Raw genomic sequence first — 288,358 nt, forward strand, 5'->3', positions numbered from 1 at the left:
AGTTTGATTATTAATGGTTACCTTTTTAATTTTTTTTGCGTGTAGTTTGTGAAACAATTGCGTAGTGAAAATGGGGAGATTTCAATTTGACTTAATTATAATTAAAATAATGTATATAAATAAAACATAACTCGCATCTTAAACTCTTTTCTATAATTAAGTAAAACATTAATTCATATTCTAAAATGTATCAACATTTATCTTAACAACAAAGATTATATATTTGTATTTTTTGATCAAATAAACTTTATAATAAGAATATTCAACTATTCGTTACATTTACTAATACTAGTAACCAAAGTTCTGCATATAAGTTTATAACATTACTAAATAACTTTTTCTTTTGGTATATACAAATTTTTATCAGTTTATCTTTTGATTAAGTATTATTTTAAGCTAAAATAATTACTCTTATAAATTTTTTCTTATACAATTTCTTACCATTTTACTTTTTGAGTAATATTTTTAAAAACAAATATGGATTAAAACACAAGTGTTTTAGCTGGTAAGAGATAATATTTGACTTCGGCTCTGGTTCAATTTTATCCAATTTATTTACACTTCAGTTTTTCATATTTTTGGGACCCAATACCAAATCTACCCCACTTCCTCCCCTCTTATTTTTTACTTTATTATCACAAATAGCACAAAAACTATTTTTGATACTGTAAAGTCCACATTACTATTTGTGTGATGCATTCTCTTATACAACGAAAATACTAAGTTGACTTATGAAATGTTATGTTATGGGCTTGTAGAAATGTTATGTTTTTGGGCTAAGCCCAAAAGAAAGAGAGGATATTGACCATGGGCGTTGACTGAGTGCATAGGGGCAAAATAGGAAGCAGAGAAAAGAGTAGAGGAACCCTGGTTTTATTTATCACTTCCCACAAACTCACTCTCTCTTACTTCGCCGCCTGGTTCACCTTCTTTATCTTTTCTCGACTCCGCGGCGTAGATCCGAGGAGTTCGGGAAACCCTAACTCTACTCACACCCTCCCTTTTCCCTCTCCGTCTTCTCCACACCAAGGTTTCTCTCCCTTCTTCTTATTTATTTCTCTCTCTCTCTCTCTCTTCTCTGTGCCTTTTTAATATCTATTATTTGCTTCCATGGTTTTCGAGTTAGGAGCCGCAATTTTACTCTCTCTAGGGATTCTACTGAACCCTCGGTTTTATCTGTTCTCGTTTTGTTAAGAAGTTGCCACGCCTTAACAGTCTTTTTTGTTATTTTTGCAGCCATGGCTGGACTTGCGCCCGAGGGGTCGAATTTCGACACGCGTCACTTTGATTCCAAAATGAGTGACCTGTAAGAGTTTTTTTCTCTTCTGCGTAGTTCTAAGCAATCTGGTTTTAATTTCTGTCTTTGTTCTTGTTCTGTGGTGGATATGATTGCTGTAGGATGTTAATGTCATCTGTTGGATTTTATTGTTTTTTTTTTTCTTTCAGGCTGTCTTCTGATGGGCAGGACTTCTTCACGTCCTATGATGAGGTTTTTGAAAGTTTTGATGCTATGGGATTGCAGGAGAATCTTCTGAGGGGCATTTACGCATATGGTACTTTGATATATTTTTCTGTTTTATCCTTTCTCTTTACTGTTTTCAACCCCAAAAAAAATGTTCTTCCTAGTGATTGCCATTGGTGTGTGTTTGTTTGTTAATGACGAAGCCACTAATTTTGTCCTTGAACTATATTACCTTCTCTCTCGGTAATCCTTGAAAGATTGGTGTCTATCTGTTTAGTCCCATAAGCACATGCATATCTATAAAGTTCAGGGACTGTTTTAAAAAATCTTTTTATATTTAATGGACTACTTATCAGTAATATCGATTTCTAATACTTCTGGGACTGCATGGGTATTTTGTTTTGCAATAAGAATTCTAAAAACCATTCAAGAGTAAAGATAATATTTCAGGGATCAAATTGATAGCTCAACTGTTCAAAATATATGGTATTACCACAACACTAGACACGGGTTTGCCCTACAATATTATTTTATTAAACCATGGTGTTTTTGTTGTCCTGCTAATTCTTTCTGCTTTGTAGTATGTCCAAATCCTTAATCTTGTATCCTTTGTGCTTTAGGTTTTGAAAAGCCATCAGCCATTCAGCAAAGGGGGATAGTTCCCTTCTGCAAGGGACTTGATGTTATTCAACAGGCTCAGTCTGGAACTGGGAAGACAGCTACTTTCTGTTCCGGTATTCTGCAGCAACTTGACTATAGCTTGACGCAATGCCAGGCCTTGGTTTTAGCACCAACTCGTGAGCTTGCTCAGCAGATTGAAAAGGTTATGCGGGCACTTGGAGATTATCTTGGTGTTAAGGTTCATGCTTGTGTGGGAGGTACCAGTGTCCGTGAAGACCAACGCATTTTGTCCAGCGGAGTTCATGTTGTGGTTGGTACCCCTGGTCGTGTTTTTGATATGCTTCGTAGGCAATCACTCCAACCTGATAATATCAAGATGTTTGTATTGGATGAGGCTGATGAAATGCTTTCCCGAGGTTTTAAGGATCAGGTGCTTTTAATTCTCTACTCACCCGTGCCTTTTCTCTATGCTGATATTTTATGTTCTATTTTTAGTATTACCCACCCTTGGCTATGTATTGTTGTAAATAGATGTATAAACCCTCCAATGTCAATTCTGTTTCACTTTATATCATATCAATATTTATATTTTTAACTCTATGTATGTCTCTTTCCTCTTAAGTTTCTCATGTAGTAGTAACTTCTGATGGAATTTAAACTCAAATGCCTTTCAATTGACTCTTTTCTTAGCCTGTTAGGTGTATTATCTTTAATACTAAAAGTAATAATTTGTGTAAATCTTCTAACCATTGGCTTTATTATTAGATCTATGATATATTCCAGCTGCTGCCATCTAAGATTCAAGTGGGAGTTTTCTCAGCCACAATGCCTCCTGAGGCCCTTGAGATCACAAGAAAGTTCATGAACAAACCTGTGAGGATCCTTGTGAAGCGTGATGAGCTCACCTTGGAGGGTATAAAGCAGTTTTATGTCAATGTTGACAAAGAGGAATGGAAGCTGGACACCCTCTGTGATCTTTATGAGACGTTAGCAATCACCCAGAGTGTCATTTTTGTGAACACAAGAAGGAAAGTTGATTGGTTGACTGACAAAATGAGAAGCCGTGACCACACTGTCTCAGCAACCCATGGAGACATGGACCAGAATACCAGGGACATTATTATGCGTGAATTCCGATCTGGTTCTTCCCGAGTCTTGATTACTACTGATCTTTTGGCCCGTGGTATTGATGTCCAACAAGTGTCTCTAGTTATAAATTATGATCTCCCCACACAGCCAGAGAATTATCTGCATCGTATTGGTCGCAGTGGAAGGTTTGGCAGGAAAGGTGTGGCTATCAACTTTGTCACAAAGGATGACGATAAAATGCTGTTCGACATCCAGAAGTTTTATAATGTGGTAGTTGAGGAGCTGCCTTCAAATGTTGCTGAGCTCCTTTAATCAGATTTTGTCCTCCATCGTATTAGATGAAAATTAGTTTGCGTTTGGAAAATGTTATGTAATGTTTCTCTCCCCCTCCCAACTTTCCTCCGTTGCACTTTTGCTCTGAAACTTGGTTTAATAGGCTCTTAGTATTTTAATTTATGACTTGCGTTGTGGAAACCCATTATTGGCCCAATTGGTGTATTGGTTGTCCTTGCACATTTTTACTAGGCAACTTTTCTAGCGAACCTTTTAATTTTACTAAATTTTAGAATTGCTTGATGTTATTTATATTTCAGATTATGTTTTGATATTCAATTATGAGCCAGATGGGGTGAAATGGAATCGAAAAGTTAATTACAGTGTTGTACTTTGAATACAAAGGATGTATTATCTTAACCTTTGATTCAGGGAGGTTGGGGAGAGATAAATGGGAGAAAAAAGTGGTTTCAGAAGAGATGTGTGGGAATCTGAGGTTGCTTGGAAGTGACAGAAATAAAATAAAATAACGAAGAGAAAGAATTTGAGTTTCTTTGTGACACGTTTCCCTTTTCAAGTTGCTGAACTGTTATTATTATCAAGTGATTAAATGTTATGTATTTTAACTATTTTTTTCTTTTTATTTTAAAATAATTTTGAACAAGTGCTTTATATCAGTAGTTTGCGACCTGGTATGATAGTGTTAAGTTGTACGTCTCCTTATTTTACGTATATTACACTAAGTTTCTTTTCCCACCCATTTTTCATATACCACGATTTATTTTAAGACAAAATTATAAAAGCTTTTAGGTGAGTGAATAAACTCTCCTATTTATCGTACAAGTCACGTTGTTGACACTTTACGGCAAGGATAACAATGAGACTTGGTTGGATTTTAAGTGTTTTAAACTTAGCTTGGTTCAAATTTGACCCAATGAAGCAATATTTGTTTCCTATGCAAACCAACCTACCAACTTGGGAAAACTGACATGGTAGCCGCATATCCAAAATGTTTTTTGAGTAAAATATGAGTTTAGGTGGCAGTGGTGTTCAGAACACTTCCACATTTATGTGGTGCCCAAGCCTTGATTAGGATTCCGAATTGCATGAAATTCTCCACATACTAGTTGTGTTGCCCTTTAAGAATTGGGACTTACTTTAAGGAGATTTTGACTTAGACGTGTCTTAGTGTGAAACCATAATTCCCTAATGGAAGTTTTGAAAACTTTGGATTTTAGTTTCCTAAGCTCACAATTTATTTGTATTATCACTTCCATTGGGGATATAAGGTTGAATTGCTTTACAAGTAGAAAAGAGAGAGTGAAAGATTGTTTTCTTTTATAGATTTTTTTAGATAAGTTAAAAGCTATTACTAATTTCGAAAACTTAAGCTGTTAGAAAAAAATCGAAAACTTAAGTATATCAAAGTATTTCATTCAAGTTAAGTATTTAGAGAATTTATTATATGCATTTAATTTAGTATAAGAAATGTTATAAATTCAGGCGAAAAATATATAATTTTATTCCAAAAAATGGTTATATGTAATGATTTTGCTTTCAAAAGTTTCTGAGTATCTAATTTTGTCTTTAGATTTATTAATTACATAAAAAAATTAGTCCTTTCTAACACATACTTTACTAAGTTAGAGAGTTAAGTTTATCATGAAGTTTTTTCTTACACGAAATTTATTATAAAGACTAGCTTGTCATGAAATTGATAGATCTATGTAATATTTTAAAAGTTAAATCAATACAAAATTATCATTATCATTTTCAATTTCCAATTTTTTTTTATAAAAATGTATAAATATATTAATTAGCTTCTTTATCCTTCTTACAATATTATAACTATACAAAATATGGAAGTTTAGTTATTGTTGCAAAAAAAATATTTTTATATCCTTTTTAGTCTTAAAATGGAGAGAGATCAAGAGTGTGTTTAAAAAAGTTTATGTAATTATGTATTTTTATAAGCTGTTGAATGAAGTTAAGAAAATCGTTTATTTATTGATTTATTTATTTATATAAAAATAAAGTTATATTTAAAAAGAAAAAGAAAAGAAAAGTAATACAAGTTAAGTGGGAGATAGACAAAATTCACTTTAAAACTAAACCTATAGAAAAGTAAATCAAAACTGTTTTTAAGAAAATCACATAATTACAAATAACCAAATTAAATAACAATGATCTCTAGTGAAGTTGGAAGCATGTTATTATAATTTGATTTATTTAGCGGTTAAATAAATCAAATTATCTATGTTGTAATTAATAAACTGGATGCAAAACAATCGATTATTTATTAGATTTGATTTCAGTTCGTGTATAACTTTTTTTTAACTCTTATTAAGTAAACAAATTATTTTAAGTATATAATTAATTTTGTTTTATAATTACCTAATGCAACTTAATGTCTTGTAGCAAAAATCAGACAAAAGCACCACAATGTAAAAAACTGAATTGAGCTAAAAAGAAAATTTCCTTGGTAATTTTAGATACAAGTAGAGTGAATTTGGGCTCTATAACTTCACCCTCTTTAGTTTTTATATTCTTCAACCAAATCAATCTTCTTTTTATTTGAATTAAGATAGTTGAAGTTGGAGAGTTGTGAATATGAACAAGGAAGTTCCATGGTGTCAAGATTTTTACCCAAATTAACAAATAGTAAAAACTATTTATTAGATAAATTCATCTTTATCTTAATTAAATTTGTTAAAATCATCATATCATCTGTTATTAAGTTTTTTTTATTCTCATGTTTAATGTTTTTTGATAAATTTTGTTTTAAAGAACCGATATATTATAATAAAATTTTATACAAAATATATGTAAATAAATTAAAAAAGACTCATAAAAAAATTTGAGAAATTGAATGTGACAAAAAAAATTGATTATACCAATTTAGAAATTTAGAAAATGCGAATGTCAATTTCGATGATATATCTTGTATCTCCCAAACTCTAAACTAATATTATTTCACCTACCTTTCACAATACTATTTACTTTAATATTTGACGAGCCTTCAAGAACAAAAAAATTAATAAATTACTTTTTGTTTTCAACTTGCAAGTAACATAATATTTATTAAGATATTTAAGCATGCGGCTTTTTATGTTTAAATTTAAATCTAGAATCTTATATATACTGATTTATATAGAAAGGAAATGAAAGGAGTGAAAGAAAAGTAGAAAAAAATATTTCTTTATTTGATTTCTTAAAAATATAAAAAAAAAAGTAAGAACATTTGATACTTTTGTATTTAGCTTTTTCACACCATAGAAACAAAATTGTTATAAATAAATATAAACTTCACAATTTTAATAAGATATAAATATCATAATCTTACAGATTAAATTAGACTTAAATTATTTTTTTAATAAAAAATAATATTATTTTATATATTCATTACAAAAATAACATTATATATTTCATTATTAGACAAAAATTTATAAAATCATTCATTTTTTAAATATTTTTTTTTCCTATTTTCAATGAAAAGTTTATTGAGGAAGGAAGTTTTCTTTTTCTCATAAATAAGCATATCTAACAGTGGCATTTCTCACCACCGCTTTCAGACATTTATGGGAATCATCAGATTCCTTTCTATCTTTGCCTGTCAACCCACAATAGAACAAACATCACCATCACACCACCTTACTCTTTTTCTCTTTCTTCCAACTCTAATAAATCAATTCTTATTCTTTTCTTTCATACTTTTATTATTTTGATTCCTTTCTCATCAAAGATTTCTTAATCTTTAGTATTTTGTTTTAACATATTTATATTCATTTTAAATTTCTATATATTATCAATATACACATTCCAATGCATTATACCAAAATAATATCACATATTTCTACTCAAATGTAATAAATAATAATAATAGTTCTTTTTATTTAATATCTTATTGGTATCAACAATATCTACTAAATTTAATTATATCAAATATTAATTATAAATTTAATATCTACTAAAAATATAAAGTAAATATCATAAATAAAAATATAATTTATAAGTTCAAAACATCTATATATTATAACTGATAATTATAATATAATTTATATATTTAAAAGTACTTGTACATATACTTTTATTTTAATCTATATAATGCATATATATAAAGACATGATACATATTCGTAATTATAGTTTAAGATAGTTTAATACATTATTAAAAATGAAAAACATTAATTTGGAAAAATCTGAGATAGATATTGGTCAATGAGTGGTAAACATTATTTATAGAGAGAAATTTTGATTCTCTTGAGATTTTAATTATTATTAAAAGAATTGTAGAAACCTGTTTCTTTTTGGAGAAGACTGCGGAAGTAATCCCACTCTCTTTTTCTTCTCCAATGGAGAATTCTGATCAGCGTCAAACCATAGCCACTGCTATCAACCATTCTACCGTGCGCCGCAGACCCACCGCCACCTCCGCTGGTCGTCTCTACAATTCGCCGGAGTCTACAGACAGTTCCGGCGAAGACTTGGTCAAGGATTCCGGTTCTGATGACTTCATGGACACCGTGGACAGCGCGGTCGCCTATTCACAACCACCACAAAAGCATGAGACTGCAACCTCCAACCTTGAATTCGCGTACCGGCCTTCGGTCCCCGCTCACCGTAGAGTCAAGGAAAGTCCTCTCAGTTCCGACAGCATTTTCCGTCAGGTTCTGGCCGTTAACTTTGACCTCAATGTTGCTTAAACTCCGAAACTGATAGAAAATGAACAGAACCTTGCCGTTTTGCTCCCTTTCGGCATAATTAACAACTCAAAAAAATAGAAATCACAGAGTCTTGAATGAGAGCGTCTTTGAGGTGTTTTAAATAGAGTATGTCACTGCTGGTGAGAGCTTGTTTCATTTATTTGTGTGTACTGGAAGCTAGTCGGTATCAATTTATGATTTGAATTCAATATAGTTGGTGGATCGGGGATTTTTTTTACCTACTTTGTTTTGGTTGATAAGTTGGTGTGATGATGACTCTGTAGTTTTATTTGTTTACTAATTATTCCATCAGCTGCAGAGTCACGCGGGCCTGTTCAACCTCTGTATCGTAGTACTTGTTGCAGTAAATAGCAGACTCATAATCGAGAATCTAATGAAGGTTTTGCCTTTTCCTGTTTAATTGTCCATTCCCCTGTAACAATTTTCTGTTTTCTATTTATGGCCTTGATTTTGACGGTTCTGTATTTATTGTCTCTCTTATTGTGTGTTTTATTGCAGTATGGCTTGTTGATCAAGTCTGGATTTTGGTTTAGTTCAAGTTCATTGAGTGACTGGCCCCTTTTCATGTGTTGGTAATGCCCTTCATGAATTCTCATGAGGATAAACTATATGCTGTGTAATTATTTTTAGGGTTGTTTCTTCAAATGTTTTGTAACAGTAAGTGATTGTGTGGATTTGCAGTCTTTCTCTTGTGGTATTTCCTTTTACTGCCTTTATAGTGGAGAAGTTGGCACAATGGAAGTGTATACCGGAATCAGTAAGTGATCATGCCATGTGAGCTTTTGTTAAATCTTAATATCTGTATACACGGGAATATTATGTTGACTTTAATGTTGCAGGTCGTTGTTCTACTTCATATAATCATTACCTCAGCTTCAGTTTTGTATCCAGTTTTAGTGATTCTCAGGTTAGTCTAGTTATTTGGCATATATTCTTCAAAATTTATTCTGGGTCTGCCGTCTTGGCTCCTTTTTTGTTTTGACATTTGTTGTTATACCATCCATTTTGAAAGAATTATCTTATAGAATGTGATTTAAGTTGATATTTGATAATGGTGTTACATAACAAACATTGTCACTCTCCTGCACTGAGAATTTAAGAACCTCATTATCTTTTAAATTATTTGAGATAAATTTAAAGCCCTTTTATGATGTTGGAATTGAATTACCTTTCAAACTATTATTGGATTGCTATATGAACATTGAGAAATGAAGATGATTGCTGAGGGTTAAAATATTCTTATGCGTGTGCATAGTCATTTCATAGATAAGGATAGGGAAGATGGATTATTATTACTGACTTGTAACCTTCCTTTTTTTTGCAGGTGTGACTCTGCTTTTGTATCGGGTGTCACTTTAATGCTATTTTCTTGCGTTGTATGGTTAAAATTGGTGTCTTATGCACATACAAACTATGATATGCGACAACTTACCAAATCAATTGAAAAGGTAATATATATACCGGCTGTTTGAATGGAGAGAGAATTTTAAAACTTTGTTTCTTGAAGTCAAGTTTTCTCTCTTTTGTTTTCTTTCATCATTTTTGTTTATTCTTTGTGATTTTTCTTTCCTCTATTTTTCCTTAACCAACACGGTCTTGTGTAAACTAGGAGAGTTGTGTAAACTCGATTCGCAAACTCATAAGAGTTTAATTTGTATAAAAAATATTAAAATACCTATAAATGACATAATAAAGCAAAATAGTAAACCTCAACGATAAAGTAATTAAGTCTAGTAGTACAATACTACTAAATGAGTTCAAAATACACCAAACAAAGCATAAGTTCATGCAAGACATAAGCTCTTAACATGATAACATTTATGTGAATATTTTTCTATGGATAATGCTGAAGCGTATATTTTATCAAGCTTATCAGTATTAAATACACTAAAACATCTTGCTCCTTAATTTTATAAGTTGTTGTTGATAATGGGAAAACAAAGTAAAAAGAAAAACCATCTTAAAAACAGAAACTGACTAAACCACTAACAACATAGATTCTTATCAATCCACTAATTGACTTACTCAAACAAAATGAAAACCTCTTTGGCAGCATCTAAAGCAAGTTCGAAACACTCCTCCTTGCCTTGGAGGTCGCAAACTTCTAACTTCTTTCTCAAAAATTCAATCTGCTGAATTACAGTGTCTTGGATATGACATCAATTGTTCTGTTTTAAATGAGAATTTTCCTATTGAAATATTATTGCTTCCTTCTCATGTGATTGGGCCATGACATTTTCAACTTTAAACACTTCCTACCATGTTCCATTTTTGTAGTTTCTCCTTTATTTTTGTCTTCTTTTTTAGCCAAAGTTCCAAACAGATTTTCTCTTAGAGCATTTTCACTCAAATATATCAGCTTATTTGTGTGTTTTTGCACAATAGCTTTAGTTTTTTCTTCAGAAACACCACTTCCTTCTTTGGGATTGTTATTCCGAAATTAGCTTGATCTTCTTCAGATTTTTGCCTCTTATGTCACAATTCAATAAGTTTTGATCAATTTTAAGAACATACACCACATCAAAAATTAATTTTGAATAGACCTTCTTGTTTGTCATGTGGTTTGTAGAACCACTATCAATGAGTCAATTCTAACTTAATTCAATTTTAGAGAAATGTGTTACAGCAAACAAGTACTTTTCCTCCTCTTGATCTATAGCCTGTGCCACTTTACAATGTGGTTCAGTCTTGTTTTTGCATAATTAACTCCTAGTCCCACTTGATTACACTCAATGCACTTAGCATTAGCTGTTCTCCAACATTTAAATGGTGGCTTAGCCATTTTCCCGCAGTTCTGACAAGGTGGATAACATTTAAATACACCTGCACGCTTGCCAAACCAAGTGAGCCTACCAAAATAGACTTTCATACCATGCCAGAGTTCATCCTAGAACCAATTGTATTTAACTGAAATTTCCCAACAAATAAGTCACACTCCAAGAATTGTTGACTTCACAATCTTTTTCTGCAGCGTCCCACAAATCCAAAGGTCACAGTTCTCCCCATCAAAGATAGGAGGAGTAACTTGTGCGAAATATTATTCAGCATCCATTTCATAGGTCCCTTGAAAAGAGAGCTCTAGTACCATTGTTGAATTTTAATTGAGATAAAAAATTGTTGGAAGAGAAAAGTAGTAGAGAAGTAATGTGAATATTTTTCTATTTGGGATATGCTGAAGCGTGTATTTTTGTGTGTATTTCAGTGTATATACACTGCAAAAAGATCTTGCTCCTTGATTTTAGGAGTTGTTACTGTTTATGGGAAAACAAAAACAGAAACTATCTCGAAATAGAAACTGACTAAACCACTAAATTAAAACTGCATTTGACAGTATCAAAGACACCTCCCCGACAATTTAAATAACGAAATAAGGACAAATGTTTTCTTAAGACTCATAAGTTCCACTTATAAGTTGGTAGACATTAATTACAAAAGGTCATTTTCACTTACTTGTATACTTTAAAGAGAACTATATGTTTTATGATGTATTTGATGATTAGTTTTCACACAAGAATATTGTGCTTGACTAAGCTGTAGTTTATAGATCATGTTCAAAACTTCATAATGTGCTAAAGTAAAGTTTATTTTGTCTTAATTCAAATTACTTCCATCCTGTTTTCCGTTTTATTACTTCCTTATATCTGGATGATTAGCTTTTCACTTGAGTGAATGTGTGATATATAAACACTTGTTTCCCCCCTTATTCGAACATGTTTCCTATGTTTCCTTTGTTACAGGGAGAAGCAGTACCCAATACTGTGAATATGGAATATCCTTACAGTGTGAGGTTCAAGAGCTTGGCATACTTCATGGTTGCTCCTACTTTATGTTACCAGGTAGCAGTACTTTCTAGTGATTTAGTATAGTTTGTTTTTTGGAAGCAAATTCCTTTTATTTGTAATGGTTGTAGAGTTGCCTCATTACCTATTTTACAACTGTATTCATTTTTCTCTTATTAGATTGCTTATAGGCACTAGTATGTGGACTTTACCCGTATGTCTTTGGTGTGAATATGTCTGAGGTTTTTAGTCAGTGTCTGACATGCTGTTGGGAACCAAAAGACAGAACATGAGAAAATTAATGCTTCTTGTACTGAATATTGAATGAGGACAATGAAAACAGATAATTATCTGGCAAGTGTTTCTCCTTTCACAACAGAGTAAATCCTCATATAAAAGTATCTCACTAACCCTCTTTAACATATAATCAAACTAATTGCTAACCATCCCCACTAATTTACACAGCTAGGAATTAAGTTCCCGCCTAACAAGATTAATTGATCCAGAGTTTTATGTGTGATCATTTGATAGGATTTTCCAATACTATTATAATTATCTTGCTAACCCTCTTTAACTATCGTCTTCAATACATGTGATACCTTTCACCAAATGTCTTCATTTCTTATCCTGTATTTCCTTTCCATTTTCATATGTTGGTCATTAACCTTGTTCATCTCAACACTCAAAATTATTTTCTATTTCTTTGCCGTGCCTATAGACAATACAACATTTTGTAGCACCAAATATTGCATAACAAAATCTATGGCAGAAATCCCAAAACCTTTCTCTAGCTCTCCCTATACTTCCAATTGTACGAAATTCCTCTTGTGCTTCCCAATTGCAATATGCTAGTTTAGACACAATGTGTCTGTCAGTGTCTTCCTCACTTGTGTGAGAGAAGGGGACGGGGTTGTATTTCTGTTTGTCAATCTGTATATTATAGTGCTTGGTTCTCACTTTAGTATGTTTAAAAGCTAAGACTCTTTGAAAGGAATGGGTATTTTACATGACTCCCTGGCAAAAAGTGTAGCATACATTTTTTATACTTTGTGAGAGTAGTAGATGAGCTTTGGCATTGTCATTTTTACCTAATTTGCCAAAATTTTGCTTGGGTGCTCTTTGAGTAGGTTTATACAGTTCATTTGTCTTTGCCTTTTTATGCACAAATGTATCTCCATGTGGATTTCACTTTTTAATTTTCTTTTGAGAGCAAAGTTTCTCACATTTATGTACTTGTATTTTGTTTTATGATCTGCTGTTTTAGCTAAGCTATCCTCGCACACCTTATATTCGAAAGGGTTGGGTGTTTCGTCAACTTGTCAAGCTGATAGTATTTACAGGAGTTATGGGTTTTATTATTGAACAAGTAAGCAGTACTGGTTAATAAATTTTGTTCATTTCTACATTTTCTCTCTTTTCTGTTTGCGCATTTTTTTTCTTCAAATTTGTTGTTTCTACTGGTATTCTGATGTTGTTTTGACTGTGCAATTTTGCAGTACATTAATCCTATTGTACAAAATTCACAGCATCCTTTCAAGGGAGACCTTCTTTATGCCATCGAAAGAGTTCTGAAGCTTTCTGTTCCAAATCTATATGTGTGGCTTTGCATGTTCTATTGCTTTTTTCACCTTTGGTATACCGTCCCTTATTTTGTTCAACATGCATGTATGTGTGCATTTTTCTTACAAGATATTAATAGGAAGTGATCTTCACTTCCCATAAATTGAATAATTATTGTTTTAATTTCTTGTGTTTAATGCCTTGACTTCTGTACCCGGGCAATTTTGATGATGATGATGTTGATATTATAAGTCTGTACTTAATTAATCTTTCAAAGCATCCTTATAGTGATATCACCTTACTAAAAACCCTCAATAATAATTGCATCATCAGTGGTAAGATATAGGTGATTTAAAGGTGTGCATGTAGAGACTATTGCTGTCAGGAGTATGTACTTATTAAGATCTAAAAATTATTGGTGAGCCACTAATGGTCAGTTTAAGTGAGATTCTGATGGATATAAGGGATTTATTAGCCTAGTTTTATTTATGGGTTTGTATATTTTTCCTGTAGCCAGTGAGGATGCTTTACTCTTCATTTATGCTCATTTTTTGTGCAAGCATAAATGCTGATCTGCTTGTCTTATCTATGGGTATTAGAAAAGGTTAAGCTATGATTTTTTAAAAGATTTAGTTCGTATATGAGGCAGCTAATCCTTCTACTGACCGTTTCAATGTAGGTTAAATATACTGGCAGAGCTTCTTCGATTTGGTGATCGCGAATTCTACAAGGACTGGTGGAATGCCAAAACTGTTGAAGATGTAAGTTATTTCCTAATTAGGTGTTAACTTACATTATTCTTAATCTTTAAGCAAAGAGATTTGTGACATAGTGTCTTCTTCGCCAACTGTATTTGTGGCATTGCTGCTGCTTCCATCAGTATTGGAGAATGTGGAATATGGTATGTCTCCTTTTCGGACTAAATTTTGATCAACGTTTTTTTTTGTCTGCAAAATGATTTTTGGTCTCTTATTAGGATGAAATTCATGTGAGCACGCACACACATGATATTTTATTTAACTTTCCCTTTCTGTACAATGAGGGCTGACAACTCAGACTGTTTTAACAAAAGGAAGGAAGGAAAGTTACAACTTTTTTGTCATCTGTTACTGAACAAATGGTTCTAAATCTCAGAACATATAGTTGATTCTTTATCAACTGTAATTCTAAACCATTTGTATACTACTGAATGGATTCTTTCACATTGCAGCCTGTTCACAAATGGATGATCCGCCACCTATATTTTCCGTGTTTAAGGCATGGCATACCAAAGGTAATAAAGCATCCTCCGGTTTTACCAATGGATCCCAAACTAATTTGCTCTAAACTTTACACAGTTATGTAAAAACTTGTGAATAAGGCTATTACATATCTATTACGTAAGTTCTTTTAAAACATATTTATATAGTTTTATCGACTTTGTTATGGTTTGATATGTCTGATGCACTTGGAGCTATAAGTAGAAAGTTGTCAATTGATAGACAATAATTGAACTTCATCCACTGTTCTGACGTTTCAGATAAATGACTTTGGAATGCATAAACATGACTCACGTGAACAAGAATTGCAAAGGAACTCCATTTTTTGTTCTATGGAATCATGTTTAATATATCTATTGTGAATTTTTTTTCTTGGTCTTTTTTATCAAAAATATCTTATTAACATAGTTGCTTCTCATTGGTCAGTATTTGGATTGGCTCTTCTTTTGTCAAACATTATTGGTATTTTATTTATTTGAGTTATAGATATATTTATGATTTTGATCTTCCATCATTGTACAGGCCGTTGCTCTTTTAATTGCCTTCCTGGTTTCTGCTTTATTCCATGAGGTGTGTTATTCATTTCTTAGAACATTCCTCTCTCATATTTTTGGTATTTTGTCAAAATTGTTGTTTTGTGCTTGTATGCATGCTACACAATAGAAATCTGAAAGAAACTTGCTTTAATTTATTCTTGGAGTATCTTTGTTCCTACCCTTTCTATTGTTTGGGACTGTGTGGATGAGGAATGAAAGTTATAAAGTAGGTTGTGACTGATTTGCTAAATATTGGTATAGGACATTACTTGTCTTTGCACTATCTACAACCTGATGATGGCCTCAGAAACCTAGCTACCTAAATCCTTTACGTTGGCATGCTTAGATACTAACATTGGCATATCTTATAATTGGATAGAGATGAATATTAGTGGACTGCTACATTTCTAGTTTCTACCCGTGTTATCTCTTAAGAAGTCGACTTCAAACCTAACTTAATCTTACAAAATGAGCAAGTGGCGATAGGCCCAACAAATTCTCGTCAGAATAAGCTCGAACTTAAATGACTTTGATACCATCTTAAGAATTACATTTTAAGTCTAATTCAACCTTACAAAATTGACTTTATGGTGAGATTTGCACCCACTTATATACTATAAATATACTATGAATTATCCTTATCTAGTCGATGTGGGATCTCCAACAAACACAATATTAATTTTGTCACCAAAATTTCCCTAGCTTTAGTCAGACATGTTATCTTTATCCATGAATACTTTTTTGCACTGTTGTAATTTGTTGTCAACGTTTTCTTAAGAGAGTTGTGGAGTTTTTCTTACGATTTCACGTTCTTCTGAGTGCAGCTGTGCATTGCTGTTCCTTGCCACATATTCAAATTGTGGGCTTTCGGTGGAATTATGTTTCAGGTGAAATCAAGTAACTGAATCATACTATTTACTAACCTTCTACTATTAAACTGAAGTATGACAGTAACACAAATTTTCCATTAATTCCCTGCTCTTTTATGGCCAACTGAAAGAAAGTATTCTCTGGAGTAATTAACTTGCGCAATGTTTTGTAATAGTTATGGATTATGATTTCATCCGTATTTTTGGTTCAATTGACATGATAATGAATGCCTTTTTACTAGGTTCCTCTGGTCTTAATCACTCATTATCTTCAAGAAAAATTCAGAAACTCAATGGTATGTAAATAAGCATATGGGTTTATAATATCTTAAAAACTCCATCATCTGGATTTTGATTCGTTGGTTTATTAATTTGTTATTTTCTTCATGCCAGGTTGGAAATATGATTTTTTGGTTCATATTCAGTATCCTTGGACAACCTATGTGTGTACTGCTCTACTACCATGACTTGATGAATAGGAAAAGCAAACTTGACCAGAGCTAGCATTATTAATGACCAAAGCAAACTTGTATTTACATCCACCTTGGCAGTGGCTGCTCTGCTCTGAATGAATATCCACGTGATATGCCAGTTCGTGAGGCTAATTCATCTTGATCTGTGTACTTGCCCCCTTCCCTCTGGCAATTGTATCAATATATGCATTTTTGAGAATCATGCCTTGGCATTGATATCTGCCAAGGAACAGTGTAACTGGTTTCTGTTAAATGTTAATTGGTATAGGGATAAATGTAAATGGTTTTTTGCTCAATATATGTATTTCTTCCTTGTCTCCCAAGTTCCACGGACGAATAACGTCCTTTAATATGGCATTTTTTGAGCTGCATTAGCATGCTAAACTTGACCAAGTATCCTTGTGTTCGATTTCTATTGACGAAAATCAGTTTAATGATTCTAGCATATAAAGTTCTCAATTGAAGAGTGCCACTATTATCATTTTTCATTTAAATTGTTTATTCATTAGTTAATTACTTGTTATTGATATATAAATGAATAAGTATCTTTTTGTTGAGACTATTCATTTAAAATTTTTTATTTAAATTAGCTTTAGGAAATATTCCAATTTTTTTACATAAAGAGAAAAATATATTTATTATTTAGATTTAGGAAATTAAATTTGATATTTGTGCAAAATCAATGTAAAATTTGATAGTTGTGCAAGATTTTTTACGACTATTCTAATATCATAAAAAGTTAATTTATTGTAACAGTTATATATGTCCAACATATGTTCACATATAACCTTTTATGACATGTATTTCTAGAATTTTCATAGAAAATTTAACTTATTAATAGTTAGCCTAACCATTGTCACGATAAATGGTTTTATATGATAAATATTTCTAGAAACATTATAGAAAATATGACTTTTTATGACAAGTAGCACCACAACCATCATGGTAAGTCAAATTTTTATTTTTATTATTGTAATAACAATTATAGTAAGTTGTCTTTTTAAAAAAATCAATTTTGTTTTATAAGGCTTCCTCCCTTCATTTCTAGTATCATTCACCTGCATATAACAATGTATAATTTTTAGACAAAGCAATTATATATTTAGACAAGGTAATTAAATGGTATTATCCAATAAAAGTTGTACGAAAAATGATAAATATAACATTCAATTATATATTTAAATAATTTCTTATATATCTTTATTTTTCGGTGGAGATGAATCATTAAATAACTATAAAAAAAAAATGTTACCTCTCTCCACGAGTTAGTAATGTTTGCAAATATGATGGTGTACATGTGCTTCAATACATAATATCCATACTCATAATTTTCTAATTGATATGAGCACGACAAATTAAATACAAATAACTAAAATATATTTTATACCCTAATTAAATAGTGGTGAGACAAAATGAGTTACATTAGGTGTAATTAATTGTATCTTGTTCTCAACTACAGGTAATTAACAACTGTAATTCTTATGCGTCTAGTATATGTTTGATGGTCAAAGTGTTAGTTTTCTTATACAATGAACACAAGAGAACTACGAGAAAATGATGAGAAATAATGACCAACAACCACCAATGACTCCTACAAGTTGTAATAATGTTAATAATAAATAAGTACTAAATTAATTAATTGTAATTTAAAATTATATACTTATTTATCCAAGTATGATGTTAAATAAACTTCTTTGTCTACATTTTAAAATATCTTTATTAAGTATGTTTGCACCTCACTTGTTTTATTTTTTACACTTTAAATGACAAGAGGGTCAAGAAATCCATACGTTAGAATAAAGTATGTATATATTAAACTATTTTTAAGGTTAATTAAAGTATACTTAGTTTTGCGTGTGGCATTATAAATATTTGTGCTACTGTTCTCAAAGATTTTTTATCTAATGGAAGGTTTTTTAACTTTGCCCTGCATGACAAATGCTAAGTTTGCTTCCATTTCCAACAATAATAAATTTCTTACCATTATAGTATTCCTCATGTGACAAAATTTTCATATTCTTGCCAACATGATGGCTAGCTGAGTATCTGCATATCACAAGGATCTTCAACCACCTCAGGAGTTATCATTAGTGCATTTGAGACTTGGTTGTTGGATGACTTTGCCATTAAATTACAATCAAATTTGTTCCTGCAAATTAAAGGCATGTCATTTCCTCTATCACAAAATTGACACACAATTTCAAAACATAAAATTATATTTATTATTTAGATTTAAGAAATTAAGATCAATATATTGTTAACATTTGATATCATGTTAGATTTTGCTCTATATTAGAGCATATAAATAAAATAATTTACAATTTTCTCTGCATAATACATGTCTTACATTTTCAAAATATATTTTCATAACTTTAAAATTTCAACAATCTTTAAGACTTATCATTGGTCAAAATAGGATAAGATAAACAATAAGCTAAAAATAAACATTAATTTTAACTAATATATGTTATGAATGGTGATAAAAAAAATACTAATAATAGGTGGTGGTAACCCATATTGAAAGGTTAATTTAAAATATAAAATATCAAAGTTATCTAAAATTTGAAAGATGGAATGTATTTAATATATATTTATAATGTGGTTAACTGATTAGTAAATGTTAGTTATACATAATAAGAAGTTAATGAGCAGTTAAATAGAAAAGAGGGTTTGTGTGAATGAGAAAAAAACAAAAAGAAAGTTTGCAGGAAGGGTAAGTGAGTAATGATAGGAGCTATAAATTGGTACCCAAAGAAGTAGCAAGAGCACATGATCCAATTGGGACACCCAACCCAACTGTTAAATTTCAACGCCGTGCCTGTCACGTGACATTTCCCGCGTGTCATGTTCCCATTGGCTCCACGATCCACGCTCAACAAAATAAAAGCGAAAAACGTTTTTATTTGATTTATTTTATTACAGATAAAAAAAAGTAGCACCGACGCCAAAAAGGCATAGTAGTCAGCGCCCCCAGCAGCAGTCGATTAAGAAAACGCAAAAATCATCGGTAAAACAACAAACAAAACATGTTGTGGTCTGCCTAAGGTCCTGTTCGCAAACAACACCCTTTCTCTGCAATCAATCGGCACCCACCATGGAAGACTTCAGATCCAAATCGTACGGCCACGGAAGGATGCAGATTGAGCCCTATAATGGAACTGGCATGCAAGATCTCCGCTGCTACAGCGCCTCCTACGCCTCTTCGGTGCACCCAACTCAAACCCAGACGGCAAACAACAACATCAACGATGTCAAGTTCAAGAAGGGGAAATCCACAAATGGGTCCACATCGAAAAGTTGGAGCTTCAGTGACCCCGAGTTGCAGCGTAAAAAGAGGGTCGCTAGCTACAAGGTGTATGCTGTTGAAGGAAAACTGAAAGGGTCTCTGAGGAAGAGCTTTAAGTGGCTCAAGGACAGGTGCAACAGAGTTGTCTATGGCTGGTAACAACAACTTCAACTTCTTTTCTCAGCTGGGTGGGTGGGGTGTTTCATATCATATATAACAATAATTTATGTTTTATATATATAATTTATTTGCTGCTTAGTCTTTATTTATGTGCCTGCTAAAGTACACATAAAGAATGTAATATGGAAGAGAATTTGGGATTCTTGTCTTCGTTTTGGTCCATGTCGTAAAGAGTGCATTTTTCTAGCTTTCTTACTTTTCCTCACTCTGTTTCTTGTGGAGTTTCATTTCAATTGTCTTTATAATTTTCACGAAATTAGTGCATCAATGTTCAATACTTCCAATGGGTGTTCCCTCCTTTTGATTTGAATCTCTAGAATAGAAGTGAATGTGGTTCACTGGTTTTCCTTTTCCCCTTCGGAAATGATGAACTTTTAATTCTAGTAAGAGGAGGAGTCTTCTTTTATGTAACTTTTGTTTTGAATTACTTGAGTGGCTGAGTTTCGGGTCCACTAGGACATCCTTTTTGTTTTGCTTTTTTGTGTGATGATCATGGTACGGTTCAGGAGAAACATTTGGATGCTGCATGCCGCTTTTAGTGGTATCATTTTATCAAGGCTTCTCAAAGAAGTCTTCAGTACAGGCCAAAGTTTCCAGGTGCATATTAAGGGAGTGATTGGATTTGGAATACTATTTTGCTAACAACCTTGTAAATCCCTGGAACCTGGAGGGAAATTTTGGCAGATGAATTTGATTTGGTACTGAAGTGTTTTTTTATACATGTTAGAGTTCAATAAAAATAAATTCCTTTTTAAATTTTCCAATGATTCTTCCATTCTTTGCATAATTTAAGCATAAATGTTTCTTATGTGTACTTGTCTGGAGTTCATCCTAATTAAACATCAGGATTTACTAAACAAATAGTGTATTGATGAAATTAATGAAGGTATTGGACTTACATAAGACTGCCTCACTTACATTCCAAATACTCTTATAACTTGCCTTGCCTTAGGATTTAACCAATGAAACAAACAGATGTAGTTTTTCTGGCCAACCAATGAAACTATATTTATTTCAAATTTCATTAGTTTAATGAAAGATAAAATATGGAATGATAAAAAAGCTACCTAAAATTTATTCAAAATTTAAATGAGGCAAGATCCCATAACTGTGACACTCTGAGATTTGTCTTGGAAATATCAAGCTTTATCCTCAAATTTTATTTCAATAGTGTTTTACTCATTTTGTCTGTAAGTTGCATACCAATTTATGGCCTATTCACCGTCACCGTAGCTATTTAGTTTAACTCCTATCTTTAAACACCAAACGCCAACATTTTTCTTCTCAAATTTATCTTTTATGAACTTTTTAATGACTTGAAGTTGATGGGACTAAATCTTCCACATCAAGTAACACTCTCAGCAATTTGGCAGTGAAATCATGGCCTTCAATTAAAACTCAAATAAAAATTGTTTATGATCATTTCAACCTTGTACCATATTTGTTCTGTATTCATCAATGATAAAGCAATTATTCATTGCATATCCATTTGTTAGCATTCATGCAACACTAAAAAAATCTACTTAGTTCTTGAATCTTGAGAGTAAAGAACATCTTTGACATCATGATACCTTTCTTGGGTGATATAGAATTTTTTTCCTCTTCCTTTTGCCTGCACTAACTTTGTTTTTGGTCAATTGATTTGTCAGTAGTGGAGGTAAAATTTGTTACCAACAATCTTTTAGCACAGTTGGTTCTCTTTCAAGAGAACAAGGATAAAATATTTTCTTTTCTTGAAGAACCTTCAGCTTCCTTTGTTGTTATTGCTATAATGTTGACTTTGAAAATGTCTTTAATGTGTTATACTTGAAAGACACCTTCAATAGCTTCCTCACTTCTTATTGAGACTTCTTGTGCATGAAGTTTCTTTGTTAGATCTATAATTGTTAGAGTTTGTAAATCACTAGACTTTTCAATACCGAAGATCTTGACTTCAAACCTTTTAGGTATCAAAATTAAGAATTTTTTTCTGCAACATTCTGATATGTAAATCAAAATATTTTTCTTCAGTGATGTGTAAATGATGTCTTATCAAGAATCCACATTTTATTCATAGCATCCATTAGTATGACAAAATAATCTTTTATAAATTTGTTATCATTTATCTTCATCAATTCAAATTATTTTATTAATGTGAGAAACCTAATATATTTGACTTTGTTAGTTATCTTTGTCAACATATATTTCGGTATATGCAATTTCTTAATCCTAGCAAGAATGACTTAATGGTGGTAACATTATATCAACTTTGATGTCTTAAAAGAAATTAATTAAAACAAGGTAAGAGTGTATTTGGTAAGTTCAATAAGTTAACTCCCACTTGCTTTGACTAATTTATGAGTTATGACCAACGCAAGAGTATATAGTTAGAACTTTAAATAAGTTTATTTAATTTTCTTTCAATATTACCTTATATTTTAACATATTTATTATTTTAATTTTAAGAAACTAATTAATTACTGCATGTTTTTAATATTTGTTGGGTTGTTTTATGATTGATTATGTTAAAAAAAAAGTGCTAAGTAATAAATGTTGATGCTATGTGGAAATTACACACAATAAAAATTCTAAAAGAAATTGATGTAACAGTAGTTAAATTAAATAGTAAAGAAAATTTAAATTTCTAAACAATAAATTTGATTAATACTATTTAAATTTAACTCATTTAAATAAAATGACTTACAAATGAATATATATACAACTTTTAAAAAAATAAAAGCATTAAAAATGTAATAAGAATTTAATTATTTAAAAAAAATATAATTAAATAATAATATATTTTTGTTTAAAAACAAAATTTTTATTTATATAATAAAACTTATATAAGATATCTTTTTATGTTATGTCATATTTACCAACTACTTTATCAGTTAATTATCAAAATACTTTTATTCTAATATTAGTTTGAAACTTATTTGTTAATGGTAAGCTTATTTGTTAATAGTTAATTTACTAACGTATTCGTTAGTAATTAATTTAGTAACTGAAAATTATTTTATCGGCTACCAACTAATTTATCACCTAGTATTATTAAATAAAAAATTAATCTAATAAATTAACTTATTAGCTTAAACTTGTCAACCTCGAGATTAAATATTAGAATTACAATTAAAACACTCTTATAAAATATTATGCACCACAATTATTTTGAAAATAAATCACTCAACTTCGATAGTATTTGCTGTCAACGTAATAGTGTTAAGTTTTCAACTAATTTTTACATCAATATGCAGAAATTAAGTTCTTATACTACCACTACAAATATTTTGTAAAATAAAATATCAATTCCTTTTAATCTTGTAAAGAAATTAAAATGAAAATTGAAGAATAAAATTTGTTATTAAAAATCATTACAGATAATTTTTATAAATAGATTAAAAACATTGAAATTTCTAATCAATATCATTTGGCATTACATTTGAAAATTTATTAATTAATTGGAGAAAAAAAAATCAGAAACGATAACAAATCAGATGAGGCAAATTTTAGTTAGAGACTAAGAAGGTATACATTTTTAGGCATCACAATGGGTTAGTGGCAAGTACAAGAAATTCATAACCCTTTTGTGTATGACTTCCAAATCAACAAACTTGTTTAGTCAATCATTTATTTCATGAGGAAATCTTCTAAAGAATTGTTAGATAACAAGGTGATACAGAAAATTGGATACAATTCCGATACAACTTTCCAAGATAGTGAATCTAAAATATAACTTTTGCCTCATTTGACAGTAAGTTTTATGCCTCATATACACTAAGAAACTGTAACATTTTACTCTTAAGTACACAAATTGATCTAACTCTCACCTTAGTTATTTTTTGCCAACCAATAAATCTCAATCATAGCATGAAGTTTTCAATTTGTCATCCTTCTTTTAATCACAACAATGGCAATGAATCTAACATTGAGGCAGGGCATTATTATTGGCACTCCAAATTGTTATTAAAACACGGCCTTTCAGGAATTTCTTTTCGGTAAAAATATCCTTAATATTTGACACTCCCACACCACAGTGTTCTGTTCTACCCTGATAATACAACAAAATATTCGGTAAAATATTGTCAACATATTCAATGAAATCATGGTTTTCTTGTATTATTCCCTCAGTAAAAATATTTCTGACAAGATTCTACAGTGAAATTCAACGATAATTTTTCACTGTGTATTTCATTTAAATATTGTCAAGATAATACAATTGAAAAGTATATGTAGTGCATAACAATCCATCAAGATATATAACGAAATGTGGTTTTATAATGTGTATCAGAAACAAGATTTCGTCCAAATATAACAAAAGTGTGTTTTTCATTCTAGTTTATTTACACGGAATAAACTTACTTTTGTTAAGAAAGTGTTAAATGTTAGATATTTTCATCAAAAATTGGAAGCGCCAAAGCAATGCACTAATGAAACCACCAACAAAAGGACCAGGGTTATGTTCAAAATAGAAGTCAGTGCATAAACAATAAGGATGAGTTATTGTGTAAAATTGTTAAAATGTTAATAGTTTGCAACATTTTATTAGTGATATACACCTTATATTTAGAGTGAAATCAATGCATATAGTTTATGATTTTTTAAGATGTGTGCTAGATTTTGAATTATATGATCAAAATTTTAAACTTAATGAAACTCTGTTTCCAAAATCATGCCTACGAAAGTTTGAGTATAGGGTTTCACAAATTTAGTTTGTAACAGTGCAAAAGAGGATGTAGAATTGGCTAAGCAAGTCTTGTTCATAAACCAAATAAAAGAAGTACTTGACTACTACCAGACATGACAAATAGAACAAACATTCCAATTCAATTTAATGAAAACTTTTTTCACAGATCAAAACAAAATACATACAAGAAAAACTAAATAGAGAGATTGTGACTTAGGCCTTTGTAGGAACCTCTCAAATAAGAACATACATGTTCCTAATACCAAAACAACTGCCAGACAATTACATCGTGGAAACCAGGGGAAACTTATCCCAAAATGCCAAAATGAGTAGAATGGCTAATTACATTTTCGCTGGTATTTGATAGTAGACATTTGTAATCCACGTGAAACTGTAAAGCATCTGGTAAACCAATATAATAACTCACAGAAAAAGATGTTATAAAACTTAGGAGTTCCAGCCAGAAGTGCCAATTAAAACTGAGCTATACAGCAAGCACAATCCCTGATTTAGCTCAAATTATTTCAGCTTCTCAGCATCATCCATTTGAGCAGATGAGTTAACAATACAAAGCCAGAATTTCAAGTTCAGATCCAAATTTCCTCACAGCTCAACTTAGCAACATAAGCAACTTTGGCAGTGCCTATCAACTCAAATTCACTAGGTGAGATATTAATAATGGGTCCTCTCTTCATTCTCTAATTGCAAACCTTCCATGCCCCTGAGTACAGAGTCATAATTTTTCCCGTGAGAAGCATTTCTCCCGGATGATACAACTCTCTTGGGATCAGAAGATCCAATTGGTGAACTTCTTTGCGCACTCAAACCTCTGTGTGCTACTCCTCCAGGGCTAGCTTCAGCAGTGCGAGTACGAATTTCGGACTCAGTACCAACAAAGGCATCACGGCTACCGGAAACAGCAACCCGCCTTGATGATCCACTTGACTGACCCAAGACATTGGCACTTGATAACTGCATGGTCATTCATTAGGCAATTATAGAGTCGACAAAAAGAAAAACTAAGAGTTGAAAAAAAGTAAAGCTTAGATTGCACATTCTACAGCATCACATCACATACAGATTCGATTTACTTTACAGATCAGTGACAATAACCTGAATTTTGAAAAGGAACCACAAGCAAACAGTGTCCCTAAAAAACTCAGGAACATCCATAATAACAGTTGTTGGTAATTGAACTTTTTTGCTGAGAAACTTACAGTATTTAAAATGGGCCCTGACATTCTGCGCCTTGAGGAATCCACTGAAACCAAAGCAGGAGGTCGCCCTTCTTCCCCTCCTGTGAGACAGAAAATATAGAAAATCACCATACAGATCAAAAGATAATTTAAAATCCATTTAAAAATAATTTCAAAGGGTATTATATTGCAAAACCTAAATCAATAGATTATAGAAAAAAAATTAGAAAGAGGTAAATTAAGAAATAGGAGATGGCTAAAAATCAATAATATCTGAAGAATTAATAAAAGAATGTTATTTAAATTGAGAAAATATCAGGTGGAAAAGATTGTTCATTCACTATAAGAGAAAAAAGTTACATGAATATAAAGGAAATCATACACTTATACAAATCAAAATACGAAATGCCTATTACTCTACAAGTAAACTTGGATAAACTACCTGTATGCCTATCAGCATTAGTAACAGCGGGGGGCATTCCAGAACTGGTTCCAGCACCAGGACCCTGAATAAAACAAGTGTCAGGAAGTTTCATCAATTGCACAATGACAAAAGAATCCCAAAGGGGGAATAAGAAAATTACTTACAATCGCCCGTGTTGGAGGAGTGGCTAACTGTGATTGTTGATACTTCAAAATGGTCCAATCAAAGACATAATCAAACTGGAATCCTGTTCAATCAAATACTAACTTGATAAGAAAAACAAATTCAAAACATGATATTCTTTTATTAAACACAAAAATATATGAGGAAGTGAACTTAAGAAGTTGAACAAGGATCCACTGTACACTATATAATAATTACAAACCTTCTCGTATAAAAAGGTCCCGGAATATTCTTTTGAGGTAAGCATAATCTGGCTTATCATCAAACCTTAATGATCGGCAGTAATGGAAGTAAGATGCAAATTCTGTTGGATAGCCACGACACAAGGCCTGGAATAAGCAAAATATTCTCAGTGATTCATGAAAAGGCACATATACGTGCACTAGAAAAGGACTTATAATTTAACTTACTTCAATCGAGGTAGAAACCTTCTTTTCACTAATTTTCTCATACTTCTGTTTCTTTGTTCCTGCTTTAAGTCCCTGCCAAGGAAGACTACAAAGAAAAAGGAAATCAGACAAAGTTTACAGTTCTTGTAGCCAACAGAGTAAGGTTGATAGCAACACTCACCTTCCTCTCAAGAAGTACATCAAAACATAACCAAGAGACTCAAGATCATCTCTTCTGCTTTGCTCTAAGCATCAATCACCACAGAAGTAGAAGCAACATGTATCTATTAGATAACAAAATTTAACCATTTATTATTCATATGTTGGTAAAGAATCAGGAAGTAACACATACCAATGCCAAGGTGAGTATTCATGCTAGCATATCTCGCAGTTCCAGTCAAATTCTTATTTTCCCTGCATTATTAATGATTGAACATATCAGAAAATAAATTGATATTCAAACAGAAGCCCTCTACGCTTTAACAGCATTTGCTAAAATATTGATAATATTACATCTATGACTTACACAACCAGAACCTTGAAACCAGAGACTAAAATACAAAAATAGTATGCATAATAGATGCATTTCTCACCCGAACATTCAGATCAATAAAGTTTCAGCAAAGAATGAAATGATATCAACAGAAAAATGAGAAGTCCTCAAACAAAAAAAGAGGGATGCAAGGAGATGACAGGTGTGGTGTGCAAACGCACTCTAGCTCATAAATAAACTTTTTTGGAAGATGAGGAGGATTTCCATGCAGGGGCAGGAGCATATTTACAGGATTGTATTAAGACAATCTAAGACTATAACTCAACAAGGTACTCCTTTGAGCAACAACTTTCCATTTAATTGCTTCCTTACTAGTGTGACTTACTAGTGTTAGCCAGCAGGCATTATTCTTGTACGTCAGAGCTGAAACCCTCCCAAGAATATAATCTTGATAAGCAAATTCAGAATTTAGACTTTTTTAGGTTATTAACAAGAATTATGATAGAAAACTTTAAAGTCAATATTATATATCATTTAGTCTCCTTCCACCCTTCAGCTGTTCCTTTTTATTTTTTTAATTACTGTTCACAGTCAAACAAACTTTGCTGCACTAAACAAAATAAATCAAAAAATATCTGGCATTAAACAAAATTAACCAAAAAATATCTGGCATTAAACTAGTTAATACCAAATTATAGATAAAACTATGAACCATTGAAATCAATACAAATTCAGATAGATTGTAACAAGTTGAATTCAAACAGCTATGAAATTGTTTTAATCATGCCTCTAAAATCCTGGAACATTCAAAATCCCTAAAAGAGTTATAGCAAGAAGTTGTTACAAAGAAATTATAAAAAGAATGGCATTTGGAGCCTTTGTCGTACAAGACTAATAATGCCCAGGAAAATACCAACAAGTAGCAAAATTTTATATCTAATATTATGGCCATCATAAGGTATGCTAAGTGATAACACTTTATTTGACATTAATTATTATATTCTCAATAAAACCCATAATAACATATACCCTCCCTAATCTTTTATTTTCTTAATATGGCAGCTGCTCAGTATATGACAACTTGCAACTACAGCACAGGGTAGGAATAATTGAAATTAAGATATGATATTTTATGATGCCATCAAGGCCTTACACTACATCCTTGATAAGTACTAAATTTAGTGCATGCCAATAAATCTTCATACCTGTAAGGAATATGTTGATGTGTTGAGCTATCTCTGTATTTCTTAGCCAAACCAAAATCAATAGCATAAACCTAAATGCACATCAATGCATTAAATACCTCAATAAATATGAGAACAAACAAGATATCCAAAGTCCACATTTTAACAAGACTACTCACCTGGTTTGCACGCCTTCCTAATCCCATTAGAAAATTATCTGGTTTGATATCTCGATGCAGAAACGATTTAGAATGAATGAACTCAACACGGTTGATCTGGATCATTAAAAAAAGTTTTTTAAAATTTATAAAAAAAGGGGACGCTAAAATCTACAAAATTAGTCATGGCCTACCATTTGATCAGCAAGCATGAGAACTGTCTTTAGTGAAAGCTTTCTACTACAGAAGTTAAATAGATCTTCAAGACTGGGTCCAAGCAGATCCATCACTAAAACATTATAATCCCCCTCGACTCCAAACCATCTGACATTTGGGATTCCAGCTACCAAAACCAAACTTGGGTTACAGCTAGATATAAATTATATAGTAGCCAACATTACAGAGGGAGGCAGTACTATGCTCCTTGCAGGAAATGCAAACAAAAAAATAGGATACAACAATTAATGTAAGAATGGTCCTTACTTCCTCCCTGCAGGATTCTGTACAGCTTGGACTCATACAGCAACTGAGGATGCTTTGTCTTGACATTTTCCTAATTTCAAAGCACGGCAGGGATAAGAAATAAAGTGCAAGTAAATAAGTTTAGTGCACTTGAAGATGTAAAGAATCCAGTGAATACTTAATAAAAACAAGTACTAAAAATTAGCACCAAAGTTCAAGCTGAACTGAAACACCAGCTTAACAGGTTACAAAAGTCATAATTTTAATTGTTAACCCATATTAGTATAAAGTGATAATGCCTCTGAATTCCAATCAAATCCCCTACCTAAAGCATTCAAAATAATACATCACCTATCTTGAATAGGAAGGGAAATGTCAATATTATGTGAGGAGCGAGGGAATTCGATTGAATAAACAATAAACTTTCCTCCAACCTTTTGAACTAACTCCTTTACCAGCATTTATCGAAGATAATGAGACCCATTGCTTTGCACTGCATCCAAGCTTATAGTAGCTCTAGCTCAATAAACACCGTACTTGATCAACAGAGAATTTTACTTATGAACCCAAGTACAACCTGCCCTTTAGCATAATTGTATCTCTAACTCACGATGAAATTTCCTGAAAGTTTTGTGCTGGCTAATGATTCCCTGTAACAACCCTACTCTTGTTTACAAGTTTACTTACATACTAGCATCTCTTGAAAGCTTTAAAATTGAAAGAGGCATTTCTAAACGTCAGAGGTTTTTCACAGGCATGCTCTAAGAGATGACTGTGTCGCCCTCCAAGAAATAAGAAGCAGGAATAAGCTCAGTCGTGATGAATCATCTAGAATACAATCGTACACCAAATGTAAGAAAGCCAGACAAAACTACAACTACAAACCGAAATCCACAATTCAAAGCAGGAGCCATTTCTAAATGAAACCATCCTTCTAAAAAATCCATTTCAAAATTCACATAAACAAAACTCACAATTTGTCCTAAATTTCAGACTTCAGAGTGACAAACGACTATAAAAAAACCAAAAAAAAAAAACAGGGTACAAAAAGGGAGGGATAGCTGAAACAGAAATAAAATCCGAAACCCAATTGAAGAACAAGACTCACAAGCTTAATTGCGACCTCTTCGTTTGTTTGAATATTAGTACCTGCAAGAGAAACAACCAAGCTCGTGAGAACATAGCGAAATTACAAAAAAAAGTAGAGAAAAAAAAAAGCGTAAGAAAATAAAAACCTAAATAGATCTCCCCAAAGGAGCCGCTTCCGATCTTCCGACCCAGACGAAACTTATTCCCAACACGAGGTTCCATTCAAAGCGACAAAGTTGGGAACCCTAAGCGAGACGCAGCCAAAGGAACCAACCAACCCACCCACCCCTAATCCTAAAAAGGGAAAATACTAAGTGCCATACATAGCAGGGAACCCAGAAGTGGAATTCCCGAATGCACGAAAATGGTAGAAGGAAGAAGAGATCGATCTACGCTAGGGTGAGGAAATTGGGGTAATTGCGATTTTCTGTGTTAATGGGATTTGGGGGCATAATTGTAGGGTTAGGTTAAAAAGAGAGAATTTGGAAGAAAAGGAAAGAAGGGGAGAAAGCGTAAGAGTGATGATGAATTGGAATTGGATATGATACGGTGCGGTGTTTGCATTTCTCTCTCTCTCTCTTGCATTATGCGATGGAAAACACCGTTTTTGCTCTTTTTTTGTTTGGTTCGGGGCTCCAATGGCACATCCACGCGTGTTGTGTACGCGTGGCGCTACTTCCTTCGCTGTAGGTGGTGGTGGGACACACGCTGCGGGACCCACCGTCACGTGACTTATCCATCATCCGCTATCATCATTCGCCGTAATCCACACGTGATCCAATTGCGCGTCCTAACTCCGCCACTTTCCCCTTCATTCACAATCATTTTTCGTCTTCGAGTTTTGCCCCAAAAATTACATCAATAATTCAGTCACAATATTTATTCCATTAACAATAATAACTCTAGCAAGATGTTCTTCTACTGAATATACAACACTTCTTGATATAATTATACAAACAAATAAAACGAATTAATTTAGTTACAATTTCTAAAAAGTAATATTAATATAATAAATTATTTTTTAATTTTCGTGTTTTTGTATTTTTGACGAAAATAAAATTAATTTCATATTATTTCTAGTTTTTAAAAATTAAAAATAAAATAGAAATACAATATGTAAAATAAATGAGAGAATCCTCTATATATTATTATAGATTAATAAAAATATGAATACTCATAATATTTAATAAAAAATAAAAACTATAGAAATTATAAAATGCATTATAAAAGTGAAGTCCTATATATTGGCCTCTTTTCTTCTTTTGTCTTCTAAAATGATATTCCTTATATACTTGAAATGTTTGGTAGAAGATAAAAAATATATTTTTAAAAAATTTGAAATTCATAAAATATATTTTTCATATTTCATTCTTTTTAAAAAAATGTTTTGTTGAATTAGACTTTCACGGTGCACATTCTCATGGGCAGAGAGAAACATCTTAACCTTCATAAATTAAAATACAAATTTTACTTGCAAATCATGATAATTTTTTCAAACCATTTAATGTGATAATGAGTTAAATATTTTGATAAAAAAAGCATAAATTTTTTATTTTCTTAAAAAACTATATAAATATTTTCTGCAATAATTTTTTCTAACAAAAAAAAAATAGTTAATCTTAATAATCATAATTCTCAAGATTTATAATTCTTTTATATGAAAAAAATTCCATTATTTGACAAAGGTATGGTTTCGTATGTTTATCCACAATTTAAGGCCCCGTTTGGATCCAGGGGTGGTACTGTTGTCGACGACGAAAGTCACAACACCACCCCGTTTGGATCCATGCATTGTTGCGGGTGAGGGTGGAAGGAAAGAGAAAGTTGAGTGAATTCTGCTTCTCCTCAAAGATGAAGAGAAAGTTGCACTGTAGAGTGGGAGTGCCAAGTCATCCACACGAACTTACAATGTTGCCCTTTCTTTTGTACTGGAATCAAGAAGAACAGTGGCCCTGCATGCATGCCACATGAAACCATGAGATTCCTAACTTGGTTCAGGAATCGTTTGACCGTGTGTGAAACTGTAAAAGGTGAGTGAATGCAGTGGGTGAGGTAGGTGGGTGTGGAATGAAGCTGACTATATAACACGAAGCATGAAGGTGGTTCCTCCATTCACAGAAAAGCAAAGAAAGCGAGCCATTAGAGAGTGTAGTGTAGTGTGGTTGGAGAGATTCGTAAGCCATCATAGTTTGTGTTAGGGGCTGAGTTATGTATAACTTGTTCATTTCACGTCCTGGGTTCATCTTTGTGATTCATCTGGTTCATCTATGGGTTCGTCTAAGGTGAGAGCGTGTCTTCGAATGGTGCATAATCGATTATGGCTGAATTAGAACTGGTCAGATAATCGATTATGGTGAAGATAATCGATTAAGCAAAGTTAGTAATCGATTATCTGTAAAAATTTCAAGCCATAATCGATTATCTGAAGTGTGGAAAAAGGGTCATAATCGATTATTTATTGTCATAATCCATTATGCTTGATTTTTGCCTACTAACGTAATTGATTATCCATGGATAATCGATTATCCTATGTATATAACTGAATGGATAATCGATTATCCTATGTATATAACTGAATGGATAATCGATTATGTTCTAAATTTTTTGAAATTTTGTGTTTCGTATTTTGTTTTATGTGGTTTTCAGGCACTGGTGTTCTTCATCCTATCAGTCATCCTATTGTGTTGTTCTTGCTTATCTTCAGGTTTTTAAATTTTTTATGTAAAGTTGTTTTTTTTTATTTATGTTTTATATTTATGTTTGGATGATTATGGTTTTGTAATATAATTTGTTTAGAATTTAGTTTAGTTAATTATGTTAAGGAGTTAGTAAATTAATGTTGGTTGTAATATAATTTGTTTAGACTTTAATTTAGTTAATTATGTTAAGGAGTTAGTAAATTAATTCCTTTATTTGATTTATTGTTTTAATTTTTGTAGATAGTTATAATTTTTATAAGATTTAAAAAAAAAATATTTGTATGAAAGGAATGATTTACAAAAAAAAATTTGTAAAGTTTAGGTTTTTGATTATAGTAAACATAAATTATTAATGTTATAATTAAATCAAATAAAAAAATGTTGTAGTTATTAAAGAAAACTGAAAAAGTTTAGTTAAATATTGTTTATAAGAGAATATATATATTTATTTAAAATTATTGGACAAAAATTATTAATATTATCATTAAAAATATTAAAAAAAATGTTTTAGTTATTTTTGTTATAAGATTTAATTGTTTATAAGAAAAAATTTAATGTTTTTAAAATGAATATTTTTACAATTGGAAATAGAAATTTGTAATTTGTAGGTTTTTTAAAAAGTAATTGACACCTACTTAATATTCATGTTATATTCTAAATTTCTATTTTCTTTTTAAAATATATTCATTTTGCTATTCATAATAATGAAAATTATTATTAAAATTAATTATATATATATTTGTATATATATATAACATAGCATAATTTATAAAATCATTTATAATATTAAAATTATGTAAATAAATTAACTTAAATAAAAAATAATTCTTAATTAATAAAATGTTAAATAATATAATTATACCTTAATTTTAAATTATAATTAACTAAAATATGAAATAGGATTAATCATTATTTATTCTTTTTTTATATACAAGGGTAAAATTGTAATCTCACAAACTTTACTATTCAAAATAATTTATAATATTCTTACAACTATCACATCACTCACAATTTTCAATAAACTTTTCTTACACATCCACTCTAACATACCTCAATCCAAACAACCTCAACTTTCTTCACACTTCCACTCTCACTCACCCTCAAATTTCCACTCCCCCACACCCTCTAATCCAAACACATCCTAAGAGAATGACATGTTTGGAAGAAGTCCATAAATACTTTTAGAGAATAAAAAATAGAATTAATTAATTAATTAACTATCTCTTCAAATTAGCTCATGTATAACTTGAATATCAGAGTTTTGAAAAATAAGTAGGAAACCGTTTTTAGAAAAATAATTTGTAAAAATTTTAATTCATTTTTTTCAATTTTTTTCTTTCCTGAAATGTTATTCATGTAAAAGTTTTTAAAAAAACTAAAAATTTATATTTAAATTAATTTATATATGAATTAAGAAAGTCATATTTTTAAACTAACTAATATAAAAGGGTTTCATAAATTAACGTGTATAAATTAATTTTAATTTATAACAATATTAATTTTGAAAGTATTTTTAATTAAAAAAAAGGTTACCTAAAGTGTCTTGATATTTTCCACGTTTTTGTAGTGAGTAAAGAACATATAAGTTTGAATAATAAAAAATATCACTCTACATCAATCATATGAAAAAAATAAAAAAAATAAACAAGGTAAAATGAGATTTCTTTGTCTGACACCCCTCTTTAGCTCCAAAGTCATATATCAATAAAAGTATCTTTCACAAATATTTAGTTTAATATAGCTTAACTTTGGGGGAAAATGTTTTTAATTACCATTAATCACACACTGCATGTCCTATAGTACTCTGTTAATTTTGATAGAATAAATAGCTTATAAATTACCAAGTTCAAAAGCTTTGGATCCATCATCCTCCATAGCTAGAAAGCATAGTGTAAGGATATATAGAACATACTTGTTTATGTTTTAGAACAAAGCTTTATGAGTAGTGACCATAATTGCAAGTTCCTTATTGTATTTCAATTCAATCTCCTCCTACTCACAATTGTTGCATTATACAAGTATCTAATATTTTTACCTCCAATATATAACCAATTACAACAACATTTTTAAACCATAACAATTCTCTCCAAACCAACATTTGTACATATTCCTTCCAAAAGTTCCTTTTGAACATTCTAAACATGGGATATGGTATGGGATCAATTTATGTAAGAATCCACTTTGTCTTTTTACTATATTTTTTTTCCAAAGATATATTATTATGTGTGTTTTTATTGTTTGAATAATCCTTTTATATGTTTCACTTGTTATTCCAATGATAATGATAATTTCATTTTATATTAATCAAGTTTATAAAAGACTCGTGAGTAAGTAATGTTAATTTAAATTAAAAAAAAACTCGTATCTTACTTTAGTATTTAAATTTAATTTAAGGATAGTAATTATATTTAATTGGATTTAGATGAACCAACCTAGTCTTTGGAAACTCAACTCTTTTAATTGATCAAAATAAATAGACATTCAACTTTTACTCCAAGTGTACACGACATCTTCAAGTTAATGTCAATAAATCACATACACATTTTATGAAATGCATTATCTATTAATATGTCAAATGGAACTCACCACTTCTTTCATATCTTTCATGCTCACAAACATTGAATTAAAATCCCCCAATAAAAATCTAAGGGCTCGCGCATTTAATTGCAACTCAACATAAATTTCTCCATTAAAATCCATTGTTAGAAACCAACATTTGCTTTTATATCTCATATAAATGTAGAGAAGTGTATGGATTTCTCAACCACCTACTATTTTTTCTTCTTTTTTAATCTGATGCACATGATACCTCTAACGTATCCTTATGCACAGATAATAAAATATTTATTATGAATAAAACAACGTTTAATATTTTGCATTTTATCTTTGCTAATGTATATATATAAAAGACACAAAATACTTGTATCATATTCCTTAATAACACAAAGCATCTCTCACCCCATTCATCTACAATTCCAAATTAAACATGCATTGATAAACATAACATGATTGGATCTCATGCAGTAGTTAACATATGTTTTTCTTATCTGTTTTCCAAATAAGAAATAACTCATTGTTTTTTGTTACTTTCTTCCTTAACATGACTCGTGACTCCAATCTTTTCTTTTTCCTAATTTGTGATACCACACAAAATGTTATTACTTTTTAAAACTCTTGTATTTTTCCTCATAGTTAAATAATCAACGCATATACCATTACTTTTATTAACTTATGATATATATTTTAACATTAGTTTTTTGCATGCATTCCACCTATGTTGTTTGTGTCTCACAATTTTCTTTACAAATATTCTTGTCTTAGTATAATTCCATAACTCGTAAAGTCTCTCTCACTATATTTATGTTTGAACATCAATATCTTCTATACATAATCATTTCGGTTGATGTCACAATTGATATTTGTTGTTATAGAATCTTGTGTGATGACTATTTTCTATCATCAAAAGGTTTAAAGTCTAATAATTTAGTTTATCTAATAAAACATGTTACTTATTAATGACATTTATTTTGTTAAACTCTCTAGTTGTGTTGTTTCTTATCAGGTGTATTAACAATCGTCTATAAATGGTTTTGCTCAGTTGGTAGGAGTTCATAAGTGTTTCTAACCAACTCTCAACAATCCCAAAATGTTTTTTATAAAAGCATTTGTCCTCTTTATAAAAAAAATGTTTACACAACTTAATAAACAATATAAAATTTTGTTTGTTACATTGTTTTATATGTTCCTTGTTAATTCGTCTTGAGAATGTGTTTTTCATGACTTGTGTTATACTAATTTTTTCACTGTTTGTGTGCCTATTTTAACATGTTATGCACAACAAATTGGTACAAGATATAGTTTTATTAATTTTTGTTTGTTGTTAATGATAAAGATTATTGTAACATAGAATAAATATCAATCTCAAGTTTGAAATGTTCAATAAGAAGAATTGTTTCAACCTTACTCATTTGATGATCCTTTTTTTGTTGTCAAATAAGATATTCCATGATATTGCAAAAGAAAACACATCTACAACACTCTTGTTCACACTCGAAAAGTTTTTCATAACAAAATCAATTTTAGTTTCTCTAAAAAATAAATTTATTTAAACTTCGTTAGTAGAAAGACGTCTCATCTTAATGAATCCAAATAATCATTTTTTACATTTTAAGTTTATTTTTGAAAATATTTTAGATATTATAATAGAATTATTCACATTTACCATTAGTAAAAAATTAAATAATATATATTAATAACCAAAGAGTGAAAAATAATACATAACAAACATAAATTAAAATATTGAAATTAACAAAACACGAGGACACTATATAACATTTTTTAATCATGAAATAATACAGATAATATTTCAAAATTCCTCTCAACATTATACTAAAAAAATGATATTGTTAAGATTTAAATTCTAAATTAAATTATTAAAAACACATGTGAAAATTATTAACTTATTAGGAGTTATTTTAGGACACTTTATAAATTCAAGATAACATAATTGTAATAGATTAAATAAACCATTATTAATAATGTGAATTAGTTGATTGAATGTTATAAAATAAAAGCATTAAAACAACTAAATGTATCACTATTTTTTAAAAATTTAAATACACAAATATAAAACAAGTTAAATTAGATAAAAACTAAAAAAAAATTATTAATAGACGTAATAAAAAATAATTAAATTTAATATTGTATTATTATTTATTAGCGGTAATTGATACAATACCTACATAAATCAAGACGTGGTATATTTAGATTGGTTAAACTTTGATTAATGTACTAAGAACAAAAATAAATAATGCAATTTGTATTAAAAACATAACTTGTTGTATGAAAAATGAAAAGCATGTTAAATAAATAATTACACATCAAATTAATTATCCATGTAAAATAATATATATATATATATATATATATATATATATATATTTAACAACCCCCTTAATAAAATTAACTAGAACTCAAACAAACGAAAATAAACAATTCTCACAAATGTCCCATGAAAAATATTTATCGTAAATAAATCCATTAAAGTTGAAAAAACTAATAATGTTTAAAAAAAATGCATAATTTAGGTTCAGATCAAGTAATATTTAAATCGCGTGGTGATCAAAGTACAAATATATATTTCTTTAAAAAAACGTAAAAATGGAGTGTTAACAACGTTTTACAAAATATATATATATATATATATATATATATATAAAATGTTTCTAGATTACCTAAATAACATAATTGATAACATAAGAAGACGTGATTTGACCACAAAACAGCTCAATAATTAATAGATGAGTAAAATGCATAAATGTAACTAAATAATTGTAAACTTGAATTAAAGTTTATAAATTATTTAATAAAACTGACTGAGTTATATGGTGATTTTGAATTAATTGAGTTAAATTGTATCATAACATTAGTGGAATCAAATTTATTATAAATTGTTTTTAAATTATTTAACATTTTATATTTTTTTCAATTTATAAAGTATAATTTAATCTAGTACAAGCGAGTCTATCTTAAAGTAATCTAAATTTTAATAATTAATTTAATATAATGAGCCCTTTTAATTTAATTTTTAAAAATACATCAAACTATCTTCGATTACTCGTAGGGCAGTGACCTAAAGTTGACTTGGTGATTCCAAGTAAAATAAAAAAACAAAAGATGAGATTAACTTAATGAAGAAGTCATGAGGTGTTCAATTTGACTGATTGGAATGATCTATGTCATGTAATTGAAAAAGAAAAGTTTTTTCCTGCATCATGAATTTATAATATGTTAATCACGTATGTTTATCACCCTAATTATTATATAAAGCAAACTTAATTATTAATTACATGGATTTAAAACTATAATAAAGGGTTCCATTTGTAGTTTATAATAAAGATGTTAAGATTATAGTTTCGTACATACTTCTTTATTATATAACCTAGAGTTTTATTTTAAAACTTTTTCTACAACTTTCTTAAATAACTTAAAAAAATTATATATGGAATATTTTTAACAGACATATTTAGTGTAACACCCTAAAAATACATATAACTATTACAATATAAGTTTTATATATTTTTATACAAATTTAGAGTTTTTCAAAAACATTCATAATAACTTATAGAAATACAAATATTTACAAAATATAAGTTTAAAAAACAAGCCTTCCAGACCCTTTGAACCTATATGATCATTTGCTCGTGTACATAATACAATCATCACAGTTCACAACACAACAAGAAAAGTAAGGGCAAGTTAGTAAAAATAAAATTTTATAATATACACAATTAAATCAAAAGATTACATTGATCAATTTTTCTATTATTCAATCTTCTTCAAATCCAAACATAAAGTGATCAAATAGATCCCACATGGATATACACATTCAAGATATTCAACAAACAGAATGACAACTGATGTCAACTTCTAAAATTTTATCTCCTCTGGATAAGCTTCAAGATTTAATGGCCCTAATGCAAGTTATCGAAACGGAACAAGAATTCAATATATAATAGAATAAGCTGAGAGAATTACTCTTTTCAACTGATCCCATCAAGATTGATGATTAAATCTTAAGAAAAAATTGAGAATAAAAGATCTTTAGAGCATAAATGAACTTACTTTGTTTGAAAATCTGATCGGGTAGAAATGTTCCTTAACTCCTCAGCTACAACATGGTCCGATCAAATTCTAAAATAGATGTGATGTATGGAGTAAAAATGAAGAGAGAAGAGAGAGATTCGATGAGAGTTAGAGAGAGAGAAATAAAAGAAAAATAATACTCTGCTGAGGTTTATGTGCGTTTTTAACTTTTCATTGTTACACTTAGATTCTAACTTTATTCGTTTCTTGGTCAAAAATAATATTGTAACCTTCTTAAAACAAATATAGTCATTTTGCTCTTTACAAACTCAAACCCTTTTTTTAACTTGCATATAGAAATAAATTGTGGTTGTGGATAATTAGAAATTTTAAAGACTAAATTTATGGGTAATTAAAAATAAAGGATAGAGATTACATGAAAAAATTTAAAAAGCCAAAATTATCTATTTTGTAAATAATGCAAATCAAAATTTAATTAAGAAATTGATTGTTCGTAATTATTGTGACCATTGTTAGAACTATGATCTCATAATGTACAAAGTGTTGTTGATATTGAAACAAAATGGTAAATGAGAGAAAAGTTGTTGTTAGTCTTATCATCTCATAATCTTTTTAAGACGGTTTCTTCCTGCACCTCCATATCTTCTTCTGGCACCTCCATACCCAACATGAAAATACAATTTTATCCTTCTTGTGCCACCCCCATAGAATAGCTTCCGGATTATGTAATCCGGAAACGCATTTGAAAAAAGACTTCCGGATTACATAATCCGGAAGTTAAAAAAGACTTCCAGATTATGTAATCCGGAAAGTAATCATGCATATGAAAAAAGACTTCCGGATTATATAATCCGGAAGCTAATTACAAATTTGAAAAATGACTTCCGGATTATGTAATCCGGAATATTACAAAGGGGCATTTTTGGAATTACGAAAATATATGGAGGTGAGAGAAGAAGGTATGGAGGTGCAGGAAGAAGCAGCCTCTTTTTAACTGCTTGGAATTGGGTTTCTTGATCCGGGCAAGCCCATCTATGCAAGCCTTGGGACATCTTCACTTTTGGCCCATCTAGAAGGATTTGGGTCATAGTTGCAGGTGTTTCTTCTTGCATCCCAAAAAAATTCTCCCTACACTCCATTATTTTTGAAAAAGACTGTTTTATCCCTTTTAAAAATGACTTAGATTTCTCCTTTTGGAATGTTTCCAGAACATATTTCTGAAAAATATTTTATGATTCCAGAAGTTTATAAATATAGAAAAGATATTTTGAGATGATTTTTTTTCTTCCAGATTTTCTATTCAGTAAATATTTTCTGCTTACATAACACTCCTATTTCAGAATCATCCAAAACTATCAAAGATAATTTAAGTATTTTGAACAAAATAGGAATGGCTGATTCTCCCTATACCCAATCAAATTGGACTTGCACCCAATTGCATTTGTGAAAGTACTGAATTACCCTTAATGAAAATGAAATTAGGGTTTAATAATTTTTGCACCCAATCACACACCCAACACCATCTCTCGCACGGGCGTTCGCATCCTCGCACCTTGGTTGATATTTCTCCAGCAACGTAGTGTTGAGTGGAAGGACCCCTTAAACAAAGACGAAGTCAGGAACACGAAGGTCGTCCATTGTTGCGCGAAGGTTTGAGGACATCATCTGCATCAGCGCACCCTACAAACTTTTTCAAAATAAACATGACAAGACAAGGGTACAAATTGAGTTTTAGAATGTTTGTCGGGTGCCAATCACAATTGATTGGGTGCAGGAAGAAATTGCCAATAGGAATATAGGAAGAAAAATGTAGAGATACGGCCCATAGTTGCTCAAGCGTGCAGAAATGGGCCTTAGAGACAAATTAACCTGGCAATAACTTCCTGCACTCTCCATTTCTGAACCTGCACCCCTACTGCCACCGCTTATGCACCATCATAGCTACAAAAGAAGAAAAAGAGGAGAATGCTGAAAAAATTCTTGTTCTAGAATTTTTTTCTCCGAAACACGTGTTCCAAAGAAAATGTTTTCTAAGATTTATTATGGAGAACACATTCCAAAAATATTATATACGTTTAAGAAAATTTATTTTAGAAAACTTATTTCAAAATGTATTTCATGTGTTACAAAATAATTTATTCCACAAATTTTGTTTCAGAAATCTTATCTTGTTTTGGAGAATGTGTTCCAAAAATATATTTTATAATTTCTAGAAAAATATAGTCAATCTGAAAATCACTTTAAAGAAAGATAAAATAATCACTTTAAAAATTGAGAGAGTGCGGGTACAAATTGGGGCATGCAGGAAGCAATTGTCAATTGACTTCCTCCAACGCTCTTTAGGCAAATTTTTCCTAACCTTATCAATTTTAACATGCATCTAATCTGCCATTTAAAATGATAAAAATGTTCCTAAAAATGAGGAAAATAACCTTAGATAAAAAGAGAGTATGGATAAAAATTATCCTATAACTCTTTTTCCATAAATATTCCAAATTTAAATTTCCAAAACACATTTTTTAATTCCAAAGATTCTTATCCATAATGCATTTTCAATTTTATGTTTTGAATTTTTTTTCAAAATTTATTTTTTTAGTTTTGAATTATATTTATTATTCTGAATTTTCAAAGAAGATATTTTTAAAATTTTAAAAGATAATAGGATGGAAGTTAAAAGTGATATGATGCAAGAAGAAATTTTCCCCTCTTATTGAAAATGATAAAAATACTACGTAAATAACCTTAAATAAAAGAAGGGTGTAAATAAAAATGACTTCTAGAACCTTTTATCTGAAAATATTTTAGATTTAAATTTTCGGAACATATTTTTGAATTCTAGAATTTTTATCTAGAATGCATTTTCAATTTTTTATTTCATATTTTTTTGTTCAGAATATTTTTTTTAGTTTTGAATTATATTTATTATTTTAGATTTTCAAATTCGAAATAAGGATAATTTTGAAAATTTTAAAAAAATGATAAGTTGCAGGTTACAATAGGTTAGAATTGATATTGTGCAAGAAGAAATTGGCACCTCTTGGAAAGGTTAAATGTTGCTGCATCATCTTTTTCGTCCACTTTGCCTTTATTCACATTGATTATACTCGATGGGCCTGTGTGAGAAATTAGAGTAGGGCCCATAGTTTGTTGTGATTCATCAGTGACAGTAAATGAGTTAGTCCCAGCAAGGGAAGGAGTATCTGTCATCATCTGTACCACATCTCTGCATGAAACAAGCAACAATTAGATATTCATAATTTGCTTCAGTAAGTTGGTAGCATGTGTAGTCTAGTTTGCAATTCTGGAGAGGACCAAACACTTATCTTTACATTGGTGAGGTCTACTTTGTGCTCCTCGAGAAAGCTTACAAATTCTTTGAAATGCTCTTCTGTTCTGTTGGGTGATAATGACCACTATATGGCCAAATAGCCTGCATTATTGAGCATGTAGCAAAATTTGATAACTATAATAATGATTTTGGTTTGGTTATGATTATGTTGTGTCATCCAGTTTTGTATATTGTACCTCAAGGACCACCAGAAAGAAAACTTGAGTGTTGGAATGTACCCTTCTGTTTTCGCCCCACATAAAAGGCCCTTGTGGTGCTTAGAAGTGATATAACTTACTGGTCCAAGATATCTAATGCATTGGCCTTGTAGAGTGCTCCTTGGCCACTTCTTAAGATTTATTTCTTTGCCATCCCCAACATCAACCTAAATCACCATCCAAAACCTTAGCAAGATTATTCCAATCCATGCTCTCCTCATCTTGAACAAGCGAAAAATATCTTTCAAGGGTCATACATTGGGGTCTATCATCCCTTAACCGGTTTGAACTTCTGGATCCGTTTGACAGAACATTACCAGTTTTTTTATTCTCCTTTCTTGAAGCTAGATGCCCTTAAAATCAAGGTCCCATCTTTGGAAGCAAAGCTAACGTTGAGATAAAAGAGAAACTTTCCAGCAATTTCTTCCCACGCAGATTGGAGCAAGGAAAGTGATAATCCCATGGAGCTGCGCACTTCAATTTATCTGCACAAAATAAAATCATACCCCCTCAAAGTTTAGAGTTATTTTAATTTGTAATTTGAAACCATTTTGAAAGAGGAGAAAAATCAAAGAAATGAAACAAACAATAATGTCTTAGTTCCTATGTGCAAATTGATGAACCTGTTATAAAAGAAAGTTCAAACTATTAGACATAAGAAGAATGATTTACCGTTCTTGCTCTTGATTTTTTTGGTATGTTATTAGTTGCTGAATATAAATAAAGAAGATGAGTGTATGACTGTGACTCTCTTGGCTTTTACAACGACAAATACTTCTCCTTCTCGATTAGCGCGTCTTCACAGTTTAAACGTGTCACAAACTTGGAAGTGAGAGAAATGAGAGCAGTCTTTGAATTCCACGACCAATCTTCCAACACACCTTCGAATTAGAAAATAAATGTATATGCAGATACAACATTAATTTTTTTAGTTTTCCCAATATGCATATCCACGACACGACCATGAACCATGAGTTGGTTGTGGAATTCAAAGCTGTGTGATTGGAGTTGTTCCTTTTTCAGTTTAGTGGAAAATCGGAAGTTCTAGCAATGGTTGTGTTTGCATATCAAAATAAGAACAACCCCCATGTAAAACTGGGGGTCAAAGAAAGTAAGCTTCCATGAAACACAACCCACCATTTTTATGATAATAAAGAAATATATTGAAAAGTTAATATTACCACCATTACAATTAAAAAATATGTTTTGTAATAATATTCTTCTTTTTAATCTATAAGCGAGCGAGTTTCTAGTAGAATGTCTTAAGACTAAGTTCTGTGTAAGTTACTATTATAATCATGTGTTGATTGTAACTGAATAACCTAACCGTTGTGATTTTCGAAATATCAAAACAACATTTCTCAGTTGAGAGAAGTGATTCACAAAAATCTGAGACAAGGAAAAAGACAGATTATAGCAGCTCTGAAAACAGAGATTTCTCCAAAATTATCTTGAAAACCTAAATCTTAAAGTGATTCACGAAGTTGATGATTACTATTTCTAGGAGATAAAGGAATGGACAGGTTAAATTAGATAAAGCCTGAAACGGAACAGGGACGTGATTATAAGCCGGAAGTATTGAACTATAAACCAAGTTATGTAATACAAATTTACAACCTACATAGTTAAGTACTACATCTTAAAAGTCTTAGCTATGAGCAAGCTGATATATGACTTAAGACCCTAAGTTAACGAAAGGAACACGAAGGGAAGAAAGGGCTATACAACATATGAACAATTTGGACCCCACCAAACAGAAACATGAAAAGTCTCGCTTCATCATATAAAAAGCTGGGGCGAGCAACTAGGTCCTGCACTTTCAAAGCTGGTAAATGAAGAGCCATATAATATTAAGCTCTTCATCATGTGTAGCAGCAGAGCATCTTCACACACACACTCCTGCAACCTGAAATTGCACCCTGCATACAATGCCAAATGCAACATTATGGACCACATTGTTCAGAACTAAACATTCACAGAGTTTTGGAGAGGAAGATTACCACTACAAAAGGGACAACGACACTAATGAGATCATTTCAACTAGTTTGCTCCACCAATCCAAATGTAGATCCAAGAGACCAATCCGTTGGCTTAGTGATCAAATCCTCTAATTCAAGATAGATATTCGAGTCATTGACATCTAGTTCTTCATCAACTAGAGAATTTTCCCGCATTAGTTTTTCTGACATAACATGATAGGCAGAAGAAGCATCTGGCGCATTTGCGCTGGAACAACCATGGGCCCTTAATCCTTGCACAGAGTTACATAATTCATCTTCCAAAGGAGAGGGAGTTGGGTGCTCCAACTTGCTGATGTTCACAGTTTCAGACAGAAATCCTTCAAGCTCGGATTGCATTGAGGGGAATTGTTTATGAGTTTGGTGTCTATAATCAACATTAGGGGTTGTCCCCATGGTCTTGGGGAAGGGTACAGAGCAGGGGTTTCCCATCAATCTAGGCCTCTTAACCATGTCGTTACCATCAACCTCTCTTTTTCTCCTAATCTTTTGGATTAACTGCTCAACAAACGCGGGCCTTCTAGCCATTCTAGTGAGGAAAAACATCATCTGATACTGCTTCATCTCTGCACACCGAACTCTCTCCTGAACATTTGTGAGCTGAACATGCGAATTCTCCTGCTGCTGCCTCAGTTTCAGAATTTCAACCTTCAAAATGTTCTGGTCCTTCTTCAGTTTCTCCATTTCAGCCTCCACGCCGGGCTTCACCATAGTGAAAGCTCCCTGATGCAGTCTGGTGTACTTACTCCTCCTCCTTATGTTCTTTAGCAAATGCTTCTTCCCTCCTTGGAATCCTTCATTCGCAAACTCCCAACGGTCTGAATCAACCTTCCTGAAGCCCTGTACCCGTTCAACCATAAATACTTCGTTTACATCACAATAATGATATTAAACACAGATTAATCGAATCACTTCACAGAGAACCCTTTACTATGTACGCAATCAGACTAAAAACTATAATATTATTAAATGTTGCAATAAATTGACCGAACTAATTAGTAAAATTCTGAAATCATAATTTATTAAACAAAGGTTTAATTTATACAGTTTACAAAACTTTCGTTTCAGAGATGCCCGGTAAAACTTCAAACTCAAAATTAATAATTTGGAAGAATGACTCGTGTCGCACCAGTTGATCTAAATCAAAAGGTTTCTTTATAGATTTGAATATTTGATCTTAATCAATAAAATTATAAAAAATATAGAAATTTGATGTCTTATGATGTGAGCAGTATTTTTGAGAAAGGGGAGGAGAGAGAGGTAGAATAGAAGGTTAAGGTCAGAGAAATTTAAGGAGACATAGAAGAAACTTAAGACTGTGGAAAATTGGACTGACATAGGTGTTGAGCTGGCGAACGAAGCTGGAGAAATTGCTGTGCTTGAAGTATTTGGGAAGAAGGGTTTTGGAGAATTCGTGGGAGTCCCAAACGACGAAACTATCGCGAGTTTGACTCCAGGACACAACGGGGTCAGTGTGGGAGTCCTCCACCATTTCGAAGGTCTTCTTGAGGAACGGTGGGGGACCCATCTCGTGCAGCCCTTCCATCGTTTTCGGCATCTTATCCATGAAACCGTTGACGGCGCCGTCATCCACCTCTTCTTTGACGTGAACCGTGGTTGGGTCTTCCGTCACTCCGGAGGCCTTGCTCTCGCTGAAAACGTCGTCGTGGAGATCGCTTTCGCTGTCGTCGAAGATCTCCGCTTTCACTCTTGCCATTTCATCTCCCATGGCACTGATTTGAAGTTGGAAGTGTGTGTTTGGTTTGGTAAGCGTTGAAGAGTTGCAAAGGAGTGTGAGGAGTTAAAGTGTTGTGTTTTCACACAAGTGTGTTCTGTGTTGAATTTATAGAAGCTGGAAAAAAATGAGAAAGAGTATTTTAATGAGAAAAAAAGAGAGGAAGGTGATGGAGTAGCTTATCTTTGTGAGTGTCCATTTTAGGAAACTCCTTTGGACAGCCACGTTTTCATGACTCTTCCTTTCTTGCCACTTGTATGGAAATACTCTTTGCCTAGGTCCAAATCAAATCTATTTTTGGAACACCAAAATCATCTCATCACGTCTCTCACACTGTTTCTTTATTAACAACATCAATAATACATCAACCAAAACAGTTCGCAACTGGGCAATTCCATGTTCTATTTTGTAGCCAACTTTTTTTATAATTACACTTGACAATCTTATAATTAATTAATTGAATTATATAAATATTTAATGGAGAAACTATTAAATTAAAATAATATCCAAAGGAACATTAATAATTTTATGTTTTAATTATCGTTTAATTTAAACCATATTAGATTTTTATTTTTTCTTTTTCTAATTTCTACGCCATAGGATATATTTTGTTTTATTCTTGTACGGCACGTGCTTATTTATTAAACAAGAGAACAAAAATAGCGAAGGTAGATAAATGTAACGGTTACGGTCCATGCGGTTCGGTTACTGCGTCACTGTTGTCGGTCATCACCTGCATGTATGACAAGTGTTTGTTATTGTAACAACTTTATGCAGTTTGATAAATATTCGCCCTCAGCACTGATACAAAAAAGAAAAACAGTATTTATCCACACGTTTTTTTATAGAGAAATTAAGAACTGTGGCTATGTAAACTGTTGCCAAAAAAAGCCTGACTTAAAACAAAATATTTAATGTGAGATATTTTAAACGGTGCATTCAGACTCCAAAAATACTCATCTCATGTTGACGAGTATAAAATAGTAGGGAAGATGGATTTGGATTCTAAGTTAGACGAAATCTTACAGAAAATAGTTTATATCTTGATATAATTTGTGTTTTTTTTTTCAAATATTATAATTACACAAGAGGTGTTTTTAAATTTTGGATAAAAGTAAAAAGAATTGTAATTATTTAAATGTTTGTTTCTGAATTAGTAAATATATTGGATAAATGGGAATAATTGGGAAAAGTGGAGGACAAAGGCATGAAATAGAATGAAATGAAAACGGTGGTGGTAACATGTCGTTTCATTGGATTGTTGTTGTTATCTACAAGTGCAATGGTAATATTGGTTGGAGTTTGTTGCAATTTACGTGGCACGTGAACGAGTTAAGAGTTTTTGGTGGATGAAAACGTGACTCAAACTTAGGCTTATTATATTTGTCTAAGAAACAGAAACAGAGGGAATGGAATGAAAGAGTGGACCCAAATTTTCTTGGTTCACCAGTTTTGATCAGATTCCATGAACTTGAACATTGGCAATCGGTGACAGAAGAAAAGTAATGAATGAGTGTGAATAAAGTGAGACAGGGATAGGGGTGCAGTGTTTTGTATTGAAAGAAGGGCGTGCAAATGTCAAAATCATCCTTAACATTATATAAAATATATTATTTGATAATTTCCTTTTATCCCATTTTTTTAATTAGACAAATTTATTTTTAATAAATAAAAATAATTTTTTTTCTAGTTAATAAAATAAGTGTTATGATATGCTTAATAGTGTTAAATAGTTTTAAAATCGATATCAATGACACTAATACCTCTATCAGTCTATTGAAACACTTTTAAGGAATAAAAACGAAAATTCCAAGTTCAAAAACAAATAATCCTTAGATATCAAAACAGTATTAATAATTGAATTACTTATATATTTAAAAGTAACTACAACATAAAATTTTAATATTATTTATACAAAATTTTATATATTTAAAGTTCTATTATTTTTATTTTTTTAATATCATTCTTACAAAATTATATTATTTTAATATAATAAAAATGTGTTCGCTAGTTTATATTAACGAATTTGGATCCCATTTTTTTTACTTTAAGAGACAACCAGTTTTTTTTCATTCAACATCAAATTTCGTATTTGCGAGTTATAAGTAACACTATTTTTTTTTTATTGAATAACAACTAAAGTTAGAGATTAATTAACTAATATAGAAAAAATTAGAGATTACAAAATTATTTATAAATAAAATGATTTTTATTATTAATAAAAAATTATAAAATAAATTTTAAATTAATATCTAAATTAGTTACTAAGATTTTAATTATTAATATTTTAAATTGATTTTAATTAATTTTTAAAGATGAATTTAAAATCTAAAATATTAGTAGATAAAATTTTGATAGATTAGAATTAATTTAAAAATTATTTTATAATTTTTTTTAATAATAAAAAATATTTTAGATATCAATAATTTTTTAATCTTTAAAATAATTTTTTATTTAGTCTAACCATAACTAGTTATTTTATTTTAAAATTAGTTGTAATTTGATAATTTTTTTAAGTATAAATACAATGTTAAATTACTGCAATCTGATTTATGTATTTATTTAATTTTTCAGTATATATTTTTAATTTGGTTTCTTAGTTTTTAGCATCAATTAGATGTTGTTCTTTTCGTGATAGAAGTGTCTTTTGTGTCTTTTCATTGTGGCACGTGTTTATGACCTGCTAACATCGTTCCTTACAAATCGCAGTTAATTGGAAAGAGTAATATTGTATTCATTTTATAAATTAAGAGCAATTTAAAATGTTAATTACAATTTGACCAAATTAAACTTGTAAAATATACAAAGGGATAGCCTAAGTGAAGAGCTATGGAAGAAATATAAAAAATAACATGGACAATCAAACAAAATTAAAATGTTAAGTTAGTAATGCAATAATAAGTAAAGTTGAATTAAAAATAATATTTGTTTCTGAAGTATGTTGAGATGATTTTTTTTATTAATAATAAAAAATAATAAATATGAATCACTTTAAGGATGATCCAATCTGTATATATAATAATAACCTTAAGCCTTTCCTACCAAAAAACGCTTCAAGAGACAGTTATAGAGAAAAAACATACATGGATCTAGAAAAACCACCTAAAAAACAAACACCTGGAAGAAAAAAATATTAAAAGACCATCCTCATAAAAATCAGAGAGCCAAGACACCAGTCAAAAAAGGAAAAATACTCAGAGTGTGAGTTGGTTGTAACCCAAGACCAACCCCTTAATTAAACCAAGACAAATACTTTTGAAACATCGACTACGCCCCCTTTAAAAAATATTATTTCTTTGTTTCCATAACTCGCTTACTACTACAGTGCAAATCACATCCCACACCTCATTTATTGAAACATAAACGTTACTTAACCTGAACTAGGAAAAGTTTAGCCGTGGAACATTGTGGGACACAAGCTGCACTTCAAGCCATGCAAGGCAACAACTCCATACTAGCCACGCAAATCTGCACTCAAAGAACAAATAACTATTAGACTCCTCCTCCACCCCACATAGACTACACAAAAGACTTTCGACCGCAATCCCACACTTCTCCTAGTTGAGGCTTTAAAATACGAACAAAATTGATTTTCCGAGGCCTGAGTGATCATTGTCCGTAAGGACTTATCCGCAGTGCATTGCACAAGTCCCCCAGGATACAACAGGAACTTCTCGGAAATTTCCGAGGATCAGAACTAGCAAGTTACTCTTAAAAGAGTAAGAACCCAATAAAACCCAGAAAAATAATTATAAAGTAAAAGAAAATAAAATGGGTGAAGAGAGAAGAAGATGAACAATGCACGGTGAGATGAAGATGAAGAAGAGAAGAAGTGTGAGTGAGAGATTCGTTTTCTGAAGCAAAGGGATGCAGTATTTATAGATGGAGAAACCCAAAACTGCCGCATCTTCAAACCCTAGTTGAGTGGTCATTGCCGCCGGAGATGGAGGAAGACCTGCGTGAATGGAGGAGTCAACCATCCACGACTCTTGCAACGTTCTGCAACATACTCACAATTCTGCAAGACCAGCAGTGCGGAGGCGTGAACATTCTCGCTCGTGCAACCACAATTCAGGGTGGAGTGGGCAACGTCGCACGACAATCTTGAAAAAGATCCAGTCTCCGCTGCACTTCCGAGATCTCCTTCTACGACACCGAAAAACATTAGAGTTTTTCTGCATACACTATGTTTTCCATTTCTGTATACACCCTGTTTTTCATTTCACAATATATACAGTTTTACAACAATCCCCCACATATTGCAAAAGATAAAACATAGAGATAAAGAAAGAAAAATAATTTTGGGTTCATCTAAGGTGTAATGCATTAGAGTTGGTATAACAAACTATATGAACCAGCCTTAGATTGATGAACTTAACACATAGTGTAGTTGGTATAGCAAGCTATATGAACCAAGACACTTAGTATGTGTTAGAGGTTTATCAATCACAATACACCTCCATATTACTTGTTGTTATCGATGTGTTGCGCTTACTAGGCCATGCGCGTGCCCGGTATTCATGAGTGCTAAAGAGATCTTGCCAAGATCTCATGCAAGCGGCACCACTTGATATGATTACAATAACATGATAGAGATATAATATGAACATGTTATGGATTCAACAAGAGTTGGAATATGATTAGGCACTTTTTAAGAATTGGATCAATGTTTTTAACAATCAAGAACTCACCAAAACTCAAGTAACCAAGCCAAACTCATATAGAAACCCATAATATGGCATATGAACTGATTAAAACAAGAGAGAACACAAATGAACCGATTAAAACACAAGGAAACACAACCAAAACCACAAGAGCAGAAAACTAGGAGAAACTACTGAATAAAAACACAAAACAAACTAGTTCTACCGATTGAAAAGACAAGAAACATCAAAGACATGTTTTAGAGTTTGTTTTGGAATGGAAATGGAAGAAGGAGATGAAAAGAACAAGGAAACTTATGTGGTTGGAGCTCTTGGAGATGTGCACGCCACTTGAAGGATGAAAGGCTTCAAGATGAGTGTAGTTGCCACCACTTGAGAGTCCAAGAATGCACTCAAGATAAGACTAGAAGAGAAGAAGACACAAGTCTTTCTCAATTCACTCACCAATTTGGGAGAGGTTCTTTACTCACAAAATCAATTCTATTATTTCAAAAACCCAACCTTCCTTTTATAGGGAGCAAGATCGGTCACCTATTACAAAAGAATCTTACAAGAGAAGCTTTACAAGGTAGCCTTCTAAACTCTTCCAATTCTAGCGCCTAAATGGAGAATGAAGAGGCACCTTCTAGATTTTTCCTAAAACTAACGCCTATAAATGCTATACAAAAGAGGTGTCTTAGGTTTCCCTCTTTAACACCTTTCTAAACACTACTCTATGTGTTTTAAATTTTATACAAAAGAAACTACAAAAAGAGAAAACATTTGAAGCCTACTTCGTAACTCTTTAGCTTTGCTCCTTGTAATCCTTTGAGGTAAAAAGGATGATGAGCTAATGTGCCTTTGAACATCTTCAACTTCAACTTCATTCTCTTCTTCTTCTTGATCTCCATCATACTCCCCGAGTTGGAGAGAATTCGACCACGAATTCTGAAGACCTACAGAAAAAGGAGTTAGATCACTGATATTAAAGGTATGACTACCAAGAAATGTATCAGGCATATCTAACTCATAAGCATTATCATTAATCCTCTTTAGGACTTGAAAAGGTCCATCACCACGAGGCATAAGTTTGGACTTCCTTTGATTAGGAAAACGATCCTTCCTCAAGTGAAGCCAAACCCAATCATCAACATCAAACAATAATGCTTTTCTCCTTTTGTTGGCATGTTCAGCATACTTGCCAACTTTCTTCTCAATTCGTAACTTGATGTCATTATGCAAATCTTTTATAAAAGAAGCCTTTTCACAACCATCCTTGCATAATACATCATCAAGTATAGGAATAGGAAGAAGATCAAGAGGTGTTAGGGGGTTGAACCCATACACAACCTCAAAACGAGAATGAGATGTGGTAGAATTTACTACTCTATTATAAGCAAACTTAACATGTGGTAGTAAATTCTCCCAAACCCTTGGATTCCCGGAAATAAAGCATCGCAACATTTGGCCCAAAGTTCGATTGACCACTTCAGTTTGACCATCAGTTTGGGGGTGACAAGTAGTAGAAAATAAAAGTTTAGTGCCAAGTTTCCCCCACAAGGTCTTCCAAAAGTGACTCAAGAACTTTGAATCTCTATCAGATACTATACTTATAGGAAGTCCATGTAAACGAACAACTTCCCTAAAGAAGAGATTTGTAATATGACAAGCATCATCCACTTTGTGGCAAGGAATAAAATGAGCCATTTTTGAAAAACGATCCACTACCACAAAGATGGAATCCTTACCCTTTGATGTCTTGGGTAGTCCTAAGATGAAATCCATAGAAATATCAACCCAAGGCATTGTAGGGATAGGAAGAGGGGTATATAAACCATGGGGTTGCACTCTAGATTTAGCCTTACGACATGCAATACATTTATCACACAAGTTATGAACACATTTTCGCATATGAGGCCAAAAGAAATGCTCATGTAAAACATCTAAAGTTTTGGCTACCCCAAAATGTCCCATTAATCCATCCTCATATGCTTCTCTAACAAGAGATTGTCTAATAGAGCTTTGGGGCACACAAAGTCTTTTACCTTTAAAAAGAAACCCATCTTGTATAAAAAAGTCTTTGTGTCCTCCCTTAGCACACTCTTGATAGATAAGAGAAAAATCAAGGTCATCATGATAAAGTTCCTTGATGTGATCAAACCCAAGATATTGGGTACCTAAAAGATTGAGCAAGGTATAGCGTCTAAAAAGTGCGTCGGCCACAATATTAATTTTTCCTTGCTTGTGTTTGATCACATAAGGAAATTGCTCAAGGAATTCCACCCACTTAGCATGCCTCTTATTGAGTTTGTTTTGGCTTTTCAAATATTTAAGAGATTCATAATCACTATGAATCACAAATTCTTTAGGAAAAAGATAATGTTGCCAAGTATACAAAGCTCTAACAAGTGCATATAATTCTTTATCATAAGTGGAATAATTGAGATGACTACCTTTCAATTTCTCACTAAAATAAGCTATAGGGTGGCCCTCTTGAAGGAGAACAACCCCAATGCCTATATTCGAAGCATCACATTCTATCTCAAATGTTTTAGTAAAATTAGGAAGGGCTAAGATGGGAGCATTAGTTAATTTTTCTTTCAAAATTTCAAAATCCTTTTGTTGCTCTTCTCCCCACTTAAAAACCACATCCTTTTTTACTATGTCATTGAGAGGTGCGGAAATTGTACCAAAGTCTTTCACAAACCTTCTATAAAAAGAAGCAAGGCCATGAAAGCTTCGTACATCATTCACATTGGTGGGTGTTGGCCAATGTTGAATTGCTACAACCTTTGATTGATCTACATGCACCCCTTTAACACTTACAACAAACCCTAGGAATTCTATATGATCAAGTGAAAACATACATTTAGCAAGGTTAGCATACAAATGTTCTTTCCTAAGGGTTTCTAACACTTGTCTAACATGCATCTTATGGTCACCCAAAGACAAGCTATAAATGAGGATATCATCAAAATAAACAACCACAAACTTGCCAATGAATGGTCTTAAAACATGATGCATGAGACGCATGAATGTACTTGGTGCATTAGTTAAACCAAAAGGCATAACTAACCACTCATACAAGCCAAAGTTGGTTTTAAAAGCGGTTTTCCATTCATCTCCCGATTTAATACGAATTTGATTATACCCACTTTTAAGATCAATTTTGGTAAAAATTTGTGAACCATGCAATTCATCCAACAAATCATCTAGCCTAGGGATGGGATGCCTATATTTGATTGTAATGTTATTTATGGCCCTACAATCCGAACACATCCTCCATGACCCGTCCTTTTTAGGGACAAGTATGATAGGCATGGCACAAGGGCTCATCCTATCTTGAACCCACCCTTTGGCAATTAACTCTTCTACTTGTTGGCGAATTTCTCTAGTTTCACTTGGGTTGGTCCTATATGCGGGACAATTTGGTAAAGAAGATCCCAAAATTAAATCAATTTTGTGTTCAATCCCTCTTAAAGGTGGAAGTCCTTTAGGAGGATCTTGAAACACATCATGAAATTCCTCTACCAAATTATCCAAACAATGTGGACTATCCTAAAGTTTTTCTAACTCAAGAGGTCTAGGAATAGCTAAAAAGATAGGATTGTGAGAAACTATTACCTTGTTGACCGCATGGCTAGAGATAAGAAGGGCCTTCTTAGAACTTTTTGTATTTTCACTCTCCCTCTTTTTCTTCATAAGAATTTGGTCCTCATGGACTTCTCTTAGAGAGAGAGATTTTAATATGACCTTGTGTCCATGGAAGTCAAAAGAAAGTTTATTGGTAAAGCCATCATGGAAAACTTTTCTATCAAATTGCCATGGCCTACCCAAAAGAACATGTGTAGCTTCCATTGACACAACATCACACAAGACCTCATCTTTGTATTTACCAATAGAGAAATTTATGAGGACTTGTTTGTTAACAATGATTTCGCTCACCTCACTTAACCATTGTAATTTGTAGGGCTTTGTATGAGAGATAGTAGACAATCCAAGCTTATCTACTACTCTTGTACTAGCCACATTGGCACAACTACCCACATCCACTATCAAAGAACAAATGTTGTTTTGAATGAGACATCTTGTATGAAAAATATTTTCTCTTTGACTTTCATCAAAGGGTTGTAAAACTTGACCAAGAAGACATCTCACAACCAACAAATCTCCTTCAAGTGGACTTTCGCTCTCATGCTCACTTGATGGCCTAGAAGGTGAAGAATGCCTAGATGAATCAGAATCATGCTCACTAACTACTATGCCATTATGCACATACATATTCCTTTTAGAAGGACAATTAGAAGCAATGTGACCATATCCCAAACATTTAAAGCATTTCTTACTAGATGATTTGATTGGTGATTTAGGAGTAGAAGTAGAAGGCTTAGACTCCTTAGGTTTGAAAGAAGAATCCTTAGAAGGAAGTTTTGAAAAAGCTTTTTTTATTTTTCCAAGAGTTGTTGTAGTAACCATCATTGGGAGAGTTTTTGAAAGCATTTTTCTTTGCAAGTTGGGATTCAACCTTTATTGCAAGGTGAACCAAAGATCCCAAAGATGAATACTCTTGAAGTTCAACAACATCTTAAATATCCCTTCTTAGACCACTCACAAAGCTAGCTATCTTAGCTTCCTCACTCTCATCCATGTCTACTTTAAGTAAAAGCGTTTCTAACTCCTTAAAGTAAGCATCCACACTTAGCGTGCCTTGTTGAAACCGTTGGAGCTTCAACATTAGGTCTTTCCTAAAGTGTGGTGGAACGAATCTAAGGCGCATACACTCTTTCAAATCGTTCCAAGAAACCACGGGAGGTCTCTTGTTGTATATAATGTCCATTACAAGTCTATGCCACCATTGCATGGCATAATCTATGAATTCTAAAGAGGCTATTTTCACCTTTTGGTCATCATTGACCTCATAGGCTAGGAAAATTTGTTCACATTTAACCTCCCAATCTAAATACACATTAGGATCACTATCACCACTAAAGCTAGGGACTTTTACAAAAGGACATTGAGGCTTTGCTTCTTGGTGATGTCTTTGTTCACGGTGATGGCTTTCTCCATGAGAATGATGGTGATGCCTCTTTCTTCTATGTTCTTCTCCATGGTTGTGAGCATTGGAAGAACCTTTGGAAGAATGTCTAGGAGAATGATGTCTTCCATGGATGGAATGTGAGGATCTTTCTTGCTTCAATTCAACTTTTGCATAGCTTCATCTTTGATTTCTAATCTTTCTTCCAACTTTTGCATAGCTTCATCTTTGAGAGCAAGGGCTCGTTTTGCCTCTTTTAACTCATTAAGAACATAAGCTTTATGAGTAGAATGTGGTTTGGAAGATTCAACACTTGAATATGTATCCATTGGACAAAGAAAAAAGCAAACACAATAGCAAACAATATTAAGAAAAACAATGTTAGCAAATGGAACAATTATAGGGATGTACTGAAAATTAAAAGTCACTCCAAGAAAGAGTACTTCCCTCAACCAATCTGTTCTTGAGGTCTTGTAACTCTCAAATGAAATATGTCAAAGCAAAAACACTCTTTCTCAAAGCCAATACACCACAAAATTTAAAGAACAATAAAAGGCAAACAAGAAAGGCTATATCAAAAGGAATACAAGATATATGACAAACTCAAAGAATAGTGAAGAAAAGACAAGCAAGAAAAATAAGGTACTCAATTAAAGGATGACACACAAAAGAAACCTAAATAAAAGCTCTAGAATAGATGAAGAAAACAAAAACAGAATTATTGGAATTTTTTTTTTGTTATAAATTGTGCGTGACTTTACAGATTTATCTGGAACTGTAAAATGCAAACTGGATTTTGAAATTTAAACCACATAAATTTCAAGATCTTATCTCAAAAATGGCACTGGAATTACATAAAAACAGTAAGCCAATTAATTGTGATAAATTTTGCAAAATTACTGCCAGATTACTGTATTTTTTGTGCTAGAATTACACATTGGACGTATTTCATTTATCATATTTTTTGTACTTGGAATTTTGATGTACTTCTTTTTTCTACTTTTTTATAACACTTTCAAGAACTCAAATCCAGAATTTCCAAAATTTCCAGTAAGCAAAGAAATTGCAATAAATCGAAACAGTCAACACGTTTTCAAGAAAACAGAGGAAACCTAACTGGAATGAAAAACAGAATTAAGAACTTCAAAAGACATAATTGAAGTGATGTTTAAGAACTTGTATAGATCTATTACACAAGTATGAACTCAAAACTAAAAAGAAAAAGCACCAAAGGATCAAGAAAACAAACACATAAAACTGTACTCAAAACAAAATCAAGAAACAAAAATTATCAACAAAAGGACTACATAAAATTGATAACATTTTTGGAGAAACATGACTTGAACAAAACTTATAAGGATTCAAAAATCAAAATGACACAAAAGCAATGTAATAAAAAAAGAAAACAGCAAGAAAACTAAAAAATAAATCTAAAACAGAAAAGTAACAACAAGAATGTAAAGTTCTTGAATTAAAAGTGCCAAAACAACTCAAACACACATAAGAACAAACCTAAGACTCATGATACCACATGATATGATTCCAATAACATGATAGAGATATAATATGAACATGTTATGGATTCAACAAGAGTTGGAATATGATTAGGCACTTTTTAAGAATTGGATCAATGTTCTTAACAATCAAGAACTCACCAAAACTCAAGTAACCAAGCCAAACTCATATAGAAACCCATAATATGGCATATGAACCGATTAAAACAAGAGAGAACACAAATGAACCGATTAAAACACAAGGAAACACAACCAAAACCACAAGAGCAGAAAACTAGGAGAAACTACCGAATAAAAACATAAAACAAACTAGTTCTACCGATTGAAAAGACAAGAAACATCAAAGACATGTTTTAGAGTTTGTTTTGGAATGGAAATGGAAGGAGATGAAAAGAACAAGGAAACTTATGTGGTTGGAGCTCTTGGAGATGTGCACGCCACTTGAAGGATGAAAGGCTTCAAGATGAGTGTAGTTGCCGCCACTTGAGAATCCAAGAATGCACTCAAGATAAGACTAGAAGAGAAGAAGACACAAGTCTCTCTCAATTCACTCACCAATTTGGGAGAGGTTCTTTACTCACAAAATCAATTCTATTATTTCAAAGACCCAAGCCTTCCTTTTATATGGAGGAAGACCGGCCACCTACAAAAGAAGCTTACAAGAGAAGCTTTACAAGGTAGCCTTCTAAACTCTTCCAATTCTAGCGCCTAAATGGAGAATGAAGAGGCACCTTCTAGATTCTTCCTAAAACTAACGCCTATAAATGTTATACAAAAGAGGTGTCTTAGGTTTCCCTCTTTAGCACCTTTCTAAACACTACTCTATGTGTTTTAAATTTTATACAAAAGAAACTACAAAAGGAGAAAACATTTGAAGCCTACTTCGTAACTCTTTAGCTTTGCTCCTTGTAATCCTTTGAGGTAAAAAGGATGATGAGCTAATGTGCCTTTGAACATCTTCAACTTCAACTTCATTCTCTTCTTCTTCTTGATCTCCATCACCACTTAACACTCATATAGGTGATTTCATCAAGTGTATGCTGCAAATCATACACCACCGATAAGGAATATGAAAATCATTAAAACTTTGTAAATCGTTAAAACTATTTTACCTCAGAACTTTAACCACAAAGTTTATCCTCTCGATAATGCAGTGTCTAGCACTTTCACACACACCATAGGAATGAACAAAGTTGATCTTAAATCAATATTAGTGCTAGCATAACTAACAAGTGACTTGTTTTTACCCATATGAACCTTATTCATGGGGTCTCCAATCACAAAGGTTGAGTTTGCATCACTTGTTTGTTTGCAAGTGGCTTAAGTCCCATCCTCCTTGATGTTTCTAAAATCAGTTTCCTCCCTACGGGTTTTGTGAGAGGATCTGCCAAATTCCGTTCTAACTTGACATAGTCATTAGCAAGGTAGTCAAAATCGCGAGTAAACTCGCAAAAACGTATGAGTCAACGATCTTGGAGCCAAAACCGAGTTGACTCGCACGGCGGATCGGTGCCGGAGCGGATCGCACTGCGTCGCCGCGGAGCTCGCTGCCTCGGAGGCCGTCTCCAAGTCGCCTCGCACTGTGGCGCGGTACAGCCTAACCCTTAAAAAACCCTAAAAAAACCCTAATTTATTTTAGTCTGGTGCGGCCCAATGCGGCCAGTGCGGCCCAATGAGGCTAGAGAGGTCCAATGTATGTTTTTTTTAAGTAAAACCCTAAAAAAAAATAAAAATCCTAAAAAAATTAGAAACCCTAAGCAATTCAGAACAGAACCTACCGCCTCCGCCTCTGCTCGCGACGCCGCAGCTCCTCCTCCGCTCGCCTCGCCGTCGCTCTGCTCGCCTCGCCTCCTCCGCGAATGTTCTCCTCATTTGTTCTCTCTCATTTTCCATCACAGTCCCGCCTCGTGTTATTTTTTTATTCTACAAAACAATGTCTTCTACTATGGATTCAGGAGGTGGGGACAGTACAAAAAAAGGAAGTGTCAAAAAAGACCCTGCATGGAATCACTGTATTTCTATTGATGGGAAATCAAGAAACGTGAAGTGTAAATATTGTGAGAAGGTTTTAGCTGGGGGTACCTATAGGCTAAAGCATCATCTTGCATGCACTTCAAAAGATGTTGGAGCATGTCTTGTTGTCCCAGAAGAAGTTAAAAATTTAATATTGGGTACTGTCTCTATGCTACAGCAAAATTTAATCAAAAAATCTATGTTCGGAGTAGACTTGGAAAGCAATGTTAGTGATTCTGGAAATTTTAGAAAAAGACCTTCTCAAGAAGAGAGTGTGGGGGGTGAGTCATCATCAAGTATTTTCAAGAGAAGAGGAAGTCAAACTACTATCAATTCCATCTTCAAGAAAAGTGAGAGGGAAGATACATGTCAACAAATTGCTTTATTTTTCTACAACAATGTTATTCCCTTTAATGTAGCAAGGAGTGAAGAGTTCACTAAAATGGTTGAAATGATTGCCAAACATGGTCCTGGAATTAAGCCACCATCATACCATGAAATCAGGGTGAAATACTTGAAGCAAAAGGTTGAAAAAACCAATCAAATATTGGAAGAACATAGATTATGTTGGAAAAACTATGGTTGCACAATAATGACAGATGGGTGGACTGACAGGAAGAGAAGAACCATACTTAATTTTCTTGTAAATAGTCCAAAGGGGACTGTTTTTTTGAAGTCAATTGATGCTTCTGACATATCTAAGACAACTGACAAAATTTTCAAGATGATGGATGATGTTGTTGAAGAGGTTGGGGAAGATAATGTGATGCAGATTGTAACTGATAATGCAGCAAATTACAAAGCAGCTGGAGATCTCTTAATGCAAAAGAGAAGAAAATTGTATTTGACACCATCCGCAGCACATTGCATTGATTTAATGTTGGAAGATTTTGGGAAAAAAATACCACTCCATCAGGAGACTATATCAAATGGTAAGAAAATCACAGCCTACATCTATTCTAGAACTAGTCTTATTTGCTTGTTGCACAAACATACTGAAGGGATAGATTTAATAAGACCGGTTAATACTCGTTTTGCCACTTCTTATTTAACTTTGGGATGTTTAAATGAGAATAAAAAATCACTTATTAGGATGTTTACATCTAAGGAGTGGCAATCTAGTCAGTGTGTAAAGACTAGAGATGGAAGGCTTGTTGAAAATTTGGTATTGAATAAGGGATTCTGGTCAAATATTTTGAATTGTTTGAGGGGTGCTCTTCCCCTAATTAAGGTGTTGTGCATGGTGGATTCTGATGAAAAACCAGCCATGGGTTTTATTTATGAAGAGATGGACCTTGCTAAAGAGAAGATACAAAGTCTCTTCAATGGAGTTAGTAAAAGGTAAATAACTAATTACCTTTCACTTTTATTTCATTCCTAATCTCTTTTAGAAATATAAACTTTGTTTCTATATTTATTTATTTACTTTTATCTTACATAGTTACACTCCACTTTGGGAAATCATTGATCAAAGATGGGACAACCAATTGCATAGGCCATTACATGCTGCAGGCCATTATCTAAATCCCATTTTGCATTATCATCCGGATTTTAAAGCTAATTATGAGGTGAAACGGGGGATGTATGAATGTTTAGAGAGGATGGGAGGAGACATTGATGAGATAACTAAGATTGATGCCCAAATTGAGGGTTTCAAGAGCAAATCTGGATTTTTGGGTAGTGAAATAGCTCAACGTGCACTCAAAACAAAAACTCCAGCACAATGGTGGGAACAATATGGTGATGCGCTTCCGGAACTACAAAGATTTGCAGTTAGAGTTTTGGGTTTGACTTGTAGTTCATCCGGGTGTGAGCGCAATTAGAGTGCATTTGAAAGGGTAAGCATTTAAATTTATGAGTTCATTTTATAATTAAAATTTATGAAAGGATAAATTTATGATGTTATAATTATTTAGGTCCACACGAAAAAAAGAAATCGTTTACACCAGAAGACCATGAATGATGTAGTCTTTGTGATGGCTAATTCAAGATTGATGAAGAGGAAGGATATTAGGAACACAAAAAACTACAACATTGATGACCTTGCCTCTGATGAAGAATGGACAGTGGAAGATAATGAAGCAAATGATGTTGAACTTATGGATGATTTGGATGAAGTTGGAGAAGTTGAACCTATGGATGATTTGGAGGTTCCTCCAATTGCTGCGGATGATGAAGGTCATGGCATAGATAACATTAATGAAAATGAAGATCTTATAAAAGAGAATGATGATTATCCTTCAATTAATATGAAGGATTTCCTTGGATAGTTTAATTGTATTAGATATTTGTGAACTTAGTTGTTTTCTGTATGAACAATTTATGATTTATGAAACTGTTTCCAGTTGTGTTATGTATTGAATATTATTTTTCATATGTTAGTAACTCTTACGAGTCGAGTTACGATCTTTTAGCTCCTTCCCGATCCTCGTACGAGTTACGAGTTTGACTACATTGGTCATTAGAAATCGTTCCACTCTTTAACAACTGTTTCGCCAAATTATGTCTCAATTGTATATGTTTGTTCTTTCCATTGTAAGTTTTAATTTTAGCTATAACTATTGTCATTGGCAATCACAATGTATTGATACAGATGGGGTTGGTTTCATTCCTAACAGAATGTTTGCTAAGAAGTTTTTCAACCACTCAACTTCACTACTAGCCATTTCGAGAGCAACAAACTCAAATTTCATTGTTGATCTTGCAATAATAGTTTGCATTGTTGATCTCCATGTAACTGCACTACTCCCAAGTGTAAATACATAACCGCTAGTGGGTTTTGTCTCATCTGAATCAGAGATCTAGTTAGCATCATTGTACCTTCTAGCACAACGGGAAATCCACTATATTCATTGGCATAATTCATTGTACCTCTCAAGTATTTCATGAGTCTCACAAGTGCATCCCAATGATCCTAGACATTGAGTGCATCTACTCAGTCTACCTACTGCATAAGCAATATTTGGTCTAGAAAAACTCATTAAATCCAATAGGCTCCCAATTATCTGGGCATACTGAGTTTGAGAAATAGATTCTCCTATGTTCTTCTTTAATTTAGAGTTAGCATCATAAGGGGTGCACACTGAATTGTCATAGTAACCAAACTTCTTAAGAAGTTTCTCAATATATTTTTCTTGGAATACTAATATACTATGTCCCTTCCTTATAATTTTAACTCCTAGAATCACACTTGCTTCACCCATATGTCTTTCATCCCAAACTTGGATCCAAGAAATAAATTTGTTTTAAAAACAATATCATTACATGTACCAAAAATTAGCATGTCATCTACATACAAACATATAATGACACATTAACCATTTTCAGATATAGAATATACTCATTTATCAGCATCATTGGTAGAAAAATCTTCACAAAGTAAAACATTATCAAGTTTTTTCATGCCACTGTTTTGGTGCTTGTTTCAAACCATACAAAGATTTTAAAAGTTTGCATACTTTTCCCTTTTGACCTGGAACTACACATCCTTCAGGTTTAGTAATATAAATTTTATCTTCTAGTTCACCATTCAAAAAGGTTGTTTTAACATTCATTTGGTGAATTACTAACTTATGGATAGATGCTAGGGCTAGCAACACACAGATTGAGGAAATCCTAGTAACAGGGGCAAAAGTATCAAAGAAATCTATGTTATGTTTTTGAGTAAAACCTTTATCAACTAATCTTGCCTTATATTTCTCTATGGATCCATCAGGATGGTACTTCTTTTTAAAGATCCACTTACAACCAATGGGTTTTTCTCCTTTAGGAAGATCTACTAAGGTCCACGTATTATTTTTCTTAATTGAATCAAGCTTAGTTTCAATTGCCTTATCCCAATGTTTAGCATCAAGCGCACTAGTAGTTTCTAAAAAACTTATTGGATCATTTTCAACTAGATAAGTGTAAAAGTCATCTTTAAATGAGGTTTCCTTTCTCTGTCTTTTACTTCTTCTAATATCCTCACTCATGGCATCACTAACACTATCTATAGGTTGTTCAGATGTACCAGTACTCTTTAGAGGAAAGATATGTTCAAAGAACTCAACATTTTTTGTCTCTACAATAGTGTTATGTTCAATTATATTAAGAACTAGAAACTATAGGCAACATTAAGTTTCGCATATCCTAAGAACATGCAACTAGATGTTTTAAAGCTTATTTTGCTTTTCTTAGGATCAGGTAACATCACTTTAGCTAAACACCCCCACACTCTTAGGTTCATATTAGGTTGATAACCTTTCCACAACTCATTGAGTGTTTTACCAGTTTTCTTATATGGTATCCTATTTTGCAAAAAACACACGGTAAACAGAGATTTACCCCACAGATTATCAAGAGCATTAGAACTAATAAGCATGTCATTCATCATTTCTTTAAGAGTCATATTTTTCCTTTCAACTACTCCATTAGATTCAGGTGAATACGGTGTGGTTACTTCATGAATAATACCTTCTTTAACACGATAATCATTAAATAAAACATATTCACCACCTCTATCTAATCTAATTCTTTTAATTTTCTTATTCAATTGATTTTCTACTTCCGCTTTATAAGTTAAGAACATGTCAAAAGCTTCATCCTTATGTTTAATTAAATACACTTTGGTGTATCTATAAAAATAATCTATAAATGTTACAAAATAATTTTTACCACCTCTAGACATGGTTTGTTTTAAATCTCCAAGATTGATATGAATTAAACCAAGAAGTTCAGCTTGACGTTTTACGGAATGACATGTTTTCTTCGTTATTTTAGATTCTACACTTATATCACATTTACTATTTTATTTGTCATGCATGTTGATTAATCCTAATTGTTGCAATTTCATAACATACGAATAATTCACATGTCCTAATCTAGCATGCCATATATCATATGAATCAACAATATAAGCAAAAGATTCAGATTCATTAATAACTTCAAAAATGTTCAATACAAAAAGACCTTGATCACAATATCCCTTCTTCACAAAAACATTGTTTTTTTGTCATAACAATCTTGTCAGATTCAAATGACACTTTAACCCCAACTTTGCTTAACAATGCCACAGAGATCAAATTAACTCTAATCGATGGCACATGTAGCACATCACTCAAAGCCAGAGTTTTACCATATGTGACATTCAGAAGAACCTTTTCTTTTCCTAGGACATGAGTTGTCCTGGAGTTACCGAGATAAACTTGTTCTTCTCCATCCCCCACACTTGTGTAAGAGGTAAACACATTTCTATTTGCACAGATATATCTGGTAGCCCCAGAGTCTACCACCCATTTTCTCACATTTGTCACAAGATTTACTTGTGAAATGACTGTCACAATTGTATCTTCCCCTTCGACTAGATTTGCCTTAGGAGGATAGTCGTTTTTGGCCCTATGTTTACACTGAGGTGCATGATGACCTAACATTCCACAAACAAATCAGTTTCTTGAAAGTGGAGTTAGTCCCATTGGGACGAGAGAATTTATTATTATATTTTTTTTGTGATCTGATTTTTCTCGTACCTTTTTAAACTAGTTTGTCTTCTACCACGTTTGCTTTGACAGACAAAGTTTTGGCCTTTGCAGCAGCACACTCCTTCTTGTTTGTGTCTTCAATTATGATGTGAGTGATCAGATCTGATAGTGACATCTGTTTGTGCATGTGCTTCAGTTGTTGTCTGTAATCAGTCTAAAATTACGAAAGCTTTTCGATCAAGAATTCAGACAAGCTTTTATTATTTTATTATGTTATTTAATCATTTTGTAACTACTTCAACAACAGTTATAACAGTTTTGAAATGACAAAATTGGAAAATGTTACTAATTGAAAATTAAGAAAAAAAAATTCTTAATATTAGATTTGAAAAATAATTGATTAAGGAAACGTGTAGAGGTTTGTGATTTTTATTTTTTTTTGAAAAAGAAGTTATTAAAAACATTATTGGTGAAGTTGGTTTCATTGGTGAAGTTGGTTTCTTTGGCATGTGTGAGATGTTACAGGTGTGAAAAAAGAAAGGTTAGTTGAATCTATATAAAGGGTGGGTTGGAAGAGAAAGAAGAAAAGATTGAAATATACAGGGAGTGAAGAAAGTCGTGAAAACCGTGAAGGAAAGCGCAACAAGCATTGGTTCTTTTATCTGGGTTGGAGAAGACCAAAGTCACTCTCCATGAGAAGTTTAGTCTCTTATACATTTCTGTTCATCTTCAATCAACCACAATTTTTCTTGATAGTGAGCATATGAGTGCACATGATGAAAAGGAAAGAACTTGACAACCAAAAGAAACAAGAGAAGATAAATGAGACTGAGATGAAGAAGCATCAAGCACATCAGCACAATGTTGCCGCCAAGCAATTTGTCGTGTTGGACAAACTCACACCCCATGTACCCGGTGAATATAACCAAACCAAATGATAACAATGACTGAGCCTGATAATGTGCATGATAATTTATCATGGGTCTGAGCCTGAACATGGGAACTTCCACCGATGGAAACTACCACTGTCGTGGATATAACTACCCAAACTAGCATTGTGGGAGGAAATGCTCTACGAGTGTTATATTATTTATCTATTAGAGTAGTTTATTAATTTTACATTGTATTTTTTTTTTATCCTGATTTATAAATTAAAATGAGACCAGTTTTTTCAATATATAAAAGTATAGTCGTTAAATGTTGATTTTTTTTAATTTTTTTTTAATTTTATAAAACGAAATTAATAAATTATTTATTTCATAACCTTTATTTATTATTGAATTATTTTATTATTATAAATATATAGTTAATTTTAATTAATACATTATAAAACATAAAAAGTACATATGTGTTTACATAATTTACATAAAAACTAATTTACATAATCGATTATGTGTTTAACATAATCGATTATGTATTTTATTTTTAAATATATTTTGTAATAGATTATTCAGTTTTTTTTATCATCAAATTTCATGTAAAAATTCAACGGTATTTTTTTATCACCAAATTTCATGTAAAAAATCAATGGTATTTTAACTCTTTCAACATGGTTGACGTGATTTTTCTGGTCTTTCTTTTCACAGTAGCGAAGAACAATGATACTTCTTTCGGAAATCGTCGTTCGCTTTTTTTTGCCTATCAGCTCCACAAATTAATCTTCGTGCACAGTAAACGAGTAGAATGGCGTTAAAGTTTATGACAAATATACATTTTAATTTCATTTATTTTCTTAATCTATTTTTTCTATTTGCTTTTAACTTAAGTTTTAGGTAAATTTCGAATTTTAAATGTCATGAACATGCTTCATCAAGCTTCGTCTCACTTTTTATGGAGTGCTTCTCTAAATGGAGTTCTTCTCTAAGATTTCTTCAGTTGATTAACTCCTTCTATCCTTCTAAGAATCACGTCACTTTTGCAAGAACCACGTCACTTTTGCATTGCCCCTATTCACTGTTACATTCTAAATGTTTTTAAGGATTGTACAATTATAAACATTTTGAAAGATCTGTGTAAGTTCCTGTTATAATCATGTATTGACAGTAACTGAATAACCTGAGCGTTATAATTTTCAAAATATTAAAACAACATTTCTCAGTTGAGAGAAGTGATTCACAAAAATCTGAGGCAAGGAAAAAGACAGATTATAGCAGCAACTCTGAAAACAAAGATGCCTCAAAAATTATCTTCAAAGCCTAAACATTAAAGTGATTCACGAAGCTGATGATCACAAATTCTAGGAGAAAAAGGAAAAAACAGGTACATTAGATAAAGCCTCAAACGGAACGGGGACGTAAATATAAACCAAAAGTATTGAACTATAAACCATGATCTGTAATACAAATTTACATCCTACATAGTTCATAAACCATGATCTGTAAACCAAAAGTCTTAAGATCCTATGTTAAGGAAAGGAACATGAAGGGAAGGACTATACAACATATGAACAATTTGGACCCCACCGAACAGAAACACGAAAGTCTCGCTCCATCATATAAAAAGCTGGGGCGAGCAACTAGGTCCTGCACTTTCAAAGCTGGTAATTGAAGAGCCCTGTAATAGTAAGCTCTTCATCTTATGTAGTAGCAGAGCATCTTCACACACAAACACTCCTGCAACCTGAAATTGCACCCTGCATACAATGCCAAATGCAACACAACACTATGGACCACATTGTTCAGAACTAAACATTCACAGAGTTAGAGAGGAAGATTACCACTACAAGGGACAACAACACTAGTGAGATCATTTTAACTAGTTTGCTCCACCAATCCAAATGCAGATCCAAGAGACCAATCCGTTGGCTTAGTGATCAAATCCTCTAATTCAAGATAGATATTCGAGTCATTCACATCTAGTTCTCCATCAACTAGAGAATTTTCCCGCATTAGTTTTTCTGACATAACATGATAGGCAGAAGAAGCATCTGGCGCATTTGCACTAGAACAACCATGGGAACTTAACCCTTGCACAGAGTTACATAATTCATCTTCCAAAGGAGAGGGAGTTGGGTGCTCCAACTTGCTGATGTTCACAGTTTCAGACAGAAATCCATCAAGCTCGGATTGCATTGAGGGGAATTGTTTATGAGATTGGTGTCTATAATCAACATTAGGGGTTGTGCCCATGGTCTTGGGGAAGGGTACAGAGCAGGGGTTTCCTATCAATCTAGGCCTCTTAACCATGTCGTTACCATCAACCTCTCTTTTTCTCCTAATCTTTTGGATTAACTGCTCAACAAACGCGGGCCTTCTAGCCATTCTAGTGAGGAAAAACATCATCTGATACTGCTTCATCTCTGCACACCGTACTCTCTCCTGAACATTTGTGAGCTGAACATGCGAATTCTCCTGCTGCTGCCTCAGTTTCAGAATTTCCACCTTCAAAATGTTCTGGTCCTTCTTCAGTTTCTCCATTTCAGCCTCCACGCCGGGCTTCACCATAGTGAAAGCTCCCTGATGCAGTCTGTTGTACTTACTCCTCCTCCTTATGTTCTTTAGCAAATACTTCTTCCCTCCTTGGAATCCTTCATTCGCAAACTCCCAACGGTCTGAATCAACCTTCCTGAAGCCCTGTACCCGTTCAACCATAAATCCTTCATTTACATCACAATAATTATATTATATAAATACAGATTAATCAAATCACTTCACAGACAACCCTTCAACATGACGCAATCAGACTAAAAACTGTAATATATTAAATGTTACAATAAATTCACAGAACTAATTACTAAAATTCTTTATTAAACAAAGGTTTAATTTATACAGTTTACAAAACTTTCGTTTCACAGATGCTTGGTAAAACTTACAACTCAAAAATTATAACTAGGAAGAATGAATCGCGTCGCGCCAGTTGATCTAAATCAAGAGGTTCCTTTATAGATTTGAATATTTGATCTTAATCTATAAAATTATAAGAAAAAATAAAATATTTTGATGTCTTGTGATGTGAGCAGTATTTTTGAGAAAGAGGGAGAATAGAGGGTTAAGGTCAGATAAATTTAAGGAGACAGAAGAAAGCTTAAGACTGTGGAAAATTGGACTGACATAGGTGTTGAGCTGGCGAACGAAGCTGGAGAAATTGTTGTGCTTGAAGTATTTGGGAAGAAGGGTTTTGGAGAATTCGTGGGAGTCCCAAACGACGAAACTATCGCGAGTTTGACTCCAGGACACAACGGGGTCAGTGTGGGAGTCCTCCACCATTTCGAAGGTTTTCTTCAGGAACGGTGGGGGACCCATCTCGTGCAGCCCTTCCATCGGCTTCGGCGTCTTATCCATGAAACCGTTAACGGAGCCGTCATCCGCCTCTTCCTTGACGTGAACCGCCGTTGGCTCTTCCGTCACCCCGGAGGCCTTGCTCTCGCTGAAAACGTCGTCGTGGCGATCCCTTTCGCCGTCGTCGAACATCTCTGCTTTCACTCTTGCCACTTCTTCTCCCATGGCAATGATTTGAAGTTTGAAGTGTGTGTTTGGTTTGGCAAGCGTTGAAGAGTTGCAAAGGAGTGTGAGGAATTAAAGTGTTGTGTTTCCACACGAGTGTCTGGGTCTGGTATTTATAGAGGGTGGAAAAAAATGAAGAGAATATTTTAATGAGAAAAAAGAGAAGAAGGTGATGGAGTGGCGTATCTTTGTGAGTGTCTATTTTAGGAAACTCCATTGGAGAGCCACGTTTTCATGACTCTTCCTTTGGTGCCACTTGTAAGAAAATAGTCTTGCTTTGGTCCAAAACAAATCTACTTTTGGAACACCAAAGTCATCTCATCGCCTTATCTTCTTACGTCTCTCTCACTGTTTTCTTAGTAACAACATAAACAATACATCCACCAAAACAATTCATAATTAAGCAGATACATGTTATATTTTATAGGGAATTTTTTTTATAATACCTAAAAAAAGTTTATGTAGTTAATTGTCAACTTAGTTTCTATTTTTCTCATTTTCATAGGTTATCAATAAAACTCAAATCTATAATTTTATTGCTAAAATTTAAATTCAAATCAATTTGTAGTAATGTGAATATAAAGGAAATCTACGCTTTTAAATGTAAGAATGTGCAAGTATACTAAAAGCTGGAAAAAAATCATAATTAAACAATTACATATTATTTTACAGAAAAATAAATTATTAGAAAATATGTATACCTAAAGAATGTTTATGTAGTTAATTGTAAACTAAATTCTTCTTTTTCTTACTTTCATAGTTTATCCATAAAATCTAAATTCAATTCTATTTTTTAGTAATACCAAAAAGAGAAATGTAAAGGTAATATACGTTACCAAATCTGAAAATGTGTCCAAATATACTAAATGTTGAGAAAGAATAAGGAACCATTAATAAGTAGATAAATGAAGAAGAAGAAAACAACTAAGGGGCAGAAGACAAACTATTAATGTTTTAAAAATAATATATTATTTAGTTTATTTTATTTGTCTTGTGCTTGTGATTAGGAGATGTGAAGAAAGGTTGCATCTTATGACAAATAGAAGACATGTTCTTAATGGAAAGGAGTATGTGAAGATGAGAAGTCAAAACCTTAATGGAACCTATTTCCGAATCCAGTTAGAGACTTCTAATTCTTAAGATGACCAAAAAACATTAACATGGCATGGAAAACACCTCTTTGAAATCCAATCATTCAAAGGTATTCTTAGATTTTATTTTGAATTTTGAAATGCAATTTTTCCACACCCTTAGTAAGATTTTCGACCAACCTATGAAGAAAGGGAATTTCTTTTTATTTTTAGTGCATTTGAGTTTCATTTGTGGTGTTAATTTCAAATGATTGGATTATAAGTAGTTGTAATCATTTTATTGTAAATTACTTTAGATTTATAATATTTAAGCAATTGTAAAACACTTAGTGGTATTGTATTTTGAGTCATAGCTTAAGCTTTTAAGAGTCAAGTTGGATTCTAAAGGAAATTTATCATGAATATGAAGATCATATTTTCAAGGAGCTCATATCTTTTTCTCATGTCCTAAGTATTCTTCACCTTTTTAATTTTCTTTTTCTTGTCAAATTCAATTGTTATTATCATATGAGTTGAACTCATTTTTTAAATATAATCAGTGATACAAACTTCTTGTCTTATATATATGCACACACAAAAATATTTGCTTCTTATTAACTTAAGCTTCCAATACATATATTATTCTTATTGTGAAAATAACAGGTACAATACACAAGAAGAAATGATTAAATTGTGTATTTAAACTTTTAAAAAATTTCACAATGTATCGTGTGATAAAATGCAATGAACACAAGATAAAGGAAATAAAGATTTACGATGAATGTTTTTATATTGGTTCATTTGTAAATAGCATACCACTATGTCTAGTTCTTAAATAATTGATTGAGTTCCACTAAACAGATTGATGTTGCAAAGATACAAATAAGTATTATTTAGAATATAATCACTTTTAGCTAAAAATCTCAAGTATTATTTGGACTATAGTCATTTCTAGCTAAAAGCTTTGACTATTATTTGGAACTAAGTCACTTCTATAAAACTAAATGAGTATTATTTGAAACACAACAACTCGTAGCTAGGACTGAGTATTCTTTGGAACAAAACCCTCTATGGCTAAACACGAGTATTATTTAGAAACAAAGTCAGTCTTGACTAAAAACAAAAGGTTACAAAGAAAGTGATATACAAGATCATTAGATTAATCACTAAGAAAGGTTGCATCTTATGACAAATAGAAGACATGTTCACTCTTTTAGGTTACTCTTGAACACGAACAATGTTCTTCCTTAAGGTTAAGGATAGTTTGAAGACTTGATCTCGTTCTAATTGTATGATTATCATCATTCTTCCCTCTTCAAAGAGATTTGTTATATATAAAGCTTGAGAAGAAAGAGTCGTTGTGCATAATTGTTTCGAGAGTCATCTTTTGTTATTGCTTCTTCTTGCATTTGAGCTTACTTTAAAGCTTCAATACATATTAAATGTTCTTTACATAGTATTTATTATGTGACTTCTTTGTAAACACACCAAAACAAAGTAGAGTTTCACAGGTCAAGACAAGTAACTTCTCTTCATCTTTGAACAAAGTACACAATTGACACAAGTGACTAACTTCACAAACTAATATTCACATTTTATGGAAAAGTTCTTTGAAAGAAGAAGCTTTCAACTTATTTTTTTCCAATGAATGAAAAAGCATGTAAATCTTGTAAGAATAATAAAATAAATATTTATTAAAGTTTGATATGTACTATGAAATGCTTCAGACTTGTGTATGTTAGAAATATACTAATTGTTTATTTAAGTAAAATTTTATTAGACGAAGTATGTGCACAAACTTTGTGTTTGTCAAACAAAACACAATATAAACAACACTTGTATATATGCATCCACACAACTTGTGTTTAGGGGTAGATTGGATACTTTGTCTCTAACATGATCTTATACACATAAAAAATTATGTTTACACTATTGTTTAAGCACATAATAAAAAACAAAAGAGTTTGTTGAACTTAAATCCAACTCTTATCATGCATTTTACAAGCTAAACATAAAACAGCATGAAAGAAGCCCCAGGTCATTCGCAATTTGTCCACATGAAAAAGAAAAAGATAAGAAGTTGGCTATGATGAAAAAAATAGAGATGTAATACAACACCTCTACTTACACTGCCTTGAATATAGGAGAACCTTTTCAAAATCCCATTATTGATAAAGGATACTATCTCGTCAAGTTGGAAAAGACTCATAATGTAAGTGTATCAACACAACTTGATTAAATACATTGTTAAACTTTTCAAATGTTAGTTCAACAAACTGTCGTGAAACACTTTCTTTTTAACCTTCAATTTTTGCAAACTCTAAACATGGTGAAACGCCATGTTGGAAAAAAAATTTGATCTAAGCCATGATATTTCTCCTTCAAAGCACAACTTAATGAAATACTTTTTAAAAACTTTTCTCATTCTAATCCAACAAATTGCTCTCAAATACTTTCGTTTTAACCTTCAACTTCATAAGTTGTCGACATTATGAAACAAATTCATGTTTCCCAAAATTAGCTTCAAATAATGATTGTCCTCCTTGCATATGTTTTCTAACTCCTTCTTTTATTGTCCAACAACAACTTAGCTCCAACACCTCCTTGCATATGTCATTTAACTTCTCGACCTCGGTTGATGTGCTACCATTGACAAACTTTGAATCATTTGTTGTCGTAGTAATAGAGCTCGTAAGATGTCGAGGTGGACACTTTTTTGTGAGAAGGAGGCCAATAAATGTTAACAAGGTGGACACGTTTTTGTGAGGAGCTAGAGCAAGATTTATTTTAGAAGCCACTTAAAGATTTTGAATAAGAAGACTCGCAACAAAGACAAACTAGTACTTACATCAAACGCTTGCTAATACAACCTCTTAGTTGAATGGTTGGAAGAGAACCTCTGATATGATGCTTCCAAGAAAACTTCTTTTACCTTCTTATATATTTCTACTTACTTAGGGTTCGTTTCTGGTGGACACAAGTATACATGCAAAATGTTATGTCATACTAAATTCTCACTAGTCAATTTTTCTTGTTTGGCTACAACAACAGACATCATCTTTAGTTGCTTGAAAATTTTCTTGATCTTATGATTCACAACTTCTGTAATTAAGAAAAAAACTCAGTCAGGTTAAAACCATAAAGAATTATCAATAATCAGTGATCAAAATATACCATCCCATCCAAATATGGTCATTGTCATAATGATAAGAAAAATATTGAAAAATTGGTAAATAATTAAGTGAAGTGTTAACTTGTCAAACATATCCATGATATCTTTTAGGATCATGTTAAAATTGGCCTAAATATTATACCTACTAGACTCCTTATATTTACTACAATGAGTCGTCATCATAAACAATAAACAATCATCTTGATATCTTTTAGGATTATGTTAAACTTGGAACATTATCCTACTAGACTCATGGAGTAAAAGAAAAACTTTAACGAGTCACGTTCATAAAAAACTAACAATCATAAACAATCATCTTGATATCTTTTAGGGTCATATTAAACTTGGAACATTACCCTACTAGATTCATATAGAGTAAAATGAAAACTTTAACGAGTCACGTTCATAAAAAAGAAACTAACAATTAAAACCTTAAAAGATGAGTTTGAAACTTTTGTAAGTAAAAGGAATGAACAATGGTGTCTTCCGAGATAAGAGTGATGCTAATAGTTATTTATTATTGGTTTTACTACCTTATTGGTTCCAACATTTTGGGCCAATATTCAATTAAGTACAGTGATTTTTAAAAATCAATTTGATCCCTATGTTTTTTAAAATGTATTCAAAATGGTCATTTCTGTTAAGTTGCACCAAATGGCCTTAAGGGGTGCTTATGTGGCAGAGACGTGTCAACTGACGTGGATGGTTACATTAGTTTAGTCCAAAATAAATTGGGGGTTTAGGGTTTAGTAATTTGATTTGGGGATTAGGCATTTTTAATTATAAGGTTAGGGTTTCTGAGAAACGAGGTGCGATTGTGAACAACGATCTTGAAGTGTGATCTTGTGGTTCGATTGTGTGGTGTGATTGTGAGGTGCGATCGTGAGCTACGATTGTGAGGTGTGATCCAGTGGTGCGATCCAGAGCTCGTGAAGGGGCAACGATTGAGGAACCCGAAGGCATTGTCAATCGTGGTGCCATTTCGTGGTTCGTCGTTTATAAGGTTAGGACATTTGGTTCTATTTGTGATTACTTTTAAAGAACATATGCATAGTAGTTTATGATGTAGGGTCCACCATGTGCAAGATTTTTCTATGTGTGGTCCAACATTTGGTCTCTGACATAATTAACTGAAGGATTGCTTTGTAAGTTGTTTGTTATTTGTTGCCATGTGTATATTTATATTTCACAGGAATACCTTTTATAAAGTTCATATCATGGAATAGGTTATTTTTAGCTTGTGGTCCATCATTGTGGGACATTTTGTGATGCGAGATATGTTGGTGGTGATACATCAACATGGTCATGTGACGGTGATAGATAAAGTTACTTTGAAATAGTTGGCATCCTAAAGAACATGGGGTTTTTAACAGGACAAAAGATGTGGTATTCACGTGGAGGTTGTGAAGAGTTGGAAAATAGATTTGAGGTATTGGTTGATGATGGTGGTGCAATAGAAATGCTGAAAATTGCAAATACACATGGTGAGGTTCATTTATTTTTAGTGCATGTTGTTGCGGAGGCAGAAGTGATGTTGGTTTTAGGTGGTGTGGAACCCACAGGTGTTGAAGCTGATGTTGAGGATGGTGGTGTGGTCGAACCCACAGGTTTTGAAACTGATGTTGAGAATGATGGTGGTATGGAACCTACAGGTGTTGAAGGTGATGTTGAGGATGGTGGTGGTGTGGAACCCAAGGGTGTTGAAGGTGATGTTGAGGATGATGGTGGTGTCGAACCCGAAGGTCTTGAAGGTAATGTTGAGTAAGAAGGTGTGGGTGAGGAGGAAGAAGGTCATGGTGGTCAGGGTATTGGTACACTTATTCATGAAGATATGGAATGTGATGATGATGGTGGACATGTGTCAGAAGATTCTTCTTAGTTAAGGGAAGTTCAATTTATTGAAGGTGAAATTGAAGTTCAGAGTGAGGGTTTTAGAGATAAGGGTCAGGGTGATGGTCAGGGTCAGGGTCAGGGTTTAGGGTTTAATCCTTAGGTTAGGCATAGGCGCAGAAGTAAAAGGCAGGTCAGTAATCCTATTGAAGGTTTAGAACCAAATTGTACAAATGATTTGCAGGATTTGGGTTGTGATGATGATGAAAGTGAAGGAACATTTGTGCATGATAGAGGGTTGTTAGATACAGAGTGGGAATCAGAAGAGTTAGACAGCATGGACGAATTTGAAGATGGTGAGCAGGATATTTGTACAGGTGGTAAATTTCCATCCTTTGAAATGCCAAAAAACATGACAGATTTTTCTTGGGATTTGGGTACCTATTTTACAGACAAGGAAGCATTTAAAGATATCATTAGAACTTATGTTGTCCATTCAGGGAGGAACTTGAAATTAGTAAAAAATGATAATTCGAGAGTTCGTGTGTGTTGTATTGGAGAACAAGGACAATGTAAATGGTTTGCATATTGTGGGTTCTTACCCTCAACAAGTTGTTGGCAATTAACAAAACTAAATGATGTACATACATGTGCTAGGCAGTTTAAGGTTGATTTGTTGAGCACTAAATGGTTGAGTGGGAGGTTAGAGACTTCTTTTAAGTCAAAATCCAAATTTGAGAAGTAATGATGTAAGGAATAAAGTTGTTAAAAATTGGAACACAAGTATAAGTAAGTCAAAAGCTCAACGGGCAATGGCCATGGTGTTGAAGACTGTCCATGGTTCATTTCAAGAGCAGTACAAACGAATTTATGACTATGCACATGAGGTCATGCGTGCAAATCTGGGGTCTACAGTGAAAGTGAAAGTTGAAGACATGAATGGGTTAAAAGTTTTTAGCAGATCTTATGTGTGCTTAAAAGGCCACAAGGATAGGTTTATGTCTTGTAGGCCCATAATTGCTTTGGATGGGTGCTTCTTGAAAGGCTTTTATGGTGGTGAACTGTCAACAATAGTTGGGAGGGACACAAATGATCAGATGCTACCACTAGCATATGCTGTAGTTGAGGTTGAATGCAAAGATTCTTGGACCTAGTTTTTGCAACTTTTAATTGAAGATGTTGGGGGTGTAGATGTACGTGAAGGCATCACTTTCATGTCTGACCAACAAAAGGTATATTCTTTGCTGTTAATTGTTGATTTTGTTTGTGTATAATTTTCATTTAACTATTGTATATGTCTTTTGACGGTGTTTGTTGCCTGCCATTCAAGAACTCATACCTGGGGCAGTGCAGCGGTTTTGTGTTCGACACTTGTACGCGAACTTCAAAAAGAAATTCCCGGGAAAAAAATTGAAAACCTTAATGTGAAGGGCAGCCGAAATGACATATCCCCAAGCATGAGAGAGGGAGATGAGGACTATAAAGAAAGTCAATGATGTCGCATTCAAACATTTGATTGCATTACCTCCCAGGCAAGCATTCATACTTGTTCTTTTACTCATGGCATATTTAAAAAGTCCATGGAATACCACTGTTACATTTGAAAATTAAGTTTGTAATGCAGTTTGATTGATAAGGTAAAAAAATGTAAGATTCAGATGTAATGCAGTTTCCTTATATCATGTAATTTCGGGTTTTGCTCCCTATTGTTCAATCCTAAATGTTTGTACTTGGTTGATCGCTTAATTCCTAACCTTATACAACTTCACAACATTGCCTATTGATGCTTACATTTTAGAGAGCATAGTCAACTTTTTAGGTGCAGTGTTGATATGATATACAAGTAAAATGTGCCCAAAAACATTGTTTAAGTTCTGAAATCATTTATTTTAAGTTGACTAAGTTCTAAAATCATTTATGCACACCATGTCTAGGTTCTAAAATAATTTATTTTAAGTTGACGAAGTTCTGAAATCATTTATGCACACCATTCCTAGGTTCTGAAAACATTTTTGCACACCATTCTTAGTTTTTGAAATCATTTATGCACATTATTCCTAGGTTCTGAAATCATTTATGCACACTATTCCTAGGTTTTGAAATCATTTATGCGCACTATTCCTAGGTTTTGAAATCATTTTTACACACCACTCTTAGGTTCTGAAATCATTTCTACACACCATTCTTAGGTTCTGAAATCATTTATGCACATCATTCCTAAGTTCTTCTGGTATCATTTATGCACACCATTCCTAGGTTCTGAAATCATTTATGCACACCATTCCTAGGTTCTGAAATAATTTCTGCACACCATTCCTAGGTTCTGAAATCATTTCTGCACACCATTCTTAGTGATGGATTTGTGTCTCCTTTCGTGCGGTTTTTGTTGATGAATGTGAAAGCTCCATGGATTGATGGTGGAACAAGGCTTTCCTAAGAGTGATGTTAGCCTTGGAGGTGCATGAAAAGTATGAAGAGTAGGAGTGGTTCGGCCAACTCCCTTTGTAGGTGACGGTTGAAGACTAAAAGTCTATTCCTAAGAGAGTTTAGGCAAGGAGTGAGAATGACACAATTTTGGCAGCATTTCACTATTCAATTAATCTTGAATTTACATGACCCAAGCTCCTCTATATATAGCAAGAGTGGGCTGAATATGAAAAGAGAATTGGAGGGAAATTCAAATGTTGGCACATGGGAAGGTGGCTCCTAAATTCAGCACGTGAGGTAGGTTCTAGAATTCTTCCATGTGCTAGGAGTTCTAGAACCTTACACTCCACTTAGGCTAAATGTGGGTTGGACCTAAGTTCAATGAGGAATAGGAAACTCTAATTAAACTTAGGTTAGCATTTTAGGTACCACTTTACATGTTTCAACAAAAATACAAAAGAATTAAACTATGCTACTTTTGACAAAAAATGTAAAAAACTATTCTACACTAAAGTTTATTATATGTAGAATGCGTCATCTTGATCCCTCTTTGACCATAACTCTAGTGGTTGCCTCAATTTGACATTTTGGTGGCCTTTCAATGGATTGGTGTTGGGGCCTCTTCCATCATCCCCTCCCTCTTGAAAAGGATTTGTCCTCAAATCCAAGGCTTCGTCCTCGTCATTGTTAGAATATATGGCTTTAAACTAGAGGGGGGTGAATTGTTTAAAGGGAGTTTTCACAAACTGTTAAGCCTTGAATGAAATTACTTCGAGAAAACCTTGATTAAGAAATTAGTTTTTCAAAACACAAAGCTAAAAGCACAGCACCAGTAAAACAATCGGTTGTTTATACCAGTAAACGAATATCAAAACTGAATTTAAAGAGTTAGGGATAGAGAAAATGTACACAGATGTTTATACTGGTTCACTCTAAACCCAGAGCTACATCCAGTCTTCTCAAAAACCACTGAGGAATTCCACTAAGCAATCACACCTAGATCACTTACACCACAACCAAGAAAGTGACCTTGATCCCTTCAAGACACACACTTCTCTTGGCCAACACACCAACATTAAGAATGTTGATCTTGATCCCCTCAAGAACACACAACAATTCTCAACAAACACACAGAAGAAACTTGTTCAACAGAATACAAGGATTACACTTGTTACAGAATTAAATCTGAAATCAATACAAGCAGAAATCCTATATCACACACTATGATTAATCTCAATCTCTAAGCAATCTCAATTCTTTGAAAACTCAAAAACTTGTGTTCAAAATCTTGTTACTCAAATCTGTTTTTCTGAATATATTCAAAGATATTGTTTGTTATCAAATCTTAACAAACTTATTCATTGCATTTAAAAGATTGGTCAAAGCATTAAAGACTGGAGCGTAAACAATTAAAACATTTAAAGCTCAGTCAAAGATAAAACAGTTTTTCTATTATGGTACCAAAACAAACAATCGGTTGTTTTCTCGAATCAATCGGTTGTTTTGGTTTTAACAACTCAACCATTTGAAAAATAGTTTTCAATCTTTTCTAAAAACATCTAAGTATAAAACAATCGGTTGTTTTTCACTTAGTTTGAAAAACACTTTTCTTTTAAAAAGATTGAGAATGCCTATGCTTTGGATTCAATCAAAGAGAGGATTACAAACACAATCTACCCCAGATCCTAACTAAGACAGCTCAGCAACAGCAAGCACAACCAAGCCTTCAACATCCTTCAAAGGGTTTGGATTCTTCAAATCTTGAACACTACTTGGTTCAACAGTCATTAGTAGGGGGATGTATGTGGCTGGATGGTGTCCATCATCTCCTCCTTCTCGAGAGGATCTATCCTCAGATCTACATGGTCGATCTCGAATAGCAACCTTATTCTTGAGTTGACAACTATACTCGTCCTCCTAGATCAAATGTCCATCTACAGTAAACATCAAACAAACATAAGATAAATTTCTTTTTTAAAAGAAAATTAAAATAAGAGAAAACTAAACAAAAATAAGGCCTTTTATCTTTGAAATTCTTTTTAAAGAATAACATAAGACCTCTTTCAAAAATATTTTTGTTCACTTTGTATTGTATATTGCCCAAGCTAGGCAACAACATCACAAAGTTTGGTTTTTGAGATTTTTGTAAAGAAGAGTGATCATTATATAATTGAAAAAAAGAGTTCAAAGTATTGCAATCCCCCTTTAAGGATTCTTTTTCAGCTATGCTTTCAAGGGGTGTCATAAAAGACTCTTCTTCTTTGTTGGTTTCCTCTTCTTCCTTTTTAGTTAAACATTCTTTGGTATTTTCTATGGAGGAAACATTTATATCTATATTTGGCTCAGCTCCAAACATATATTTCTCTACAAGCACATCCTCACAAGGGTTTTCTAGAGAAGATAAAATGTCATCGATATCTGATTCAACTTCAAAAAAAGAGGTTTTTGTAGTGTCCTTTTTTATCATCACTTTTTCTCTCTTTTCTTTCTCTTCTCTAACTTTCCTTCTTACAAGAGCTTGAGATTTTTCTTTAACCTCTTTTTCTCTTCTAATATATTCTTTTTCTCAATTTATAAAGTTTCTTCCTTTTTCTATAAGCTCTTTCATTTCTTCTCTAAGCTTATTCTTTTTCACATATAGAAGCGGAACAAACTTTCTTCTCATACACATCTTCAGTTCATCCCAATTGAGTATTTCTGATTTTCAGCCAATTCTAACATTAGTTTCCCTTTCTCTTTGTGTCCACCAAGACCTAGCATCTTCTTAAAAACTTAGAGTGGTTAAGGGTACTTTCCTCTCTTCACTTACTCTATGGCAAGCAAATAATTGTTCTACCTTCATTTCCCAATCTAAATAGACTTCTACGTTTTCTTTTCCATGAAAATGAGGTAGATCTACCCTAACCTCTCTTAGGCTCTCTTATTCTCTTATATCTCTTCTAGTTCTCCTAGGGGGTGGTTGATAATATTCATTTATCCTAAGGCTTTCTTCCCCAAAAGAATCATGATTTTAAGAACTAGATGCATGTGAACATATTTTTTTAGATTTTTGAGAGTTTTCACCCTTTTCTTTAGTCATTTTCAACTCTTTGATTTGTACCTCGTTTTCCAATTGTCTATATGAGAATGATTGAAAGTCATTGGCTAATTGTTTTAAAAGAGATTTGATGGACTTTATATCACTTTCATTAGATTTATAAGAGTGAGTTGACATGACTAAAGCTTTGTGTTTAAAAGTATTTTACTTCAAGAAAGAAAAGGAAAGTAAGGTAGCTTTCCAGGAAAGAGGGGTGAGTCACTAGGACTTCTTAAGTACCAAGTCTTTCCTTGCCAAAACCTATCCCTCAAAAACTTCACACAAATCTTTTTCTAAGTAATTTACTTAGACCACAATGAGGAATGAAAAGTCAAATTTTATGCAAAGGAAAACAATGCAAAGCAATTAACAAACGAAGCAATTAATCAAAGTTAAACAAGTAACTACCGTAAACAATTAAACAAAGCTATACAAGTAATTAACGTAAAGCAAACTAGCTAAGCACAATTAAAGATTGCTAATCTACAAAGCTTTAAACTAGACGTTTCCTAGGTGAGGCTTCTAGACACTTTGAGTCTTTGAAGACATACTCACCGTCTACACGTGATTAATCCACTAATTAAACAAAGGTTAAATGTAATTACAACTCAAATTAAATTTCAGCTTTCTATACTATGCACTCCTTTGGCTTGTAGTTGCTCTTCTTTGTTGTGTCCTTCAAAGTGTATGTGTTTGGTATTTGTATTTGTGTTTGTTGTTACTCCTTGCCTTAGCCTCTTATGAATAGGCAAAAACAATACCTACTAAGTAGAGGTAGTCTTACCACAAAAACAATTCTACTTAACAAGCACCAATTGAATTTATCCACCAACAATTTAGAGGTCAAGAAAAGAAAGCAAGAAACAAATTAAATTTTAAAACAGTACCACAACAAATGGATTTGAATTATGTGACACAACTTAGAAAGAGTTTAGAATGATATTGGACAAGCAAATAAAAATAAACACTCAATAAAGGGTGGCACACAAAAGGAACCTAAAGAAAGGCACTAGAATTGATTTGAAAAACCAAAACAGCACTATTGGAAAATTTTAGGTTCAGAAAGCGTGACTTAAAATATTTATGATGAGCTGGCTATTTTGAATTTGCTTCTGAAAATTTAACCACAAACGATTCAATGTCTTAGTAAGATTTTGGCGTTGGAATCACACCAAAAACATGCACCAAATAATTGTGATAAATTTTTCAAAACCATTGTTCAACTACCGTATATTTTGGTGCCAGAATACACTCTTTTCTTTTTTTATTTATCATTTTTTTCTATTTTGTCTTTTCTTTTTTTATTTATCATTTTTTTCTATTTTGTCTTTTCATCCAATTCTTTTTTTCTTGATTTTCTAACGCAACAAACTGTATTAATCCATATTTTCAGAATTTTTCTTCAACGTATTAAAATTTCATAACAAAAAACAAGCAGAATTTGAAAAACAGAGGAGTCCTAATTCTGGAATTTAAAAACAAAAATAAGAAACTTCAAAAACACAATGAAGTAGATGTATATGAATTTGTATAGAACTAGCATACAAATATGAACTCAAACTAAAAGAAAAATGCATCAAATGATCAATAAACACAGAAAAATAAATCTGGACTCAAATTAAATCAAGAAACCAAAATTATCAACAAATTCAGCACAACAAGGATTTGATGACAAATTTAGGAAATACATGACTAGATAAAACATCAAAGGATTCAGAAAATAAAATGACTCAAGACAAATCATATGAACCGAACAAAATTCAAACAAGACTCAAACAACCTAAAATCAAAACAGCAACACAATTTCATATAGATTCCTACACAAAATATGAAACTAAGAAGCTCAAGAACAATTTGAACATTTTGCACCGATTGAATTGCTTAAAACAACAACTAAATCAAATTAAAAAGCAAAAAACAGCAAGATAACATGAACAAGTGATGAACAACACAGAAATAAGAAGAACACAAACACAAAAATGAGAGAAGACATTTAGCTCTTGTAGAACCTATGCTCATGATATCAAATGATGAATTTGTGTCTCCTTTCTTGCGGTTTTTGTTGATGAATGTTGAAGCTTCATGGATTGATGGTGGAACAAGGCTATCCTAAGAGTGATGTTAGCCTTGGAGGTGCATGAAAAGTATGAAGAGTAAGAGTGGTTCGGCCAACTCCCTTTGTAGGTGACGGTTGAAGATTAAAAGTCTATTCCTAAGAGAGTTTAGGCAAGGAGTGAGAATGGCACGATTTTGACAGCATTTCACTATTCAATTAATCTTGAATTTACATGACCCAAGCTCCTCTATATATAGCAAGAGTGGATTGAATATGAAAAGAGAATTGGAGGGAAATTCAAATGTTGGCACATGGGAAGGTGGCTCCTAAATTCAACACATGTGAGGTAGGTTCTAAAATTCTTCATGTGTTAGGAGTTCTAGAACTTTACACTCCACTTAGGCTAAATGCGTCATCTTGACCCCTCTTTGACCATAACTTTAGTGGTTGCCTCAATTTGACATTTTGGTGACCTTTCAATGGATTGGTGTTGGGGCCTCTTCCATCACTTAGGTTCTAAAATCATTTATGCACATCATTCTTAGGTTCTGAAATCGTTTATTTTAAGTTGACTAAGTTTTGAAATCATTTCTGCACATCATTCATAAGTTCTGAAATCATTTATGCTCACCATTTTTAGGTTCTAAAATCATTTATTTGAGTTGACTAAGTTCTGAAATCATTTACGCACACCAATTCCTAGGTTCTGAAATCATTTATTTTCCTATACTAGGTTTTGGTCCAGATCGAGGTTCACATTCACTCCAAAATGTGACTCACTTGTGAAAAATATTTCTGAAGGCTTTAATAGTGTGCTTGTACAGATGATTTTTCAATGCAAGACTTTGAGACGACCATCTCACCCAAGTGCAGCACGACCATCTCACCCAAGGTCATCTCGCCCAAGGCCACCCCACATAAGCTCATCTAACCCACAGACATCTCACCCAAGCCCATCTGACCAAGGTCCAAGTCAGGCAACTCCAAGTGCACCAGGCCCATCTCAGGAAGCTCCAAGTCAGGCAGCTCCAACCGCACCCCCTCCACCATCTCTCCCTACTCAACCAAAAGTTTCACAACCATCTCAGGGAACTTGAAGGACAACAAGATTAAGTGTAAAATTTTCAAGACCCTACATCAGACTTAAGTTACCGTCCATGAGAGACCGCTATTATTGTAGGCTCCTGCTAATGTATTTTAGAATCATAATTTGTTAATTTATCATGTACTAAATGTATTTGATAATTTTTGAAGTACATTAAAATAATTAAGTTTGCTTCATTCTAAATGTATGATAATTAAGTGTGTTTGTGCTTGTTACACTTTATATTTCTATTGATATAGCTACACCTGTGAATAGTGGACTCCTGATTTACTCTAAGATGAGAAAAGTTGGATTGAAGATGTATTGTTCTCCTTTCTACTTAGCTAATGTCAAACTTAGTAATGAGTTTTGCAAAATTGGTGTTTGCTTGCAACTTTATGAAAAATATTACATTAACTCATTCAATTATAATCCCAATCAAAATATACATTGATACATCACTAATGAAAAATTTAAGAAAACAATACATATTACATTAACTCATTCAATTATAATCCCAACCAAAATATACATTGATACTTCACTCATGAAAATTTCAAGAAAACAATCAACAAGACAATGTTTATTACAACAACACACAACCCTACTAATAACATCTTAATTCACACTATTCTTTTCCTTTTTGTAGACTTTTTATGTCTTGAGATAATTTCCAAATAGAATTGAAGATCTCAATCCTACTTAATATTCTAGTACATTTCAACCCTATACAATTATGTACTTAGTTGGATGATAATATATTAGTAAAATGTTAAAACTATATTTCACACTTAAGGAACAGAAGAATATTTAATAAACACAATTCTTTCATCTCATCCCAATTCAAAAAATATATATAGTATCATACAATACATTATTAAAATTATGTTCTTTCCTTAAATTTAAATCTTACTATTTTTAACAAATTAAATTCGCATAACCGTGCCTATGCCGGAAGAAATAGATTTGTATTTTTCCTTTTCTATTTCTGTTAGAATTTTTTTTTTTACTTGTACTGCACGTGCTTATTTATTAAACAAGAGAACAGAAATACCTAAAGAATGCATATAGATAATTGTAACGGTTACGGTTAAGATCCGTGCGGTTCAGTTAATGCGTCACTGTTGTCGGTCATCACCTGCACGCATGACAAGTGTTGGCACGGATAATTGCTGTAACAATTTTATGCTATATAACCACATTCTCTGTACGTAGCGCAAAATAATATAAGGGACTAAGTAAAAATCCAGACAACCAAAATTTAGGGAGGAAATTAATTAAGAAACATTAAAACAGTATTAAACCCACTTTCACATCAGATATTCTCCAATACCAATAAAACTCAACTTCTTAAATAAATCTCCACAGAAATATACTTCTACTGCTGCTTGCACTCTGGAGGTCGCTCACCCTGCTGACCTTCACCAAGCTGTGCTCTTCCACTCTTCTGAAGATTTACACAGTAAAAAAAAGGAACCAAGTCATGTGAGTTGCAGGAGCACGAAAGGAAAAAACAATCTATATCTCAACTTATATCACAAGTTCCGTACCTTGGGTGCTGATGACTGCAGCGACATAACACAATGGGGGAGATCCCACAAAAAAGAGTGTGTAAGATTCAAAACTGAGACAGAAAACAAACCCAGTACTAACATTTTAAAGAAATTACAAATTATACCCTCTTTTTAATCTTGTTCTCTTCCTCATCCTCTTCGTCATCGTCATCATCTTCGTCATCCTCTTCATCATCGTCTTCTTCAACATCTTCATCGTCCTCATCTTCCTCTAGTTCTCCAAATTCATCCCCCTGGATGGCCTCTCCAGTAAACCAGGACACAGCATGGGGAATAATCTTGTCTCTTATTGTTGACCTAAACATGCATGACAATATAACAAGATTCAAGACAATGAAAATTTAAAAATCAAGATTTCGATAAACAAAAGGATTGCGTAGTCTTGTTCCATCAAGATTACAATAAATACAAAGATGCACGGTTTGCAACAAAAGTCAACAAATACTTTATATTGGAAGATGAGTAACATGTTGGAAACCTGATACATGCAACTACAAACACTGGTAAACGATAATCAAGCTCACCCAATGTCATAGTCTTGTTCCATCTGATTCTGGAGCTCCTCAGCCTATGAACAAAAAAAGTATTAATCAAAGCACAAAAAAAAAAATAAACAGTGTTGCACATAGCAACGTTAATAAAGTTCAAATTGATTGGTTGTTTAATTCAACACCAGTACCGCTTCTTCATCAATGTCTTCATCATCTTCAGGAACTTGTGGTGGATTGAAGAAATTGAAGAAACTTTCACAACTTTCAGTTTTGGTAATTGGTTTAGCATTCTTTGAACCCTTCTTGGGCTTTTTCTTAAGAATCTTCTGTGTCAGGCATTTTCCTGAGTGCCATTGAATTTCAGTCCTAGAAATTAAAAAACAAAATTCAGCAAGCAAATTTATTAAAGAATACACACCACCAACCAATTTAACATGATAGTATACTGGTTAGGTAACAGTGATGTGGCATCATAATTTATAGTAGTATAATAAAAACAATTAATGAATCTTACCCAATTGCTTTCTCCAAAATTGGTTCATCCTCATCAATCATATGATATGTTTTAGTCAAGACAGTATTAGTAAAATAAGGATTGGTATCAAAGAAAAACTCAAGCTTGAATCCTTTAGGATTTTCTATCCTGCTCCACTTGATATCTTTGAGAAACTTGAGAGCACCTTCATCACGCTCTGAAATCTAGTTTTCGCAAGGGAACAATGAGAAAACTAATAAAATGAAAATACGTTGCAAAATGTACATTATAAAAAAAGTCAACTGCTGAACCAAATGAACTAACCTCCTCGGCTAACACTTCATTGTTTTTCATTGCAGTAAGCCAAAACGCAGGCACTCCCTTCTCTGTTAAGCAAATACTTCTATCAAATATTAAGTAATTGAAACACTGTTAAAAGAAAAACTCATGTATTTGTATTATTACCTTCATCCTCCCCACTATCGGGTGTTTTTTCGTTCACTGCCGCTTCTTCGACTTCGGTAACACCATTTACTATGTCATACCGCTGCAGTCAACCATGACAAGGAAAAAAATAATATTTTTATTATTACATCAACATCCCTAGAGCTAAGAATCACGATTTCAATTATAAATTTGATTAAAAGACAATTGCACAGCTTAAGTAGCAGATAATGAAACTCATTTAAGCTACACGTCCAGGCAAAGAATAAAACGGCAAATGCTACTTAGTTAGTTTCACCTTCGTGTACAGTGGTTGATACATTTTTTGGTATTTGGCTTCGAGTGCTGCTCTCTCCTCAAAAAATTTAGCCTCTAATTCATCGTGTTGGCCCTGCAAAATTATGACAAAATAATAATATCAATTTAAAAGGAGGAAGCTCCAAAACACCAAAATGTTATCTCGAAGCATCTCATCAATCAATACAAAACCTTATATGCAAGGGAATAACAACACTTCACACCTACCCCAACCAAGGACATTCCAAACAACAACTACAATTAACACTTAAAAAATCACGAACAAGAAATTTAAACAACCCAGGTGACGGGCTAACTATTATACCTGGATCTCTCTAAGAACCTCAACACGCTTCCTGACAATAGGTGACAACGACTCAAGAATATCGGAGTGTTGCCCGGCCAAACTCTGTATCTTGCTCTGCGCAAAATTAAACATTGAAAAATCTCAGAAACAATAAAAATAGCCAGATTTAACATGTAAATCCCGATAAATTCAAATCTTAATCTCAGCTTCATATATAAATAACAACATTAGTAGAAGTAATAGTAGCAGCAGTGGTAAGAAAAAGATGATACTAACCTTAAGAGCATTGACTAGGTCCGCTCTATTTTCCTCGTTGAGTACTTCGGGGAGAAATTAAGAACAATAGAACATCAAACGTGTGAAGCACGAAAAAATAAAATAAAAAAAATAAAAAAAGAGAAGAGAGAAATGGAAGGAGTACCGGAGGAGAGATCGGCGACGTTGAAGGTGTCCTTGTCGTTACTCATTGCAGAGGTGAAAGAAAAGCTTAGTTGAATGAGATGAAGCTAAAACCCTAAAGAAGAAAAAGATGAAGAAGAACAGAGAGGGTTTGGTTGTTGCTAAACGTGGCCACTCTCCAATCCTCTTTTCCTCTTCCTTCTTTTCTGAACTTGAATACACTCTCTATTTATTGCCTAGGGCTTCCTTTTTTATTCTTTTTTCGCTTTCACCAAATATGGGGGCCCAACCACCTCACTCTGCTTCCAAAAGTCCTTTATTTTAGGCCCAGCTTACAAAATCAAATCAATATACGCATTTTTTTATTTTTTTTCTGGACCCAAAAAAGATGTATACAATATCTCTTTTTTAATTCTGTTATTTATACAATAAAATTATGGATGACCATTCTTGCTGTCTGAATAATTTTATATATACATGTTTGATAAACAGTTAGGCTGTTTAGGCAACTATTGTTATTCCTAATAAGAGAAAGGAGGAAATAAAAAAATAGAATTAATACTTAAATTTTTCACAATTTAAATGATTTTTTGTAAAAGTAAATGTATCTATATAATTTAACTGGTCTTAATTAATAAATAATAGACATTTGTGCCTCAGTATCATATTACTATTTTAAGATATAAAATGAAACTATAATCTATAGCAGGGTTAGTTCCCTTATCACAATAAACAGCAATTTCTAAGATTGCACAATAATGCACAAGAACGGCAGTGAAGAAAAAAAAAACAAGATTGCGCGTGAGAAGAAGCTAAACAACAAAAACAAAATAAAAGTGGAACCTTAAAGAAAAGCTTTGTGGTGAGAAACAGAGAATAGATGTTTTTCATTCCCAGTTTGGGATGCATAAGCTGAAAAGTGGATGGAGGTAATGATTTTATGAAAATATCAGCATTCTCCATGGAAGATGAGATTGAAAGCAACTTTAGGAGTCCAACAGTAATCTTTTTTCGAACAATATGACAATCGATCTCGATGTGTTTGGTACGTTCTTGGAAAACCTGATTGGATGCAATCTGGATGGCAGATTGATTATCACAATACATGGTTGGCGGTTGTGTGTAGGAGACACCAAGATCTTGTAGCAGATAGGTGAGCCATTGGAGTCCACACGTTGTGGCAGCCATGGCCATGTACTTAGCCTCAGAGGAACTCTTGGAAATGGTTTGTTGTTTCTTTGATTTTCAGGAGATAAGAGATTTCCCTATATATATGGGGAAACCAGTAACAATTTTTTTTTGTCTCACGGCAGGTGGCCTAATCAGAGTCATTGTACGCTTTTCACTAGATAGAGTTTTGGTGAGGAAAAAAAGATATCGTAAACAAGAGCATTCTTGAGATATCGTAGGATTATTAGGATTCGAAAGGCTGCTTATTGATGAGTAGAGGTAGGGACGGAAACAAACTGACTCAGCTTGTTGACACTTAAGGCAATATTGGGTCTTATATTGGTAAGATAGATGAGCCTCCCAATTAGGCACCGGTAGGAGGAGGAGTCTTCTTCATTCAACAACAATTCTTGTTCACTGGAGAGGCGTAAGGAGTGAACCATTGTGTAGAAACAGGAGCACAATCCAACATTCATGTTTCATGTAGGAGGTTAAGAGTGTATTTCCTTTGGGAGAGGTGGATGTCATTACTGTTGCGAGCAACTTCAAGACCAAGAAAAACACATGAGGTCACCCAGACTTTTGATCCAAGAAGTCAAGTCCTTCCAGCTGTGTGTAGCCCTTGGCAACCAGGCGTGTTTTGTAGCCATCAATGGTGCCATCGCTGTTGTGTTTGATTTTGTAGACCCAATGGCAACCAATGGGTTTCTTACCCCGTGGAAGGGGAACATGTTGCCATGTATTTTTTGTGGAGAGAGCTTCAAGTTCGGCTTCCATAGCTTCTTTCCAGCATGGATGTTGTGAAGCTTCTTCATAACTTTTAGGCCTAGTGTGTGATGTAAAGGAGGAAAAAACATGTTTAAAATTAGAAGACAGAGCATTATAAGACAAAAAAATAAAGATAAGATATCTTGTACTTACAGTCTGTGTAGATGGTAGATCAATGTGAAATTCATAAAGATAGGTAGGGTTCATCTTGGACGAGTTGAATTGGGGATGAGTTGATCCGTAGGTGCCATAGATACCGGTTCAACCGTGACAAATACCGGTTCAACAGTGACAGATATCGGTTCAGCAGTGTAATTATCATAGGGAAAGTGGATGCATAAGAAGAAGGGATGAGTAAAGATAAATTGTTAGGGTTCTTGTTAACTTCATCTTTCAATTTGTAAGGAAAGTGAGTTTCATAAAAGATAGTGTGTCTTGAGACCTCTATTTTATGATTTTTAAGATCGAGAAAAATGTAACCTTTAGTATTAGGTTGAAAACCAAGAAAAATACCAGAAATAGAACGTTCATCAAGTTTGTGTTACGTGAGAAGTGATACTGCTAGAGAAACAAAGACAGTCAAAAACACGTAAAATAGACCAATGATATAAAGTGTCATGCAGTTTTTCATACGGAGATCTGTTATTTAAAAAGGGAGTGAAAATACAATTAATTAGAAGAACAACATGTAAAGCAACAAAATACCTAAAATTAGGAGATAACATAATTATTAGTATTTTTAATGTACTTATTACTACTATTTATTTAAAACCATCCAACATAATTTTTTTATTACATGATCAATAAATTTTTAATTTTGTTAAAAAAGTATAGGTGTGAAATTCTTCTTTTTATTGGAAGCAAAACTAGTCAAGAATTTTCACGATTAACTATATAAATTTTTCATTTTATTTTGTCGGTTTCTTTTATCGCTTTCATGTCTTTTTCTTACAGGTACAGGAAAAGTTTAAATTGTCCATAGTTAATAACAGAAAATTTATTTTTTAATTTTGTAAATTAGAACTAAAAAATGTATTCCGTATACTTTTATGAATTATACGATTTAAAATAAATTTCAAAATCTAACAATATATTATAGATTATATAAAAGGTTTAAATTATAGAACTACTGGCATTTCAAATCACATAATTTTAAAATAAAAATATATTATAGAATACATAATTCAAATATATTTTACATAATGCAATTTTTTTCTAAATTAGATAATTAATAACATATTTCCAATTCTCTGAAGAGGTGCAGGAATAAGCATGAGATGCAAAAAGTAATTGGCTCATCTCAACTTTTTAAAGTCCATTCACATACATCTAGGAAAATTAGAAGGAGTGGTACTTCCTCCATCCCAACAAATATCTTTCCGCACCCCATTATTTATGGAAAAGAAAACATTAGTATTAGTCTTAGTGTTAGTATCAGTGTCGTGTTCATGATGTCCCATTACACTTTCATTGGAATTCTTCTCTTTCTTTGAACCTCCGAAAGTTGCTTCTATGGCGAGTCTGCTTCGTAACATTTCCTTTCTCACACGCTCGCTATTCGTCCCTAAGGTTCGTTTCTACGCGTTTTTTTTCCTCTTTTGTATGCTGTCACATGGTTTTGTTTATGCACTTTGATCAGTTGTTTTTCATAATTTTTGTCACCAAAGGCATATTACGGTGCTCTCTTCTGTTTTATGCATTATTATCATTTTATGATTCTGATGACCTTGTCTGTCACGTTTTAATTTCTTTAGTTAATTATGTACTTTTAAAGTAATACGTGCATTCATGGGGACCGAAGTCAGAGGAATATTTGCCCTCTAACAAAAGGTAAGGAAAAGGAAAAAGCATTGGCCGTTTTGTCAGTCATGGTCATGAATATGCATTTAACCAATCGTTTCCCTCACTTTTTGCATCTTCTTCGTACGTTTCTGATTGATGCTGATTTTCCTGCATAATCAGTTCTTGCTTTCATTTGCAGGGCTTTGAGCTGGGATTATTTAGCACTTCTCATATTTTGAGCTTTTCATCTAAAGGTTTGCCGAAGCTCTCTTGCTTTCTTCCCTTCCCTTTATCTGAATCCAGAAGTTAATCAGTTGCAGGAGTTTATTTATACTGAAAATAGATTATCACATTCTTTTTCAAATTTTAGTATTAACTGTCATTGGTGTAAAATTCATGGAATACCACATTCAAAGATCGATAAAGAAACAAAAGATATACAGAGAAAAGAATACAGTTTCAAAACATTAAGAATAAAGTTGTGATAATGTGAAGAAACTTTGTTATACGAAATCATAGAAGAAATAGGATATTTGGTATCTAGAGGATTAATCATGGTAGCTGAAGCGAAAGTAGTTTGATTATCATTGTATTTAAGAGGTCTAGTTCGGATTCTGTTAGATTTTCTGAGGGAATGTTTAGAAGAAATAAGGGGAGGAGAGTCCGTAAGTGAAGAGAAAGCCCGTGGGTTGTGAGTAGTGCTGAAAGGGTAAGCAAGGGTGGTTAGACCATTAACGTTGATAGTGGAAAAGGGAAAACAATTCTCATAAAAAATAACATTTCGAGAGACTTCAATGGTTTGTGTGTGAAGATTGTACACAATATAACTTTTCTTGTGAGACCTGAACCCTAGAAACACGCATGGTAAAGTTCTATGATCCAACTTCCTCCTGCGAGTACTAAGAGTGCTAGTTTAAAAAAGGTACCCAAACACTCAAAGTAAAGTAACATCGTATAATTAAGAATAGAGCTTTTGATATGGGGACACATTTTTTAGAAAAGGTGTGGGAATAAGGTTTATTAAGTTAGTTGCATGAAGTAAAGCACACAACCAAAAAAGGTTGGGAATGTTAGACTGAAATAAGAGAGCTCAAGTTACATTGAGTAAATGTTTATGTTTCCTTTCAACAATGCCATTCTGTTGAGGGGTTTCAACACAAGTGGTTTGACGTATAGTATCAGTAGATTGAAAAAAAATAACTCATGATAAATTCCACACCATTATCTGATCGAATTGTTTTGACTTTTTTTGTATCAAATTGTCTTTCAACAGAATTAACAAATCCTTGTAAAAGAGATTGTGTTTCAGCTTTAGAAGACATTGGGAAAACCCAAACAAATCTAGTATGATCATCAACAGTAGTAAGAAAATATTTATGATCATGTAATATATGGAATTAATTAATTTGGAAATAAAGATCAAATTGAATTTGAAATTTGGTAGATATAACACATCAGTCAGAACTAGAAACTCTGAAACGTATGCTAGAATATTTAGCAATCTATTGTTCTCCATTGGGGAGGGAGGCTAACAATAATGGGTGAAATTTGTCTATATTCACTATATAAGTCAAGAAAATATGCAATATGGTCAGTAGCCCCCAATTCAAGAAGCCAAGTATTGGGATTAGAATCATTGTTTATGGTGCAAACAACAGGTAAAATATTCCTAGAACATAATTTGTTTTAGGAAGAATACCAAGTTGATTAATATGAGCACTTTGCGTAGAGGAAGAAGATCCTGTAGATGTCTGTTGCAGTAAATTCATTAGAGTTTGATATTGTTGTGAAGTTAATTTCAATTATGAATTCTGTGCTTCCTGAGATGTGGCTGTAGTTCCATTGAATTGTCTTTCTTTTTAAGTAGCGTATGAAAAAACTTTGTTAATTGAGGGAAGAGGGTCCATCATTAGTATAGCAGACCTTACATTATTATACTGATAATTCAATCTTCTCAAGAATTGTGTAACTTGGTCTTGTACCTTCCTTTGTTTCACAGTTGCAAGAGCATTACATGAACATTTTTTAACACAACTACATATTGTATCTGGTCTATATGATTCTAATTCATCCCATATCACCCTTAATTTTGTATGATACTCTGTAACATCACCATATTTGACAGAAATAACTTGCTGTAATTTTGAGATTCTCAATAGACCTCTTTGTGAATATCTTGATTTCAGGCCTTTCCAAATATCAACAACTTTATCCAACCTCATTATACTTTCTCTGATTGAAGGTGATACTGAGTGTATCAACCACAAGACCACCATATTATTGGAACATTTCCATGCTGCATGAAGAGCATGATTAGGTATTGGTTGCAGCAAAGAATCATCAACAAATTCCAACTTATTCTTTGCATTGAATGCAGTGGTCATTGATCTAGACCACGATTTGTAATTTGTGGGATCAAGAAGAGGAGAAACAAGAGAGATCGATGGATTCTCATTTGGTTTGGATGTACATAATATGGACTGTGGGGATTGAGCGATTCATCTAGGGTTGAAGAATTGTCAAAGCCATGGAAGAATGGAAACAATGGTAGTATTAGGGGAAGACAATAAGAGTGCAATAGAAATCTTCAATTCAAGATCTTTGATATCATGTAAAATTCATGGCATGCCATATTCAAAGACCAAGAAAGAAACAAAAGATACATAGATGAAAAAAAATACTGTTTCAAATATTATTATTCATTCTCATGGCGTAGCATTGGTTATAGGTTATATATAAGAATCAGTTACAACAGACTAATTGATTTATAATAAAATTTATTTTAAGTAGCCATAGAGATAAGACTAATACTAACTGATTTATAGATAAGACTATATAGTAAGATTTATTTTAACTAACAATAGAGATAAGGCTAATAATTGCATGTAATTGTTGAAACTTAGTCTTTATTGTTGGGGTAATCTTCTTACAAGGCTTATAGGGTAAATAAATTATAATAATCATGATATGCGTTGGGCTTGGTAAGTCCAGTTAAGCTCATTGTGCTTTTGGTGAATCCTCAGAATGATGCTTGACAAGGAATTGTTTATGTTCTTTATAGTTTATACATCTAAGTTTTTGTATTCATGTGCGGAATCAAACCAAAACAAAAGTTTATACTTGTTCGTTGCGTTTTTTTTTTTATGGATTCGTGTAATAGTAAGCATGGATCATTTAGGAGTCTCTACTTTTTCTTGGAGCAGTATTTATTTCATTTAGCCTTTATGTTAGGCGTCCTACTACTGTGACTAAGGTACAACATGAAAATGCACTATATGATAGTTGAGTAACTTGGGTTTGAGGAAGGTTGCATGAAAAGTAACAGGACAGGATGAGAAGGTAAGCAAGAAGGGGATTGATTGGATGGTTAAACAGAAAATTGGAGTATTAAAAAGAGGGAAGAGGGGTGGAGGAAAGAAGCAAGTTTGAAAAGAAAGCGAACTAGGACTCCTGAATGGTGGCAGTATCTCTGTTTTCTTATTTGGAGAGTTCATATCGTACCAGAGTCCGTTCATGTCTATCTCATCCATTAATGTCATACTGATATAAGTTGCAATTTATAGAAAATAATGTAGTGTTTCAGATCATTCTCCTCTAGTTTCCTATTATCTCTAATGTTTGAAGTTTGAACAGATTTGAAGTTGACAACATTTTCCATTTCTATATACCTAAAGGTAGAAGGCGCTCTAAATCTGATGGAAGTGACTCTGGTGAAGAAAACATGTCCAAGAAAGAGCTGGCACTTCAACAAGCTCTTGATCAAATCACTTCTGCATTTGGAAAGGGATCCATCATGTGGCTTGGTCGTTCTGTCTCACCAAAAAATGTGCCTGTTGTGTCTACAGGTTCTTTTGGTCTTGATATAGCACTAGGAATTGGTGGTCTTCCGAAGGTATGCTTTGATCCTTGCATGAAGAGGTTTCTTGCTTATTTGTTTTATGTGAATAGACTGAACCGTTTTTAATACACTAACTGCTGGATACTGATGACAGTTTTCCGTTTTCCCCCAATTTGTGTCCATAGGGACGTGTTGTGGAAATATATGGTCCAGAGGCTTCTGGAAAAACAACTCTTGCTTTACATGTGATTGCAGAAGCACAGAAGCTCGGAGGTTATCTTCATATAATACTTCAGCACTTATAATTGAAATGTCTATGTCTTTTGGTTGTAATGGATTTAGACTTCTAACTTCTATAGATGTTACCATGACTTAATCATAATTATGGTTGCTACAGACTCAGATGATTTAATCTCCGGGCCCTGCTCTTTATGTTTGATAGTGATAATTGTGCTGTTTTTTTCCTTGTGATTTCTTAAAGAATGTCTAACTTTGGTTCTTAGAACACCCTTTGACTATTACTTTTTGGAAACGGCAAATTTGATGTCTGATTCTATACATGATTTCTTGTTGTCTAAAATCCCTGCTTCAATATCAATACCCTGCCTACAAATTTTAGGTGCTACACTGCTAGTGCTAGCAGTTTCCCAGCTGTAAATCTAATTTGGTTTCTCACAGTCTAAATTTGGTGCTAGTAGTTTTCCCGGTTTCAGATGTGTTCTTCCATTCCATTAGTTTAATTGTAACTATAATTTCAATAAATTAATAATGAAGTTGAGGAGGCCTACCCACACAATTTTATGATTTACTTGTTTAGAATTTTGTAGCTGGTTTATCTGGAAATTGATATGGTTGTTTCATACAGGTTATTGTGTCTTTGTTGATGCTGAGCATGCCCTTGATAAGACACTTGCAGAGTCTATTGGTGTGAACACAGCGAATTTGCTGTTCTCCCAACCCGATTGTGGTGAACAGGCACTTAGTCTTGTGGATACCTTAATCCGTAGTGGTTCAGTTGATGTAATTGTTGTCGACAGTGTAAGTTTGAAGCACATTTTCTTTTGTTTCTGTCAATACTTTCCCTGTTTCCGTTGTAACTTGCTTACGATTATATGGTAAGTGTTGATTCTACTATTATATTAATCTGTTATTAGATTCACTAAACCAGTGTATCAAGTGGCATACTTTCACCACCATCTAATAACTTATTGTAGGAAACTGATTGTATCCAATCACCCTTGAATTAGATCTAGTCATTGTAAACTACTCATCCTATAAAACTTATTTATTGGTGTAAGTATTCTATTTTCTGTGTAGGTAGATCCCTGTACATAAATCTTGCTTTTGGTGATGCTTGTCACCTAGAGATATCTCCGGCTTCTTGTATTATGTAGAAATCAGTGTGATTGGTTATAATATAAGTTCAGGGGAGGGTGAGATATTTGATGTGGAAACTGGAATTGTTCTGGAATGGAAGCATTTTTTAGCATTGTGATAGGAACTTGGGTATTGTGGGGTGCCTAAGTCCTACTTCGAGTAGTATGGGATGTTCGGTGGAGTATATAAGTGTTTGATTCTCCTCTCTTAGTAGTTAGCTTCTGAGGGTGGGTTCTCCAAGTTCTTGGGTACTTACAAATTGATATTAGAGCTGGTTGTCAATGTCTCAGAAAGGGCTACCTGTGAATGATTCTAACCAACTAAGAGAGTTGAGTGAAGTGGATTATTTAAGGGTTTTGTTTTCCCCCTTAATAGCTAGCTTTTGAGAGTAAGTTTCACACGTGCTTGGGTATTTATCACATTGACTCAGCCAAATTTTAGAAGCTCTTAAATAAAATTGTTATTTTTAATATTTTGGATTTTGTCCTCTTAAACCCTCATTTGTAGACTAGTTGAGTTTGATTTTCCAATGGAAAGAATGAGCAAAATTTAGTGTTCCTCTTTGAACTTTCTCTGTATTTCTCCCTCTTGTATAGTTTTTTCTTCCATATGGTTCATACTACGTCATTCAAATCTTGTTTTATTTGTTTAAATGCACATCCAGTGTCAACTAACTTTTTGCAGTTTTTATATGATAGGTGGCTGCACTTGTTCCTAAAGGTGAGCTTGATGGTGAAATGGGTGATGCTCACATGGCAATGCAGGCTAGGTTAATGAGTCAGGCACTTCGAAAATTGAGCCATGCCTTGACACTTTCTCAAAGTATATTAATTTTTATAAATCAGGTATCGGCTAAATTGTTATCAGCTATGTTGTCAATTTGTTTTTGATAGGCAACCCAGAGCTTTCATTACTAAGGTACCAATGATACCATAAAACATGTACAACAAAGCCTTTGACCAGGATTGTAAAACTCCTCATAACAAAACCTCTTACCAGTTGGTTATTAAGTATGTATGCTCCCCTGACTCTTAAAATACTTTATAACTTCAATAACTCCGTAAAATTAGTATTGCACCCCAAATTGCTACGTAAAACTTAGTTACTTGTGTATCTAATCTAACACCTATTTTTGCAGAACCAACAACCAAAACGGCAGCTATGTTGTCAATTTTACTTTGGTCAGATTATGAATATGTTTCAGTTTGAACCTGAGCAAGTTAGTGTGTACGTGAAACTTCTGTTTGGGTTAGCCTGTCCGGTCCTAATTTGATGTTTGGTCTATGATTTATTTTCTTGACTTATGCTGAGCAATGTTCCACTATCATAATTCATATATTCTATTGTTGTTGACTTTATTAAACTTTTCAACCTCTCTGACTTTGTCCTGCTTCTGTCTTCTGCTTAGTGTAATGTTCAGAGTCAATTCACTGTCTTTTTTTATGCATGTAAAAGCTGCATGCGTGTAAAAATTAGTGTATAAATTCACCTGAATCTTAAATACCAAAAGCTATTAATTGCTGGAACTTCATCAGTCTATTTTTTTCAGATTACAAAGAAAATAATAATAAATGTAGATGTGCTAGCAGCATGCCCCTATTATTAATTGAAATTTGTTAGAAATCACAAAACGTTTGGGTCTCCCTCCATCCTTATTTTGATTAATTCACTCATTATTTAGTTGTTTTCAATGAATTTTGACAATAGGAGAGTATGGTAGAGTGTATGTTACTAGCACTGTTATAAATTATATCAAGGAACAGCATAGTTAGGGTTCATTGCTGGGGTAAATATCAGAGCCATAGCTTCTGTGAGTAAATATGGAGTTTTATTTTCGAGTAGAGGAGCTCTCAAAAAGATTATCTAGCTATGTATGTTCTTTGGCTTTCCAAATTATTTGAATTTATTGAAATATTAATTATGTACTGGTCATACATCGGTCAGACATATACCAATGGACCTATTTTTAAACTTATGATGGAGTGTTGCTTGCTATATTCGATGTGTTTTTTTATATGGTTTTTTATCCAAAGGAATGTTAAATGACTTGGTTGGTGTTATCTTTTACTGTTTGTGTATTCTGTAGGAATATTATCTTCTGTGTGTGTAATGTATACATTTTCTTTTGGGTGGAAGTGGAAGTACTTTGTTCAACAAATTACCTTGGGGATGTGTCTGTCTTTTAGTAACAGGAATTCTGTTGTGTATGTTCCCCCAGGTGAGGTCAAAGATTTCAACTTTTGGGGGATTTAGTGGGCCTACGGAAGTTACTTGTGGTGGTAATGCATTGAAATTCTATGCTTCTGTGCGTCTAAATATCAAGAGAACAGGTTTTGTCAAGAAGGGTGAAGAGGTAATCATATACTGATTTTTTTTCTGCCGTACTTCCTGCTGTAGTATCCTGTTCAAGTGTTTGTTTCAAAAAAATAAAATCTGGTTCAGTTTGATGGAATCAACAATATTCTGTTCTGAAATAGGCTTTCTCTTTAAATTTATGTTCCAAGTTACTTTCATTTCTTGATATACTTTGGACGTGAGTGGTGTAGGTGTAAAGCTTTTGAATTCAGTGAACTTATTGCAATCTTGATAAATAGCAGTTCTGTCCATGCCCTATAAAACAGGAGATGTAAATTAATTGAAGTTGCTTGCTTATTTATGGTTAATAGTGAATGTTTCCACATCCTGCAGCAAAGTAGATGTTGGTGTTTAGTATGAAGTTAAATTTAAAAAGAAAAACAGAAATGCTCTAACACACTCTTATTAATTGAAATTGATTGAAAATTACATAATTTTATGAGACCCACTTCATAGCTAATGAATTCCACTCATGATTTCGTAATTTCCAATAAATTTTAACTAATAGTAAAGAGATTGTGTTAAAAGGAACGTGTTAGGGTGTATTATAAAGAATGTACTAGGGAGTGTGTTGCCAGCACTCCTCAAGAGAAAATATATTAGCATTATTAGGTCGAGACGGTTGTAAATTTTGTGGTGAAGTCATTTGTCATCATCAATCCAGTTCTTTTGGCAAAACTGGTTGTGACACATACTGTTTTTGTTTTGTTTTGAGTAAGCATGCTATTTGTTGACGACATTACCATTTTTGGTATTTTAATCATCTATGCAGTACCTACATTTATAGTGTGTTTGAACGGAGAATTTTAAGAGGGTAGTTTATTTGTATGAAGAATTTGAAATACTTTACAACAAATTATGTTGTTTCGATAACGGATTTAAAAGAAATTGAAACTTAAGGATTTTATGAGTAATTAGATCTCTTAAAAATGAAGAATTTCAAATTTCACTTAGAAAGGACGAATTAGATCTCTTCATATATTTTTTTTTTAATTTTGATTTTGGTTTGGGAGTCATCGACGTCCCTTTTTATTGGTATTAATATATAATTTTATTTAAATTATTAGAATTATTTTTGTTTTTGTAAACCACAACTGTTAATTTTATTTGTGCAGATTTTAGGAAGCCAGATTCTTGTCAAGGTTGTGAAGAACAAGCTTGCCCCTCCGTTTAAAACTGCTGAATTTGAGCTTGAATTTGGCAAGGGGATATGTAAAGAAACAGAGATTATAGATTTAAGTGTACAACACAAACTAATCTTAAAGGCTGGTGCAATGTATTACTATAACGAACAGAATTTCCGCGGTAAGGATGCCCTAAAGAGTTTCCTAGCTGAGAAATATAGTGCATTAGAAGAACTTGAAACGAAGCTCAGAGAAAAGGTTCTTAATGTTGAGACAGAACAGACACAAGAATCAGATGTTACCGAAGGAATTGCATCAGTTAGTTCTACTCTGGAAGAAACACCTGTTGTAGAAGCATGATTTTGTGAATGAATGTAACAAGAAACATCAGTTAGTTCAATCTGTACCCTGTCATTTATGCATGTAGCTTGGTGAATTGGTCCTAAAATGGTCACTCTCAGATGAAGAAGGTCCTGAGAAGCTATGCATGACCCAAATGCTTATACTTCTAGTTTGGAATATCATTCTTGTTAGTGGTCAAAGTTTGAAGTTCAATTTGAATTTCAGTGTACTTACCTGTAAATTGAATTTTAATGTCATTTTATATAGCTCATGTAAATTGAGAATGTAACGGAATAACTGCTTATGAAGCAAAGTCATTAATTACTAAAGAGTTTACCGGCCTCCAACAAATTATTAATACATATCTTTCTCATGATATCCATCGTTTTTCTTCCATTTTAAACCCCGTCTTTTACTTATATTTTAAAATTAAAATATAAAAATAAATTGTTTAAATATTGTTCCTGTTAGGAAAATGAGACCTAGAGAACTATTGAATGACTTTGTCTTCCTCTTTCCTACCGGTCAGTCGACTCACGCTTCAACTTACTCTTTTTGTCTTCTTAATGCTCCTTTAGGTCTCGGTTGCTCAGTCTTCTAGAGAATGTTGAAAGGGGATACTTGCAGCAAAGAGTGTTCGACATTCGGATGTTGGAGTACCGTATTTAATGACATACATTTTTCTTGAAATATGCGCTATTTATATTATTTTAATAGGTTTTGGATCAGATTAGTGAGATGGGTCATGCTTAGAAGTATATTACCTAATTCTGGTTTACTTTTACGGACCCTGATTGAGCGTTAATGGACCAAGGGTGTCGATCGTCCTGCATGGACATGTATCATTCGGTCGGTTCGTTGTGAAAATCGAGCCGCGACATTGACTGTTCGGTATACCAGTACAAATACTAAAATTGTGCTATATTTTAACCATATAACAAATTATTTATTACTTTTATGTAATTATAATTATTAATTTTATTTTCTTAAAAAATGTAGAAACACCCACGAGATCTGGCTCAATTCCCTATCTAGCACCATTTACATGTTTATTTCCCTATCTAGCACCCTTTTGTTTTTATTTCCCTATCCAGCACCCTTTTGTTTTTATTTTCCTATCTAGCACTCTTTTATTTTTTATTTCCCTATCTAGCACCATTTTAAAAATAAATAAATAAATAATAAATTATTATTATTTTTAATAATTTTAATTTTGAATGCATTAAAAAATAAATATTTTTAATGTTTAAAATAATTAGAAATATAATTAATGAGTTTTTACAAAATAAAAAAAAAAGTAATAAATTAAAAATGTTTAGTTTAATTTTTTTTTAAATGAAGAAAATAAAAAATTAAACTATACAACAACATAAAAGTTGAATCTATAAACATAAATTAGTATTTATTTTTATTATTATTAATGATATAATCATGTTAATTTCAAGTAAAAAATACAGGACATAATTATAAAAAAACCAAAGTCAATTAGTATTAATTAATAGTGAACACATAAATAATATTGAAGTGTCTACCCTAAATGCAAAAGTCTAAAAAAAAAACTAATGCAAATGCTACACTTAATGCTACACTGAATGCATTAAAAAATAAATATTTTTAATGTTTAAAATAATTAGAAATATAATTAATGAATAAATAAATGAGTTTTTACAAAATAAAAATAAAAAAAGTAATAAATTAAAAATGTTTAGTTTAAAATTATTTTTTTTAAATGAAGAAAATAAAAAATTAAACTTTACAACAACATAAAAGTTAAATCTATAAACATAAATTACTATTTATTTTGATTATTATTGATGATGTAATCATGTTAATTTCAAGTAAAAAATACAGGACATATTTATAAAAAAAATCAAAGTCAATTAGTATTAATTAATAGTGGACACATAAATAATATTGAAATGTTTACCTAAATGCAAAATTCTAAAAAAAACTAATACAAATATTACACTTAATGCTTAAAAATGAGAAGAAAAAAATGCAAAAATAAATAAGTCTAGAAAATAAAAACAACAACAAATAAAATAAGTGTAACATTTGTAAAAAAATAATTTTAAACTAAATATTTTTAATTTATTACTTTTTTATTTTTATTTTGTAAAAACTCATTTATTTATTCATTAATTATATTTCTAATTATTTTAAACATTAAAAATATTTATTTTTTAATGCATTCAAAATTAAAATTATTAAAAAAATAATAATTTATTATTTATTTATTTATTTTTAAAATGGTGCTAGATAGGAAAATAAAAAATAAAAGAGTGCTAGATAGGGAAATAAAAACAAAAGGGTGCTAGATAGGGAAATAAAAATAAAATGGTGCTAGATAGGGAAATAAAAACAAAAGGGTGTTAGATAGGAAAATAAAAATGTAAATGGTGCTAGATAGGGAATAGAGCCACGAGATCTTTCTTCCATTTATAACTGTGTTTTTGAAACAAAAAAATATACTATAACCCTGTATAACAGTTTTAAATATATAATTAAATTATGTGAAAAATTATTAAAATGTTGTATTATAATGATTATTGTTGAAATGTTTTTTTTTTTCTATTCTAGGAATTGTCAGTGACAGCATGAATTCAACAGCTTGAAATTTGTACAAGGATTCTCTAGTTCCTTTTTCTTAAAAAAAATGGGTATAAGAATTTTCTAATTATCTTTTGATGGACCCCCTTGTACAGCGGCTATCTACCTTTGAAAAGTATAATTTTCTCGAAAATAACATTAATTTTTTTATTGCTTGTTTGCTGTTTTGCATATTTTCATACTACTCAAAGTATTTTTCAATTTTTATTTACGTATTTCCCAATAAACTTTGGTATAAAAAATATTTCATTAACGCCTTTTGGTAGACTTAGTTTTTAATTTTATATTTTTTTTACCTTTTCCATCCTTAGTTAATAAAATATAAAATGCTCTCTTATTATTAAAATGTGTTACTATTAAATAATGGATGTATAAATATAAGAAACCCAGAAGAAAAAAAAAAGTCTTTATCGTTTCCCAGTCTCGGAATCATACTTTAAAAAGTTCCTCCTCTTAAATCTATTTTTAGAGAGTTGACTAATATAATGAAGTAAATGGGACCACAAGGAATAACAATTCTCTTTTAATTGTTTATTTATTTATAACAATACTACTCCGTTGACTATCTTTCATGATGCTAACACGTGCAATGAAAAACTTCGTTTCTTGTTTTAATGACATTGGCTACTTTTGTCAAGAAATGGAAGTCATAAACTTTATAATTAAGTTATACACCTTCTTGTGTAAAAAAGAAGTTATAAACTTTCTAATTATGTTTGCTCGAATACATGTTATAAATGCTTTTGAGATTTTTTTTCATAGAAATTATATTTTCAATATTTTTTTAAGAAAACCTTTTTAACTTGTATTTGAACTTATTTTTAAGGAGAGTGACATGCTATAAAATAAACTAAGTTGTGTTTTATATTTTTATTCATAAAAATTTTGGGTGGATCAAATTTTAGAAGAATCTGTAAAGAGAATATTCTTATTTTTTTTAAAAAAAGTCAAAGTGCAATGTGATTGATGACTTGAAGAAGCATTTGTGACAATTTGCGAAAAGTAAAAAGCCAAATATTTGGCATGTGATTAAATAACATACCCCTTTCCTTTTGAATGTTTTTCCATCCCAAATTTATGTTTAGAATACTCTGAAATATTCTTTTAATTCATTTTAATTTTTCTGATAAAAAAAAGTGTTTAAAACAATGATGATTGTTTTTTCACCATCTTTAAAAGTTTGATTTTTTTTATTTCGCTTTCTTTTTGTATGTTGCATTTCACTTTTTCTCTTTGCATTTTTTTTTCAATTTGTAATTTAGTTACTTGTCATTATTGACCCAACGTATCTAGCCTTTGACTCTGAACTCAACGTCCCCTCGTGTTTCTTAATAAACTATGGTCACTCCTTTGTTTTTTTTTTAAAAATACTCGTCATCCTCGTTGTAACAGTGATAGCAAAAAAATTTGGATGTAGGAAACAAAATAAGATATATTTAGCAACTCAACAAACCAAATTCAAAAGTCAATAATGGTAGCCAACCATAACTTTAAAGAAATATGAAAGATGGAATTTTTTCTGTGTGTTTTGATTGGGGAGGGAATGTGTGGAGATTTGAGGGAGTGAATGTGTGGAGATTTGAGGGAATGGATGTGTGAAGATGTTAGAGGAAAGTGTGAAGAAAGTGAGAGCGTTTGGATTGAATTATGTTAGAATGAATGTGTGAGGAAAGTTTATGAGAGTTTGTGAGTAATGTGATGGTTGTGAGGGAATTTTTTTTTTTTAAATTGTTAAATGTTACTTTACAAATTTATCCTTGCCTATTAAATTCTTTTAATAATGAAATGAGTTATTTTTGTTTAAAAATAAACAACTTTCACATATTTTATAGATTTAAATTAAAATTAGAAAATAAATATAATATTAAATATAAATATATATAATTTAAAAATTATAATTAGAAATAAAAATGTATTCAACAAATTAAATTAAAAAAAACTTCAAATTCGAAGCCAAGTTCTTGGAATGTTAAAAAAAAAACTTTAACCACTACACCAAATAAGTTCTTTTATCATATTATGATTTTTAATATACTTATTATTATTATTATTGATAATATAAAAATTATTGATAATATAAATATTATATTATTAACTATTGTTAATATTATTATAATAATTATTAATATTATCACTAATATCAATATTATTATTATTACAGTTATTAAAATTATTCTGTATGTAATACTTTACTTACTAAAAAATTTGTGTGTAATGTCTATTTACATATTGAATTACTTTTGGCTTAGATTCAGAAAAATTCGTATGTAATTTGAAAAAATTCATATGTAATCATTTTTATTTTTATATACCAAAAAAATCGTATATAGTCACTTTTATTTTTACATGCGAAAAAATTCGTATGTAATCACTTTTATTTTTACATGTGGAAAAATTCGTATGTAATGTCTATTTACATATTTACATACTGAATTAAATCTATATGTAAATATCCGTATGTAATACTCACTTTACATACAGATTCGGATCCATGTGTAATAATCGGTATGTAAATGGGCAATTTCTTGTAGTGAAATATCTTGAATGACTTGTCTCTTTAGGATATTATGTTTTTCCCTGCTAGTTTTAAGGTATTTTGCTAAAGTTAATATTTTTCGTGTTGATTGGGGAAGGTATTTTGTGTGTGATTTATCTATGTATCTTGGTTGAGAATGATTTTAATGGCTACTAATGTATGCATCAATGTTGGGAAAGTTATTTCTTATCATGTTTTGGAGGTGAGAAAATAAGTATACATGACTTGCTATGGAATGAGGGTTTAAGAAGGAAAATGGAACGAGGGGCTGCCTAGTTCCATAGAGATCTTGAGTGCTAATCAAATCGTTGAGCTTGGACAAGCAAAATGCTATGATCTATAAACACAAGATTGGAAGAATTGGGAAGACAATGAAGAAGGAGAATTCTCATGCAGTAAAGGGATGCTAAAAAAGTTACGCAGAGGATGTAGTTGTTTTGGAGACTCTTGGTGAGTGAGAAAATGTAATAACAGAAAATATGTAGAGAAATGAATACATCATGCATATGTAACAATATCTTTCTATAAAAGTTAAACATCCCTAAACACTCTAAATTTATTTATTAATTTTTTGTCAATAAAAAAATACCAAATAAATTTTCAATTTTTTTTTTATGCAAGAACGTCAAAATTAAAGAAAAGTCATAAATTTAAATTATAGAAAAAGGAAAAAGCATGCCATAAATATACAATTCAAAATGATTTTGTACAAATGTGTCAATATGTCTCCTTCTAGTTGTGGACCTGTTTTCTTTTATTGTATCAAGATTATCTTCTAGAAACTTGATGATGAGATACATTGTGACCTTAAATAGGTGGTGATGTATAATTAAAGTAATAAAATAAGTAATCAATAGTATATAACTTCACACCTGTTTATACTTTTCTTATATATTAACTATATATCCGAGATAACCTGAACCATTAATTAATACTTAATTGTCAAATTAATAAATATCTCGTAAAAAATTGAATTATCACGAAACCATTTCGAATATCTATCCCTAAAATTATACCTCCTTAAATATTCTCTCATATCACAACATTACTATTAATTAATATTCTCTTCAATTTAACATTATGACCACTTCTCTCATATCACAAAACATTGAATCAAAATAAATATTTGCTAAAAAAATGACATACAGCGTAGTATTATTACACATAGCGAATATAGAATTACGAAACTTGAATGTAATTTATTGTAAAAGTAATCTTTTTTTTTTTTAAATCGTTACAAATCCCATCAATGAATAGTTTCGAAACTTATTTTTAAAATGATTCCTTAAAATTATTGTGTCCATATTAAAATTTAGAAAAATAATGACATTTTGAAATAAACATTTTTGTAAAATTTATTAAAAAAAAGTTAATTTCCAAATTTCCAAAATAAAAACAAACATGGTCTTTAACTTACTTAGAAATTGATTTTAAAATAAACTGATTTGTTTTAAATATTTTTGTTCTAAAAGCAAATGAAATAATAATTCACATAAAATTTAATAATTCACATAGAAAATAAAAAATATTTAAATAATAATTAAAAGAAAAAACTCAAAAATCTTGATTTCGAGTCCTACCTTCCAATATTAATACTAATTATGAAGAAATGATAGTGGTTAAGTTGATACTATGTAGTTGGTCCTTAATCTTAACTTCAAGTAAAATAAAAATATTATAGGTGTCAGCATAATTGAGATAAGTTGTATAGTGATATCTAACATAAAAAAATTTATTTTAAAAAAAATTAATGAAAAAAATTTTCCCAAAATTATTTAACTTTTAAGCTTAAAATTAATCGTTAAATATGAAATTAATTTTTTATTTTTTTTTACTTATTTTAACGTGACTTTGAGTTAATCAACCTGATTTTCTTATACCATTTAATAGTTTGACCTTGTTAACTTGAGATCCATCAGCACCTACACATTTTCCACAAAGAAAAATCGTTAACTTGCAAACAATTAAATTCTCTTACTTAACTCAAAATAATCTACCACTAGACTATTACTACCAACTACCAACTACCAAAGTTATAAAAATATTTATTCGATACAAAATTACAAGTTTGAATACATAGATTAAAAACAAAGCATTTCATATTTTTAAATAAGGATATTATAACGAAGTGGACTTTATATAGAAGCTCGTGCGTGAGACTATATATTATGGGTGGTCCGATAGCGGCCCGATAGCGGGTGGCACGATAGGCCCAAACACTCGCTAGGATAGGCTCAAAATGGCTCTGATACCATATTACGAAGTGGACTTTAAGTCTAACTCAACCCCATAAAATCGGCTCATAGGGTTGAGGTTTGCACCCACTTATATACTATGAAAGGCTCTCATCTCTAGTCGACGTGGGATCTCCAACAGATATTCTTAAATTATCTCAACTCTAATAATTCAAACATTTAACTAATGATAAGCATAACACTTAAAATTTATTCGAATAAATCATTTTATAGATATTTTAAAAAATATATGAAATCAACTTCTTCATAATTAAAGTTAACTTGTGCATAAATCTAAAGCAATTAATTTCATATTTTTTTTATAGTTTTGTCTTCTATAATTTTTTTATTAAAACGTGATAGATTAAAGATGAAGTGATTATGTGGATTTATTTTGGTGGACTTGGCATTGTATTAGGTCAGGTACCAATCTTCTGATTGCTTCCTCGAAAGCACGTTCGTCCCATTCATTGTCCTACAAACAAGTAATAGAGACCATTATTCTTCGTCTTTTTTAATAATAGATATGTCTTTTTAAATATGAAAAAAATTATAAATTCATATGTTAACTTTATAATTTAATATTAAACTCATAATTAATTTATTATTAGTCCTTAAATATTACACTGATAAACTAGTTTTGTAATATTTACAAAATATATATAATATAATTATTATACATTTGACACATTTCAAGAGTAAACAAAAAAAAAACTAAATTAACATCTATTTACATTTTTTAAAACCAAAAGCATTATTCTTTTACTGAAGACAAATAATGATAATTGATTCATTCTAACCTTATTTATTTTTTTCATAAAAAAAGGTGAGTAAATTTAGAATACACAGCTTAATGCTCAAGATTAAAAGATTTTAAAGTAGGTGATTGTAAGAAAAAAAAATCTAAAATAGTGTTTTAATTTTAACTATTTCTACGAAGATTTGATGATTAAGAACTATTCTTCTTCTCTTTTCGCTAGATTGTATTTTATGTATAAATTTATATCATATACATGTGATTATCATGAAAAATCAATCAGTTATCATATGATTATTTAAAAATACACACATACATATATATATATATATATATATATTTAGTTTGATAATTTAATATTAAACAAATCTCACCATAACAATATTTTTTTAATAAAAAATGGATATCATGATTAAAAATCAATTAGTTATCATATGATTATTTAAAAACTTATGTATATATATATAGTTCGATAATTTAATATTAAAAAAAATCTCACCATAACGATATTTTTTTAATAAAAAATGGAAATATACTTGCTTTTTTTATGAAGTTATATATTGCATTTATTAGAATGATTTAAAATTCTGTTTAGCAATATGTTCTTCGAAGGGATTTTCTTTTAATATAGAAAACTCGTACTTGAGTTTTTTATTAAGGGTGGGTGTGAGAAATTTATACTCTCACTATCACCAAGTCATATTTAAAAATTTGGTAAATTGAAAACAAGCGAAGTGTATTAAATGATACAAATTTTCTATAAATTATTTACTTGTAAACTAATTTAATCAATACAAAACTGTTTAATAAGTATTTTAAAGTAATTAAAAAAAAATAGTTTATAAGTTATAAATTACTTCAACTTATTTATAAGTGACAACTTGTAGCTTAAAAAAAATATTTTTACTAGTTTATAAGTGATAACTTGTAGCCTAAAATAAAAAAATAAAAAAATAAAAAATAAAAAATCTAAAAAATTGATTAATATTTATTAGATAGATTCATTTAAATAAAACTATCTGTTCACATAAAAAGATATATACAACTTTTAAAAAATAAATAAAAATACTAAAAAATTAATAAGAATTTAATTATTTAAAAACAATCTAAAATTATAATTATTTCTGTTTAGAAACTCAAATTTCATTTATATAACAAAACTTGAATAATAATTATTTTTTATGTCATTTTAGATTAGTGAATAGTTTATCAATTAGTTAACTAAATACTTATAATTTAATAAGGTATCTAATGAGCTCACTAATTTGATAGGCTATTTTACGAGTTCAGAACTAAAATTAGAAGTTAGCTTATTACTTACCAATTTATCAACTAATCTTATTAAATAGACCTATATAATTTTTTTTCATCTATTTTTTTCCATTCCCAGAATTTAAACAGTCTGAAAGTTAATTATTTATAAAAAAAATTAACAAGGTTATTGTTAAAGGAGTTTTGCAGACGATAACTTTATATCACATAATGTGTATATACTCTTTTAATTTAATTCAAATGTTAAAATATAAATTAATTTAAATGATTACAAAAATTAAAAAGTAATTGATATAATTGGAAAGATATTTTTTTAAAAGCTAGTAACTTATATTTGAGAAAAAAAAAAGAAAATTTTAAAATAGTAATAGAAATGTTTGTATTGCTTGCATATTTGGAGTTGGGTAAGCAAATTTTTCTTTCTTCTCATTTGTTTAATAAGGATTATCTTATTTCTTTTTATTAAGAGTGATGATAGTCATTTGGTTAAATTGATTAAACTTGTTGTTATAACTTTTTCTATTTGGATGATATGACGTATGAGGAATTATGCTAGATTTCAGGATAATATTGAGGTTTCTAAGAATATTTCGGTAATTAAAGATTTAACTTGTCTAGTGGGAAAATTTTTCGTTCTCTTCCTGTTAGATGGAAGTTTTCTTCACGATTAAAATTAACACTAATGGCTGGGGCTGCTAAGATATCCTGATTTTGCTAGTTGTGGAGGTATTTTCCGTTAGAGTATGGAGGAGTTTATTGGTGCTTTCTCTGTGTTTCTTAAAGTTCAAACTGCTATGGTTGTTGAGTTTTATGGAGTTATACATGTTATTGAGAAAACTTAAAAGATGAGGCTTACTAATAATGTCTGGCTTGAATGTGATTTTGCCTTGGTTTATGTTACGTTTACTGCTAGAACTAATGTTCTGGATGCTTCGTAATTGATGAAATACTTGTCTTAATTACTGTGGGAAAATCATCAAATTTAAGTTTATGGTTACTCATATTTTTCGTGAAGGGAATGCTTGTGTTGATAAGTTGGCTAATTTAAGATTTATTCATAGATAATCATTTCATTGGTATAAAGGTTTCCATCTAGTTTGTTCTTATAATTCTTTATGAATAGGTATAGTCTACCTATGTATCATTTTTTTAATATATGAGTTTTGGTCTAGTTTTCCCATATTTTTGTATTTTTTTTAATAATAATATTTTTTTTCATATGTTGAGAGATGATTGTTGTTACTTAGTGTAACCGAGATGTAAAGTTGTATAATAATACCTAAGAAAACTTTTATTAAAAAAAAATAGAAATGTTTGTGTTCTTACAAATGAAGATTATACCTATTTTATTGTGTAACAATAAGTTTAGCATTTTGACAAGTATAGGAAATTTCTTAAAATGCATAAAATTTTTAAACTATCCTGTCATCATCAGAGAGAAATTTCATAAATTGCATATAAAATAGTGATGATATGAACGCTTGACACGGATTCTAATTAATTGTTGGTTGACCAAACCAAACCAATAATAATACAAAAATATACTTTATAAAATTTCATACAAATTAAAAGCTAGTTGCATGTTACTGCATCCCAGTTTTAATTTAACGCATAATATATTATTTAAAAAATTGGCTAGATAACGTATAAAAATATTAGAATTTTGAAAATTTCCATACATTTTATTCAAAAATAAAAATTCTTTCCCACATATATTATAATTAAAAAAGACAATATATTAATTTAAAAATACTAAACGTTGAGTTTTTTTATTTATTATCTACATATATATATAGTGTGTGTGTGTGTTTTTTTTTTCTGATAAATCAAATACTGCACACAGTAAATAACCCTATTCAATAACTCTTTATAATAATATTATAATATTTTAAATTAAAAACTAAATGAAATAGTTAAAATATTATTTTATTTGTATGTTAAGAGTGTATTTTCACTGTGTGCAGTGTAAGCTATAAGGGTCCAATACCTAATCCCCATGACACTGATATGTGTACATTAAGTTACACAAACATATTAAAAAAGACAGAATTTTTATAATTACTGGAATGTGTTTGGGATACATACCTCAATAATCCTCAGCCTGAAGGTTAATTCGTCAATGGTTGTCCCTCCTTCTGTAATATGGAGGTTTGTGTTCGTGGAAATCAAGGTTACGTTCTGAACCCTTTCTAAGAACTCCAATATGCTAATCAATACATCAATGTGACAGCTTTGTTCTCTCACAGTCACTCGCAACTCCACCATTTGCTCCTCCGATGAACTTGATTCTGATACATGCCAAACCCGAACATTCAATCTTCCATCAGAGAACCTACCCTTGACAAATCTGTCATCAGCTGCTGTTTTCTCTTGTTATTAAGCTTTTCAATATCAGCCATCAATGATATTATTGTCTCCTGTGCTGCTTTAAGGATCGTCGCCTTACTTTTCTGAACCACCCAAGTTCAAACCTCTCAGTTTCTTTTTGGAATTACAACAAAAAATCTCATATCATGGACAAGAAATGTTTGGTTTCAAACTTATTTTCATCCATATATATTCTTTATGTAATTAAAGGCATCGAGTTTATATATAGTAAAAAATGTTATCTGCTAATATAATGTATTATACTATTAACTATTATCAATAGTATATTCAAAATTAATAGTAAGAAATATCCCATACCAGAGAGAAACCTAATTCATAACTGTTATAAATATGACATATTTTAACATAAACCATAACCATGCCCCTTAAATATGAGCTTAAATGTTTGATCTCTTTGTATCCTTTGGAAAAAATCAGTTCCTTATTTATAAATATCACTATCTTGTGAGATTGGTGTTTAATCCATAGTTTGGAAAAAAAAAATTTGGCTTTGCATGCATGAAAAAGCTATATGCCTGGCATTGCTAAATCATAACATACCTTAGTTTCCGGATAAAGAAGTGCACTGAGTTCCTGAAAACACTCACTGAGTTTTTCACGACGTTTTCTTTCCGATATCGTGTGATAGTACTTCTTCTGGGAACTAATGGGATGAGTTGCTTCAATAGAATTGCATTCTCTCATCCTCATTGAATTGAAGTTTTTAAACAATGGAAATGATGTATTCTGCAGGTTTTGCCTGCTAGAATTGGACTCCATGTGGGGTTTTATATTTGAGTTTATCATATCTGGTCTATGTCTCGAGAAATCGGAAGCTGCAGGGTGTATTGCAGAATTATGAGGCAAAATTGGTTGGGGTTGATGGTGCTGGGAAGTTGAAGACATGACTTGGATTAGTGTTCTTATTATTTGTTCATGTTCACCCTCTGGTGTGCGTAAATAGTTTGGAAATGGAATGAGTTGAGATAATGGTTGAATAGTTTGTTGGTGAGGAGTAGGTTGTGTGGGAGCCACACCAAGGGCTTCAGGAAAGTTGGAGTGGGAAATTCCTGGAATATCGAGTGATAGAGATGAATGTTGATTAGAGGTATCTGTAGAAATTGATATGAAAGAAGATGATGATGATGAATATGGATTCTGATCAATTGATTGGGAACGTAAATAGAAATCTTCTGGGAATAAATTCTTAAGTGATGTCTCAATGTCAGCCTGAAAATTTACAGTGATGACAAATGATGAAACAACAATTAACCATTGACGATGGATATCATGACAGTATAGTTTTCTTACTTGAGAAATGTTGGAGAAGCCAAGCTCAATTTCTCCCATTTTGCACCCCATGAAAACAGCCATCTGCGATGAACAGCATCAGTAATAAATTTGAACTTTTTTCCCCAATTCATTGCAATTTAGGAAATCACTACTGATTAAAGTTTCGAGATTTTTCCTATGAACCTACCTCAATCCTTGCTTCCTGTAAAAACATATATAACATTTAGTTCCATTATTTGTTAACTTGTTCTCTTAATATACTAAATGACAGTGATATATATCCTCTAATTATTTTTCATATTTGTAATTTTTATAATTTCTTATTTAAATTTTAGTCAATACAACATTTGTACCATTTGAAAAATCATTATTACCAGAAAGAATTGTTTTTGTAGTTGGGTGGATGCGAGTGGTAGGAGATCCAACAGTTTGAGCTGTACGTAGGGAAGTTGATTCCTGAAAGCAACTCCAGGAACACATCTAAAACAGCAAAAACTGAAAAGTAAAACAATTTTCCACAAATAATGCGAAACTAAATGCAAACATGCGAATCATGTTGATAAAAAAATTGTAATTAGAGAACATGATAAAGTTCTTAGTCTTACTCCTGACTGACATCAAACGTTAAAGCTCGATACTGTTGAAAAAGCCTTTCAGCTTCAGACCCTAAAGAAGAGCTTGGTTGGTTGTTTGGTAGATTGTATAAACCATCAAAGAAGAACAAACGACTATAGAAAGACAAATAAATCCAAAGAAATGAGAGACAAAGTGTGTTAACTATAATGATGTTGTGTGTTAATTAGTTAGTAATGAGAGAATGATATGAATTGGAGTGATGTTGCCACATACAAACATAAGTGCAGCCAAAAGATTGGAGCAGAGTGCGAAGAAAATCAGTTCTGGGGGCTTGAGGGAGAGCATACACATCATCCATGGCATGGGGTGCAAGCAATCAAAATTGCTAACTAAGGGTTTTGCATGATGATGGATGAGAGGAGGATGTGTATGTTGGTATACATATATTATGCATCATCTTAATGAATATACTTGTTAACCTACTCGATGTGTGTATTTATATACATTTGGATTGATAATGAAATACTGATTTGTAAGTGTGAAGGGAAAAGGAGGGTACACACAAACGAGGGCAATGACTCGTAGAGAAAAAGGAAGAAAGGGTTTTGAAAAGTATATGGTGATGAAGCTATTGAGAAAAGTCTTTGGGTGGAAGAAATGTATGCATTTGTGAAATCCAATTAAGGAAAACGTGGGCAATGAATAATTAAATGTCCCTCTTGCTTAAAATAGAGAATTGTCTCCTTCAAAGTGTTAACCAACCAGATGCATCCACATGTTAAGTTATAAGATGTACAACTGAGATAGGTCTTTGATTAGAAGAAATATATGTTTGAAAATCAAATGAAAAATAATACTTTGATAGCGAAAACAAAAATCTTCTACCACCCATATAATAATATATATTAATAATTTATATTAAAATATAAAAAATATAAAAAATATAATTAAAATAATTAAAATAATAATATATTAAGTTGTCATAGTAATTTTTTAATACAGTTTATATCAAGAAAATTATTAAATAAAAACTAATTTTAGAAATAAAATATAATTAAGCATGGACTAAATTAGATATTATTCGAGAGGTAAAAAAATTATTGATATTTAAAGTAATTTTTATTATAAAAATTTATAAATTAGTCAGATTATCTTTAAAATCTAAGATAATTGATAGTTAAAATTTAATTTAATTTATAATTTTTTATTAATAGTAAAATATTTTATTTATTAATAATTTTTTAATTTATAAAATGGTATTTAATTTAGTTTATAATGATTAACTAGTTTGTATTTATTGATTTTTTTATAAAAATAAAAATTAAAGATTGTAATTAGTGGGGCTGGAATTGATTGGTGTAGAAGGAAGGGGAGTAAAGTTGATTTGAAAAGATTTGAAAATGGGAGGAAGGGAAGAAGGCGCTGTGTTTGTTTGTTTCCAGGAAGCTTGTTCTTCTCCAACCACTCATCCATTGAAAGCCATCTTAAAAATTTCTTCGCTCCAAATCTTCAAAACCTTCACATCACTTCTCTTCTCCAACTCATAGGGAGGAGAAATCTCTTTTGTATAAGGATTGGGATACCCTGAAGTATCCCCTTTAAATTTAATTTATTCATTGCTGATAAAAAAAAAAAAAAAAACTTCTCTTCTCCAACTACAATTTCTTTCTTTCTAACCCCATCTGTTTATTTTCGAAATTTTTAGCTTAAAATCATCTCTCGGACTAGACCAAAACTTATATATTAACAAAAACGATATATATGTAGACTATACCTATTCATAAAGAATTCTAAGAACAAAGTAGATAGAAGCCTATTATACTAATGAAATGGTTCTTTATGAATAAATTTTACATTAGTCAACTTATCAGAACATACATTCCCTTCACAAAAAATATGAGTAACTCTAAACCTGATTTTTCAATAGTAATTAAGACAATAAAATATTTTTAGATTATCATAAAATAAAATAATTTAATATTTTAGAAATACATTTTTCTATTTTATAAAAAAGTAATAATTAAACATTGAAGTAATAAATAAAATAATTTAATTTAATATTTTATTAATATATATATATATATGTTTTTATATTATAATAAAATAAATAAAAATATTAATGTAAAATTTATTTTAACTCTAATTTATATTTTAAATGTATAAAAAACTTTATTCTACTACATCAATTATATTTACTATTAATTTCTCACTCTCATCTGATTTTCTATTTTTTTTTTCTCTTCCATTTCCCTCTTATTTGAACAAAGCATGAATACTATTGAAATTTGGTCAACTCCAAAATGAGTTTTTCCTCGGAGCATTTAGAAAGTTCTAAGTCAACCTAGCCATGCTGCTATCACCCTTTGTTTATGAGTTTGTACATATGCTATTTCAAAAAGACTAGTCAAATGAACTTTTAGTAAAATTATGAAAGATAAAAGGATACGCCTTAAATGCTTATGAATTTTTCATGTCATGAGAATGTTGTTATAAAAAAAAAACATTAAAATATGGTATTTTACCCTGTTTACTCAATTTTTAATCAAATGTTCGGCCATTTAAACTTAAATGTGACAAATATAATAAATAAATAAGATTAAATTATATAATTTTTAAATTTATAACGTTTTATTTATTATATTTTATAAACTTGTCTTTTCCATTTAGATTTCATTTACAGAACATTTATTTTGGTAAAATATTTTTTGAATTATAAATTGTATTTTAAAACTAATTTTAAGCTAATCAATTTTGTTACTTAACTTGAAAATTGAGATGATGTGATTTTAAAAATATAATATAAGACTTGGTAAAAATATCTTGTATTTTATACATTTTTTTCAAACACTTGCGTTTTCGGTGTATTAAAACAAGAGTGTGAATTAATTAAAAATAATAATTAGATTTTGTAAATATTTAGATTGTGTGTAATATATATGTTTTATATAGGGTTTTTACTTTCTACACCCCGTTTTCTTTTCCCCTCCACAATTGGGTGGAATGACCGGATTATCCTGCGCACTGTTACCGTCACTTTTGCAGCATCAAAACATCAAAAGAAAATGTGAACAATGTAGTTAGAAAAAGAGTAACAGAAATCTCATTTCAGGAGTTCATTCCGGATGTGTTCCAAAAAGCTTCTTCTAGAAAATTTATTTTGGAAAATGCATTACAGATGTATTTTATGCTTTTTGAAAATTTTGTTTCAAAAATCTTGTTCCATAATGTATTTCATGTGTTTAGAACTTTTATTCCAAAAATCTTCAAAAAATATGTTCTGTAATATATTTCATTAATTCTGGAAAGTGTGTTTAAAACAATTAATTTAGAGTCATTTTCAAAATTACAGGGGTGCAGGTTAAAAAAATAAGGGTCGAAGAAAGTAAAAACTTTTATCACCATATGAAAGTTCTTTGAGTGACTAAAGAAACTTTAACATTACACAATAAGTTTTGTTATCATATTATGATTATTATTATACTTATTAGTATGATTATTAATATTAATATTATTAATAATATTCATATATTTAATATAATTTATATTATTATTTATTAATATTATTATTAATTATTATAATAATATTATTAATGTTATTAATATTATTGTTCTTGCCAATAATTCTGGGTCAGATCTTAGAGGTGGTATCCGAGTCAATCCTTCACGACTACAACTTTGAAATACTTGAAGATCACAATGATATGATTTGAAATGCTTGAAGATCATAGTGATATGAGGAGAGTTATGTCTTTTGACAAGACTCCGACGATCAAGTCAGTGAGAATATTAAAATATTAGTATAGTATGTATTGCATGGAATAATACTTGTCTTTGTTCAGGGTCTCATGGCCCTTTTATAGCACTGGTAGATCCTTCTTTAAGAATTTGTAACAGCATAATAAACTATTAGTATATTCCCCTTTATTTAGGAATAATGACGTATAGAATATAGTTTTTGGTTACATTTTTGCTAAATTTGTAAGGACCGAGAAAAATAGTCTTTGAGTATAAGTAATACAATTAAAAAATAGCACATGAATATTTATTATTAAAGTTAAAAGAGTATATAAATAGAAATTCATTTATTCAGGTTTCATTTTAAAAGAATCATCATTTCTTTAAAAGCTCATTTTTCATTTCCTCTGCCTTCTCTCTAAGATTCTGTTATCCTCACTCATTAGTTTGACAATTGGAGATCGCCATCAGACTCTTGACAGTGAATACTACAAGACTTCCCGATCAAAATCTTTAATAGAGTAAGTTCATTTTTGCTATTCTCTTTTGAGTTAAATTTTAAACTTGTCAGGTTTGTCTCAACATAGGCTTTGTGTGAGACTCTTTTAACTTTAGGATTAATCTTTGTTAGCTCAAGATCATGGTGATATAGTTAGATCTTTTTATCAGAACTTTGTGGTGCAGGTTAAGCTACCCTTGAGCTTTTGGTAGGTTTGGAGCTCTTAGCGAACATATGCTCAAGTTCAGGTAAGGGAAATTAGTTTAAATTTTCAATACAACCCTAGGCTAGAAGATTTGGATGTGGGGGTGACGTGGTCACCAAATCCAAATTTTGTTTGCATGATTGATTGTTTATGAGTAATGCAAAATATTGTTTGAAATAAAATGTGAATATGTTGATTTTGATATGGATGATTTATGGTAGATGCTTCTGTTTGAATCTGAAAAATTGGTTGATTTGTATAGTTGATATATTGTACGTTACTTTTGAAGAGAAACGAGTTATGTAAATTATTTTTATTTGACTATGAATGATGAAATTAGGCATAATTATGCAGTTTTCTCTGCAAATCTCGCTCAGGCGAGCTAATTCTCGCTCAAGTGAGAATAGAATTGAAAGATGGGGTGCTCTCGGGTCCATTCTCGCTCAAATGAGAAGGAATCTCGCTCAGGCGAGACTTGTGATGAAATTATGTGTTCTCTCGGGTTCAATCTCACTCAAGCAAGAGAATTTTCGCTTGAGCAAGACCCATTCTCGTCCAAGCGAGTAAGTTTTCGCTTAAGCTAGACTTTGTAAAAAAGAACTTAAAATTTTTATTTTTGCTTTTGAAACCTAGTTTCTTGTTGCTTATTATGTTTAAGTGAAAATTCTAAATTTTATTTAAAAATATGATTAAAGGAACTTAGTTATGTGTTTAAGTGAAATTTGAGATATATTTGGATTGTTTAAAAAGTTTAAAATATGTTGTGATTGAATGGTGTATTGATGTGTTAAATGAAGTGTGCAATGATGTGAAAGTGTGATAAAAACATAGTATTTTTAGGAAAAAAAATATCGTGTTGAGATTGTTATTAGGACATATTGATCTGTTAGGTCCTGTTAATGAGACAATCATGTAAGACCTGAAAACATGAAAATAGTCCCCCCCCCCTTCATTTTTCACCCCACACTTTCTCTCTTAATTTTCTCTCCATGTTTGGATAACTTGCTCTAGGTTCTTAAATTTTGATGTGGTTCCCCTGTTTAAGGTAGATTTTCCATCAGAATAAGGAATTTCAGGTAGGAAAACCAACTTTAATTTTCAATAGTACCATAAGCTAGAAGATCTGAATATGGAGGAGACGTGGTCCCAAGTTTCAATTTCTCTTGCAGGGATGTTATTTGATAAAATTGTTTGATTTTATGTTGTGTGAACAAATATAAATATTAAATTTTGATAATTTGGAAGTTAAATATTTTTTTTAATGTTGGAAAAGTTCTTGAATGTTATGAATTTTTCAATGTTACGTGATTGAATGATATGTATTATATATGAATGATGAAAATTGTATGAAATTGATGTCATACATTTGGGATAATGTATGAGTTGTTGTTTGATGGTACATTAAGTATGAAAAGCCTATGTTTAACGGAGATCATCTAACTTCACTGATGATCTAAGTCATATAGACTAAGATATCAAGTGGTGAGAAGCTTATGAGAGAGTTCATACACACAGTGTCCTGCTGTAGACACTCAGTATTGGATGTTTGAACTTACCCTGATCCTTGATGTATGGAATAAATGTTAGTCTTTGGTAGGGGCATACTTAATGAGTCTTCCGGAAGACGATGAATTCATGTGTAGTTAGTGTGATTGAAATGAAATCAAAGTAATATGGATTGAAATGAAATTCAATGATTGTCACTGAGAATGACGGTACTATGTACACAAACACTCGCTAGGATAGACTATAAATGACTCTGATACCATATTATAAAGTAGACTTTAAGCCTAACTCAACCCCATGAGTCAACCCCATAAAACCAGCTCATGGGGTGAGATTTGCACCCACTTATATACAACGAAATATTCTGATGTGAGATCTCCAACAAATATTGCAATAGATAAAACATAATATAAAACAATCTCTCTATCTTTTATCTTCACAATAATATGATAATAATAATTATATATTTTATCTTAATTACCTTTTTTGGTTGGCCAACATCTAGGCCAACCTCGTGACCCACCCTTTGGGTCCAATAGCCAAAGTCCGGAACCCTCGAGCACTCTTGTCTAGTACATTTACCATGTTAAATATTTTAAAAATTTTAAAAATTTAAAATTTTTATTTAAATAAAACTTTAAATATTTTATCTCACAATCATAAATATGTTTGAATTTTTTTACATAATTTTTGTTTTTTCTAAAATAAATTCTTATATAGTACGAAAAATAATAATAATCAATTATTCTTATTTAAATTAAAAATAATTATAATCCATAATAAATCAATTATATTATTTCCTTTAACATTTTTTAAGTAAATGAATAATTTTATAATGTTATAAATAACTCGTATTTTTTAAAAAATAATTATTTAATAGTACTAAAAATAATTTATAATATTTTAATTAATTATAAAAAATAATTTATATTTTATTATTTAAATATTTAATAAAATAAAAATAAATTTAAAAATTTTCATTTTAAAAAAAATTAAAAATTCATTCATAACTAAACTTTAATATATTTTTCCCGCAAATCTGGACATCCCAAATCTTTTTAACCTCACTTTCTTCACATATTATTCCTAATTCTTTTCCTTAAATTCTGACACATTCAGCAGCCGGAGAGTGAAGACGAGAAACAGACAAGGAGCGAGTGAGGAAATAGGTAAATGTATCGTGTTCAAATGAAATGCCCGTGCATGTCATTGGTCACTCACTCCCAATGGAAACCTTTTTGCAAAATGCTTCTTCACTTTTCTTCAATTCATCACTTTCTACAACGCCTAAAATCTCCCATTACCAGGTTCGCTTTTCCATCCCTTGTAATCACAAATCAACGAGGAAAACCTTCATCTTGAGCATGGCACCCACCCCAGGTGATATTTGCTCTACTTTTCATTGCAAAATTGAATCTTTAAAGAAGTGCAGAGAAAGAAAACTGATGCAGTTGATGTGTTAACTACCCTTTTTTAGCTGTTGAGCAACACAGAGTGACAATACCCAACAAGCACGGTGAGAAACTAGTCGGCATATTACATGAATCTGGAAGCAGGGAGATTGTAATCTTGTGCCACGGTTTTCGCTCTTCGAAAGTTAGCTTCGTTCATATTTTAAACTTTTACATGTTAACCCGTTTTACCCGATAAGTTTCATCGCTCTAGTTTCCTAATGTTCAGGAAGCCAATGTAATAGTGAATCTTGCTGCTTCTTTGGAAAATGCCAGATTGAGTTCTTTCCGCTTTGACTTTTCTGGAAATGGGTAAGTCCAAAAGTAGTACCATACAAAGGCATAAATCCTAAAGATTCAAGTTACTTGTTACTGTATTAGCCTTATGAGCATTGCTGTGTTAAAAAAAGAAGTGACCTTGTTAAGGTTTGGATTGCTTGAAGGATATGTGTGTTAAACTTATCAATATTTGAAAGCTTTAAACTTGGTTTCCAATTGTAAAAAAAAGAATGAATTAGATTAGATGAATAATAGGTAAGGGTAATTACTGCAACATTTTATGAGCTGGAGATTGGAACAGCATAAGTTGGTATATCTAGATGATATAATTCAAGGCAATACAACCATTAGAATCATCTTGGGGCGCTTGAGTAATGTAAAGACAGTCTTAGGACCTGTTTTAACAAACTTCTGCGCGAGGATTTCCGAAAGAGAAAAACAAGAAACAATGAAACTAGTTTCTTGTTAAAATTAACTTATGTTCAAGTTAAAAAACAAAAATATAGAGAAACTATATGAGAAAGATTTTATGAATTTGTTTATCCATAAATTAATTTTAACTTGTAGAGAAGTTTATTTCATTACAAGTCCTTAGTAATAATAGCTCCGAAGACACCAGTGAACCAAGCTTCTTAACAACAGTAAACTTGGGGATTTCTAATATAATATGGGATTTGAATTTTCCAATGAAGAGGCTTGTCAGTAAAGTGATTGCTATCTTCACTGCCTGTTGGATTAATGTGTGGAGTCCCACATTAAGTTGGATGAGTAGGATGAGATACTTAAGCCTCCACCTGATTGATTAGTTTTTTTGGGTTGAGCTAACAATTAAACAATCTTCAATTCAATACTTTTTAAGCATATATGTCCCTGACACTTTGGCCTCATCACATGGAATGATAGGTTGAAAACTCGATGGTAGTTACTCTCTCGATTTACTGTGCTACGTGAACTGTAATTTCTGCCATCTGGTCTTTATCATAGTCTTGCTTCATTCTATGTTTCCTTTAATTTATTGTTGGATTTTCCTTCTAGGGAAAGTGATGGCTCCTTTCAGTATGGTTACTATCGGAGGGAGGCTGAAGATTTACGTGCTGTAATTCAACATTTTCATGAATCAAACCGTGGAGTTAGTGCCATTGTCGGGCACAGTAAAGGTATTTTAAATTATTTTCCTCGATCCCATCTTGCAAGTATCTCTACCAACAAGAAAAGGTCATGAAAGATAAGTCAGATAACATTTAGGTTGTAAGGACTGATAATTGATAATGTTATGACATTGTTCTTGTCATTTAATTTCCTACTGCCTTGGCTGTAAAGATAGCAAACATGAATGATGCCGCATGAAGATACTTCTGTTATTTCTGGCATAGAACCAGGATCAGCTCACTGTTACTTGGTACTTAATAACTGGCTAGTCTTCTATTATGAGCTAAGGCAGCATATTAAAATGTAATTTCTGAGCTGCTTGCCAAAAACCTGCTACAGAGGAAATTGAGAAGTATCTTTTATTTAAATATGGTGTTTGTGAATTAGGATTATAGAACTATAGGTATCGTGGGTTATATAGTTCTTAAACTATATATATTATATGAATAGGTAAAATTGATGAAAATTCCTTGACTTCTACTCTTTATTGACGGTCATTTTTTTTCCTTTGTACTCAGTGAAACTTAACTTATTAGTGCAGCTTTGCCTCATACATCTTCCCAAATTGCTTCTCTGAAATTGCATGCTAATTGGACTATAATTAGTCATTGATGTTTCTTGATGCAGGAGGTGACGTGGTGCTTCTTTATGCTTCAAAATATCATGACATTAAAACAGTTGTCAACCTATCTGGACGCTATGATCTGAAGGCTGGAATTGAGGAGCGCCTTGGAAAAGATCACTTAGAAAGAATTAAGAAGGATGGTTTCATTGATGTGGAGAGATCAGGTAACTTGTAATTTAAGGACACTAGTTTCAGTGATATAGTGTCAGACTTTAGAGCATGTCGTAAGAGATAGTTTGAACGATCTGAGTGACTATCAATTACTTGTTTTTCCATTTTGAAGTTATGCTGCAAGTGTACTTGCTGAAATTAGCAAGCCTGGGACTAGGGTTTATCAGGCTTTTTCCATACTCTAATAATTTGGATTTGGTAGTTGTAACGCTCCTAAATATACACATCTATACTAGTCGTGTAGATATTTAAACTCAAAACACTATACACATGAAGTCTTTATACATTATCTTGGAACTTTAAGCTCTCAAAATACATATATAAAGTTGTAACATTCTAGGAATATAATAAACCATACTCCTAGCTCTGCTTGGAATCATTTCCCTAACTATAAGAACATTTGTTTTTGTGCAAAGTACGATGATACCAGTAGCACAATACACAACACCAAGGTGAGCTAATTTTTTGAACATTCACATTTCTCATGATATCATATCATATATATATATGTGTGTGTGTCCATATATATATATAATATATATGTATATATCTATATATATATATCTATATATGTATGTATGTATGCATGTATCATCCACATCATCACAACAATTTCAATCCCGAGAACAACTTAATCACATATATCTTATTCTGGAGAACCATAAAAGCAACAAATTACACCTGATTCACAATTTAAGAATGCATAAATCCTTAATTGTATTCCCTATGATATTAGGGTAGTTTCTCACATTTGACACTTTCCTAAAAACTTGTAATATTGTTAATTCAACCTTAGTCCTATGTTAGGGTGGTTCCGCACCCCTATTATACAAAGTCTGGTGCAAGAACTTTCATTAGCTTCTCACCACTGTGGTGCTTGAGCAACAATATTTGGTGTATGTTGCCAAAAAAAACTTGGTGTATTCAATGATTACCACCACTTGATCGTCGCTCAAGCGAGATAGGTAGAATACCCAACACATAAGAAATTTTATGATAGATACAACAACCCAACTTAAGCAATCCTAACACATCCTCACACAATTCAATCATCAAAATACACCTATATTGCATCCAAAACTTCCAATAAGCTAACTCAAACTAAAATTGACTAATCCAAACTCCAATTCAATTCAACATAAGTATACACCAATCAAACCATTACTCATATTTTTACAATTCAAAGAAAAGCCTCCAATCAACAACATTATCACATTTTAACACAGCTAAATCAAATTAATGAATCGATGTAGGTTATTAGCTCCCTTTTCGTGGAGGTAGCTAGCCTTGCAAGAAAAACAACTTAAAAAATCGAAAAGTTTTCAAAGAAATCTTGTAGAATGATGCAATTCTAGTTTCAATTGCATGCTCCTAGTAGGTTCTTCAAGTTTTTTTGGATTTGATTTTCTTGAATGGAGAAGGAGATTCATCGGAGTACATGAAGAAGGTGCAGTTTATGACATTGTGAGAGATGAAAATTTGAGTTAGAATTCCTAAAGTGAGGTTAGGCAACACTTAGGAGGAGTCTAGAATGTGTCTTGCAAGAAGACTACTCTAGAGAGAGCTCAAAAACAAGAAGCACCAAAATTTTTGGCAGCTTAACAATTCTTATTCCAAGCTGAAAATTACATAGGCAAACACTCTTATTTATAGTTCTTTAGAATTAGATAGTGACATGTGGCACTAGTAACTTGTTGAGCTAGCTTCATAATCCTCTCCATTCATACAGTGACATGTGACAAGGATAGCTTGCAGCCCGAGCTGCAAAATACTCCCCAATAAGAAATGGACAAGTGGCAAAGTGACTTGGTGAACAAGGCAAAAGTGGCACCTTATGTGGCTCCTCCATGTGGTGCCTTATGCTTATGTTTCTCTCTCTTGGAGTCTTGCAAGCTTCTTATGTGGACGTCCATTATGACTTTTGATGCAAGGCCCAAGGCCCAATACCCAAATGCTATGCTTAGGCTCTTCTAGAAGTTGTTCTCACCTCTTCTAAACTTCTACTTCCACACACCGAATACATCTTTCCAAATCTGAATTCATCATCCATTGAAGTTCCATTTCCACTCAGTCCATAAAAAACGCAAAACTACAAAGCAAAGCAAGATGCAAGGTCAAATTGCATCATAGAATCTCCAAAGTTTCAACCTGTACAATCAACATCTTCACTTTGTTCAAATTATTATTACAATCGTATTCCTCAGTTGATTCTAATAGATGGAGTATGAATTTCCATCGACTCAAGAGAAGGACTCAAGAAAAGGAGGAAGGGATAGGACCAATGGTAGGGAAACTAAGAACTTACCTTCATAAAAAGATTTTGATCGGTTTATCTGGAGTTGCTCACTGCTGCTTCCTTAGTGATGTAATATAATTGTGGTAAAGATGGATGATTAACAAAGAATCTTAGAGAGAAGGTAAACTATTTAAGAATTTAGAAAGATGAAATTTAGAATAAGTGAAGAATGAATTGTTTTGAATTTATTTACAAACATATTTTGATAGACACCTTCATTCTCCATTAACTTTTAAAATCATATCTCTGAACCTAAATAAACTGGGTCTTATTGTATTATTCTATCCTATAAGCACAAAGTTCGTGCTGCAGTACTTCTTTTTTGTTGCATTTCATTCTCTTAAATTGATAATGAAACAAACCAAAAAAGAATCAGGGAAAAGGAAAGATAAAGGACAAAAATGAAAAATATGGGCAATAATTATCAACAACTGTTTTTAATACTTGGACTAATGAAGATTGATTGGCAGCCTGACAGCCATCATAGGTAATCTGACCGATGGCATGGAATTTTCTGTTTTAGTTTGCTTAACACAGACACAATAAATATTGAGTTATTTTAATTAATGACTATTTGGGGTTGGGTACTACTGCTGCAGGGAATTTTGAGTACCGTGTGACTTTGGAAAGTTTGATGGATCGCTTAGATACAAATATGCATGAAGCTTGTCTTCAGATTGATGAAGAATGCAGGTGAGGAAATTTTTTTGTCTGGTCCCTTTTGATTGACTCTTTTGCATCTTTTTGATGGTAAAATATGTATGTAGAAATTAAGGAGTTTATATAAAGAAAATATAATTGGGAAGCAATAAAACATAAGAAAATTCTGATGGCATTAAATTTAAGAACATATGATTCAAAACTCGAAAGTGCACAGAGTAATTATTTGGAGTAGATGGGGTTTATACTAAGCTATGAGTTTTCCATGGGCAGAAGTGCTAATCTAAAGTCATATAATGTATTACAGGGTCCTAACTGTTCATGGTTCTTCAGACAAAGTTGTCCCTGCTGAAGATGCATCTAAATTTGCCAAGATTATACCAAACCACAAGCTACATATAATAGAAAAAGCTAATCATTCATTCACTGATCATCAAGATGAATTATCCTCTGTTGTTGTGAACTTCATAAAGGAAACCTTGCACAAGGATAGGGGTACTGCTAACTAGGTTTTTTTTTTTTTTTTGCTTGGAACTTCTTAGTTGTTGTCACCTGTTTGTGCTTTTTTTTTAAAAAAAATAATGAAAGTTTTTTTTCTTCTGAAGTTAGTTGCTAAATTGGTGTGAGGTTGTGATCTGCAGCCTTTTTCCTCCTATCTATCCTAGAATTTGGATTTGGACTTAATTTAATCTCAAAATCAGCTCATGGTATGGAAATTATCCTTTATATAAATTGTTTTATAATTTTAGTCAAAGTGTGGTTTTCAATATCTTCTCCCTATCGAGGATTTCGATATCTGCGGATGGTTGAAATACGCCTTAATTAATTTAATAACAGCTATTAGAATGGGTTTTTGATATATTAGAAATTGAGTTTTTAACTTAATTTAACATTATGTAAGAGTTGCTCTTTTTTATACACATTATTTTGGTTATTAGCAAATGTGTAGCTTTTAATATATTATACTGTTAAATGTTAACTATGTTATAATGTGTTCCAAATCTTAAACCATTGTATGGAAATAATTGAAATAGATTGTTTTTTTTATGTGAAATTAATTTAATTTGAGATTTTAATTCATCAATTCATTGGAAGTAGTTATAGTAGGTATCATTCTGCAATTAAAACAATTTAAAAAGAAAACTAATAATTTTTGAAAAAATAATAATCATTTCACATTTAAAATGATTCATTTCAATTATTTTCTTAATATAAGTATTTGAAAGGTTAAAGTTTAAATAAGGAATGAAAACTAATTTTGTGTTATAATATAGAGAAAAAAAAATAACATATTTAATATATTATATATTATATTTACATTAAAAGTTGCACATTTTAAATGAGGTATGTAAGATTAGATATTTGGGAATATTTTTACTGTGATAATTGATTCAGTAACAATACAGATTCTAATCCTATCTTAAAATATGAGGTTTAATTCAATGCAAACGTTGACTCAAGATAGAAACTTACTTGGACTTGCATATAGTTAATGAGATTTTTTACGAAAAAGAACAATTGACATGGTTGTTTACTGTTAGTTGTTTTACACCCTTTGATGATAAAAATGAATCTAAAATCCTTATTACGTGTCACAGATGTAAAGGGCAGTTTAACTAAAATTAGATTTTGAATTGGTTTTTGTAGTAATAAAAAAATCCAATCATCGCCACCTATTACTATTATTATTCCTAACGGAAACATAAGCATGCCACTCTATATCATTTTTTAATTTTATTATAATATATATTCTTTTTTATTATAAATTTGTACTATAATATTCTAATCTATATATAAAAATATAATATACGTAAAGAAGATGGAAGAACTAAAATAAAATCAGTAAAAATTAATTTAAATTTAGTAAATGAATAGTATTTTTCAAAATTAATCAAAACATAGAGAAATTAATTGTTATTTCTTTAAAAACAAAATTGAGAAATAATTGTGTGGACAGAAAAACGATCACGAGTAAAATCCTTGTTATATATTGTGTAGATTATTATTTTTTGTATGTTTCAAAAGAAAATTTGGCTGGACGAAAGTATGTATTCATGTTTTATTGGATAAATATTAAATAAAATTATAAAATAAAATCATTTCAGGGAAATCACGTGTTGGCTTTGCAACACAGTTTTCGTCGAATTCGTACAACGTTTATTCGTAAATTCCAGTATAATATAATATATTTTTCACTCATTATTTTAAAGTAACTTGGATCATTCTAATTCATGATCACATCATATGATTACTGTCTGCACGGGTCCTGTCGTAAATTTGTCTCCTCAGTTTTTTGAATTCAGGAAGCTTTCACAGCTAATCTTTTCTGGTATTTCTCGCAAGCCGATTCGCATTTCAAGAAAAACCCTGAGCTTGAAGATGGCCCAATCTTCCCAAAACCCTTGTGAGTTCATTTTCTGGTGTTTGACACTTGATATGAGAATCGATGACTTGAGTGACTCTGCCCACAATCATTAGGTAGCAAAGGCTTCACCTTTAAGTACTCGAAACAGCTTCCATGTGGTTTATTTTGAAGCTACTGATTTAATCCATTGTTACAACAATCCAGAAATGGTTTGTGGGGTAGCAAAAATTTGACTTATTAGCACCATCTTGAACTAAATGTTGGCTGAGTGCTTTTACGTTGTTTACATGTTCTGTATATTTGTTTGGCACTGAGATCGTGCGTTTGTTTGCATGTTACCTGGAATTACAATGTAAATTTACTTGTTAAGCTAACAGTTTTTAATGGGTTCCATAATTTTATGTTCAAAGTTTTTTGGGTTGTCTTCCTCTTCAAATGCTATTTTGTTTACATATTTTACAAGAAAACACAATTTATGTATCTTAGTTGTGGATTGATGGAACAACAACACTCTGCATGCTTACACAAATTGATGAGCTACCGAACCCCATCTGATTCTTCATTTTCTTCCTAGTCCTACCAATTAGATAGTGTTACCAAATCTAGCTTAAAATCAAGCTTCTAATTCAACCCTTTTCCTTTTGTGTCAAAATTTGCTTGTACATCTTCCTCAGTTTCAGACGTGTTGAAGAATGTTTCTTAATTTTTCTCATAATGCTTACCATATGTATAAATCAAATTGATTTTATGTTCATTGTCAAGGGCCTTCGCCCTTTAACTGTACCACACCCAGGGTTCACCTCATCGTAGAGGTCTGCTGTCCTTGGAAACAGGATTTCATACATTCCATGATTTATAATTTTTTGCTATGCCAATCAAAATATCATGCAAAGAAAGTATCCGAAGTGGTTAAGTATGTGTTAGAGCATCTGTTAACTTTAGCCTTTTAATTTCTCTGTTTCTGTTTTTATTTGTAGAGATTTGTTTTCCTGTAACTAGTTTCTATTTATTTCTAGTAATTAAGTTAGCAAGATTATTTCATGTAAATACTAGGTCGAGAGTAATTAGTCACTTAGAATATTTGTAATCAGCCTCTATTACAGATTTGTGAAAAACATTAATCTTTTTCTCATATTTCAGGTGTATGGTATGGTGATACTTAGTATTTGAAATAAAGAATGACAATGATTAATCTAAGTTGCGTGTTGAGTATTCGATCAATTACAAAGAATTTGATTTCCCACTTTTGAGTTACTTTTTTCAGCTCGGCAGCAGAAAGTCATAATAACTAAAAAGAATGACAATAAACTAGTAGGCATTCTTCATGAATCTGGAACTGAAGAGATTGTCATCCTATGCCATGGTCTTGGATCCACCAAGGTTAATTTCCCCTTTTAATAAATTATGAGCTCACTTTTTATTATTATGTAAATGCTATTAAAAATTAATATGACATCTCATTTCATTATCCATACACATTATCTTGATTCAATTATTTTCATTGTTTAATTAAATTTGTCTATCTCCAGGAAGATGATGTCATGACAAATCTTGCTGCTGCTCTAGAGAATGCTGGAGTCAGTTCTTTTCGCTTTGACTTCACTGGAAATGGGTAGATATCTTGTATTACAGGACAAATTGTGAACCTATTTGTTTTTTGCATTCAAAATATGCAATCAACCCTTCACTTTTTGTTGTGAATATCAACGTTACTAGATTCAAAACTATTCTAAAAGTGCGAAGCTAAAAATCTTCAGAGATTCTGCACTGCAAAATGTTCAAAGATTTTATTTATTTTATGCAGTTGTTGGCATACATTAGTAACAATTGTGAAGCATATGATTTTCACTTTAAGGAAACAGATGCTGGATATTTATATATTCACATATGCATTAGTATAGTCTATTATGCAAACGCCGCAAACGCCACTTAACGTTATGTTAATTGTGACTTAGTTATTTTACTTATTCTTGGAATATAAATTTCTCAACTATCAAGATACATTAAATGATCTGTTTTACCAAAAAATAACACATTAGAGGTCATTGATAATAGATATTTAACATTTTATGCAAAAACATGAGTAAAAACAGCAGTTTCTCGTTACAAGGGAATGCAGACACATACTTTATACTTTTTCTAGCTTTCAACAAAGTAATTATTTCCTTAGACAATAGAAAAGTTAAAACCATTTCGTAATGAATCAGCACTAGCTTCTCCACCATGTTCTATGAAACTTCCTCTACCTATTCCTGATCACTAGTATTGTTAGCCATTTCATTTTTTATCTAGCTGTTGAGTTTTCCTTCTAGGGAAAGTGAAGGTTCATTTGAATTTGGTCACTATTGGAGGGAGGTTGATGATCTACATGACGTCATTCAACACTTTCATAGAGCAAACCGTATAGTTACTGCAATTATTGGACACAGTAAAGGTTTGTTATTTACATTCTTACTCGCAAATATAATTTTACTGATGATCAAAGACTTAAATTTCAATCATGTGTTTAATCCATACTCTGAATATAAAACTTTTATTTTTAATCTACTGAGTTAGCCAGTGGAAGTACTAAAATGGAACTGTAGTAATTTTTATCTCATCTGTCAGCCTGTGAACAGTCTTAATGATAAAACTCAATAAATGTAAAGAGAGTTTATGTGAAATTTTATTACTTGTATCCTGATGCAGGAGGTGGCGTGGTGCTTCTTTATGCGTCTAAGTATCACGACATCAAAACAGTTGTCAACCTCTCTGGACGCTATGATCTGAAGGCTGGAATTGAAGAACGCCTTGGAAAAGATTATTTGGAAAGAATTAGGAAGGATGGTTTCATTGATGTGATGCGGTCAGGTAACCTTTCATTTAATCACACAAAATTTACATGCCTCTTACAGCACGTTGTATTGTAAGAGGTAGTTTGAACAAATTCAGTTTCCATTAATTACTTGTTTCCCTACTTTGAATTTATTAAACGTATTTGCTAAAACCAGTAAGCCCAAAACCACTGCTTTTTTGCTTTTGCTATACATTTTATACCAAAATTGGAACTGGGGAATATTCTGTCTTTCATTTTAAGCACTTAGTTCTTGCTGCAATACTTTTATTTTGCCACAGTTCATTCTCTTAAATGTCTGATAACAAAAGAAACCCCAAAAAGCAAAAGAAAAGGGAAACTTGAAAAATTTAGGCAATAATTACACTTGAAAATTTGTTGGCTGCCATCATACGAAATCAGCACATCACATGACATTCTCTGTTTCTATTTGTCTAACACAGGCACACACTTTTTTACATTATTTTACTACCATTTGAGAACATCTCCCATTGCAGGAAGTTTTGATTACCGTGTGACTTTGGAAAGTTTGATGGATCGCTTAGATACAAACATGCATGAAGCATGCCTTCAGATTGATAAAGACTGCAGGTGAGGACAATTTTTGTCTGATCTCTTTTGCGTCACCCTTTTCATCCTTTTGTTTATGAAGAATGTGTGTTGAGTTTACAGAGTTTCTGTAAAAAAGAAGTTAAAACCAATGATAATTTTTTAAAGAATGTGATTTTTCTCTTTTTAATTGAAAATCATGTAGAACTTGTAGAACTATTTGAACCGTTCTTTTTAACCTAGTGGTTGTATTTATGTGCTTTTATTTATCACAATAACCAAGAGTTCTTATCTTGTGTAAGGGTTATATAAGGGGCGTATAAAGTCATTTTCATATGAAGTTGAGAAGATCAAATCTTAGTCGTACCTTCAAGTTTTTTACTTATATGAGTAGGTTTTCTACTTTACAATTGTTGGGAAGTATGTAATAAAGTGTAGACTCATTTCAAGACTAACCGTATCATGTGATCTTCGATTCTTTGTATTTATTGTTTTTTGTCTTTATAACTTGGCTCCATTATGCTGTTTTAACACATTAATTTCATCAAATGTCCCTTGTTTTCCCTTCTCTAAACTTTGATTTTACGAGAGGTGTCCCTAATTATTTCACAACTGCTGAAAATTATGAAATTAGAGAAGGAAATTTACAAGATTGAATATATACTCTTGATATTTTAAATAGAATTGTTTAATTTCAGTTTTGATTTACTTCCTAGTCAATTACGGGAAACCATTGCAGTTTACAAATTTATGAATTCTTTAGTATTTAATTTAGGAGTTCTTATTTAAAAGTGCTTAGAGTAGTTATTTTGAGCAAAGGGAGTTTATTACTGGTGAGAGATGATGAGTAGGGTGGTCTTGTGAACAATAATCTGAATAAAGCTACAAAACCATCACATGCATCCATATAATTGCTAATCTGAAATCACATAATGGATGACAGGGTCCTCACAGTTCATGGTTCTTCGGACCCAGTTATCCCCGTTGAAGATGCATCTGAGTTTGCCAAGATTGTATCAAACCATAAGCTACATATCATAGAGGGAGCTGATCATTCATACACTAATCATCAAGATGAATTGGCCTCTGTTGTTGTGAACTGCATAAAGGAAACCTTGCTCCAGGATAGGGGTACATCTAACTAGGATGTGTAATTGTGGTTGAACTTGCAGTTTTGAGCCAACTGAAATTGCTTAAGGTGACAACATTTCTGTTATGGATGAACCTGCCTATGATGTTCTACAACATGCTTGAGTTCTTCTAGTTTTTGCTTATTAAATTAGCGAATATTGCATCATGGTGAAAATAATGGGAGAGAAATATCTGCTACTGTTATTTGTCTCTGATCAGATGTACAAAAGTCATTTTGACATTATAAATTATGACAATGCAATATGCAAACAGTTATGTCATGGTAGCATATTGTAGCCTTAGTGGGGGTTAGTCCAACATTTGAAGGGTTTGGAGACAACTCATGGCATAATTACGGGTGGCAAAGTGAGTCACTTCGGGGTGGGTGAATTTTTTGAACCTAGCGTGTATTAGTTCGACTTGTCTAACCCGCTGGTCTACCCTCCTTAATTTTTGGTACTTTTAATATCATGTTTTTGAAATCAAAATCGGTGGTTGTCAATATTTTAAATAGAATTTTATTTATATTACTTTTTTTTATATATCATTTGATTTATTTGAGTATTGTTAATATTTATTTTATTTTGATAGGTATTAAACTTTCTTTGATTAAAATATTAAAACTTGATTGAATTTTATTGTTCTTTCTTACATTTTTATTAATGACTAAAACAAAGTATATAGGTCCAAAAAAAAAACTTAAATTTTTTTGAAAAGTGGTGGACTAGCTTTTTTTTTATAAAAATGCTTTCATGTTAGTATCATTATACAACTTGACATCTCAGGCTGACACTTCAAGTAACAACAATTATCTGTTATCACATGAAACAAATATTATTAAAAAAAAAATACAAAATATGGACCAATAATAAGTCGGATCAAAATTGATTGATTTGATATTAATGACTAAAACAAAGTATATAGGTCCAAAAAAAAAACTTAAATTTTTTTGAAAAGTGGTGGACTAGCTTTTTTTTTTTTATAAAAATGCTTTCATGTTAGTATCACTATACAACTTGACATCTCAGGCTGACACTTCAAGTAACAACAATTATCTGTTATCACATGAAACAAGTATTATTAAAAAAAAAAATACAAAAATATGGACCAATAATAAGTCGGATCAAAATAGATTGATTTGATATGTTTTGTCATCCTATTTGGTCATTATCAGTTTTACACATCTTAAAAATGTTGAAAATATTTGTAGGATTATTTCTTGTTCACGGAACCAATTTGAATTCACTGACTTGTTAGTAATAATAAGTTCATTATATTTTTTTTTGGCTAAAGTTGCATCTTATCTGAATTTTTAGTTCAGGTTTGCTCTTTAATTTTAAAAAGTTTCGACCATTCAACCTGTATATTATACTTGTAAGGGATTAAATTAAATTATGTTAACATATTCAACTTTTTTAAAAGTCGTCTTAGCCTTTTTTAAAGCTACTTTTTATTTTTTATAGACAATAATTTCCATAACTAATTTAAGGATAGCAAAAAGTTAGAAAGAAAATTTTCTTAGTGTCAATTGGTCTACTTAGAGAACTAATTACTTATAAAATTAATTATGTACAATTTATTGAGAGTTTTCTTGTGTTTATATTTTTTAATAAAATAAATAAACTTATGTTTATTTATGTAGTTGTCTTATTAGTAAACAGTTTTCTAGTTTTTTAATAAGCAATTCTTATAAAATACTTTCAGAAATATTTATTTTAAATTTAAACAAACTAGCCCATTATGCAATGGAAAAAAAAATTCTATTTTGATTTTTTTATTATGTTATCTGTGTGCATTAATTTTGTTAATGAAAAATACTAGAGCAATATTTTTCAAACATCCTCTTTTATTTGATGAAATTAATGTTATACAAATGGATCAGTAATCAATGTTCAAAGTAGTGACTGATTGAACCGTTAGAATAGTTAAGTGAAGTACATGAACCCTGTTATAAATAATCTGCCAATATTATATGTAACTGATTCTGTTTATATGCCAAATTGATTAAAAATCATTAGTTTTGGTGTTCTGAGTTTAATATCTATGTTGTAACTCTTCATAAATTTAAACCAATAAGAGGGAATCTTAATTAATTTTTACAAAAGTTAACACAGGAGGGAGTAATATTTGACTATTTGTCCTCTTAGATGAATTGGGACCATTACATCAGACAATAATGTTTTCCCTTCTGGCATTACACACAGGGTCAGAGGTTGAGTTATAAAAAAACAGCCTTTGCGGCACTGTAACTCAAATTCAAGAGAGGTTTTCGCAAGCAGCCTGAAAGCAATTTTGCATTCCCAGAACTTGAAGATGGCACAAAACCCATGTAAGTTATTTGTTTTGAAGTTGATTTGATAAGAGCTTGATGTCAAGAGTTTGTGGGTGTTCTTTAACTTTTCGAACACTTTTTTTTTCTTAATTTACGAAGAAAATACAGTGCATGCAAGCAAATTGCCTGTGAGATGGTGGAAGCATCGCATCATCTTACCCAAATTGCTAAGCATCTGATCTTGTTCCTGTCTTCTTTTCTTATCAATTGCATTCTTGCCAATTCTTTCTCACAGCGAACCTTCTAATTCCAAGTTTGAATATTCTTGATTGCATGTTCAGTCTCCAGTTTATTGAAGATTGTCTCTCAATTTTTATCACACTGCATACCATACAAACCAAATTTATTTTATGTTCACAGTAAAGGGACTTCTCCCCTTTTCACCTCACTGTAGCAGTTTCATTCCAGGATTTCAGCTAATTTTAAGCCAAATAGCCTTCACATGCCAAAAGAAATAACATGCAATGGAATGGAAATATTCACAACCACTCTGTCTATGCTGTGTTTCAGACAACTAGGCGTTTCAAGAGAAGTTTTATAAACTACAGATCTCGACTTAAATGATTAGTACTTTTGGCATACCAAAATAATTTTTTTAACATGTTCTGTTGTTAGAAAAAAATATTTGAAATTAAAAAAATTTGAACACATTCTTTATTGTTGGCTATCATTAATAATTTTATAACTTTTAATAAATTTAAACTTTTAGTAGATGTTGGAAAGATTGTGTTAGAGAATGAGCTGCCAATAATCGTTTTGTGTGGTATTGGAAATTAATTATAATGGTTAAAAACAGTAGCATATTGAATATTCAATCAATATCAGAGAAATTGACTTACAACTGTTGAATTATTTTGTCAGCATTTCTGCAGCAGAAAGTCATAATACAAAACAAGTATGGCTATAAACTAGCAGGTATCTTACATGAATCTGGAACCAAAGAGATTGTTATCCTATGCCATGGGGGTCAAGCTTCGAAGGTTACTTTTTCTGTTTTGTAAATTATGAACCCACAATTTTTTTATTATGATGCAAATGTTGTCAGAAATTAATGTGACATCTGATTCCATAACCCATGGATGTACATATAAATGCCTTGATTCAGTTACTCTCATTGTTTAATTATTTTTCCTATCTCCAGGAAAACTTTATCATGACAAATCTCGCAGCTGCTCTAGAGAATGCAGGAATCAGTTCTTTCCGGTTTGACTTCACTGGAAATGGGTAAATTTCCTGTTTTACAGATAAAAACCTAGAGCATATTATTCTGTAATCTTGGTGTTCAATTCAAGATATTCAGCCACTTGTTCCTTCCTCCATTTCTGCTATGTTTATATTAATCTTCTGCTATCTAATCCTGACTACTAGTGTTTCTGTTTAACTGTTTACTTTGATTTAGCTATTGAGTTTTCCTTCCAGGGAAAGTGAAGGTTCATTTGAGATTGGTGGTTACTGGAGGGAAGCTGATGATATACATGCTGTAGCCCAACATTTTCTCAAAGCAAACAGGACAGTTATTGCTATTGTTGGGCACAGTAAAGGTTTGTTGTATTGATGAAATTCTACGAATGACAAGATGTGTAGAAAGAAGCCACCAGATACACTAAGGCAATTGATTTGTGTCAGTATTTTTCTAATTACCAATGATATAAGTAATTTATGGGCAACAATGATTTGGCTGGGACAGAAATCTCGAATGAAACAATAGGATAAGAACAGCACAGTTTCTTACATAAATAATAATTTTGCCTATCTGTAGATTGTTACTGACTGAAAATTAAAGCACGTCTGCATGTGTTTATAGTTCATACTCTGAATAAAAAAACTGTTTCTTAATCTACTGAGCTAGTCAACAGAAGTACTAAAATGAAACTTGAGTAGTTTTTATCTTGGTATGTTTAGAGAGGATTTATGAGAAATTTTATTACTTGCCTTAAACTGTAAAGTAATGTCTGTGATGGCTGTGTTAATCTGTATCCACCAGAAAGGAATAATACTAGTAAAGTTGCTGCATATTTGTGATAGGGCTTAAAACACATCCCTTAGCAAACCTTGCCAACTTCTATCAATATAAAGAAGTCAACAAATTCTGTCACTCTGAATTAGAAAGTTTGTATGCATGTTGAAATTGTTCTGAATGGTTTATGTATATTGGTGCAGGAGCTAATGCGGCTATTCTTTATGCATCAAAATATCATGATGTTAAAACAATTGTGAACCTCTCTGGTAGTCATGATTTGAAGGTAGGCCTTGTAAGTCGTCATGGAAAAGAATTTCTGGAAAGAATCAGGAAGGAAGGTTTCATTGAGTTGAAGGCAGCACCAGGTAACTGGCTACTTAATCAGCCATTTCTTCCAATGCTTATATTGATGTAGAGATGTGCTTTTAAGAGATAATTTTGAAATATCTGGGCTTCATATATTTGTTTCTCTACTTTTAACTTGCTATTTGTTGCATTTTCTAGAGTGAGCAGGTTCAGAGCCTTTCATTGATTTGTTTCCCTCTTCACTCTTTTTCAAAACAAAACTTCCTTTACTCTTCAAACCAATTGGAGATCTTTCTTCTAGGGTCTTTTGTACCAAAATAGTGCAATTTGTTCCGTTTATTGCGAGGATGGGTAGAAATTTTTTTATTTACGACTTTGGGTAAGTTGTGTCTCGATGGCACACGACTTCGTTTGAAAGAAGTCGTGCTCGTGCCATACAACTTCAGTAACTTCAGTTTCAATTTGAATGTACAGCAAATTCATGTCATGGTAGGACGACTGTGGTTTAATTTAGGGTTGAAATTGTGCATGATTGGGGCAACTTTGATAAAAAAATTGATTAGGATTAAATGAAGTAGTGTCACAACCTTGTACAACTCCAACTTTGTATTAATTTAGTGGTTGTGGAAAAATTTATGATGTGTGGAATTTTTGAAGTATATTGTGGTTTATATTATTTTTCCGAGAAAAAAGAGTATGATTAAATATAATAAAATAAGAAGAACATTAGGTAAAATAAATTATATTGAAAGTAACAATAACATTGTTTTTATTACAAAAAAGAAACAAACTATTTATGAGACGATGTGCCACATGGGGTCTTCTTCTCTAACTTTGAGGCTGTCATTGTGGCTTATGTTCAGTAATAGGAGGTGGTGGTTCTGGACCATTATCATTGTGTTGTGGTTGGTTATCGTTGGGTGGATTATCAAACCCGTGTGAAGGCATTGTAGATCGATAACAATGCTAACAATGCATTGATGATACTGGATGGAATGTTGATGGTGGTGTCATTGTGAAAGTACAAAAAATGTTTGATGGACTAGAAAACATGTTTTGTTGCGATGGAAAATTGGTGAAATTGGACGAAATCTGTTGGTACAAAAATTTGATAGTTCATATATCTTAACATTTCGCTTGGTTGACCAAAAGGTTGTTGTTGAACATTTGAAGAAGACCCAACATGATAGTTGTGGGGGCTCTAAAGTTCAGGTTGCTGTAGGTGTCGTGCCGATGGAAAAGAATGTGTTAGTTTAGTTTGAATAAAATTACAATAACAAGGATGAATTGTTAAATGAACTTACATCATCATCATCAACCGTAAGTTGTAAATGCATTATGCACTAGATAGTATGTCCAATGTACCATTGCATGTGTAGTGTATTACCACGCAAGTGACCATTTTCGTGAACTAAATTACTTAAATTACACGGTTATGTTAGTCATTCCACATTTTTAGTCAACTTGTGTGATATTGTGGCCAATGTGGATCAATTATTCCTCTCATGTTTTCTTTGTGCATCTGATTTAGGTTTAATGGGTCAGTTGGAATACTTTGGCAAAATCTAAACTGTTGCATAACCTGATCAGCTTGATGTACTTCAATTTTTGCAAAACATATAAGAGGAACAATCATCTGATTTGGAGAAATATCAATGGTAATTGAACGACTAAATTCATTGTGGTAATAAGGAGTCCATAAGAATTGTCAAGAAATTTTTCGTTAACATGAGGATGTGGTAAATTATGGCAAAATGTATAATAGTTAAAGTCGGATAACCTATTAGGATTGTAGGTGATCAAATTTATCACATAATTGAGTAACTGTAGTGGTGGATGTGTTGGTCCTTTGCATCATCCGAAACCATCTTACATCAACAATAATTATGTTAGACTTAAACACAACAATGGTCAAAGTATGGTTACATTAAAGTTTGTTATATGGGAACAAACAAAAATTAAAATAATATTTTTTTTACAAGTGGAAAAGCAAGGTCTGCAACTATATCTTCATCAATTAATGGCTCAAGAGGAAGACAAATGCATGTAATGCGGTCCCAAATTCAACATTGCAGAAGTAACATGCAATTTCTGATATTGTCTTGCTTGAAATCTATTTTGTGGTTCAGAGCACGATAAACAATTGAGCCCCAACTATAATTTGACACGTTTATTGAGGTTAATCAATAATAAAATATACATAAGATGGAGTCTTTTGATTGATGTATCAAGCATTAATGAACTTCCAATCAACATTAATGTGTGCTCGTGTATGTTGTGTTTTGACAACATAACCTACATCATTTGAAACTTCCTGAAAAAATTTGTTGAACCAAATGATTTTATTGAATTTCCCTTTACTATAGTTGCAGATGACACCGAAACTAACAATTGTTAGCATCGGGAAACCAGGTCAACATTACTCACACCAGTGATTAATTCTCAATTAATTGAACACCAAGTTGCATTGCCACGTCTTCTAGTGTCACTGTTGGCTCTCCTAGTGGGAGATGAAAGGTGTGAGTTTCTGTTTTCCACCTCTTCACTTAAGTTATGACCAAGTGATGGTTGATCTTGATATGTGCCAAAGTCAATAACTGATGACTATTTTACCGTAAGTGTACATAAATAACAGTTGAATTTTCAAGTACAAGATTCACTAAATAGAAAATAATATAATAAAGTTTGTTGGAAGTTTGTTGTGTATGATTGCAAGAATGTAAATAAAACAAAGTAAAAAGTTGTTGATTCAATTGAGAAAATTTAGATTGAGTTCATCCTTCTTACTATTTTGTATTTTGAAAAGCATGATAATATTCTACCTCTGATTGATATTGATGCTCATATAAAATTCATTTATATTGATTACTCGCATATAACATTATTAAGATAGTCTTCTAAATATCGATTCCTCGCATATTTAGAAAAACTTCTTATCGTTACAAGCAGATGTTGATAGTAATTAACATTTCAAATATATTCCTAACATTCAAATATGTTAAGCATTATCATTTATGTTAGATGCTTAGAAGTACTTTTCAGCCAAATCTAAGGATTAAAATCATATAAAACAAGCTTTAAGAATAAAATGACAATACCAATAATCAATCAAGAACATAATATTATATTTAAATATTACCTCAATACATAAGAATTTGAACATATTACTTTCAATCTCAAATCGTAGAATTAGCCACTCATGTTGGTCATTACAAGCATGGATAACAAGAAAAGAAGATTCAGGATGTTTCTTATTGACGGTTACCTCCTCTAGGGTTTTCTATCACCTTCTATTCTCCCAATTATGTCTAGAGTTATGCCTCGTGTATCATATTTAACCTAGTTATGCTAGGGCTAAGTGACTTCTCGCTTAGGCAAGCTACAACTTGCTTAAGCGAGTTGGACGAGAAAAAGCCTAACTTCGCTGGAGTGATCTCGCTTGGGTGAGTTCCTCTGGAGTGCTTATGGCTTAGGCGAGTTTGGGAGAGCTTTTAAGCATTCTAGCTTTTCCTTTTCAGCTTGCCTATTCTCCTTTAGCTCTTTCATCTTTATTTTCCCCTAGAATCTTGAAATTAACACAAATTTGGGAATAAATCGTTCTTATTCATATTATAATCACAAAATGTGTAAAAAATGGTTAAATTATAGTTATTTTATCAATAAATATTCATAAGTGTTTGTCTTTTAATATGAAATATTACAGAAATATGACACTTATCAGTAACTGGTCAAATTCGACATGATGAATACAATTTTTTTTACTTGTTCGTCAAGTCTGTTATGATGGTTGACAACCTAAATAGCATGTCGTCTAGGTTGAAGTAGTCTTTCATTACCCTTCCATATTGCCTTAGTGACATGTTTATGTTGGAGACACAATCGAGACTTATCGACTGAAATTCGTTGATTATAGGCAATTGATGCTCTAACCTATATTTTGAATGTAGTAAATATAGGTTCTATATAGTAAAAATAGGTTGTATATAATATATTTATACTATATGCAACCTATGTCAACTTTATGCCACTTGGTTTTGCTGTATGTAACCTATGTTTACTATATGCAACTTATTTCTACTATATGCAACTTGTTTCTACTATATGCAATTGTTGTCTACTATATCTAACCTATGTTTATTATATGTAATTTGTTTTTACTTTATGGAACTTGTGTTTACTACATTCAAAGTATAGGTTTAAACATTAGTGACATATAATCAAAGACTTTCGGTCGATAAGTCTCTGTTGCGTCTCCAACACAAACATGTACGAGCACACATATTAACATTGATTGGAAGTTTATTAATGCACATAGTTTATCTTATGTATCTTTTATTATTAACTAATCTTAATAACATATCAAATTACATGATATAATCCTAGGCTAGGATTGCATCATTACACTTGGGGTTAGGTGTTTTCACATGTTTGTATCGTGCTCTAGATCACAAAATAAATTTCAATTAAGACAATATCAGAGGTTGGATGTTACTTCTACAATGTTAGACTTGGGACCGCATTACATGAATTTGTCTACCTCTTTGGTCATTAAGTGATGAAGATATTGTTGCAGGTCTTGGTTTCTCAATTGCAAAAAGGTTATTTTAATTTTTGTTGTCCTTTATAAACTTTGACGTTACCATACACTTCAACCATTGTGGTGTTTAAGTCTAACATAAATATTGTGCAAAGGACCAACACGTCCACCACTACATTTACTCAATTATGTGATACGTTTGATCACTTACAACCCAAACAAATTCTCGACTTTAACTATCCATGTTACTATTATACATTTTGTCATAATTTACCACATACTCGTGCTAACAACAAATTTCTTGAATGTTCTTGTGGACTTATTATCATCACAATCAACTTATTCATTTGATTACCATTCATATTTCTCTTGTAAGTCAGACGATTGTTCTTCTTACATGCTTTGCAACAGTTGAAATACATTAAGTTGACCAGGTTATGCAGCAGTTTAGGTTTTGCCAAAGTATTCCAACCGACCCATTAAACTTAGATTAGTTGAACAAAGAGGACATGAGAGGAGGAACTGATCCATATTGACCACAATATCACGCAAGTTGGCTAACAATGTGGAATGACTTATTACTTATTTTACAACAAGTGCACCGTGTTGTTAGAAGTAATAATTTGTTCATAATAATAGATATCAAACCCACAAGAAACAGTTGAATAAACAAGTAAAAGATTCACTAAATAGAAAATAAAATAATAAAATTTGTTCAAAGTTTGTTATGATTGTAATAATTAAAAAGAAAACAAGTCAAAGAGTTTGTTGCTTCAATTGGGAAAATTGAGATTGAGATTTATCCTTCTTACTCTTTTGTATTTTGATTAACATGGTAATATTCCATCTTTTGATTGATATTGATGCCCATATAAAATCATTTATATCAATTCCTCGCATATAAAATTATTAAGAGAGTCTCCTAAATATTGATTCCTCGCATATTTATAAAAACTTCTTATCATTATGATTAGACGTTGATAACAATTAACATTTCAAATCTATTCCTAACATTCAAATATGTTAAACATTATCATTTAGGTCAAAAACTTAGAAAGAAATTTCCAAGCAAATCTAAGGATCTAGATCATATAAACAATCATTACAAATAAAATGGCAATACCAATCATCAATCAAGAACATAATTTTATATTTAAATATCACATCAAACATAAGAGTTTGAAAAAATTACTCCAAATCACAAAGGGTAGAACTAGTCATTCATGTTGGCTATTACAAGCATGGAGAGCAAGAAAAGAAGATCTAACACGTTTCCTTTGGAAATGCTGAAAAAAATAGGTGAAGTGGAGATTAAACCCACCAAGATGCAGCTACAGTTAGCAGAGAGATCAATCAAATATCCTTATGGTGTGGTTGAAGATGTTATTGTTAAGGTGGATAAATTCATATTTCCTATGGATTTTGTTGTGATGGACATTAAAGAAGATGAGAAGGTTCCATTGATACTTGACAGACCTTTTATGAAGATTGTTAGACTCTTAATTGATGTTGATAAAGGAGAACTTCAAGTTAGAGCTCAAGATGATGTAGTAACTTTTTAATCTTTTTAATGATCTAAAAAATTCTAATGCATGGAAGGAATGTTCACAAATAGATGCAACAAAGGAAGTATTTCCTACTAAAGAGCAATTGGATATGTCAAAGTCAATTGAGGAGGTTATACATCATCAAAGTTCAAAGACAGAAGTGGAAGATAAAGTTCAACAAGAGATTATTGTAGAAAAATATGAATATAGACCAGGGCAACCCATAATGTTTAGAGAGGCGAAACGAGGGTTGAAAAAGAAGGGGTCAAAATTATGGGTTATCAAGAAACTCAAGATTGGTGGAACAATTGAACTTGGAGACCCATGTTCAAGACAAACAAAAGTTGTAACCAGGAAATTGTAGCAACAAAAAGGTCATCCACCTTGATAAAAACAGACGTCAAGCTATACGACGTTAAATAAAGCGCTTGCTGGGAGACAATCCAATATTCTTATTTTCATTTTTATTATTTTATTTTGTTGTTAGGATAAGATTTATTTTTCATAAAATAATTGCAAAATTTCCTTCAGGGAATCTCGCCCAAGTCTAATACTCCACTCCCAAGCGAGTTAAGCTTGAGAAATTGGATGCTCTCTAGAGCAATCTCGCCCAGGCGAGATCCATCGCGCTCAGGCAAGATGAGCACGAAAAGTTGGGGGCTCTCAAAAGAAATCTTGCCCAGGTGAAATATGTCACGCCAAGGCGAGATATATCACGCCCAAGCGAGATCCCACTTACAATGTTTTTTAAAAACACACGAAAAGGTTCATTTGCCCCCAATTTCAGAAACCCTTGGTGAGAATTACCTTGCGATTTTGCTAGCTTAAAATTGCCCTCATTATCAATTTTTTATCTTCCAAGTTCAATCCCTTGCTCAAATTGTGTTGTGTAAGTATTTCTACATCTATTTTATGCCTTAATTTCTCTTTCAACCCATGGATTAATGTTTTTTATTTCAATTTTTGGGATTTTAGGGTTTGTGATGATTATCTTGGATTTATGTTATAATTGTGATTGCATAACATTGGTGGATGTTTTTGGTAGCCTGATTCTGATTTTGGATGGTTAATAAGGTTCAAATCACTCATTAAACTCAATTTTGGAAATGCACATGAGGTGTCTGATAAAATGCTTCTTTGAACATTATATTGAATTAGTTGGGTTTAGATACATATTCTCATGAGTGAAATTAATGTATGTGTGTTCTTGTGTAAGGCAGTTTCAGAAAAGTGTTTTTGGAAACTGTGGTGTTGCCAAAGAGTGGTGTGTGTTCTTGAGGGGTTCAAGATCATCACTCTTGGTGTGTGTTTTGTAATATAGGTTAGATTACATAGTGAATTCTCAGTGGTTAGCTGAGAACTGGATGTAGCTTTTGGTTAAGAGTGAACTAGTATAAACCTCTTTGTGATTCTCTCTATCTCTTCTCTTATAAACTGTTTTAACTTGGTTTTATATTTTGCTGGTATAAGCAACCGGTTGTTTTGAGAAAACAACAGGTTGATTTTTCATAAATAACCTTGAATCAGAAATTTTATTGAGTTGAACAGAAAATCAATTGGTTGATTTTTCAGAACTTTTTATTCTACTTCCAAACTTTGCGAAAATCTTGTGAAAACAATTCACCCCCTTTTGTTTAGGTCACTAATTCTAACACATTATGGGTTGCCCTGGTCTATATTCATCTTTTTCTACAATAATCTCCTGTTAGACTTTATTTTCCTCTTTTGTCTTGGAACTTTAGTGATGTATAACTTCCTCAATTGGCTTTGACAGGTCAATTGCTCTTTAGTAGGAAAGACTTCATTTGTTGCATCTCTTTGTGAGCATTCCTTCCATGCATTAGAATTTTTTAAACCATTTAAAAAAATTAAAAGTTACCCCATCATTTTTAGCTTTAACTTGAACTCCTTTATCAACATCAATTACGAGTCTAACAGTCTTCCTAAAAGGTCTACCAAGTAATAAGGGAACCTCCTTATCTTCTTTCATGTCCATCACAACAAAATCCATAGGAAATATAAATTTATCCACCTTAACAAAAACATCTTCAACCACACCATAAGGGTATTTGATTGATTTGTTTGCTAACTGTAGTTGCATCTTAGTGGGTTTAATCTCCACTTCACCTATTTTTTTTTCCAGCATTGTCAAAGGAAACATGTTGAATCTTCTTTTCTTGCTCTCCATGTTTGTAATAGCCAACATGAGTGACTAATTCTACCCTATGGGATTAAGGGTAATTTGTTCAAACTCTTATGTATTGAGGTGATATTTAAATATAAAATTATGTTCTTGATTGATGATTGATATTGTCATTTTATTTGTAATGATTGTTTCTATGATCTAAATCATTAGATTTGACTGGAAAATACTTCTAAGTTTTTTATCCAAATGATAATGCTTAACATATTTGAATGCAAAAAATAAATTTGAAATGCTAATTGCTATCAACATTTAATCGTAATGATAAGAAGTTTTTATAAAAGGTCTGTCAAGTATCAAGGGAACTTCCTCGTCTCCTTTCATGTCCATCACAATAAAATCCATAGGAAATATGAATTTATCCACCTTAACAAGAATATCTTCAACCACACCATAAGGGTATTTGATTGATCTGTCTGCTAAATGTAGTTGCATCTTGATGGGTTTAATCTCCACTTCACCTATTTTTTTTTCAGCATTGCGAAAGGAATTAAATTTATGTTTGTCTCCAAATCCAATAAGGCCTTGTCCACAGATAAAGCTATAGACACATGAAGTTTAAAACTTCTTGGGTCCTTGGATTTTTTAGGCAAGCCTTTATGAATAATGGCATTGCATCCAACTTCCAACTCTACACTTCTTTCTTCAAAATAACACTTCTTCCTTATAACTCCCTCACATGTTGACTTTTGCTTCGGCATTGCTGCAAAATAATTTTTAGGGAGCAAGTTATCAAAAAATTCTCTCCTTTTTTGAAGGAGCATGAGGATATTATATATCTTTTTTTCAAGAACATCTTTCTCTATCTTTTCTTCCTCACCTTTTTTTTTTCTCTTTCTCATATCTCTCTCCCTCAATCTCATTTTTTTCTTCTTTTTCAGTTACTACATTATCACCATCCCTCTCTCCTGCTATTTTACCATGTTCCGCGACAATTGTATTGCAATGCTCCTTTGGGTTGATCTTGGTGTTGGTTGAAAATTTGTCACTTTGTCGCTTTGCTAACCGTTTTACAATTTGTCCCACATGAGTTTCTATATTTCTGATTGTCGTCATATTATTTTCGTGACTGACCATATTAGCCTTCATGAATTTCTCCAAGGTATCTTCAAGTTAATTCATCCTTTCAGGAATCGAAGGATAATTGGGTTGTTGTTGTTGTTGGAAAGGACCTTGCTTATTGGATGAACCATTATCTTGTTTCCACCCAAAATTTTGATTTTGATTGCTTCTCCAACCTTGAGAGTAATTATTATTGTTAGAGAAACCACCTTGCCTTCCGTTATTACCCATGTAATTTACTTATGCTTCAGATGAATTGTTTTGATAAGAACAATGACCACTGGGATGATCACCTCCACAAAAAATCACACCTGATTAGTTGACTCTGGCTTTGAGATGATTGCACAACTTGTAATTGTTGGGGGCAATTTAGCCATTTGTGCAATTAATGTCTTAATTTGTTGTGTCAAAATTTTATTCTGAGCCAATAATGCATCTAAAGTATTCAACTCTAACAACCTTATCTTTTGAATACCTTGTCTATCATGTTAGGCTTAATAATTTGTTGATGTAAATGCATCAATATTTTTTGTCGCTTGTTCCACATCAACGGTCATCATTGTGTTGCCAGCTGCAACATTTAGGAGCATCTTAGTATTAGATTTTAGACCATTATGAAATATGCTCAGTTGAGCAATGTCTTCAAACCCATTATTTGAGCATTTTCTCAGCATCATTTTGAATCTCTCTCTTGTCTCACAAAGGGCTTCATTTGCTTCTTGTCTGAACATAGAAATATCAGACTTTGCTTTGATGAAGCAAGATATTGGAAAAAAAATTGTAGAAATTTTTCTTCTACATTCTTCCAGCTAGTGAGACTTTGATTTGGATGTGATTTAAGCCATTCTTTAGCTTTCCTACCAATGAAAAAGGAAACAAGCGCATATAAACAATTTTAATATCACTTGATTGAGAGCCCATTGTTCCCACCAATTCATAAAATGTAGACAAATGTGTATATGGATCATCATGATCCCTGTAAATTGATGGGTACTAATGAGACTAAGGAAAACATGTTTCATCTCCAAGGTGTTATAATTGATGGCTTAAACAAAAGGGGGGGGGGGTGAATTGTTTTTAAAAGATTTTCAAAATTACTTTACTTTAGAATGAACCTTTATCAATCAACTCAGATAAGCATTCCAACAAGTCAATCAAATAGTATAACAGAAACAAATATCAGAATTTCAATTGGTTAAAACACGATTTAATCGGTTGTTTATGGCAACAAAAATATCAAACAGTTAGAGAGACGAGAAAGAGAGATTTACACACAATGTTTATATTGGTTCACTCAATCCCTGAGCTACATCCAGTTCTCAGTCAAACCACTGAGTGTTTCACTATGTAACCAAACACAGATTACAAACACCCACAAAGAGGTGATCCTGAAACCACAAGACCTACTCACCCTCTTTGAACACAGCACACACCTCAAGCCAAAATCACACCGACTTTACAGGATTTTACAAACACGTTTATAGAATGTAATATGAACAATTACAAGAAACTAAGACAGGGTAGAAAACACATGGAATAAGTAAACCAGAAGCCCTATGATCAGCTCTTGAATCACAGCAAAACTCAAAAGCAATCTTGCTAAACTTGAAAAACTCCTTTTCACAAACAAATTGTAATCTCTCTTTTTGATCTCAAATCAGAGTGTAAAACTTCTATATTTCTCTCTCGTGAAACTTTTGAAAAAAGGCTATATTTATAACCTTTGAAAAACTACCGTTTAAGGCAGATTTGAACAACTGAATAAGTTAAAACAGGTTTTCAAAATACTGTTATGAAAATTTACTTTTAATTGGTTGAAACCACGATATAACCGGTTGAATGGTTTCAACAGTTACACAACTGATTCAAAAAATAGCTTCAAAACTCCTTTGTCAGCTAAGTGACAAACAACCGATTGTCTCGAAACTTTAATCGGTTGTTTTTCCCTTTGCATGGAAAAAACACTTAGTTCTTTAAAACATATTGAAACAAGCTTTCTGTAGGAATCAAAACTGATCTTACAAAGATTCTAAACCCAAACCTAAAACACAGCACAACTTCAGGTTCCATGAGGATTTGATACATCAAAGCTTCCCATCTTCAACACAAGTACTACAAGTACTAGAAAAATGTCTAGGGCCTTACTACATGACATAATCTCCAAGTGTTCTTCGAAAGGGTGGTGCTTGCCCTTTTGTCATGTTGCTTTCCTCCTAAATAATATTAGTGTGAAAAAAAGAAGTGGTTGAGGATTCCTTTCTAGTGTCGCCTTGTTTCTCTTTTTTCTTTGTCTTTTTGTTTCTTTAGTTTCCCTTAAATCTCTGCTTCAAATAATAATTAGTCTTTGGGAATTTGACCTCTTAATATCATATAAGACATCTAAATTAAGGATTAGCACAAGGATTCACTCACAGTAACAGAATAATTTTTTCTTAAAAAAAATTAAAATTGAAAATTAAACAAAATAAAATAAAATAAATTCAAATTAAATCTGAAAAAAATTGCAATTAAAATAAAATAACAAAAATAAAACAATACACAAAAATAAAATAAATAAATAAATAAAACAAAAACAATTAAGATATTCACAATATTTAAGAATTTGTACTAAAAAATTCAATTGTTCTTCGACAACGATGCCAAAAACTTGATGACTTATTTTACGACAAACGCACCGTATTGTTAGAAGTAATAATTTGTCCCTAAGGAGAGATATCAAACCCACAAGGAATTGTTGAATAATCAAGTAAAAGATTCACTAAATAGAAAAAAAAATAATAAAGTTTGTTTGGAGTTTGTTATGATTGTAATAACTAAAAAGAAAATAAGTCAAAGAGTTTGTCGCTTCAATTGGGAAAATTGAGATTGAGGTTCATCCTTCTTACTCTTTTGTATTTTGATTAGCGTTATATTTTACCATTTGATTGATATTGATGTTCGTATAAAAATCATTTATATCGATTCCTCACATATAAAATTATTAAGTGACTCTCCTAACTATCGATTCATCACATATTTATAAAAACTTATTATCATTACAATTAGACGTTGATAGCAATTAACATTTCAAATTTATTCCTAGCATTCAAATATGTTAAGCATTATCATTTGGGTCAAAAACTTGTAAGTACTTTTCAGTCAAATATAAGGATCTAGATCATAGAAACAAGCATTACAAATAAAATTACAATATCAATCATTAATCAATAACAAAATATTATATTTAAATATCACCTCAATACATAAAAGTTTGAACATATTACTCTCAATCCCAAAGGGTAAAATTAGCCACTCATTTTGGCTATTACAAGCATGGAGAGCAAGAAAAGAATATCTAACATGTTTCTCCTTGACAACTTTCTTCTCTAGGGTTTCTAACACCTTTTATTCTCCCAATTGAATTTCAATTCACTCAATGATGTCTAGGGTTGTGCCTCAAGCCTCTTATTTAACCTAATTGGGCTTTGTTTAATTGACTTCTCACCTGGGCGTTATTGGGCGAGTTGCACGAAAAAAGGCTTAACGTTATTAGAGTGATCTCGCCTGAGCAAGATTGGGTTCGCTTGGGCGAATTTTCTTAACTAGAGTAATGGTAGTTTAAGGAACAAGCTACCTTTATCTATAAATATTCTAAAATCCACTCATGTATTCAGATTTGCAATTAATGAATGAACGGTTCTGAATTTGAACACTCATTCTCTCTAAAGGGAAGGTTGACCTTCTCTTTCCCCTTCATTGCACCTTCAACTCTCACGATTCCTTGCACCTTTTCCTCCATTCGGTACCTTTCTCTTCACATCATTTCACTGCCACGCCATACCTTCCATCAACCAAAAACTTGGATTACATCACACCACTTCCTAATATAGAACATGAGTCACAATAACAACCTCATAATGTAACACATAGTACATAAATAATTTATTTCTTTTATATAATAAAAACAATATTATTATTACTTTCAATATAATTTATTTTACTTAATGATCTTCTTATTTTATTCTATTTAATCACACCTTTTTCCAGTAAAATAATATAAACTACATTATACTTTAAAATTTTCACATATCATAAACTTTTCCACAACCAACCATTGATACAGAGCTCATATCATAAATTTTTCCACAACCATTAATACAAAGCTGATATCATAAACTTTTCCATAACCATTACAAAGTTGAAGTGATACAATGTGATAAGACTTTCAATGTTAAATAAAAATAATTAAAATTATTAGATATGACTTCAACTATTTTTATTTAATATTGAAATTGATACAAATTCGTTCTGCCAACCATGCACAATTTCATTTCTAAATATTTTGAACTAAAGTAATCATATCATGACATGACTTTAGTATATGTCTAGATCAAAACTGAAGTGATGTGGTATGAACACGATCTTTTCAATGTCGTGACACAAGCACGCCAAAGTCATAAATAATTTTTTTTATCCTTTTTTTGCAATAAACGAAACAAGTTGCAGTATTTTAATGAAGAAAAAAGCCCTTCTTTTAGTTTCCAATCTTTGATACAATGTTCCAAATGCATCAATCTTATCATCTTGCTTTAATATAACGCTTCTTGTGAGTGTGAAATAATATATGCCAAATCTTTTCCCAACTAAATAATTACGGAAATAACATGATTTATTGTAGGTACTTAGAATTTTGTCGTCAGAAAACAAAATTTTGGCAATTGTTTTTACTTTACTAGGCAACAGCCGGTTAGAGTTCGGTTCCGAAACCAAATTATGGTCTAACTTTCTTTTTTTTTTAATTATTTTAAAAACCTGAAAATACAAAAAAATCAATTTAAAATTAATAAAATTAAAAATTAAGTGGTGTTTATAATTTTGTATTTAATAATATTTTATTAATAATGACAATGTATATAAAAATTAAATAAAACAGAAAATGAAAGAAATTTAAAAAATTAAATAAATTAAGAAATTAATGTCCAAGCAAATAAAATTGAAATTAGTTAATTTTATTTAATAATTTTATTGTATTGAAATTAATGGAATATTGGTTGTATTAATTGAAATTGTCATTTTACAAACGTGTTATGTATTTTGGTTATTTAAATAAAAATATGAATATTTTTAAAATTTAAGTGATTACAAATACGATAACCAAAATATACTTTTAATTTTTGTGGTGTTTAAGTATATTTGTAAATATGGAATTCTGTGGTTAATTTTTTTTTGTAAATCAATTTTGTACAAATAAATTTTGTGGTTGATATCATCGAACTAAATATCTATTTGTAATTTAATTATTTTGTAATTGAACTTGAAAATTTAGGTAAATTATATAAATTTATTAGTGAAAAATACAAAGTATTGAATTCGTTTCTAGTTGGTTTTCCAGCGACAAGTGTAAAAATAACTCCCAGAATTTGGTTCTTTGGAATCAATACCAAGCTATTTCTGTAATTGTTTGGAACACTGTGCTCTTTTGGGTAATGTTGTTGGGAAAAATTTGGAGAAAATAATATCACTTGTGATCTTGAGGACATCTCATGACATGTACTTTGGCAGGAGGCATTAATTATCGTATAACTGAGGAAAGTTTGAAGGATCGATTAAACATAAGTATGCTTCAAGAATGTCTGCATATTGACAAAGAATGCAGGTGAGTCTCTTCTTCACCCTTTCTTCTTCATTACAGAGTTTTATTTTAATCATCCACACTGCAGGTTATAATGGTATATATGGCAGATGACATTTAAGGCATGTCATTTTTAACTTTTTAAGTTTTTTGCCTTCAAGAGCATGCCTCTGCCAAATTTTAAAATTTCATGTTAGAAATTTTGATTTGAAAGATTTTTGTTTGTAAGTTAACACTGAAGAATAAATATGAGAAATAACGAAATAGTTTTTATGAGGATGGTAATGATTCACCAATTAGTAATAGAAACCAGTTTAAAAAAAACATTTACAAAGATTAAAACAACAAAATATTTTAAGGATACAAAATCAAAGTCTGTCATATTTGCAAGGATAAATGAAATAGGAAATGGAATTTATAAGTTGCACTATTTTAATGCTTAGTTTTCTCATTTTTCTTTTCTTCAATAGTACCAGTTTTTATTGCTTCAGTAAAAAGTGAAAGGCATAATAACCTTCCAGACATTTCAGTTTCGAAATTTGCATTGTAAATCATTCAATTACTATGAACCTGGAAGAGGATATCAGGATACTGAGAAAAAGATTAGTGATGTTGAGAATGTAACTAGTGGAGGAGATAATCTTTATCCATGTAATTTGATGTTTGGTCCATGCTTCCAATATGCAAGATAATGTGTTTATGTCTGTATGGAGTATGGACTAGTAATTAGGAATGGATTTAAAGAACTAAAACATTAGTTATGATAATTTGTTGAGGAAAATTGATAGTTTTTATCAGTGAAGTTATGAAATTTCCATAATGAATGGTTGTATAATAAATGACAGGATCTTTACAGTTCATGGTAGTGCAGACATCCAAGTCCCAGCTGCAGCTGCACTTGAGTTTGACAAGATCCTAACCAATCACAAGTTTCATATCATAGAGGGAGCTGATCATGTATATACTGATCACCAAGATGAATTAGCCTCTGTTGTTGTGAACTTCATAAAGGAAACCTTGAACAAGGATAGGGGTGCATCTAGCTAGTTGTCCATCTATCTTTGTTGGTTGCATTTGAGCTCAACATTTTATGTTGTGACATTCGTTTATCTAATGATATAGTTGTGGTAGATGTTGTGTCAAGCCAGTTCAATCCGCCACTGATGAACAAATTTTCTGCTATGGATGAACCTGCCTATGATGTTCCACAACATGTGTTGAACTTTTCTAGATTTTGCTTATTGAATTGGTGAATCTCTCATCATGGTTAAAATAATGGAGAGTGCAATATCTGCCAGTGCTACTAATATTTGCCTCTCATCTGATGTATGAAATCATTGACACTATCAATTATTTATGGCAATGCAAACAGTTATCTCAAGTTAGCATACTGTGAACAGTGCAAAAGCTTTGGTGGGGAGTTAATATCACATTTTGAAGAATGTGGGAACAAATTATGGTATTATAAAAGAAAAAGGTAAGAAAACCTTATGGTAAAGACTTCTTAGTTGTCACATTTTGAAGTAATGATAACTAGTCTTGGAGGGACACTAGCTAAAGTGCTAAAATAAATATAATTTTTAATAAAAAGTTTTCTTATTTTTACTTTCTTCATTAGTGTCTTTGAGACACAGGTGAGCAATACCTTTCAAAAACTATGAAACTATTTAGGTAATTTGATTTCTTGGAAGATGTGGAAGCTTGAGAAATCCTAACCATTATTCTCAAACAAAACATGTGCCATAGAAGTAAAACTGAAAATATGATTTGAATTAATTAACAGTAAAATTGCTTTTGATTGATGGCATAAAAAGACTTGTGAGATAACTTTCTCAATAAAAATGTATAGAAATCCTTTTTCAGAAAAGGAAATTTTAAATGAAATTTTCTTACAACATCAATCTAGTTTATCAAAATCTCCTTCGTCACCCTTCTTCAGTCTTTTTATTGTTTTTTTTCTATCAGTTAGGTTAGGAGTTTACTTGCAAATGCATTTAGTTGAAGTGAATATGTTTAGGTCATTGTTTTATTTGAACAATCATTACCTTTTTTTATCTTTATCTTTGTAATCTTTTTCTATTTATAATTTTTTTATTAGTTTTTTCTGGTTAGAGAAACTTTCCTAAGCACATGAAAACCTAATACTCTCTTAACATTGTTTAGAAAGTGATAAATCATTTGATTATAATTAATCTTCACTATAAATTTGTCTTACCATGTCGAAAAATAAAAACGATCATTAGTAAATTTAATACATTGATTGACAAATCAAATGACTAATGTTCATTCGGTATTCAGCAATACATAACTAATATAAGTTAATTTGTAAAAAATATTTTATATAATTTTTTTTTAAAATTATTTATGATTTACGTATAGATTAATTTTATTTTATAAATTAGTTTTTTTTGTTTCTTGAAGTTTTTATCTAGAAGCTTGTTTATTGAGGTATTTTTTCCATATTTATTGAGGAATTTCAAACATAAAATAAAGGTGGGTTGAAATATCAATTTTTTATTTATATTAAATGAATGCGTCAAATTTACTTTTGAGCACAATGTTTTTGAAAGAAATGTTTTTTTTTTCATTAGGTTGAGTAAACGGTCTTTAGAATTTGTCACAAGATTGATAAATTTGCTCCATTAAATGGTGCGTTTGTTTCTATTAAAAAAAATATTGCTAAAAGATGATTTATTTAAAAAAGAGTATTGTTAAATGGTGATTTATTTAAAAAATATTATTAAAAGGTGATTTATTTTTAAGTGATTCTTATATATAAGTAAAAATTGATATGTATTTATTTATGGTAAAAATTACTTTTAAAGTTTTATCTTTTTAGTGCATATTTTTATGGAACATAACTTCAAATTACTTATAAAAAAAGCTGAAAACCTTTTTCTTTTTCTACTTTTTAAATAAGTATACCCAAATGTTTAAAGTTATAATAAGTCATTATTTTATTAAAACAATTTTTTTGTCAGAAAAAAAAAATACCGAGTGTTACATATTCAATTACATATTTGAGTAATTTCAATGGACTTGAATTCAAATTACTAGTACCGTCAAATACGAGCTCAGATTAATAATTTGTTTAAGGTATGGTATTAGCAAGTAACTCTTGTATCTAAGTATTATTCTAATTTAAATAATAATAAAAATAGTTTCAGTTTAAGACGAAAATAATTTTTTTAAAGTATATGGTTAAGATTCGAGGAGAAAATTAATAATAAAAAATAAAAATATTTGAATTTGAAATTTGGGAAATTTATTTAAACCTAAACTTAAAATTTAAAGTTCACATTTATGTTTTGAATAAATGCTTAACAATGGTAAAATCGCTGAGAATACAATACAAATATTCTTGCACTGAAAAGAGAGAATGAAAATTTACAGTATAAAAAATGATTTAAAATATAAAATAATTTATTTTATTAAGAATATAAATTTAATTGTTGAATAAGAGTAAAATCAAGTGTGTGTGTGTGTATATATATATATATATATATATATATATATATATATATATTATCAAGTTGAATTATTGAAAGTGACTTTTGTTGTGCCAGTTTCAACTCAAATTCATCAGACCTTTCGCAAACCGGTTCATATTTCCACAACTTGAAGATGGCCGATGCACAAAACCCTTGTGAGTTATATTTGTTGTGGTTTATATGAACTTCATGTCATGACTTCCCATAACCAATGGCTTGTTTAATTCACTGCAAAAGTGCATAACTAGTACCAATAATTCAACCTCATTAGTCACTATAACTGTGTTGTCTGACTGAAATGCTTTTAAATTGTTCAAAGGTTCTATGTATTATGTTTTCGATTATATTCTGCACTTTCTCAAAGTAGCAGTTTCTTGTTTCTTGATTGAATAGAACATAGAATAGTATGGTTCGGAAGAGTTCCAGAGTTTATGTTCTCAGTTTGTGGGTTGCCTTTGACTCTTCAAGACTCTTTATTTAAAAAGGATTTGGCTGTGAGATGTTGGAAACAGCACACTACCGAATTACCCAAATTTCTAGGTTTCTTAACTGCCCTATTCGTGTCTTCATTTTTTGCTATCCCCATCAATCCGAGTGTTGCCAAATCTTGCCTACACTGAAGATTCTAATTCCACTTTTGAATTTTATCTCTCCATATCATATAAACATAATTTCTTTTATTCTCTCTTTAACTGTATTACACAAAGTTTACCTCATCAACAGGGTTTCATATTCCATGATTTATAATGTTTTTCCTATGCAAATGGAAATAAAATGAAATGAAAGTATCCAAAGTGGCATATGAAAAGTATAGTATAATGGTGCTGAGTATTTCAGAAGCATTTATTGCGGTATTTGAAATGAAACCTGAGTAGCATACTGAATATTCAATCAATTAAGAAGAAATTGACTTGAAACTGTTGAATTATTTTCTCAGCATTTCAGCAGCAGAAAGTCATAATCCGGAACAAACATGGCAATAGACTAGTGGGCATACTACATGAATCTGGAACCCAAGAGATTGTTATCCTATGCCATGGTCTTCGAGCTTCCAAGGTTACTTTCCTGTTTTATAAATTATGAACCCACTATTTTTTGTTATAATGCAAATGTTATTCGAAATTGATCTGACATCTGATCCATAATCCATGTACACATAAATACCTGGATTCAGTTACTCATTGTTGAATTTATTTTTCTTATCTCCAGGAAAACTTTATCATGACAAATCTAGCTGCTGCTCTAGAAAATGCTGGAATCAGTTCTTTCCGGTTTGACTTCACTGGAAATGGGTAAATTTCTTGTTACAAATCAAAACCGTGAACTTATTTATGTTTGTAATTTTGACCATCAAAAGATAGAACTACTAGTTCTTCCGTTTATGCCATGTTCTAGGAAACTTCTGCTACCTAATCCTGACCATTAGTATTGTTGCTTAACTGTTTCATTTTGATTTAGTTGTTGAGTTTTCCTTATAGGGAAAGCGAAGGTTTATTTGAGTTTGGTAGCTACTGGAGGGAAGCTGAGGATATACGTGCTGTAGCTCAACACTTTCAAGAAACAAACCATACAGTTATTGCAATTGTTGGGCACAGTAAAGGTTTGTTGTATTATATTGATTTCCATACATGCATATGTAATTCTACGAAATGACGAGAGGCGTAGTAACAAGCGTCCAGGTACACCGCCGAGGCACTTGATTTGTGTCAATATGTTTCAAATAACCAATTATATAAGTAGTTTCTGGTCAACAATGATTTGGCTGGGGCAGAAATCTCAGAATGAGGCATTAGGATAAGAACAGCGCAGTTTCTTGCATAAATAATAATTTTTTACTATTTGTAGAATTTTACTCACTGAAAATAAAAGCATGTCTGTATGTATTTATAGTTCATACTATGAATAAAACACTGTTTCTTAATCTACTGAGCTAGTCAGCAAAAGTACTCAAATGAAACTTGAGTAGTTTTTATCTTGGTATGTTTAAAGAGGATTTATGAGAAATTTTATCACTTGCCTTAAACTGTAAAGTGAAGTGTACTGTGATGTCTGTGTTAATCGCACTGGATAGGAATAAATACATGTCAAGTTGCTGCATATTTGTGCTAGGTTTTAAAACAATATTTCATCCCTAAGAAAAAATTGATAAGATCTTCCATGGATGCGTGCTTTTTGAGTTTTTGTTAGACTTGAGATCCACACGCTGAACTCTTTATAATAATGGAAATATGTTAGATTAAAAATTTGAGTACAAGCATCATCAAAAGTAGGATTTCCACCTACATGGTGTTTCCTCCTTCAAAGCACCAGAAAAAATGTCATATTTTTTTTTTTGAGCCCGGGTTTTTGCCGTCTAAGTATATCTTATTTTTATCACATAGATCTGCTTCTAATAGCCTATGTATTTTGTTATCATTTCGAATTGGATGATCCACTAATCCAATTGATAGAAAATTATAAATGGATCCATTTTTTTGACTTTTTACTCGAGAATCTAAATTATTCTATTTTCTGATGTTAGCAATGTATAGTGGTCAACTAGGAACATTTTCTTCTCGAGACATTTTACTTTTTTTCATCATGTGGGAATTAGAATTAATTCCCGTTTATCTACTTTTATCTATGTGGGGTGGAAAAAAACGATAGATCCAACACAAACACTCGCTAGGATAAGCTCGAAATGACTCTGATACCATGTTACGAAATGGACTTTAAGCCTAACTCAATCCCATAAAATCGGCTCATGAGGTTAAGGTTTGCACTCACTTATATACAATGAAAGGCTCTAATCTCTAGTCGATGTGGGATCTTCAACACCTTATGCAGTATTTTAACTACCTAATTTAAAACTTAGTTAGCCTCATTTTCTTTAAAAAATGAGAAGTATGGATTCAAGCACATAAAGGACAACTCAAAGAATGCAGTCACTATGGATTAGAAAGTTTGTATGTATGTTAAAATTGTTCTGAATAGTTTATGTATATTGGTGCAGGAGCTAATGCAGCGCTTCTTTATGCATCAAAATATCATGACACTAAAACAATTGTCAACCTGTCTGGAAGCCATGATTTGAAGGTAGGCCTTGAAAATCGTTTTGGTAAAGATTTTATGGAAAGACTCGGGAGGGAAGGTTTCATTGAGTTGAAGGCAGAGTCAGCAGGTAATCCAAATGCTTGATCAGTCATGTGTTAAAACAATCAAATGCTTAAATTCAAATTGGTGTAGAAGCATGTTTTTTCAAAGATGATTTGGGGAAATCCCAGGTTCATATACTTGTTTCTCTACTCTAAACTTGCTACTAGTTGCTTTTGCTGAAATGAGCTAGCTACTCCAAAGCCTTTCCTTGATTTGTTTTCCTCTGATAAGCTTCTTCTTTTTTTCATCCAATCTTTGATGCAATGCTCCAACAGCATGAGTCTTATCATCTTGCTTTGCCATAACTCTTCTTTTGAATGTCAAATAACATATGAACCTATGTGTGGGTGTGCGTGTTTTCTTCTGTTCTTGAGGATATCACATAGCTACTTTTGTAGGAGGTATTGATTATCGTGTAACTGAAGAAAGTTTGAAGGATCGGTTAAACATAATTATGCTTGAAGAATGTTTGCATATTGACAAAGAATGCAGGTCAGGAAAAAACTGCCAAATAGTTCCCCTCTTTTCTTCGTTTCATCTTCGTTACAGAGTTTCATTATAATGACCTATACAGCAGAATTCGTTAAGGGTGAGGATGTTTTGGTTACCGTAAATAGCAGATGACATTTTCCATTTAAAATCCAATATCTTTATTACTATTATTATTGTTACTATTATTAAAATTTGATACTTGAAGTTTTAAGTTTTAAAGGTTTTTCCCTCCAGAACATGCTTCTCTTAAGTTTTAAAATAAAAGAAAATCCTTATTAACTTATCAGGTTTAAAAATTATACTTCGAAATCAACATCAAAAGTTTCTTTTTTGTTGTTGACCCTTGAAGGTATATATAAAAATATTACAAGTGTTAACTCTTGAAACTTAGTGTAGGAGATCATCTCGTATCTTCTTTTCTGGTGAATATCTTTATATGTAACTGATGCTTAGCAAATCCTTCCAAAACTTATGGCATGTTTGTGTCTGTATTGATTACGGACTAGAAGTTCGAAATGAAGTTATTACTAAGGCAGGAAATTTAAAGAAATTCAACTTCAATTCTAGAATTTTTTTGATGAAAATGGACAGTTTTCAAGGAGGTTATGAAATTTCCATAATGCATGGATTCATAATATGACAGGGTCTTCACAGTTCATGGTGGAACAGACACCACAATCCCGGTTGTAGCTGCACTTGAGTTTGCTAAGGTTCTACCTAATCACAAGTTACACATCATAGAAGGAGCTGATCATGTATATACTGATCATCAAGCTGAGTTAGCGTCCTTTGTGGTGGATGTTATAAAGGAAACCTTGCAAATAAACCTTCTTACTGCTAGTTAGGTATCTATCTACCTACCTTGACCTGAATAATAACTTTTTATATAACGGTTATAGTCAATCTTGCTGCTTTTAGTCACTTGAAATTTGAAAGTGCAACCCGTAACAAACTTGCTTTCTGCAGGTCCCTGATGGACATGCTTCAAGATGCAATCTTGCAATTTGCAGCGTGGTACATTTGAGAACTCTTCTCATGTTGGAGAGGCTTTAATTTTATTCAATGAAGGAACAATTACACAATGTGGCAGTAATATTTATAGACAAATGTTAACTAGTATCTTGAGTTTTGGTTAAGGAATAAAAAAAATGAAAAGTTTTTATTTTAAATTATCATTAATTAATGCATTTCTATTGTAAATTTTGATGTGATGTAATTTTCAATGTGAATTACAATAAAAAAGCTTTATATTTTTTGAATTTCTAAACCTCTACCCTTATTTGTGTTTTATATATATATCATATGGAAAATAAAGTTGAGGATATTCATTATACTTTTACTATATCTGGTTAAGTATTATTTATCCTACTAATTTATGAATATGTGAAGTTTAACAGTAAGAATGATAAAGAAAAATAACCAGAGGTAAGCAGCAATTAATAAAACGGATGCAAAGGTTAACAGCAGACAATTTTCTATTTTTTATTTTAACCATGGTAAAAAATCCTCCTTAACAAATGGACAAAGAATAAAGGATAAAAATACAATTGATGATGTTTGGTGGGTGTGTGTAAGGAGAATGTATTGGATGAGAGAGTAGAGTGCGTATATATTCTTAATCGCCACGGTTAAGAATAAAGGATAAGCCATTTATGAAATACTAATTCTTATAATCCCCGCCTTATATGATATATACAAGTTTGGTAATAATCCAAAGAATAAAAATGTGGATTACTACTCAAAGTGGTCAAAGATGGTGGTCAAATATAAAGCATAATATACTTTTGACCCCAAAAAAAATATTATTTGGTGTAATAACAGTTCTAAACAAATCCTCTGATGGTACAATGAAAGGTCATACTACCCTAATGGCAAGGCATACATTAACTATTTTTCTAACTGAATTAATCATTATCAACCTCGTGTAATGGAATTGGCATTCATACAACTGAGTTAACCATTTCACATGATGTATAGGTAGCCTACCACTTCCAGGTAAGATAGAATTCCTGCACAAATGGTGCCCACAAGGGGACAACAATAATAATCTGTTAGGGATGAGCAGCTTGAGCTTCGGTGCTTCACATTTTTCTTCACCTTCTTTGTCACCTATTGCAATGCAGTGCCAGTATACCTATTTAAGTATTTTGATGTTTCTTATCCTCATCATCACTGTCATCTTCCCCGAAATAAATCTCATTACATTCGATCTATTTTACCAAAGAAAGTAACGTGGCACAAAAATAAGAAGAAAAATGTACTGTTAGTCACTTCTATAGGTACTTCTAAAATTGCTATTATATATTATTGGCAGGTCTACCCCTTTAAATACAAGTATTTGGTATTTTTTTCCATAAAGAAAATATTTACCTCTTCCAAGTCATTGTCAGAGGAAACAGGATTGTCCAGTGTTGAGTGCAGAGTTTTGCTACCATCAATCTCCTTCCCATTCTTCATATCCTCATCATCACTGTCATCTTCCCCGAAATAAATCTCATTACATTCGATCTATTTTTCCAAAGAAAGTAACGTGGCACAAAAATAAGAAGAAAAATGTACTGTTAGTCACTTCTTATAGGTACTTCTAAAATTGCTATTATATATTATTGGCAGGTCTACCCCTTTAAATACAAGTATTTGGTATTTGTTTCCATAAAGAAAATATTTACCTCTTCCAAGTCATTGTCAGAGGAAACAGGATTGTCCAGTGTTGAGTGCAGAGTTTTGCTACCATCAATCTCCTTCCCATTCTTCATATCCTCCTGAAATCAGCAACAAAAACTTCAGAAAGAACTTATAAACTACTGAAAATAAATCACAGCAGGATCACATAAAAGTGATACAAAATCATACCCGCTCAGATTTCAGCAACCCAATTCTCTCCTGTAAGTCTAAGATATGATGTTTTAGAGCCTGAAAATATTACAGACTTTATGAGATAAAAGTACAAGTAAAGATCCAAGTTTACCACAAGTCAAGTCATTGCTTTATTACCTCACGTCTTTGAAGCTCAACAGATCGAGCCATTGCCTGCCTTCGTGTCAACAAGTTTTTGGGTCTCACAACATATGGACTGGAATAGTTCTTCCCACGATACACAATAATGATATGGTGACCTCTGTTGTCCTTATCTACAGACACTAGCACCCCTCCACTCTCAGCTTCCAAAGATATAGCGATATGCTTGACTTGGGCTGGATTTCTTCCTTTCAGAATTAGCTTTACCAACTCACGATATTTCCAGTGTAGGTGCATGTTTTCTATGGTGCCAGAATAAACATCTCGCCTCCCTGAAATAAAAATTCCATGCTTCTAACCTTTCTTGTGTAAGCCATTAAACCCAATACAAAAACAGCCAATCACAAAGCTATAATAAATTTATTCGTCTTACCTAAAAGTAAATATGGTTTCATGCTCATACCAATCTTCCTAAATAAAAATCTCTCTTCATTAGTTAATGTTTCCGAATCAGTAGGAATGTCAGCTGGATCCATATCACGCAGAACTTTTGCTAAAGCCTTCTCAGCCTTCCTGAACTTTGCTTTAGCCTATGAACATCAAAAGTTACATAGATTTAGTAACAGATCATTTTTGGTAAGCTATTTCACATGATACCTTAAAACACTTACTAAAGCTAGTCTCTTCTCATGGTTTTTTATTAAAGCAGAAAGTTTACTCAAGGCAGAATCTCTCAACATGTTCTCAATTTGTTGCTTATTTGGTTGGTGTCCCCAATTGGAGGTTGCAGCCCTAGTCTCAGCAAGGGTGCCAGCAATTAATGGCACTTGAGATGCTTTGGTTTTTGACACAGTAATAGACAAAGCAATTTGTCGTGCTTTCTCTTCCTCTTCTTGATGGAGGAGGTTTTGTTTCTGTCTCTCATTCAGTGTATTTGTGACAACAGGAGGCAAGAAGTCATTGCCCCTGTAAAATACAATATATTCTTTATTTCTGGAAAGTAGAGTTCCCCCAGTCAATTTCTGCATGCACGATAAGGAATAATTAATTCACTTGAATATATGCCAGACGGAAAATTAGGAACCAGAGCAGCTGTCAAGTTATGTAAGTTTCAAATTCTAATAATCCACACAACATTACAAGATTTAAACAAATATGGTGGTAAGCCTACAAGAAGTGTAAGTCGTGAGCATTACAATAAATACAGGCAGTCTTTAGACCATCAAGAGCATGAATTTTTTTCTACAATCCGGAACTATTTAAAGAAAAAGTAGAATGGGCCAAAAGGCAAGAACTATAGGTCAATTGCAGACTTGTGGTACAAACCTTAACAACTTGACCCCTTGAATTTATCAAAATCCAAAAGGGGATTTTCTGAAGGTGCACAAGAATTTTACAGTAACGTGCAACGTTTGGTTTAAGGAGTTGAGTAGCTGGATTTGAACCATAGGATAGTTTTCTGCATTTAGATGGAAGGATATGTGTGCATCTAGCCCCAATGATGGTATAGAAAAAACAATAATTTCAATGTATATGATCCAAAACAAAGGTAAATGCCATGAAAATCACACATATCCAGTCATTCAGTCTCCATTGATGACAACCATCTGACTTTGGAAGTTAAATGAAGAGGACAAATAGCAAACGCATGTCTAGGGATTAACTACAAATGAAGACATGCAGCACTTTTCTTGTTTTATGGACATTCAACTAAAAATCCCAATTGAGGAAATGTTAACAAACTTATCAGTCTTACGATACAATAAGGTTATTTTATCACAGAAGGAAGTCATGGTCCTTGGTGAATTATTCAGTCAACTCACCTGCACCTGTCATTTCCAATTAACTCATTATTAGTTGGGTGAAGTAGTCACTCAGGCAATTCCCTAAACTTTAAACTCATTTGTAGGTAGAGCAAAGGTTAGAAGAAAACAAAAGAAACATTAAGAGAAAATTTAACGGTTGTATGACATTTACTATTTTAGGATGAAAATAATAAAATGCAAACTTGCTTTAAAACACCAGGACATGCCTCATTTTTAATGGGTTTAGAATCATATTCTCATTCCCAATGTTTTCCAGTTGAAGAACACAGATTTTGATATATTAAAAATACTTTTAAATTATCAAAATCAATGTAACTTGGAGGCAGTACCAGTAGAGAATCCAAATTCTGAAGAATGCCAGTGACATTCTCTTTCTGAAACTCTCCCTCATGATTGGTCGAAATTTATTGGAGAGCACCAGTCTTGGTCGGTCCAACTTGTAAAACATGAGCGAGAGTCATTAAATGGTTGTTTCCAATAAATTTCAATCAATAATAAAGAGATAGTTTCAAAGTGTCAGAAAGAAAATGTAGCTAGCATTCCTCAATTCAATTTATAAGATATGGAATCATTTCATTAGACTCAAAGGCCAAGCAGATGGGTAGATTTATATACTTTCTTTTGCACAATAAAAATTCACTTCAATTAAATCAAACAGTAGTGTTGCCATAATTCCAGCTCTGTTTACGAGAAGTACCCCGAGTTCTTCCGCCATCCTGTCATTATTTGTAAAGGGAACACCTCGTTTGATGGCTATTTTTGCAATAGCACTTGTTTCCCACAGCTTGACCATAGCACTAGCTATACCTTGTAAATCTCTGTTTCTGCCTGCAGCAGTAAACAGATAGTATCGGTCGGAAAGAGAGGTTTGCAAGACATGAATTTAACTAGATAGTTTTTTGCATACCAAGGGCAAAGTGTGGAGCTGTTGTTCTTGCAAGTCTACGGAAGTTGGTCATTTCTTTGTTGGTTAAACAAGGCCGTAATCCATAGGGAAGAAGTCTGAATGGGGTTTTATATCCTGGAACCACAGCAGGCAACAAGTCCGCATCAACTGGCAATGGTTGACGGCCTGTCCAATCTATGAAACGTGGACCCAATTCATCTAACAAATGGTTGAGGTCACACATTTCCATCAATTCGTTTTCACTCATGTCCTTCAAATACTCTTCAGAGTCTTGGATAAATGACTCTGTAGTTCCAGCTGTTTCTTGGACACTCGCTTCTCTATCACTTCCACTTCCAAGTAGTGAGTTATCCACATGATTCACTTTCTTATACAATTCAACGCAGGGAAACTTGTAGGTCATACCCCGATACAATACTATGGAACTGCCCGATCGCCATATCACTATGCCCCCAATTTTACTCTGATCAAGCACGAAGGCAGCATTGAGTTAAAACCAATACAAGATAAAAGACAATTCATAAGATAAAAGAATGCAATGCAATGCACTCTTACTATTAATGGAATGATATAGCCTATTTAAGGAGTCTTTTGTCTTGTTCATAATTTATGACTAGAGTGTGTTAGAGACTATGTTTATCTGACAAAAAACATATTACACTAAGGTCCTGATATAAATTTCTCCATAAACATTCATTAAAAAAAAATTAAGAAGACAAAATACATTGATCTTCTAGAAGTTAAAATGAACTTAAGCGCTTTTAGCTTTTGAAGAAGTCAAAAGAGTTTCTAGGAAAAGTTAAATGCATATATGATGCTTAAAGAGAATTCTACACAATGACACCTGGATTGAAAATGAAGAGTGCATTCCCTCGCATCCTTATGATGATCAGGTGTTCAAGTGAAGTATAGATAAAGACAAGCAAAGGAATGAAGGGAGAGAAATACCTCAAGGAGTTGATGAGCCTTTTTCATTTGAGTAGAAAGAGGAATACCAAACTTGAACTTCACGACTTCGCTATCCCTCCACTTTTGGTGAACTAAAGCCACCAACTCCTGCGTGATGCCCTTCACTCCTACATCGAACCTCTCCATCGTCCTCAGCGCAATCTTTCTCAGCCTCCCCAACTCATGTTCAGGAATCGTCCTCTCCGCCAGCAGCGTGTTGCTTCTTCTCTTTTTCCTCTCCCCATTCACTCTCTCTGATACATTTGAAACCTTAGACACCGTTCCCTCTCTCCCTTCACCAACAGAACCACCAGAACCTTTGACACCCTCAGCGTCCTCCTCCTCGGAATCATAAGATTCAGAAGCAAACCGTGCATTGCTCGGGTTCACTGCTTGTGGCCACGGCGAAAAACGCTTCGGAAACTGAAAATTCGATGCTCGAGGCTTTTCCATATTTTGCAACTTCTCACGCCTTTCTTCTTTCTGTGGTTGTTGTTGTTGGTGGTGTTGTCGTTGTTCCTCCTCGTGTTGGGATTCTTGCCATGGGAATTTTTCTCTTTGGGACCCCGATTTATGGGACCATTTATCTTGAATTTGATGAAAGAAGCTTGGTCTGTGACTGTTCTTCTTTTGCTTCTTCACTATCTTCACTTGTTGTTGAGTCTGAACCTGCGGTATCTGGTTCGAAGAAGAAACTCTGAATTTGAAAGCGACGTGGGCCTGGTGTTGGAAAAGCAGAGAATGCATAGAAGAAGAGCGACACAGTGTGGAAGAAGCACAATTCAATGGAATTGGTTGAAGCGCCATGGCACCGTTACTCTATCACCCAGCATAGAACCTCTTCAACTGTAACATACTCCCAGGATTTTTGTTTTGTGCTGGCTTCTCAAAAATGTAGCCACTTGGGCCGACAAGCCTATTGAAAAGGCCCAATAAGTAGTCCAACAAGTAGCCATGATTGTCACATGGTAATTACTTCCTGCACCGTATCACTGCACCCAGTGTGAAAACACGAAAATGCCATTAAATAAAATGGGATACGGATAAGAATAAATTCTGATCCCTTTTTCTGGAATATATTTTTGAATTTTTTTTCCGGAACGAATTTTTATATTGCGGAATTTTTTTCAAAATGGGATTTTGTTTTTTGAATGTTATTCTGATTTTTTATTTTCGAAATACAATCATTTTTTCCATATCTGCTTTTTCAAAATGTATTGTTTCTAATTCTGGATTTTTATTTTCAGAATAAATATTATTTTTAAAAATTTAAAAATATATAAGGTGCAGGTTAAAAAAAGTTGGGTGTAAGAATAACTTGGTTTGCCACATTCGTGAAAGTGATATGATAGTTTCTTCCTGCATCCCTACATTTTTCTTCTAGCACCTTATAATGTTATGCTAAGACTAAATTGTAGCTATTATTTTTTTAAAAATTCTAAAATGCATTTGAACTGTATTTATATTTTTTACATTCTGAATTATGAAATCCAGAAAAATTTTGGATTAACACTTCCGGTAAAATTTGAGATCCACCCAATCTGTAATTCAAAATATGCATTTCACATTCAAAAAAAACATTCTAGATCCACCAATGCGTAACAGAAATATGTATTCTGGATTCAGAAATCCATAACTCAAAAAAAAAACATTTCAGATCCACCAATCCGTAATAGAATTAGGCTTTCAGATTCAGCAATTCAAAAATCAATAATTTATGCAAAATTTGCTTCCGGAATACCCCTCATTCAGAAAAAAAAAATGATTCAGTTTTGGACTGATGAATCCATAGCACACTCCCAGATTCCAATTTCCGGTAACCACGGTGTCCTCTTTTAAATAAGAGGTCAAAGTCAGTTTCGGGATTTAGAAAATTTTAGACGTGCAGGAAGAAAAACGTACGGGTCCAAGAAGAAGAAGCCGAGTGATATTGAGGCTGGGCCTGTTTGGAAGGTGACCCGTAGGTATCTCCATTTTGCTGTTTTTGCACCTTAAGTTGTACAACATTTTTATTGAGTTATAAGGAATTGAGGAGAAATTCTTCTATAACTCCATAGTTTATTCTCGCACTCCATATTTTTTAAATACCAAAATATTCTCCATTCAATTATAGAATTTAGAATACAAATTTTATATTCTAAATAAATTTGGAATAATTTAAATTTCAAATTGTAGAAGTTTAAATACAAAATTTATCGAACAATCATTTGTATTTTTATTTTGAATTCTAAAATTCAGAATATAAATTTGTATTTTAGAACATATAATTAAAAAAAAAATGTATTACGAATTTCAATGAAAGAGATGAAGAGGGTAAAATTATGCGTTCACTTCTTTTCCGGAGATGCAAGAAAAAAACATGGAGTTACATAGAAATGGGCGAAATTGAGTAGTGTAACAGAATGTTCGAAGGCTTGATTTAAAATTTGTGCAAAAGGAATCTTGAGTGGGAAATGATATGATATGATAGGAGATAAAAAGAAGGGACAAAAAATTGGAGTGGTGCCAAATAAGATTGTGTTGTGACATGAGCAGTTTCAGGTGTGTGATGCTTGATGCTGCCAAATTCATTTGCTCCATGCACCAAACCCTACTTATTAGGTCACTGTTCGGCAATTCAATCATCCAAAACCAAATCTTGCTTCTTGCTTCTCCATAATCATTTTCTCTACTAATAAAACTTCCTCCACTTATCCCAATCATATCTATTAAATACTTCCCATATTCTTATTTTATGCAAACATTTATACCATATAATCAAAATTTCTCATCAAACTTTTTTATAAATTAAAACATTATTTTCATGTGATTTTTATATAAAATTCTGTTCTGGATAGATTATTTTGTGTGTTTTTCTAAGAATTTTTCTTAAAACTTATTCTAATGTTGATTATTTATCATCCATATCCATAGTTAACTCAGTGAAACTTTTCAAAGCATATAAAGCTTCATTTTCAATTTTCACATGTAAAATCACTTTCGTTTTAAAAAAGAATTCACCACACCTGAAACTGCTTCAACACTCAAAATCTTGTCTTATGCTTCAACAGTTTCATTTTTTCATAGCCAATCTAATATTTTTAGACGACATTTTCTAAAACTCTTTTATACGAGAATTTAGTAATGGTCCATGACTACCTCTCAAATGTGGTATAACAACTAATTATATTGCATGGAAGAAAAATAATATAAAATTTAAAAGTGATATTTAATTAATTCAATCCCAAATTGGGTTTGATTAAATGTTATACAAATCAATTTTTAAACTTAATCTAAAGCTTTCCTAAAACAATTGTTTGTAATATTTGTGCCAGTAACTTATTTTAACTAGGTATTCATTTGCTATTATTTTCGTCATTATTATCTTCTTCGTCATGCTACTATCATTTTTGAATAAATTCTTTTTAATATTTAATTATCATTGTTTTTTTTGCAAAGAAATATATGTACACTGTTAAAGCTATCAAAGAACATTTATCATCTCAATCACTGTTAGAAAATCATTTAAGTTCTATTTTTTTTTCAATGAAAGTATTGAAGAGTGTAGCAACGTTGCGTGAAGCTAAGTAGATGAAAAGGAAAATTATAACTTTACTTCTGTAACTTGTTTGTTTGTTTCAGTTTAATTCTCTAATTGTTGTTGACTTTCATTTTAATTTTAAAATTTTACAAGTCCATTTTTTTATATCGGCTTCAACTAATTAATAACAATGTCTTAACATTAATACTGTCATTAAGTTGTAATCCTTTTGTCTCTAGCACTTTAATTTGCAAATGTTATAAATTGTTTCTATCAATAAACAAATATTACACTACAGAAAAATTATTTTTTATAAAAAAAAATAATTATTATATTGACTAAATTAGAAATATTTTTATTAATTTAATTCTTAATCAAAGATTTGGTGAGTTTTAAGTTTTTTTTTCATGAATAAAAAAATAGAATTTAAAAAAATGTTGGCTTTCAATTGGATTGGTTAGATGTGGAACAAGTGCTAATTTTCATAAAGAAAAAAAAATATGTCATATTATTGGTTGAAATTTATGAAAAAAAGAGTATATCAACTTCAATATCGATATTACTTTTCATTTAATAAATCTCCTATACTTTATTGGTTTTAACAATTTTTAATCAATGAAATAAAAAATTGTTAAAGATTATGTTTTAATAATTTATCTCATGAAATGAATAATAAAGGTTTCCTAACACACGCTTTAGGTTTAAAAGGGAGAAACCATGTTTTCTAACTTACAACTTTATTATTTATAAAATTTTCTTAATTTTATAAATATTTTCTAAATTAACCTTAATCATATATAATAGAGATAATGTGGAAATTTAAATATGTTTTGAGATGAATGACATTGAATAAGATTAAGTTAATACAAAATTATTTTATTAAATATAAACTAATCTTAGAAATAAAAATAATTAGTTACCACAATGACTAATGTGTAAATTAAAATATTATTAGTATATAAATTAGTTTTATATTAATAAAAAATTATAAATTAGTTTTTAAATTTGTATTTAATATTATATTACACTACAAGAAAATCATGAAATAGAAACCAATTTTAGAGAAAAAAAATAATTAGTTGATATAGTGACTAAATTATAGACTATTTTATAAACTAAAAAAGTTGTGGTTTCTAAATTAGTTTCTATTATTATTAAATGATTTCTAAATTGGCATCTAATTAGAATCTAAATAAATGGTAGTTAAAACCTTAGGAGCTAATTAGATACCAATTTAAAAACTATTTAACAATAATAGAAACTAATTTAAAAACAAAAAAAAAATAGTCTATAACCACGAATTATTTTTTGTTTCTAAAATTGGTTTATATTTCATGATTTTCTTGTAGTGTAACTATTTTATTTTAAATTAGTTTTTATAGTAATTATATAAACTAATTATTATAATCTAGAGTAATTGATATTTAAAACCTTAGTTAATATTAGATAATAATTAAAAACTAATTTATAATTTTTTATTAATAATAACAACTAATTAAATATTAGATATTAATATTTTTTTTATTTATAAAATAGTATATAAATTAGTTAATATAATAAATAATTTTTTTATTTTTTAAAAATTAATTTCTATTTAATATTTTTTATATTTTATATTTAAATTTTTAAAAAATAAACACTTTTTTATTAAATTTAAGTTTAAAGGGAGTTATATTTTATTCAAATATTGCTATAAAAGCTTTAAGCATTGCGTTAGTTTATTTGCAAGGGTGGGAAGGTAGTTTTTGACTACTTGATTTTATTGAAGAAAAGAAAGTTGGAGTCATTATAATTGTTTTGAAATAATGAAGAATAACTTCAATGGATATGTGAATTTTTTTTTCAACTTCTAGTTCTTATATAACATTAAAGTTCTTATGAATGGTAAGATCGATGCATGAACAAGAAGACAATGAAAATTGTTGAGTATTTAAAAGTTAGAAGAGGAAAATAAAACAAACATTAAACCAAACAAAAATATTCAAAGGTGTTATCGGCACTAGATTAAATTAATGAAAACAATTAGTTTATTGGATGTTTAAAAGCTAAGAAGTTCAAAATAAAAAGAAAAATAAATGGTAGAAATTGATATTAAAAAAATAAAAGTTAGAGAATGAAAATACTATGTTTTTTTTAACCAATAAAAATTATTTATATTTAAAAAATCCTAAAGTATATAATAAGGATATTAAAAAAACATGTAAATGCATTATTTATCATATCCAGCAGGAAATGTAGTTATTGGACTTGCATCTCATATTCTGCCATGTGTTTGATAAAGATTGATCACCTGCAAAACTTTGTAGCCAAAATTCTTATCAATTTATACAATCGACAAAATGACAAGTCATTCGATATTTCACAATCAATGTTGTCTTATCTTTATTAGTTTGTCTTCTCTTCACACTAATAATTTAATTAAAGCAATATTTTATATTTTCGTTACAAAATTCAATTCATAAAATAATTATCTCGATATACATGTGGTTTTTGCATCAATATTTTAATAATTTAATTAAAACAATACTTTATATTTTCGTTGCAAAATTCAATACATAAAATAATAATCTAGAAATGGAGAAGTGTAAGTATGAGAGAAGTTCAGTATAAAAATAAAACTTAAATAGTTTCATGCATAATTTCAGTTTTTTTTTTATTATATTGCATTTATATTGATCGTGTTTATACAATACTAATACAATCTTCTTCATTGTTAGAGATTCGTGTTGATTAGGAATAATGACATTTTAGTATATAAATAGGTGTAAATATTTTATGAGTTAAAAATAAAATTTATTTTCTAATGTAGTATAAGATTCATTTAAAATCTATTATAGTGAAAGTTTATTGAATTTATCAAGTCATTTGCTATCGGACATTTATCGTATTATAATTTCACAATAAAAACATTTCATAGTATATAAGTGATTACAAACCTTACTTTATTAACCAATTTTACAAAGTTAAATTATATTTAAAGTACACTTACTAATATTCATTTTAATTTTTTGGTTAAAGTCGTTAAATGCAAGTGTCAACTTTTTTATTTGACATTTATTTATAAATCATGTATTACACCTATTATTGTCCATTCTAATAATAATGAAAGTGAATTACACAATATTTGAATGCAAATATATGTAAAGAAAAAGTAAGATAAGGAATAGTGATCACGTGAAAATGCAGCAGTTTGGCATATGAAGGTGGTATTAATTAGAAAATATTGGAGAATCGATTTGCTAGGAACTCACTGTCCTCAACATATTTTTCATGAGGATAAAACCTTCTGTATGTAGATGTAGAGTGGTCCAGAGTCTATTGTGCTACAAAGCAAAATCAACCGTCACAAATACTTATCTTCTTGAAATATCGTTATGATATCGTTACAGTGTGAATGCACCCTCTTTCTTTTTTGAAAATATTCCATGTTCACATGCGAAAAGAGTTTCTTCAGAAACTAAAGCCTGTGATGCATATTAATTGCTTAAGCATGAAAGGAGAGTGAAGTAAAGGAAGATGGCAAAAACAATGTTCATATTCTGTTCTGTTCCTACTTAATTATGATGGCATCAATTTTGTATCTTTCTCCACTCGTGCATGCGGATCATCGTGAGAATCTTTTGAGATCATTACCTATTCTCATGCCACTTTTTATACACACTACCCTAATATATTGTACTCCCTCAGACAAAATAATTACTACACTTTCAGATCATTGATGTGATATACCTTCAGCCTATAGTTTTCAGACGCATGAAGTGATTCTAAAGTTGAGCTCAATGTTTAAGTGATTGGTAGCACTTTTTATATTGAAACTCTTTTTGCTGCATTTCAACAGTTTAGATCTTTGCTATATTAAAAAAAAAAGCCAAAAGCTTCACTCATTTTTGTGGTTGAAAAGGGAACACCTCCTATGGAAAGGTAGCAAGGTGTTGCAGGATCCAGCGGATGGGTCCATTGCTTTCCCGCTAATTTCAGATCTCATTTCAATACACTACTGTCACTAATTTAAAACATCTTGGTCAGGGTTAATTTTTTTTTAAGTGGATTGTTGGAATATTAAGATGTTTATGTTTTTTTATATATGAATTCATAATTTTAAAAATGATTTATATGTATATATTGTTTATTGTTGATAAATAAAAATAAAATTTTAAGATATTTTTTTTATGTTAATACTTTCTTAGGGTTTTTTACCATAATGAAGTTATTTTTATTTATTTATTTTATCAAAATGGGGTCTGTTTAAAAATATTTACAAATTTAAACAAGTCGTGCGACACGACTTCATATACACAAATCGTTTCAATTTGACACGATTCTGCCATGTGATACTAAAGTTGTGTCAACTTGACACAACTTATGTCTTGAAGTCGTATCATGTCATAATTTTTTTTTAAAATTTTATTATTTATATATTGAATAATAAGTTATGTAATCTTAAAAATTCACTTTCTTACTTTAGCTTCTCAAGCAATACATAGAAAAAACAGATTAATCAGGCAACAAAGAACATATATTATGTGTAAAATATTAATATTCCTTTATTATTATAATTTCTGTGCTACGTTATTTAAAGAATATAAATATATAATAAACAAGTGTCTTTTTTTCCTGCACTTCTTTCATGCAAATATATAATATTGAATCTGTTCTTCACGCTTATACCATGGAAAGTTCTCAATATTTTATGTTTAATTTTATTTTGCTGCAATATATAGGTCTTATTTCATTTACTAGAATTTTTTATTGGTATAGATTTATTTAGTTTTCGATTGTGTACGAAGGTTTGGTGGTTTTATTTTTTTAGGTATTTTTGTTGAATTTGAGTTGATGGTAAGGTTTTAACAGTTTTGAGTATGACAGTTAATATCTATATAGGTTGGATCATTCTTTAAATAGTTTATATTTTTTTTCTGATAAAAAAAATATAATTACAATTATGTGTCATAAAAATTCTATTATCGTATCTTTGAAAATTTAACATCAATTTATTCCATTTAATTTTGATATCACAAAAATTCCATACTTGTTTTCCTATCTTTACCATTGAGACATTGGAGTTTTTCACTCATTCCATAATTGATCATCTCAATCATTATATTCCTTATTTCACCCAAAAGTCTTAGATAGGATTTTGTCAATGTCGTTAATCAGTGTCAATAAAACTCCTTGATGATAAAAAAAAAAAAAAATTCCTTAATTTTTTTGTTAACTTTTTATTAAGACTTTAGTGTTCATTTATAACAACAAATATTCTTAAGAAAAAAGTAGAAATATGAACACATTAAAGAACAGTTTTTGTTGAGTCGAAGTTAAGAAATTTTAAAAGGAATTTTGGATAAGTTGATGGAAGAAATGATCTTTGAAACAGAGCTTTGAAGTTTATTTTACTAGGATAATAACTCAAAAGGAAAATAAAAAAGAAGCACAGCAAAAAAAAAACTGAAAAAGAAAGTAAACGATAAAAATATTACCATAATTTACGACAATTTTCATTAAAAATTGTGGGAACTTAATCGGAGATTATAAAAGTTCCTTGTTAGAAATTATTATAGTATGTCAATAAATTCTATTAAAAACAAACATTCAGTGCTGTTTTTTTTATAGTAAGAAAATCAATAAATAATTTTTTTTTAAAAATTCTATTATATTTATTAAATTAGATATTATTTTATAAATTAAAAAATTATTGTTATTTAAAATGATTTTTAAATTAATATCTAATATTAATTATCAAAAATAATTTCATTTATTAATTATTTTAGATTCTAAATTAGTTTTTAATAATTATTTTTTATCAAAATTAGTTATTTAATAAAAAAATAGTTTTTTTTGTGTTTCTCGATTGTTTGCTTACAAACTTTGTGTGAATACACAAACTTTTACAGGAAAAAAACACTCCAACAGTTTTTTTAAAATTTATTTCCTATTTCTTTAATTTGAATTTTAAAATATATTTATTTTAAATATTAAAAAATATAAAACTGAATTAGTTTTAAATATTAGAACTTATATTTGGTCAATATATTCAAAGCCTCACATAATTTAAAAATGGATGCCAGAGATAATTTCTGTGTATAAATTTTCCTTAACTAATTAAGGCATTAATCATGATATAAATGGATGAAGTTTAAAATAGAATTGTTTTGATGAGAAGTAGGATCCAATCGAAATTATTGAATAAAAGTATTGGTTTTTATTGATTAAAGTGTAAAATATGATAAGAAGAAGAATAGTAGAAGGGTATTAGAACATTGAACACGTCATGTGACTTGGGTATGGTAGAAGATCTATTGGTAGATGCTGCTACCAAATTTCTAGCCTCACAGAGCCTTTACCTTGACTTGACATTACATCTTTCTACATCATACATCTTCAATTCTTCTTCCCATTTTTATTATACCCACACGTGTCAATTTTACCTCAATTACCACACTATCATCAAAACCTCAATTTATTCTTAAAATACTTTTTTATTGTCAATTATTTAAAATATTCATTGGAAATTCAAATAAAGTTAATTTAAAATATTTGTAAGATTCAGAGATAATTTTATAAATATGATGTCATTAAATTTCGATGTCTTTTTTAGAATAGAAGAATATGTGTGTGTTATGCTCCTTGAATATGTTTCATGATAAAGTATCATTGGAGCTTTTGGACTTTGAATAAAGTGATCCATTAAAGTTTTCTGCCACAAAGTTCCAAAGGGAAGAAGAAGTGAGATTATTTTCCTTTTTTATCTTCTTTCAAAATTTTACTACTCTTTCAACCCCACTTACAAACCTAACTCAATATAACTTAAAAACATATTAAATTCAATTATTTTATTAAATTAAAATATTGATAATTAATTAGATATTAATTTAGAAATTATTTATTAATAACAATAATTAACTTAAAAATAATATTTTTTTAATTTCTAAAATAATATCTAATTTAATCAATATAATAACTAATTATTTTTTATCTCTAATATTATTTTTTATTTAATAATTTCTTTTGTAATGATTCTAATTTAGTAACATAAAAAATTTATCAAATGAAAATTAATTTTAAAAATAAAAAATTAATTAGTATATATGTTAACTAAATTAAATATTATTTTAAAAATTAAAAAAAATATTAATATTTAATATAATTTTATTATTCATAACTAGTTTTTAAATTGATATCTAATTAGCTATTAGTTTTAACTATAAAAAATTTAGCTACAAACTCTGTAGCTAATTAAATATCAATTTAAAAATTATTTATTAATAATAAAAATTAATTTAAATATTTTATTTTTAGTTTATAAAATAATATATAATTTATTCACTATAACAAATAATTATTATTTATTTAAAATTTATTTTTATTTAATAATTTTTTTAAGTGTGAAAAGAATACTTTTGAAAGAAAACTATATTTTTGAATAAATATCATACCTTTTCAATTGAAAACATGTATTGTTAAAATTAAGAATAGTCAGGTATTAGAGAATATGTTACTGATCTTAGTATAAAACGGTTATATTTACAGGTCAAATTTGTCTCATGAGATGCTTCTTCTAACCTTCATACATGTGCTTGATGGCAGGTTTATTTAATGGATATATATATTTAATTTCTATGTATTGTTAATATAGGTAAAAAAAAAGTTTATATCATCAACTAATAAACATTGATACCCGTGGAAACACGTACATGTCTATGTGTACATTTTTTAAAAAAATTATTATTATTATTATTATAATAATAATTATTGAAGTAAAAATATATTGTTACATTATAAATATTTGTTTATAAAAATATTTATAAAATAAATTAATTTTATAATTTTATTATGATTTTTTTTTCTTGTATAGGTATTCTTTACTGTGTATTTTAAAAAAAACAGTTACTTAGATAATGAGATGGTAAGAAATTATTTACATAAAAAAAATAGTTAGAAAGAACAATCCTCTATTAAAGTTATAGATAACTTTTAAATTAATCATTATAAAAATATTCATGCAACTGGTATTCCTTCTCCAACCCAATATATAGTTTGATTGGCTTAGGAATTGATAAAATAAAAAGAAATTTCCCTTTGAAAGATGTGTGGCAAGTGGTTTATATGATTTGAGTTTAAGTTTTTATATTAAACAAGTAAAAAAAGTGTATAAATTGATGATGGCCTCTAGAAAGATAGATTAAAAAAGTATATGTATTGACTTTTAATATATTATGCGTCTCCAAATCAAATTAATTAAATTAAACCAAATTTGATTGTGACTCATAACATTTTTTTTAGAATGAGTAATTTTTACTAGAATCACTACCATTGCCAAGTAGGGCTACCGTAAAGGACAAAGCAATTTTTATTCTGATTATTAATGTAATTACATATAAAAAAATACACATAATTCATAGCTTCTAATCAAGAAATTAGACTTTATAGATAAAGTTTTTACTCTAATTATTAAAAATTAATAATTTTAAGAAACTAACTAATGAAACCTTTCTAAATAGTAATTATTATTTTTCTAATTAAACCTTTAGAATAATATTTTAGAATAATTAATGTTTCCACTTCAAATATATTGAAATAATTTTTAATCTTTAATTAATTATCGCATTCAAAATATTATTTGTTTTTTAAACTCAGAATAACGTCATAATAAGAAAATGTATTTAAAACATCTTTATTTATATATTTTTTTTAGTATTTTAGTTTCTACCATCAATAAGATAAATATTTATAACTAAAATTTATAATAATAGATGTTTTTAAATATACAAATTATATTATAACAAATAATCATTATAAATAAATATTTTAAACATATAAATTATATTTTCTTTATGATAACAATTGTGATATAAGATTATTTTCAATCTTTTGCTCTTTTTTAAAAACACGAGTTTCCTTTAAGAAATACATATAAAAAGAATATATTGAAAAAAATAAGAGATCGAGAGAATTTTTTTAATGTGAAAAAGCACATAAAAAAGTATATATGAAAAAGAGAAAAGACACAAGAAATCATGGAAACTAGACAAATCTAAGAGAAAAAGATTCAGAGAAGAGAAAGGTAGATGAACCAAATCCTGGAGAATTCAGATCCTATAAAACTTAGTCCACCATACAAGAGAATTATAAATAAATATACATATATATATATATATATATATTTGGAATTATCAATATTTTTTAGTATTTATTAAATTAAAACTAAAATTAAAAGAAAATATATTGAATATATATTATGTAACTGAATATGAAGGATAAGACTACTAAACGTAAGAAAAATTGATTTAAAACGTTATCATAAAAGAATGATTCAAACCCTAAAAGCACTATAATTTAAAATAGAGATTGAAGTTTATAATGTTTGAGTGAATATGGCACTAACTCTTTAATATCCTCGACATGAAAGTGAAATCTAACTACAATTAATAGACATTGTCGCAATTGGTGTATAAGTATTGACTATATTTATGAAGAATTGTTTTTCCAACAACTTTATGAGAGATGAGAGATATAGTGATACAAAATTGCACCACCTAGTACGGGCACTACTACTGCTACCAGCCTTTTGTTTTTCTATTTTCAGAATCTATCCAAAATCAACATCGAAAGAAACATCTGCAAGAATGAGAAGAGTATGTTCCTCCCACTTTTATATATATATATATATATATATATATATATATATATATATTCTATATTTCCAATAATGAACTTTCTAACCAAAATTAATGTAAACTTTATCTTGTATGATGAGTATTTTATCTTGTAAGATAACTATTTGACAAATTATTCCTCCATCTTCTTATTTTCTTTTACAATTATATATTAACTGAAAAAAAGTTGGTTTTAATTTTTTTTAAAATTTTAAATAATTCTATATGAAGTATAATCTCAAATTCCCTTATAATTGCATATCTTTATTTTCAATGTAACTATTACAGTAAATGAATATTCTTTGTCTGATGTGATGCTTTAATGTAGCGTAAGTAATCGCACGTAATCGTAATGAAGAAAGAGAGGTTTTGATGAACCCTAATTGTAGAGAAAAATAAATATAAAAGAAACTTTTATTCACTTGTACATTAGAGAGTAAAATACATGGTGTATATATAAGAAAAAGATTAAGACCTAGCTGAAACAGAAAAAGGAAAGTTGGGTCAAACAAACAAAGCCCAATAATTTAAAATAGAAAATTAAATATATTAACACCCCTCAAGCTGGGGAGTAGATATTTGTCAGGCCCAGCTTGGATTTGAGAGTAGAGAATTGTGCGGAAGCAAGGGGCTTGGTGAATATGTCAGCAACTTGCATTGCAGAAGTAATGGGTAGTAGTTTGAGGAGACCAGAGTTAAGTTTTTCATGAACTAGGTGGCAATCAATTTCGATATGCTTGGTTCGTTCATGAAAAACTTGATTGGAAGCTATTTGAAGGGCAGATTTGTTGTCACAGTACAGGGTTGCAGGCTGGGAGAGAGGAAGATGTAAATCCTGAAGGAGGTAAGACAACCATTGTAACTCACATGTGGTGGTGGCAAGGGCTCTATACTCGGCTTCAGAGGAGTTGCGGGAGATAGTTGACTGCTTCTTTGATTTCCATGATATTAGGGAGTCTCCTAAGTAGAATATCCAGTGACAGATTTGCGTGTGGTAGGACATGTTGCCCAGTCAGAGTCACTAAAACCACAAAGGTGAAGTGAACTAGTGTGAGAAAAATATAGTCCTTCACCAGGGGTGCCTTTGAGGTAACGCAAAAGACGTGAGATAGCTTACAACACTTGTAAGGAGTCCTATTGAAACCAAGAAATATAAGCCTGCCTGCCATCCACACCAGAATAAATGAAGTTTTCCGAAAAAACCTGCTGATGATGAGTTGTGGGTGCAGATATGAATTGGCTTAAATTGTGGACAGCGAAGGCGATGTCTGGTCGCGTGTTGGTTAAGTAAATTAGACGTCCAAGGAGTCTTCTGTATTGAGAAGTGGCATCAGCATCGAGAGGTGAGCCTTGGTCGGGAGAGAGACGGGAGGTGGGAGTCATAGGAGTGGCCACAGGTGCAGAGTCAAGCATGCCAGTTTCTTGAAGGAGATCAAAAGTATACTTGCGTTGACTTAAATGAAGACCAGTACTGTTGCGAGCAATTTCCAGTCCCAAAAAGTAAGTGAGATTACCTAAATTTTTTATCTTAAAGTGATGGTGAAGGGATGCAGTAATTGTATTGATTTCCTCCATGTCATCACCAGTTAAGAGCAAGTCATCAACATAAACAAGAATAACAGTGAGTTTATCATTATTATATTTAAGAAAAAGAGAGTGATCAGCAACAGAAATAGAGTAATTATTTGATAAAAGAAAAGTAGAAAGTTTGGCGTACCATTGCGACCAGCTTGACGAAGGCCATACAAAGACCGTTGAAGCTTGCAAACATGCTGGGGAGAAGGAAGAGAGAGGCCAGGTGGGGGGGTCATGTATATCTCTTCATGGAGATCACCATGAAGAAATGCATTATTGACATCAAGTTGTTTTAAAATCCAATTTTTGGTAGTGGCAATAGCAAGCAGAAGGCGGAGGGTAGTGAGTTTAGCAACAGGTGCAAAAGTGTCTAAGAAATCAAGTCCTTCAAGTTGGGTAAACCCTTTGGCAACAACTCTAGCTTTGTGGCGCTCAACAGTGCCATCAGAATGGTATTTGATTTTATATACCCATTTACAACCAATAGTTTTCTTTCCTTGGGAGAGAGGAGTAAGTTGCCAAGTATTGTTAGCAGCAAGAGCTTGAAGCTCATCTTGCATGGCAGATTGCCAAGAAGCATGTTTGGAGGCTTCGTTATATGTCTGAGGTTCAGGATGAGAATTGATAGAGGAAATAACATTTCTAAAATTGGAAGATAAGGAATTGTAAGACAAGTAATTATGAATAGGATATCTTCTACTTGGTTGCAGTGTGGAAATCTGCAAGATAGGCAGGTTGTCGGTGAGGACGAGCTGATCTTCTTGGAAATTGGGGTGAGATGCTTCCTGGAGATGCAGGCGGTGATAATTCTGATGGAGGTGCAATGTTGGATGCAGGAGCAGAGACACTATTTGTTGGAAGATCATAGGATAATGAGGCTGGTGGAGGAACAGTATTGGGTGCAGGAGTAGAGGCACATGGCTCGACAGGAGGTGCAGTATCAGAAAAAAAATCAAAAGCAGAATTATATGCATTAGAAATAGGGAGAGATAAAGTGTTAGGGTCCTTAGGCAAGCCACTATCCAATTTATATGGAAAGTGGTTTTCATGAAAGATTACATGTCTTGATATCTCTATGCTATAAAACTTTAAATTTAAGATAATATAACCTTTTGTATTTTGCGGGAAGCGAAGAATAATACCTTTGATAGATCTATCATCTAATTTTTTTCTATGTGCAGTAATGGTACTAGCATAACAGAGACAACCAAACACTTTTAGAAAGGAAATGTCATATGGTTTTCCAAACAACTTTTCATGAGGAGTGATGTTATCAAGTAATGGAGTAGGAATAACATTTATTAAGAAAACAGCATGATTTACAGCAAATTCCCAAAAAATAGGAGGAAGATTTGCTTGAAAAAGTAAAGCCCGGGTTACATTTAGTATGTGTTGATGTTTACGTTCTACAATGCCATTTTGTTGTGGTGTTTCAACACAAGATTTTTGATGTATAATTCCCTTTGAAGCATAAAATTTTGACATAGCAAACTCAACACCATTGTCAGTACGAATCGTTTTGATATTAGTTTTGAAATGATTTTGAACGAAAACAGTGAAGTTAATGACGTGCTGACGCACTTCAGATTTGTTATGCATCAGAATAACCCAAGTATAACGCGAGTAATCATCAACAATAGTCAAGAAATAACGAAAACCTTGCATAGAAATTATGGAACATGGTCCCCAAATATCAAAGTGTACAAGATCAAAAATAACAGAGGTAACAGTATTACTTAAAGTGAAAGGAAGTTTTCTCTGTTTTGCACGACTACAAGTGTCACATACATGATGAGTATCAACAGTAATAAAAGAGTATTGTTTGCTTAAGACATGTAATCTTTCATGTGAAGGGTGTCCTAGTCTATAATGCCATAGTGTTTTGTCTGTGATATTACAATTAATAAAAGGAGCAAAACAATGCGGTTTAGATTGACTAGAAGCAGGTAAGGTAGTGACAAGGTACAAGCCAGCGGTGGCTTTAACTGTACCATTCCTCTCTTGAGTGAGATTGTCTTGTATAATGCAGTGGGTTGAAGTGAAAGTTAAAGTGCATTTAAGTTGGTGTGTGAGTTTAGAAACAGATATTAAGTTTAATTGAAAATGAGGCACGTATAACACATCAGACAAATAAAACTGATCAGAAAAACGTACTAAACCAGAATATGTGGCATAAACAGTTTGGCCATTTGGAAGACTAATTAAGACAGGTTTAATTTTAGTATAAGTAGTAAAAACGTTCAAATTGTGACAAACATGATCAGTGGCACCAGAATCAATAATCCAAGATTCTTTTATAGAAGATAGTGAAGAGAGAAACTTACCTGTTGAAGAATGCTCAGTATTGGGGATTTCATCCGTAGAGGTTCTGCCGACTTGATTAATTTGAGTGTGAGAGGCAGGATCCTCAAGGTTTTGCTGACGCAAAATGTTGGTAAGGAATAGGCACTGTTGTGATGTAAGTTGAATCCCCATTACATCCTGTTCTTTAGGAAAAAGCTCAGAAAAAGTGTCAGTAGTAATCATATTATTGGCTTGGGATGTCCAATTGGTGAATTTGTAGCCAGGAGGGAACCCATGCTTTTTATAACAGGTGTCAACAGTGTGGCCAAGACGATTACAAAAAGTGCAGACTTTTCTAGTAAAAGAAAACTTTGAGGTTTTAATATTACCAGAAGGAAAACCCACTTTGTGAAAACAAACAGCTTCAGTATGACCATATTTACCACACAAATTGCATTTAATAGTGTGACTACTATTAAGACTATGAAGACTAGGGTTTTCATTAAACATTGCCTAAAAGATTTTTAAAACCAATCAAGATTTTGAAAGAGAACAGAAAAAATAAAATAACCAAGAACAACAAAGAGGGAAATAAAAATCAGAGGGAAGCGCAGCAGAACTCTTCATTCGAAGAGCTCTGATACCAAATTACAAAGTGGACTTTAAGCCTAACTCAACCCCATAAAACCGGCTCAATGGGATGAGGTTTGCACCCACTTATATACTATGAAAGGCTCTCATCTCTAGTCGATGTGGGATCTCCAACAGTAACAATCTCATTATTCTCAAATTGCAGCATTTGAGATAGCAGTTTAGTCATTTGAGTATTGTGAGAGGGTTGGTGAGAAGATTAATTATATTCGACGTTCCTCGGTGTTAAGATATTTTTCTTAAAATTTTGTACTCTATTTTTGCATTTTACTAACTTTGTTTTTTATAGGAAACTTTATTTGAGACATGTTGAGTTTTTAGTATCTTTTATTTATATATATTTTTATTAAAAGAAAGTTGATGTAGATTAGGCGTTTTAATTTTAATTTGTGCTTCAATTAAATGGTATTGTTAGAATTAAAAGAAGTATGGAGATGCAGAAGAAGGTATGGTGTGTTGAAAGAATTTGCCTAACTATTTTTATGAGATGTTTTCCTTTAATTACAATTTTGTTTCTATACATAAAACTCAAATTTTCAAACCTTATTTAAAAAAAATCCAATATATGACAAATTTTTTTAGTTTTATTTTCATGTCTGTTTTTATGTTTTTATCCTTTTTTAGCCTTTTTTTTGTCAATCCATTATGCTTGGGTTTTCTTTTCCTTTTGTGTGTATAAAACTTTGTGTGTATGATCATTGTATGCATGCATAATATACAAAGTTTATTTAGTTTTTTTCTCTTTCGTCTGTGCTTTGTTTTTGCTTTTCAATCTACATCATTTTTATCAAAAGATGGTAAGAGTCAATATGGTATCAAAGTGGTCTCATCCCATTCTGCTTTAGTGCATTCGTTGTCTATGCTTCTTCCTCTTCACTTTTTCGTCTTTATTGGTTGTTTCTTTATTGTTCTATTTTCTTGTTGTTTTTTATGGGCTTACCACATAACTCTTCAAGCGCTTTCTATTTGTGCCCAGGTGAGAGTCCTAAAATGATTCTCGTTACGTCACAATTTGATAAATCAAAATACCATTTTGAGAATTGAGTAATGAAGTGTGTCTTATTGTCGAAGAACAAGTTTAAGTTCGTGAATAGAGAGACCTTAGAACCCATGCATGATGATGACCTTTATAAAGCTTGAGACCAATACAATGTTATGGTTATTTCTTGGATCACGTGTACGTTAACTACACAAATTTCTCAAAGTACAATTTACATTGATAATGGGAAGGACATATCAGATGATCATAAGGATGGATTTTAGAAAAGCAATCACTTTTTCATCTCATACTTTCTTCAAGAAATTAACTCAATCAAACAAGTAGAAAGAACCATTACAAGTTACTATATGGATTCAAAGATCTCGTTGGAAGAATTAGACTCTTCACGCTAGTGCCAACATGCATTTGTAATGTGAGGTGGAGTTGTAATCATCTTAAAACCATTGCTAATTATAGAGAATATGAGCGTGTCATGTGTTTTCTAAAGGGTCTGGGAGAAACACACAACACCGTGAATACTCATATTTTGCTTATAGAACCACTTATAAGTATTAATTATGTTTTTCTTTGGTTCTTCAACAAGAAAGACACTAAACGAGATTGTTAGTTTTGAAACAAAGGTTTTGATCAACAATGCTCAACAAAATCATAGTGAATAATAGAGGTGGTAATATGAGTTACGAGTCATGGAGACTTGAGAGGGGAAGTTTACATGATTTTGCCTCCTGGTATCACTCCAATCAAGTATGTCATTTAACAAAATCATTATATAGGTTAAAATACACAAGTAAATAGTGGTATGAAAAACTTACTTTGTTCCTTCATACTATCAATTTCAATTAGCTTAATGGTGATGTTCTCTCTTCATTAGAAACAACAAATTGAATTTTATTATTCTACTTGTATATGTAGATGACATTATGTTAACAAGAAATTGTATGAGTAATATCAAAGATGTTAAAATCTCTTAACGCTTAAGATTAAAGATCTTGGTCAGTTAAAGTTCTTTCCTTGGTGTGGAGGTTGCTAGAACTCATGGGAAATACACATTGGCAAAAGAAAGTACGCATTTGACATTCTTGTTGATATTGAGATGTTGAATGCTAAACTCGTTACTACTCCTATGGTTAAGAAGAACGAAAACTTGTTTAATCAAAATGTGAGCACTCATGATGCACCAATATATCAAAGAATCATAAGACTATTGTTGTACTTGGTTAACGTTAGACCTGGTATAACTTTTGCAGTACAGTTTCTCAGTTAGTTTGTACAAACTCCTTCAAAGCATCATGACCAAGTCGTGCAATGCATCCTCAAATATGTTAAAGGTTCACCTATGCAAGGTATTTTCTATCTTAAAGCTCAATTATACAACTAAAAGTTTTTAGTGACTTTGATTGGGCTCCTTGTTCTATTACACGTCGCTCTACTACTAGTTTTTGCATTTACCTTGGAGATTCTTTGATAGCGTGAAGAACCAAGAAACAAAGTACCATATCTAGGTCTTCCTCAAAAGCATAGTATCGTAGCTTGGTCTCCACCTGCTGCGAGGTATAATGGTTGGTCTATTTACTTGAGGACCTACATATCACTCCTTGCAATATTGCAACACAATAGTATTTTTCATTAACGATACACATTGACATTTATTGTATTGTGGTTTGGAGAAAAGCTTCATCAACGATGGTGCCATCTTCTTCCCATACATTATGTTGAGCTACCTAATGATGTGTTTACAAATGTTTTGGATCATGACGTTTTTCGCAAGCTCGTTTCTAAGTTTGGAATGTTGTGTATTCACACACTAACTTGAGGGGAGAGTTATAAGTTTTATCAATAGGTTCTTTTTTATCCTCTTTGGACCTCTTTAGCGTAGCCCATTATATTTGGGGTTCTCTTTTCTTTTTTATTTGTAAAACTCTTTTGTGTATGATTATTGCATGCATGTAGGATATTCAAATTTATTTCTCTCTTTCATGTGCTCTTTTGTTTTTCATCTACATCATTTTTATCAAAAGCTGGTAAAAGATAATAATGCTTATAATAACATCTAATTTTATTATGAAGAAAATACTTTGACACATGAAAAGGTAAAAACATTCATTTAACAAGTCATTATAATAATACATATTAGTATTTTAAATTAAAAAATTAAAATAAATATAATTAAAATATTAATTTATTGAATTGTTAACAAGTTATAATTACCTTTTAAAGCAACACTTTTTTATTATAAATATGTAAAAAGTTGACAGTGTATAATTTGCTTTGATTTTTTACCTGTGTGGTGTGTTGTGCTTCTCTAAAATTCACTGATTAAACCATTCAGTAGTGGTCTGGAGGAAGATACGATTTTGATGATAAGGTTGGTTTAAACCAGGATTCAGAATCTATGAGATGATATGCTTGCAAATGTGAAATGAATACTTTTGTTTGAAATGTTATTGTTTTCTCGTCGCCTTTGGTTTTGGGACCACGTGATAGATCCCAAAAAAGATCTTCAATATCTAAGAAACACTCCCCCCTCTACTTCCCATTGCAGTGCACAACAGTGTCTTACTTTGTTTCATTCCTTCTATTAGCATTAACTGGCATGCCAAAATTTGTGTGTTTCTTTGTACTGAACCCGCGAAACAACAACTGGTAAAATTTAAAAGTCACTTTGGACAAAACGACAAGGGACAGCCCCCTCTACCTTTTCATATTTGTCTATGTATATTGGTGAAGATATGTATGTATCTGTGTGATATGGCTTTACAAGAGTCATTTACAAGGATCTATCAGAAACGGAAATATTGGTATGAAAGCTTAGGTTCATTGCATATTCTCATCACTCATAGTACTACAAAAAGTGTGTTAAAGTAAGGATATTGCAATTCTCGTTGAGTTGAATATCAATTTCACCAAACATTTCAAAAAATACAAAAGATGGTACTATATAAAATTTGACACCACATATATATATATATATATATATATATATATATATATATATATATATATATAGTGTGTTTGTGTTAAAAACAGTAGGATTTTATTATGTATACCAAGACCAACCCTTTCTTTTCACACTTTCGTTTTATTAGGTAGAAGACCTAACTACTAGTGTTTGAACATGATGAAAGTTGTGTATTTTGATCAATTCAAGAATGTGATGTGAGTATATACGTGTATCCCCAACCAGCATCAATATATATCTTTTGCCTCTTAGTCAATCCTATAACTTAACGCCTAGCCTTGTAAGTCTTTTCTTATCTTTTGGTTTAGTCATGCATGTAACATCCATCGTCAAAGATTACAATCTTCAATAGAAAGCATTAGTAGAATATGGTTTCACAGAGACTTGCATGGTGGAAGGTCTTGTTATCACCTGATAGCTTCCTCTTACCTGCGTGATCTACAAGTCAAAGATTGTTCATTGAACACCCTTTAGTTGTTAGTCAAATTTGCATATAGAATTTGTTTAGAAACTCAGATCTCTTCTTTGTCTTTTGTCTAATTTATTTAATCTAGCTAGTAACCAACAAAGAGCAATTTAATGCATACATAATATATACTTTGATAACAAATTGTAGTGTATACAAGGGGAGATAGCTAGCCAGAGAGAAATTAAATTGCTAGCTATCATGCATGTGCATGTTGTTCCCATATTTTGATTACTTTATACGATGCATGCCAGGGATTGTAATATATTCTTTAGTCTCATATATTATGTAAAAGGCAGCAAAAGAAGAATTGGTCGGTTAGGTATATTTACACTGGGGGGCAACTAATAATTAATGATAATGAACATTCTCCTTAATTACCTATCTAATAATGGCACGGAATCGGACAAAGTTATTTTTATTTGGGTATGAAGAAATGAAATGTGAGGGAAAATAATACATGGAAACGTGTTAAGTGATTTGTAACTGTAGTGAGACAAACACGTTGGTGGGTATAATTATAGTTTCATTTCCCTGCTTGACTTTTCATTGATTACATGTTGCTTTAGATGCTCACAGACAAAATCTTGGCCTGAAGAAAATCCGGTGTCATGTCTCCCTCCGTTCCCATTGTTATTACCCCTCCATGAGCCACAAAAGTTGGATGCAGAACAGTTTCATGAATCACAAGTTCTCTGATCCCCAAAACATATCTTAAGAGATCCTTTTGATAATTACCTAATTTTGACTCATTTTTATCCTTAACCAATACCAAGTGGTAATAAAAAAAATCAATGTGTGGGGGGTAAGTAATTTATATACATCACTTGACCAAGCTTGACCAATGTTGGATATATATCAACGGCCAGATTTCACTAATCCCATTTTGGTCTCGCTATAGCCCACAAAAATGGTAGAAATCTGTGGGTTGAAATGTTCCATGGCTGGGAATCTTCGTGGTACATGATTATTCATACACTGTCACAAGAAACAAAATGTTAATGAATTATTTTCTTTTTAATAGTTTCCACACAATTCACATGAACCTTCAGACTCTATTATCTTCTTCCATTTCCACCATATCTTTGAATTTGACATTTTGCCACCCCAATCCTTGCGCAATATCATTGTAATTTCCCTTCTCATCCTAAGGATGTAACATATGATATCACTATAGTATTTTTTTTCACCTTTTTACATTCACCTTACCTGTATTTTTATATTTTATTTTTCTTTCTTCTAGATCGCATCACCTCTTACGTGTACCCTTTTTCTCACTTTCTTTCTTGTTTCTGTCTTCCATGATCCATCCCCATATGCATACAGCCCCAACAAAGTGTGCATAATCTTTTTTCTATTTCCAAACCCTCTTTTTCTCATGCAAGCTCTCTTTATATATCCCAGCTCCCTTCACCCACTACCACACCACAACACAACACCAAACTTTTCTCCTAATTATCTTCTTCTACACAAGTAGTACTCTCTCTCTCTCTCTCTCTCTCTCTCTCTCTCTCCAAAAAATGGCACTGAATTACCCTTCTTCAACCTACTTCATACTACTAGTAGTAACCATAACCCGTTTGATATACACGGAGGGCAAAACCGAGCAATGGAAAGGTCTGATTCTTCCAGATCTTGACTTTGAAAATATATTCCATAAGCTTCACGATGACCCTGAAACCATTCAAATGGCTTCTAGTGACTATGGTCATATCGTGCATGAACTCCCTGCAGCTGTGTTTCATCCATCTTCCATAGAGGACATAGCCACCTTGATAAAATCCTCATACAACAGCCTTGCCCCTTTTCACATAGCCGCGAGGGGCCAAGGCCACTCCCATCATGGACAAGCCATGGCTCGTGATGGGGTGGTGGTTGACATGGCCACCCTGAGAAAACAAAGAAATGGGGTTTCGATTAGTGTCTCTAAGGACCCTTTGATAGGTCACTATGCTGATGTTGGAGGGGAACAACTCTGGATTGATGTGCTACATGCCTCACTAGAACATGGACTTGCACCCGTTTCTTGGACTGATTATTTGTACTTGACCGTGGGAGGAACGCTTTCCAACGCTGGAATTAGTGGCCAGTCTTTCCGCTATGGACCTCAAATCAGCAACGTTCATGAAATGGATGTTATCACTGGTATGAAGTTTCTTCGCAATTTCTCCTACACACAAGGATTGATTTCTAATTAATAAAATCCACATTTCATCTTAGTAATTATTACTGTTTTTATTTTAGTGGGAGACAATAGCAACCGTACCTTAAGTTTTGCAAATTTCTATTGCCTCGTTTTCTTAAAAGAGCTGTCATAGATATTCTGCTAAATGTATAAGATATGATTTGTTGAAGACGTCTTATAAACCCAGCTAATGTGGTTGGTGAACTCTAGAACAGGAACAGTCTTTGTCTACAATATGGGTGAGCAATGGGTTTAGTACCAGGTCCACGGTCATAGTTTTCTATGAACTTTATGTTGGTCAAATTCATTCATATGAAAAGACATAAATACCAATATGGAAAATGCATCTAATTAATTGTACAATTTAATAAATAATTTTTGTCGTCTACTTGTAGGAAAAGGAGAGTTCGTAACCTGCTCTACGCAGAAGAACTTGGAGTTATTCAACGCGGTTCTTGGAGGCTTTGGACAATTTGGAGTCATAGCAAGGGCGAGAATTGCTCTTGAGACAGCACCCAAAAGGGTACATTGTCATTCGAATAGTCATTTTGTTCATACCTAGTGGCAGTTGGCACCCACTGTGCATTTCATTTTATGTTGGTGTATTAGTCATCCATGATAAACACAACACATACACAAATGAAAATAAGACGAGTTGTGAGTACGTAGGAGTTTCAACCACTTAATGTGTATATGAAATTTTGAAAGCATACATAATACGAGTTTGAAAAACAATGGAGACGTTACTCTTGAAATTATTACGATCTTAATTAGATCTCAAGCTCTGAACCAATAGAATTAGAAAAACTCATGTTTTATTATCACTTTCTTTCCATGACTTAAAACCTTATCTACTTTATCAAACCAAACAAGAAGTTTCTCTTTTTGAAAAGACCTTCAAGAGTCAATGCATACATTCCATGAGACTATAGATGTATGTATACATAGACAAGCCATTTTTTGGGGTTGAGTGCCATTGTTTGTTGCAGGTTCTTGAGTTGGTTACCGCAGTTATGAAAGATGTTTAGTGATGTTGAATTGGTCGATTTGGTGTTTTGGAGCTTGTATTTTTTATCTATTGCGTGATATGTGTACGTTGTTTGGTTAGGAGACTGAAAGATATAACATTGTAGTATTTATTTTTGACTCTTGAACCTTTTATATAAGGTATTTTGAGTATTATCTATAAGGTTAGAATATTCTTAAAATATTTCATATTCCTAAATTATTTTGTTTTATTTATTCATTATTGGTGAAAAAAAAAAAGAGAAACCACCACATTTTACAGCCGTATTCTTTACTTTACCTTTCCAATTTTGATTGGACTAGTGGTGAGAGTGTGCACATACGCTCATACATACATAAATACGTCTCTCTCTCTCATATATCTCATTTTATTATATTCTATTTCGTTAGTAAGTTTACTAGTATAAGACACTATTAATGGTGAATTTTTGTTGGCATGCAGGTTAAGTGGGTCAGACTACTTTATAGTGACTTTTCTGCTTTTACCAAAGACCAGGAACGATTAATCTCAATCAATGGAAGGAAACAAAAGAATGCATTAGATTTTTTGGAAGGGATGCTGCTAATGAACCAAGGCCCCATAAATAATTGGAGATCCTCTTTCTTCCCTCTATCTGACCATCCCAGAATAGCTTCTTTAATAACTGAACATGGCATCCTCTACTGTCTTGAAGTGGCTAAATATTATGACGACCAAACCGAGAAAAATGTGGACAAGGTATCCTCCACTCATATCATATTCTAGTTAGATCATATTTCTTTTCAAACAACAAAAGCCACTGTCCCAACTAGTCAAAAAGCAAATGCCTAGATATATATGGTGTGATTCTTGGATTACACCTTCATAACCAAGATAGCTATATAGCTTTATGCCTGTACAAAAATCTTGTGCATTTACTCTTTTTGAGATCATATTAGATTTTTATGTAGAAATTTGTAGGACTGTACAAAATCTTGTGCATTTAAAAAATGATACTAATATTTTTCTTTTTTTGTCTCTAGGAAATTCATGTGCTGCTCCAAGGGCTGGCCTATATCCCCGGATTTTATTATGAGAAAAATGTCTCATACGTTGAGTTCTTGAATAGAGTCCGAAGTGGAGAGTTAAAGCTTCAGTCACAAGGACTGTGGGAGGTTCCTCACCCATGGCTTAATTTGTTTTTACCGAAATCTCAAATCTTGGATTTTAATTCAGGAGTATTCATGGATATAATTCTTAAAAGAAACATCTCCTCTGGACCAGTCTTGGTTTACCCTATGAATAGAAACAAGTAAGCATTGAATGCATGCACACACTCTTGATGCAATTCTTTTTAATTCCTCACACTTCGACCCTATCGTTTTTTATTATAAAATTCAGAAGAGAACAGTGACTAATACTATGAAATTTAATTCCAGGTGGGACGATAGGATGTCTGCATCAATACCAGACGAGGATGTCTTCTATACAGTTGGATTTTTGCACTCGAGTGGGTTTGATTCTTGGAAAGCACATGATGCTCAAAACAGAGAAATTTTGGAGTTCTGTAGGGATGCTGGCATTAAGGTTAAGCAATATCTTCCTAACCACAGCACACAGGAAGATTGGACAAATCATTTCGGTACCAAATGGTTGAAATTCTTAGAAAGAAAACACCAGTTTGATCCAAGAATGATTCTATCACCCGGGCAAAAAATCTTCCACAAACAATTACAACCAGCGTTTTAAATATTCCACAATGAAAAACAAAAAAAAAGTGTTTATGGAGGGACTATTTCTCAATTAGATGGCTAGGGGCTGGTGTACATACTATGATAATCGAAACCAAAATGGCCATTTGTATGTTTTTGCTAGAGAAATTAAGGTAGGGTATAAAATGATACTAATATTTCGGTACCTTAGATATAGATTATGTTAGCAAAGTCTTACTCGTATGTACAAGAAGCACAGTTGTTTCTCACATGGTCTGTCACTCAACCTTCTAGTACGGACAAAATATAATGAAGATGTTCTAAGGAGTTCTGGTCCTCCCTTAAATGTGTAACGATTCTGTATTAATTTCTTTATATAATTTTTTTTGTATTAACTATTTTCATACTGTGGCAAAATATATATATATATATATATATATATGATTCAAAGATAACGAATGTCCAAATTACAAGTTATATATTAAAAAAAAATATTAAATAGAAATTATTATTTTAGACACTAAAAAAATTATTTGTATCTAAATTAGTTTTATTATTCATAAATAGTGTCTAAATTGATATCTAATTAGCTATCAAGATTTTAGGTACCAACTTTAAAATCTATATAATTAGTAACTAAAACCTTAGTAGCTAATTATCACTACAAGAAAATCATTGAATGGAAACTAATTTTAGAAACAAAAAATAATCAGTTGCTATATTTTCTAAATTAGACACAATTTTAGAAACTAAAAAAAAATTGATTTCTAAATTAGTTTCTATTATTGATAAATAGTTTCTAAATTGGTATCTAATTAGCTTTTGCTACCAAATTTAGAATCTAAATAATTGGTAGTTAAAAACCTTGGTAACTAATTATATACAAATTTAGAAACTATTTATCAGTAATAGAAACTAATTTAGAAACTAATATTTTTTTTAGTTTCTAAAATAGTTTGTAATTTAGTCACTATAACAACTAATTATTTTTTGTCTATAAAATTGATTTCTATTAAGTGATTTTCTTATAGTGTAGATACTAATCTAAAAATTATTTATCAATAATAAAAGTCAATTTAGATATTAATAATTTTTTTTTAATTTTTAAAACAGTATATAATCTAGTTAATATAATAATTAATTATTTTTAATTTGTAAAATTAATTTTTATTTAATCATTCTTTTAATAGTGATAATTAAGCTAGATATGGTGATCTAAAAATGCTATTAAATAATAATCTTAATTATCTGCAAGCTTTTGACTTTGTAATATATCTGCATGAATATTGATAACTTAAGCTGCTAAGATATTGTACAAGAACAAACCACTCAAATAGAGACACAGCTTTAAATAAACAATAATATAGGGTTGATTTTAATTGTACGTCTTTCACTTTTTGTGAAGACTTAACATACTCCAAAGCACAAGTTGTTGTGAAGAGTGCTTTAATTTAATTTGAAGTTTCAGATTCTGACTTTTTTATCTTTCAAGCCAGGATAAAGTTTATTAATAAAACGGCACAAAAAAATGAACGAAATTTAGAGATTACAGGCTTACACGTATTGCAAGTGGGAGTATTATATAATAAAAATACCAAACATTATTGACAATATATTGAAAATTTTACTATTATTAATATGTATATCTCAATCCTTTAGTTCGATGTTAAAGCACAATTTCAGAACTTCTGCATACTTTTGGTGTCTAAAAGAAGATATTACAATAAATAATTAACATTAATAATAATGTAGAATTTTTACAAACATTTCTGACCTATTTGAAGCATCCAGCCCTTTAATAAACAAAATGAAACATTACAGAATTGTTCCAACCCTAAAAGCTCCTACATTACTCAAAACACAGACCCCCTACTTGGCTATATACTTTTGTGGCAATACATTAGAAACTAAGTTGTTTCAAAGGCCAGCACACCAGAAAACCAGAAACATACATCTGCTAAAAAGATGCAGAGGCACTGATTTTAAGTGAAGCTGCAACTGGCCCAGATTTGCTTTGCAGGTGCATAAGCCATGAAAGCTGCTCCACTAAAAGCAATTCTATTGATGCGTGCACCCTTTCTCACCACTGATACATTCTACTTCTTTTTAGGCTTAGGTCATGATTGTGCTCCCCTAATATAGGAAAAATACAAAATAAAGCAATTTCTGCTTCAGTCACATCAACTAAAACTCTGAGGATTGGCTTATATTTTGTCGTTCTCGCTCGCATAGGAATAATTTTTGACTTTTTGATTCAGATAGACCCACGAGGGCCTTTGTTGTCACAAAAGTGTAAGGCAATGAGTTCATCTACTAATCAAAATATCATTTAAATTAAAGCAAAACCCGATTTAGTTGCCATTCTCATCATTTAAATTAACCAGTAAGGGTTCATCATCAAACCTGTCTAATCCAATCTCACAGGCTTTTCCCCACAAAATGAGGCTTTTTATTCACATTTTAAACAAGACAAAAACCAGCAATGTGTATACACATACATGATATGCATATTGTATACATACATTTTTTTAGCAAGTGTTTTTTTTCTCTGAAAGACATCTATGCTTTACGAGATTGTGTGGCAGGTACGTATATCATAAATAAACAACTGTTTTTCTAATGTATTTACATTAGATTAATTGAGCAAGGACTTTAGAAGAACATTTCAGTTACTGGTTTTTTATATGGGACAAGAATATGCATAAAATAGTTTTCGTGGATCTTGTAAAATATGTTGGAAGTCTTTATTGTTTAATATTTTCTTTTGTTATAGAACATCCTTAAATATTTTATATTTATTTATTTAGTCCAATTCTTTACATACATGTTGCCTTCGTGTTCTTTAATTAAAACTAAAACTTTATTTGAGGAATTCACAGACAAAAGTTGTGATTACAAATGTTTAGAAGTAACTAATAATTTCTTGCGAAGGTGCATAATTATGTTGCAACACTTAATTCCAGCTTGCAGGCAAAGTGGAGACAAGAAAAGTTAGGAAATGCCCCAGAAATTAAACTAAATTCCTTCGCCTCCTTTTATGACTTTTTTGGTTCCTCCGTCGTATATTAACTAGATATGCTTTAACAGATTCATGTCTAATTGTTGTGGAAAATCTAGGACAGAATCCCAACATTCACACGCTGTGAATCATATATGTTGACAATGGATAGAAAGAGCATCATCGTATAGCACCTAATCATAATTACTTCCTTTCCTTTCACTTCCTTTTTTTTCACTCTTTCTAATTCTAAAATATGTCCTCATCATATCTCTTTTTCTTAATTTTCTTCCTTGCTTTCTCTATTTTGAAGTAACCCTCCTAATTTAATTTAAAGTGAAACAAAAAAAGGAGGACTAATTTAGGATTGCTTTGTACAAACTTTATCGCAGCCATCCCGTTAGGGAAACCGTCATCAGAAGGCAATAAAAAATTCAATATAGTTTATTCTTAAAGTCGCCAATTGCTTTATCTATTAAAAATCAAAGTAAAGTTGTATAATTGAATACTAAAAAAGGCATTATATGTTAGACATATCAAATAGTATGGTGTTTGATTGTTTGATGTATGCATGGGTTCATGCATGGATTTTTTCTCTACATATGTTTATTTTGTATATAAAAACAAAAACAAAAATCCTTAGAAATTTAAAATATTAAAATTTAATTTTAAAAACAAAATAAAATTAGTTATATTATTAAATTATATATTATTTTAGAAACTAAAAAATATATTTAAAGTATTTTTTATTATTAATAAAATTTATAAATTAGTTTTTAATTAGTTATTAAGATTTTAGTTACCAAATACTTTATATTTTAATTTCTAAATTTATATCTAATTAGCTATAACTATAAAATCTAAATTATTTGGTAGTTAAAATTTAGTTTATATTAATAATAGAAATTATTTAGATACTAATAATTTTTTTAGTTTTTAAAATAATATTTAATTTAATCGATATAATGACTAATTATTTTTTATTTTTAAAATTATTTTTTTTAACGATTTTTTTATAACTTAAAACTTTTGAACATGTTATCAACTTTTTATTTTGTGCAGAAAGAGAATGTCTTTTTAAGCTAAGCTAACCGTTACAAGAAGAATTTCTTTTTACAATTTTTAGTCAATTTACATAGGTTATATAACTAATATATATGCAAATCATGTATAAAGTGAAGGAGTTTATACTTAATTATCCAACAGTGTTTTTTTATTAACAATAAAAAATAGATAAGAATTATTTTAGGGGTTATCCAACCTATATACAAAATCACACATAAACAAACAACCTCTCTTCTCATAAGCTTGTCACTAACTTCCTACTGTAACAAATACAATCTCACAAACCTAAATAAATCACTTATATTTAATTGAATACATACAAACCAGGGGATGCAGAAACAAGGGATCCAAACAGCAATCAGAAAAGAAAAAACAAGCATAAGGGACTTTAAAAGTTATCCAAGACCATGCCTTTAATTGAGCCATGGAGAAAATTTCAGAATGATCAATCACTCTACCTTTAAAGATGTATTTATTCTTCTGTCTTCAAATCTCACTTTACCACTACAATCTATACCCTTTCCAAAATTAAATTAACAGAAGTAGGTGCTTATGTATATTAAACTACAGGAAATGTGAGACAGAAGGGTGATGAACAATCGAGCTCAGTCCTAACCACTCGAAGCAAAGGTTCCAAACTAGTCAATCAATTTATACAGCCAAAGAACAAATGATTTGTTGTTTCCTCATTCACCCCACACAGACAACATAAAATACTTTCTAATTCAACCCCATGTCTCTCCAAGTTGACCTTAGTAGCTAACTTATTTTCCAACACCCTCCAAGCAGTGACATGGGCTGAGGGCAAGGCCTTTATCATCCAAAAAGAACTATACAATCGCTTAGCCTCCCCTTCTTCCTCTCCCCTTAAGAAACTGTAGGCAAAATTAACAGAATACTCAATAGACTCGCCTTCATTCCAAACCCATTTATTCTCTTTTTCCATGACGAGACTCAAACCGTGCACCTCCTCAAGAAGCTGACTAACATGGTTCTCCTCCCACTCAAAAAGACCACTTCTCCAAATTAAATTCCACACCCAAATGTTATTAACCCAATCCCCACATCGAAAAAGCTTAGCATCTTTAACCAAAGACAGAGAGAAAAGCCTTAAACCGACCCAATTATCTTTCTAGAAGAAAACTTCCCTTCCATTACCTACTACCCACTTAAAGCGGTTTCCAAACGTCCTTCCCAGTCCTCCAACATCCAAATCTCCTTCAAATCTCTCCACCAGAGAGAATCAATGTTGTATAACCTCTGCTCTTTCAAACGTATCTAATCTCCATACTTCGACTCTAGTATCTCCTTCCATAGTCCACCCTTGTCCAGACTCAAGCGCCATATCCATTTTTCCAATAAAGCCATATTGAAAATCCTAATATTAAGAATTCTAAGGTCGCCCGCTTCCCGAGATTCACAAACCTTGTCCCAAAGATCCCAGACAACTTTCCTCCCTTCAGACCCCTAATGATAGTAGTCTTTTGAAATTTTCTATCAAAAGTTATAAAACATTCTCATGCTATGATTCACCAATTTTTTGTTGAATAAACTTTAAATGTAATTTGTGGGTTTTAAAATTAGAAGTTACTAGAAAATAGTAGAATGAGAGTTTGGATAGGTGAAAGGTCAAAAGTTGTGAGTGAGATTTTAATTATGTTGTTAGTGAGGTTTTAAGGTCATAATGAAGATTTTTCTAGAAGAGCTTCCTAAAGTCTATAACTAGGATGTTCTCTCAATTGTAAGATGCACCACAAAAAGAAATACAATAGAGAGAAAATTCAAGTATGAGTGTTTGTTTGTTTTATAATTTGGTATCAGAGCCAATGGCGAATGTGATGGGTCAAATACCGCTACCACGGTTAACAAAGACTACCACATATGATAATTGGAGCATTAAAATGAAAGCTCTTCTCGGTTCTCGAGATGCATGGGAGGTGGTCGAAGAAGATTTCAAAGAACAAACAAATACCACGGGTTATACGGCGGCTCAAACCAAGGTGTTGAAAGAGATGCGATCAAAGGATAAGGCGACACTATACATGTTGTTCCGAGCGGTTGATGAGTCAGGCTTTGAGAAGATTTCCAATGCAACTACTTCAAAAGAAGCGTGGGACATCTTAAAAAAGGTGTTCAAAGGAGCTGACCGAGTTAAGCAAGTGCATCTACAAACTCTTCGTGGCGAGTTGGAGAGCATGAAGATGATGGAGTCAGAAAGTGTATCTGACTACATTACGCGTGTGCAGACTGTGGTGAATCAACTCAATCGAAACGATGAAACGTTGACCGATGCACGACATGTGGAGAAGATTTTGAGAACATTAACCGACAATTCTGAGAGTATTGTGTGCGTAATAGAAGAGTCAAAGGACCTAACGACGCTCACAGTCGACGAGCTGGCCGGTTCTCTCGAGGCACACGAGCAAAAGAAGAAGGAGAAGGATGAGGAGGAAACACTCATGCAAACACTTCAAACCAAGGTATCAATCAAAGACGAAAATGTACTCTATCATCAAAATTCTTAAAATAGAAGGCATGGTCGTGGAAATGGTTGTGGTGGAAAAGGCAGCAGTCATGAAGGGTACTATAAGGAGAAGGAAAAGTCGAGCCAACCAAATTGGCATGGAAGAGGACGTGGTAGAGGAAGAGGTGGTCGATCAAATGATTCCAACATTGAGTGCTACAAATGTCACAAATATGATCATTATGCGAAGGATTGCAACTCTAACAAATGTTACAATTGTGGTAAAGTGGGGCATTTGCAAAAGATTGTCGAGCTGATATAAAGATAGAGGAAATAACCAACCTAGCCTCGGAAGTTGAAATGAATGAAAGTGTTCTCTTGATGGCTCAAGATGAAGTCAACATTAATAGTGACACTCTGTGGTACCTTGACTCAGGAGCAAGCAACCATATGTGCGGTCACGAGTACCTATTCAAAGATATGCAAAGGATTGAAGATGGTCAAGTGTCATTTGGAGATGCATCAAAGGTGGAGGTCAAAGGGCGAGGCACGGTTTGCTACTTACAAAAAGATGGCTTAATTGGGTCACTCCAAGATGTTTATTACGTACCAGACCTCAAGACCAACATTTTGAGTATGGGACAACTCACTGAGAAAGTTTACTCGATATTTTTGAAAGATCGGCTACTACACTTGAAGAACAAGAAAGGGCGTTTGGTTGCTCAAATCGAGATGGCAAGAAATCAAATGTACAAGCTGAATTTATAAAGAAGCATACGAGAAAAATGTTTGCAAGTCAACATAGAAGATAAGGCATCGCTTCCGTTTTAGTCACCTACATCATGGTGATCTAAAAGAGTTAGCGAAAAAGAATATAGTGCACGGGCTACCCAACATGGACTACGAGGGAAAATTTTGTGAAGAATGTGTGCTCAGCAAGCATGTGAAAACCTCGTTTCCAAAGAAGGCTCAATATTGGGCTAAGCAACCTCTCGAATTGATTCATACCGACATATGTAGATCAATTACTCCAGAATCCTTTGGTGGTAAAAGGTATTTCATTACTTTTATCGATGATTTCTCACGAAAAACTTGGGTTTATTTTCTAAAGGAAAAAGCCGAGGCATTCGAGGTGTTCAAAAAGTTCAAGGTGATGGTGGAGAAGGCAATTGATAGATAGATCAAAGTTGTACGATCTGATGGAGGTGGCGAGTATACTTCAACGACTTTCATGGAGTATTGCAAGGAGCAAGGCATAAGGCGGTTTCTAACTGCACCATACACTCCTCAACAAAATGGTGTGGCCAAGAGGAAGAACCGGACCATTCTCGACAAGGTTCGATCAATGCTTAAGAGCAAAAAGATGCTAAAGGAATTTTGGGCGGAAGGTGTGCTATGAGCCATCTATGTGCAAAATCGATGTCCACGTGTGAAGTTAGATTATCAAACACCACAAGAGGCATGGAGCGGACAAAAGCCAACAGTTTCTCATCTCAAAGTGTTTGGTAGTGTGGCTTATGCACACGTACCAGATCAACGAAGAACGAAACTCGAATACAAAAGCAAAAGGTATATTTTTATTGGGTATGATGAGAAGACAAAAGGATACAAGCTCCTTGACCTAATAAGCAAGAAGGTGATGGTGAGTTGTGATGTGTGAATAAATGAAACAAGCGAGAGGGATTGGAACAATTCTTCAGAGGTTATGATTGAAGTTGGAGAATCATCAGTTGTTGCACCGACAAGTATAAATTCCGAAACAACCAATGATGAAGATAAACCACGACAACCTAAAATTCGAAGTTTGCATGATTTGTATGATTCGACAAATGAGGTACACCTTGTATGTCTTTTGGCAGATGCAGAAAATATCAACTTTGAAGAGGTGGTGCGAGACAAGAAGTGGCAAACTGCCATGATGAGGAGATTAAAGCGATTGACCGTAACAACACATGGGAGCTAACAAAATTGTCAGAGGGAAGTCAGCCCATTGGTGTGAAGTGGGTATTCAAGAAAAAGATGAATGCTCAAGGCGAGATAGAGAGGTACAAGGTGCGACTTGTTGTGAAGGGATACAAACAAAAGGAGGGAATTGATTACGATGAGTTGTTTGCTCTCGTTGTAAGAATGGAGACAATTCGATTGCTCATTTCCCAAGCGGCTCAATTTAAATGGCTGATATTTCAAATGGATGTCAAGTCGATCGACATTCTTGAATGGTGTGCTTGAAGAAGAACTCTACATTGAACAACAACCCGGGTACATGAAAATCGGAGAGGAGAAGAAGGTGCTAAAATTGAATAAGGCACTTTACGGGTTGAAGCAAGCACCACGAGCATGGAAATACTCGTATCGATACATACTTCAAGGAGAATGGGTTCAAGCAATGTCCTTACGAGCATGCTCTTTACGCAAAGAATAGTGGAGGTAACATGATATTTGTTGCTCTTTATGTTGATGATCTCATTTTTATGGGTAACAATAATGAGATGATAGAAGAGTTTAAGGGCACAATGAGACGAAAATTAAAGATGATAGATTTGGGATTGATGAAGTTTTTCCTTGGTTTGGAGGTTAGACAAAAAGAAACAGGTATTTTTGTACCACAAGAGACATATGCAAAGGAGATTTTGAAGAAGTACAAGAAGAAAAATTGCAACCCAATATCAATACCAATGGAACCAGGTGCAAAACTCTCGAAGTTTGATAGAAAAGAACGTGTCGATGCAAGTAGATATTGGAGTTTGGTAGGAAGCCTTCGTTATCTCACATGCACGAGGCCAGATCTTTCATTAAGTGTCGGCATCATAAGTCGATTCATGGAGAACCGGTTTACTCACATTGGAAGGTGTTGAAGCGAGTCCTACAGTACATCCAAGGTACTGTATGACTCGAATTGTTCTACTCAAAAGCAGAATATTACAAGTTGGTGGGTTACTCTGTCAACGATTGGTGCGGAGACATAGATGATCGGAAAAGTACATCGGGATATGTATTCTTTATGGGGAACATAGCATTTTCTTGGTTTACAAAGAAGCAACCAATCATGACGCTATCGACGTGTGAAGCTGAATATGTGGCAGCATTTTGGTGTGTATGTCATGCGATATGGCTTAGAAACTTGTTGAGCAAGATGGAGCTAAAGAAACTAGGTGCAATCGTGATTCAAGTTGACAACAAATCAGCAATTGAATTGGCAAAGAACCCAGTGAACCATGAAAGAAGAAAACACATTGACGTTCATTTTCACTTTATCCGTGATCATGTGAAGAAAGGAAGTGTGGAATTGGTGCATGTGGCAAGTCAGAATCAAGTTGCGGATATCTTCACAAAACCGCTACCGAAAGTACTTTTCAACATATACAAGAAGATGATTGACATGATGGATGGTAGAAACATTTAAGTTTATGAGGGAGTTTTGTTGAATAAACTTTAAATGTAATTTGTGAGTTTTAAAATTAGAAGTTACTAGAAAATAGTAGAATGGGAGTTTGGATAGGTGAAAGGTCAAAAGTTGTGAGTGAGATTTTAATTATGTTGTTAGTGAGGTTTTAAGGTCATAATGAAGATTTTTCTAGAAGAGCTTCCTAAAATATATAAATAGGATGTTGTCTCAGTTATAAGATGCACCACAGAAAGAAATACAATAGAGAGAAAATTCAAGTGTGAGTGTTTGTTTGTTTTATAATTTTTTCGTTGTGTTGTGTTTTCTTGTCAAATGAAGTTATTCGAAAGTTTTAACTATTTTATATGTAACGAAAACAATGTGTATAAAAAATATAAACTCAAAAATCTAAATATTTTTATGACTACTAAAACTACAATTATTACATACAAATTAGAATTACAAAATAAAAGTTACATGGAAGTAAGGATGGTGGATCACACAAGATGTTTTAGTAGAGACTCGCGAAACATGATGAAAGGGTCATGTTTTTTTTAGATGAACAAGAAAAAATAAATAAATGTGAATTACTTTAGGGGTGTTTCAACCCTAATACACCTTGGGCAAATAGCCCACAATATTCCAAACAAAAACAACAACCCATCACAAACAACAGAAAAAAAAACACCTACCCAGCCTAAGACAAATCACTTATTTTTAATTGAAAACATACAAACCAAAAGATCAAGACACCAATCTGAAAAAGAAAAACAAGTTGAAGGAACTTTGGAAGTAACCCAAGACCAGATCTTCAACTATGCCAAGGAAAAATTTCAAAATGATCAATCACTCGTCCCTTAAAAATATGCTTATTCCAATGTCACCAAATCTCACTTACCAAAGCAATCCAGATATTTTCAAAAGCTAAATTAATGACTGTAGGAGCACCGAACAAGTTAGAATGCAAGAAATGTGAGGTAGGCTCAAGATGATCTGCTGACTTCAACCCTACCCAAGCATAGCAAAGACTCCACACGAGCCAGGTTATTTTGCATTCAAAGAACAAATGACTTGTAGTCTTCTCTTTCTCCCAGCAAAAGCAACAATGCAAACTATTCGCAACCCCACGTCTCGCTAGATTGAACTTGATAGCAATCTTATTCTCCATAACCCTCCAAGCATTGATGTGAGCTGAGGGCAAAACCTTAATCTTCTAAAAAATATTATACAAACTCGAGGAATCCCCCTCTACCGAACCCTTTAAAAAACCATACATAGAGTTAATTGAATAATCGGTGTTACCTTCATCCTTTCAAATCCATTTATCCCCGAAATCAAAAGAGGGACTTGAAAATTGCACAACCCCTAAAAGTTGACTAACCTGTTCCATTTCCCAAGTGAAAAGACCTCTTCTCCAAGACAAATCCCACACCTAAACATTAGTAACCCAATCCCCACAAAGAGAAAGCTTAGCGTCTTTGATTACTAACAATGAGAAAAGCCTTGGGAAAGACCTTTTCAAGCTGCCAGAACCCAACCAATTATCTTCCCAAAAAAGTAACTTTTTCCCGTTTCCAAGCTTCCACCTGAAACGATCTTCAAAGGACATTCCCCAAACTTCCTGCTTTCAGACCTCTTTCAAATCTCTCCATAAGAGTGACTCATAAATGTGTATTTGTTGCTCTTTGAGGCTTCTCCACCCACCATATTTAGACTCTAGAATGTCCTTCTAAAGCCCTCCCTTAATCTTACTCAGATGCCATATCCATTTCTCCAATAAACCCAAATTAAAGAGCCTAATATTAGGAGTGCTAAGATTGTCTGCTTCCTAAGACTCGCACACCTTATCCCAAGACGCCCAGGCAATTTTCCTCCCCTCAGACCCCCAACTCCACAAAAAGTTCCTCTGTAGCGTCACAATCTTCTTCACAACAATGACACACATCTTGAACAAAGATAAATAGAACAATGGTATAGACCAAAAAACGAACTTGATCAAACAAATTCTCCCAGCCATTGAGAGAAATCTCCCTTTCTAAGTACTCAATCTAGTCTTGATTCTATCAACTACATTGTCCCAAAATGCGCTCCTCTTCTAACACCCCCCAACTGGTAACCCTAAGTACTTGAAAGAGGTTTTCGCCACTTCGCAATTGAGAATAGATGCATATTAGAGAATAGCATTCTGATCAACCTCCACCCCTCCAATTCCGCTCTTCAAAAAAATCCACCTTCAGACCAAAAGCTAGCTCAAAGCAATTCAACATAACCCTAAGGTTGTGCACACTTTTAATGTTGGCAGCGCAAAAAAACAAGGTGTCATCTGCGTACTGAAGCATATGGACCGTAACCTTCTTGTACCCAACCTCAATGCTCTCAAACAAGCTTTTGTCAACCACATTCCTAGAAACCCCAAGTAGTCCTTTGGATGCTTTAAGAAAGAAGAACGGTGTTAAAGGATCTCCTTGCCTCAAACCTTTCTTTGGAGTAAACTCCTTAGTCGGGATACCATTTACTAGTATAGACACCGTCACGGATTCCAAACAAGATTTAATCCAGGAAATCCACTTCTCGCAAAACCTAAGTTTGTCCATCATGTAAAAGATAAATTCTCAACTCACCGATTCATACGCCTTCTCATAATTCACCTTAAAAAAGACAGCTTTTTTTTTCCGCTTCACCTCCTCCAACACTTCATTAGCCACTAAAACACTATCCAATAAACTCCTTCCTTCGAGGAAAACAAATTGCCTAAGATCAATGACTTTATTCATCATCTTCTTTGGCCTAAAGGAAAAAATTTTAGAAATAATCTTGTAAATGCTCTCCACTATAAAATAGGTCTGACTATACAATAAATTTTTTATCTTTATAAAAAAAATCTCATGTATGTATGGTTGACTTCCAAATTTTCAATGCTTAGATTTTTATTATCTTCCTTTCAAACCATATTTGTATTTTCATGCTTTCTCTCTTTGCTTCTTCTTTTACTTTGTCACATTCCATTCCATATGTTAATTATAATAAGATCAAAGTAGTGTGTTACAGTTAATAATAAAAACTGTCACTTTGTTATTAAATAATAATTTTTTACACAACAATAAAATAATTATTTAGCATCAACTAAAAGTTCACGCTAACAAGTAAATGTCGATGTTAATTAACCAATAACATCGGATTTACATAGCATGTATCGAATTTTGAAGATCAATTTTAAAGATCGAATCTAAGTAACTTATTCTTAAATTGATTTTTTTAATTAAAGTAATTTATCAGTTTAACGTCAATTTGACTCACACTAATGTTTTTTATTTTAAAATTTATTTAATTTAGCATTTGTTTAGTCCTCGTTAATATTTTCTATTTTAAAATTTATTTAGTTTAGTGTCAGTTTGTTTCACGCTAATATCTTTTATTTTAAAATTTATTTAATTTAGTGTCCACTTGGTCCATACTAAATAAAATATATTTTTAATATTAATTTAAATTTATAAAATATCTCGTAAAAACCAACACTAATGAGAGTAATGTATAGAAAAAAATCTCGTAAAACACTACATATTTAACAAAATAAAATATAAGCGAAAAAAAATATATATATATATATATATATATATATATAAATATAATAAATGAAGGGGTGAGTGTTATGGATGAGATGAATGTGGGTGATGTAGATGAGTATGAATGAAAGAATTAGGAGAAGGGTGTGAACGAAGGAGATGATTGTAAGTGAAGGAGATGAATGTGAGTAAAGAAAACGATTGTAATGATATGGTGGAAACCAATTAACTAAATTGATTATAATATTGGAAGGAATATAAACATATAGTGAGTACTTTTATTTGCTACATCTACGTAATTGATGTTAAGTCTTATGTCTAATCCAAATATTATACAGACATTACTTACTGTATGGTATATAAAGTGCTTTAGTAACACCTGTACAACAAATTAGACTAAATTGAATCCTTGATTATTTTATATTTAATTGAAAATCCTCTGTCCAGGTGACAATATTCTGTTGGGATCAAATTGAGTTTTTCTTTCTTGGAAAATTTTCCATTTGGAGCCAAACTGTTTCATCCATTCTTTCCTTGTTTTGTTTTGGGGAAGATATTGCTTGATCTCAATACCAGCATCCTCACAGAAATCTAATATTTGTTGGTTTTGAGCTTGAAATTCCTCCACTTTATCAAACCCAGTTGCATGAAGAAGTGACACAGCATAGAAAACATCTTCATTAGGTGTAACTGCAGACATCTTATCATTCCACCTGTGAATTAATTACATGCATTTACATTAATTATACTAGCTATTTATTCCAAATCAAACATGCTTAATTTCTCTCAAAACTTACTTGGATCGATTCATGGGGTAGATTATCGCAATTCCTGCAGTTATATTTTGCTTCAGAATAATGCCCTTGAACACACCTTCATTGAAATCTGAGATTCGAGATCCTGGAACAAAGAGGTTTATCCAAGGATGAGGGACATCCCAAAGTCCTTGTGATCTTAAGAAAAGCTCGTCAGAATGAACTCTGTTCAGGAACTCTTCGTATGATACATCTTTTTCGAACATAAACGTAGGAACAAACTTCAACCCCTCCACCAAAAGTTCTACTTCCTATTCAATGAAATAAAAACATAATAACTAACGTAAGTCTTTCACAGATATATTGATCATAAAAGTTTAGTTCCTAAATTAGTTAATTACCTCTTCAATGTGTTCTTGAGTACTATTGTCGTAATATTTCACAAGCTCTATGATATAGATGATGCCGTATTGTGTTACTAGGGAAGATATACGAGGTTGATCAGGTGCTGGAAAAGAGGAAAGATCCAATGGTGGCTGATTTAGCAGAAGGAAACCTTCTACATAATCAGCTGCAATGGTCTCGTTTCTTCCATTCAACGAGATTAAGTGTTCTTGGTCTGCAGAAAAAGCAGAGAAATTGTTGTAAAGCAAACGGAGCCACTTCACCTGCAAGAAATTAGGCAAATGATTTTTCATTAATTAAGCATGATATTGAAGAATGTTGTAAACATTTTTCTTTGTTTTGGGCATGTAAACGTAGAATACTTGAAAGCAACTGGTTGTGGTGACTTACTAACCATATAAAAGAGGTGTCCATGGAATTTACATATTTTACTTTTATTCTTTCAAATGATAAATAATTAAATGAATAAAAGAATATGATACTTGCCCTAGTTGGTGCAGGTCCAAGAGCTATTCTTGCCCTAGTTATAATTCCAAATTGACCTAGTCCTCCTAGGACGGCATAAAATAACTCTGAGTTGTTCTCCGAAGAACATGTCACTAGGTCTCCTTTCCCTGTCGAAGCCAGGTATAAACATGTGTATCAAGTGTGCCCAATGAAAAAATGTACAAATTTCTAATGAGTAAAATCACGTTTCTTGCTTTCATAAATGTGTTTTCTGCTTCCAAAAACAACTCTATTTGCTGATATGTAAATAAAAACCAGCATCCCTTACACACAGGCACCAAACTAGCATAAAATTTAATTTACAATTATTTATTTACAACTTGAAAATCATTTCTCGATTGTCTTACCTCACTCATTAAATATGTAATAGTAGATTAATTGAATGATGAATACTGAGTACACTTGCCAGAGTACCAATGGCAAAAGTCGAAAATCCAGGAGTAGATTTTTTCCTAGTTTCCTTAGTCCTAAAACTCTACAAGAGAGTTGACTTGTATTTGTTAAAGAAGATTTTCCCAAAACTAAGCAGGGAATAATAAAGTGCAATTGTTAATTTGAAGAGATGGTTGTTATTCATTAAAATGGGAAATATTTGAGAAAGAGAAGCAAGAGTGCGTGCTGACAATTAGTTGGGTGAGGACATATTTAAGACCAAAAGATTAGTCCGCAGAAATTGTTTGCGTATTCAATCCAAGCCGGTCGAATAGGAAAATAAACAGTGTAGTATTTCATGTCTCAGTCTATCTTTGATGTAATCATTGAGTGATATGGAATCTTGGTAAATATATGATGAAGTCACGTGACAATTACAATTTTATACATATTTTTTCATGTCTGTTTCTTGGTTTGATTTCATAAGACTGTTAAGGAATCAATCATAAACAAAGTAGCACACAGAAAATATTTAAACTGCAATAATGGTGAAGAATCAAAACCCAAGGACATTTTTGCTGTTCTTTTGGTTATAATCTAAACCGAAGATCAATCCCCAGAAACCCTTTTTTCAAAAAAAATATTATCTAGAAAAATAGACAGTTCTTCTTTTCTGTTAGGGAGAAAATATACTACAGCACACATATTTTAGTTAACTTTGACAGTTGACATAATCTAAGTTGTAAATAAAAGAGATAAGATTTTGAACCTAGCAAACTCCTAAAAGAGCTACTAAATCTCATAACCCGCATCAATTTTTTAATGAGATGGTCAATTCATACATCATAAAGAGACAAGGTTAAAATCTTCTGTAAAGATATGATGTGACCTATCAAGTTAGCTTAATTGAATTCTGAGTTCATTTAATAAAACCCATTCATCTGATGTTTTTTTTTTAATAATAAGATGTTCAAGGTGTCTTAGTTTAATGAATGTATTTATGGAATTTAAAAAAATGATAGTCATATAGAATAAATATATTCTTTTGCTGATAAAAAAAATAGAATAAATATATTACGTATGTCTTCCATTATTTTTGACGTTTGTTTGATCCTTCCCCGAATTTTTTAGTTGGTGTAATAAAAGGATAGAGATGATCAATCAATTAGTACGTTGACAGTATAATTTTATTCAATAATATAAAATATTCTTTTCATCACTCTTACCATTAAGTTATAATTAGTTATAAAAAAACATTAAAAAAAAATCAAACAGCAAAGAAAATAAATAACTATTAGTCTTATAAATTTTTTTTAAAAATATTACATTTTAATAGATTAAATGAATACATACACACATATTACACTTTGTGAATGAAGTATTAAAGAATTTTAGATCATAAAACTTTGAATCCATCTTTATAGATGTGTGAATGTGTAGAAGAGAAAGACAAACGAATCCTCATATTTTGATTTTCGAATGTGTTAATTGTGATGAACTTTAATGCAATGTTTAAGGAAATTTATCTGGAAAAGTTAATTATTAGCTGGGGAAGAGACTATACAATCCATACCTGTAACAACATCCAATTGATGAACATTGGAAATCTGAGGACCAAACCTGAAGGATTGGCCACTAATCCCTGCATTGGAGAGAGTTCCAGCAACCGATAAGAACAAGTAGTCAGTCCAAGAGAGTGGTGTGAGTCCGTGCTCAAGTGTTGCATGCAACACATCAATCCAAATTTGTTCTCCACCCACATCAGCATATGGAGTGCCATCAGACACTACTACAATCCCAGACCCGTTTCTAAACCCATTCAACTCAGTCATGTTCACCACAACCCCGTCATTTGTCATGGCTTGTCCGTTAACCGAATGTGCTTGCCCTCTAGGAGCTATGGTGAAAGGGATGGGGAGAGAATTCGAGAAATTTATCAGCAGAGAGATGTCACTAATGGACGATGGAGAAAAAATTGCAAAAGGGTTGTCATGAACTATGTGGCCAAAGTCTGTTGAGGCTAGTGAAAGGGTCACAGGATCACGAATAAGCTTCAGGGTTAGGTCTTTTGGTGCTTGGAGTAATGACCAAGGTTGTGATTGTGCCTGTGTGAGCACTACGAAGGTTAACCCTAGCATAACCAAAGCTTTCGAAAATCTAAAATAACTTGCCATTTTGGGAGAGACGAGGGACTCAATTTGGTTAATGCACTATTGCTTTGAATATTGCTATGAAAGTGTTCTTGTTTAGTTACATGTATTTATAGGAAACAAGAGGAAGAAGATGATTTTTTGGCGAATGCAACGACGTCGTGATCTACTATAATATTGTATATACATATATATGTATTGTTGTTGCTTAGATTTATACGCCTTTAATGTTGTAAATTTGCTTTTTCATTTGCACGCTTTAGGCTGCTGAAACTTCCATTTTCATCCACTTGTTTGGCTGCATAATCTTTTGGCCGATCATAGCATAAATTAGTCCTTGGACGGAGTTTATAAAATTATAGTCAAATGTTGAAGATGAAGCTTTGTTTTTTCCTTTATTTACATTTGGAGATGGGAGACTTTACACTAATTTCATTTAATAATCGGTATTACGTGTGACAATTTGTCATGGTCAACCAATAATTTGTTCACAGTTGACATAATCATAATTATCTGATACGCAAATCAGTTAACATTCCTGTGCCGGAAAACCTCTGTGACACAGAATATGAGAAAAATAAAATCATGCATTGACAATGATTAAAGTCCACATTTGCTCAATTATATTAATTAGCATTGGTGTGAAGTTTATTAGGTAACCACCTATGCTGTTAGTGTACCTCCATCATTAACACACTTGTGTGTTTCATTGACTTTGTTTTTTATAATCATAATCTCTTGGTTCCCTGTTAAATTTTAGTTTTCTTCGATAACATAACCGCCTTTTAGGGTATGCTTCTTTTTCTTTGTGCTGCAACGTGAAGTAACTGAGAGGGAGATTTTATAAAACTTCTAAGACCTGGCCTTTACACTTCATCACGTATATATGTGGTAAACGTTTTATGACTAATATAGTTGGAGTGTATTTCAAGAATGTGATTAAAAAGATCTTTCACGTGCTGAACCAAAATGAAAGAAAGTATGTTAGAATTATCTTGTGCGTACTGAGAAGCATGTCACTTGCTCCATGTGCTCAACTATGAATTTCTTCCAACTTTGGGAAGAAAACATGTTTCTGAGTGACACAATTTAAGGCATGTATAATAGAATTAGTCACAAGGTAAGCCTAATTTTGTCACTGTTGCCATCACCAATCTCTAGAAAACATGATACACGGAATGGTTTGAACACTATATACGGTCATATCACACATGTACCTCATTGTGTAGACAAACTTCTCAAGAGTTGAACCAAACTTCTGACTTGGACCGTAACCCTTACCACGATTTTTCTATTCGTGGCCCATTTAAGATTGCAAAAGTATTTCTCGTATGGTACAATCACCATCACTGAAACTTGTTAAAAGTCTTTCCTTCACAGCTAATAAAGTTGGATGTGATTTAAAGTTGATGCTTAGTTCAAATATATTGGAGGGTATGGATTATCTCCTGTTAATGAGTATCACGAGTTTTGACAATTGTTTATTACTTAATATATAATTGAAATAAAAACTAATCAGTTCCTTGTCTCATTAAGTTAAATTTAATAATAAACCATATAGAGGATCCAGATTCATACTTGTACGTACTCTGGGGTTTTTTTTTTTTTGTACGTACTCTGGTGTTTGAGAGAAACCTTGTACTCATCGAATGCTGTAAATTAAAGCATGATGATAAAAAAAATGATTTTCTTCTGTCTATAAAAAATATATATTTTTGAATAATGGTTTTTGTTATGGTCTTTGATAGTTGAATGATGCTAAGAAGATATGGGCTCAGCATTCTACAACTCCATAAATTATAAGTGCACCCCCTTAGTGTTTGTGAAAAGACCAAACTCTCCTTCCTTATATTTATATTTAATTAATCTACCTTCTCATTACTTCTCTCCCACCTCTTCTTCTACCTTGTTTGCTGCACCCCCTAACTTCACCCCTTCCAATTTTGCTTCCTTCGTACTTGAGTGGGAGCGATTGTTAAAACTACATTGGTCATTATTGTCGTTAAATTGTTAAAGAGGTAGGTATTTATGGGTTTTTTTTTTTTGGTCTGATTTTAATTTGGTTTTTCGAATCTATAAATACATTTCAGGTTATAGAATCCAAAAAATTATTGATTGTTTGTTATTATTATTTTCTAAGATATGATCAAGATCGAAGGTGGATCATCATCACAAACACAAGCTAAACAATGACGGATGTTGTTGGTCTGTAAAAGAAATAGCAAAGTTGTCATTGTCATTGATTATGATGTCATGTCACTACATGCTACACAAGAGCATGAGCAAGTTAGAGTAGGGTATACTAAGGACCTACTAATACATTGTTGGAAGGGTGAGGATTGAGAGGAATTAAAGTTGATCTCCCATGGGCACAAGCTACATAAGTTTGAGATCCATCATCCCCAAATTGAGACCATGGTGTTTAAAATGAGTTGTTGACACTATTCAACATTAGTTATAAAACCGTTGATAAAAATCTCATATCAGCCTATGTTGAAAAGTGGCACGACACCAATAGTTTCTACCACTTTGCTTATGAGATGACCATCATTCTAGATAATGTGTCTACATTACTACATTTCCCCATTGTGGAGTAGTTTTGTTTGTATGTGACATTAGATTTCACATCAACATCATCATTGTTAGTTGAGCTACTTGGGATAACACCGCAACAAAGTTAAGGCAGTGTTGTGGTGCTTATGTCCTATGAGTTGGTTGCACAAAGTGTACGAGAATTGCATCATACATCATAGACGGGAGTTCGCAACTCATGCTTATTTGTTGCATCTAGTTAGGTGCACAAGTTTTATTGATAAAAGTGTGACATCAATTGGCGTGTCTTACTTGTTGTTATTCTACAATTTGAGGATGTGTGGTGGATACACATAGGGAGTTGATGCACCAACCCACATGTACGACAGTTAGGAAATGCTTGTTTTGTACAGACAAAGTAGTTGGGGGATTATGTCTCGTTGTTACAGGTAAATAATATATATAATTTGAACAATTTAGATTTATTTTCAATTAAATATATGAATAATATTCAATTCATAATGGATCAAGCGTGGATATATGAATACTTCCCAGGATGGGAGTCAGGGATATCACTCTCACATATCAGGTGTTCCTCCCTTGGACGTGTCGTTACGTTATTGAACGCCATGTACAGTTTGCATTCAAATCAACAGCCTTACTCATGTTGCAGTGCTCTTGAGTCCTTACGATGACCATCGAGCTAGTCAATCGTTTGAGCTTATAGCCATATTCACATGATATATCTGGCTTGAGACATGCTCACAATGTTATTTGCCCAAGCGTGTTCTGCACCAGTTTAGGTATGAGCAGACAATTCCTCAACCATCTTGAAGGAGGTGTCATTGATGACCGATAGATGCACTTTGTCGACCATCTTGTTATCGTGACACTAGTTTCACATCCCTTAGCTTGTGTAGTTGGATACATGCACGAGTTCAGATCAATGTCACACCCCTACATACTTCCACAGACAAATGAAGATTGACTATATATATTGTTGTGTAATCGACCACATATTTCAGATGATGGTCAGACACAACCGCCATCACAGTAGGAGCATGCTTATCAGGTGAGTTATTTCCATTATTATGTTACAATGCTTTTATTTTTAAGTGCCTAATCACTGGCTTAATAAAAGTAGGATATATTCAAGAGGATTGTTGACATTCTGTAAGGTACGATCGATTATGAACATGTGACAAAAGGTACTTCCTTATAGGATGAAACTCATAGTACAGTGTATTACAGTTAGCATGTAGTATCACGATTAAGGGAACCATTTATACAAAACGTCCATGAGTTGTACGAATAAAGCGACAGGACATCGTTCTACAACTTAGGATTTGCATTTTTTAATTTGACATTAATATTGTATAAAAAAATTCATTATTAATATATGAGATAACATCATTATTTATTGATTTTACATTTGATTAATATTTTTTTGTTCAAAAAACCTTAATATTAAATAAATTATGTTTTAAATACAAAAAATAACTGATAGTTGGATTTGAAATTAATTCAAAATATATATAAATACATTTTAAAAATTACAAAAAAAAATATTTTCGATTGTACATTATAAAATATATTATGTATTTCAGATTATATATATTGAAATGCAATTTTAAACGGTAAAAATGAATTTTCAAATTATATGAGTGCATGCACAACCCAGAGCCCATAAGACATTGGTGCCCAAACAAAGCTAGCACAATAATAAGGCGGCAATTTCAATTTCTTCCTACATCATATCAATTTTTTAAAAATTTCAAAATAACCTTTATTCCGAATTTGAAAATACGGAATAGTAAATATAATTAAAAAAAAATACATTCCGAATAAAAAAATCTAGAACACAAAATTAAAAATATATTCTGGATAAATTTTCTGAAATTCAAAAATATGTTTCGGAAATCAAAATCCAAAATATTTTCAGATAAAAGATATCGGAAGTAATTTTTATTTACACCCTTTTTTTATAAGGTTATTTTTGTCATTTAGAAGGAAATTTTTGTCATTTTCATAAAAGATTGGGTGCATGTTTAAATTGGTATGGTGGAGGGATAAATTGCCTAATAAGGCCCGGACCTTAGCACATGACTCAAAAGTAGGTTCGAAACGACTGTTTCTTCCTACACCTCCATATCTTCTTACACAACATGAAAATATATTTTTATTCTTCTTGTATCACTTCCATAGAATATTTTTCGGATTACGTAATCCAGAAACTCCTTTGAAAAAAGATTTCTGGATTACATAATCCAGAAGCTAAATAAGCATCTGAAAAAAGACTTATGGATTATGTAATCCGAAAGTTAATTACAAATTTGAAAAAAAAACTTCCAGATTATGTAATCCAGAATATTATAAAGGAGTATTTTTTAAAATTCGAAAATTTGTAAAAATGCGAGAAGAAAGAATGGAGGTGCAGGAAGAAACGGTCGTTCGAAACATAGGAATGTACTGTTCTGATACTACTCTGGAAACTGGGATAGTCTTTTTCTTTTTCTTTTTCTTAATAAAAACATTAGAAGCATGCTATTTGACATAACTTTTAAATTAGTTATAATTTCTTAAAAATTAAAAAAAAATGAATCTTATGTTTTATTTAATGATATTTTTATTAATTTTTATAGATTTTCATAAAAATTTAAAAACAAAATAGGGTATTTTAAAAGAGTAGTTTCTATCACTTTTCCTTTGGTTAATCACTTGATCTTTACCCTTCTACATCTTCTACTGATCTCTCTTTTCCTAATCTCCTATAATTAACAAAATTCACCGTGAGAATTACTGTTAGTAATGATACTTGGACATGTTTATGTACATTTAAAAAAATTGTTGAGTTTTTCTACTCACATAAACTCTATTGTTAATGATGTTTTAATACCTATTTTTTCAGCCTTTCAAAAAGTTATAAGCTACTATAATAAACAATGATTCCCATTTAATAGACTAAGATATTTTCAACCTAAAACTTTGAATAATGAATTTGAAAAAAAAAATCTTATATTATCTTCAAAAACAAATTCCTTAACAGATTTTAATCACAAATTCGATCATTATAAATTTCAAACACAAATTCATTCATTATTTTGGTTACATAATTAGTCACTAAATTAGTCGCTATGCACCAACATATTAGTCATCGATGTTGGTTGATTACTAAATTGGTCGGTAAATAAAATAGTGACCGATTGACTTTTCGGTAATTATTTATTATTTTTCTAGTAGTAACTGTGTCCCGTATTTAAACTGTTTTAGGTAATTTGGATGGAATTTGAATTGGTATATGTTGCTTGTGTTCTATGAATGATATAATTACATTTGGACTGGTTGAGGTTGGAAAGGTAATTCCTATCTACCTAGTAATTAATTTTATTTATTTATTATCGATAAAAAAAATATATACATATTTATTTTATAATTTTATAATATTTTGTACAAATCTTATTAGCCTATAAATAAATGAAAAGTGAAAGAGCATTGGTGAAAGGGAAGAAAAGAAAAAGATAAATATAAGAGCAAGAAAAAGATAAAAGTAAAGAGATTTTTGTAACCTTGGCATAAATAGAATTTTAACCTCATTGTTAGATTAGCCATTTTAACTGTATTTTTTAACAAGTGGAAGGTGAACCTGCCACTCAATGTTTGAGCAACATCTATGCCATAATCATCCTTATTCAAATTACAATTTTAACTTTCTAATTTTTTCAAGCCTTCCATTTAAATCCATTATAAATAACATTTTTTCATATTTAAACTCAGAAAAAGAAAATATGTAACAACTTTATTTTATATTGTATATTATATTAGATGATGATTATTAGCACTAATTTGGATTAGATCCGGATTGATGAAGGGATAAAATTTTAATAATATAATGCTTTCTAATAAAAATCAGGTCAAAATGAACGATAATTACAGAAAAAAAAATCTCAGAATTGATTCATCGATAGTTTGTTTGGTTCTACCTCCAACCACACAAATCCTCATCAAAATGAAAAATACTTTGTTTAGTTTAATGCTTACGATTCATGTTTAGATCGGAGTAATAAACTCTACCTTCTGTCTAAATTTATAATTTGACTTACAAATATTAATAAATATTAATGTAAAAACAAACACGCGTGGCGAATATTAACGTCGAAACAAGTGGTTAATTACTTCAATTTTTCTCTGATACACATAAGTTCTTGTTGAGAGGAACAAATCACCTATGAATGTCAACAGATTTTCGGAAAAAAAAATTCTAAATATAAAAATACATTAATATTTAAAAAAATAATACATTATGTATTATAATTTTATCCTATTCCAATATTTTTTCCCATTTAAATATCTATATTCTCTACCAGAATTATGTCTCTGGATAGAAAAAGATTGCAGGCAAAGTTAGGTGTAGTCAATAATGAATATAGGCAAATTCTTCCTAGAGTTATTGTACTTTATTTTATTTTTAATTTAATAATATTTTTCTGAGTATGGTTTTTATTTTAAAGTAGTAGTAATTGTTTGTAGTAATTACTTGATGACTGAAGTAAGTTTTACTTATGATTGAAGTTTTTTTATATTTTTTTATTGATGATGTCGTTTTTTTTGTATTTTTTTAAAAGTCACAAAACTCAAAAATAAAACTAGTGAGATGAAAAATATAATACAAAAGTAAAAAAAAAATAGTTTTACACTGAATAACATTAAATAAAATGAATTTGTTCTCAACTTTCTTTCTTATGAAACTGTTTAAAAAAAATATTGTAACCAGAGAAGAATGAAAGTATTGCCATCCAGTTCATAATTCTATAAGTATCACTAATATGTTACAAAACACGGTGCACGTAATAATGAATATTTATCATTTTTCTAATATTACTATTCCAATATAATTTTTATTGACAGATACAGATATAAAATAAGAAGAAGAACTTTTTAGATTATAAAAAGAACTTTAGCATACCGACCAAGTGATGGTTTCTTAATACAAACTGGTATTATACTAATAATAGTACAAAGTAACAACAAAGGTGAAGAAACGACGAAGTTATGCCCTGTTTTCGTTCTTCATCAGTTACCTGCTCTGTAACGAAGAAGAGAGTCAATCCTCTGCAACCTCAACTGCTTCTTGAACCTGTTGATGAAATCATCAGCTTTAGCGTCCACCTCCTCCTCTTCTCTGCACCACGTTCCTTCAACCCTCGCCGTTTGCGGTCTCCGCCTCTCCACCTCCTCTTCCTCCTCGCGCTCTGTCGAGACCCCCCTCTCGCTTGCTGATCTCCGCATCTCCGTCTTACCCGACCCGCCACTCGGATCCTCTCCGTGTACGGACTCTGATCGGTAGAGACGCGACAAGTTTATGGACTGTAGCCGCTGCAGGAGCGAGGGACTCCGAACCAGTTCCGGCTGTTCAGGTTCGGGTTCGGGTTGCACGTGTTGTGTTTGTGCATGTGTGGGTTCTTGCTTGTGAAGAGAAAGATCGAAAGAAGTGAGGCGCTCCAACAGCGAGGGTGTCCGAACCAGTTCCGGGTTTCTAGATTCGGCGTGTTCGGGTTGGAGTTGCTGTGTTTCTTCATGTGAGGGTGTGTGTTTGCGGAAGGAGAGATTGAAGGACGTGACTCGCTCCAATAACGAGGGTGTTGGAACGAGTTGGGGCTGAGTGAAGTCTGGGTCTTGGTGGTGATGATGGTTATAGTTGTGAGTGAGATTGAAGGAGCTGACTCGTTGGAGAAGGGAGGGTGAAGGAGCGAGGTGAGGGTGGTGGTGTTGGTTTTTGGGAGTGAAGCGAGAAGTGATCGCTATTGTTCCTATCACGAGGTTGACGAGGACGAAGAGGGAAGAGGGAGTTAACCAGCTGGCAATGAAACTTGCTGGGTCTGCCATTGCTGAGAGTTTAGCTGAGCTCCAACACTTTCTTTGCTGTCTTATAATATTTTCACATAAAAAAAAAATTTAATGAAAATATAAGCAAAATATTGAATACGGATATATCAGAAGTGCTTTATGGTTGACGTTTACTTCTCTTTTAACTTGGTCCTTCTCTTTCTTCTCCAAAGCCCTCCACGTTCCACACCACTATCCTCTAACCTTTACTCTTAATCAAATGGGGAACAGAGCATCGTACACAATAATACACCCATTATTTTTCTATCTATGAGTTCCCAGAAAGAGAAATACAGAAACACAAGTTAAGACCAAAAGAAAAGGTTATAGATAAAATAGATTATATAGTGCAAAAGATGAAAAACACTAACCTTTCTCATGTTTATTTCTTAACACAGGTAATTATTTATAAGGATAATACTTTGTCCCCCTGGAAATTAATATATTAAGTATTGTTTTAAATCTAAGATATATTCTTTTAATGTGTTACTTTTTATTAATTAATGTTTGTTGAAAATTAAAAAAATCGTAAATAAATTAGGTTTGTTAATGTGTTATATTTCACATTATACATTATTCAATATAGTAAACCTCAACTCAACTTCATACGTATTTATTGTTACAGGAGGAAACATAAGTTATGCTAACTTATCTTAAATACACCGAAAAAATATGTAGACAGAAAAGTTAAATTAAAAATAAAATTTGGTATGAAATCTAATTCTGCAAGTTTCTTCTATTAATTTTATCTTTTGTTCTTCTTATTTTATGTCTTGATTTTCTTTTCCTTGAATCTTTTGTTTCGTGTCTACCACTTAATAAATCAATTGTTTATATTAAAATCTTTGTGGGTCAAATATAGCTTGACGACAATGTGGTTTCATGTATCAGTTATTAAATAAAAGGTGAGAAACAAAATTTTGCAGTTTTTAATGATTTTTAACTAATGACAGAATATATGTTAAAATTAGTGTTGTGTATTTCCTTTATTGTAATTAGAGCGATAATGGTTGGATATTATAAGAAAATTATTAAAATAAATTTGTTTATAAGAAAATAATAAAATAATGTGTTGTGCAAAATTTTGTATGGGGTGACAGAATTTGTTAACCTCAAGGGCAAGTGGTTAACATGTGTTGGTGATTTCAATTTTAACTTTGCAAGGAGGGTGGAGACTAATAATGAACAAGTGTGTGGAGTAAAGTTGAATTAAAGTGGAACTACCAAGTTTAATTAGTTAATTAATCCCTTGGAAGGATTGTTTTTCCGCTGCTTCACTCACTACATAACTTATGATGCATCCCACAGATAGTGTGTTCCATAATCAGAGCAAGTATCACTCTTCTTTCATTAATCACGACAACCAAATTTTAGAAAAATAAAAGACTAAATTTTTACTTATAAATCACGGTATCACGTCGAACATGCTGCTTTATATATCGAGATGGTGTGTATTTGTAAGGACCGAATCCTAGGCACCGACCGAACATATAAAAAGAAGATACTAACGAAAAATGTGTTAAACAAGATTAAATTATATGAAAAATTAGATTATAAATCATCATAATATTTGAATATATGTTCAACACTAAAAAAAACTTATCAAACTTATAAATAGATATAACAAGGTAAAACTACATACAATATAGTACATTATTATTACTAAGGAAACACATGCGCTTATGCATATGTGTTCACAATTTTTTATTTTTATCATTAATATTCATTTTCAAAGTCATAATATTACTACAACAATTAAAAAAAGGTTTAATATTTTATATTTATTAATAATTTTCAATTTAATGGAACGAATAAATAACAGAAAATGAAAGAATGATCAATTTGATAAAGAGGAATAAAAAGTGAACCTGACAAGAAGAGAGTGTGAGCACCGCCTCCAAGCAATGACTTTAAAGGTCTGATTGCGAAAGACGGGACAAACAACAGGTTACCATTGCAAATCAAAGTTACGAATACTCAATCTTCCCTAATAGTTATTTTTCCATGATGCAGCGAACATCTTCTCTGTCTCGCGCGAGAAAGATTGCGTCAGAAATCATAGACTCAAAATTCTATTAGCGAATTTGGAGAAGCTTCGATGTCACATTTGTGATGAGAAGAATAGGTGATTCGTGAAGAAGGATGTAATTGGAGTGAAGAAGAATAAATTGGTTTACTCCTCGTTCACATCTACATCCAGATCACCTCCGCGAGACATTCAAAAATGGTCGTCCACCAAATTTTGTTGACGGAGTCAGAGATTGAGTCATTGGTGAAGAAATTGTTGTTGCCATTCATTCATATTTTTTGTAAAAAAAAAAGAATAAGAAAGCAAATGATAAGAAAGAATAACAACTATGATTTTTAAGAGAGATGAAGATGTGGGGGAAAAAACTGGTACAACTGTTTTTTACATAATGATAAAATATCAGTTTTAAAAAAAATAGTTTCCAATTAATTATAAGAATAATTATTTATTTATTAACTACTTAAAAAAATAATGAAATGACTTAAATGTCCAAGATAAAACAATAATATAAATATTGATATAAGGATAAAATTAAGAAACATCAAAAGAGCAGTTAAACAGGAAAATTCTCTTTATATATAAATGTAGATTATATAATATTTATTATTGTAACAGTAAGAAGAAGAGTAAATGTGAAACGGTGAAAAAGAATATTATTCAGTAAAAGTCAAGTCACATAGGGGCTGCACCCTGTAGTTATATATGGGAATGGCTTATGTAAAAGACTCACTACAACAGAAAATAGAAGCTATGTAACAGCACTCCCAGTATTATATCTAACACCCCCTTCCCCCCATAAACTTATCAGTGAGTTATCAACCACCCTAAGTTTATCTTTGAATTTCTGAAACATTGTTCCTGACAAAGGTTTAGTTAGAACATTGGCGATTTGAAATTGAGACGGTAGATGAACAACCAACAACTGTTTATGCTGAACACGGTCACGGACGAAATGTAAGTAAGCTCGAAATGTTTAGAACGAGAATGCAGAACAGGATTGGCAGCAATATGAACAGCACCGAGATTATCATAATGGATTATTGGAGTGGAAGAAGGGATGCGTAGTTCCGTCATCAGAGACTGGATCCAGGTAATATCAGCAAGGGCAGCGACAATGCTTCTATACTCAGCCTCAGTACTGCTTCTGGAGACAGCTTTTTGTTTCTTTGAAGACCAAGACACAAGATTGCAACCCACAAATATGCAATATCCAGTGGTAGACTTGTGATCATCCAAGTCCGTGGCCCAGTCTGAATCACTGAAACCAGTGATAGAATAGTTTGGTGAAGGGGTTAAGAGAAGACCGTGAGTTGATGTGCCAGCCAAGTATCGCAGAATACATTTCACAGCTTTCCAATGATGAATTTGTGGCTTATGCATATACTGGCAAACACGGTTAACCAAGAAGGAGATTTCGGGTCTGGTAATAGTAGAATATTGTAAGGCACCAACAATAGACCGATATAAAGTTGGATCATCAACAGAGACAGATTCATCAACTGTAAGCCGTAAAGAAGAAAGCATCAGAGAGGGTTGGGGCTTTGAGTTGTCCATGTTAGTTTGACGTAGGAGATCTTTAATATACTTTGCTTGAGATAGATGAATAAAATTGTCTTTAAGCCAAGAAACTTCGATTCCTAAGAAGTAATGCAGCGATCCAAGATTCTTCAAGGCAAAGGATAAGCCTAGTTGTTTGATGAATTCCTGCACTAAGACCAAAGAACTGCCAGTAACTGAGATATCATCAACATAAATTAGGATAAAGATAGTGTGAGATTGAGTAAACCGTGTGAAGAGAGAAGTGTCACTCTTAGCAACAGCGAAGCCTAGACGAAGAAGAGTTGTGGAGAGCTTTTCAAACCAGGCACGAGGTGCTTGTTTGAGACCGTATATGGCTTTATTCAGTCGACAAACAAGAGTAGGGTCAGTGGAGAATCCAGGTGGTTGTTGCATGTAGACAGAAGATGATAAGTCACCATGGAGATAGGCATTATTGATATCAATTTGATGAATTGGCCACCGTGAGGTTAGTGCAATAGTCAAGACAATTCGAATAGTGGTTGGCTTGATGACAGGGCTAAAAGTATCAGTAAAATCACAGCCTTCAGATTGTTGAAAGCCTTTGGCTACAAGCCGAGCTTTGTAGCGTTGAAGAGACCCATCAGAGTTGTATTTCAGTTTGAAAACCCATTTACTACCAACTAAATTTGCACCAGCAAGCAAAGAAGTAAGAGTCCAGGTGTTATTTTGAACAAAAGCATGATATTCAGATTGCATTGCATGAAGCCGTTGAGGATGTTTCATAGCTTGTTTGTAGGTGGACGACTGAAAAAGAGTCATTAGTCACAACAGTATGGAGAATTTTGGGTTTAGATATACCTGCCTTAGCACGAGTTACCATGGGATGAAGATTGGTAACTGGAATATGAGAAGTAGTCTGACAATGATTATTAGCAGTAGATATAGGTAATGATTGAGTGCGTGTAGTTGTAGGAGAGGAACAATTAGGAACAGAAACCAAAATTATAGGTAAAGAAGAAAAGGAAGAAGCAGTAGTATTACTCTCATTATGAATAACAAAAGGATTATCATGTTTGGAAAAAGGAAACAAATATTCATTAAAAATCACATGTCTTGAGATGATAGTCTTCCCATACGGAGTTAGGCAAACATACCCTTTGTGTGTACTGTTATAACTAAGAAACAAACACAAAGATGACTTAAAATCAAACTTATGTTGATTATAAGGTTGCAAGAGAGGATAACATGCACACCCAAAAATACGAAGAAAGGTATAATCAGGTTTAGATGAAAACAACTTTTCATGAGGACTTACATTATCTAAAACATGCGTTGGTAAAAGATTAATAATATGAACAACAGAGATAAAAGCCTCACCCCAAAATTTAAGAGGAAGAGAAGCAGCAGAAAGAAGAGCCAAACCTATTTCAGCAACATGACGATGTTTGCGTTCGACATATCCATTTTGTTCGTGAGTATGTGGACAAGTAAAACGATGAGAAATACCATGATCATGCAAGATTTTTGTTAAGGAAATAAACTCCTTAGCATTATCAGTTTGAAGACATTTTATGAGAAAACCAGTTTGTTTTTCAGCAAGTAATTTGAAGCGCAAAAAGATAGCAATAGCTTGAGATTTTGAAGTTATAAGACACAACCAAGTATACCTAGAAAAAGCATCAAGAAAAGCAATGTAATACACAGATCCATCACGCGCAGTAACATGTGAGGGACCCCAGATATCAACAAAACTAACTGAAGAGGAGCAGTATAAACCGTGTGTGAAAGTGGAAAAGGCAATTGACGACTTTTGGCAATAACACATGAATCACAAAAAGAAGAATTTTTATTACACAATATATTGTTCATTCGCATTACACATTGAACAGTTCTAGATGAAGCATGACCAAGTCTTTTATGCCACAATTCATACGGAGTCATAACAGAGTTGTGAGAACTAGTATTAACAGAGGGTAGCAAAGAGCGATGTAATGAGGGAAAAACATACAAGCCATCATGTATGTTTCCTTGGAGAAGAATCTCCTTGGTATCCTGATTTTTGACAAAGCACTGATTAGGATACAATTCAAAGAACACATTATTATCACGTGCAAACTTAGAAACACTAATAAGATTTTTATTAATGGAAGGAACATGCAAAAGGTTATGTAAACGAAAGGAAGCATTAGAATCAGATGAGCACTGAGAAACAAAACCAAGATGTTGAATATTCCTACCTAACCCATTTCCCAGTTGCACAGTATCGTTACCAGAATAGTTCATTTTCTTGGAGAAGACAGAGGAATCATGCGTGATATGATGAGTGGTGCCGCTATCGGGATACCACAGAGGGTCAGTGACGATGGAAGGGGTTCCCAAAATTGAAGGTTCATGGTCACCTACAGAGGAAGGCTGAAAACGGGCAGTATTAGCATAAACATTGGATGGTAAAATAGGAGCAGACCTGTGCCAGCAATGAAGAGCAGTGTGGCCAAATTTGAAACAGAGTTGGCATTGAACCCGAAGAGGTTGAGAATAAGAAGAATCGAAAACCCCACTCCATGAACTCTTTTGTGAATCCCGAAATTGTGGTTGTCGTTTATTGAAGGAATGATGGGCAAAGCCACGGCCGCCATGAAAATTGGTTCCACGAAACGAAGATCATGAAGGGGCCGAAGGGTTCCATTAAGTAGATGCAGTATTAGCTTGAATGAAAGGACGATCAAGAGACTTATATTTGTCAAACCTCTCTTCTTAAGCCAGGAGCAATGCTTCAATGTCCTCAACAGTGTAGGGATCAAGACGGGACGTGACAGAGGTGATGAACGAATCATACTCCTCAGGAAGACCATCCAAGATGGCTTTAAGATGATCTTCTGTGGAAACCTTGGAGCCAACAGCCGCAAGAGAATCGATAACTCGCTTGATGTCAAGAAGATAAACGTTGATAGATCGATCCCGCTTAGGGGTTTTCAACTGGGTTTTAAGCTTGCGAACTCTCGCACGGGTATTGGACGCAAAGTAGACATTCAGCTTGTCCCAAATTTGATAAGCCGATCGTAAACCCACCATTTTGGTTAACAAAGAATTCGACATAAAAGCCAATAGCCAAGCAACCAGAAGATTATCTTGTTGTGTATGTAGAAGAAAAAGGGGATTAGGGTTTTCTTTACCAGAAGAGAGAAACGACGGAGGAGCGGAAGACGATTCCAAAAATTTGAGTAAATTGAGACCTTCGACCTGCGCAAGAACCTGTTGACTCCATATCAGGAAGTTGTCATCGGTGAGTTTCAGGGTGAGAGACGTAGGAAAGGTACGAAGTTGAGAAGAAAGAGAGGAAGAGGATGAAGGGGTTTCGTTATCGGAAGCAGGAGAAGATGAAGAAGACATGATCAGATTCAAGAAAAAAAAATGAACCTGCTCTTGATACCATAACACTAAGAAGAGTAAATGTGAAACGATGAAAAAGAATATTATTCAGTAAAAGTCAAGTCACATAGGGGCTGCACCCTTTAGTTAAATATGGGAAGGACCTATGTAAAAGACCCACTACAACAGAAAGTAACAGCTATGTAACAGCACTCCCGAATATTTACTTAAACATTAGAGAACTTTATGTAGTTGTACTCCTAACCGAAAATTGAAGCCCGAAAACTAGTTGAGAAATCTAAAAAAAAATGAAAATCACACTCAAAATGATAAATTGTTTAATTGATAGAAGATTATGTCTCAGCCCCTAATACAATAACAATATTAATATATAAGTTCGTACGTGAAAAAGTGAATATGTATAATAATATTGAAAAAACTTAGTTTATTGCGTTTAGGTGCAAATGAGTCACAAATATATATGAGCATGTCATCTAACAATCACAATATGAAAAATATTATGAACTATTAAATATTTTAGATTTTGAAGCATGATAGTTATAATTAAGTGGTAACATACCTTCGTTTAGGTGTAAGAATGCATTGTCTGATACAAACTTGAACTTGGTGTAATAATGGTTCTCACATAGATCTCCTTAGTTTAAGATGTGAAATGGTGAACCTAAACTTGATCAGAAAGTTTAGATATCCGTAAAAATGTTTATTATTAATATCTTCCATCCAATATTACATACTATGAATAATTATCTTATAATTAATTATATATTTATCAACTGCTTAAATACAACTAGATTTAAGTATTATATAATTTAAATAGATGTATTATTTTATTTTTAATGTTATAATTAGTAGCTAACTCTTTTATATAATGATTGAAACATCTTTAATACCCTAAATATATTTTTTTATTTAAACAACTAAGTTTAACAGAATATTTTTATCTTTAATGTATTATATAGAAAAATATAATTCCATACTTATTTTTCATTGATTTTTCTTTTATTTCATTATTTATTTAAGGACCTGTTTGTTTTCGGACTTAGATTGTCAAAAAAAATTGAAGTGCAGGAAAAGTTAGAAAAACAAAAAAATAAAAACACAAAAAATGAAGCAATTTTTATTTGCAGGGAAAGGTGAATTAATATTATTTTTGTTTTAAAAAATTAATAAATTACATACTGATTATATATGTAAATTATATTTTAATATATTACATTTATAATTTTTTTATTAATTATTAATATTAATTTGTATATTATAATAAAATAAATAATAAATAAAATATTAATTTTAATTATAATACGTATTTTTATTAAATTTAATATTATTTTTTATTTTAATTTATTTGAATTCTAATATATATTTCTAAATTATTTTATATTAAATTCTTTTATAATTTTTAAAAAAATTATTATTTATCAAATTTATAAATTTATGTATATTTTAAAAAAATTTAAAAATATTTCACAATATCACATCAATTACAAACTTCAATAAATTTTCCTCACAAATCTACTCTAACATACCCCAATCTTAACAACCTCACTTTCCTCCCAAATAATTTCAAATTCACTCCCTCAAATTCCTTCCCCAATCCAAACACACCCTAAATGTAACAATACTATTTATAGGTAAGTGAATCTTCATTTAGTATATATTTAGTCTTATTATATTCAACACTTCAACTCAAATTTAGGGAGATGAAAAACATCTTTTATAAAAAGTTCTATCCAAAAATATTTAATTCCTAAGAACAATACAGACTTTAAATTTTAGTGAAATATATAATAAATGAGAATTAAACTAAACTACTTCAATTCTAATTTTTATATATTTTAAATAAAGCAGCTAAAAAATAGAAAAAAATAGTTAATTGAGTTATAATTAATCTTTAAAACTTGAAAGTGTTATCTACAAAGTCATAAAGACAAATCAATAACTACACTTCCAATTTCTTATAAATAAATAAAAAACACTAACTCCTACTTTTGTTATACTAATAAAATTAGAAATATTTTAGAAACTAAAAAAAACTTCATTTCTAAATTAGTTTCTATTATTATTAAATGATTTCTAAATTAGTATCTAATTAACAACCAAAATTGTAATTACCAATTATTTTAATTCTAAATTTAGTAGCAAAAATCTTGGTTGCTAATTAGATACTAATTTAGAAACCATTTAACAATAATAGAAACTAATTTATAAATAAAAAAAATTTGTATTCTCTAAAATATCTCTAATTTAGTCACTATAACAACTAATTATTTTGTCTCTAAAATTAGTTTTTATTTCGTAATTTTTTTTTAGTGTATTAAAGATATGTTGTCCCTTTTGTTGCATTTAGTTCTAATAATAAAAAGATTTAAATCAATATCTTAAAAAATATTTTTTTTTTATTTCTATTGTCAATTTGATGATTACAAAAATTATCAATTTAAAGCAATGAGATTCAGATTTAGTTGCATGTGTAAATAAACATTGCCAACAATATCACTTTTATTTTTTTTCCCAGTTTAGCTTTTTATGGAACTTCTTAAAAGCACACCATTATTAGGTTTGGTTCTCATGTGCAATGTCATGGTTGAATGGCTGAAGCATGTTAACGTATTAGAAATTGTAGATGGTAATTCAGAGCACGTGTATTTTTAAATTAAAATACACATGTTTTAAAGTTGGACATTCAATAAATGGGTGTTTCATTTCAAGAATAAAAAATCTCTATTCAAATTTAAAAAATGTATATATGAATTGATAGAGATAAAAAATGTCAAAAAGTATATATGGTTGTTAGAAAATATTAAGAATCTTTAACACCAAAGTAGTAATGCAGTTGGTTGTCCAGAACAATAAATCCAAGACTTTCATGTGCAGTGTGCAGTGGTGGGGTGTGAACTGAGCAAAAAGAGTTAACAGATGACTGAGTGCATATTCTGAATAATTATGATATTTTAAAACTTATTTATCTTACGTCCATAATAAAATATTAATATTTATAATAAAAAAATTAATTTTTTTAATAAAAATATAAGTAAAATTTATAAAAAATATAAATTTCTATAAATAATTAAAATATTAATATTTATTGAGTTGTTGAGTGAAATATGAATTAAAAAATATTTTTATATTTTTAATTAGTATCTTCTACCATACTTGTGCTTTTCTCATTCATTACATATGTCAAGTGACATCTAATTAAAAAAAAGCACTTTCAAACAAAATAATTTATTTATAAGTGATTTTTATAAAATGGTTTAAAGTTAATATTTGGTTGCAATTATAAAAATGTTTTTACTAAATTGTTTGAGTATGGTATTATAAATATTTTTTTATTCTAAATTACGGAAAAGACTTTATGAGCATCTTTAAAACAATGTGTTTATTTATTAAAAATATATAAATATTATAATCATTTCAAAAATAAGTATATATAAAATTTCTCACAACACTTGTCTTTGTTGTTTATTTTTACTAAATTTTTTTTTTTCATGTACTTAATATGTGCTCGAAAATTAGTTGTTGTTTTTCTTTATTAAACGATTTCAACCACTTATATTATGAGATATAGTCTTCAAGAGAAAAAACAAGATTTAGTGATTTAAAAAAATCAATTATTAATAAGACATATTTAACCTAAGGTTTTTATATTTTTTATTTAAGCAACTTTCTTATATTTATGATAAACTCTTAGATATATTGACCATTAAATAAACTATTATGACATTTCCTCTCACCTTGTTTGGTATTTAATATCCTTAAAAACATATAAAGAGAAAGAAAAGTAAGAAATAAGAGGAAATTAATTGAAAGGAAAGGACATAAGAAAAAACATGTGGAGCCATGTACAGCAAATTCAACTTTGAATAGGCCACAAAAGAATGATGGTAAATAAACCTATCTACAAATTTTCTCCTAACGTAAAATTATATTTAATCTATTTATTTTATTTAAATTCAAAAAAAATTATTCATTTATTTTATTTAAATTTAATTTTTTACTCCTTTATTTTTCACTTTTTATTTTATTTAAATAACTTTATTTTACTTTTTCCATGTACTTATGTTTTTTTTACCAACCAAATCATTTGATAAGGGTCAGAAAATTTAGAAAAAGTTGTGGGCCTGCCGACAGATAGGTGAGGAAAAGAGGAAACACACTTTTATCCCCGTTTTAGTTCCAACAGCTATTCAAATGACATCTTCAATATAATGACAAAGATGTTTTCACACCACTGCTTACATTCTTATCACAAACATTAATAATAATAATTGTAATACCCCATTATTTACATATAACTATTACAATAAAAGTTCTACCAGTTTTTATAAAAATTTGAAGTTTTTCAAAAACATTCCTAATACATGATTAGGATTTATAGAAATACAATTTACATATCCACAACTCAAAATAAGACTCTGAACCCTCTAAGGCTCTCCTGCACCTGTATGGTCATCTGCTCGTGTACATAGTACAGTCATTGCAGTTCAAACACAACAAGAAAAGCAAGGGTAAGCTAGTGAAAATAGAATTTTATAATATACACAATTAAATCAAAAGAGAAAACCAAATTACATGATCAATTTCTCAAATTATTCAACTTTCTTCAAATCTCAACAATAAAAATCACATAGATCTCACATGGATCTACACATAGAATATTCAACAAACAACGTCTTCCGGAAGACCCGTATTAAGTAAGTCCTACCAGAGACTAACACCTGATCCAAAGATTACCAGCGAATCCAACAGAAAGGATCAGGGTAAGTTCAATACAACTCAAGCCGTGCATCTCATATGTCACGGTGTGCATGAACTCCCCCATCAGCTTCTCACCACCTGATATCTTAGTCTATGTGACTTAGATCATCAGTGAAGCTCGGAGATCTCTGTTACCACATAGGCATCAATACTTAATACACAGCAAACATCAGTCCGTACATTATCCCAAATGCATGAATTCAATTCCATACCATCCCGTCATACAATATCATTCCAAACACGATCCACAACATTCAAAAACGTAATTAAAATATAAAAAACAACACTTAAATATTAAACCATTAAAATATAATATTTTTACAAATTTAAATAATATATAAACAAACAACCCAATATATATAACACACAACATCCCTGCAAGAAAAATTGAATATTGGGACCACGTCCCTTCCGCATTCAGATCTTCTATCCTAGGGTGCTATAAAAAATTAAATTTAGCTTCCCTTACCTCAATTGCTTGCTTTCCAAGCAACTTTTAGAATTTTATTCCCCGCCGTTTGGATAAGCTTCAAGATTTACGGGCCTAATGCAAATTATCCAAACAGAACAAAATTTCAGTATATAATATAATAAGTTGAGAGGATTAAACTTCTCAACTGACCCCACCAAGATTGATGACTAAATCCTAAGGAAAAACAGAGAACAAAAGATATTTAGAGTAAAAATGAACTTACTCTGTTTGAAAATCTGATCGGGTAGAAATGTTCCTTAACTCCTCTGCTACAGCGTGGTATGGTCAGATTCTAAAATAGATGAAGATTGGGAGAGAAATTAAGAGAGAGAGAGAGAGAGAGAAGAGAATTGGAGAGAGAGAGAAAAGAGAAAATGGCATGGGGGGAGGGGGTCTGTAGCTTTTTCTAAAAAAAGCGCCGTTACATTATCTCCAACTACAAAAATTTTCGTCCTCGAAAATGAACTTACCAAGAAAGAGATTAGGGTATGATGCTCGTATCACTTCTTCAATTTCCCAAGTGGAATCTCCAGAGGTGAGATCCCACAATACTTTCACCATGGGAATACTCCTTCCACGAAGTTGTTTCACTTGTGAATCTAAAATTCTGATTGGCTTCACTTCAAACGACAAATTTTCTTTGACCTGGATGGAATCAGACTCTAGAATGTGGCTAGGATCAGGTACATACTTTCTTAGCTGGGATACATGGAAAATATTGTGAATGTTAGCTAAAGAAGGAGGCAAAGCAATTTCATAAGCCACAGGGCCTATTCTCCTGAGAATTTGATAAGGTCCTATGAACTTAGGAGTCAATTTCTTAGATTTTAGTGCTCTTCCTACACCAGTGAATGGTGTAACTCTTAAAAAGACATGTTCACCCGCAGAGAATTCTAAAGGTCTTCTTCTTTGATCTGCATAAGATTTTTGCCTGCTGAGAGATGTTTTCAATCTTTCCTGAATCATTTTGATTTTCTCATTGGTTTGTTGTATTAATTCTGGTCCAATTAACACACTTTCACCATCCTGAAACCAACACAGAGGTGTCCTGCACTTTCTTCCATATAATGCCTCGAAAGGAGCCATTCCTATGCTAGCTTGGTAACTGTTATTGTAAGTGAACTCTACCAAAGGTAGAATTTCATCCCAACTGCCCAAATGATCTAACACACAAGTCCTAAGCAAATCCTCTAAGGACTGGATAGTTCTCTCTGATTGTCCATCAGTTTGAGGATGATACGCTGAACTAAGTCTGAGTTTAGTCCCCAAAGCTTCTTGAAGTGTTTGCCAGAATCTAGAGGTGAATCTGGGATCTCTATCTGAAACTATGTTGGAGGGTACACCATGCAATCTGACTATTTCATCTAGGTAAATCTGGGCCAACTTCCGCATAGAGATTCTCAAGTCTATAGGTAGGAAGTGTGCCGTCTTTGTTAGCCTGTCCACTATGACCCAAACAGAGTCATGCTTCCGCAAAGTACGTGGTAAGTGGGTAACAAAATCCATTGAGATACTGTCCCACTTCCACACTGGAATGTCTAACTGAGTTAACATGTCTCCAGGCCGTTGATGTTCAATCTTTGATTTCTGACAAGTCAGGCAAGCAGCTACAAACTTAGCTACATCATTCTTCATGCCATGCCACCAATAAGACTTCTTGAGATCTTGATACATCTTGGTCATTCCTGGATGTAAACTGAGTTTGCTTTTATGACCTTCAGATAATATTGTTTGCTTTAGTTCATTATCTTCTGGTATACATATTCTATTTTTGAATCTCAAAATACCATCCACTCCTAAAGAGAAGTCTTTAGCTTTGTCAGTATTTAGTAAGCCCATGAAGTTCTTCAATTTTGAATCTTCCAACTGCTTCTCCTTCACCTTCTCCAGAAATTCATTAGTTATAACAAGTGTATTACAACTAATGCAATTTGAAGACATGGAAACCTCCAAATTCATACTTCTGAAATCTTCAATCAATGCTAGCTCTCTAATCATAAGCGACGACATTTGTATCTTTTTACGACTCAACGCATCTGCAACAACATTTGCTTTCCCAGGATGATATATTAGCTAGAAATCATAGTCTTTTAAAAATTCAATCCATCTCCTCTGCCTCATATTTAACTCCTTCTGATCAAACAAATACTTCAAGCTTTTATGATCACTGAACACATTAAAACTAACTCCGTAAAGAAAATGTCTCCATATTTTTAAAGCAAAGACAACTGTTGCCAATTCTAGATCATGAGTTGGATAATTTCTTTCATGCACCTTTAACTGACGAGAAGCGTAGGCAACAACTTTCTTATTCTGCATCAAAACACAACCCAATCCCTGATAGGAAGCATCACAGAAAACTTCAAAAGACTGATTGGTATCAGGGATTGTCAATAAAGGAGCATTAGTCAACCTTCTTTTCAACTCTTCAAAGCTTTTCTCACATTGTTCAGTCCATGCAAAAGGATGATCCTTTCTAGTCAATTGGGTCAAAGGAGCCATTATTTTAGAAAAGCCTTCTATAAATCTCCTGTAATATCCTGCTAACCCGACAAAGCTTCTAATTTCTGTAACTGTTTTAGGACGTTCCCACTGAAGTACAACCTCCACTTTAGAAGGATCTACTGATATTCCCTGTGCAGAGATGACATGTCCTAAAAATTGTATTTCTGACATCCAGAAGTCACATTTTGAAAGTTTAGCATATAACTGTTTTTCTCTCAAAATGTCCAGGACGATTCTAAGATGTTCTGCATGTTCTTCCCTTGTACGAGAATAGATCAAGATATCATCTATGAACACTACCACAAACTTATCAAGAAAAGGTTTGAATATCCGATTCATATAATCCATGAAAATAGCGGGAGCATTAGTCACCCCAAATGGCATAACCAGAAATTCATAGTGACCATACCTTGATCTAAAAGCAGTCTTCTGAACATCTTCCGCTTTCACTGAAATTTGGTGATAACCTGAGCGCAAATCTATCTGAGAAAAGACAACTGCCCCATGCAACTGATCCATCAAGTCATCAATTATAGGAAGAGGATATTTATTCTTTATTGTTAACTTGTTTAATTGTCTGTAATCTATGCATAGACGTGACGGACCATCTTTCTTCTTCACTAATAGCACTGGAGCTCCCCATGGAGAAATACTAGGTCGAATGAATTGCTTCTCCAATAAGTCTTCTAGTTGTTTCTTCAATTCACCTAACTCCGCTGGTGCCATTCGATATGGAGAAATTGACACGGGGCCTGCTCCGGGAATCAAGTCTATTGCAAACTCTATCTCTCTTTTAGGTGGAAGTCCAGGAATCTCATCAGGAAATACATCCATAAACTCATGAACTACAAACATATCTTTTTGTACTTTATCAGTAACTATAGAACAAGCCAAAAGCATAAAACATTCTGCACCTTCTTGTATCTCTCTCTCAAACTGATGAGCTGAGATAACCTGCATTCCTTCTAATTTAGGGAAAATTAACTTCTTCCGACCACAATCTATAAGGATATGATTAGCAGACAACCAATCCATTCCCAATATAACCTCCAAATCTTTTAGAGGTATACAAATCATGTTGATCTTGTATCTCTGCCCATCTATAATTACTGGACACTCAGCACACATGGAAGAAGTTACTATAATACCTTCTGTTGGTGTAGATACCACCAACTCAAATTCTAATTCTCGGACTGGCAACTTAAGTTTCTTAGCACAATCAAAAGATATAAAAGAATGGGTTTCCCCAGAATCAAAGAATACAGATAATTGTGTTCCAAGGATAGAACAAATACCTCTAACAAGGCTATCAGACTGTGAAGCTTCAGCTCCACTAATAGCAAAAACTCTGCCAGCAGCTTTGGGTTTTTGATTACTATTTTGTCGTACTTGCTGCACTCCGCCAGAATTTGGAGCTCCCAATTGGACACGACAGTCTTTTGTTGCATGACCATACCTGTGACATCTATCACATGTCACATTTGACACTGGATGAGGGCAAAATCTAACAACATGTGGCCCACCGCATCTAAAACATCTGAAACTAGGTGCTGATTGTGAACTGGGTCTTCCACTGCTATAAGATTGAGGTTTGAAATAAGGTTTCTTTCTATCTTCATATTTAGGCATGCTTTTAGAAGGTCCTCCCACTTGAGGCTTAGCAAGTCTGCTACTATTTTTCAAACTCTCCACTACTTTTGCTTTCTCCACTAGAGCAGGGAAATCTCTAATGGACATAGGAATCACCACTTCTTTAAGTTCTTGCTTCAATCCAAACTCAAATTTTCTACATCTCCAAGCCTCGGTCATGGTCTGGGTGTAGAATCTAGCTAGGTGTTTGAACCTAGTAGCATATTCAGTGACTGAAAGATTTCCTTATTCCAGCTGCATGAATTCAATTTCTTTTGCATACCTGACACTATCAGGAAAATACTCCTCTAGGAATCTTACTTTGAAGTTCTCCCAAGTAGCATCTTCACCTTTGTCTTCCATCATTTGCTTCATGCCTATCCACCAAAACTCAGCTTCTTCAATAAGCATATAGATGGCATAAGATAACTTTCTCTCTTCAGGGCATTGAGTAGCTTCAAAGATTCTTTCTATGTCTCTCACCCACTGGTCTGCTCCATCTGGATTTACCTTGCCATTAAATTTGGGTGGATTGTGTCTCAAAAAATCCTCCAGACTAAAGGTATGGGGTTGTTGATGAAGTTGAGATGCTTCTGCTGCTAGTCTAGCTGTTTCTAATTGATGAAGGGCGGCCTGATGCTGTTGTGCCATAGTAGCACTCTGTTGTTGCAAGGTTGTTGCCATCATCTCTATTGCCCGAGCTAAGTTGGGCATATCTACTGGTGGAGGAGGAGTAGGTGGTCTACGTGCCATCTTCTAAGCACATAAAGAATTGGATTAGAAATTACTAAAAATTTCCAACTACATCTTTAAGACAAATTAACTTCAAAGAAATAATCATACAAAACAAGTAAAAACCAATCAAAACTTATCCCTAAAATGTACTCTAGCTACTTAGAATTAAGATAGAAAATAATCTTGATCTAGTAATGAGTGTGCACCCTCACCACTCTATCAAGATTCTTTTCATTCTTAATACTTTCATCTTTATTCATAACAATTAACTTGACTCGAACACAAACAAGATTTCAGGAAAAACAACTTTGTCAAACATCTTATTAGAAACTTTTAACTAAGTCTTGAGGCTAGACGTAAACAAAAATCTACACGCAGGAGAAACGGAATAAACCCACTACCCTCAGGTTATCCTAAGGATGAACCGCTCTGATACCATTAAATGTAACACCCCATAATTTACATATAACTATTACAATAAAAGTTCTACCAGTTTTTATACAAATTTGGAGTTTTTCAAAAACATTCCTAATACATGATTAGGATTTATAGAAATACAATTTACATATCCACAACTCAAAATAAGACTCTGAACCCTCTAAGGCTCTCCTGCACCTGTATGGTCATCTGCTCGTGTACATAGTACAGTCATTGCAGTTCAAACACAACAAGAAAAGCAAGGGTAAGCTAGTGAAAATAGAATTTTATAATATACACAATTAAATCAAAAGAGAAAACCAAATTACATGATCAATTTCTCAAATTATTCAACTTTCTTCAAATCTCAACAATAAACAATCACATAGATCTCACATGGATCTACACATCTAGAATATTCAACAAACAACGTCTTCCGGAAGACCCGTATTAAGTAAGTCCTACCAGAGACTAACACCTGATCCAAAGATTACCAGCGAATCCAACAGAAAGGATCAGGGTAAGTTCAATACAACCCAAGCCGTGCATCTCATATGTCACGGTGTGCATGAACTCCCCCATCAGCTTCTCACCACCTGATATCTTAGTCTATGTGACTTAGATCATCAGTGAAGCTCGGAGATCTCTGTTACCACATAGGCATCAATACTTAATACACAGCAAACATCAGTCCGTACATTATCCCAAATGCATGAATTCAATTCCATACCATCCCGTCATACAATATCATTCCAAACATGATCCACAACATTCAAAAACGTAATTAAAATAAAAAAAAAACAACACTTAAATATTAAACCATTAAAATATAATATTTTTACAAATTTAAATAATATATAAACAAACAACCAAATATATATAACACACAACATCCCTGCAAGAAAAATTGAATATTGGGACCACGTCCCTTCCGCATTCAGATCTTCTATCCTAGGGTGCTATAAAAAATTAAATTTAGCTTCCCTTACCTCAATTGCTTGCTTTCCAAGCAACTTTTAGAATTTTATTCCCCGCCGTTTGGATAAGCTTCAAGATTTACGGGCCTAATGCAAATTATCCAAACAGAACAAAATTTCAGTATATAATATAATAAGTTGAGAGGATTAAACTTCTCAACTGACCCCACCAAGATTGATGACTAAATCCTAAGGAAAAACAGAGAACAAAAGATATTTAGAGTAAAAATGAACTTACTCTGTTTGAAAATTTGATCGGGTAGAAATGTTCCTTAACTCCTCTGCTACAGCGTGGTATGATCAGATTCTAAAATAAATGAAGATTGGGAGAGAAATTAAGAGAGAGAAAAGAGAAAATGGCATGGGGAGGGGGTCTATAGCTTTTTCTAAAAAAAGCGCCGTTACAATAATAAATATATTGGATTAAATGTTTTCTTCTATAACACGAAATTAATTTTTTAGTTCAAATTTTATATGTTGTAATAAAAATGTTGTTGAAACTGATTATTATTAGTTTTTTTTATTACATTACAAACAGATTTCCAATAAAATATAAACTATTGTAGATATAGATATTATAATATAATTCATACTCGTTTATTACGTAAAAGGAATAATTAATAAGGATTATTTTAATAATTTTTTTAATACAACTACCAAAAATATATAAAGTTTAAATTAAAAAAAATTACATTATAATATAAAAACAAAAAATATATTTAATTTTAATTTATTTAATTTAATTAGAGTATAAAAGTAATAAAATGTGTTGTAAAAGAATGTCAATATGAGAAATCTTTGTATATTTTATGTGTCTTCCAATATAGTCATTTTATGTGTCTTCCAATAGAGTCAGTAGGTTGGGTATAATAGATCATTCCAAATTATGCATAAAACAAGTTAGGTTAAAATAATAATCTATATTAAAGCAGGTTAGATTTTATGTATAGAAAAAAAATATTAGAAAGTGTAACGGATAACACAACCCACAAGTCCCACATACAAAATATGTTATTTGAGACTTATGAGCCTCAAACATTCTTTTTAAATGACGTGTTTATATCGGATACATGTATCAGATACTGACATTCGTATAATACGTATTGGTAGAGTATTTAATTTAAAAAAATATTTGTTAGATTTATGACAATTCTAGCACAATTTTAAAAATGAAAAATACATTAATTTTTAAAAAATTTAAACTTATTGTATAAATTTTTATTATGATTATAAAAATAAGAAACAATTTTTTTAATCAGCCATGAAAAACATCTTTCTGCTTCAATAAAAAACTGAAACATACTTGTGCATATAAATTTTTATTTTCAATTTATATAATTCATAATTATAAAATATATAGATTTAGGTTGACGTGTCTTACATTTTAGAGATTATATATATTTTTGTGTCAATGTTCGTGTTGTATTAGTGTTCGTGTCAGTATATGTGCTAGATAGTTTGGGACTAATGATATTCTAATAAGAGATTTTTTATTTATTTGTCGAATGTTAAAAATTCCATTCAATTGATTCAAATATTTCAAATTTATAATAAAATATTTTTTAATACAATGCTTTAAATGGAATGTTATTTAATAATTTAAATACTTTATTGTTTTGAAAATTTCAATATATTCTATAAGCGAAACAATATAAAAAAAGATATTTAGTTGACACAAGGAATTATCTATTGTATACGAAAGATCAAACGGGATAAGAGATAAGAAATTATATCTTCATATAATTATGACTTACAAAAATAATAAAACAATACAAAATTTATATAAATAAATGGAAAGTGAGAGAGCATTGGTGAAAGAAAATAAAAGAAAAAGGTAAATATAAGATAGAGAAAAAGATAAAAGTAAAGAAATTATTTCAACTATCTAAAAACACTACTTAATCATAATTGTAGTATGTCATTATAATCACTGATATAAGGAGATTATTGTAATTACCATTAATTAGTGAGGTGTTTCTAATCTATTTTTTTTTAACTATTTTGTGTTATTTAGTTAATAATATTTTTTATGATATGTATTTTTAATTTTAATTTAGAATATACATTTTTGGATTAATAAATAAATATAAATTATACCTGTATATGTTTAAAAGATACTAATTGTTAATTTTAAATTTTCTCATAATAACTATTTATGTTGATCGTTATTAATAACATATATAGTGATAATAAATAATAAGATAAAATTAGAAAATGATAATAATAATAATAATTAAAAAAATTGATGGAATTATAGTTGGAGGATTTAAATTTAAATGACTAAATATTAAACAACATGGAATAATCTTCTATTTTTTTATTAATCATAATAAAACTCATTTTTTTCGACTAACCAATAAAAAATATTTTAAGTCTCTTAACATAAAATATATAAAATAAAGTATTTATAGATAAAATTATGAATAATATATATATATATATATTCATTATGTAATTTATTTAATGATTTTATTTTCGTTTCCTTGTTTGTTTTTTTTTTTTCATGAAATAGAAGTTAGAATACCAATTTAAATAGAGGAATGTACAAAATTATCTAAAATTTATTCAGAGTAGTTTATCTCAAAAGTTTCTCCTAGTTGAAACACGTGTGTAATAGTAAACTTTTACATATAGAGAAAATGAATATTAACATTTATTTCTCCTAAAAAATAGATGTCCCAATTATTTTTAATAGTTACAATTATTTATTTTACTTCCCACCAACATTTTATATGCGATGTGATAGTAGTATAAAGAAAATTAGAATTATGAATAAATATAATTCTTTATTTTTCTCTAAATAATATATATAGTATATTTTTATCTTGATCTTTTTATATTCTTAGTAGATTGTAGGAAACAAATATGCACGGAAAGAAAAAAATATAATATATTTTAATAATCAGAAAATATTAGAAAGTGGTGTTAAAATTAGATTGTATTAAGCAATATTTTGTTGTGTACTGTGAAATGACAATAAAAAAATTGTTTTAAAACTAATTTTTTTTCTATAAAATATAAAATTAGTCACTAACTTAATTAGAGATTAATTTAGAATCTAATAATAATAATAACTGACTAAAATTTTGGTAAATAATTTTTAGATATATTCAAATTTAGAAATTAATTTAATTATTAATAAATAAAAATCAATTTAGTGATCAATATATAAAAACTACTTTAGTGACCAATGTATTGAAACTAATTTAACAATCAATTTTGTTGAAATCAATTTTGTTGAAATCAATTTAATGACCAAAATATATAGAAACTTATTTAGTGACTAAATATATAAATACCAAAAAATATTACTATATTGGTCTCCAAATAATATAATTTACTATAAAATATTATTTTATTTACCTACTTACTCTTTCATATTTTATTTTTACGTGTAGATTTAAGTCCACTAATTTTAAAATAAATTATCAATAACTAAAATTTATATTTTATTATAATTCAAATTATTTATTACAAATATAAAATATAAGCATTCAAATTTACTTACTTATTATTAATTTCAGTTATAACTTAACTTTTATATAATTTAAAAATATTAATAATATAAAAAATAAAATTAATATTTTTTTTTTGGATAAGGTATATAATATACTTGAATTGCATTTATTGCACATATGAAAGGATCAAAATTTGAATATCTTTTTTGACAATTAACCTCCACAATGTCATATTGGGGTTGAACTTTTATACCATGATTAATGGTATTATCAAACCACTAAAAGTTAAATATCACTAATTGTTTGGTTGGTTCTCATTCTCCTGAGTATTCTACTTGCATAATCTCTTTGAGAATAACATAATAATATTTTTGACTATCGTCCTTTACACAAACTCCACAATTGATTGTTTTCTTATCAATACTCAATTTTTTCGTGTGAAACTTGAAACCATTGACAAAGTATATGGGTTAAGTGTGAACCTGTCAAGTGATGCAAATGTTGATTTTGTACTAAGTTATTTATATAATGAACCTATAAATAACAATATCAAAATCATTATTTTTCATAATTAATAAAATTATTCAAAAGAAAAGTGTATAATACTTACATATGTTCGAAACCAAATTGGAATTTCAAAAACAATTCTCCCATCAATATCAATTCTACTTATATTTGGAATAGATGTTTCCAAATATTGCACAAAGTATTACAGTTAATGAAGATGAATATTCATTGCCTGATGTGGTGCTTTAATAGAACGCACATAATCGCATGTAATTGCAATAAAGAAATGGAGGTTACGATGAACCCTAATTGCAGAGAAAACAAAGATGCAAAGAAACTTTTATTCACTTGTATATTAGAGAGTAAAATACATGGTGTGTATATATATATATATATATATATATATATATATATATATATATAAAGACTAAGACCTAGCTGAAACAGAAAAAGAAAGTTGGCCTAAACAAACAAAGCCCAATAATTTAAAACAGAAAAACTAAATATGTTAACACCCCCCTCCCTCAAGCTGGGGACTAGATATTCGTCAGGCCCAGCTTGGATTTGAGAGTAGAGAACTGTGTGGAAGCAAGGGGCTTGGTGAATATGTCAGCAACTTGCATGGTAGAAGTAATGGGCAACAGTTTGAGGAGATTAAAGTTAAGTTTTTCACAAACTAGGTGGCAATCAGTTTCGATGTTCTTGGTTCGTTCATGAAAGACTTGATTGGAAGCTATTTGAAGGGCAAATTTGTTGTCACAGTAAAGGGTTGCAGGTTGGGAAAGAGGAAGATGTAAATCCTGAAGGAGGTAAGACAACCATTGTAGCTCACATGTGGTGGTGGCAAGGGCTCTATACTCGGCTTCAGAGGAGCTACGTGAGATAGTTGACTGCTTCTTTGATTTCCATGATATTAGGGAGTCTCCTAAGTAGACGGAATATCCAGTGACAGATTTGCGTGTGGTAGGACATGTTGCCCAGTCAGAGTTACTAAAACCACATAGGTGAAGTGAGCTAGTGTGAGATTCACTAGGGGTGTCCTTGAGGTAACGCAAAAGACGTGAGACAACTTGTTGATGATGAGTTGTGGGTGCAGATATGAATTGGTTTGAATTGTGAACAGCGAAGGCGATGTCTGGTCGCGTGTTGGTTAAGTAAATTAGACATCCAAGGAGTCTTCTGTATTGGGAAGTGGCATCAACATCAAGAGGTGAGCCTTGGTCGGGAGAGAGACGAGAGATGTGAGTCATAGGAGTGGACACAGGTGCAGAGTCAAGCATGCCAGTTTCTTGAAGGAGATCAAAAGTATACTTGCGTTGACTTAAATGAAGACCAGCACTGTTGCGAGCAATTTCCAGTCCTAAAAAGTAAGTGAGATGACCTAAATTTTTTATTTTAAAGTGATGGTGAAGGGATGCAGTAATTGTATTGATTTCCTCCATGTCATCACCAGTTAAGACCAAGTCATCAACATAAACAAGAATAATAGTGAGTTTATCATTATTATATTTAAGAAAAAGAGAGTGATCAACAACAAAAATAGAGAAATTATTTGATAAAAGAAAAGTAGAAAGTTTGGCGTACCATTGGCAACCAGCTTGGCGAAGGCCATACAAAGACCGTTGAAGCTTGCAGACATGCTGGGGAGAAGGAAGAGAGAGGCCAGGTGGGGGGGTCATGTATACCTCTTCATGGAGATCACCGTGAAGAAAGACATTATTAACATCAAGTTGTTTTAAAACCCAATTTTTGGTAGTGGCAACAACAAGGAAAAGGCGGAGGGCAGTGACTTTAGCAACATGTGCAAAAGTGTCTAAGAAATCAAGTCCTTCAAGTTGGGTGAACCCTTTGGCAACAACTCTAGCTTTGTGGCACTCAACAGTGCCATCAAAATGGTATTTGATTTTATATACCCATTTACAACCAATAGTTTTATTTCCTGGAGGGAGAGGGGTAAGTTGCCAAGTATTGTTAACAACAAGAGCTTGAAGCTCATCTTGCATGGCAGATTGCCAAGAAGCATGTTTGGAGGCTTCGGTATAGGTCCGAGGTTCAGGATGAGAATTGATAGAGGAAATAATATTTCTAAAATTAGAAGATAAGGAATTGTAAGACAAGTAATTATGAATAGGATATCTACTACTTACAGTGTTGGTTGGAGTGTGGAAATCAGCAAGGTAGGTAGGTTGTTGGTGAGGACGAGCTGATCTTCTTGGAAATTGGGGTGAGGTGCTTTCTAGAGGTGCAGGAGGTGATAATGTTGGTGGAGGTGCAGTGTTGGATGTAGGAGAAGAGACATTATTTTCTGGAAGATCAGAGGATAATGAGGGTGGTGGAGGGGCAATATTGGGTGCAGGAGTAGAGGCACACGACTCGACAGGAGGTGCAGTATCATAAAAAAAATCAAGAGCAGAATTATATGCGTTAGAAATAGGGAGAGATAAAGTGTTGGGGTCCCTAGGCAAGCCACTATCCAATTTATATGGAAAATGGTTTTCATGAAATATTACATGTCTTGATATCTCTATGCTATGAAACTTTAAATTTAAAACAATATAACCTTTTGTATTTTGCGGGAAGCCAACAAAAATATCTTTGATAGATCTATCATCTAATTTCTTCCTATTTGCAATAATGGTACTAACATAACATAGGCAACCAAATACTTTTAAAAAGGAAATGTCATACGGTTTTCCAAACAACTGTTCATGAGGAGTGATGTTATTAAGTAATGGACTAGGAATAAAATTTATTAAGAAAACAACATGATTTACAACAAATTTCCAAGAATTAGGAGGAAGATTTGCTTGAAAAAGTAAGGCCCTGGTTACATTTAGTATGTGCTGATGTTTACGTTCCACAATGCCATTTTGTTGAGGTGTTTCAACACAAGATGTTTGATGTATAATTCCCTTTGAAGAATAAAAATTTGACATAGCAAACTCAACATCATTGTCAGTACGAATCGTTTTGATATTAGTTTTGAAATGATTTTGAACAAAAATAGTAAAGTTAATGATGTGCGAACGCACTTCAGATTTATTATGCAGCAAAATAACTCAAGTATAGCGTGAGTAATCATCAACAATAGTTAAGAAATAACGAAAACCTTGCATAGAAATTATGGAATAGGTTTCCCAAATATCAAAGTGTACAAGATCAAAAATAGCAGAGGTAGCAGTATTACTTAAAGTGAAAGGAAGTTTTCTCTGTTTTGCACGACTACAAGTGTCACATACATGATGAGTATCAACAATAATAAAATGGCATTGTTTGCGTAAGACATGTAATCTTTCATGTGAAGGGTGTCCCAGTCTATAGTGCCACGATGTTTTGTCCGTGATATTACAATTAATAAGAGGAGAAAAATTATGTGGTTTAGAGCAGCTAGAAGCAAGCAAGGTAGTGATAGGGTACAAACCAGTAGTGACTTTAACTGTACCAATCCTCTCTTGGGTGAGATTGTCCTGTATAATGCAGTGAGTTAAAGTGAAAGTTAAAGTGCATTTAAGTTGGTGTGTGAGTTTAGAAATATATATTAAGTTTAATTGGAAATGAGGCACATATAACACATTAGACAAATAAAACTTGGCAGAAAAATGTACTAAACCAGAATATGTGACATAAACAGTTTGACCATTTGGGAGACTAATTAAGACAGGTTTGATTTTAGTGCAAGTAGTAAAAGCGCTTAAATTGTGGCAAACATGATCCGTGGCACCAGAATCAACAAGCCACGATTCTTTTATAGCAGATAGTGAAGGGAGAAACTTACCCGTTGAAGATTGCTCGATATTGGTGATTGTATCCGCATAAAAGGTGCTGACTTGATTAATTTGAGCGTGAGGGGCAAGATCCTCAAGGTTTTGCTGACGCAAAATGTTGGTCAGGAATTGACACTGTTGTGATGTAAGTTGAATCACCTTTACATCTTGTTCTTTAGAAAAAGACTCATAAGAAGGGTTAGTAGTAAACATATTGGCTTCGGATGTCCTATTGGTGAATTCGTAGCCAGAAGGGAACCCATGCTTTCTATAACAGGTGTCGACAGTGTGGTCGAGACGATTACAAAAAGTGCAGACTTTTCTAGTAGAAGAAAACTTTAAGGTTTTAACATCACCAGAAAGAAAACCTACTTTACGAAAATAAACAACTTCAGTATGACCGTATTTACCACAAAAATTGCATGTAGTAGTTGATGACTTTTTACGGCAAGTGCACCGCGTTTGTCAGAAGTAATAATTGTCCCTAAGGACGGATATCGATCCCACAAGGAACAATAAATTATCAAGTACAATATTCGCTAAATATAACAACATAACAATAAAAAGAGTTTATAAGTGATTGTGTTGGCACTGATAAATAAGAAAACAAACAAAGAATTAGTTGCTTCAATTGGAAAAATAGGGATTAAGTTTCATCTCTCTCACTCTCATGTATTTTGATTAGCATGTTAATATTGAGTTCTTTGATTGAAATTAATGCCCGTAGAAAATTCATTTATATCAATCTCTCGCATATAAAATCCTTAAGAATGTTTCCTAAATATCGATCTCTCGCATATTTATAAAAACAACTTAGAATCACACTTAGACGTTAATGACAATTAACATTTCAAGTCTATCTCTAGCACTCAAATATGCTAAGAATTGATGTTTAGGTCCAAACCCTAAAAATACCTCTCGGTCAGATTTAAGATTCTCAATTTGTCACGGAAAATTAAAAGTAAAACAACAATACCAATAATCAATCAAGAACTGAATATTAATATATAAGATATCACCTCAATACATAAGAGTTTGAGCAGATTACTCCCAATCCCAAATGGTAGAATTAGCTACGCTAGCACCTTCCATTCTTCCAATTGGTTACAATTCACTCTATGGTGTTTTCCTCTCAATCTGGCACACTAGGGTTGAGCCTCTAGCCCTCTATTTGTCCTAGTTTTCTAGGGTTAGGTTGCTTCCTGTGTCGCGCTAATGGGCTAAATGATAAAACATAAAAAAATGTCCAATCTTTCTTTGCATCTTTTTCCATTCTGGGACCTTCAGGCTTTATCTTTTTAGCTCAAATTATTCTCCTTTATTCCAAATCTTCAATCTTCCCTAGAAATATGCAATTAACACCAAATTTGGGGATAAAATGCTTTTATTCAAATAAAACTCATAAAAATGTAAAAAGGTATAAATTCATAAATTATGGATTATTTTATATGTAAATTAGCAATAAATCTTCATAAGTGCCTATATTTTAATATGAAATATTACTGAAATTAGGCACTTATCAGTAATGCGACTACTGTTAAGACTATGAAGACTAGGGGCAGAAACAACAGTGGATAATTGTCTCTCTTGTTGGACAACCAAGGAATTTTTTTTGGATATGGCAGGAATGGGATCCATGAGCAAAACACGAGAACAAATATTTCTATACTGATAATTTAATCCTCTTAAAAATTGCATAGCACGATCCTCACACTTTCTTTGATTTATAATAGAAAAATCAGAACAAGAAAATTTTACTGGGCATGTGCACACAGGATTAGGTCTAAAATTCTCTAATTCGTCCCAAATAACACGCAATTTTGTAAAATATTCTCTAACGGACATATCCCCTGGTTTAAAGAAATACTCTCAAATTGCAAATTAGAAATGCGAGATAAATCCCCTTGTGAATATCTAACTTTTAAATCATTACAGATGTCAAAGGCTATGTCCATCCAAACAAGGCTTTGCCTAATAAGGATTGAAACAGAGTGTACTAACCAAGAGACAACCATGTTGTTACAGCGTGACCAAGACGAGAAAGTGGGATCATCCCTTTGTGGGCACAGGTGTGAGCCAAGTATGAATTCCACTTTGTTCTTGGCACTAAAAGCAGTGATGAAGGACCGACTCCATGAATGGTAGTTTGTTGAATCAAAAACAGACGACACCAACGAGGTTGTGAGATTTTCGCTTGGGTGTAGGTATAGGAAGTTGTTTATTGATTGTTCCAAAAGGGGCGACGGTGTAGGGTTTCCATTTGAAGAGGAAACCGGTGGGGGGTTTTCATCAGCCATCGCCTACAAGACTTTAAAGAAAGAGAGAAAAAAAATAGAAAAAAATAAAAAACCAAGAACAACAAATAGGGAAATAAAGACCAGAGAGAAGCGCAACAGAGCTCTTCATTCGAAGAGCTCTGATACCATATTACCGTTAATGAAGATGAATATTCCTTGCCTGATGTGGTGCTTTAATAGAGCGCACATAATCGCACGTAATTGCAATAAAGAAAGGAAGGTTATGATGAACCTTAATTGCAGAGAAAACAAAGATGCAAAGAAACTTTTATTCACTTGTATATTAGAGAGTAAAATACATGATGTATATATAAGAAAACGACTAAGACCTAACTGAAACAGAAAAGGTAAGTTGGCCTAAACAAACAAAGCCCAATAATTTAAAATAGAAAAACTAAATATGTTAACACAAAGTGCCATAATTATATACATCCTTATATACATTAACATAACAAATAAATGAGATATAAAATTAAAATACTTACTCAATATATGGCTGAACTTCCTCACAATTAAGCAAGACATGCAAATCCACAATAGCTAATTATTTCTCATTCAAATAATGACTCTTACAAGTTCCTGCTAGATGACCAACTTTAGTTATCATTGATTGGACATGTGACTCAAAATAATATGAACAGAAATGAGAAGTCTCAAAGCTTAAGTATGTCTCACAAATAGATCCCTCTATATGGGATTTGTTTTTAACCATTCGTTTCAACCTATTCAAGTACCTATACAAAATCATAATGTTAACTACTAAACTCATAAATAACATATAAATTTGTGTACATTAAATGAAATAAACAATTACCTCTCAAATGGATACATCTATCGGTATTGAACAAGACTTCCCACTCTAGCTTCATAAGGTAGATGAATAGCCAGATGCTCCATGGAATTGAAAATTCAGGAGGAAATATTTGTTCGAACATACATGTGGTAATGATGATTTTTTTTTCATTAATAACAAATCATCCACTCTCAAAATTGTTGAGCACAAGTCCTTGAAAAACTTACTTAATTAAGCTATAAGATTCCACAACTGATGGGGAAGTGCACGAAAAATAATAGGTAATAGCATTTTCATTAACATGTGACAATCATGACTTTTTATTCCAAAATAATTCCTCTTATTTAGGTTTACACATCTATGCAAATTTGAGGCATACCCATCTGACATTTTCAACTCACTGATCCATTTGTAAATTGTTCGTATGAGGGTTGAGGCCTAGAGAACTATTGTGAGGATCCCTTATATCTCCTTCTATTGGTTGGTCGTATTGTCCTTCAACTTCTTACCTTGCAAACTCCTCGCTTTTCCTTCCTAGCCTCGGCTCTCGGTCTTCTCGCAATCCAGACTTGGAGGGTACCCGTAGAAGACACTCCGACGCTCAAGTCAGCAAAGACGTTCAATACTCGATTCTCATAGCATTGTATATGATGACGTACCTGATTCTTGGAATATGTGTTATTTATATTATATTTGGTGGGTTTTCCTTATTGGGCCAGATTAAGGAGTTGGATCGGGTTTAGGGCTACATTACCTAGTTTCTAATCACGGATTAACTTCGCTGACCTTGATTGAGTGTAAATGGACTTGTGTTTTTGGTCGGTCCTATGGATGTGGGCCTTTACTTCGGTCGGCCTAGTGATGGAGATCAAGACATGACATCAGTCGTACGACCCTCACCAATACATAAACAATACTTTTTGTTCATTGGACAAAATAAACTTTGTTTTAGGCTTTAAGACTTTTCCACTAGGTTGAAATTGTAGTTCTAGTTCTCTTCACTTACAATACTTCTTCAAGTTAATTCTCGCCTTAACATTATTTTTGGTCTTATTTTTTATATCCATCACTATGTTTAAGACATTAACAAACACATTTTTCTCTACATGCATTACATCAAGATTATGTCTTATCAAATTGGTTTTCTAATAAGGAAACTCCCAAAAGATACTTTGTTTTGTCCAATTATGAGACTCACCATGTTCATCACATATACAAGGACTAACTTCAGTTATTTTTGGGGGGAAAAATTTGTTGCCACATTCATTCACAGTCAAAAAGTGTGGAGGTTGAGACTTTTCAATTCGATTTTTATAAAATGCATCAGTGTTTCTTCTAAATGAATAGTCCATAGGCCAAAATTGACAACGGAAATCAAAGTAAGAAATTTCCCTACCTCTCTTCAATCTAAAAGCCTTTGACTAGTTCATACATAGTGGACATGCTAATCTCCCTAATGTACTCCAACTCGACAACATTCCATATGCGGAAAAATCATTAATAGTCCACATTAATGTAGCTCTCATCATAATTTTTTTTTGAAATATCATATGTCAACACTCCAATCCATAATTGTTTTAACTCATCAATGGTTGCAAATACACATCAAGTTTACCTTTTGGACTATGTGGCCCCAAGATAATTAATGTCAAAAACATAAAAGGAGTAGTCATGCATAATTTTGGAGGAAGATTGTAAGGAGTGATAATTACCGGCCAACAAAAATAAGGTGGAGTTGAATTATTAAAAGGTGAAAAACCATCAAAACATAGGTAACCTTACATTTCTTGGTTCAACTACAAATTCAAGATACATTTTATCAAAATATTTCCAAGCTTCACCGTCAGATGGATGACACAACACTTCAGGTTTTCGTCTATTTTCACGATGTCACTTTATATGTGGAGCAGAACTCATGGAGGCATATAATCTCTTAAGCCTAGGAATGAGAGTTAAATAATGCATTCTTTTAAGAGGAACCTCTTTATATTTATCTCTACCAACACCTCGTATCTAAAAACGTGGTTTGTGACAAAATTTGCATTCTTTTAACTTCATTTCTTCATCAATGTAAAATAACATGTCACCATAAACATAATAATCAATTTCTTTACCGTTAAACCAAGTTTTGAGACTAATTTTTTGGGATGTTACAATAGTGTAGTAAAATGATAAGATTTTTAAGTCAATGCAATTGATAAATATTTAATTATTTTGTATATATTTAATCAAATATAACTTTTATTAATATAATGACATTTTAGTATCTTTTAAATCTTTTAATTAACATATATATATATATATATATATATTTTGTCAATAATGTCAAGCATAAATTATTTTTTATTTATTTTTTTACTTTTTTTTCCTTCTTAATTTAAACAATATATATTTTTTGGTTCTATTTTTCTTTCATTCTTTTTCATTCACTAATTTTCCACCTCCTAATTAAAACGATTTTTTGATATATTTTTTGCATTTTAATTTTCATGATTTTATTTATTTTAAATCTTATATCAACACAATAATAGTTTCTAAATAAAATAAGAAATATAAGTTTTACCTAATAAAGAAACACCAAGCATATGATGGTGTATTTTAAAGCTAAGAAAAATATGTGTCATTTAAATAAACATAGAAAAGGTAAGGACACTTTTTTTCTTTACTTTAAACAAATTTTACATATTTTTATCAAATTATTTATAAAAATTAAAATTGTACTTAATTAAATAATTTAATCAAACCTTTATTTATCACACTGCATTAAAATTATTCATACACATTATTTTGTAGATTCAAGCAATAACTCAGCCTACTACCAAGCACCCTACTATCAAACAATAGTTATAACAAAAAAAAAAAGAATTATTATTAGACAAATGTGCAAAACAAATTCATATATCCTATATAAATTACATAAATTCAAATTAATTTACTGTTCCAAACCCTTATTGAGATTGAATAGAAGCAAACCCAGTTGGCGAGAGTGAGCGAAGAGATGCACTGAAATTGAGTGCGTCAACCGTGTTTCTGTGTTGGTGGTTTCATTATGGCTCCTAGAATCCTTCTATGCGGCGACGTTTTAGGTCGCCTCAACCAACTCTTTAAGCGCGTCTCTTCGGTGAGTCTCACCCTCTCTTTTGTTGCTTCTAATCTATGGTTTGTTTCTATCGTTACTCACTCGGAACATTGTTTTCATGTTGTTGTTGCAGGTGACCAAATCTGCAGGTCCATTCGACGCGCTCTTATGCGTGGGCCAGTTCTTCCCGGACTCACCGGACCAATTGGAAGAGTTCACGGCGTACATTGAAGGTGGATCACAGATTCCGCTTCCGACTTACTTCGTCGGCGATTACGGCGTCGCCGCCCCTAAATTTCTCTTGCAAGCTTCCAAGGACTCCGCCAACCGCGGTTTCATGATGGACGGCTTCAAGGTTTGCCGCAACTTGTATTGGTTGAAAGGCGGTGGCAAATTCCCCCTCTTCGGTACCAACTTTTTTCTTTTGCTTTGTCAATTTGATTGGGACCTGCGAATTCGGTGTCTTAAATGTTGCAGTTGTATGTAGGGTTATCCGTGGCCTATTTATCTGGTAGGAAGTCATCCAGTGTTCAACAGTTTGGAACTTACACTGAAGATGATGTTGATGCTTTGCGAGCTATTGCAGAGGAACCTGAAATAATTGATCTGTTCTTGACATATCCTTCAATTGGTGTGCATTATCTCATTTAGAGACACAGTTAGTTAGTTACATGTTTGTTACTTCTCACATTGCATTTAATATAAGCTAAGAGGATTCGCTGTGTTCTTCCTTGATTCATTATTACTAACGAATGGCCAAGTGGCGTCACCAACGGTGCAGCTGCTTCGGACATTCCTGCTGGAGTGTCTGATGCTGTAGGCAGTGATTCAACCATATCGGAGTTAGTACAGGAGATCAAACCACGGTAATTGTTATTTGTTTTCTGTGCAAACTACCTAAATGGTCAACAGCCTAGGCATTTTATATTTAACAAATGGGATTGCATGCTTAATCCTAATTTCACAATATTTGCTTGGAATTGGATTGTGCAAATGGGAGTTGACAGGATAAGGTCTCTGGTTTCTTGTTCAATTGAGTGACTTTTGTGTTCTACCACTTTTATTGTACTTATTGTGGGACATAAAACTTAATATTGTATTTGCAATCCTTGTCATTGGGAGTAACAATCTCACAAGTGGTAAAACGACAATGGGATTTGGTTGGACTGACTGATATCCAAGAGAAGGATTAATTGAAATTTTAAGATTAGGAGGGGAAATTGGTAAGATCAGGATTTGTGTCGAGTTTTTGGGAGGAATTTGGTAGGACGGTTATGCCTTTTGTAGTCTCTCTTGTGGCCTTTGTAGGCCTGATTCTGATCGTTGCAGTTATTTTCTCATTGTTATTTTTGGGGTTAGTTATCACATTGCAGGCACGAAAGGTATATACTATGCCCGTGAACCATATACCAATGTTGATGCTGTGCATATCACCCGTTTCATAGGGCTTGCGTCTGTTGGAAATAGAGATAAACAGGTTTTTCTTCTTGTCTTTATTGTTCTTCTTTCTTTATTGTGTTTATTATTTTTTTAACTGAAAATTTCGAATTAGTAGATACTTTAACGTTTTTATATGGTAATAGTAAGGGTGACAATTGCATTCAGTTATTCATCAGCCGCCCAATTCATTTTTGCATAAATCTATCAAATCCTCCCTATATGAGTAAGTATAATGAAGTGGACAGATTAGATCAACAATTACTATCGAATGGTTCATAAACCATGAATCATATGTGTCTGTGTGTAGGGATCAAATGGTACAATACCAGTATTAGTTACATCAACTATGGTACCTTCCATAACTCTTTATCAAAATCAACATGTTGAATTATAATTACCTTGATTGTGTGTCAAATTTTAAAAAAAATGAACAACAATAAGATGCTATCAAATAGTTCATATTTGTATATATTTCAAACCATCCAACATTGATTTTTGAGAAAAAAAATTATAATTAAAAGATACTGAAGGTGTTATAGTCGATGTGGTGTAGTGTCATTTGATCTCTCTCAACACACACATATAAACACATTCCAGAGAGGAGGATAGGGTAGTCGAGGACATAATTAAATAAAGAATTATAATTTCAGACATAGTTACTGATGCCAGATAATGGTGTGTACCAGATGGTCCCAAAAACTATAGAGCAGTGCATAGTGTGATGAATGCTATTTTTTAATTTTTTTATACTTTTTATTTAATTCATTCCAAATAACATAAATGCTGTAAAAAGTTAAAACAACTCCAAAATTGAAAACGTCATATAATTAACAATAGCAGTTTTAAGTCTTAGATCTTAAGCAAATATACAAGTAAATAGTAGCAAAGCTAACCAAGCTACCAAAGCTATAGAGAAGAAAGGAGCGAATGGTATTGCATCTTTGGGAGGGATTTGGCTTCTCTAAATTGAGCATGAGGGAAGTAAGTCATGTCACTCATTGATGAGAAATCAATAATTGATATTCTAATCCAACTTCTCCCTGAATTTTTATGCATTTGCACATAATATTGACGATTGATTTTTTTATTGATGATTAAGACTGCTTACTTTACCTTCTAAAATGAGTTGCTCACTTTAGAGGGTGCAGATTCCTCTGACAAATAGATGACAAAATACCTTCCTAGACTTAAACTAGAGGGACACTAAACAGAGAACATAGACTAATGGAACAAGGAGAACAGGAAAAAAAAACTCAGTAGAAAGACAAAAAAATTGAATGAGAACGAAGAAAGTAAAAAAAAAATTGGTAGGTTGGTTTCCGGAGAGTCAGCAGAGGTTCACACAATGGTCACCGGAGGGTCACATGGTTGCACAGTTGTTGCAAAGTAGGAGAGCAGAGGTTCACACAATGGTCACCGGAGGGTCACATGGTTGCACAGTAGTAGGAGACTTGACAAGTGAAACATGATTGTTGTGAAATATGAGCAGCCAAAGGGTTTTCGAGAAGGTAAAACCGTTCCACCAAATCCCAAAATTAGCTTCATAAAAGGCCTTTCTACTGTTATATTGGGGGTCAATGCCATTCTCAGGATTTTGGACAGCATCAGGATAGTAGTACTCGAGTAAAATGCTTCTTGCAACCGCTACAGTGAAGTGTGAAGCTGTGGCAATGCATATAGTGGCCATGGGCAGCTATGCACTGCTATGCTGCTGTAGCGTGCTATTTATAACTCTGATTTCAGATAGTACTTTATTTTTCTTATCAACAAAATTAACATACTGTTTTTTGCTCTCTAAAAGTATAATAGCTTTTCAGTGCTGACATTTTATTTGCTTCTGCACTCCAGAAATTTATTCATGCAATCTCCCCAACACCTGCTTCCACCATGTCTTCAACTGAGATTGCCACGAAAACCACAACTACCACCTTATCACCGTACACATTTGTGGAGAAAATAACTGCTCCAATGGATTCCACAAAGAGATCCAATGATTCTGTCTCTGATTCTCAATATTGGAGATATGATGTTTCTCAAAAGCGACAAAAATATGAAACTGGACAAACTGATAAGATGTGTTTCAAATTTGTTTCGTCTGGATCTTGTCCACATGGAGAGAAGTGCCATTTTCGACATGATATAGATGCAAGGGAGCAGTGTAGGAGAGGTGTTTGCTTTGATTTTTTGAACAAGGGAAAATGTGAAAGGGGCCCAGATTGCAATTTTAAGCACAACTTGCTGGATGAAGGTGATAGACATCCTTCAAGGAGGCCTGGATCTGGCAGGTTTGTCTTTGGACTTACTATCAATGTGCCTTCTGTTATTTAGTAATACTTTATTTGTAAGTTTTCGTATCAAATTATTATGTTAATACTAATATTAATGCAATAAAAAGTTGATTTTGTCACTCAGTCAGTCCTCATATTTGTTTATTTGATTCTTCGTTGTTCCCTCTAACTTTTAGGCATTTAGTCATTGACAAATCTATCCTGAAATATGACTGCAGATCAAAAGAATGTTGGTTTTGCTTGTCAAGCCCAAATGTGGAGACACATTTAATAGTAAGCATTGGGGAAATTTATTACTTGGCACTGGCTAAAGGTCCACTTGTTGAAGACCACGCATTGATACTACCAGTTGAGCATATGCCTAGTACCTTATCTATGTCTTCTGAATCTGAAATTGAGCTCTCTAGGTTTCAGAGCAGTCTCAAGAGTTACTGCAGGAGCCAAGAGAAGGAAGTGATATTTTTTGAGTGGGCCTCCATCCGTGGCACTCATGCCAATCTTCAGGTAGAAGTTTCTGTTGTTAATAGTTAATGATCTAGTTTGCTTTTACCTCTTCCGCTCCTTACTTGGCTGCCCACTTTCCCTTTTTATAATTTGCTTAATTTCACGTTGGATGTCCAATATCTTCTTCATTTTGCTGGTTAGCTATTTTCAGCTCTATCAATAGTAGTTTGTTTACGAAGTTTCTTTGTTTTTTCTTCCTTGATGATTTCCATTTTTATTTGATTGACTGTTTTAGATTTTCTCTTTCATTGAATATGTACCCTTTTGATGTAGGCCATTCCCATTCCATCTTCGAAAGCAGTTATGGTTGAAAATGTTTTCAATTTAGCTGCACAAAAGTTGGGATTTGAATTTGTGGCCAAGACATGTAAGTATTCTTCTTCTTCTTCTTCTTCAGATTATGCTTCATATTTCATTGCTTACGTGATCTGAGTCAGACCTGGATCCATTAAGTTCTTAACTCTTTTTTTGCATTTAACTTCCTTGTTTTTCCTTGGCTCTATATACCAATTATCAGGCACAGGTACTGATTACCTGACTTGAAAAAATTGACTTTATTTATTCTGAAAATGCTTTACATTTGTTATTTATTAATTTGGGTGGGTAGGTGTTTTTGATCTTCTGATGGAAAGAAGTTTTTGAAAATGCAAACTGAAAAAATTGACTTCAGTTTATTTATTATGAAAATGCTCTACATTTGTTACCTATTTTTTGGACGGGTGTGTGGGAGGGTGTTTTTGATCTTCTGCTTATGTTCTTTATTGCAACACAGTTGATAGCATTTCTGATGGAAGGAAGTTTTTGAAGACGCAAATTCATGGGGGTTCAAGCTTGTTCTATGCTCAAGTCCCAGGAGGCACAATTCTGCTGCATCATGTTGAAGAGAACGAGAAATTTCCTGCCCAATTTGGCCGTGAGGTAGCCTCTAATATTGATGCACCGAATAAATAAATCATATCAATATATTTCTTAAAATTTTCTTTTCGGAATGAGGTAATCAATGGTAGCATGCTTTTGTTAAGATTGCAACTCTTTGTATTTATCAGTATGAGTTAATACTTGTAAACGTGACTCAGGTTATGGCCGGGTTGCTCAATATGGCAGATAATGCAGATTGGAGGAATCACAAACATAGCAAAGATGAGGAAATGAAAATTGTTGAAAATTTCAAGAGCCGATTTCAAGAATATGATCCAAACTGTTAATTGTTCATGCATTGAATTCTGAATTTACTCTAAAGTCATCGTGGTTATGGTGATTCCCTGTTCATCTTTCAGTTATGTGTCATAATTGATTCAGTGCTCAATGCCAAACTGAAAGGTGCCTACTTGTTTAATTTTGCAATCATCGACCTGTTTACTTGTTTATTGAAACCAACTACTCTTATAGTTGTTCGTTTTTACCAATGAATTGGTGCTTAGAAGATTTGTTGGTCCTGCTGGATTTTAACTGGTAACCTTTTTTTGTCGTCAGCTTCTGTGGTAAGCTTCACTTTCCTTTCCTAAACTTGCATTGTTATTTTTTTTGGATGTTATATGCACATTACATATACACGTCTCAACCTTATTATTCTATATTTTCAGGCAAAGAATCATCGAACTGAGATTGGTGTTCTATAGCTCCAGCTATTTGTGCGAAACAGTCACCAAGCGGAGCAGCAGCTACTGCATTGAAGTTATGAAACAGGCTGGTTTTTCACCTCTACGTAATTGACAGAGTATTCGTATTTGTTTCGAGAGGCAGGGAGATAGATAGCGTGAGAGGAGATTCGCCTCAACTTTCAGCTAGTCAATAGTAAGTATCTTTTTATTTAATGTAGGGATTTTACCAGATTTGTATAATCTTTATATTTTCTCAAAGCTCGGTTCCACCTTTTTATAATTCAATTAAACTTAATATATATATATATATATATATATATATATATATATATATATAGTGATACTAATGTTAAGTTTAAAAGAATTGCTGTACATAAGGTATCCAAAATACTCACTTCCATATCATCTCAAAATTAACCTGAGACGTAAAAGTATACTGTTCTTTAAAAATGAGAATAACCCAGAAGTTTCGAAGAAAAGTTGATGGTAAAATTCTGTGTATAGACCTTTCTCAAATCACTATTTATAATAAAATACGGTTTTTAAAACTGAGGTATAAGATGAGTTTGAGTTAAACCAAATATGTTTTGATAACCACTAAACAATTTAATTAATAAAATAAAGAAATTTAATCAATACAAATATAAAAAAAGATGTAACAACTAAAATCTTTAATTCTTGGTAATTAGTTAATGAAATTTTACAAAATGAAAATCCGATGAAGTACTTTATATATATTTTTTTATTTTATACTAATGAATATATATAACGATTGGTTTTCCATTTAAGTTGTATATAATAGGATTTTAATTAACATTAAATTTTCATTTTGTTAAAGTGATAATGGATGTTTGAGGAATCGTACGATCCCGGTTGCCAATAATTTGTAATTTCATTCTCAAAATTTTGCATGCTACATTATCCGTGAAGGGAAGATTTCAATGTTAATTTGAGGTGGAATAGGAATTGGTTCAGCCTGCGCAAGCTTGAGTTTTATATGGTCAGATAAGTCCGCTTTATAAGATAACTACATTTTTTCTACCACGAGTTTGGTCCGCTAACTTTAAGGATAAACGAAAGTCTAGATCAAAATGCAAAAAAGATTGGCAAATCTGAAATTTTAAAACTACATTTTGAAAAAGTAAATTCGAAATAGATTATTGTATTATGTAAATGAAATTCAGGAATAGAATTCTAAAATTAAAATCCCAAAAAAGTAATTCTGACATTTTTTTTTTAAAAGAAGTCCAAAAACTTACACTGAAAAAGGATTTTTGGAATTAAGTGAAGTATTTTAAAAATCTAAATCTGGAAACTTGTTCGAAAAAGGGAACTTCCAAAGTATTTTTATCTCTATTCCTTTTATTTAATAAAAGAATATTTTTGTCATTTTAATAAAAATCGGGTGGAGATTTAAATTGAACAAGTACAGGAATTAATTGCCAAAAGATTTGTTTTAAGAAGAGAAATCCGTTAAATTAGTTTTTTTTTCTTTTTATCAGAATCTTAATGTCATAACAATTTAAACAATTCAAATACACACAACCGAATATTGGAGTTTTAATGTCTCTTAAAAATAGACATGAAATGAGTTAAATAATGTTTTTTATAAATATTACAAAGTTGTGGAATGTTTACAAAATTTGAGCTGAAAATTGAAAACATATATTAACCGGTCATTGTTTTTCCTCAATAACTTGATTATTAAATTTAAAAATAAGAAATAAAGTAAGATTAAAAATAACAAACTTTTATTTATCGAAAGAGTCTTAGCTAAAATATGTTGACCAATTTTGTAAAAAATTATTCAAGTTGAACAGAAAAATATATATGTTTCTTTTTGTGGAACGTTGTTAGATAATAAATATAACCTTATATAAATATTTGAGAATTTCAGTAGCTACTACTATTCTATTAATTACAAATTATATATTAGATGTAATTATAATTATTTATTTTTATCTATTACTTTTATTTTTTATGTGATGAGTACTCAATCATTTGAATAGGTGTATAACATTTATTTAATTAATAGAATATTATTTCTTTTTTATTATCTCTTTCTCCAAATAAGATATATAAAATTAATAATTTTCAATTTTTTTTTAACGGGTGGAGATGAATTCTGGTGTGAAAATAACTTTTATAAGTATAATTAATTAAAAATAATAAAACAACTTTAATACATTTTTCTTATTGTGATTTTCATACACCTTAGTTTGTCATTTAGTTATTTGAGATAAAAAAAATATTTCCAATAATTAATAAAGATAAAATTAAACAACAAACAAATGAGTAATTTATAAACTTGGTTATTTTCTTAAATTTAATTGAAATAGCTTATACAAATAAGTTAGAATTTATTTACCTAAATTGGTGTATCAAACAAGTCAGTGAAGTGATTTAAATTTTTCCGATTAATCCATGCTTATCAACACTTTTGATCAGGTCAACTTCAAATTAAAATTTTCCATCAAGCTCTCATTATTATTATTATTATTATTATTATCAGATACCTTTCTTAAATGGCGTGCGTGTCTGACATTCGTATAATATTTGTAAGACACATATTGGTGATATGTTCAATTTAAAAATATTTGTTGAATTTCTATCAATTCTTTCTAACACAATTTTAAAAAAGAAAAATACATTAATTTTTTAAAAATTCAAATTTATATATAAATTTTTATTATAATTATAAAAATAAGGAACAAATTCTTTTGTCATGAGAAACATTTTTGTTAAAAAAAAAACTAAAACATACTTTTGCACATAAATTTTTATTGTTAATTTATATAATTCATAATTATATAATATATAGATCTGTGTTTCCGTGTCCGTTTCCATGTTATATAAGTGTCTGTGTCAGTGTGTTACATAGATTACCGCAGTTCGTTACAATTAAGTCTTTCAACATGTATCAGTGAGTAAAAAAATTAAAATATTTAAATTAATTTTGAACTCAACTTCTGAAAGGTGGTGGTAAGATTAAATAAAATTGTTTACAAAATATAAAATAAAATAAAATATATTTTTAAAATAAATAAGTTTTCTTTTTTGTTTATAGGAGGCAGAACCTCAAATTGAAAATAAGGTTCTATTCTATGTGAATTACTAGATAATTTGCAAACCTCAGATTGGGGTGGGAACAGAAGCAGTCATTGGGTCAATTTGTAACCCAATATTGGAGTTTGGGCCATAGAGAATCGAAATGCTAAGTTGGGCTTGCTGGAAATGTAAGGTGAGGTGACTACCGCTGACGCTGAAATATAGAGTAGAGTCAGCAAGAGAGAAGGGCTATGTACTCTGCATCTGCACTTCGGAACGTCAAGATCCACTGCTGTAATCTCTGCATTCTCTGATGGTAATTCAATTCCCTTTTCCTTTTCTCCTCTCAGATTCAATTTCAATTTCAATTTCGATTTCGATTTCCTCATATTGTGTTTTTAATTTCTCTGAAAGGCTCCAAAACCGATTACGAGTCCTGTGCCCGATGCGTGGTACCCCACACTCTCCGTCTTTACCCTCGCCATCGGCCTCGTCTTAACCGCCTCTTTCTTCATGTGAGTTCGTGTCGATCTACCTTTTCGATTTCGATTCCCATGTTTCAATTTGCTTGCAACTTATGAAAGGGTTTCGGTGGATTTATGAATCTTTGGAATTCCACTCAACTGTAAAACCGCTGGATTTCATTAATCTGAGTTTTTTGGTAAATGTTATCGTTTTGTTGCTACCTTGGTCTGCGTAAGTGATAGCTAGTACGGAGTCAACAGAGGGCAAGTTTTCTGAGATGAAAAGCACGAAATTCAGAATTGGAGTCTCACACCGGTCATTTGGGTTATAAGGTTTAATGGTTATGTTAGCATTGGTTAGTAAGGTGAAACCACCAATTCTAATTGTAAAACAATACCAAAAATACTTAAGCATGTTTTGTAGTTTTTGTGACTGATGGAATGTATATTTCTCTTGCTTGGAAGTACGGAATTAGGAACAATCTTAAGTCAATTGGCTTCTTGGGTGAGAGATTTTGTACACGAGTAAAATTAACTTAGGATTTAATTTGTTAAATTTAGACTAACAAAGGAGCTTGCAGAAATACAATCTTCTATGCAGGTATCCTGCTCGATGCTGTTATGATTATATCTAATTGTTATTTTTTTATATCTAATTTAATGGAAAAATATCTTCGACTTTATGATTTTTAGGTGAGTTTAACATTGGCCCATTTTGCCCATTCGTGTCCTAACCAGCTAACTGAGCTTGATGCGCAAGGAAGTATAGACACTTCTGAATAGTAGTTGAGTCAGTGTCATTCCTGGGTTAGACATATTGTTGGAAATCTGCCTTACTTGTGGTTAGCCCTAATTCACCTTAGTTGTAGACTCATTTAGGATTGATTTAATTGCAACCTCAAAGGTGGTGGTTTAGTTCCAGATCAAATATCGATATGGTTAAAATAGAATTAGAACCTTATTTTATAAGCTGATTTTATGAAATTAAGTTAGACTTAAATCTACATTTTAAGATATTTATAGTTTCCATGTTAAAATGGCTGGATTTATCATCCTCAATCTGTGTCTGACTTCGTATTATCTTGTGCAAAAAATGTGATTGGTGTTAGACGGAAGAACTTTTGTAGTTGGCACATGCTTATAAATGTGAAATCTAACCTCAGAGCTGAATGATATTATTATTGTGGCCAATTAGTAATGAGTTATTTATAGGTGTGTCCGGCTTGGACTTTATTGTGTATTTTGTGGTATTAACTATGTTTTTAATCTTAAAAGCATTAGGAATTTCCCCTTCTCCTGTTAGATCAAGTTTCATGAACTATGAATCTTCGTACCACCCTAACTGCCATCATGGTATCTATATTCTTCTTTAATCATAAAATAAATGGATGATTATTTGCAGTTATGAAGCAACCTCTTCTAGGAAAACTCGTTCACTTGTTCAGGAGCTGACAACTGGAGCAGTTGCATCAATCTTCTTGGTATGTATTTTTTGTTCAATCACTTTTTGCCTTGAAACTGGTATGATATAGTAAACTTATGCTTATATATCTATTTTTTTTGGCAGGGTTTTGGTTCCTTGTTCCTCTTAATTGCTTCTGGGGTTTATGTCTAATTAAACATTGAATTGGATGAAAATTTTGCGGAGCAAATATCTATCAATGACATGTTAGTTATGTGTAATGTTCAAGAAGATTATGATATATGAGGATAGTTTGTAAACATGAAGCTGAGTTAAATTTCCATATGCTGAATGCAGATGCACATCATGGTTGATAGTATAAACAGCCTTATTTTCTCTGAATGGATGGATTAGTTGGTTTTGAGTGTGCATATAGGCTATGGGCGAAAAGTGCAAGTGGTTAATCAATTTTGTTCCTGTACATTTGAATAATTTTTTTAAGAGGTAATACATTTTTATAAAGAATTTAAATATTTTAAAAGAAATTAAAATTTTACATATGAAAGTAATCAGTTAAAATTAGAAATTTTCAAATTTCATAAATAGGTAAGAATTTGAACTTTATATTTTTAAATTCATGCTCTTTTCCTCCTATTCTCTCTCTAATTCCATTCTGGTAGACTATTTGTAAGTTTAATTAAGATCAAAACATTATTGGCTTAGTCGAGGATTGAGTGTCATAATTTTATATTTATTTTGATAAAAAATGAAAGTTTCTTGTAGACTGTTAATTGTTTTTTTTTTTAAAACGTTATCAAAAGTTATTTTCTAATTAAGGTTTGTTATGGTTTTCTTGATCAATATTAAAGGAAAAATATGTTCTTTGATTAATATTGAACAAACCATTTTTTTTTCATTTTATGTTGGATGTTATTTTAAATTGATATCTGATGGATTTTTTTTCAACCTTTTTTAATTAGAGTTATTTTCTAGATTGTGTCGGGATTATTTTTCTATCAATGTTACTAAAGATTTTTCTAGCTAATGTGAGTAGAATTACTTTTAAGTTGATGTTGATTAAAGTTTTTTTTATTGATGTTAATGAATTACTTTTTAGTATTTCTATAGTTAATAATAATAAGTTATGATAGAAACAATATAGTTTTTAAGTTTTAAAAGAGTTTAACATATTAGTTCAAGATTACAAGAATTGAAAACATGAGTGAAATAAAAAAGCAAAATCCAAGTTGAATAAACATGTACAATTTTATACTATAATTTAATATTAAATCATCATCATTATTAAAATAATAGAACATAATAAACACTTTATCAATAATTTATGAAAAATAATAGAGCCTATGTAATAATATTCATTAAAAATTGATTATAAATAATTTAAAACAATAGCAAAAAACTAACTATATAAATGTAGAGAAAAAAATTAAAATAGAAGATAAAACTCACATAATTAAAATAGAAGATAAAACTCACATACTTAAATCTTGGTAGGTAATAAATACTAATTTAAAATTAATTTATAAATTTTATTAATAATAAAAATTATTTTAGATATCAATATTCTTTTTAGCCTTTAAAATAATATTTAATTTAATTAATATAATAACTAATTATTTTTTAATTTTTAAAAGTAGTTTTATATTTAATGATTTTTTATAGTTTTTGATTAACTTAGAAAAATAATATTTACATCTTGATTTTATTATCAAACTACATACGAAGAGTAATATTTAGGTTAAAGATAATAATATCCTAGAAACAAAAGAAAACAATTTTTTTTATCAAGGTGAATAAAAAAATCATCCAATCATCTTTAAAATAATGAAATTTAAATATAATTTAACCTCAATATCAATTTAGGAACGTAGAATTTATTATTTGACAATATTTGAAGATAATGAAGGGTGGATTTCCAACCCTCCCTGTCATGCCAAAAACATCGAATATAAAAATAGAGTCAAGTGAGACAATAAATCAAAACAATGTTTATCTTTATTAAATTTTGAATGACTTTTTGATATGTTATGATATACAATATCAAACGAGAAATAAATAAATAAAATTATTTATTTTCAAAGAGTCCATTAAAAACCGAAAATAGTAAAGGAAAATAATTAACTGATTATAATATCTAATTTTATTTAATTATAATTTTAAAAATATTTTAAATCTAAAATTTTAATTTTTTTAAATTATTAATTAGGTGAAATATTTTATAAAAAGAATTCTAAGATAAATATTAATAGTCACAAACATGGTTAAACGTAGTTGGAGGTAGGGTTATACATTTGGGTTTAGATTGTAGCACTGAAAATTCATAGATTTTTTTTTAAATGGCCAAAAGTTTGCATTTTAAAATAATATTTTGAATTTTTTTATCGAATACGAGTGAAAGTGAGTATTAAAAGAAACTTTTATCGAATACGAGTGCTTACCAAAAAAGAAACTATCTAGAAAGCTCAAAAGTTTACAAGACAAGAATCAAATAACAAACACGAATACGACAGACATATACACAATTATACAAATTTATATTTATGTACTCAAGTATGTTTCATATTATTTTTTAGGAGTAAAACGATGTTTGTTATGACTGATTTAAAAGAATTTGTTTCTTTTTTTTATAATTATAATAAAAATTTATATAATAAATTTGATAATTTAAAAAATTAGTGTATTTTTTTTTAAATTGTGTTAGAACCGTGTAAGAATTTTTAGAAATCTAACAAATATTTTTTGAATTGAACACTTTATCAATAAGTGTCGTATGAGTGTAAACACGGATACGTATATCCGACACGGATACGTATATCCGACACGGACACGCCATTTAAAAGAGATGACTGAACCTAGGAAGTTAAGAATTTACAGATTATACACTTTAATATTACGCTTTCGGATTTTTATTGTAATAGGAATGAAAGGTGTAGAAATTAAGTGTTCTAGTTTTTTGGAATTTATGTGTGAGATTTTGTCTTAGAGTAAAAATGAGAAAATTAAATAATATATATATTTAAAAAGTTTTAGATAAGAGATGCTATTGTAATTGTTTATAGGGGTCTCATTAATATTGAATGTTTCTAATGTATTTTCCTTAAAAGATTAATTAGTAATATTAGAGTTAATGATTAAAATTTTATTATTTTTTAATATTTTTGGATAATTTTCCCCACTTTTTAATGTCTTCCTTGCAAACACAACTTTCACTCCCTTTGTGGCAACTAAACAACGTACACCAACATTTAATTAAGATTTTTTCAAATGTTTAGCGCAATCAATATTTGCTTTATTTTTTCATCCAATTTCTCACTTTACATTTATTTAGTAAAAGAGAAAGATTTTTAATAAGTTCAAGGTTGAAATTTAACGTAAAATTTACTATTATGTGTTCACCGTGTTGTTTTATGTTAATTTCAATAATGCAAATCATTATATTCAATTTTACTCATATTTGACACTTTTTAATTTTAAATAAAAATTTATTTTAATACTAAAAGTTTAAATAAGAACTTTCACTACAAGAAAATAATGAAATAGAAACCAATTTTTAGAAACCAAAATAATTAGTTGCAATAGTAACTAAATTAGAGACTATTTTATAAACTAAAAAGAAAATTGGTTTCTAAATTAGTTTCTATTATTGTTAAATAGTTTCTAAATTAGTATCTAATTAGCAACCAAGGTTTTAACTACCAATTATTTAGTCTCTAAATTTGGTCTCTAAAACCTTGGTTGCTAATTAGATACCAATTTAGAAACTACTTAACAATAATAGAAATTAATTTAGAAACCATTTTTTTTTTAGTTTCTAAAATGGTCTATAATTTAGTTACTATTGAAACTAATTATTTTGGTATCTAAAAATTGGTTTCTATTTCATGATTTTCTTGTAGTGTTTAAAGATAAACGATAAATTGTTAACTATTTTTATTTTATTCAACAAGTAAAATAATTAAATTTATTGAAAAACTTAATATAAAAATACAAATAAAGAGAATGTTTTTTTTTTTTAAATATCATGAAGATTTTACCATGTACTTAGACTTGATAGGTGTGACTTGCAATATGTAATTGTCCTAAATTCTCTTGTTAGTTTTTTTTTTTTTTTATATTATAGTTTGTGTTGAGTATTTCAAAAGATTTTAATACATGATTAGGATTTATATAGATATAATATTTATAATACAAAATTCAAAATAACATTTTTTTCCTGTATAATTATTTGCTTATCACATAATATATTTATTGTAGTTTACAACACAACCAGATAAACTAGTAATTTTTTTTTTATAAGATATACAATTCAATAAAAAAAACAAACCAAATTACTTGGATCAATTTCTCAATTATTCAACATAAAACAATCACATAGATCACACATGAATCTACATATCCAGTATGTTCAATGAACAAAATAACAATTGACGCCTTCCAGAAGACTTGTATTAAGTAAGTCTTACCAGAGAATAATACTTGATCCAATACCCAAGACTTAGATTACCAGTGAATCTAAGAGAAAGGATAAAGGTAAGTTCAACACAATTCAAACTTTGCATCTCATATGTCACGATGTGCATGAATTCCCCCATCAGCTTCTCACCACCTGATATCTTAGTCTATGTGAGTTAGATCATCAGTGAAACTCAGAGATCTCTGTTACCACATTGACATCAATACTTAATACATAAACAAACATCAGTCCATACATTATTCCAAATGTATGACTTCAATTTCATACAATTTTTCATCATTCAAATATAATACATACCATTCAATCACATAACATTTAAAAATTCATAACATTAAAGAACCTTTTCAACATCAAAAACAATATTTAACTTCCAAACTATCAAAACTTAATATTTATACATATTCATACAACATAAAATCAAACAATTTCATCAAATAACATCCCGCCAAAAGAAATTGAAACGTGGAACCACATTCAGATCTTCTAGCCTAGGGTACTATTGAAAGTTAAAGTTAGTTTCACTTACCTTAATTGCTTGCTTTCCAAGAAACCTCTAGAATTTTATCCTGTCAGTTTGGATAAGTTTCAAGATATAAGGGCTTAATGCAAGTTATCCAAACATAACACAAATTTAGTGTATAGTATAATAAGTTGGGATGATTACTTTCCTCAATTGACCCATCAAGATCGATGACGAAATCCTAAGAAAAAATAGAGAACAAAGGATATTTAGAACCAATATAAACTTACTCTGTTTGAGAATCTGTTCCAATAGGAATGTTTCTTAGCTCCTCCTCTACACCGTGGTTCGATCAGATTCTGAAATAGATGATGTATGGAATGAAAAATGAAGAGAGTAGGGAATGAGTTGGAGAGATGGAGAGAGAAAGAAAAGAAAAGAAATAAGTGTTGTGAGGAAGGAGTTCTGTGTTTATGTTTATCGAGGGTTACAGTAATCACTAAATATGATTTTAAAATCTATTAATAATTAAATTTACAAATAGTTTTTGGAGATAAACTTGTTAATTTGATAGTTAATTAAAATAGCTTAAATAAAGATCAATTTTGTGGATTGCTAATTATTATTCTTGTAATGTGGATTACCTGTCATGACTTCTAAAATCGTATTACTTTGGTACCATTTATCTATTTTAGTAATTTTTAAAAAATTTATCCATTTCATTAATTATCTTATGAAATTCCAAATGGTAAAAATCCCAAAAATTTACATATTAACAAAGAATACAACCTTAAAAAAAGAGATTGTAATTAACTACGATTTCAGGTAATACCATTCATACTTGTCCATGTTTTGCAATTCTCTAAATAAATTTGTGTGTGATAGGTAAAAAATAGGAAAGAAGGAGTTAAATGAAATTATGAAAAGAGTCATTATTTCCTTCAATTTTTATTTATATATTTTTAACTAAGTATTTTTTAATTTCAAAATTCTTTTCTATTCTATTTGTTTTCTTATATACTAAATATTCGATTTCTAAAACTACAAAACTACACTCCAAAGGACAGAAAAAAATAAAAATAAAAAAGAGAAAGAAAAGTTACATTCATAAAAAAATTATTTTTATCATTTAACATGGAGAAAATAAGGAAAGAAAAAAATGTGTAACCCATCACATATATTTTTTAAAAAAATTTAAAAGAAAGGGAATAGTGCAAAAAAAATCCTCATTTGTTATGCATACACTACAAAAAAAATTATGAAATATAAACCAATTTTTAGATACAAAAAATAATTAGTTGATATAGTGACTAAATTATAGACAATTTTAGAGACTACAAATTTTTGATTTCTAAATTAGTTTCTATTATTGTTAAATGGTTTCTAAATTGGAATCTAATTAACAACCAAAGTTTTTGCTACCAATTATTTAGATTTTAAATTTGATAGCAAAAACCTTGATTGCTAATTAGTCACCAATTTAGAAATCATTTAACAATAATATAAACTAATTTAAAAATCAAAATTTTTCTAGTCTCTAAAATGGTCTATAATTTAGTTACTATAGTAATTATTATTTTTTGTCTCTAAAAATTGGTTTCTATTTCATAATTTTATTGTAGTGATATATTTTTCATTTAAGATATATTTGTGTTGTATATATGTATTTTCTTTTCTTAAAATTTTGTATGATAAAATAATGATCTGAGTTTCTATTTTTTTTTCCTTAAAGCAAAGAAAGTAGTATTAAGAGTGGGCATGAATTTTGTTTTCTCATTCTTTAACAATTGTGGCTGTATTGTACAAAAATTTGTTTGTTGTGGGTGGTGTGGAGAGGGCCACAGGTTATGTGGCTCATGCTGAGCATAGTACTTCTCTTTCAATTATTACTCTATTCACTGCTTCTAACTTCTGCTCCTTATTTACTTTTTTACCATTTCTACTTCCCCACATTTATTCACACCACCATATTTTATATATTTTTGCCTTTATAGTATGGTTTTCTAATTAAAATTAGTTTAATCTTCTGCTTAATAAAACTTATGATTAAAGTTTAAAGTGGCATGAAATTAGTAAAATGAACCTTCAATTATAATTAGAGAAGAATTAGTGAAAAAAAACACTTGAATAAAAGTGAGAGTCTTTGCCTGTAAGTTTAGTCTGATAGAGGGATAAAGCAAAAGTAGAGCAGTGTCTTTATTAGGGCATAATAAATTATAGTGTGCGGAAAGAAGTCACTAGAAAAAGGTAAGTGAACAAAGTATCTTAAATAAATGATTACGTGTCTCTTCTTTAAACTTGGTTTTGAAACATAGTATGTCACTTCAAATTCATTTTTGTTTGTAACATTTTTTGGAAAATAGAACACACACAAAAGTACTTTTGAATCTTAACAAAACAACAAAATCACCACCCCCTTATAAATTCATTGCCAGTAACTCAAATCTCAGCTTCATACTCACACATACCACTTATTTTCCCTCCTCTAATCTTGTTTCATCGGTGAGACAAGAAGCAGAGCTAAGTGGCAACAATGGCGGTGAAGAAGGCACGAATTGTGATAATTGGAGCAGGAATGGCGGGCCTCACAGCTGCCAACAAGCTTCACAGTGTGAGTGTCTCAAAGAGCTTGTTTGAGGTGTGTGTTGTGGAAGGTGGAAACAGGATTGGTGGGAGAATCAACACTTCAGAGTTTGGTGGTGACCGGATTGAGATGGGTGCTACTTGGATCCATGGAATTGAAGGAAGTCCAATTCACAAAATAGCCCAACAAATCCATGCACTTGAGTCTGACCAGCCTTGGGAGTGCATGGATGGGAATGAAAATAAGACCACCACCATTGCTGAAGGTGGCTTTGTGCTAAACCCTTCCTTTGTTCACCCCATCACCAAGCTTTTCAACAATCTCATGGACCATGCTCAGGGAAAGATGTCAACAGCAACAACAACAAACAAGGGTGACAGCGGAAACCTCAGTGTTGGCTCTTTTCTCAGACAAGGCCTTGATGCTTATTGGGGTTCATCAAAAGAGGAAAAGGAGCTCAAAGGGTTCGGAAAGTGGAGTAGGAAGTTGCTTGATGAAGCAATCTTTGCCATGCACGAGAACACACAGAGGACTTGTACATCTGTTGCTGACTTATTGACTTTGGATTATGGCGCAGAAAGTGAATACCAGATGTTTCCAGGTGAAGAAATCACAATTGCTAAAGGCTACTCAAACATAATTGAATCGTTAGCATCTGTGCTACCACCTGGTTTAGTTCAGTTGGGTAGAAAAGTCACAAGAATTGAGTGGCAACCCGAGAGACACGAGGCGATGAATATGGAAAATGGAACATGTTCTAGGCCTGTGGTGCTACATTTCTCTGATGGCTCTATTATGTCAGCGGATCATGTCATTGTCACGGTCTCACTGGGAGTGCTGAAGGCCTCTATTCATGATGATGATTCAGGTATGTCAATGTTCCATCCCCCTCTACCCTCTTTTAAGGCTGAGGCTATTTCAAGGCTTGGTTTTGGTGTTGTTAACAAGTTGTTCATGCAATTGAGTCCTCCTCATGGAAGAAGAGACGAACACTCCAGAGGGTTCCCCTTCTTGCAAATGGTTTTCCATTCACATCAATCTGAGTTGAAGCACAAGAAAATACCCTGGTGGATGAGGAGGACTGCTACTCTTTGTCCTATCTACAACAATTCTAGTGTCCTCTTATCTTGGTTTGCCGGGGAAGAAGCTCTGGCAATTGAGTCACTCAAAGAAGAAGAGATCAGTAAAGGGGTTTCAGACACAATTTCATGCTTCCTGTCACGTTCAGTTGAGTTTTGCAACGGGAATGTGAAATCTGAAAAGCACTCCTCCCACGAATATAAGGTTAAATTCAGTAAAGTCTTGAAGAGCGAATGGGGAACAGATCCTTTATTTCTAGGCTCATACAGTCATGTGGCAGTTGGATCAAGTGGAGATGATTTTGATACAATGGCAGAACCTTTGCCAAAATGTAGCAGCAGCCACCCTTCTGCTTCACCACCACTTCAAATCTTGTTTGCAGGGGAAGCAACCCACAGAACCCATTATTCCACAACTCATGGAGCTTACTTCAGTGGTCTTAGGGAAGCCAATAGGCTTCTTCAACATTATTCACCCTGTTAAGATTTATAATATAACAGCTCCTTTTTTTATTTTCTCCCTTTCAAAATTTGTATTATTAGTTTATATGATAATATTCTTAGTTTGTTTGTATTGAAAGGGAGAACTTAATATATGTTAGATTTTTTTGGGATATGAATTATGAGAAAGGTTTCCATGAGTATTTTGTGGTTTTCCCCAGTGGACAGGATCCGGTAAACCCGGGTCTTTCCAGCTTTTGGAAGAGGGTGATGAACTCTAACTTAAACATAATATGGTTGTCAACTCAACTGCAAGAAGTGGTTTTGTTTGAGTGAGATGAGAGTTTTACTTGGAACAATAATTGATGGTCTTCATGTTTTAACTTTAGTTCGCCGCAATTGGGAATAAAACATTGCCCAATGCACACTTTTCATCAAGTAAAAAAAAAAATCCTCCTTTCGGCCAAACAGTCATATAGTTGTAGAAACAAGCACACCCACTTCCATTCTACAAATTTAATAACATTAATAATATGTTTCTTTCCCTCCTTACAAATTTAATAACATTAATAATTTTAAAAAAAGTGACAATTGAAATGTGAGAAATATATTTGAACCATCTTTATCTTTACATTTTTAGAAGAAAAAAAAACCTACAATAAAAAGAAGTAATTATATATGTATATACCTCTACAAATAACAAATAAAAAAAATTATATTCGATTATGTATTACAACAGATTATATAATGTAATCAATTAAATTACATTATATAACGTAATAAAATTGATTATATTATATAATAATAAATAAAATAGTAATAATAAAAAATGTTATAAAAATATAATAAAATAATAAATAATTTTTTTAATAAAATAATAATAAAACTGTAAAGTTATATTAATGAAATAATAATAATAATTTATAAAATAATAAAATTCGAATAAATAATAATAACAATAAATGTATAAAATAGTAAAAAATAATAAAATAATTTTTTTTAATTATAATTAATGAATTAAATTTTTAAAATATTGTTAGAATAAATATAATAAATATAAATGATAATAAATATAATAAAATTAGAATAAATATTATTTTAATAATAATTTTATAATAAAATTAAATTAAATTTATAAAATAATAATTTAATATTTAATTAAAATTAATTTATAATAATAAGAGTAATTTGATATTTTATAATTATATCATTTTATATTTTTAAAATCCATTACACTAATCAAATCTTTTACAGTTATTGTTTTTTTTTCATTTTCATTCACATACTATTCTCTTTTCCTTGATTAACTAATAGTTTTTTTTTTTATTATTTGTTTTACTTCTTAACCCAGTCCTAACTTCACCTCCATTTGTTTTTTATATCTACAGAATATTTTCTCATCAATTATTTCTGTAAATTGTCCCATTTTATTTTGTTTCAACCTTTCATACCAAAAACCACCAGGAAGAACCAGTATATAAAGGGTTGCGATATATAAATGAAGATTCACATTATATCTTCATTCTACTTATTACATAAGAAAGTTTTAACTCTCTTCTCTATTTTTTCATCTTATTTTTATTTAAAATATATAGAAAAGACATAGAATGTTTCTCTACTTCCTAATTTATAATGTATCATCTCATGTAAACTTTAATGTTTTTCTGATAAAAAAATGTAAACTTTCATAAAAAAGAACTTTTAATTGGACCTAAATTTAAATGTTCTCTAATATGTAGGAGTGAGAGATGATGATTTTTTTCACTCTCTTTGGTAGAAGAAAAGAAATAGGACAAGTAGATAAGTGAAAAGAAATGTTAAAAAATTAGATAATAGTAAAAAAAAAATTATAGAAAAGAGAAAAAATAGTTTGTAAACTTTTGAAAATGTTATCTATTAAAGATTTTATGAGTGAACCTTATATTATAAGTCAATTTTATAAGATTAAGTTTGCTTAAAATTTATTTCTCAATATATCATAATCATTTAAATTAGAGTTCACTTATAAAAAATTTATTAATTTTATTAAATCATATAATTTTAGCACAAGTTGACTAGTTTTGATAAAGATTCTACAAATATCATACCATTTATAAATATATAATTTTATTTTCATCTAAAAAGTTAAAATGTTAAAAATTGGATACAAACATGATTCTTTACACTGTTTTATAAAATTTAGTTAGAGTAAAATTTATGTTTGAGTGAAAAAAATGAAAAATTGAAATATAGTTATGATGTGATAGAAAAAAAGTGAATGATGGTAATGGAGGGACGCTGAACGATAGGGTCCATGGGTGAAGGAGAGCAGTATCCAACCACACTCCACTCCGAAACTCATTTCTTCATTTTTCTACCTCATCACTATCAAACATCCCATCCCATATATTCACACATATTTAATAATTCTATTTTTTTAATTATTTTCACATTATTTATTTTTCTCCTAGTTACGCTTAAGTTGATCATATATACTTTATCATAATTGTATAAAAAAGAATCAGTAAAACAACGTCTGAGAATAAAAACGATTTAATGTTTTTATCGTTTTGTTTCTTTATTCAATGATGTTTTTGTGTAAGGTTTAACTCACAAGAGTTTTCTACAGACATACTCTACCATTGTGGCCTACCAACCAATAGGTATTGGTGCTAGCATTGGAATTTTTCGCAAAGCAAATCAACCAAGCTTGATACTTGTTTTAATTTGCTTTGAGAGATTCTCCAGAAAAGTAATAGAAGAACAACAAGTATGAGAAAAATACTAAAAAGATATTATTTGAATGGATGAAAACTCTCTTCCAAAAATAAAAGAATAAAAATCAGAAATTTTGTTTTTACTTTATTCAATGTTTTGTTTGGATATAAAAAGAGACAAAGGTTTGTACATAATGCCCAGTACAAGTTTTTGTGTGTCTTTTTGTCAACCCAAGAAAACTCTATCTGTTCTTTAGTTTTTCAAAAAAAATTCTATTACTTTTACGTCATAGATATTTTTAGATATTTGTCTATGTGACTAAAACATTTAGAACTGTGATAAGTCACTGTAAGGTTTCAAAAGAGGCATTGATTGATTAATGTTTATGACTGTTTTTATATTGCCAAAGTTTCCATATATTTATATCATCAAAAGAGGCTCACTTTACTATATTTGTTGTTGATACTTTAGTATTAGTGAGCATGACCCAAACTAATAATTTATTAATTAAAAAAAATCAAATTAAGCTTAATGCATGTTAAAGTTTGTTATTAAATAATAATTAAATTTAGAGATAAAAAATACTTAATTAATATATTGATTAAATTAAATTTTATTGTAAAGATTAAAAAATATTAATATTTAAAATGATTTTTATTATTAACAAAAATTTATAAAATAATTAAAAAATATTATGTCCCACTTGCTGTCTCGTCTTGTTTCTTGTGTGCCTCAATGACACTTTAATGATCCAACATCACAAACCATTGCTTTACCTAATGCATCTCTGTCTGATACGTAAACGAACAAATGCGAATACACACTTTCCAAATTCTAGTAACAATTTTTTAAATATCTTCCACTAAACAATTTATTTATATAATGTGAATTTTAATTCTTTTTTGTTACTATTTTCAAACTAATAAAATTTACAAATATTTTGACTTATAAAGAAATATTAAAGAAGTGGGAATTCGAAATTTCAAAGATGTTAATAATTTATTTTTCCAGTTGAAGGAGTTAATTTTTAAAACATGAGGTTTTTGGCTCTAATCATGGTTATGATAATTGGGCAAAACATGATGTGTGAATTATTGGATGAAATGTGAGTAATATGAATAGTATTATGCAGATAATTCGTTGATGGTGAGGCTTTAGTTGAAGGACCAGTGAATGGATGAAACGTGGAGAGTAGGGAGATTGTGTTGCAATTGCAAAGTGTAAATTCAAAAGTCTTCTTATGATTGATGCACGTTTCTTTTTCTTTCAATCAAAACCAGGGTATGCAACGTACTTGCCCCCATAATTTCCTTGTCACCAATCAACTTCTAAATCCTAACTCATTAAAAACAATGTTAATGCAATAAAGTCACTAGTAACTAATAATTAAGTTAGAATTTAAAGTAACTAGTAACTAAAATTTTAATAGTTATACTAATTCATAAATTAATTTATATTATTTTATATATTAATATTTTTTTAGTTTATAAGATATTATTTAACTTAGTTAATATAAACTAATTTTTTTTATTAAAATTCTAAATTATAAATGTCTTATAAATGATATAGAAGTGCATAATACTTTTTGAAACCTTCATATGAATGTATCTTTTATCCGAGCAAGTACTTATTGTATATATTTTCATTTAAAAGTTATCTTATATCTTAAACAAAGTCTTTTGTTATAGTTAAAGATTGTTGTAGAATAATCATTAAAGTGGCTCAGTGAAAAGTAATATTTGTATATTTTTAAAATAAAGGAAAATAAAGAGTACACTTTAAAAAATTATTAAATAAAAATTAATTTTAAAAATTAAAATAATTAGTTATTATTTGACTAAATTAGATAATTTTATAAACTAAAAAATTATTAATATCTAAAGTAGTTTTTATTTTCAATAAAAATTTATAAAATAGTTTTTAAATTGGTATCTAACCATTAGGTTTTAATTACTTACTATTTTATATTTTAATACTTTATATTCTAAGTTAGTCTCTATTAGTCTTTTAGAGATTAATTTAGAATCTAAAATTATTATAACTAATTTAAATACTAATTTAAAAAATATTTTTTTTATAAATTTTTATTAATAATAAAAATCATTTTAAATGTAAATAATTTTTTAATTTTTAACGTAGTATCTAATTTAATTAATATAGTAATTAATTTTTTTAACTCTAAAATTGTTTGTTATTGAATGATGTATAACCGAGAGTGATTTTATATATTTACTATAACCAAAAAAAAAACTTATAAACGTATTTGATTAGTGAAATTCTTTTATATTTATAAAAACAATTATATGTAGATCGATGTTAAGATTAATCAGTATAAAAGTAAAATATCTTGTTATACTTATACAAGCTTTGACCATTTCTCACAAATTATTTTTGAAAATCCTTCTCAACTAGTAAACCATCATCACCCATTTATTAACCAGTCTTGCAAAAATATTAAAAAATACTTATAAATTTTACCTTACCTCTTTCTACAACTAACTTGTTATATTGTATTTTCTTTTCACATATAATATTAGTGAAAATATATAAATTATTGAAATGAATGTTAATTATAACAATTTGATATTTATTTAGTTAATTAGGTTCAATCACGCTACTGTCACATTTATTTGTATGAAAGTGTTCCCTACAACATTAAGTTTGCGATTATAGTAAAAATTTAATTATTACTTTTTATATATAAAGCTTTCATGTTAGGTATGTTAAATATCACTATACAACTTGACATCTCAGCTAGAATGATATTTCAAGTAATAACAATCATCTGCTATCACATGAAAAAAATATTGTTAAAAGAAAAAAAAATACAAAAAATAATATGGGGATTAAACCAAAACTCATATGTTAACCAAAATTATACATAGGTAGATCATACTTATTTATAAAGAACTCTAAGAATAGACTAGATGAAAGCCAATTATACAAATGAAATGAGTCTCTATGAATAAATCCTAAGTTAGGCAGCTTATCCGCACACGCATTCCCTTCACGAAAAATATGAATAACCTTAAACTTGATTTTTCCACCGTAATTAAGACAAGTGTTCCACTGATTACGAAGCATCCACAGAACTTTAGTTCTAGTAGTAAATGCACCACTAACCAAGACAAAATCACATTCAAGTCATACATTAGTAAGCCCTATATTTTGAATTTCCTCCATAGCATATATAACTCCATAAAACTCAGCAACCAAAGCACTCTAAACGTCAATAAATGTAGAAAAACCACCGATAAACTCCCCCATACTCCAACGAAAAATACCTCCACAAGTAGCAAGACCAAGATAACCCCTAGCCGTACTATTAGTGTTAGTTTTAACCCAGCCTGGTGAAGGAAACTCCCATATAACAGGAAGAGGAGGAAGAACTTTATCACTACGAGTATTAATACCAAAACAACTAATTACATTGAAATTCAACATAACATTTTTCATTGAAGCTTTAGACGAATTTCTCACTAGACACGTGAGATTTTTAATGACCAAAATAGCCCGGAAAACATCAATCCTATCCTGAAATCTAACATAATTCCTCATACGCCATATCATCCAAATAGAAAAAGTGATCACAACAAGCTTAATCAATATAACCAAAGGACTACTGTCACTCTTAATAAAAGAAAAAAAGATCATCCTTACTAGAGAAATGAGAATTAATAAAAATTTGCCAAACCCAACTCCAAATATGTAAAACAATAGAACATTCAAAAAATAAATGTTGAATAGATTCTTCCTGCTTTTGACAAAGCGAACACATAGAACATATATGCAAACCTCTATTCTAATAGGCTGATCTGTAGGAAGCTACCCATGAAAAACTTTCCAGAGTATTAGAGTTTTGGAAGGAGGAATATATGAAGGCCAAATGATTTTACCCCAACCACATGGAACTCCTGGATCCAAGAAAAATGTCCTAGCCAATTTAAGAGTGAAATAACCAGATTCATCTAGAGTACAACTAGGAATATCTTGTTCCTCCTTAATCATGATATTAGAAAAAAGATGAAGCATATCCTGTAAAGACAAGAGAATATTCCAATTACAACCAGTTCAAAATTGGGAGATTGTATCCGGAATACTAGGACCATCAGATAACCCTGCAATGTGTGATAAAGAAGTAGTAGAACACCATTTATATCATTCCAAAAAATTAATAAGAGTACCTGTACCAACAGTCCAATAAGTATGATCAAGAATGGTTTCACAAAACTGCTTAATTTCATACCAAATAGATGAGGATCTATAAACCATTCTAAGCTTATATTTTGATTTAAGAGCTTTGGCTTTCAAGAGAAGAGACAAGGACATATTACTATAAGCAAAATTCCAAGCAAGTTTAAGAAGATACGCATTATTTTCATGGTGGAGGTTAATAATCTTCAAACCTCCATTCTCAAGAGGAGAAGAAATCTTAGCCCAATTAACTATAGCTATGCCATTTTTTAGAATATCACCCATTCAAATAAAATTTCTACATCATTGCTCGACTTGCTTAAGAATTGAAACAAGCCATTTATACATATTAAAGCTATAAGCTAAAAATCCAATAATGAATGTATTAACCAACTGCATCCAACCCATCATGCTAACAGATTTCCCTTTTCAAGATGCTAGTTTCAATTTGACTTTATCAGCCAAAGGTTGCAGAAAACTAAACTTTGGAGCACCAACAAAGATAGACACCCCTAAATAATTAAAGGTAAACAATCATGACTACAAGAAAGAAGACGTTGAATTTTGGCAACAAATCTTGCAGTATCCATGGTGAAAAAGCTACTCTTAGAATTATTAACCTATTGACCTGAAAAATCACTATATGTTTTAAGGAAAATACTCAAATTTCTAAGAGACTTATTATCTACCCTACAGAAAACAAAAATGTCATCAGCATATAAAATATGAGAGGGAGTGATGTAACCTGGCGGACTAGCCATATGTAGAATCTTCTTATCATTCACAAACTTAGAAATACCTCTACTTAGAACCTCCTCTACAAGGCAGAAAAGTAAAGGAGATAAGGGATCACCTTGTCCCACAACTCTACTACAAGGGAAAAAAACCCACCAAACTACCATTTATCCTGATAGAAAGCATAGTTGAACGAAGAATCATACTAATCCATCCAACAAATGATGGATGAAAACTGAAGCGTGTCAAAACTAACAATAAAAATTCCAACTCAGAGTGTGTCAAAAGATTTATGAATATCAACTTTGTAAGCCACATTACCTCTCCTAACCTTTTTAGAAAGCATGTTAATAACTTCAAAAGCAACACCAATACAATCCTGAATTTGTCTACCCTGCACAAATCCATACTGATTAAGAGAAATGATTCTAGCAGCCATAATTGCAAGCCTATCCGCCAGTATTTTGGAAATAATCTTAAATTTGAAATTAGTTACAATAATTGGTCTGTAATCTTTAAGGGAACGAGCACCCTGAATTTTAGCAATAAGAGAGACCACACTGTTGTTCATTCCAGGAAGAACCCATATTTGCTTAAAAAACTATTGAACAATTTTGCAAACATCCGACCCAATAATGTCCCAACAAGAATGAAAGAAAACACCACCAAAATCGTCTGAACCAGTAGCACTACTACCATTAAGATTAAAAATTGTATTTTTAATCTCCAAATAATCTGGGCATTTAATCAACATAGTGTTCTCCTCAGAAGAAACCATTTCAGGAATATAAGTACCAATAAACTCTTTCATACTACCTATAGCTTGATCATTAGAACTAGACGTATCATAAAGATTTTTATAAAAATCCAAGATATAATCCTCAATGAGTTTAAGATCATCAATAACTATAAATGTTTACTAGGTGGAAAACTCAAGTAATCTAATTTAAATATATTAGATATAACTCCTTTTATAATTAGGTCAAACATAATACCATTTAATCTCTTATCGGATAGACCAAAATTATTGAATTGGATAATCAATTCGTTTAAACCTCACCTAACTTGACATACCATAATAAAAGAGAAAAATCAGCATTTAAATGAAATTTTAGTAATGAATGCAATAAGTGTTTGATTTTTTTTTTCATTATGTTTTTAAAGCAATTTAGCATCCTATAAATGGTCAAGTATATCTGTTCAGGTATATCGCTCAACCCCTTAGCTTATTTACTACAAATTTTTTTTTATTAAATAACAACTAATTATTAAAATATAAGTTTTTTATTTATTAAAACTTTCATGTTATGCATCATTATGCAACTTGACATCTCAACTATATGTCAGGTGTAAGTCTCTTGTAAGATTTGTTTATTGTGACTTTTTTTATAGTACTTAAAAAAAATCTCATATTTAATTATAACATGATGTGTGACTATGAATTTATTTAATTTATATACATAAATAATTATATATATATTATGTGTTTTTTAAATTATGATATTATATAATATTGTACCTAAGTGTTATGATCATATTTCTTTTTAATATAACTTCTTGAATAATAGTTTAGGATCATTCTTTTGATGTATTTATATCTTGAACACCTTTACAATCCTTATAATGATTTATGTAAATACACTACAAGAAAATCATGAAATAGAAAACAAATTTAGAGACAAAAAATAATTAGTTGTTATAGTGACTATATTAGAGATCATTTTAGAAACTAAAAAAAAAAACTTTTTTGGTTTCTAAATTAGTTTCTATTATTATTAGATGGTTTCTAGATTAGTATCTAATTAGCTAATAAATTTAAAATCTAAATAATTGGTAGTTAAAACCTTGGTAGCTAATTACATACCAATTTAGAAACTAATTTAGAAACCAAAAAATTTTTTAGTCTCTAAAATAGTCTCTAATTTAGTCACTGTAACAACTAATTATTATTTTTTATCTAAAATTGATTTCTATTTCATGATTTATTTATAATGATATTTTTATGTGATAATAGTATATACATATATATTAATTTCCACTAGTATGATACTATGTTATGGATAGTGAGGCTGTTACAAAACTGACCTTAATTATAAAAGTAAAACACTAATTTAATAACATGAAATTAGTTTTTTTTAAAATTGAATATAGAATCTCAAACGCTACAAATCAATGAAAAGTCAATTTACCAAACAGTATTTATAAAGTAAAAAACCTGTTATATAGTAAAAAGAAATCTAAAAATTACATGAAAAATATAATCACATCTATCATTAACATTTTCCTAAAAGGTTATTGATTTCATGCTATGTTTGGATTATTAGACTTAAATTTATGAGTATTTAAACATAGTTTTTCATTACTTGTGATGTCTAAATTTAAGTTTGGAACATGATTTCAAATTTTAAATTGAAATTACTTTGAAAGTTATTTTTTAGTAGTTTTTTTAAGTACTTGGGTGAGTCAATTTTGTTTTCAATGTATAACTTTCAATAATACAACTCATTTTGTTGTTGTTGCATAATTTAACTTTACATTTAAATTACAGGTTAAGATTAATTTTAATAGTATATATTTACCTAAGCACATGAGGTACTGTATTAATTATTTTATAAATTTATTATCATTTTACTCATTCAAGTAATGAGTTATGGTTTATCACAAATAAAAAGCGTAAAAGAGAATCTATTATCTCTAATATATATTTATATAGATTATATAATAATCAAGAATTATGTAGATGATCTCTAATATATATTTATATCAATTACATAATAATCAAGAATTATGTTATTTGCTTAATGTAAGAGTTTTCATCTCCAATATATTATTCAATATGATCTAATATGATAAAATAGAAAGTCATAAAAATCTATATAATAACATGTCACATTATAAAGAAGAATTTCAATTCAATTTTAGTCTTACAGACACTTTTTGGTCATTATTCTTATTTCTAAATTCAGAGTTGTTTGTAAGTAGACATTCTTTTGTTGTTATACTTAATTCTGGTTAAAATTCAATTCAAACTAAAAAATTAGAACAATTATTTTGACTCATGAAACATTTAATTTCTAATTATATATATATATATATATATATATATTATTGAATATCATACACAAAATATTTACATTATAATATATACGTGAAAATATTCATTTTGATAAATACATCCCAAAATCCAGGCTTCCATATAGTCTGTTCTTAAAATTCTTTATTAATAGGTATAGTTTATATATGTATCTTTTTTTTGTGTAACATATGGTCTAATCCCTCATATTTTTATTTTTCTTTTAATAATAATTTTTTCATGTGATGACAAATAATTGTTGTTACTTGAGAGCTGAGATGTCAAGTAGCATAGTAATATCTAACATGAAAATTTTTTATAAAAAAAATACATCCCAAAATCCATGTTAATTGCAATTTTTCATGTAGTATTAATTATGTCTTAAAATTAATTTTTAATATGTATCATCCAAACAAAATCCATTTTATCTTTAATTAATATTTGTTTAAATTAATTTTATAAAATTGTTGAAAATTTTACATTAACTAAAGATAATAACATTATTTTAATATATAAATGGATGTAACCTCTCTTTATAAATTATTTTATAAGATTAAGTTAGACTTTCACATTTTATTATAGTATCAGAATATTTTATAAGATTAACTTAAATTTAAAGTTCACTTTTAATAAGAAAAAATCAAGATAATTCAAAATTAATTTTTAAACGGATATCAAAACACACCTTCTTTACTTAAACAGTATTCCTTCTCAAAAGTGTGTTCCTATCAGCTTTACCTTTCAGGAAAATTAGCATTCCTTTAACTTTGCGTATCCAATTTCTTTATTATAACTATATGATGTTGAAAAGTGTCTTAAAAGTTACGTTAATTGTTTAGTTAGTGATTTGAAAACATTGGTTAACATTCATTCTAAATTTAAGATGAAAGTAATTTTGAAATATATCCTTTTTGAGATGAGCAATAAACCAATGATCATTAGACAACAAATTGTATGATATTGGAAAAAATATTTTGAAGACAGTTTTCCTTTTACTTTGTGGAAGAAAAAGAAGGAGTAATCTTGTTTATGTCTAAAGCTTAATTAGTGGAAGGTGGGTCTGGCTTCTTTGTTAAAATGTTGAACTTTATATCCATAAAGGTTGTTTTCTTTTTCAATTAAGTACAAGGAAGTAAAGTTAAATAAGCTTTGGGGCTCAAATCTCATCTAAATGCTTCATTTCTTATAACACAACATTCATTTAAGTATTAAATATAGCAATATATCCTCTAAACGAAATTCAATATATAATTTATCCTTTAATGAAAAATTTATATATATATATCCTCTAAACGAAATTCAATCTATAATTTATCCTTTAATGAAAAATTTATATATATATATATATATAAATTCATGTTAAACCGCATATGTCATTACATAAAAAATAATATAAAACTAAACAGAAAAAAAAATATGAAGAATTGGACCAGATCCATATATAAAAAAAATAATAAACAAAGAAATTCTTAAAAATAGTTTAAACTATATTTTGATTTTAAACCAAATTTTTTAATAAAAATAAAGATAAGAAGACAAATAAACTAACATTTTTAATGAGTAACAAAAAAAACAATAAAAAAGAAATGATTGAATTTCAAATATCCAATCAGATGGATATTATTGCGTATTATTCTCATTACTTTTTATTAGATTGACTTGTTTTGAAAATTATTTTATTCACTTTCACTTCAATTTTAAAAAGATATCTAGATGTTTAAACTAATTTATCGTTTCAATATTTTTTTATATTATTTAATTATTTTTTTATATTATTGTTCACTTTTTTAATAGATTTTTATTAAATTTAACTATGATCGTAAGTTTTTTTATTAATTAATATATATTTCCAACCTAATGTAATTTTCTTAGAAACTTTTTTGACAAGAAAGAAAATAAACCATTACCAGATTACCAGACAAAATGATGTGTTTAAAAAGTTATTAAGTCACTTTAAACACCAATAATAGGTGAGAAAACGAAAGACTATATTTGTTTATAATAATTTTTATATTAAGTTTTCATAGTACTTTTCTCATCAAGTAATCATAAATATTGTAATTTTTCTAGCTATTAAATATGTGTAATTAGTTTATGACAACATTTTAAGTTGATTAAAATAATATTGATAGAATTAATAACTATATTTAAAATAGTTTATTTAACATACTTTTTAAAGTCGATTTCATTTGAGAAATAAATTATATATGAAATTGAACTGTTGAGATTTTGCATTTATTTAAAAACCTATATAAATGTATCATTGTTGAGATGGGTAAAAACCTAAATGAGATTAGAATTAGAAAAATCCTACATGTATGGGTGGGATTATATCATGAGAATAGTACTTATGAAACAAATAAAAAGTCACACAAACAAAAATTATAAAAATGCAATGAATAAAATAATTTATTAAAATGGTATGGTTTTAAATAGTAGACATTTTTTTAATCTTTTGAAATCTTAATTAAAAACTTTCATACATTATTGCCTACTAAAAAAAAATGATGATAGCTGTTTTTAGTAGTGAGTGGAAGAAATCCTTTGTGACTTTTGTTTCTTAGATTATGAATCTGTGTCAAACTCACCCCAGACACACTCTCTGTCATGTCTCTCTTTTTTAACAAAACTACAAAACCAGTCAAAGATCTTCTAAACAACTCAAATATCATTTCCCACATCCCTCTCTACGTAAAAAAAAACGTTTAATTGTGACTGGCTCAACATCAAGAATCACGTCTTTTCTAATTAAATGTATAAATTAGGTAACAATTAAATCTTATTATTATTATTATGCTCAATTAAATTTTAAATTTATGGTAAAATTTAAATATTTTTAATTAAATTATTATTATATTTTATTGAGTATTAAAAAAATTATATTTTTAAATAAGGAAGTTGATTGAAATAAAATAATATTCACGTTATCCAATTTACTTATCAGTCACCCAATTAAAAAAATTTAAAAAAATACACTCTATTAAAAAAAAAAATTGTTAACATATGAATTTTGGTCTAATCCTCCATATTTTTGTTTTTTTTAATAATACTTTTTTTCTGGAATGACAAATGATTGTTGTTAATTGAAGTGTCAGCCTAATTGAGATGTTAAGTACCATAGTGATGTCTAACATGAAAGCTTTTTATAAAAAGAAAAAAAAATTAAAAAAAATTAAATACTTAATAAATAAATAAAAATAATAGAAAGTCAATTAAAAATATTGAAAATTATAGTAACTTAAAACTTAATTAAACCTTCTTATTATTATTATTATTATTATTATTATTATTATTATTATTATTATTATTATTATTATTATTATTATTATTGTTATTTAAATTTGAAGTGAAATTTAAGTTTAAATTTTTAAAATAATTTTTTATAATTTTTTATATCCTATCTAATTAATGTCATTGTTTGCTACTACATTTCTACACTCTGTTTTTTTTTAAAAAAAATTCTCCCTTCTCACTGATTTTCTTCTTTCGTACATCATCTATTTTAAACTCTAATCACATTATGCAGTAGTTAAGGAGTCAAAGATCATCTATACTCGATCAAATTTTCAAACAAATTAAGTCTCTCTTTACTATGAAGATTCCTTCTTCTCTCATCGTTCTTATGTTTTTTACATCAATCTTGGTGGTGTCAATTGAGAAAAATGTTTCTCTCAACATGATTAACCTTATACTAAAATTTGGTGATGTTTGAATGACTTGCTTTAGGTATCTAGATTTTGGTGGTTCTCTACTTGAGCTAGAACTTCCAATGGAATAAGAAATTAAAGGTAAGAGAAGCTAACTTAATATTTCAATAGTACCCTAGACTATAGGATTTGAATGTGGAGGTGACGTGATCACAAATTTCAATTTTTCTTGTAAATTTTATTTTGTTAAATGAAAGGGGTGTTATTTAATAATGGTTTATACTATCTCTCACACCCACACCTTCTTACAAGGTTGAATTCTTCCAAAAGTGTTTCTTCCCTTCACTCTATCTCTAGGCTTCTACCAGTCCTTCCGTTATTCAGCTCTTATCAATGGTGGGGGATACTCTGACACTCAACTTAGTCCGAGTATGATCCACAAGTATTAGGGTTGATTAAAAATTACCTGTGTCTCTTGGGTGTCTCTCTTATTTATACTTTTTGGTTGGACCTTTAATGTTATGGGTCCACGCGTAGGGCCAAAAGGGGTCCAATTATACGTTATAATCATGCTTTGCATATAATTTGGTATGTTACTGATAAATGGAATTTTATGGTCTCTTATAGTTTTTGTAAGTAATGTCGAGAGGTCAAAAGTGTTATCGATATATTGTCGGCTTCTCGACAGTCTGGTAGTACACTTGTTCCCAAGTTTGAGTGAAATGATCTTAGAATCGAATGCAGAGTCTAAACATTCATTTTTTTGTCCTAGCTTATTGTGCAAGGTGCGACGTTGAGTGGTCGAGATGCCAACTATCTGTCACCTTGTCCCCCAAGGATATATGTCCCCCAGGCCCTAGTAGGAACTCTACGTTGGGTC

The 288,358-nt window shown here is 31.3% G+C and overlaps 21 protein-coding genes and 1 pseudogene across 32 annotated transcripts; 14 read left to right on the forward strand and 8 right to left on the reverse strand.

Moving 5' to 3' along the window:
* Positions 1-834: 834 nt before the first annotated feature.
* LOC137807210 (eukaryotic initiation factor 4A-11-like) lies at positions 835-3,740 on the forward strand. Its single transcript, XM_068607709.1, has 5 exons — positions 835-1,030; positions 1,237-1,306; positions 1,447-1,553; positions 2,083-2,513; positions 2,849-3,740. The coding sequence occupies exons 2-5, from the start codon at positions 1,239-1,241 to the stop codon at positions 3,482-3,484; spliced, it is 1,242 nt and encodes a 413-aa protein (XP_068463810.1). The 5' UTR covers positions 835-1,030; positions 1,237-1,238; the 3' UTR covers positions 3,485-3,740.
* Positions 3,741-7,686: 3,946 nt separating this feature from the next.
* Positions 7,687-16,961, forward strand: LOC137807213 (diacylglycerol O-acyltransferase 1A). 2 transcript variants are annotated; one of them, XM_068607714.1, is made up of 16 exons: positions 7,687-8,111; positions 8,467-8,547; positions 8,667-8,740; positions 8,850-8,925; positions 9,008-9,075; positions 9,493-9,616; positions 11,906-12,004; positions 13,212-13,313; positions 13,444-13,580; positions 14,187-14,268; positions 14,388-14,408; positions 14,718-14,780; positions 15,289-15,336; positions 16,127-16,189; positions 16,414-16,467; positions 16,565-16,961. In XM_068607714.1, exons 1-16 carry the CDS (start codon positions 7,797-7,799, stop codon positions 16,673-16,675), a joined length of 1,518 nt encoding a protein of 505 aa, XP_068463815.1. In that variant the 5' UTR covers positions 7,687-7,796; the 3' UTR covers positions 16,676-16,961. The 2 variants fall into 2 exon arrangements, with proteins under 2 accessions (XP_068463815.1, XP_068463813.1); XM_068607712.1 differs by having other exon boundaries at positions 7,712-8,111; positions 8,461-8,547.
* A 2,602-nt stretch (positions 16,962-19,563) lies between these two features.
* LOC137807214 (uncharacterized) lies at positions 19,564-20,296 on the forward strand. The gene has a single exon (XM_068607715.1). The coding sequence runs from the start codon at positions 19,739-19,741 to the stop codon at positions 20,087-20,089; it is 351 nt and encodes a 116-aa protein (XP_068463816.1). The 5' UTR covers positions 19,564-19,738; the 3' UTR covers positions 20,090-20,296.
* Positions 20,297-24,894: 4,598 nt separating this feature from the next.
* On the reverse strand, positions 24,895-30,968 carry LOC137807215 (casein kinase 1-like protein 1). Its single transcript, XM_068607716.1, has 14 exons — positions 30,498-30,968; positions 30,371-30,411; positions 29,284-29,353; positions 28,995-29,143; positions 28,822-28,917; positions 28,664-28,734; positions 27,318-27,379; positions 27,147-27,210; positions 26,987-27,071; positions 26,779-26,905; positions 26,558-26,640; positions 26,412-26,475; positions 25,991-26,070; positions 24,895-25,745 (listed from the first exon to the last, which is right to left on the reverse strand). Exons 1-14 carry the CDS (start codon positions 30,571-30,573, stop codon positions 25,446-25,448), a joined length of 1,368 nt encoding a protein of 455 aa, XP_068463817.1. The 5' UTR covers positions 30,574-30,968; the 3' UTR covers positions 24,895-25,445.
* A 13,793-nt stretch (positions 30,969-44,761) lies between these two features.
* LOC137807216 (heat stress transcription factor A-9-like) lies at positions 44,762-47,335 on the reverse strand. Its single transcript, XM_068607717.1, has 3 exons — positions 46,557-47,335; positions 45,203-46,060; positions 44,762-45,121 (listed from the first exon to the last, which is right to left on the reverse strand). The coding sequence occupies exons 1-2, from the start codon at positions 46,947-46,949 to the stop codon at positions 45,239-45,241; spliced, it is 1,215 nt and encodes a 404-aa protein (XP_068463818.1). The 5' UTR covers positions 46,950-47,335; the 3' UTR covers positions 44,762-45,121; positions 45,203-45,238.
* A 12,757-nt stretch (positions 47,336-60,092) lies between these two features.
* Positions 60,093-61,293, forward strand: LOC137805566 (uncharacterized). Its single transcript, XM_068605511.1, has 2 exons — positions 60,093-61,092; positions 61,253-61,293. The coding sequence occupies exons 1-2, from the start codon at positions 60,093-60,095 to the stop codon at positions 61,291-61,293; spliced, it is 1,041 nt and encodes a 346-aa protein (XP_068461612.1).
* A 6,617-nt stretch (positions 61,294-67,910) lies between these two features.
* On the reverse strand, positions 67,911-70,160 carry LOC137807217 (heat shock factor protein HSF30-like). 2 transcript variants are annotated; one of them, XM_068607719.1, is made up of 3 exons: positions 69,666-70,160; positions 68,333-69,188; positions 67,911-68,248 (listed from the first exon to the last, which is right to left on the reverse strand). In XM_068607719.1, the coding sequence occupies exons 1-2, from the start codon at positions 70,056-70,058 to the stop codon at positions 68,367-68,369; spliced, it is 1,215 nt and encodes a 404-aa protein (XP_068463820.1). In that variant the 5' UTR covers positions 70,059-70,160; the 3' UTR covers positions 67,911-68,248; positions 68,333-68,366. The 2 variants fall into 2 exon arrangements, with proteins under 2 accessions (XP_068463820.1, XP_068463819.1); XM_068607718.1 differs by having other exon boundaries at positions 67,911-69,188.
* A 15,873-nt stretch (positions 70,161-86,033) lies between these two features.
* LOC137807219 (nucleosome assembly protein 1;3) lies at positions 86,034-89,022 on the reverse strand. Its single transcript, XM_068607725.1, has 12 exons — positions 88,783-89,022; positions 88,638-88,681; positions 88,380-88,475; positions 88,056-88,148; positions 87,779-87,860; positions 87,638-87,699; positions 87,353-87,537; positions 87,027-87,204; positions 86,872-86,915; positions 86,452-86,644; positions 86,324-86,338; positions 86,034-86,220 (listed from the first exon to the last, which is right to left on the reverse strand). The coding sequence occupies exons 1-12, from the start codon at positions 88,826-88,828 to the stop codon at positions 86,152-86,154; spliced, it is 1,107 nt and encodes a 368-aa protein (XP_068463826.1). The 5' UTR covers positions 88,829-89,022; the 3' UTR covers positions 86,034-86,151.
* A 3,074-nt stretch (positions 89,023-92,096) lies between these two features.
* LOC137807218 (DNA repair protein recA homolog 3, mitochondrial-like) lies at positions 92,097-101,892 on the forward strand. 5 transcript variants are annotated; one of them, XM_068607722.1, is made up of 10 exons: positions 92,132-92,267; positions 92,453-92,528; positions 92,680-92,734; positions 94,667-95,027; positions 96,155-96,372; positions 96,504-96,591; positions 97,184-97,356; positions 98,394-98,540; positions 99,914-100,048; positions 101,166-101,892. In XM_068607722.1, exons 5-10 carry the CDS (start codon positions 96,202-96,204, stop codon positions 101,532-101,534), a joined length of 1,083 nt encoding a protein of 360 aa, XP_068463823.1. In that variant the 5' UTR covers positions 92,132-92,267; positions 92,453-92,528; positions 92,680-92,734; positions 94,667-95,027; positions 96,155-96,201; the 3' UTR covers positions 101,535-101,892. The 5 variants fall into 5 exon arrangements, with proteins under 5 accessions (XP_068463822.1, XP_068463821.1, XP_068463823.1 ...); XM_068607721.1 differs by lacking the exon at positions 92,453-92,528 and having other exon boundaries at positions 92,097-92,267; XM_068607723.1 differs by lacking the exon at positions 94,667-95,027.
* Positions 101,893-109,206: 7,314 nt separating this feature from the next.
* LOC137807220 (putative transcription factor bHLH041) lies at positions 109,207-115,403 on the reverse strand (annotated as a pseudogene).
* Positions 115,404-122,154: 6,751 nt separating this feature from the next.
* Positions 122,155-128,341, forward strand: LOC137807221 (putative uncharacterized protein YDL057W). Of its 2 annotated transcripts, XM_068607727.1 has the most exons (8): positions 122,155-122,275; positions 122,414-122,486; positions 122,584-122,702; positions 122,787-122,869; positions 123,872-123,993; positions 124,613-124,774; positions 127,677-127,770; positions 128,045-128,341. In XM_068607727.1, the coding sequence occupies exons 2-8, from the start codon at positions 122,471-122,473 to the stop codon at positions 128,244-128,246; spliced, it is 798 nt and encodes a 265-aa protein (XP_068463828.1). In that variant the 5' UTR covers positions 122,155-122,275; positions 122,414-122,470; the 3' UTR covers positions 128,247-128,341. The 2 variants fall into 2 exon arrangements, with proteins under 2 accessions (XP_068463828.1, XP_068463827.1); XM_068607726.1 differs by lacking the exon at positions 122,155-122,275 and having other exon boundaries at positions 122,290-122,486.
* A 1,411-nt stretch (positions 128,342-129,752) lies between these two features.
* Positions 129,753-134,896, forward strand: LOC137807222 (putative uncharacterized protein YDL057W). Its single transcript, XM_068607728.1, has 7 exons — positions 129,753-130,141; positions 131,367-131,482; positions 131,632-131,714; positions 132,415-132,536; positions 132,791-132,952; positions 133,433-133,526; positions 134,428-134,896. The coding sequence occupies exons 1-7, from the start codon at positions 129,982-129,984 to the stop codon at positions 134,627-134,629; spliced, it is 939 nt and encodes a 312-aa protein (XP_068463829.1). The 5' UTR covers positions 129,753-129,981; the 3' UTR covers positions 134,630-134,896.
* Positions 134,897-136,640: 1,744 nt separating this feature from the next.
* Positions 136,641-155,558, forward strand: LOC137807223 (uncharacterized). The gene is made up of 7 exons (XM_068607729.1): positions 136,641-136,944; positions 137,809-137,927; positions 138,089-138,171; positions 138,367-138,488; positions 139,108-139,272; positions 154,104-154,197; positions 155,019-155,558. The coding sequence occupies exons 1-7, from the start codon at positions 136,929-136,931 to the stop codon at positions 155,218-155,220; spliced, it is 801 nt and encodes a 266-aa protein (XP_068463830.1). The 5' UTR covers positions 136,641-136,928; the 3' UTR covers positions 155,221-155,558.
* A 2,153-nt stretch (positions 155,559-157,711) lies between these two features.
* On the forward strand, positions 157,712-162,558 carry LOC137807225 (uncharacterized). Of its 2 annotated transcripts, XM_068607731.1 has the most exons (8): positions 157,712-157,819; positions 158,602-158,720; positions 158,874-158,956; positions 159,143-159,264; positions 160,657-160,824; positions 161,198-161,291; positions 161,935-162,136; positions 162,258-162,558. In XM_068607731.1, exons 1-7 carry the CDS (start codon positions 157,798-157,800, stop codon positions 162,134-162,136), a joined length of 810 nt encoding a protein of 269 aa, XP_068463832.1. In that variant the 5' UTR covers positions 157,712-157,797; the 3' UTR covers positions 162,258-162,558. The 2 variants fall into 2 exon arrangements, with proteins under 2 accessions (XP_068463832.1, XP_068463833.1); XM_068607732.1 differs by lacking the exon at positions 162,258-162,558 and having other exon boundaries at positions 161,198-161,388; positions 161,935-162,053.
* A 382-nt stretch (positions 162,559-162,940) lies between these two features.
* LOC137807224 (CRM-domain containing factor CFM3, chloroplastic/mitochondrial) lies at positions 162,941-168,807 on the reverse strand. Its single transcript, XM_068607730.1, has 10 exons — positions 167,931-168,807; positions 166,983-167,445; positions 166,773-166,903; positions 164,921-165,271; positions 164,683-164,839; positions 164,286-164,581; positions 164,145-164,204; positions 163,961-164,053; positions 163,662-163,799; positions 162,941-163,501 (listed from the first exon to the last, which is right to left on the reverse strand). The coding sequence occupies exons 1-10, from the start codon at positions 168,735-168,737 to the stop codon at positions 163,430-163,432; spliced, it is 2,568 nt and encodes an 855-aa protein (XP_068463831.1). The 5' UTR covers positions 168,738-168,807; the 3' UTR covers positions 162,941-163,429.
* Positions 168,808-191,283: 22,476 nt separating this feature from the next.
* LOC137807227 (cytokinin dehydrogenase 3-like) lies at positions 191,284-195,272 on the forward strand. The gene is made up of 5 exons (XM_068607733.1): positions 191,284-192,182; positions 192,618-192,745; positions 193,691-193,966; positions 194,251-194,519; positions 194,647-195,272. Exons 1-5 carry the CDS (start codon positions 191,558-191,560, stop codon positions 194,954-194,956), a joined length of 1,608 nt encoding a protein of 535 aa, XP_068463834.1. The 5' UTR covers positions 191,284-191,557; the 3' UTR covers positions 194,957-195,272.
* Positions 195,273-200,808: 5,536 nt separating this feature from the next.
* On the forward strand, positions 200,809-201,507 carry LOC137805567 (uncharacterized). Its single transcript, XM_068605512.1, has one exon. It carries the CDS (start codon positions 200,809-200,811, stop codon positions 201,505-201,507), a length of 699 nt encoding a protein of 232 aa, XP_068461613.1.
* A 7,099-nt stretch (positions 201,508-208,606) lies between these two features.
* On the reverse strand, positions 208,607-212,665 carry LOC137805880 (cytokinin dehydrogenase 4-like). Its single transcript, XM_068605772.1, has 5 exons — positions 212,007-212,665; positions 210,041-210,168; positions 209,551-209,817; positions 209,192-209,460; positions 208,607-209,107 (listed from the first exon to the last, which is right to left on the reverse strand). The coding sequence occupies exons 1-5, from the start codon at positions 212,605-212,607 to the stop codon at positions 208,819-208,821; spliced, it is 1,554 nt and encodes a 517-aa protein (XP_068461873.1). The 5' UTR covers positions 212,608-212,665; the 3' UTR covers positions 208,607-208,818.
* A 7,364-nt stretch (positions 212,666-220,029) lies between these two features.
* On the reverse strand, positions 220,030-221,149 carry LOC137807228 (pathogen-associated molecular patterns-induced protein A70-like). Its single transcript, XM_068607734.1, has 2 exons — positions 221,134-221,149; positions 220,030-221,038 (listed from the first exon to the last, which is right to left on the reverse strand). The coding sequence occupies exon 2, from the start codon at positions 220,996-220,998 to the stop codon at positions 220,186-220,188; it is 813 nt and encodes a 270-aa protein (XP_068463835.1). The 5' UTR covers positions 220,999-221,038; positions 221,134-221,149; the 3' UTR covers positions 220,030-220,185.
* A 32,024-nt stretch (positions 221,150-253,173) lies between these two features.
* Positions 253,174-259,442, forward strand: LOC137807229 (zinc finger CCCH domain-containing protein 64). 4 transcript variants are annotated; one of them, XM_068607738.1, is made up of 12 exons: positions 253,174-253,371; positions 253,463-253,736; positions 253,817-253,944; positions 254,074-254,195; positions 254,689-254,806; positions 256,618-257,054; positions 257,276-257,561; positions 257,835-257,928; positions 258,334-258,479; positions 258,638-258,881; positions 258,951-259,042; positions 259,145-259,442. In XM_068607738.1, exons 1-10 carry the CDS (start codon positions 253,300-253,302, stop codon positions 258,764-258,766), a joined length of 1,806 nt encoding a protein of 601 aa, XP_068463839.1. In that variant the 5' UTR covers positions 253,174-253,299; the 3' UTR covers positions 258,767-258,881; positions 258,951-259,042; positions 259,145-259,442. The 4 variants fall into 4 exon arrangements, with proteins under 4 accessions (XP_068463839.1, XP_068463838.1, XP_068463840.1 ...); XM_068607737.1 differs by having other exon boundaries at positions 258,983-259,042; XM_068607739.1 differs by having other exon boundaries at positions 258,986-259,042.
* Positions 259,443-262,255: 2,813 nt separating this feature from the next.
* LOC137807230 (uncharacterized) lies at positions 262,256-264,459 on the forward strand. Its single transcript, XM_068607740.1, has 4 exons — positions 262,256-262,526; positions 262,625-262,725; positions 264,077-264,155; positions 264,242-264,459. Exons 1-4 carry the CDS (start codon positions 262,524-262,526, stop codon positions 264,287-264,289), a joined length of 231 nt encoding a protein of 76 aa, XP_068463841.1. The 5' UTR covers positions 262,256-262,523; the 3' UTR covers positions 264,290-264,459.
* A 6,841-nt stretch (positions 264,460-271,300) lies between these two features.
* LOC137807231 (probable polyamine oxidase 5) lies at positions 271,301-273,335 on the forward strand. Its single transcript, XM_068607741.1, has one exon. It carries the CDS (start codon positions 271,562-271,564, stop codon positions 273,173-273,175), a length of 1,614 nt encoding a protein of 537 aa, XP_068463842.1. The 5' UTR covers positions 271,301-271,561; the 3' UTR covers positions 273,176-273,335.
* The last annotated feature ends 15,023 nt before the right edge of the window (positions 273,336-288,358 follow it).

Source organism: Phaseolus vulgaris, chromosome 3 (assembly GCF_000499845.2).
Source record: "Phaseolus vulgaris cultivar G19833 chromosome 3, P. vulgaris v2.0, whole genome shotgun sequence".
In the NCBI taxonomy this organism is placed as follows: domain Eukaryota; kingdom Viridiplantae; phylum Streptophyta; class Magnoliopsida; order Fabales; family Fabaceae; genus Phaseolus; species Phaseolus vulgaris.

Coding starts and splice junctions, on each gene's coding strand:
- LOC137807225 (XM_068607731.1), top strand. CDS start 157,798: ATGGCCGATGCACAAAACCCTT. Junction 157,820..158,601: donor GGCCGATGCACAAAACCCTT/GTGAGTTATATT, acceptor TTATTTTCTCAG/CATTTCAGCAGCAGAAAGTC. Junction 160,825..161,197: donor GTTGAAGGCAGAGTCAGCAG/GTAATCCAAATG, acceptor CTACTTTTGTAG/GAGGTATTGATTATCGTGTA.
- LOC137807221 (XM_068607726.1), top strand. CDS start 122,300: ATGCCCGTGCATGTCATTGGTCACTCACTCCCAATGGAAACCTTTTTG. Junction 122,487..122,583: donor GAGCATGGCACCCACCCCAG/GTGATATTTGCT, acceptor ACCCTTTTTTAG/CTGTTGAGCAACACAGAGTG. Junction 122,870..123,871: donor TTTGACTTTTCTGGAAATGG/GTAAGTCCAAAA, acceptor TTTTCCTTCTAG/GGAAAGTGATGGCTCCTTTC.
- LOC137805566 (XM_068605511.1), top strand. CDS start 60,093: ATGGATTCAGGAGGTGGGGACAGTACAAAAAAAGGAAGTGTCAAAAAA. Junction 61,093..61,252: donor TCAGGAGACTATATCAAATG/GTAAGAAAATCA, acceptor ATCACTTATTAG/GATGTTTACATCTAAGGAGT.
- LOC137807229 (XM_068607735.1), top strand. CDS start 253,300: ATGGCTCCTAGAATCCTTCTATGCGGCGACGTTTTAGGTCGCCTCAAC. Junction 254,196..254,688: donor GTACAGGAGATCAAACCACG/GTAATTGTTATT, acceptor TTTTGGGGTTAG/TTATCACATTGCAGGCACGA. Junction 257,562..257,834: donor GCACTCATGCCAATCTTCAG/GTAGAAGTTTCT, acceptor CTTTTGATGTAG/GCCATTCCCATTCCATCTTC.
- LOC137807227 (XM_068607733.1), top strand. CDS start 191,558: ATGGCACTGAATTACCCTTCTTCAACCTACTTCATACTACTAGTAGTA. Junction 193,967..194,250: donor CCGAGAAAAATGTGGACAAG/GTATCCTCCACT, acceptor TTTTGTCTCTAG/GAAATTCATGTGCTGCTCCA. Junction 194,520..194,646: donor TACCCTATGAATAGAAACAA/GTAAGCATTGAA, acceptor ATTTAATTCCAG/GTGGGACGATAGGATGTCTG.
- LOC137807217 (XM_068607719.1), bottom strand. CDS start 70,058: ATGGGAGAAGAAGTGGCAAGAGTGAAAGCAGAGATGTTCGACGACGGC. Junction 69,189..69,665: donor TTCGCCAGCTCAACACCTAT/GTCAGTCCAATT, acceptor GAACGGGTACAG/GGCTTCAGGAAGGTTGATTC.
- LOC137807216 (XM_068607717.1), bottom strand. CDS start 46,949: ATGGGAGATGAAATGGCAAGAGTGAAAGCGGAGATCTTCGACGACAGC. Junction 46,061..46,556: donor TTCGCCAGCTCAACACCTAT/GTCAGTCCAATT, acceptor GAACGGGTACAG/GGCTTCAGGAAGGTTGATTC.
- LOC137807219 (XM_068607725.1), bottom strand. CDS start 88,828: ATGAGTAACGACAAGGACACCTTCAACGTCGCCGATCTCTCCTCCG. Junction 87,538..87,637: donor ATGAAGTGTTAGCCGAGGAG/GTTAGTTCATTT, acceptor TGCGAAAACTAG/ATTTCAGAGCGTGATGAAGG. Junction 86,645..86,871: donor GAACAAGACTATGACATTGG/GTGAGCTTGATT, acceptor ATGCATGTTTAG/GTCAACAATAAGAGACAAGA.
- LOC137807231 (XM_068607741.1), top strand. CDS start 271,562: ATGGCGGTGAAGAAGGCACGAATTGTGATAATTGGAGCAGGAATGGCG.
- LOC137807214 (XM_068607715.1), top strand. CDS start 19,739: ATGGAAGACTTCAGATCCAAATCGTACGGCCACGGAAGGATGCAGATT.
- LOC137807223 (XM_068607729.1), top strand. Junction 137,928..138,088: donor ATGGGGGTCAAGCTTCGAAG/GTTACTTTTTCT, acceptor TCCTATCTCCAG/GAAAACTTTATCATGACAAA. Junction 139,273..154,103: donor TGAGTTGAAGGCAGCACCAG/GTAACTGGCTAC, acceptor GTACTTTGGCAG/GAGGCATTAATTATCGTATA.
- LOC137807218 (XM_068607720.1), top strand. CDS start 92,211: ATGGCGAGTCTGCTTCGTAACATTTCCTTTCTCACACGCTCGCTATTC. Junction 92,735..96,154: donor TTTGAGCTTTTCATCTAAAG/GTTTGCCGAAGC, acceptor ATATACCTAAAG/GTAGAAGGCGCTCTAAATCT. Junction 98,541..99,913: donor TATTAATTTTTATAAATCAG/GTATCGGCTAAA, acceptor ATGTTCCCCCAG/GTGAGGTCAAAGATTTCAAC.
- LOC137807210 (XM_068607709.1), top strand. CDS start 1,239: ATGGCTGGACTTGCGCCCGAGGGGTCGAATTTCGACACGCGTCACTTT. Junction 1,307..1,446: donor GATTCCAAAATGAGTGACCT/GTAAGAGTTTTT, acceptor TTTTTCTTTCAG/GCTGTCTTCTGATGGGCAGG. Junction 1,554..2,082: donor GAGGGGCATTTACGCATATG/GTACTTTGATAT, acceptor TTTGTGCTTTAG/GTTTTGAAAAGCCATCAGCC.
- LOC137807224 (XM_068607730.1), bottom strand. CDS start 168,737: ATGGCGCTTCAACCAATTCCATTGAATTGTGCTTCTTCCACACTGTGT. Junction 165,272..166,772: donor GGATGGCGGAAGAACTCGGG/GTACTTCTCGTA, acceptor TCGTGCATGCAG/AAATTGACTGGGGGAACTCT. Junction 164,205..164,285: donor TTGAGCTTCAAAGACGTGAG/GTAATAAAGCAA, acceptor TAATATTTTCAG/GCTCTAAAACATCATATCTT.
- LOC137807215 (XM_068607716.1), bottom strand. CDS start 30,573: ATGGAACCTCGTGTTGGGAATAAGTTTCGTCTGGGTCGGAAGATCGGA. Junction 29,144..29,283: donor CAGAATCCTGCAGGGAGGAA/GTAAGGACCATT, acceptor TGGTTTTGGTAG/CTGGAATCCCAAATGTCAGA. Junction 27,380..28,663: donor CATCAACATATTCCTTACAG/GTATGAAGATTT, acceptor TTAATAATGCAG/GGAAAATAAGAATTTGACTG.
- LOC137807228 (XM_068607734.1), bottom strand. CDS start 220,998: ATGGCAGACCCAGCAAGTTTCATTGCCAGCTGGTTAACTCCCTCTTCC.
- LOC137805880 (XM_068605772.1), bottom strand. CDS start 212,607: ATGGCAAGTTATTTTAGATTTTCGAAAGCTTTGGTTATGCTAGGGTTA. Junction 210,169..212,006: donor TCAATTGGATGTTGTTACAG/GTATGGATTGTA, acceptor TGGCTTCGACAG/GGAAAGGAGACCTAGTGACA. Junction 209,461..209,550: donor CTCAAGAACACATTGAAGAG/GTAATTAACTAA, acceptor TTCATTGAATAG/GAAGTAGAACTTTTGGTGGA.
- LOC137807213 (XM_068607712.1), top strand. CDS start 7,797: ATGGAGAATTCTGATCAGCGTCAAACCATAGCCACTGCTATCAACCAT. Junction 8,548..8,666: donor TAATCGAGAATCTAATGAAG/GTTTTGCCTTTT, acceptor GTTTTATTGCAG/TATGGCTTGTTGATCAAGTC. Junction 14,409..14,717: donor ATTGGAGAATGTGGAATATG/GTATGTCTCCTT, acceptor TTCACATTGCAG/CCTGTTCACAAATGGATGAT.
- LOC137807222 (XM_068607728.1), top strand. CDS start 129,982: ATGATTACTGTCTGCACGGGTCCTGTCGTAAATTTGTCTCCTCAGTTT. Junction 131,715..132,414: donor TTTGACTTCACTGGAAATGG/GTAGATATCTTG, acceptor TTTTCCTTCTAG/GGAAAGTGAAGGTTCATTTG. Junction 132,953..133,432: donor CATTGATGTGATGCGGTCAG/GTAACCTTTCAT, acceptor CTCCCATTGCAG/GAAGTTTTGATTACCGTGTG.
- LOC137807230 (XM_068607740.1), top strand. Junction 262,726..264,076: donor TTAACCGCCTCTTTCTTCAT/GTGAGTTCGTGT, acceptor GATTATTTGCAG/TTATGAAGCAACCTCTTCTA. Junction 264,156..264,241: donor CAGTTGCATCAATCTTCTTG/GTATGTATTTTT, acceptor TTTTTTTGGCAG/GGTTTTGGTTCCTTGTTCCT.
- LOC137805567 (XM_068605512.1), top strand. CDS start 200,809: ATGGCGAATGTGATGGGTCAAATACCGCTACCACGGTTAACAAAGACT.